This window comes from Gallinula chloropus, assembly GCF_964237585.1.
Source record: "Gallinula chloropus genome assembly, chromosome: 10".
Lineage (NCBI taxonomy): Eukaryota > Metazoa > Chordata > Aves > Gruiformes > Rallidae > Gallinula > Gallinula chloropus.
In genome coordinates this window covers 17,078,542-17,285,284 of record NC_140095.1, presented here as the reverse complement: position 1 = coordinate 17,285,284, position 206,743 = coordinate 17,078,542, and the positions used below count along the sequence as shown (strand labels likewise).

General features: G+C 59.2%; 21 protein-coding genes and 1 long non-coding RNA gene across 27 annotated transcripts; 9 read left to right on the top strand and 13 right to left on the bottom strand.

Moving 5' to 3' along the window:
* The first annotated feature begins 4,631 nt into the window (after nucleotides 1-4,631).
* On the top strand, nucleotides 4,632-6,055 carry NHP2 (NHP2 ribonucleoprotein). Its single transcript, XM_084268466.1, has 4 exons — nucleotides 4,632-4,800; nucleotides 4,882-4,951; nucleotides 5,026-5,131; nucleotides 5,815-6,055. Exons 1-4 carry the CDS (start codon nucleotides 4,650-4,652, stop codon nucleotides 5,938-5,940), a joined length of 453 nt encoding a protein of 150 aa, XP_084124592.1. The 5' UTR covers nucleotides 4,632-4,649; the 3' UTR covers nucleotides 5,941-6,055.
* A 469-nt stretch (nucleotides 6,056-6,524) lies between these two features.
* Nucleotides 6,525-9,759, bottom strand: N4BP3 (NEDD4 binding protein 3; the record flags this gene model as incomplete). Its single annotated transcript, XM_084268505.1, has 4 exons — nucleotides 6,525-7,984; nucleotides 8,102-8,359; nucleotides 8,587-9,141; nucleotides 9,346-9,759. 4 exons carry the CDS (start codon nucleotides 9,757-9,759, stop codon nucleotides 7,412-7,414), a joined length of 1,800 nt encoding a protein of 599 aa, XP_084124631.1. The 3' UTR covers nucleotides 6,525-7,411.
* Nucleotides 9,760-16,232: 6,473 nt separating this feature from the next.
* B4GALT7 (beta-1,4-galactosyltransferase 7) lies at nucleotides 16,233-18,981 on the bottom strand. Of its 2 annotated transcripts, XM_084268765.1 has the most exons (7): nucleotides 18,883-18,981; nucleotides 18,401-18,757; nucleotides 17,983-18,144; nucleotides 17,481-17,706; nucleotides 17,159-17,242; nucleotides 16,888-16,992; nucleotides 16,233-16,708 (listed from the first exon to the last, which is right to left on the bottom strand). In XM_084268765.1, exons 1-7 carry the CDS (start codon nucleotides 18,927-18,929, stop codon nucleotides 16,553-16,555), a joined length of 1,137 nt encoding a protein of 378 aa, XP_084124891.1. In that variant the 5' UTR covers nucleotides 18,930-18,981; the 3' UTR covers nucleotides 16,233-16,552. The 2 variants fall into 2 exon arrangements, with proteins under 2 accessions (XP_084124891.1, XP_084124892.1); XM_084268766.1 differs by lacking the exon at nucleotides 17,983-18,144.
* Nucleotides 18,982-19,641: 660 nt separating this feature from the next.
* LMAN2 (lectin, mannose binding 2) lies at nucleotides 19,642-23,241 on the bottom strand. The gene is made up of 8 exons (XM_084268463.1): nucleotides 23,088-23,241; nucleotides 22,886-23,004; nucleotides 22,546-22,663; nucleotides 22,148-22,227; nucleotides 20,969-21,130; nucleotides 20,720-20,834; nucleotides 20,277-20,396; nucleotides 19,642-20,135 (listed from the first exon to the last, which is right to left on the bottom strand). Exons 1-8 carry the CDS (start codon nucleotides 23,230-23,232, stop codon nucleotides 19,975-19,977), a joined length of 1,020 nt encoding a protein of 339 aa, XP_084124589.1. The 5' UTR covers nucleotides 23,233-23,241; the 3' UTR covers nucleotides 19,642-19,974.
* A 1,252-nt stretch (nucleotides 23,242-24,493) lies between these two features.
* Nucleotides 24,494-26,397, bottom strand: LOC311195380 (ADP-ribosylation factor-like protein 3; the record flags this gene model as incomplete). The annotated part of the gene is made up of 6 exons (XM_084268771.1): nucleotides 24,494-24,541; nucleotides 24,639-24,824; nucleotides 25,536-25,586; nucleotides 25,717-25,833; nucleotides 25,922-26,065; nucleotides 26,380-26,397. 6 exons carry the CDS (start codon nucleotides 26,395-26,397, stop codon nucleotides 24,494-24,496), a joined length of 564 nt encoding a protein of 187 aa, XP_084124897.1.
* A 2,196-nt stretch (nucleotides 26,398-28,593) lies between these two features.
* Nucleotides 28,594-35,183, top strand: RGS14 (regulator of G protein signaling 14; the record flags this gene model as incomplete). The annotated part of the gene is made up of 15 exons (XM_084268931.1): nucleotides 28,594-28,638; nucleotides 30,023-30,044; nucleotides 31,178-31,332; nucleotides 31,440-31,532; nucleotides 32,099-32,242; nucleotides 32,401-32,550; nucleotides 32,717-32,837; nucleotides 32,926-33,050; nucleotides 33,128-33,331; nucleotides 33,415-33,491; nucleotides 33,655-33,781; nucleotides 34,066-34,147; nucleotides 34,339-34,397; nucleotides 34,601-34,715; nucleotides 34,948-35,183. 15 exons carry the CDS (start codon nucleotides 28,594-28,596, stop codon nucleotides 35,181-35,183), a joined length of 1,755 nt encoding a protein of 584 aa, XP_084125057.1.
* A 2,741-nt stretch (nucleotides 35,184-37,924) lies between these two features.
* SLC34A1 (solute carrier family 34 member 1) lies at nucleotides 37,925-42,545 on the top strand (the record flags this gene model as incomplete). The annotated part of the gene is made up of 13 exons (XM_084268925.1): nucleotides 37,925-38,129; nucleotides 38,354-38,470; nucleotides 38,606-38,788; nucleotides 39,246-39,374; nucleotides 39,454-39,597; nucleotides 39,707-39,818; nucleotides 39,891-40,086; nucleotides 40,406-40,501; nucleotides 40,599-40,716; nucleotides 40,974-41,141; nucleotides 41,491-41,607; nucleotides 41,775-41,899; nucleotides 41,991-42,545. 13 exons carry the CDS (start codon nucleotides 37,925-37,927, stop codon nucleotides 42,543-42,545), a joined length of 2,265 nt encoding a protein of 754 aa, XP_084125051.1.
* A 922-nt stretch (nucleotides 42,546-43,467) lies between these two features.
* LOC311195280 (alpha-2Db adrenergic receptor-like) lies at nucleotides 43,468-44,496 on the top strand (the record flags this gene model as incomplete). Its single annotated transcript, XM_084268660.1, has 1 exon — nucleotides 43,468-44,496. The coding sequence occupies one exon, from the start codon at nucleotides 43,468-43,470 to the stop codon at nucleotides 44,494-44,496; it is 1,029 nt and encodes a 342-aa protein (XP_084124786.1).
* A 4,599-nt stretch (nucleotides 44,497-49,095) lies between these two features.
* GRK6 (G protein-coupled receptor kinase 6) lies at nucleotides 49,096-64,938 on the top strand (the record flags this gene model as incomplete). Of its 3 annotated transcripts, none has more annotated exons than XM_084268616.1 (16): nucleotides 49,096-49,147; nucleotides 52,543-52,638; nucleotides 55,428-55,540; nucleotides 55,860-55,937; nucleotides 56,212-56,312; nucleotides 57,543-57,635; nucleotides 57,951-58,014; nucleotides 58,624-58,764; nucleotides 59,458-59,648; nucleotides 60,312-60,349; nucleotides 60,486-60,575; nucleotides 60,668-60,876; nucleotides 61,125-61,262; nucleotides 61,502-61,639; nucleotides 61,768-61,902; nucleotides 63,431-64,938. In XM_084268616.1, 16 exons carry the CDS (start codon nucleotides 49,096-49,098, stop codon nucleotides 63,479-63,481), a joined length of 1,728 nt encoding a protein of 575 aa, XP_084124742.1. The 3 variants fall into 3 exon arrangements, with proteins under 3 accessions (XP_084124742.1, XP_084124743.1, XP_084124741.1); XM_084268617.1 differs by having other exon boundaries at nucleotides 52,543-52,656; XM_084268615.1 differs by lacking the exon at nucleotides 63,431-64,938 and adding an exon at nucleotides 62,409-62,507.
* Nucleotides 64,939-70,130: 5,192 nt separating this feature from the next.
* On the top strand, nucleotides 70,131-71,219 carry PRR7 (proline rich 7, synaptic; the record flags this gene model as incomplete). Its single annotated transcript, XM_084268871.1, has 2 exons — nucleotides 70,131-70,428; nucleotides 70,558-71,219. 2 exons carry the CDS (start codon nucleotides 70,131-70,133, stop codon nucleotides 70,944-70,946), a joined length of 687 nt encoding a protein of 228 aa, XP_084124997.1. The 3' UTR covers nucleotides 70,947-71,219.
* A 564-nt stretch (nucleotides 71,220-71,783) lies between these two features.
* On the bottom strand, nucleotides 71,784-83,080 carry DBN1 (drebrin 1; the record flags this gene model as incomplete). 2 transcript variants are annotated; one of them, XM_084268862.1, is made up of 15 exons in its annotated part: nucleotides 71,784-72,117; nucleotides 72,254-72,356; nucleotides 72,466-73,022; nucleotides 74,120-74,247; nucleotides 75,266-75,407; nucleotides 76,729-76,843; nucleotides 76,995-77,054; nucleotides 77,165-77,228; nucleotides 77,376-77,539; nucleotides 77,647-77,724; nucleotides 77,900-78,046; nucleotides 78,124-78,198; nucleotides 78,384-78,496; nucleotides 78,595-78,650; nucleotides 82,995-83,080. In XM_084268862.1, the coding sequence occupies 15 exons, from the start codon at nucleotides 83,078-83,080 to the stop codon at nucleotides 72,047-72,049; spliced, it is 1,959 nt and encodes a 652-aa protein (XP_084124988.1). In that variant the 3' UTR covers nucleotides 71,784-72,046. The 2 variants fall into 2 exon arrangements, with proteins under 2 accessions (XP_084124988.1, XP_084124989.1); XM_084268863.1 differs by lacking the exon at nucleotides 75,266-75,407 and having other exon boundaries at nucleotides 74,120-74,251.
* Nucleotides 83,081-86,416: 3,336 nt separating this feature from the next.
* Nucleotides 86,417-104,309, bottom strand: LOC311195273 (PDZ and LIM domain protein 7-like). Of its 2 annotated transcripts, none has more exons than XM_084268652.1 (13): nucleotides 104,232-104,309; nucleotides 102,827-102,933; nucleotides 99,324-99,475; nucleotides 98,986-99,016; nucleotides 97,278-97,294; nucleotides 96,492-96,646; nucleotides 96,105-96,141; nucleotides 88,259-88,317; nucleotides 87,924-88,158; nucleotides 87,666-87,846; nucleotides 87,405-87,525; nucleotides 86,848-86,963; nucleotides 86,417-86,646 (listed from the first exon to the last, which is right to left on the bottom strand). In XM_084268652.1, exons 2-13 carry the CDS (start codon nucleotides 102,929-102,931, stop codon nucleotides 86,560-86,562), a joined length of 1,296 nt encoding a protein of 431 aa, XP_084124778.1. In that variant the 5' UTR covers nucleotides 102,932-102,933; nucleotides 104,232-104,309; the 3' UTR covers nucleotides 86,417-86,559. The 2 variants fall into 2 exon arrangements, with proteins under 2 accessions (XP_084124778.1, XP_084124777.1); XM_084268651.1 differs by lacking the exons at nucleotides 96,105-96,141; nucleotides 96,492-96,646; nucleotides 97,278-97,294; ... (2 more) ...; nucleotides 102,827-102,933; nucleotides 104,232-104,309 and adding exons at nucleotides 89,357-89,393; nucleotides 89,714-89,886; nucleotides 90,008-90,046; ... (2 more) ...; nucleotides 91,081-91,119; nucleotides 91,870-91,970.
* Nucleotides 91,994-94,089, bottom strand: LOC311195295 (uncharacterized protein; the record flags this gene model as incomplete). The annotated part of the gene is made up of 6 exons (XM_084268677.1): nucleotides 91,994-92,034; nucleotides 92,378-92,550; nucleotides 92,672-92,710; nucleotides 93,366-93,402; nucleotides 93,775-93,947; nucleotides 94,076-94,089. The coding sequence occupies 6 exons, from the start codon at nucleotides 94,087-94,089 to the stop codon at nucleotides 91,994-91,996; spliced, it is 477 nt and encodes a 158-aa protein (XP_084124803.1).
* Nucleotides 95,211-95,751, bottom strand: LOC311195274. The gene is made up of 3 exons (XR_014617495.1): nucleotides 95,588-95,751; nucleotides 95,437-95,475; nucleotides 95,211-95,314 (listed from the first exon to the last, which is right to left on the bottom strand). It is a non-coding gene; the product is annotated as an uncharacterized lncRNA (long non-coding RNA).
* A 233-nt stretch (nucleotides 104,310-104,542) lies between the features above and the next one.
* DOK3 (docking protein 3) lies at nucleotides 104,543-108,174 on the bottom strand. The gene is made up of 5 exons (XM_084268934.1): nucleotides 107,544-108,174; nucleotides 105,880-106,173; nucleotides 105,641-105,734; nucleotides 105,383-105,555; nucleotides 104,543-105,293 (listed from the first exon to the last, which is right to left on the bottom strand). Exons 1-5 carry the CDS (start codon nucleotides 107,598-107,600, stop codon nucleotides 104,586-104,588), a joined length of 1,326 nt encoding a protein of 441 aa, XP_084125060.1. The 5' UTR covers nucleotides 107,601-108,174; the 3' UTR covers nucleotides 104,543-104,585.
* A 61-nt stretch (nucleotides 108,175-108,235) lies between these two features.
* Nucleotides 108,236-113,532, bottom strand: DDX41 (DEAD-box helicase 41; the record flags this gene model as incomplete). The annotated part of the gene is made up of 17 exons (XM_084268580.1): nucleotides 108,236-108,500; nucleotides 108,761-108,871; nucleotides 109,080-109,151; nucleotides 109,305-109,454; nucleotides 109,739-109,835; nucleotides 110,092-110,163; nucleotides 110,346-110,477; nucleotides 110,575-110,737; nucleotides 110,936-111,072; nucleotides 111,191-111,344; nucleotides 111,517-111,589; nucleotides 111,853-111,989; nucleotides 112,544-112,604; nucleotides 112,928-113,002; nucleotides 113,086-113,245; nucleotides 113,334-113,432; nucleotides 113,509-113,532. The coding sequence occupies 17 exons, from the start codon at nucleotides 113,530-113,532 to the stop codon at nucleotides 108,364-108,366; spliced, it is 1,854 nt and encodes a 617-aa protein (XP_084124706.1). The 3' UTR covers nucleotides 108,236-108,363.
* Nucleotides 113,533-113,714: 182 nt separating this feature from the next.
* FAM193B (family with sequence similarity 193 member B) lies at nucleotides 113,715-119,933 on the bottom strand. The gene is given in 10 exon segments (XM_084268553.1): nucleotides 113,715-114,163; nucleotides 114,278-114,353; nucleotides 114,498-115,515; nucleotides 115,914-116,150; nucleotides 116,530-116,725; nucleotides 117,719-118,133; nucleotides 118,443-118,652; nucleotides 118,846-118,875; nucleotides 118,878-119,071; nucleotides 119,766-119,933. Coding segments are annotated over 10 exon segments (2,628 nt in total). The 5' UTR covers nucleotides 119,921-119,933; the 3' UTR covers nucleotides 113,715-114,066.
* A 6,970-nt stretch (nucleotides 119,934-126,903) lies between these two features.
* On the top strand, nucleotides 126,904-128,386 carry LOC311195417 (lateral signaling target protein 2 homolog). Its single transcript, XM_084268807.1, has 6 exons — nucleotides 126,904-127,022; nucleotides 127,125-127,246; nucleotides 127,333-127,446; nucleotides 127,555-127,653; nucleotides 127,918-128,033; nucleotides 128,224-128,386. Exons 1-6 carry the CDS (start codon nucleotides 126,988-126,990, stop codon nucleotides 128,353-128,355), a joined length of 618 nt encoding a protein of 205 aa, XP_084124933.1. The 5' UTR covers nucleotides 126,904-126,987; the 3' UTR covers nucleotides 128,356-128,386.
* Nucleotides 128,387-129,591: 1,205 nt separating this feature from the next.
* On the top strand, nucleotides 129,592-130,560 carry MXD3 (MAX dimerization protein 3; the record flags this gene model as incomplete). Its single annotated transcript, XM_084268750.1, has 5 exons — nucleotides 129,592-129,761; nucleotides 129,866-129,895; nucleotides 130,019-130,133; nucleotides 130,210-130,375; nucleotides 130,451-130,560. The coding sequence occupies 5 exons, from the start codon at nucleotides 129,592-129,594 to the stop codon at nucleotides 130,558-130,560; spliced, it is 591 nt and encodes a 196-aa protein (XP_084124876.1).
* A 587-nt stretch (nucleotides 130,561-131,147) lies between these two features.
* On the bottom strand, nucleotides 131,148-133,055 carry PRELID1 (PRELI domain containing 1). The gene is made up of 5 exons (XM_084268829.1): nucleotides 132,861-133,055; nucleotides 132,388-132,613; nucleotides 132,185-132,298; nucleotides 131,858-131,936; nucleotides 131,148-131,428 (listed from the first exon to the last, which is right to left on the bottom strand). The coding sequence occupies exons 1-5, from the start codon at nucleotides 132,950-132,952 to the stop codon at nucleotides 131,292-131,294; spliced, it is 648 nt and encodes a 215-aa protein (XP_084124955.1). The 5' UTR covers nucleotides 132,953-133,055; the 3' UTR covers nucleotides 131,148-131,291.
* Nucleotides 133,056-133,160: 105 nt separating this feature from the next.
* On the top strand, nucleotides 133,161-135,693 carry RAB24 (RAB24, member RAS oncogene family). Its single transcript, XM_084268608.1, has 8 exons — nucleotides 133,161-133,304; nucleotides 133,570-133,638; nucleotides 133,722-133,800; nucleotides 133,922-133,989; nucleotides 134,088-134,187; nucleotides 134,593-134,643; nucleotides 134,753-134,815; nucleotides 135,239-135,693. The coding sequence occupies exons 1-8, from the start codon at nucleotides 133,188-133,190 to the stop codon at nucleotides 135,301-135,303; spliced, it is 612 nt and encodes a 203-aa protein (XP_084124734.1). The 5' UTR covers nucleotides 133,161-133,187; the 3' UTR covers nucleotides 135,304-135,693.
* Nucleotides 135,694-139,551: 3,858 nt separating this feature from the next.
* NSD1 (nuclear receptor binding SET domain protein 1) lies at nucleotides 139,552-200,494 on the bottom strand (the record flags this gene model as incomplete). The annotated part of the gene is made up of 23 exons (XM_084268594.1): nucleotides 139,552-139,996; nucleotides 142,144-144,474; nucleotides 148,342-148,546; nucleotides 151,037-151,143; nucleotides 152,173-152,314; nucleotides 153,598-153,714; nucleotides 156,148-156,417; nucleotides 158,997-159,109; nucleotides 159,554-159,759; nucleotides 160,048-160,204; nucleotides 160,417-160,596; nucleotides 162,003-162,203; nucleotides 162,730-162,853; nucleotides 163,242-163,385; nucleotides 168,045-168,163; nucleotides 168,839-168,908; nucleotides 169,994-170,103; nucleotides 171,906-172,191; nucleotides 172,327-172,448; nucleotides 175,976-178,559; nucleotides 180,532-180,704; nucleotides 183,684-183,819; nucleotides 199,790-200,494. The coding sequence occupies 22 exons, from the start codon at nucleotides 200,492-200,494 to the stop codon at nucleotides 142,145-142,147; spliced, it is 8,601 nt and encodes a 2,866-aa protein (XP_084124720.1). The 3' UTR covers nucleotides 139,552-139,996; nucleotide 142,144.
* Nucleotides 200,495-206,743: the final 6,249 nt, after the last annotated feature.

The following is a 206,743-nucleotide window of genomic DNA, read 5'->3' as shown; positions in this document are numbered from 1 at the left end:
ACAGGGACAGGAGGCTCAGGAGAAAACCAAAGTCAACTACACACCCTGGCAGATGAGAAAGAAGACTTCCCAGGAAGAGAGGTAAGCGAGAAGTGGTCCTAAGGGAGCCCCTGGTCCTGGTTATCCAGAGGCTGGTCACAGACAAGAGACAATGATGGAAATCAGCTCTAGAAAAGATGGAGAAGCCCCAGGTTCTGAGTGGAGAGATGGGGACACACAGAAGGAAACAGCAGGGATGGGGAATACAAAAGAAATGTATGATGAAAAGGATGTTTTTAGTGGCTATGTATGGGTCTGTATCTTTATGAACAGGAAGCTTGTTACAGATCAAACCATCAGATGCGAGTTGGAGGAACTGCTCCTTGGCAGTGTAGAGGTGACTCATGAGAGCTGGCAGTCTGCTCCCAGGTTTAAGGCAAGGCTGGAATACTTGCCTTGTTCTAATTGCTGTGTTATGCAGCACAGAGCTTGGCTGGTTTCAGGCCCACGTGGCTGTGCTAGCAATAACCATCTGCCCCTGGAGACATTCATGTCTTGGAAGCAGGCACCATCTATCCTGGGTTTACATCAGCCCTGTGTCTAGGGGAGGCTGTGGGTTTCCAGCAGCCTATAAAGTGTTGCCAGGACAGGTAACACAGCAGTGGAAGAACAGTGCTGTTTTTCCACAGTCACATTTGTTCCCTTGCAAACTTAGACCCTGGAGACAGAAACAACTTTCAGGCTCCTCACATTTCACCTTTTCAGCCGGGACGTTTATTCCCAGCAGTTCCCTTGTGATTCTCCCAGTGCTCAAAGCCAAACACAGCACAGTGTCCCCTGTCTCCCTGAGGAGTCTGTTCTGTGCTTCAGGTCTCCTGTTGAGGAATTCTCAGGTGCTTCTGCACATAATCCCACTTCTGGACTCCAGAAGGCCTCTCTCCCTGTGCCAGGCAAAGCACCACTCTCTCCTGGCTGAGTCTTCTCTGTCATATTCCTGTGGGACTTTGTGAGGAAACAACCTTGTTGCACTCTAGGGGATCCTGATACCTGTGATTTGAGCTGTAACAAGCCTGAGGCCATCTTACCTCAGCTCCTGATTGCCCTCTCACATCTGTAATTCTCCCCAGAAAAGCAGACAGACACAACACTGGGCACCAGTCAGCTCCACAGTCTGTGGTAGCCAGAGGGGGTTATGATCCAAGAGACCAGACCCAGCTGTCACTGGAGTGCTGGGCAGCACAGTGAAGGCCTGAGTAAGGTCCAGCATCACCCTCCAGAATAACAGTGAGCTAGCTCCCAGCTGCAACTGGGTGCAGTACAGGGATGTGCAGCAGGCTGCCTTCTAGATCAAGAATTCAGGTGACAGGCTGCTGCTGTAGCCATAACTCTCTTTTCCTCTCTGCTCTTCAGGACAAGACTCAAGAAACACCTGGAGAACAAGCTGTGGGTGAGCTGCAGCCACAGCAGATGAGTAATCACACCCAGGATCAAGATGACAGTGATAGCACCTGTCCAGTCCCCGTGCTGGACTCCCCAAGTCCTGCCAAAATGCAGCTGTAAGTAGCTCGTTCTCACAGGCACAACAGAACAGAGTTGTTGCTCTTGTCACACGTGAGAGTAAGTGTATGGCACAGGTCACCTCTGGGAAAGTGAGATAGCCAAGGGGAACGGGAGAGGAGGAGGTAACTTGTGCTATCTCTGTGGATCTGCCAGCATTTCTGGGCATTGATCCTAAGATGAAGTGAGAAGAGTAGAAATTAAATAAGAGATTAAACAGGAAATACACATTTCCTTAAGGCAGCTGGGCATTATGCTTTGCCCAGGCAAAAGGAAAGGAATTGCCAGCCCCCTTTAGCCAGCTGCCCACGAGTCAGTCACACACAGGCTCTGCCACATGGGTGATGAGCTGGGCTGCCTTTCAAAGGAAAAACAGTTTATTTGGATAACAAACTGAATAAAAACCACCTCAGTAAAGTTCAGAACTTCAGAGTAGCGTGAGCTTTTCTATCCAACTTGATCCTGCCCTTCAGAGCTGCTCAGATCTCGTTTCCACCTGCTGCCCTGCAGCTTCCTGCATTCTGGATGTTTAGTTGTGCATTCAGATGCAGAACACTTCCACCATCTCACCCTGGTAACTCCAGCAAGGATCTCTGCATTTCATCCACCTGGATGTGGTGGGTGCTAGCAGAACTGCCACCTCCTACTTTGTCTCAAGTGAGCTGATCTGGCAATATATTCCCCCCACAGGGAGCAGCTGAGCTGGGATAACCCCCCACAGCATTTGCTCTACAAAAGAACTCTGTTGTCCATCTGGAAGATGATAGCCAGTCACAGGTATGTGGGGGCAAAGGGTTGGATTGACATGGCTCCTGAACACTTTGCCCTGATGTCCAGCTCTCGTGTCACCAGGCTTGGACTTCCCCTCCACAACACCCACCACTGGCTAGCTTGTCTCTCCATGGCTTTGCTTCTGGCTGTCCTCACAGCAAGAACAGCTGCAAGTTGCAAAGCTGGAGAGAACGCTGCATATTTATTTCCTTTGCTTAATGTGGCAGAGCCCAAGTGTTGCTTCCTACACAGCTGGCACAGCCAGCCTCAGCGAGGGGCTCAGCTTCCACTGTGCCAAGTTGTGTCAGCCACCCGGTCCTGGCTGGGATCATGGGCTGCAGGGAGAGGCAAGCACTGGTCCGTGTTGGGATGCTGTCTGTGGTGGGGAGGCAGACAAAGGTCACTGTTTGTGCTTGTCCCTGTAGGTACAGCGGCCCGTTCCTGAAGGCAGTGTCAGAGAAACAAGCCCCTGGCTATGGGGATGTGGTGAAGAGGTGAGTCTGGAGGAAATGCTTACTACTTGATTTCTTTTGGGTTTTTTTTCTGTTTTCTCTGGTTTCCAAAGAGCCAGTGGGATAGTTTCCTTCCTACTTTTCCAGAGTTTGGCTGTTGCCAGCATCTCCCACTAATGTCTTTTATTAAATCTCCCTTCTGGGTGAACCTAGAAGCCTGCACCAACTCTGGTGCTGGTAAGAATCGTGCCAGCCCTTTGTTGGCATTGCATGCCTGACTTCTCCAGGCACGGTCTGGGCAGCTGTAAGCCCTGCCTCAGCTGCTGCAGCCCAGCAGTCTCTTCTCCTGGTGCTAGAAGCACGTGTCTCAGTTGATACCCTCTCCTCACCCACTGCTTGCTCCCCAGATGTTTTGCTCTCGCTAGAGAAGTGGGTCATAAGAATTCTTTCCCAGAGAGATTAAGGGCATTTTTCAAAGCTGAATCATATTCTATTCTGGTCACAGTTGTCGTCTCTGCAGCCATTCATTTTCTCATTCTGTCAAAATAAGGGAAGTAATATTTATTCCCCATCATGTTCCCCTCATCAGCACTGCTATTTTTGCTAGTGGCACCATTCAATTTTAAGGGGTTTCAATAGATGCCTATTTTAGTAACTTTTCTTTCTCCACTAAGACCTGGACTGACTCCATGAAGACTAATTACTAGAATCGCTCTGCTGTCCTTCTCTGAAGCTCACCTTTTTTTTTTCTTAGAGGTGACTGCTAACGACCTGCCAAGTTGATTGGACAGCAAGTGTGGCATTGGCTAAACTTACTGATCAGAGTTAGAAGAACATTTCTCACTCCTCTTTGTCCTGAGCAATAAAACTGATTGAAAATCACTGTGCTTTCAGGGCCACGCCGAAGCAAGAATAAGCACACCCATGCAGAGCCTGAAGAATGCCTGGCTGCAGGCTGCAGTTTTAATTCCTGTTCTGTGGGGGGGGGTGTTTTTTGTTGTAGACCCATGGATTTATCCAGCATCAAGAGAAGACTGTCAAAGGGACACATCCGGTCCATGATCCAGTTCCAGCGGGACCTCATGCTCATGTTCCAGAACGCAGTGATGTACAACAGCATCAGCCACCACGTGCACCGCCTGGCCGTGGAGATGCAGCGGGAGGTCTTGGAGCAGCTGCGCGTGTTGGACGAAGCCCTGCGGTGCTCCTGGGACAGGCTGGGCTGGGGGAGAAGGTAACAAGCCATCCCTGGGGCCCGTTTCTGTAGGAGCAGAGGTGTCTCCCTGGCTCAAGGGCTGCTGGGGCTCGGGGGATGTGCAGGCGCCGCGGCTGCGCCCCGCTGGCAGCAGAGCTACAGACCCTCCCCGCTGGGGTGAGGAGCGAAGGGGGAGCCCGGGAGGGGCACCGGGACAGAGGCCGTTCTCCCCAGGGCAGAGCCGCAGCGTGGCCAGGCGGCGAGAAAAGGTTCTTGGGGCAAAACGCCGGGAGAAAAGGGTCTGTGTGTCCCGACGGGGCTGCGTCGGGCCCGGCCCCGGCAGGGTGGCTGGCCGGCGCGGCCGGGGAGCTCGCCCGCGGCTGGGGGCTGGTGCGTGGGGAGCGCTCTTGGGCCCGGACAACCCAGCGCCAGATGCGCCCCGGTAAAGGGGTCTGTGTTCGGCCCGAGACCCAGCGGGGGGAGGCAGCGAGCCCCGGGCTGCGGGGCGGGGGCAGCGAGCCCCGGGCTGCCGGCTTGAAGCCCGGACCGGGCAGACGCCGCACGCCATTGGCCGGCGCTGCGTGCTAGCAACACGCGGTGGAGCTTCCGATTGGCTGGCGGGGGAGCCGGCGGCTGCGAGTCCCTCCTCCCGAGCCAGGCGTGACCCGGAGGTGGAAACCTGCAGCGGCGCGGCCATGGCGCGGGAGAAGGAGCCGGAGGCGGCGGCGGACGCCGAGGGAGCTCCGGAGCGCTCGTACCGGGAGCAGCTCGATTTCCTGAACCCCATCGCCCAGCCGCTGGCCTCCCGCAAGCTGACGCGCAAGCTGTACAAGTGCATCAGGAAAGGTCTGTCCGGGGCGTGCTGGGGGGCAGCGCGGGGGTCGGGCGGTGGCGGCGCGGGCCCCTCACAACGCGCTTCTCTTGCAGCGTCCAAGCACAAGCAGATCCGTCGCGGCGTGAAGGAGGTGCAGAAGTTCATCAACAAGGGCGAGAAGGGGTAAGCGCTGTTGTAGTCTTGCCGGCCCGGCGCGGCCCCGGCCGGCCGGGCGCTGACACGAGTCTCCCCCGCAGGATCACGGTGCTGGCCGGAGACACGCTGCCTATCGATGTGTACTGCCACATCCCCATCATGTGTGAGGAGAGGAGCCTCCCCTACGCTTACGTCCCTTCCAAATCGGTAAGGGGCTGGGGCTGTGTGTGGCTTGGAGGAGCCAGCCCCAGCAGAAGGGAATCTGGTGGGCAGCACCTTTCCCGGGCTGTGGCAGGAGCCTTCCTGGAGGCACAGGTCTGGTGCCTGGGTAAAGCATGTGATGCTTGTCCATGGCGTGGGAGGAACAGGCATTCACGATGTAGATGTAGGGGTGTTTCACTGTGGGACCACAGAAGCCTTTGCCTTAGTCGAGTTCCTGCAGGATTTGGGGGTGGGAACTGTCTGGCTGGAGCCAGGACATGTTTTCCTGGGACATGTGCTGGACTGGGACCTGGCTGCCTGCAGAAACAAGACACTGGCCAGGGTGTGCTGGTGGGAGATGCTCTCCCTGTAGACTTGAAGTTTGGAGGGGTCATCAGTGTCTGTGGGACTTCACCCCCTGTACATGCTGCTCTGCAGACCCTGGCTCCCCCCACCCTGGGGTTGGACTACAGAGAGTGGGGTGTGTGCCAGCCCCTTGCATCCCCCTTTGCATCCGGGGTGTGGGAAACAAGCTGGGTGAAGGGTCCTTAGACCCAGCCCAGGTCCAGAGGAGCTGGAGGGGCTGCCTTCCCCGCGTTAGGCTGGGGGCTGAAGCACATGGGCTGTGTGTCAGGCCTCCAGGCGGTGGGGGCCTGGCACCCCCTCAGCACCTCCCTCAATTCCTGCAGGATCTGGGAGCCGCAGCCGGCTCGAAGCGCCCGACCTGTGTTATCATGATCAAGCCCCACGAGGAGTACCAGGAGACCTACGATGAGTGCTTGGAGGAGGTGGAAGCCCTGCCCCTGCCGCTGTGAAGAGCCGGGGATGTGCTGCGCCCCGCGGGGCGGTGGCGGGTCCCCGTCCCCCAGTTTGCGGGGCGCTGCCGGGGGGGGTGCTGAGCGCCGGGGTGCGAATAAAGGCGGCTGTGCGGTTTGCAGGGCGCTGTGCCGGGCTCCGTACGGGAACGGGAACGGGAACGGGCATGGGCGGGGGGAACGAGTCCGCCGTCCCGCCAGGGGGCGTTCGCAGGGGGGGGGGGGTGTCCGGGAGAGACCACTCCCACGGGAGGGGCGGGCAAGCCCTTCCCGCGGAGGTAGGGTATGTCCTGGCGGGGTGAAACCATTCCCGTGCGGGGAGGGGGGGGAGGGAGGGAGGGGGGCGAGGCCTGACCGTCCGCCCCCGCAGGGCCCAGCCGGTCGCGCAGGCCCCGGCCCTGCCGTGACTCAGCCCGCTGCAATGCCCCAACCGGTTGGGGCGCCGCCCTCCCCGGCACGGCGACTCCGCTCCCAGGCGACGCGGCCGGGGTGGGGCCGCCCCCCCCCCCGCGCTCCCTCGAGTGGCCGAGTCTCGGAACCCCCCAGCGCGCCGGAGGGAAGCGAAGGCCGCGGGCAGCGGGAGGAAATCCGGGTTTATTGCAGGACAGGCCGGGCCCGGCCTTCGCGCGGCTCCGCGGTTACAGGCACCGAGCAGGGCCCCTTCCGCGCCCCAGCCTGGCTCCCTCAGCACGGGCCCAGCTCCTTCAGCCACCCCTCGCCCTGGGAGGGGCAGTGCCGCAGCCTGGGAAACATCCCTGCCCCCTGCCTGCCTGGCCCTGTCCTCCTGCCTCCAGGCTTCCCAGCATGGCAGGGCATGGGGCTCCCGTCCCTCCTTGCACAAGGCACTCGGCCCCTCAGCCCAAGAGCTCTGCGCTGGGAGGCCACATTAAGCACCCTCCCTTGCAGAGCACGCCTACTACAGTGACAGGAAGAGCGCCAACAGCCGTACCCCCCTCCCAGCAGTACCAGCACCTGGCAGGCTTTCCTCCTCTGCTTTCCCCATGGAACCAATACAGACCAGTCCAGGCCCAGCCTGCAGACAGGACAGCCCCTGCAAGCAGCAGCTGGAATCCCACAGCAAGGGGCTGTGGGATTCCGAGCTTGAGCCTCAATAGCAAGACATTAAGTTACTGCGATGTAGGGAAGAGGGCGGCAGAGCAGGAGGGGCTGGGAATGTCTCACAGGGTGCTTGGTTTCTGTCCCTATGGCAGAAGGGACCACAGGGCAAATGCTCCTGGAGCCAGAGCACGGGGCACATGCAAGACCCCTACCCTGGCACAGATGGCTTCCCCCCATCTCCAGAGACACCCCTCAGAAGGGTCTGAAGTGTTGCAAGAAGGAAAAGCTCCCTTGTCGCAATCAGTCCTTCTCCCCAGGGCAGCGCTGAGCAGATGGTTCTTGTGCAGGCCCTGAGATCATCCCGTTGCAGCAGCAAGAGACCTTTCCCCTTCACAGTCCCATCAACATGCGCTCAGATCTTGGAGGACTCCACGCGCTCGATCCAGGGCGAGTCAGCCCCAATGTCCCTGGGCTCCGACCGCAGCTGCCGCAGCTCCCGCTCCAGCGCCTGGCTCCGATGGTACATATCCATGTAACTGGCCTGGAGCTCCCGCTGGTACCGCAGCACCTTCTCCTTCTCCTCCTGCCAGGTTTTCCTCTCCAGCTCAAAGTTCACAGCCTGCAGCTGGCCCTGGCGCCGCTCCCGCAGCAGCTCTGCCCACAGCCACTCCACCTGCCGCTCCAGGGGCTCCGCTGTGTCGCTGTGAAGGCCTCGGCACTTGGAATCATCAGTTTCACAGCCAGGGAAGTCCTGGCATGCCGGCATGGGGTCATCACCCAGTGGCAGCAAGGTGCCGGGCTCCGGGGGGCTCTGGAAGGAGTCTGCCAGTTGTGCCAGCTGGGAGTCCCGGGCCTGGACCTCTGCCTTGGCCTCCCGCAGCTGTGTCTTCAGGCTGAAGATCTCACCCAGCTTCTGAGCCATCTCCTCCTGGGTGTCCCGGAGCTGCTGCTTCAGCAGGGAGATCTCCGCAGCCTTCTGGCATACCTGCAAGGGCAGGGGCGAGCAGTGAGGAAGGGTTGGAGGAGCAGAAGGGAAACACTGTCCCTGTCCTGGCTCTACGGACAGGAAGGTGGCAACAGGGAAGGAAAGAAGGGCACTCACCTCCCACTTGGTCTCCTCCAGCTTGGGACTGACACGCTCACCCTGAGGCTGCCGGAGCTTGGGCTCCTCGCACTGACACTGCTGCATGCTCAGCTCCTCCTGCAGCCGCTTCTTCTCCTGCTGCGCCTTGTAGAGCTGCAGCTGCAGCGCCCGCTGCCCGCGCTGTGCCTGCTGCGTCACCTGCTGCAGCCTGGCCATGTACATCTGCTTCAGATCCTCCAGCTCGTCCAGCCACAGCCGCTGTTTGTCCTCAAACGCCTGCCAGCACAGGTGGATGCTGGTGAGGGTCTGCTGCCTGCCCCTAAGCGGGGCAGCCCCAGGTAGGGATCCCAGAGGGTGATGTTGGGTCCTCCCACTCTTGGATGTGCCCAGCCCATCACCCACCGCAGCAGAGCACCAGTTTGTTTACGGCTCCCTCCACCCAGGCACCACTGCCCCACACCCCTGCCCAGGTCACCCAGCACAGCCCCAGCCACACAGCTTACCTGGGTGAAGGGGTCTTCAGTCTCACTAAGGCTCCTCTTGAGCTGCCTCAGCTCTCCTCCTGTCTCCTGCAGTCGGTCCTCCAGCTGCTTCACTGCGTCCTCCAGCGAGTAAGTGAACTCATAGGGTGGCGGGGGCTCCCCAGGGCTCTGCAGCCGGCTCAGCGTGGCCATGCTTTTGCAGGACAGAGGGGCTTTCTCAGGGGCCAAGGGGTCCCTGGGGTTTCGGGAGACCCTGTCCAAGGAGCCCCCAATGTGGTTGATGTGGCCCATGGAGGCACTGAACTGGCTCTGGGCAGGCTTGAGGCGGGAGCCATAGGAGGGGAAGCTCTGGATGGAGTTGTGGCTGGAGTCAGAGGCCTCGTCCAGGCTGATGGCGTGGAGCAGGTGGGTGCGGAGTGGTCCATGCTGCGAGGCTGCCGTGCTGCTCTGGGACAGCAGCGTGTGCAGGCTCCCATTGCTCTTGGACAGCTTCTGCCCCTTGGACGAGGACAGACCCTGCATGGACACCAGCCCCTTCCCAGCCACCGCCTTGAAGGCCGAGGGCCTGATACGGCACTGAAAAACAAAAGCAAGGTCAGGATGAGCCCACCAGCCCCCACCAGCACACACAGGCACCTGGAGACAGGGAGAACCCACTCAGTCCCCACCCCAGATCCCTGGACATCCTCAAATCCCCACATCCCTTCCAAGGCACAGACCATTCTGCTCCAGCCTTGCAGAGCAGGATGGATGTTGGGGCCCGGGCACCCACAGCCTCACCTTGTCGAAGCGGCCCCTCTCAGGCAAGGAGCTCTTGGAGAAGTCGGCCCCGCGGTGATGCTCACGGGAGCAGCGCTCGGGGGACCGGTTCTCACGGTCGCTCTCGTAGTCCCGCTTGTAGCAGGCACCCGTCACCTGGTGCTTCCGCTCCGACCGCGTCTCCTTCTTGGCCCCGTGCAGGTAGCCGAAGAGCTCCCGCTGGCTCGGCCCTTTCCGCAGCAAGCCGTCGGGCTGCCGAAGCCCCCGTGAGCCCCCCGGCGGGGCCCGCAGCTCCAGGGGGGACAGATCCTGCTTCTCAACCAGGCTGCCCACACTGCCCATGCTGCCGACGACGCCAACGGGCTCCAAGGTGAGGTAGGTGCCAAGGATGCGGGTGTCGGGCTCACAGGTCACAGGACCCTGTGCTGCTGCCATGGAGAATTAGAGAAAAGCCCGGTACCAGCACTGCCGAAGGAGAGACAAAGTCAGCAACGCCAGACAGTGGGGGATTTCGTGCCCCACTGGTACCCCCTTCCCAGCTGGCTCTGAAGACAGAGCAGGGCTCCTGGCGCTAGGAGGGACTTACTGGGTCCCAAGCAGCTCCCTGGGGGAGCCGGGAGCCAAGCGAGCAGGGTACCAACATGCAGTATGCACCGTGTGAGCCGTAGGGGGGTAGGGGCACCCCCCTGCTCCCCCCCAACAATTGAGCACCTCCCTCCCACACCCAGCCCCACCTCCCGCCTGCGGCCGGGGCTGCCACCAAAACAGGCACCTGCCGCCCAGCCAGGCGGGCGAGTTCGGGAGCCGGCAGCACCTGCCTGGGCCTGGCGCCAGCCCTGGCCCGGCAGCACCGAGCCACCCCGCATCCAGACACCCTTCAGAGACCTCCCCAGAATGACCTCAGGGATGCCCAGCCCCTGTCCCCCTTCACTTGGGCCTCCCCAGCATGCACAGGGGGCTGGGCACCTTTCCTGCCCCACGGGGACACTTCCCACACAGCGTGGGTTCCCACAGCACGCAGGGGGAGCTCCCAAGCCCTCCCTTGGCCCTGCTACATCCACAGGTGCTCCCACCCCAACACCAGGAAGGGGTGAGGTGGCCGCAGCCCAGCTCCTGCGTGCGTGCAGGGGACCCCGTGGCTGGACTTGGCAAGAAGGGGCAGGATGCAGACATGACAATGCAGCTTCCTGCGCAGGTGGCTGGGGGAGGAAGGACATGAGGACGCCTTCAGCCTCGGCTCCAGCTCCTCAGGTCCAGGGAAGGGGCCAGCAGCCCTGTTGCAGCCCTCGGCTGGCAGAGGGGACGTAGTGAGCACAGCAGGGGCAAAGACAGAGCCCCATCCGCAGCTCCCAGCCTTGCCGAGGGCTCACAGGCTGGGTTACACCCAGGAAGCTGCCCTGGTTCTCAGCCCCACGCGCCGGGTAAACAAACACCCCGCTTTTAATTGCTGCCACGCACAAACCTGTCTGACAGCTCCCGGCCTGCGCTGTCACCTCCCTCTGTGAGCCCAGCACCTGCTCCAGGCATTGGCACCCCACGAAGGACAGTGGGGACGGACCCTCTGGGTGGGTCCCGGCTATCTGCTGGGCTACCGGGTTTGGATAGGGATGGGGAAGGCAGATGTCCCCCATGGAGCAAGGGGAAGAGGCGGGGAGGGTGTGGGGGGTGGGAAGAAGTTCGCAGCCATCCAGCCCCCCCAGCACCGGGGTATCCACCGAGAAGCAACTGGGGCTGAGCCCCGCAGCGTCTCCTCCCGGCACAGGCGGCCGAGGAAGTAGGTCAGGTTTGTGGGAGGTTTTTGGGAAGCGCCGGGGGAACCCGAAGGTGTCCTGCCTGCAGCGGGAAGGGTGTCACCCCCCGGGCGGCATAACACCGGTCCGGCCAGCCTGGCGAGCCCTGGTCCCAGCCCCAGCCGTGCCCCCGTCGAGCCCTGCCCAGGCTGGATGCGGACACAAACCCTTTCCCATCACCTCCGGGCGTGATCCCAGGGGGGTGCGGGGGGCGCTGCGGGGAGGCGGGCGCGGGGTTCCCCGCGCCCGCCTCCCCGCAGCGCCCCCCGCACCCTCCCCCCCCACCCCGATCCCAGCCGGAATTTCCGGCACGGAGAAGGCAGAGGGGGGGAGGTCGGTCCCCCGGGGCCGGGCCCGAGCGAGCGCGCTGCAAGCGGGGACAAAGCACCGCACGGAGAGGAGCAGCGGGGCAGGGGAGGGGCGCAGCGGGGCTTCCCGGGGGGGCCGCATCGCGGTGAACGGGGAGACGAACCAAGAGCTCGCCGGAGAAAAGGGGAGGGGGGGGAACACGGGGACGAGGGGTTTGGGGAGAAGGGCGGGGGGGGGAAGGTCGCGCATCGGGGCACCCCGGGAAGCGCAGCGGGCCCGCACTCACCATGCCGGCGGCGCAGCGATCCCGCTCCGCTCCTCTCCCCGCTCCTTCCCTCGCCGTGTTTGAACGCGCCCCTCGGCCGCGGCCGCGCGGGCTGCGGGCGGAGCCGGCACCGGCAAATCGCGACGCGGAGGCGGGCGGCGGCAGCGGGGCGGGAGGAGGAGGAGGAGGAGGAGGAAAGAGGCGGCCCTGCCGTGCCCACCGGCCGGGGCGGGGCGGGGAGGTACCCGGGGTGGGCTGGCTGCGCGCAGCGCTGAGCATGCCTTGTGCCAACCCCCCAGCAAGCCGCTCAGCTGCAGCCCCGGGGCGGGCAGCGGGAATTCCAGCCTGGTGACCCTCACCGTGGCTGGGGGGGGCTGGTAGGAGCGAGTCCTGATACCCCCCAACCCCTTCCTCCCGCCGGGTGCCGGCTGGGCAGCCGGGGCAAGGGAGAAGCGTTTGGCTCAGCCTCGTCGGCTGCACCAGGTCCCTGCGGAGGGGAGGAGGGTGCTGGGCAGCGTGTCTCCCCGCACAGCACCCACGGGTGGGCAGGGGCTACCGGAGGTGCCTATGCCGCACAGCTCACTCCACGGGCTGCGGCACGGGGGGCACGGAGTGCCCTCGTAGGGCTACCACCTGCCCCAGCACCGGCCTGGCACCGCTGAGATACGACACACTTCATCCCTCTGAATCAGCCCTGGCACATCCTGGCCAGGAGCCCGTGTTGGCACTCGTGCAGGGGTCACAGCACGGGGGGACCTGGTGACCGGGTGTCCCAGCCACCTCGGTCCTGCTCTGTCCCCCTGGCAGACCGTGCACCCTAAGGAGGGATGGCACCCGCCCTGTCCCTAGCCAGGGTTTGGAGACGCGTGCATCCGGCATGCACCCGCTTGCTGCCAGCTCCCCCCACTGCACACCAGAGTCCTCAAGCTGTGCTGCCAGTGCTCACCCACACACACACAGTGTCCCTGGTCCCTGCTCACCAGGCTCACATGCTTTCATTATCCTCGGTGTGGTGCCAAGGCACGAAACCGCTCCCGCCATCCCTGTCCTCCCTGCTCCCCGTGGCTCTTTATCACCGTATCACCGCCCAGCCACATGCCGGGGCTGCAGTACACGTGGCCTCTGAATGGAGGAGCCCTTCCCAACGGTGCCATTTCCCAACCTGCTGGCACCAGGAACGTGTCTGCCATGCCTCAGCCCTCTGCCTGGAGCTCAGCCGTGCCTGGGGCACCCCTAGCAGACCGTGGGGCTGCCGGGTCCCTGCCAGAGGGACAGGTACATGCTGCCAGCGTCAGGCTGTAACGGCATCCTCCCGGGGCCCTGGTCCAGGCAGGTTGCAGTGATGCCAAGCTGACTCCAACAGGTACTGGTCACAGCCGCACCCCTCCTTCCCGTCTGCCCCGCTTCCTGCCGCCACTTCTCCACCACAGGCTGTGTTTTCCCAAGCACGTCTCCATCTCCGTGGGATGGCAGCTCCTGCCAGCCCCAGGGCTTGGCCCTGCCCAGAACATTCCTGCAGCCAGGGATGCTCCATTTGCCAGGCAGAGATGCTCCTGTCTTCCCCAGCCCCTTCTCTCCATTCACTTCAGCCCCCTGGTCCCCTCCTCACACCATGATGCGGCAGCAATTTCACATGGTCGCCAGCAAACCTCTCTGGGCACCACCCAGTTTAAAACAACCTGGCATTAAAAGCCAGCCAATCGCCGTGCCACAGCCGCCTCTGCATGCTCTCCTGAGCAGCAATTTGTGCCCCAGAAGGGGGGTTGCAGAGGGGCAGGGCTGGGACTCCACGGGCTCTCTTTACCCCTGAGCATCCTGACCCCCTCCTGAAGAGTTGCTGAGAGCACAGGAACGCCGGGAGGCCTCCGGCTGGGCTCCACGGGCCTTCTGGGACAGCAGGCAGGGTGTTATCCATCTGCAGAAAGGCAACGGGAAAAACCTCGTCCCCTCCCGCTGGGCCATTGCTAATAACAAAGCGCGTGGGGGGGGGAACGGAGCCGAGCGACCTCCGAGTCACATTCAGGGCTATAAAAGGAAGCCGGGCCTCCAGCACGGCGCCTCTTCCACAAAAGCAACCGGAGGATGAGGGGGCTGCGAGAGCTGCGAAATAGCTGCCAGGCAGCAGGAGAGGAGCCTTTAGCACTGAGCGAAGTGCGAGGTGCACATATGCTGTTTCTGCACAGCTACGTCTTCATGAAACCTGCCCGAAACTGTGTCATCTATTTTGAACAGTGCAGAGAAATACTTTGATCTGCCTCCGCCAGCCCTGGCTGCGGTGCAGGCACTGCTGGCACACAGGTGGCTGATCCCAAAACCTGTGCAATGGAGAGACAGACATTGCCCTCCAGCCCACTGCAGTGGGGACAGTTCCTAGGAACACCTCTGGGGCTGTGCACCATGTGCCCAAGCCCACCTGAGATCTCTGTGCCAGATACCTACCAGTTCTGCTTTGGAGCTGCCAGGCTGGAGAGGCCTCTGGGGACTCCTGAGCCACACATCACCGTGGGGCGAGGACAAGCCTGGAGCTGGGGAGATGAACATGCTGGGCCTGCCTGCACCTTGGATCATGCAAAGCAGCATGGCCTGGTCGTCACCACCCTGCAGAGCCACCTCGACCCCTTCCTCAGGAGGCAGCTGTCCTCACACACCGGCTCCAGACTCCTCACCCAGCTCCAGAGCGGCACACAGAGCAGATGGCACCGGATCTCTCCAGACGCCCCATCCCGCTGCCCCTACACAGTACACGACTCTTGGCTCTGATGCTTTCGCCTCCCTCATCCCAGCGCTCCTCCCCGGAGGTGCCACGTCTCCGGGGCCACTCGTCTTCCTGGGATGGTGACAGCTTCTGTCTGGGGATGTCTGCAGGCACCCAGCAAAGCCACCGCTCCAGCAAGTGCCAGGCCGGGAAGGAGGACAGAAGGGGACCAGGAAACACGGAGGGCCTGGTGCCAGTGCTGGTGATGGGACTGAACGGAGGGGTACTGGCTGCTTGGCTGGGCCTGCCCAGCTTGAGGAGGCAGCAGCACCCGAAATAGACGCCAAGACCCCAGAGCCCATGCGGTGCAGGCCCACACAAGGCACCATCTGTCAGCCAGCCCAAGCACCCTCTGCTCTGGAGCGGCACAGCACCATTTCTCCCAGCAACCCAAGCCGGCGGCCAGGCCAGGCTGGTGACAGAGGAGAGAAGCCCAGCACCGTGTGTCAGCAGGTATTTCTGCCACCTCCATGGTCCCTGCTCTTGCCTGGGGCTCAAAAACTGGGTCCCAAGCAGGGCCTGTGGCCCCCTGCCCAACTTACACATTACATTTCCCAGCAAAAGGCTCTGGTGTGGCTGATATCTACCAAACCCAAACAACCTGCAGTCCCTCCATGCCCTTCCTCACACACTGGGACCATCCCAGCTTCCCCAGCTCCTGGGTGCTGCACTGCAGAGCTCCTGTGCATGTTCCCAGCAGCCAGAGGACATTCATGCCTCCTGTCGCAGGGTGCTCTCCCAGCACACAGCACCAGTGCTTCTGCCACCTCCCACGGGCTGCTCTTGCTCTGACAGCAGCAGGTCCCCATGTCACCACGCAAGCTGGACGCCTGGGAACCCAGGGTTTGGAGGGTGCATCTGCCTGGTCACCCCCTGCTCACAAACACCCCAGGGCTGACACAACCCTTTGCCCATTCGCTGATCCGGACGAGCCACATTCAGTGTGGGGGCTTGAGCCCACAGCATAGTCCTCTCAGGCCCCACCAGCAGCTGGAGAACAACACTGAGACACCTACACCAAGTACACACCCCCAAGCCCGCTGGAAGAGCCAGCCAGGCCCTTGTCATGCCACAACATGGGAGAAACCAGCCTGGCAGCAAGGCAGGGCCAGGCAGCTAGAGCAGCCGGGATCTACAGCCTGGGCCCCCCAGCCCTGCCTCTCCCTCACCAACCCAACACTCCCGTCCCAGCTCCCACCTCCAAGGAGAGCGTCCCTGCCTGTGTCTCTCCCAGGGAAGCTCTTGTCCCTCTGACTCAGGTGAGTTAAGGGCAACCCTCCCAATTCCTGCTGCACCTCAGGCACGCCACCAGCACTGCAGTGAGCCTGGCAGCCAGACCTTCCAGAGCTAGATCCCAGTCCCCCTCAGCACTTCTGTGGGGACATCAAGTTCTTCAACCCCCACAGAAAAGGCTGAAGCAGCGTGTGCCACAGAAGGCAGGTGAGGAAAGGAGCAGCTCACCCAGAACTCCCCTTCCTCCTCCACAGAGTAAAGTCCTGAGCTGCCCCAGCTGCTGACATCCAGCAGAGCTGTGGGTGCTGGGGCTTGGGGCACAGCTCAACCACAACCACTTCCTGCAAGAGAGCAGCCACAGCACAGCCCTGGGGGCACCTGGCAGCTGAAACACAGGCACCATCTCACTCTGAGCCCATTTCAGACCGGCCTGGCCTCTGAACCAGAGGAGACTGCCTCTCCAGAGTGCAGCCAGGGCCAAGCCAGAAGCAGGTGTGCTAAGACCAGTAAGGTGAAGGGAGCCACAAAAAGGAGCGGCATGGCATAGCCCAGGGCATCCACAACTCACAGGTGCCCTGATAGTTCTTTATTGTCCTCTGAGCTGGGCAGCAGCTCAGCCATGTCCAGTGCAGGAAAACCACCTCCTGCACCTGCCCCGGGGAGGCAGCACCAGCACCCGCAGCGACGCCACTGAGTCCCGCTCTCAGCCTCTTCTGTTGGTCCCAGCAGAGCCCAGTTCTCAGCCTCTTCTGTTCTTCTGTGTCACACCAGCACCACCGTGCTCATCTGCTGCAAAACCCCTGCCTGCTCCGAGAAGCCCGGTGGCAGCCCCGGCACCTTCGCGCAGCGCACACGACCGGCACACGGGAGTCTGGCTCAGCCAAACGTGCACCAAGGGGTCTCGCTCGTGTCACAGTCCAGCAAGATATTAAGGACGGTGCAGGGGGCTCCTGCCACACTCAGAGAAGTCCGTGACTCGATTCTGTACCTGATGTTGTTCAGACCTCCCTCCCGATCCACCTTGAACTGTTCCTGGGGAAGAAAAAGACCGTTCAGCCCACGCTGGGTTCCAGTGGAGGGAAAAGCACCCAGTGCCTGGGGAGGGAGCGCTGAGCTGGCAGGGGAGGACAGGAGCAAGCAGGGCTCAGAGTACATGGTGATCACAACCTGAATCTCCTGTAGTTGCCACTCAAGCAGATGGGAGGTCTCACCTGCTTCTGTGCAGCAATGCGCTTCTGGTCTCTCTTCCTCCACGCTGGGTCATGCAAGTGCTGGAAAGTCTCGTATCCAGTAGTGATTCCAGAGGGACGGTGAACCTGCAAGGAGAGCAAAGCTGCTGTAAGGCTACTGGAAAACCTGCTGTGCCTGCTGCTGGAAAGGGGAGCGCAGAAGGGCTGCATTCCCCAGGTCCTGACATGGGTGGCCACGTGGGGAGGAAAGAAGGGCAGTTTCAACCTAGGAGGCTGCAGAGCAACCCCTTACCTGGAGACCAGCTCCTTTGATACGTCGATAAAACTCATCGTCCTCCCGTCCCCAGCCCCAGAAGCGGTTGGACATGCCGTTACACTGAAATGAGAGCAGCACATCACAGCTCCACGCACCGCAGAGGAGCAGACACCAGCATCACAAACCCTGAGCGCCAATGCAGCCCTCCCTCTCCTGCCCCCCAGTTCAGGCAGCAAGCTCTGTCTCCAGAACGTTCTGACTCCTTTCCTCCCCTTTCCCAAGTGTGGGGAACAAAATCTACACCAGTTCACCAAGACAGCATCCCAAACTGTCCAGGACAGCCCACCCAGGTGCTCACCATCTCATAGTGCTGTTTGGTGAGCAGCAGGATGCCGCCCACATAGGTCTTATAGTGGTAGAGCGGGTGCAGCTCTGGGGATGCCACGTGGAAGGGCCCTGCCTCCGGGAAGCCGTAGTCCAGCTGCTCATTGAGGGGCAGGAGATCGACGTCATGCATCGCGATGTAGTCGGTGTCATTGCCGCTCTCCAGGAAGCCAACATTGATCAGGGATGCCCTGTTAAACCTGCCGTAGAACCGAGGACTGTCAGCACCACACACAGCAGCCACCGGCCCATCACACCCCCCTCCCCTGCTCCCTAAAACTACACGTCCACCTGGTGCCCGAACAGGGACACACACAAACACAGCGTTCCCTGCCATCACAGCACCAGGTGCCACTGCTGCCTGTCCAGAGACTGCACCCCTGCTTCTCCCCACACTGACAGCACCTGCTGATGCTGAACCCAACAGCAACAAGCAGGGGTTTGGTCACCGCACACCCTGAGGGGCTACAGCACACCCTGTCCTGCCTGAGGCCGGCTGGGGAGCTCCACAGCACCCGCCAGGGATGCAGGTTGGTATGGTCAGCGAGCAGAGGACTGGCGATGGCATTTCCAGACACCCCACAGTAACTCCTTGACTTTCAGTGTGTCCATATGTTGGTGGCCATGGCCCTGCAGCTCTGGGGAGAAAGCCAAATATCTGGGGGGTAGATAATTCCTTTTTTGCTTAGGAAGAGAGAAACAAAACACTGCTTCACCCTTCTTTAAGCTCTGGAGCAAGTAAAATTGGGGAGAGCATCACACCATGGCCCTGACAGCCCGTTGCCCAAGCTGTAAGCCTCTTCAGAAGCAAGTGAAGACCCTCTCAGAGAGGATGGAGCTTCAGAGAAGGGTCCCTTGGCTGCCCACACTTGCCACAGTGAGGGGAGACGCTACCTGAAGTGATCCACCTGGTTGAGGACGAAGATGTGATGGCGGATCCTCTTCTTGCTCAGGAAGCGGTGCATGTAGGGCACGAAGGCCAGCAGCTCCTCGAAGCGCTCCCGGAAAGGGACGAGCAGCGCCAGGCGGTGGGGACCCCATGACGGCTCGTCCTCCACCGGCAGGAGGGGGGCCGGGGGCGGGCAGGGCTGGCGGGGAGACCCCGGGCTCTGCCCGCCGCCGAGGACCGGCCCCTCGCCCGAGCAGCTGAGCTGGAGCCAGAGCAGCGAGGCGAAGCCCAGGACCAGCGCCAAGAAGAAGAGCGGGAAGACGGAGAACCGGCCGGGCAGCAGGCCCAGGAGCGGCGGGGACCTGGGGCACAGCGGCGGGTCAGCGGCCGGCGGGGACACCCCCGTCGTTCCCCCCCCCCCAAACCCCGCCGGAACCCCCGAGCCGCCTCCCCGCACCCCCGAGCCGCCCGGTGCCGCCCCGCTCACCCGCCGCCGCGCAGGCGGAGCGCGGCCCTGCGGCGGGCCGGGCCCATCGCGCTCGGCCGGCCCCGCTACCCGGCCCCGCCGCGGGACACGCTGGCTGCTCCCCGCCGCTACAACCACCCCCCCCGGAAACGCGGCCCGGCCCCGCCGTTCCGCCCCGCTCCCTTCCGCCCGGAGAGGAGAGGAGAGGCGGGCAGGGGGCGGGCCCGGCCCTGCGGAGACACAGACACACAGACAGCCGGGGCTCTCAGGACAGTCCCGGTGCCCCAGCCGGGACCCCCCCCGGGACAATACCCGCCCCCAGCCGCGTCCTCCCCTGGTTGCATCCCCGTCCCCCAGCTGGGACCCTCCCCAGGACAATACCCGCCCCCAGCCGGGACTCCCCCCCGGGACAGTCCCGGAACAATCGCTGCTCCCCAGCCGTGAGCCCGGGGACAATACCCGCCCCCAGCCGGGACAATCCCTGGCCCCCAGCCAGGACCTTCCCTGGCTGAAGCCCCGTCCCCCAGCCCGAACCCACCCACCGGGACAATACCCACCCCCAGCTGGGACAGTCCCTGGTCCCCAGCCGGGAGCCCCCCAGGGGGGCAACACCACCCCCACAGCCCCACAGCCAGCCCCCACGAGGCACGCTCAGCTCTCTCAGCAGCCCCCTGGGCTCCCCTCCCACTTTCCCCACCGCAGACAGAGCCGGAGGCACAGCTGGTGTCAGTCCTTTAATGCCCGGCTCCCAGCCCCTCACATTTACTGCTCACAGCTCCCCGCCCCCTCCCCCCCCCCCCCCCCCCCGCCCCCCGGGCAGCTCAGCAGGGCCCGTCTGGTGGGGAAGCACCAGAAAAACACGGGGCAGGGTGGGTGGGAACAACCTCTTGCATCTCAGCCCAGGGCATGGGCAGAATCTGCGGCAGCCAGGGGCCCCCAGCAGCCATCACCCCCCTCGGTCCAAGGCGCCCGCTGCCGGGCAGGGGTTACAGCCAAACAGACAGCTAAGAAAATACTTCTGATATTTCTCAGAAACAACTCTTAGAAACCACAGTTTTTACAGCTGCCCACGGAAAATATGGGTTTGGGCACAGGCCACAGCCTGGGTCTTTGCTAGTAGAAACGCTTGTTCCGCTCCTGGCGTTTCTGGAAGACCACAGCTCCCACCACAGCACAGACGATGATGCCCAGGAGCGCGCAGAGCAGGAGCAGAAACACCTTCCAGCCCGTCAGAGGGCCGCTCCGGAAATTCCCCGTTGGGTCATCCACGTTGTCTGCAAGGACATTAACAGCTACAGAGACCAACCCAGCCTCGGCTCCTGTGCAGCCTCGCAACACCATCACCTTCCAGCTTCAGGAGTCCATCCCCAGCATCCCAATCCTCCACCAAAGGTTTCCAAAGCCCAGAGACTCACCTTTGGGTGACTTGAGGAGGCTGACACTAGGTTCAATCTTAGTCCAGTCAACAGTCTCATCTTCTAGAGGGTGCTCCACCATAAGCTGGAATAGCTTCATCGAGATAATGTCATGATTGTCTAGAAAACAACCATAAGCACCAAAGAACATGAAAAGCTCTGAGGTGCCCACGTGCTCAGGGCACTGCTAGCACCATGCACTGCCAGGTCTGGGTCTCCTTCCCCCTTGAGCCACCTGCACACCCCAAGCATCAAACTGCAGTTGGAGATGTTCCTCGGCCCTTAGGTGCCTCCTTTCTCAGGCCATGGGTCCCTACCCAACAAGGTTTCAAGATTTTAACAATGTGGGGAAATGCATCCATCAAAAGCCACGTAATGCATCCACAGCACTATATCCCAGGCCCCAAACAGCAGGGACTCCCACAGGCAAAGCCCCCTCTCACCAGACAAATCTCCAGTGCCAGCAGAAGCTCCAAAGAAGTAGCCAGTTGGCAGCTGCACCCCTGCAATGTCAATGCAGTTCTTCCATTCGTTCTTGTCTTCCACATCCGTCATCACCTGCAAGACACGGGGAACGTCACGCCGAGACCGCGCGACACCGTCCTGCCCACCTGGCAGCTCTTCTGGAGCCAGAGGAACAGGCAGTTCCATCTCCAGGTGACGTCCTGCACAAGGTGCCTGCCACGTCTCACCGTCAGGCGGCCTCGGGAGTACCGAACGGCCAGGAAAGTGTCGTGGTTCTGGTTCCGGAGGTCAGCGGTGCAGCCCGCCAGCTCCGTCCAGCGCCCGTCCTTGCTGTGGTCATACGTCAGGGAGCCGTTGTTCACCATCGCGGAGATATAGGGGAACATGCGCTGCAGGGAGGAGACCACCGCTGCTGTCAGTCTGCAGGAGACTTCGAGCTACAGACCAAGAGGCACCTTCCCCAGCTGGGGCAGAACCTCAGCCAGGCACGGCAGCGGAGCCAGCGCTTTGCTGCACAGTGGGTATGGGGGTAGGACAGTGAATTCAAGGCTCCTTTTCTATGGGAAGCTGCTGTTAGACTGTCCTGGCTGCAGCAGAGTGGCCATTTCTAACCTTCTGTATCAAAGTCACACACGGCATGGCCAGGCAATGAGACCACCCTAGACTTGCAACCACCAGGCTGGGTCAGAAGTGCTAGAACGGAGCACAACCTCCTGAGTGGGCAGAAATCTCACAGAAGCAGCAGAACCACACTCAGAGCTTTGCTGTTAGTACATTACACACATGAGGAGAGGCCAACTGGAGGCAAGAATTCACCTCCAAGTGAGCGTCAAGATCATTTCCAGCTGCTTTGTAACTTAAGTATCACATTTTTGGTGCAATAGATCTCACTAGCACAGTTACATGTTCTGATCACGCTCCATGGACAGGAAGCAGGAGACAAGAAAAGGACCAACAGCTCCCAAAACTGATCTGTGTTTTGGAGCAAAAAGCCAGCCTGGGAGTTTCTCTTTTAGAGACACACAAGTTTGAAACAGAAAAAAAAAAGCCAGAAGCCATGTGGGATGATCAAAGCAAGCACTGGGAAGATCAAGAAGTGACAAGTCAGGATAAATACACTTTCAGGTGAATTCCTCTAACACAAAACGTGGTGCAGGCGTTACACCAGCCCGTGGCCACTCTCTCATCCTGAGCAGAAAAAGCCTTGGAAACATCCACAGAGTCAACAGCAGAAGGTGGAGCAAGGGGCGTCTCAGCACCATTCATGCACATACAAACTCTCCCCTTCACCAGGTGCCATGCCAGAGAGAGCATCCACTCTCACGTAAGGCCAGTGAAGCACTCGGAGCACGAAGCCATGAGGGAACTGCCTCCTCAGCACTGCCTGAGCTCCCTGAACCACTCACCTCTGTGGCTTCATCGTTGGGATACGTATCGAGGAAAATAGCCAGGCCATGGAAGTTGTCCTTGCTGCCAAAGACAGGACCTGGAACAGGGCAGAACACAGGGAACAGAAGGCTGTCAGGCAGAATTTGTGCTCAGAGACTTCTACTGTAAAAGAGCTGGAGGATCTGTTAATTGCCAAGCAGGTGACTGAGGGAGCCTTTCCCCTGGGCAGAAGGCAGGGGACACACCATCCTGAACTAGTGAAACCCAGCAGAAGAGGGGTCAGACACCTTCCTTAGCAAGGCACCTCCCAGGACAAGGGTTGGCTCTAAGGGCAGCTCCCCAAGTTTCCCCAAGGCACATACGAGCACCGAGGAAGCCTGAGCCTGACCAGACAGCCCCCAACCACCCACCATACCTGGCACCAGGCGCTCCTGCGTGTACCACAGGGCCAGCCCGTCCCCGTGCAAGTTCTTCTTGTCAGCTCCATGGATCCTGAAGTGGACGTGGAGCTCCCAGTCCTTGAGGAAGCAGGGCTGTGTGGAGAGACCGCCCAGCGGCGTGAAGGCAAGAGCCGGGAGAGGCGCTGGGGCTGCGGCCGGCCCCCGCTGGCCTCCCCCACGGGCCCCCGCTGGCCTCCCCCCGGGCCCCCGCAGGCCTCCCCCCGGGCCCCCGCAGGCCTCCCCCCGGGCCCCCGCAGGCCTCCCCCCGGGCCCCCGCAGGCCTCCCCTCGCCGTCCCCCCACCCCGGGCTCTCACCACGCGGTTCCAGATGGAGCCCTCCCGGCTGCGCTCGTCGGGCGTCAAGCGGACGTACTGGCTGGTGACCATGGTGCTGCCCTGGAAGTCCCACAGCGGCATCGCGGCCGAGCCCGCGCCTGCAACGGGCGGAGAGACCGCGGCTGAGCCCGGGCGGCCGCGGAGCTCCCGGCCCGGGCCGCCCGCCAGGCCCCGCGCTCACCCTGATACGGCTTCATCAGCGAGTGCTCCCGCTTCAGGTGCTCGCTGTTCCCATCCGTCAGCTCGGCGGGCACCGGGCGCGGCCCGGCCGCCGCCAACAGCAGCAGCACCGCCGCCAGCAGCGGCCCGCACGCACCCGCCGCCATCCTCCGCTTCCGCCTTCCGGCGCGGCGCGCCCCTCCCGGGAGCGGCGGTACTGGCAGCCAATCAGAAAGCGCCGCATCGCCATAGCCCCACCTCCAAAGGCTGCGTCACGCCTGCCCGCCTATAGCGGGGAAGGGGGCGTGGCCGGAGAGGACGCCGCTGGCGCCGCGCTTTTAAGGGGCGGTTGGGAGGGGGGGCAGGAACCTCGGGGCACCTCCTGGAGTGCAGCGCGCAGGCGCGGCGGCGCGCGGTGTGCCGGGAACTGTAGTTTGTGTGCCCCCCCCCGCCCGCTCCCTCCTCGTGCCGGCCGCGTGAGCGCGTGAACACACCCCCCCACCACCACCACTCCGGGCGGGCTGTCGCCATGGAAACGCGGTAAAGATGGCGACGGGCGCGACGGACGGGACTCGGCCCCGATCCGGGTGCTCCGCAGGCCTCGCCGGGCCGCGGCGGGCAGCGCCGCGGGAAGGATGGGCCGAGGCGGCGCGGAGGTGGCAGGCAGCTTTATTCCGGTGGGCAGGCAGGGCTGCAGCCCCGGGGCCGGCACAGCAGAAGGGACCCGGCCCCGCGGCGGCTTGTCACCCATCCATCCCCAGAGCTGCGCCTCCCAGCCCCACTCCGGGGGTGGTTAGGGCGGCACGCTCCCCAGGGCTCTGGTGACACGCTCAGGAGAGCAGCCTCGCCAGGTAGTGAGACCCTTCCGTCCATCGCTGCCCGGCCAGCTCCTCTGCCCCTCTGCTTGTCCCAGGTCCTGGCTGCGCTCTGACCAGCGAAAGCCTTCCCCAGCCAGCTGCCGTGACTGGGGCAGCACCAGTCACATCCTATGGGAACAGAGGGGAACACGCGCCGTTTGGCTGGCCAGACATGCTGCGTCTGAGGGTGTAGATGGTGCCGTTGGTCAGGTGCCCATCGTGACCTGGGCAGTCTGTGCATGGCAGTAGCCTCTGCAGGGTGTGCCAGGGATGTTGATGGAACTAGTCCTGAGCAGGTTCTTGTTCTGGAGGCACATGAGCCCTTGACACAATTGGACCTGTGCTTCCCTCCGACAGCACGGGGGCTGCGACAGGGTCAGAGGGTATGAGGGGCCCGTGGAAGCCCAGGAAGCAGGAGGAGGGGAAGCTGACTGAATGGTGAAGAACGGCGTGGGAAGCATCAGTCTGAGGCTCCAGGCCCAGCCGAGCCCTCAGAGGGAGCTTAGGGACCAGGGGGTTGGCCATGGCTTTAGGGACCTGCAGCTCAGTCCAGTCTGGCACTTTGCAGCTCTCACTTCTTCCTGTTCATGATCTGGCTGGATATCCAGTTCATCCCATCCTGGAGGGAAGACAGAGACATGAGCAGAGTCCCGAGAGCATGGCAAGTCCTTTGGTTCTCTCCCGCCTCTGCAGAGCCCTCAGGCCTCCATCTCTACCTGCACTCCTTCCCCAGACAAGGCTGAGCAAGCCTGGATCTGCCATTCCCGGTCTCGGTAGGTGTGGAGGCTCAGCCCTTCCGCAATTTCGGCTGCAGGTGCTGCAGTCACTAGGTCCTGCTTGTTGGCAAACACCAGCAGTGGGACCCCTGTGAGAGACTCCTCCTCGGTGAGCTCTGCCAGCTCCTGCAAGAGAGAACCATCTCCCAGGGCTGCTGCCCGCTGCCTCTCCCCTCCACAGAGCTGCCTGGGGCAGGCTGGGGGACCTCAGTCCCCCAAAGCGCCCCAGTCCCCTCTCTCTGGTGCTCATATTGCAGCCAAAGAGTCTGTGAGGCCTCAACATCCTGAGGGAGACAGGCGCAGCCCTGAAGCTCCATCTGCCCTGACGGGAGCCTGGGAGCCACATGCAGCGTTACCTGAGGGCTGAAGCACTCCCGGCACCAAGAGCCTTGGGCAAAGGGCAGCTACAGGAGGCTGCTGTAAGCCCCATGCTGTCTGGCACACCCACGCCGCCGTCTGGTGCCAGTACAGCCGAGACTGGCACTCGGAGTCTCACCTTCCCAACTCTGAGTTCGCTGCTGTAAACCGCTAACCTGGTGCTGGGGCGGCACAAGGGGGACGTGGGGCCAGCGACCGAGGGATCCCTCTGAGCAGGGACAGAGTCACCCCTGGGTCAGTACCCCTGGGGCGTCAAGCCCAGCTCAGGGGGAGCTGCTGGGCCTGGGTCTGCCATGCAGTGGGGTGGCTCTGTGACACCGATCACCCTTTCCCACGTAGCTCTGGGGACAGTGTGACCCCCACAGTACTGCTGCCTTGCTCCTTGCTCCAGTCCTCAACTGGCTGGTGCCAGCTGGGTCTGAGCCCCAGAACCCCACAGCCAGCCCCCATCCCCCATACCTGCCCGGTCTCCTCAAAACGCTTCTGGTCTGCGCTGTCAATGACATAAATCTGCCATGAGAACATTAGGGACAGTTAGTGGCCCCTCCTTGCCCAGCTGCCAAGCCCTCTGCATTCTGTGGGTGCCACAAGAATGCAGAGGGGTACAGAACCCCACACAGAGGGCAGCCACCCCACTCACCAGCAGGTCTGTGCTGCCCAGATACTTCCTCCAGTACGGGCGGATGGAGCGCTGACCCCCGATATCCCAGACGTTTAGCTTGAGGCCGTGTGAGTGGACACTCTTTATGTTGAAGCCCTGCATGGGGACATAAACCCTGGCATCACCCAAGGGGAAGGCAGGACCTGCCACCCTCCTGCTGCTCCTGGCCCCCAGCAGCACCTACCTGGGTGGGCATGATGGTGCTGACCTCCTCAGATGCCAGGCGTTTCAGCAGCGTGGTCTTCCCCGCGTTGTCCAGCCCCAACAGGACGATGCGCAACTCTTGCTCCGGGGAACCTTTCAGCTTTTGGATGATGGAGAGCAGCCCCTGGGGCCGTGGGGCGCTGGGGGAGCCCTGTGGGGTGCCATGTCACTGCAGAGCACCCTCATTTCAGAGAGGGGAGCTGAGTGCCCTGTTTGCCATGGGTATCCTGTGTCTGTGGCCTGGATCACAGGGTGTTCAGGCTTGGGGTGGCCCCAAGGCAGATCCACCCAGCCCAAATCCCACCTCCCCTGTGTGCTGTCCCTGCTGTCCGTGGGGGGTCCTGGTCCCACTCTGCCAGCCCACCTGGCCCTGCCGTGGGAAGCTGGTGCCAGCACACCCACTCTGGGGCAGGTGGGATGTCACCGGACCCCGCTTACCTTCTGCACATCACCCATGGTCTGCGAGTGTCTCCGGCCCGCAGCACGGCTGGGGAGCTGCCAGGGCCCTGTCCCTGGGGCCTGCTGGCGGCTGCGTGACTGGCACGCACCCCATCCCTGGGGGAGGAAGAGGATTACAGGCTCCAGAATTAGCTGCTGTTTCTCCATTTACCCACAGCATTAAATAATGCCCTCGGCAAATCCCCCAGCCAGCTGTCGCCCCGCCGTCGCCGACCCCCAGGCTAAACCAGGTCCCGCTGGGCTGGGGCACTGGGGCACGGGGTGTCCCTCTCCCCACGGGGACAGACTCAGGCTCAGGGATGGCAGCATGGCAGGATGTGGTCCACAAGCACCACGGGCATCACCCTGGGCAGAGCGTGCTGGTGGGATGGAGCTGTGCATCCAGCGTGCGATCCTGGGAGAGGCACTGCAGCCCCAGCCTGCAAAGGGGGACGCTGCCTGATGCCCAGGCGACAAAGACAGGTCATGAGCATGGCTGTGTCCCAGCTCACATGTGAGGGGTGATGTGCCCCACCCAGGGGCTGCTCCCTCGGAGTGTGGCAGGAGCAAACGCTGAGGCCACGTCAGCTGCTGCTGCAGGTCCCCACTGCCATCTGAAGGGAACCACCAGGCCCTGGAGCAGGTCGAGGGATGGAGGTCGGGGCCAGTACAGCACGGTGGTCTGAAGGGGCACAGGGACCTTTCCCAGCATCCTGCCCCAGCCTGGGTGGGGTGAGGGGCTTGTCCTTTTGCCATTTGGATTAAATCTGTTAATTAAGCAATGTCTTTGATTCTCACATGCCGCAGTTCGGTCCTCAGATCAGGTTTCCTCAGAGAGGTTATCCTTGTGGTGAGGACCGTGAGTCACGCACTCTTGGTGAGACATTTTTATTTATAACTCCCATTGCACAGCCAAGCCAAACACCACAGCTATGCTGTGACAAAGGGAAGGGGAGAAGCAGCATCGCCCCCACCCCACCGCTGCTCTGTGCCACGGCGGGGGGGCAGAGGGGCAGCAGCAGGAGACGCCCCTCCGCTCCCCCCTGCCCGCAAACCCCGCCGGGACTGGCTCTGCTAATGCCACGCGGCTTTTTTGTGCCTGGTCGTGGTGGGAACACTTCGTTTTTCTCTGCATAGATCTGCACCCAACTTAATGTTAGGGTTCTGTTTTTGATAGGTTAATCACCCACCTTACGTCCCAGTTATTAGCATTTCCATGAGTGGGTTGCCATGGCGCTCTGCGGTTTATCCTGTAACTGTTGGTTACTTATATTTCCTAACAAATATCTTAAAATATCCTGGACTGGTTTGTGGTTGCTGATGAAGATGGAACCTGGACCTGAGAGAATGGGTAAAAGTGCTTAGGCATCAGTTTGGTGGCTCCAAGCTGCACGTCCACCGCTCCTCTCTGCCAGGCTCTGCCGGCGCTGGTGACGCGGGCAGCTCTCCCCAAACATCAGCCGCCACCATCAGCAACAGCAGCGCGGCCCTGAGGGTCACCCCCAGACCCACTGCGTGGCCATGGCAAGCGGCAGCAGGGTGACTGGTGGAGGGGTGTGTTGGGTGTGCCCCCCCACACACACACACCCCTTCCCCGGGGTGATGTGGTGCCCAGGAGGAGCCCCCAAAGGCTGCCCCGGCTCCTGGCAGTGATGTGGCGATGGGGTGGTGACCCCGAGGCAGCACATGCTGCGGTGGGGATGGGATGGGGATTGGGATGGAGGTTGGGATGGGGATGTAGGCGCGGATGGGGGTGGCAACAGGGATGGGGTCGCGGATGTGGGTGGCAACAGGGATGGGGTCACGGATGTGGGTGGCAACAGGGATGGGGTCACGGATGTGGGTGCAGATAGAGACAGGGATAAGGGTGGGGCTGAAAATGTGGATGAAAGTGAAGACGGGATGGGGACGGGGATGCGGGCAGAGCCGCGGCGGCTCCTGGCCACGAGCCGGAGCCGGTCCCCACCGGGGCGGTGCCGGGGTCGGTGGCGGCGGCGGCGGCGGCGCGGGGAAGGAGGGCGGCTCCGTTCCCCCCCCGCTGCGGTCTCGGTTCCCATGGCGACACTTCCTGTGGCAGCCGAAAGCGGTAGTGCCGGGGAGCGCCGGGCCGGGTCGGGAGAGTCGTGCCGCGCCGCGCCGCCGGCCGGGGATGCTGCGGGGCCGCGGGCCGCGCCGGTAGCGAACTCGGCCGGGCCGGGCCGGGCCGTGCCAGGCATGCAGGGCAAGGCCAAGCTGCTGCTGGTCCACAATGGCCGCATGGTAAGTCCCGGCTGGCGTCGGGGCGCCGGTCTCCATCCCTCGGGGCTGCCCCGCCCGGCGGCGCGGCGTGGGGCCGGGTACCGGGAAGGCGGCGCGGGGTGTGGGGCTGGGTAGCGGGCAGGCAGAAGGGTGTGGAGAGGAGAGCGGGCAGGCGGGGGTGTGGGGCTGGGTAGCGGGCAGGGCAGTATGGGGCTTGGTTATCCAAAGCAGGCAGAGATGTAGAGGGGTATTAGGGCGGGCAGCAGTATTTGGGGCTGGGTAGCAGGCAGGCAGGGGGTGTGGGGTTGGGGTAATGAGCAGGCAGGAGGTTACAAGGCTGGGGCAGCGATGAAAGTGGGGATGTATAGCATGGGGATGGTGGCCAAGCAGTGACTTACAGGGATGGGGTAGCAGGAGTCAGCGGTGCTGGTGGGTGCGGCGCTGGGTGTCATGGGCAGGGCAGAGCTATGTGGGTGTGGGCAGCAGGGATGGATGGGGAAGAGTGAGGCTAAGTAGGGGGGTGTGGGGCTGGGGGAATGGGCAGGCAGGGCTGGGATTTGTGGGGCTGGGGTGTTTGGGGCATGGCAGTGGCATGTGGGGTGGCAGGGACAGGCGGGGGGGGGGATAGTGGGGCTGGGGTGTTTGGGGCTCAGATGGGGACATGCTGGGGGTGTAGGGGGGGACACTGGCCAGCCAGGTCAAAGGCACCCCTTCAGTGCTGCCCCAGGCAGGCAGTGAGAGACAGCACCTTGCAGGGAGTGCTCGGCTGGGCTGTGGCTGCAGACGCTCTGCCAGCTCTGCCCACGTCCCTGCTTCTTGTGGGTCCTGGGGGTTCCTTCCCCACAGCAGGTTTCTGGGGTGGCCCAGGGTGTGCTGCAGGGTAGCCTGCTCTGGGCTGGCAGCTCTATCAGGATGTGGTCCCCCGTTTTGGGCATCTGCCCCCAGTAGCCCTAGGACTAGAGGAAGGAGGGAGCAGGCAGTTTGCCTGCCTAGGGCTGTGGTTGTCCTTCCTTCCCTCCCCTCCTCCCCTCCTCTTCCTGTGCCGAGGAGGCTGCTTCTCTCCTCCCTGGGCAGCGGTGGCAGGGTAACATCTGATAGCGTCTGCCCTTTCCCAATTGCTGGCCTGGCCTCAGGGCAGGAGGTGAGGGAGGTGGGAGGAAAGCTGTAACCCACCCCCCCTGACCCCTACTCGATGCCTCCAGGTCGGGAGCCCAATATCCTGCCTCTGCCATGGGCAGCCATCCTGGTACAGCCTGCACCAGAGTGCTGTTTGCTGGCAGCCTGTGTCCTTTGCTCCTGGCTTTGGACTGGGCTTGCCCTGATGCTGCTGGCTGGCCAGGCAGGGGCACTGCCTGACCCCAATGCCATGTGGCCCCTCTCACCTCTCTTCTCTCCACCCCTGCAGGGCCCAGCTGTGTCGGATGGAGGTAAGGCTGCTCTTTGCTCTAATACAGAAGGCCAGCATCATCTTCAGGGGAGGGGGAAGCCCACAGCCAGCCTGATGTCAGGGCTAGTGCATGGCCAGGCCCCCCCAGTGCTGGGCTGAGCCCTGTGCCAGAGACTCGCTGTACCCCATTATCCCTCCTAAACCGCTTGTCCCTCCGTTCTGGCTGCTCCACTGACATCCCATGGGTGCTGGGGCTTCCCAGGGCAAGCAGAACCTGGGTACCAGCCAGCCCCAAGCTCTCTGAGGGAGTCCATCTGTCTGTCCATCTGTCTCACTGTGCAGCAGATCTTAGCCTGCCCAATCACACATCTTGGTCCCAGTGCAGGATCCTCCCAGCGCGGGGTGCGGGAGGGCTGCTGCTCCCATCTGCACATGTGGGAAAGGGGCAAAACAACACCCTGAAGCCTCCTCTGTTCCCACTGGCTTTACTGGGAGAGCCCTACTTCCATACCCTTACCTTCTACAAATGGCCCTCTGCTCCCAGCTGCTCATGCTCAGCAGCCAAACAAGTTCAAAAGTTGGGGTTGCCCCTGGGAACTTCCATGTCTTTGACAGAGGGACTCCATTTGAATGCACCATTTGAAACCATGACTCCATTTGAAACCTTGGGTTTCCCCAGGGGAGGGTTTCCTCGGGGTTGGGAGCCAGGGATGACACTGTCTGTGCCTTCCTGGGTTTGTGTCTTGTCATGGCTGGAGGGATGGAAAAGGCACCTCTACCCATCCTCTGAGTTTCCCTCCCCACCATGTGCCCCCCATGTACCTTTCCACCCCACTTTCCTCCCTGGCTGGGTGCCTTCCCCATGCATTTGCTTTGTTCCCCTTGGAGGTGAGTCACAGGTGGAATCATGGTGACACCCCAGGGAGGGGAGGGTGGTCGGTGGTGGCAGGGAGGGCTGTCACACCGGAAAGTGCCAGCTGTGGCATCGTGGTGCACAGTCCACCCAGGGTACCACTGTGAAGCTCCTCGTGTTCCCTCCCTGAGGGCTCCCCAGCCCCGATGGGGATGGGGCGGATGAACTCTCTGCAGACAGAGCCTTGAGGTCTGCTGGTGACGGGGGAGTGACACTGGGGCACACCCAGGCAGCCAGAACCGACCCTTTTTCTCTCTCAGAGCTAAACGCCTCCAGGGCCCGTGGCAGCAACCACAGTGTGAACAGTCTGCCGGGACCACCAGCCGCCTGCGGCTCCTCGCAGGGGTCTGTGGTCAGCTGGGCTGAGTCCTTCGAGACGCTGCTGCAGGACCGCGTGGCTGTCACCTACTTCACTGTGAGTGCTGCAGCCCAGAGCGTGGTCCCCACTGCTGGCCACTGTCGGCAACCAGCTGTCCCACAGCTGTGGTGCCAGCCAGGCCAGCAGCTCTCTCTGCCCCACAGGAGTTCCTCAAGAAGGAGTTCAGTGCCGAAAACGTCTACTTCTGGCAGGCATGTGAGCGCTTCCAGCAGATCCCGGCCAGCGACACGCAGCAGGTACCAGCCTCCACACAGCCGTGGGGCAGCTGAGCCTGGGTCACACGTGGGAGGGGTGTGGGCAGAGGTGGAGGTGGCCGTCGTGTCTGTGTGTCCCAGGGTCCCAGCAGACCCTTGTAACGGGAGGCTGAGCAGGCTGGGGTCTCCTGTGGGAGGGACAAGGAGGTGGATGTGATGTGCATCTGAAAAGCCCCATCCCACGAAGCAGGATGTGCTTCTCCAGCCTGGGGTGGTCAGAGAGTGAAGAGTGCAGCTGGGAAGAGAAGAAAGAAGGGCAGAGAGCTAGATGGGGGAGGTCAGGGAGACAGAGCCACGTGGCTGGGGAGGATGGTTCCTACCTTGGGCTGTACCTCTATGGAGAGACCAGCGTGTTGTGTCCAGAGCTTGGTGCTGGGTGGGGGCAGCTTGCTCCAAGACCTGTCTTGAAGCCCAGGTATGGAGCTGGTCCCAGGAGAGACTTGGCTCCTCAGGGCTCAGGAGGGTCTGTGGGGTGAGCCAGGGGCTCCCCTCAGGGTAGCAGTGAGGAGGGTGCTCCTGGTCCCAGCCTAACCACCCCGCTCCCCCAGCTGGCCCAGGAGGCACGACGGATCTACGATGAGTTCCTTTCCAGCCACTCAGTCAGTCCCGTGAACATCGACAAGCAGGCCTGGATTGGGGAGGACATGCTGGCCACCCCCTCCCCAGACATGTTTCGTGTCCAGCAGCTCCAGGTACGAGCAGCACCCAAGCTCCACCCCACCCATGGTATGGGGGCTGCAGAACCACCCTGCATGTCACTGCTGTCACCATGGGGCTGAGCCACAGGGCAGTGGCTGGAGTGAGATGCAGGTGGGCAGGGGTCTTAAGCACACACTTCCTCCCTTTGCAGATCTTTAATCTGATGAAGTTTGACAGCTACACACGCTTCGTGAAGTCTCCACTCTACCAGGCCTGCCTGCAGGCAGAGAGCCAGGGGCTGCCCCTGCCTGACCTGCGGCCCCACTCCCGCAGCAGCAGTCCCCCACCAGACCTCAGCAAGGTGAGTGGGATGTCCCTTCACCTGAAAAAATGGCAATGGGTCCCTTCCCTGCTGCTTGGAGCAAACCAAGCCCCAGGCTGAGGACAGACGAGTGGTCAGGGGACTGGGGAAAGGGAAGGGGCAGCCTCAGATGTCCCCATGCTGAGATGTTATCCCATTCACCCAGAAGTCAAAGCTGAAGCTGGGCAAGTCCCTGCCACTGGGCGTGGAGACGGCCGGCAGCAGTGCCAACCGCAGCCCCCGACGGTCCTTCAGGAAGGGAGAGCGGCGGGAGCCCTCCTGGGCAGGTGGGTGCTGTGCCGAGCGGGGCAGAGGGGCTGCACCCCTCCTGAAGGGTGCCCACAGTGCCCATCACTGTCCCTCTGTCTGTCCTAGAGGGGGGAGAAGGCAGTGGGAATGCCATGTTGTGGCGGGAGTCCCAGGGCTCGCTCAACTCCTCGGCCAGCTTGGACCTGGGCTTCCTGTCCTCGGCCAGCACGGCCACCAGCCCCTGGACAGAGGTGAGTTGTCACTGTGCCTGCCCCAACGGCATGATGCTGCCACCAGCCGGCCTCATCCCACTGCATCCCTCCCACAGGGCCATCGGAAGAGCCTGGGGGGCAGTGAGGCAGAGCTGCCAGCCAAGCCCATGAAGTACTGCTGCGTGTACCTGCCTGACGGCACGGCCTCGCTGGCCTCCGTCCGGCCCGGCCACTCCATCCGTGACATGCTGGCGGGGATATGCGAGAAGCGCGGCTTCAGCCTCCCTGACATCAAGGTCTACCTGGTGGGGAACCAACAGGTAGGGCGGGCAGGGGGGAGAGGGGAGGGGGTTCTATCCTCATGCTGGGACCACACTGTTTCCTGACGGTTTGGCTCTTGCAGAAGGCACTGGTGCTGGACCAGGAGTGTTCCGTGTTGGCTGACCAGGAGGTGAAGCTGGAGAACAGGATAAGCTTTGAGTGAGTGGGAGCCTTGGGGCTGGTGCTGTTGTCCACGTGTCTGGTGCACATCACGCACAGCAACCCCATCTCCCTGCACCCAACCCCAGGGGGAGTCCCACACAGCCCCCCCCACCTGTCCTGCCTGTCCATGCCTGTCAACAGCCTCCTGTCCCCTCCACAGGCTGGAAATCTCTTCCCTCAATAAGACCATCCGCATCATGGCGAAGCCAAACAAGCGCATCCGGGAAGCGCTGCAGCCCATGCTGGGGAAGTACGGCGTGAGAATGGAGGCGGCATCATTGCGACGGGTGAGGGCTTGAGCCTCAGTGGGCATGATCCCAGCCAGAGAGGCTGCCAGCAGTTGTGGGGAGCAGTTTGTCCATGCCAGGGCAGCCTGTGGGCTCATGAAGAGTCACTGGTGTTTGAGATGGGCTGTGACACCCCTCCACGGGAAGGGAGGGGCTGGTGGGTGTGCTCTGTGCTGCACAGCCTGTGACCCAGCAGGGTCGGACCAGGGAGCTCGGGGGTCCTCAGCCTGGCTGCCTCTGCCGTGCCACAGCAAGTGTGACACCGGCTGGCTTTTCCATTGCAGCAAGGTGAGACGGCTGCTGTGGACCTGGAGAAGCTGGTCAGCACGGTGGCTGCTCAGAAACTTGTCCTGGAAACACCAGCAGGTAAAGTGTCATCCCCTCCAAGCCTGTGTCCCCCTGCCTGGACATGTGTCCCCCCCCACTGAGAGTGCTCACAGGACCAGTCTGCTTTCTGCTGGCCATGGCTACTGCTCCCTGGGACGGACTCCATCCTGTCAGCAGCTGGGCCAGGACTGGGGTCTGGCACAGGGCACTGAGCATCCCTTGCTTTGCAGATGTGCGAGTGATGGAGAGCGCTGAGGCCACAGCCACCCCCTCCCCACTCCGGAGTGAGGTGAGCTCAAGATCCCACCACCCCAGTCAGAGATGCCCCATGGCTGCTGTCACAGCCCATGGGAAGGTGTGCCCTGCTCCAGCCCCCACACATGCCACGGGGCTGGGCAGAGGGTGTCGAGGTTGGGGGAGGGCGATGAGGATGTGGGCTGGGGGAGTGCTGCTTCCTTGCCCCATCGCCGATGCCTGGGCTGCTCATTGTAGGAGGGAAGCCCAACGGGAGCAGAGACAGACATGCTGTGGGAGATGCCCTCCTCCTTTTCCCGGTCCCGGGCTTCAGCTGCCACGAACCTGAACCGCCGCACATACGACCTGGAAGGTGAGACCGGGTGTGTCTGAAACCTGGGACAAAACACGGGCTGAGGGACGCCAGGTCCCTGGTCTGCTGGGGATGGGTGCAGGGTCCCGTGGGTGCTAGCAAGGAGGAGGGAGAAGGTGCAGGTGCTGTGCCTGAGCTATGTTCAGGGTCACATCAGGTGGAGAGGGCAGCCGAGGTGTTAGGACAGGAGCCCAAGTGCCGGGCTCAGGTGCATGACCCGCATTTCCCCCAGGGCTGGTGGAGCTGCTGAACCGTGCCCAGAGCTGCCGGGCCAACGACCAGCGCGGGCTGCTCTCCAAGGAGGACCTGGTCCTGCCTGACTTCCTCCAGCTCCCCGGGCAGGGTGACAGAGCCTGTGAGGGGTCGAATCAACCCGATGCCCCTTGCGCAGGCTCTGAGGGAAGCAGCTGTCCTCAGCCTGCAGAGCCTGCGCCCGCTCAGCCTCCAGTCAACCGTGAGCTCCGATGAGTCCTGCTGCACATCCGCACCCGGCGCGTGGTACCCCCGGGCCATGCCGGGGTTCAACATGGGGTCCAACCAGCCCCTGCCCTGCACCACCGACACTGCCTGGACCGCAGATTCGTCCACGTCCTGTCCCAAACTGTCGTGTCGTGTTGCTGTGAGTGGTTGAGCCTCTGCCATGCCCCTTGGAGGGGTCACATCCTGGTGCACATCAAGGGAGTCCTGTACATAGTTTGAACCCCCGTTGCAAAGCACTTTGCAACGTCCCACGCATGCCTGGCACTGTCCTGCCCAGCGCCTCTGCCTGCAGCAGAGCTGCTGCCCTGGCAAAGCCTGCCAGAGCCGGGCTGGCACGGCTCATGGACTGTTCGGGTGGGGAAAGCACCCTTCAACCAAAGGGTGTGTGGGATAGAGAGGACACAGGTGGGTGCGGTGGCAAAGCAGGAGCCAGCCCCAAACACCAGTGCTGTGGGCAGGCAGGGGCAGGAGAATGTGTGCCTGGAGCTGAGGGCTGGATCCGGTCCCTTATCCCGCAGGAATGGGGCTTCCCCGTTGGTGATGCGGGGGTCTGTGTGTGCCAAGGAGGGTAAGCATGGCCCTGCTTGCCTGTGTCCCGGCAGGTTGTTAGTGTCTGCACTGTGTGAGCGTGGATGGGCCTGATCCTGCCAGGCTCAGTGCTGTTGCAGGGCAGGGCACAGAGCCATACATGGTTCCTGCCCTGAGCAGACAGAGCCAGAGCCAGCGGGTTGTGCCACAGAAGCCTTCCTCTTCCTCCTCCAGGCAGGGAGATGCTGCTTGAGCAGCTGTTGAAGCAGCCTTCAGGAGCAGATTCCCATAGGTCCCCTGCCACAGCTTAGCTGTGGCCATGGGTGCTCAACACCTGGGAACAGGCCTGCCTCATGCCAGCGGAATGCAGCACCCCTGGGTGCTGAGCATCTCAGCCTGGTGTGCAGGTACCCAGTGTGTGCCCAGTCTGGCATCCCTGCCAGCAGCTGTGCTGGCCACTAACCTTGAGCCTGGCTCTGCTGGGCTGGGCTGCGCCCAGCAGGTCCCCGTCCTGGGCAGACCCCTGTCCCCAGGGTTCCCAGACCCAGTCTGTGATGGAGACAGCCCAACAGCCCCCCAGACAGCAGCCAGGAGATCCTGTCATCATCTGCGTGTGCCAGGGCCCTTCCTTGCATCACCACTGCCCAGCCAGAGGCAGAGGGGTGGCCTAAGGGAGCCCTGGGGCTCGTCCAGGGATGGAGCCCATGGCCACCCTGCCCCTCACTGCCAAGGCTGGCTGCTGCCCTGCGCCCCCGGTCAGAGCTCCCCTGTGTCTCCGTAATGCTGCTCAGTCCCGTCTATGGTGTGAAACCGGGGGAAATAAAGAGCATTGCCTGGACACGTGTCCCTCTCCTTCCTCCGACACTGAGGTGCTTTTCCTGGCAGTGATGCCCTCCCATCCTCCCTGTACCCCACAGAGCTCTCCAGGGCCAGCCATGCCACCTTCCCTGGCAGCAAGGGGCAGTGCCAAGAGCTTGTTTTGCCACCATCGTTCATGGTGTAGGGGAAGCTGTGGGGCTGCCACAGCCAAGGACTTCAGCCCCAACCCTGTCAATGAGTGACAGCCAGAGCTGCCAGGGCCTCACTGGGTTAATGATTGTGGGGGCAGCTGGCCAAGAGCCTCCGGGCATGGGGCAAGTGTGGACACAGGCTTTCTGCCCACCACAGCCTGATAGGGGGTTCTGTGGGTGCCACTGGCTGCACCCCTGGGCCAGAAGGGTCCCCATGCCCTGCAGGGGCAGGACATGTCCCCTTGCTGTGGCACCTCTTGTGGCACCATCAGTTTGAGACTTGGCTGAGGCTCGATGATGCTCCAGCAGTGGCCAGGATGTTCCCAGGCTGTCCCGAGCACCCTGGGGTACCCAAGGAATCTCCCCTTGCTCTCCCCATACAATCACAGCTGATTTGTCCATGGTGGTGGATCCCGGGAGTGTCTGATCCTGGAGAAACAGGGACATGGTGACAACATGGCCCCTCCATGTCTGTTCCCTGTGGGTGTCCAGGCTGGAGGGGCCTTTGGCCCTTGGCTCTCCCTGGGGCAGACAGGGAGGCGAGCTGGCCGGGCACCTCGTGGGTGGATGGAAACTTGGCTGGAGATGCATAAACAGCAGGTAATGATAAACAGCATGGAGGAGGTGATGACGGCAACGCCGGTGTCGCTCTGCTCCTGCCCACCTCAGCATGGCACGTGCTGGGAAAACACAGGCTCTGCCCCACGCAGCCTTTGCGGCGCTGCCGGACGCTCCGTGCAGAGCTGTTGGCAAGAGCTGAGCCGGGCTGCGTGCCACCATCACCACCAGCAACAGGGCGTGGGGACCGCGCTGGTGCTGACGTAACCCGCTGCCGAGTCCCTGGCTGTGAGGATGGCACGTGCCCTGGGCAGAGCCAGATCCCTCATGGCTGATGGCTCCGACGATGGCGGATGGTTTGGGGATACCCCAGCAGCACCAGCACAGAGCCCTTCTCCTTCTCTTCCTCTTCCTCTCATGCAGGGGATGAAGCACCGGCAGCAAGCGATGGAGAGCTGGCATCACTCCTTGGACGCTGGGGCTCCAGCACCACCCTGGCTTTGCTCCCCACCTCACCAGCTGCTGCTCACCCAGAGACGATGCTGAGCCTCGGGTGGGCGAGGCGGCATGTGCCAGAAGCGGTACCCTGGTGGCACGTGCCCCATCCCGCCCTGGGGCCGCAGCTGACGTGGGATGCTGTGGGGTTACCCATTAACTGCAGGAATTTCTGGGGAGGAGGTGAGCAGTGAGCGGAGGCGAGGGGCAACGCAGGGCTCCTTAGACTTTGCTCTTGGTGTGCATATAAAGGGCCACGATGCTCCACAGGCCACTTTGCTGGAGGGACGCGTGGATGTGGCATGTGGACACGGTGCTGCCCTGAGTGCCCAGCCAGCCCCAGGTGAGCAGGACCCAAAGCAGGAGGGGTTCCCCTCTCCATGCTCCCTTCCTGCCCTTGCAGGAGCTCATTGGGGCGATACAGCAGCAGCCGTGGGCTCAGGGCACCATCAGGTGATGGGTTGGTTCTCCTCAGTGGTGCCAGCACTGAGAGGATTTGGGGGGCTGGTGGTGGTCAGCGCGGCGCAGCCATGACTGCCGTGGTGACGCACAGCTGCCTCTGCTTAGCCTCAGCAGGAGTGATGCTGCCATACCGGAGGGAGAGCCCGGCCCTACCCCGCTGCCCGATGCGGGGAGGAAGGGTGGTGCATGGGCCCCAGTTTGCCTACTGCCCCAGCCCCCAAGGTAGGTGTCCCCAGCCCTCCTTCTCCTCCTCACCCTGCTGGGCTCAGCAATGCTTCTGGCCAGACCCTGGCCCAAGCAGTGCTCAGGCCTCCCTGTAAGGACAGGGCTGTAAGGTGGGTACTCTCCTCTCCCCAGCTCTGCACCGGCTGCCAGGCGCCCACACCTGCCCCTTCACCGTGGGTGCAGTGCCGTGCCCTGACCATGGCTTCCCCTGCCCCGGCTCCCCGGGGCGCCTGCGCGAGGGCAGGGAGCGCTACGAGCTGGACGCGCTGCCCTGGCAGGGGCCCCGTCTGGGCTTGGACGAGCTGCAGAAACCAGGTGAGACCTGCAGACAATAGGGGGGCACAAGGCACCCATGTTGGGGGACACCCCAGGAACCTGCCGGGGCACCCAGGGGTGCCTCAGGGCCATGGGATGCCAGGACACCCCAGCTTTGCCCCTGGGGCTGGCAGCAGTTCCTCCCTGCTACCCCGCAGTGCCAGTCCTTGCATTGGCATCCCCACCAGACCCCCAGCATGGTGGGTTGCCTGCCAGTGGGGGAGAAGCTTAGCTCCCCCAGGGCTGTGGGCAGAGCCAAGGGGCGATGAGGAGGGGGTTGGGACAAGGCCAAGATGGGAGTAAGAGGAGATGGAGGGGGCCTGGGGAGTGGCAGCACACCTGGGGACACAAGCCCGGTCCTACTGGGAGCACTGGAGGATGGTGTGAGGCTGTGGAAGCCCAGGGAGCCACGCATGTGCCGTGGCTGGTGTTTAACTTTCTCTCTTGTCTTGTGCAGAGCTGGGGTGCTGGGCCAGGGTCCAGTCCATCTGTGTCTCCCTTCTCAAGGTGCCCTTGATGTTCGGGTTCCTGTACCTCTTTGTGTGTTCCCTGGACGTGCTCAGCTCTGCCTTCCAGCTAGCAGGAGGTAGGGTGGTGGGGGCACCTGGATGGCTGGTGCCAGGACCCTGCTGTGCCAGTACCCTGTCACACACGCTCTCTTGCAGGCAAGGTGGCCGGGGACATCTTCAAGGACAACGCCATCCTCTCCAACCCAGTGGCTGGGCTGGTGGTGGGCATCCTGGTGACGGTGCTGGTGCAGAGCTCCTCTACCTCTACCTCCATCATCGTCAGCATGGTCTCCTCAGGGTGTGAGTGCACCCGTGGTGCTTCTGGGAACCTGAGGCTGTGGGATGAGGTAGCTGGATGGGGTCACCCTGAGCTGGGCCACACAGGGCTAGTAGGTGTCTCTGTCCTCAGTGCTGGAGGTGCGCTCTGCCATCCCCATCATCATGGGCTCCAACATCGGCACCTCTGTCACCAACACCATCGTGGCCCTCATGCAGGCTGGAGACCGCAGTGAGTTCAAACGGTGAGAGCTTCTCTTGGGGTGCTGGGGGCTGCTCCCTAGGGCCACCCCATGCTGATGGGCTCCTCTCAACAGGGCCTTTGCTGGCGCCACGGTGCACGACTGCTTCAACTGGCTGTCGGTGCTGGTGCTGCTGCCGCTGGAGGTGGTGAGTGGGTACCTGCACCACGTCACCCGCCTGGTCGTGGCCACCTTCAACATCCGCAGTGGGAAGGATGCCCCCGACCTGCTGAAGATCATCACAGAGCCCTTCACCAAGCTCATCATCCAGGTCTCCTTGGGCTGGCTGTGGTGTCCCTCAGGGTGGTGTCCCCCACTGCCAGTGGTCCCCCAGCACTGCTTTCCCAGCGCTAGTGGTGATGTCCCCAGTGCTGGTGCCTCTTTGACAGTGGTCATGCCCAAGTGTCTGTAGGCTGGCAGTGGTGTCCCTGGGCTGGTTGTGGTTCCCAAGCGTTGCTGCCCCAGTGCTGGTGGTGATGTCCCCAGCACTGGTGGTTGTATCCCAAGTGTCCCCATCTGAGCGAAGATGTCCCCAAGCCAGGAGTGCTGTCAGCCCCCAAAGACCCTCTCCAAGGTGTGTTTTGTTGCAGCTGGACAAGTCAGTGATCACAGGCATTGCAACGGGGGATGAGAGTCTGCGCAACCGGAGCCTCATCCGTGTCTGGTGTGGGCCTGCATCCCCACAGGTGAGGGGCCCATGGCCTTGCTAGGGTCACTAGGTGATCCCAAGGAGGGTGGGTGGTGGGCAGGGCCTGACCAAGGATGCTGTGAATCCAGCTGCACCCCACCTTCTCCCTGCAGATGGCTGCCGTGGGGCTTGGGCCCCCCCTGAACTGCACGGCCCCCGGCCACTGCCGCACTAAGGGCATCGAGACCCTCCACAACTTCACGAGGCAGAAGTGTGAGTGGGTGCAGGGGGCTAGGACAGGGCTGGGGGCACAGGGGATTAGGCTGGGAAGGTGCAGGTGGGGCTGGGGGGGCTTTATGTGGGACTGAGGGTGGCAGGGCATGGGGCTGGAGTCATGATGTGGGGCAGGACTGGGAGATGTTGGGGCTGGGACCCAGCTGTGGGGCTTTTTTTTTGGGGGGGGGGGGGGGCAGCTTTGTGAGTGGGGCCAAGATGGCCCCAGCTCCTTGCCCAGCCATGCTGTGGGGCAGGCGAGCATCTCTTCACTGACACGCCGCTGCCTGACCTGGCCGTGGGGCTGGTGCTGCTGGCTGGGTCCCTCGTCGTGCTCTGCACCTGCCTTATCCTCCTGGTCAAACTCCTCAACTCCCTGCTCAAGGGACAGGTGGCCAAAGTCATCCAGAAAGTCATCAATACCGGTGAGTGGGACAGGGACCACTGCAGGGTGAGTGGGATGGGAGCCTGCCTGCCCCACGGCCACCTAACCCCATCCCCACTCCCAGCCCTCAGACCCATCACTGCCACTGCCTTAACCCCAGTTCTCCTGCCTGCCCTCAATCCCCACTCTCCTTACGGCTGTCATGGCCTCCTGGTCTCCACATCTTCCCTCCCCAGCCACCCTGGCCACCAGCCACCCAGAGCCTGACCCCATACCCAGAGCCTGGCTCCACAACCCCCTCCCCAGCACCATGTGGGAGCACTGGGCAGCTCCCAGCTGATGTCTCCATGCTCATGGCCATGCCCATGCCTGTTGTCACGCCCTGGCAGACCTCCCGCACCCGCTCAGCTGGCTCACTGGGTACTTCGCCATGGTGGTGGGCGCTGGGATGACCTTCGTGGTGCAGAGCAGCTCTGTCTTCACCTCGGCTATCACACCCCTGATTGGTGAGTCCTGGCCAAAGCTGATCCCCTGCCATGTGCAGGTGCCCCCCCCATGATGGCCCGTGGGTGCTGGGGCACTCAATGGGGCAGAAGGAGCTGTGCCTCCCTGTGACAGCATGGGGACAGCACTGGTGAGGAGCAGTGGGACAGGATGGGTGGCTCTCCTGCAGGCCTGGGGGTGATCAGCATTGAGCGTGCCTACCCGTTGACCCTGGGCTCCAACATCGGCACCACCACCACCGCCATCCTGGCCGCCCTGGCCAGCCCTGGGGACAAGTTGGCCAGCTCCTTCCAGGTACGGGCAGCCTGGGGCCACGACCAGGATAGTGGGGGGCACTAGGCAAGACAGGGTCTTGCCTGGCCTGATGGGGTTGCCATTCCTGCAGATCGCCCTCTGCCACTTCTTCTTCAACATCTCGGGCATCCTGCTGTGGTACCCGCTGCCCTTCACCCGCCTGCCCATCCGCATGGCCAAGGCTCTGGGCGAGCGCACGGCCAAGTACCGCTGGTTTGCTGTCCTGTACCTCATCGTCTGCTTCCTCCTGCTGCCCTCCCTCATCTTCGGCATCTCCATGGCAGGCTGGCGGGCACTGGTGGGGGTGGGTGCACCCTTCCTCAGCCTCCTCTTCTTCGTGGGGCTGGTGAACGCGCTGCAGGCACGCAGCCCTGGCCGCCTACCCAAATGGCTGCAGACCTGGGACTTCCTCCCTGCCTGGATGCATTCTCTGCAGCCCCTCGACCGGCTCATCACCCGGGCCACCCTCTGCTGCACCGACCGCTGCCGTAGCCCCGAGGGCTGGGAGGAGCGAGAGGGTCCCCCCCGTGACAAGGCCAGGCTGGGGCTTGAGAACCCCGCGCTCTCCTATCTGGAGGAGGTGCCCATCCCTGCCAGCCGGGTGGGCTCCCCTCGCCCACCCCTGCATGGTGCCACCCGCCTCTAGCCAGCACCATGTGCCCGGGCCACTGGTCCTGTGGCTACCTGGTGTCCAGCATCCCTGCCCAGTTGGTATCTAATAAAAGCCGAGCACCCGCACCCCGGGTGTTGTGCCTCCTCAGCTCCTGTCTCTGCAAACCCTGCCAGTGCCACCCTCAGAGCCATGGGGGCCAGACACCCACCATCTGCCCTCACATCTGTACACTGCCACTGCACAGCCAGGCCCTGCACAGGTGCCCGGTGCCAGGGCTGCATCAAACGCACTGCTGGTGTTGTGGTGACACCCACGGCTCGTGCCACAGCCAAACCCTGCACCTGGGGTTTGCAGCCAGCCCGCACCAACGTGCCACAGGCAGCACCTTCCTCCACCTGCCTCATCCCCCGAGGGCTGAGCTGGCACTCACCAGGCTGTGCTGCTAGGCTGGGGCTCGGCAGGATGCCGACTCAGCACGGCCAGGCAGTGCCCCTGGCCCACGGGGCACCTTGGCACCCATGTCAGGAGCCCACCCACCGAGCTGACCTGGCAGGAGCCCTTTAAGTGTTGGCAACAACCACTTCTCCCACTGCCCACAAATGCTTGGGTTCCTGCCAGCGAGATATTGGCCCATCCCTCCCTCCCGCCTTCCCGCCCGCCCTCCTCCCGGGCTGGGACCAGCAGAGCCAGCAGCAGGGCTGTGGTGGGAGCTGCCGCAGGACTCCCAGCCCTGCTACCATCCTGCATGCCTGGCCGGGTGGCTGCCACCCGGCTGAGACGACCTGTCTTGCTGCCAGAGTGGGTCAGTACAGGAGCGGTAGCGACCGGGACGCACTATCCAGGGGCTTGGCAATGCCAGGGCTGCGCCACGAGATGCAGCGGTGCCGGTGAGCGGGGTGCACAACGGTGGGGGGCAGCCCTATGGGGCTTCACCTGACTGAGGGGCTGGGCCAGCATGGAACCAGCTGCTGCCCTCCCCAACACCTCCAGTAACGGCAGCAGCACTGGCAGTGCCCCTCATTCACCTGCAGCCACAGGGCTCATCCTGCTGGCTGCCCTGGCCATCCTGCTGGCCACACTGGTGGGCAATGCACTGGTAGTGGTGGCTGTCTCTACCAGCCGGGCTTTGCAGGCTCCACAGAACCTCTTCCTGGTGTCCCTGGCCTCGGCAGACATCCTGGTTGCCATCCTGGTCCTGCCCTTCTCACTGGCCAACGAGGTGATGGGCTACTGGTATTTCGGCGGCTTGTGGTGCAGCCTGTACCTGGCGCTGGACGTGCTGCTCTGCACCGCCTCCATCGGGCACCTCTGCGCCATCAGCCTCGACCGCTACTGGGCCGTCACCCGGGCAGCCAGGCTCAACCTGCGCCGCAGCCCCAGGCGGGTGAAGGGGATGATCGGGGCAGTCTGGGTGGCAGCAGCTCTGGTGGCATTGCCACCGCTCCTGCGGGCCCGACCGGCTGGCCAGGAGTGCCAGCTGAGCCAGGAGACGTGGTACGTGCTGGCCTCCTGTGCCGCCTCCTTCTTCGCTCCCTGCCTCGTCATGGTCGCTGTCTACTGCCGCATCTACCACCTGACTGCCCGTCGGACAGCAGCCCTCCTCGCCCTCCGCTCCCCGGGCCCCGCCGATGCTGGCAAGAAGGGCCCAGGGGTCAGGATGCTGGGCTGGCGGCGCCAGAGCCAGCACCAGAGCATGTCGCTGTGCCGGCAGCGGCTGGTGCGGGCGCGGGAGCGGCGTTTCACCGTCGTGCTGGCCGTGGTGATGGGGGCCTTTGTTCTGTGCTGGTTCCCCTTCTTCTTCACCTACAGCCTGGGGGCTGTGTGTGGGGAGGGCTGCCGGGTCTCCAAACCCCTCTTCAGCTTCTTCTTCTGGATCGGCTACTGCAACAGCAGCCTCAACCCCCTCATCTACACCCTCTTCAACCGGGACTTCCGTGCGGCCTTCCAACGGCTCCTCGCTGTTCCCCGCCGGCACCGCACCTAGGGCCGTGCTGGGACACCAAGGATGTGGCCCCCCAGCCCCGGTCACTGCTGACAACTCCTGGCCCCGCCATGGACCCCAGAGTGCCACGCCAGCATGCATCTCAAGGTACTTTTGGAAATGTGGGGTCGAATAAAATGAGGCCAAAGGCTGTGCCTGGGGCTGGTGTCTGCCTCCTGGGCGCTCAGCAAGCGGCACCCATTGCCAGCACCCATCATCCCCCCCTCCCCGGGTCACCCTACCTGTCCCCCTTGCAGTGTAGGTGACCCACTGGTGGTTATAACTTGCCGTGGCAGCTCCAGCAAGTGCCAGTCCTCCTTGCTGCCAGGTGAACCCCAGCTCCTCAGTAGCCCTGTGACCCCCAGCATCTTCTTGTGCAGGGGATGGGCCCCATGGATGCTGCAGGAGGACAAAACTCCCCACGTGGCAGCATCACCAGCACTGGGCTGAGCTGACCGTGCCACCACAGCATCCCAGTCCAAGCCCTGTGCCTCTCTGTCAGGGCTGCCTCCCTGGCTGCCCATCAGCACATAGCAGTGCCACACCATGGGGGTTCCTCATAGTGTACCCCACAGCTGGGTACAAGCAGTGTGGGGCTGGGGTGGGACAGCCCACGTGCCACTCAGGGGCTTTGCTGGGCTCTTGCTGTCAGAGAGAAAGGAGGAGTGACAAAGGGGTGCTGGGAAAGCCATCCTCCCCTGGCAGAGCGTGGGAGATGGGGCCGCGTGGGAACAAGCTCCAGCACAGCCCAAGGTGTGAGGGGCCACGGGGGCAACTGTGGGGTGAAGACCTGGGGGCAACCACACCCTCCCAGGGTACAGCAGCCGCCCTGCGCCTTCCCTACCCAGCTCCCTGCCCTGCTCCACGCAGACACCCGGGGGGTCAGGGGCCGCTCCACTTCTCCAGCTTTGCAGCTCAAAATAGAAAATCTCAAAACATCGGACTTTCACTCGGCTAAAAACAGCCACTGGCGCCTGGGAGCTGGAGCCTGAGGAACGCCGGCCCCCGCCAGCCCCTGCCAGGATGGGTGCAGCTCGGCTGCGGGGTCCGTGGGGCTGGAAGGGGTGGGGGTATTCGCAGCGGTACCCAGGCCATCCCCTGAACCCACCGGCCCTGCGTGTGGAGGCTCGTGGCAGGAGCTTTGGGGCCAGCGGAGGTTCCCAGTGGGGATCGTGCTGGGATGGGGCTTGGCACTGACGCCCCGGAGGTGACCGGCCCTGGCAGTTGGAGCCATGCTGGCAGCGTCTGCGGAAGGAGCTGCCCTATCGCTGCTGCCTGGCTTCCCCTCCCACGGCCGCCTTTTGCCTTTTCACAACTAAACAGCATTTTGCTGCTAAAAATACCAAGGGAGATGAGGGCGCCTGATGGGGACTTGGCCAGCTGGGGGAGAGGAGCTCGCCCTGAGGGGCACCAGCCCCGTGGTTAGTGGTTAGCACCCTGGGGCCCTGCGGTGCCCTCACTCCTGTACCCTGCCCTCGCCCTTGCCTGGCATCGCTGGGGCTGACCAGAGGACCAGGCATCATCCCTCCTCCTGGGCAGGAGTGCACAGCACCGGGATGCTGCAAGGCAGACAGGGCCAGGAACCAGACAGAGTGGAGGAATGCAGGGACACCACCCCACCACCCCCCCATTTGGACAAGGAGATGCTGGCACAGCCAGCCTGTACTGGCACTGGGGCAACACCCAAGCCACCACAGGGAGCTTCAGGTTGTTGCCCAAAACGTCAAATCCCAAGAGTTGGGTGGTGTTTGGGGGTTCCTGGTCTTCCCCTTCACTCTGGGCACTACCAGGGTGCTGGGGCACTCCAGGGAGAGTTTCTCCACCAAGCATCTCCCGCTGCATGACCAACCAGCACACCATCCTGACTATGACAGAGGCATCAAGTGGGTCACTCTGTCTCCTGCAGCAGCCCTTTCCTTTCCAAGTTTACACAAGATCTGATTTATCCATCACAGTGTGACCCTTATTCCTTCCCATCTCATGATCCGCTGTGACTCCAGTGGGAAAGCAGCTCCCCTTGAAGCACTGATCACTCCTGCCCGACTGCAGGACCTCCACTTGTCTGCCTGGAATTCCACCCTGCATTTTTCAGGCTGTTTCTCCAATTTCTCTAAATTATTTTGAATTACTCCCCTGAGAGTCTTGGGAGCTCTCTCCACCCACGCCTCTGCAGAGCTAAAAACCAGGACCTCTCCAGCCACTCATCCTGCTGTGGCAGCGCCCCTTGGCTGATGGTTCTTGCTGGTTGTGAGAAGAGTGCTGCAAAACTGGAAGGAAACTGAAAGTAGCAACCTAAGGGTTAAGCGTGCAAATGCATGGAAACAAAGTCATCACATTTGAAGCTCTAAATACGTATGTGCCACCTTTCAAAAGAAAGCAGTTCTAAAAGAAGAAAGCTGGTAGAGTGAGCTCATCCTCCCTGGCAGAGTGACACTGGAGATCACCTCCAAGGTATGACAGGGCAAAGCATCCTCCTCCTCCTCGTTATTGCTGTGGGTTCGTAACTGGAAGATGCAATGCCTGGTCGCCAGCAGATGCTGAAGGGATGGTGGATCACAGTCAGTACCCACTCCATGGGCAACGAGTGCTTGAAATAATTTGTGTTATTGGCCCTCCTCTCCTGCTCATTAGGATGGCCTGACTGAGCGGTGCTCAGCTGCCCAGGCCGGTCCTCACCAGCAGCTTGCCATCATCATCAGAGGCTGGTGGAAGGACCTGCCCATCACCATGTGCTCCTCCATGCCCTGGCCACCACCAGCCACATCATACAGGCAGGATGAGGGTATCGCCCACAGGCTGGAGTAAGAGATGGGAGCCGTCGGAGGCAGAGGTAACATCCGCACCCGGAGCAGGAAGCGGGGTAGGTGCAACTTGCTAACAGGTAAGAGGGTTAACAAGTGGTTTTGCACCCAGGAGAAGCAAGGAGCTAGGCAGGTCAGCTGCAGGGCTGATAAACCACCGAGGCATGCTCAGGTAAGACAGAGCTCTGCAGAGGGATCAATGACTTGCTGTGGAGCAAGCAGGGGAGGTTCCTGCCTCGCAGCTCCCCTTCAGACAGGTGCTGCTCACTGAAGGGCCAGCAAAAGTAAAGCTTTTAGAGCAAAGGGATGGAGGGAAGGCAGGTTGGCCGTGAGCCAGTAGTGTGCCCAAGAAGGCCAATAGCATCCTGGGGTGCATTAAAAGGAGCGTGACCAGCAGGTCAAAGGAGGTGATCCTCCCCTTCTGCTCTGCCCTGGTCAGGGTCCATCTGGAGTATTGTGTCCCGTTCTGGGCTCCTTGGTATAAAAAAGACAGGGATCTCCTGGACAGAGTCCAGAGGAGGGCTATAAAGATAACGAAAGGCCTGGAGCATCTCCCCTATGGGGAAAGGCTGAATGAACTGGGGCTGTTCAGCCTTGAGAAAAGAAGACTTAAGAGGGGATCTGACCAATGGTTATAATTATCTTCAGTGTGGGACACAGGGGGACATGGGCAGCCTCTTCTCAGCATCCATGGGGACAGGACAAGGGGCGATGGCCTCAAGCTGGCGCACAGGAAGTTCTGCACCAATATGCAAAAGAACTTCATCACGGTGAGGGTGAGGGAGCCCTGGGACAGGCTGCCCAGGGGGTGTGGAGTCTCCTTCCCTGGAGAGATTCCAGCCCCGTCTGGACTCCGACCCGTGCGCCCTGTCCTATGGACCCTGCTTGGGCAGGGGGTTGGACTCCATCTCTCGAGGTCCCTTCCGACCTCCACGGCTCTGTGAAGAAACCGGCAGCAGCAGCAAACAGAGCTCCAGCCTCGGGCCGGCACCGGAGCAGCCCCGGGGCGCTGCCAAGGGGCGAGGAGACCCCGACCCTCCACCGCGGCGGTGCCGGGGGGTGTGTGTGTGTGGGGGGGGGGGCAGACACACAGCGCCGGAGCCCCAAGACACGGGGCTTGGCCGACTCCGGGCGCCCGGAGGGCTTCGTTGAAGAGGCCGGACACACGGGCAGGGTGGAAGGAGGGGGAGAGGATCCCCGCAAGTGCTCCCAGGGGGAGCGCAGGCAAACCCGCACCGCCCCAACCCGCCACCGCACGCTTCCGCAGAGCCGCCCCCGCCCCCGCGCTCCCTTATGAAAGCTCGCTCGGCCCCACCCCCCGCCCAATCACGATCCAGGCAGTGGCTGAGTGACAGCGCTCTACCCAATCAGGTGCCGCAGAAGTCGCATCCTGATATGTGTTGGGCGCCCTTGAGGCTCGCCCAATCTGTTCCCGCAGCGGCGGCTGCGCTCCTTGAGTGACAGCTCATCGCCGAATCAGCACCCTTCTCCTTTTCCCCCCGCAGGGCTCCACCAATGGCCGCCAAGTGACGCGCGCTTGTCTCTCCCCGCCCCGCCCTTCCACACCTCATGCCCGCCGCGGGGCCAACGGCAGGACAGCATCGCGTCGGAGGGGCGGGGCTTCCCGGAAGGCTGGGCCAATGGGAGCGCGGCGCGGGAGGAGCGTGGGCAGGCATTGGTGGCCTGGGCACGGAGGGGCGGGGCAGGGAGCGGCGGCGGCGGTGGCGGGGGGAGGCGGCGGCGGCGGGGCGCGGGCCGAGCGGAGGGGAGCGGTGCGGAGCCGGTGGCGCCGCCCGGGCCCATGGAGCTGGAGAACATCGTCGCCAACACCGTCCTCCTCAAGGCCCGCGAAGGTGAGTGGCGGCGGCGGGGCAGGGGGGAGCCGCGGGGAGGCGGCAGGCCCGGGGCGGCGGCGGCGGGGCAGGCGGCCGCGGGGCAGCCCGGCCGCGGAGCTGACCCGGCTCCCGGGAGGTGCCGGTCGGCCGGTGGCCTGAGCCGTGAGCCCGCCTGCTAGAGCGGCCTCCGCTGCCCCGGGCCGAGGGCCGGCGGGCGGGCTGTGGTCTCCGGCCATGTCTGTCAGCTCCCGGCGGGGTGTCGCGGCCTTGGCTGCCCGCGGCGCTGCTGGGAACGGGGAGGTAGCGGCGCGGGTCGGGCGCGGGACGCTGCGAAGGGTCCCGAAGCGAAGCCCCGGCGCTGGTCAGCCCCGGGGGCTGGTTAGCGTCCCGGGCTGTGCTTCCTCCGGCGGGTTGCCGAGCGCTCCGAGGCGGCCTGACAGCATCTCCTGTGGAAACAGCCCTGCAACCCCCGCCTGCCTCCAGCCTTACCCCTTCCAGAGGCTGCTCGTGCTCCTCTGGCAGCGGGGACAGCGGCTTTGGGTGCTTTAGGAGGGGAAATAGAGGTTGATTTCAGGCTGGGAAGGTGCTGCTTCCCGCACGAGAGGCGATCCCGAAGCTGCATTGGTGAGCCGGACCCTGCCGTCACCTTCACACCAACCCTGACCTCTGGTCCGCTCGGTGCCAGGAGCTTTGCTGCGCTGCCACAGACCTGCCGCTGCTTCCCAGGTCATGGTTGAACTCCGGGGCCTCAGTGGGGGCACAGCCTTTCGGCGGTGGGGTGTCCCAGAGATACAGAGTGGCCATGCAGGGAAGCCTCGGGATGGCTTAAGGAGAGAGCTGGGAAATCTGTTGCTCTGGAGCCTGGTCCTTGGCAGAGCAGATCTGATTCAGCCTGGCGTCGGGGAGTTCATTAGCTCCCATAAAGCGGCAGGGAAGTACAGTCCCTCCTGGCCCGCGGTGTGCAGCTGGCCAGACTAAGTCATTTTGGAGCCTGAGGGGCCGACTGAAATCCAGTTAGAGGGCTTTGGAGATTAGATTTGTGGGAGCAAAGAGGAACGAAATTGAATTTACACGGGCAGAGACATTTTTGAGCTGCTTGAAAATCAGGCTTAGCGTAGGTACTTCAGGCACGGTGACCGTGGTGGACTCTGCCGTTACGGTTCATAATGGCAGGGACTGACTCAAAACCCAGTCCAGACAAAGCCAATCAGGGGCACCCGTGACCTCTAGACAAAAGACCCTGCTTCCCACAGAGGGAGTGACCAGGATACTGACTCCTGTTGTGCCTTCAGCAGAGCAGAGTTTGGTCAGTGATGCGGAGCGAGGCGTCAGGTGGCCGCTGTGGCACTTCTCTGCGCTCCTCTGGTGCCTCTCCCTTGGCAGACAGGGACAGTTTGGCAGCACACTGATGCGATCCACTGGCACACTCATGTCAGACAGTTCCTGACCCACAAGAGCTGCAGGTGGGTGTGCATGGGTGTCCCACCCATGGCTGAGTGGCCGTGGTGGTTGCTGGGATGAGCTCCAGCAGTCCAAGTGACAGGACAGAGCCACTTTGCTGTCTGGGTCTGGCAATACCACGTGCCTTGATCCAGCCCAGCCTTGTTGGGATCCTCCTGGTTTGGTGTGGGACTGTGGGGCTGAGATCACCCTGGATGTGCTGGGGAGCTGCTGACAGTCACCTCTGGCTGCTGCCATAGGATGGCTGAACTCAATGTTTCCTTTAAACTCTTCTGGGAGGGTTTGTCCCAAGGAAGGTGAAGGATCCTCCCCCATTGTCCCCCTTGCCTGCAGGCCTCTGGCAGAGGGACAGCAGACCAGCTTTGAGCTATCACCAAGCCTTGAAGCAAACTTGTGGAAAGCTCTGGGTGGAGTTGGCCCACCCCATGCCCCATCCCCAAAATGCGGGTGCTGGAAGATTGGTGTGCAGGAGACAAGTCTCCTGACAGGCTGTTTTTTGCAGGGTGGGGAGGGACAGGGAGAACCATGTGTGAAGGGCACTGGAGCCTCCTTTCAAAGCAAACAACTCAAGGAAGTGCAAGCTGCAGGTTCCTCTGGGTGCTGCAGGGCATTGCTCTGCCTTTCCTTGAGTACTAATGGGGAGAGGATGTCGTCTCCTCCTGGGCCACTGTGGGCCTTCATTGCCTCAAGCTGTGGCTGATAAGAAGGTGTCTGTGCTGCTGCTTTCTTCCACCTCTGCTCACCCTTGAGTCACTTCCTTCCTGAGTTTGTACAATTGTGCAGCCCAGCTGCTGGTGCAGAGCAGATGTAGCACAGCGACCCACAGCGTGCCAGGGGCTCGGACCGGGGCTGGCCCTGTACAAGGCTGGCTGTGATGGCCCCATCCCACCTGCCTGTCCAACCAGGGCCTCCTGTGGCACGGGGAGCTGGATGCATGGGGTCTGTGTCTAGGATTAGGGGCTGAAGTGCATCTGTGGTGGAGGAAGGTGTTACGAAACTGTTTCTCAAGAGCTGATAAATGATGTTCAACTGCCCCGATTTCAGAAATCTGTGCCTTTGGCCCAACTCCACAGGGTGGTTTAATGTATTTCCAAAGGGAGGTGGGAGATTTTGTGTGTGTTGGCATGGAGCAGGAGGGAAGGCAATCCCTGGACGTTGGCTGATCGCAGCAATCGGTATTTCAATACTTAGTGCTTGCTATGATGTAAATTTTTTGGTCTATCTAGCAGCTTTCCCACCCTGTCCTGCAGCACTGGGCATTTACTCCAGCAGCTGAAGTTGGAATAATATATCTGGTTCTTGGATCTGCTTTTTTTGAGGCTGGCTTATCTCTGGAAAAAGGTGGGAGCGTCCCCACTTCACAGGTGGGAAACTGAAGAGATGAGCCCTGGGCGATGCAGCGAGTTGTCTGTGGAGCCAGGATTAGAGGCAGGAATTCCTGTCTCCCAGCTTCTTGTCCTTTCTCTGAGAGCTCCTCCCTGGAGAAAGCAATCAGTCTGGAATGAGTAGGTGGCAAGAAAATCGTTACTACAGCAGGAAGCGCTTCACACCAAGCAAGGCTTGGCCTCAGAGGTGATTAGTTAGGAAGAGGTCCTGAGGACAGGCTGGGAGCCAAGAACTCCTGTGGAGGCACAGAGTAACCTGTGGCTTTAGGCATTCCTGCCTCTGCCCCGATTCCCCAAACTTACACCCAAGTGACTGAGATGTCCATGTGAAAGGTCTTCACGTTCTTGTTTGTCACTTTGTTCAGCAGCCAGAGCGGTTGGTCCATCTGCTTCCTTTGGCAGGCAGAGGCTCTCAGGCTTTTGTTCCACCAGCCAGGAGACAGTGGTACCACTTCAATCCTGTTTTCCTCGCCAAAAATGGACAGAGGGTGTCTCCTCTCTTGGCTTCTGGCTCCAGCCGGACGTCCCTGCTCTTAACTGCTGGTACTGGTGTTTTGTGCCCCGCAGGTGGTGGCGGAAACCGGAAAGGCAAGAGTAAGAAATGGCGCCAGATGTTGCAGTTTCCCCACATCAGCCTCTGCGAGGATCTTCGACAAACCCTCGGTGAGACGCGGGAGCGGGGCCGCCCGGGCTGCGCTGCGGAGCGGTGAGGGTGGCTGGTGGGCACACGTGGAAGCGGCCGTGCCCATGAGGGTCGGGGATGGGTGATGGGCTACGTGCTGGCCAAAGCCTGGCCAGAATCTCTGGGGGTAGGGAGGAAGCAGTGGGTAGGTGAGTCACAGTTCTGTGGTGCTCACCTGTTAGTCTGGCCACGCGCCTTCCGGACTGTGATGAGCTTCATGAGAGATACCCAACCTTCTCTGTGCAAACAGACCTGCTCTGTGGTGTGGAGTTTTGGACTGTGGCTCTGGGGTGCCTTTGCATAAATGACAAAGGTCCTGCAAACATCCTCTGCACAGCCTGGCTGGGATTCAGTCCCATGCTGCAGACCTCAGCTTCTAACACTAATGCCACAGCTTTACTCTGGCAAAGCTGGACTCGTGATGTGTGGTACAGATGGGAATTGTACAGTTGGGCAGGGCTTGGCCTGTCATTTTAATACTGCACTTTGTACTCTTCATGGTTTTAATGTTGTTTGTGCAGCAGGCTTGGTCCTGAGATCAGGTGAAATTGTTTTGGGGCACGGAGGCTGGGAATGCTCTGCTTGTTTGAGTTGTCACTCTGGATTCAGCTGCCAGCTGGAGAGCGGCACAGCACTGGCCTTCTTTTGGAGGGAGTTTGGGTTTCTGCACCTCCAGTCCCCAGTTCCACCCTGCACAGGTTTTCCAGTTGCTGGCAGCCCCAAGGAGAGGGGTGGCTCACTTTGAGGGCACATGAGGCTCTAGCACTTGGAATAAGTCAACCTCTGCCATCCACACTGTATCCTCCAAACTCTTACCAGCCTGGTCCTGCTGCTGTGCACAGGGCCAGCTTTGTGGACAAGTGTAGTCAGATGGAGACTCTGCCCTTGGCTTTGCTGCTAACTGCTTCTTTGGAGCAAGTTCTGAGCACTGACCACAGCTCTGGCATGGGTTGTCCTCGTGGGTCCCACTGTGGCCACACCAGCCCCGTCCTGCTCCTCTGACTGATGTGTACCCACAGCAGAGCTTTCCCTCGGCTGATGCCCGTTCCCTGCCCCCAGCCCCAATTTCTGTGTGTGTCATGACATGTTCTCCAGCACTGAACTGCACCTTTGTTGTGCTGCCTGTTTGCTGGTGGTGAGTGCTGGTGAGTGAGTGTGTCTGTTTCTGCTGTCCCACTGTCAGGACAGTGACCTTGTGAAGCTTTGGGAGGCCAGTCCCTCCCAGCGGTTTGCTGCCACTGCCCATGTCCCCGCTTCCCCTTTGGGGAGGCACGCAAAAAGCTCTTCTGGCCCAGGTGACAGCCACCTTGCTTGGTCTCTCCATGGGAAAGATGACCCCATTCCTCATGCTTGCGTCCCTGTTTGGCCAGAGTGGTTTGATTTCCCCTTGCAGCCTGCTAGGAAGGTATTTCTCTCCTGTTCCAGAGGCTTGGCAGAACCGTGGGCATGGCAGGCTGGTTGCCTGCTGCAGAATTAAGCTGTGAGAGCCTGGGCAGCGGCGAGGGCAACCAAAAGCTTCTCCACAAACTCCACTCTTCCCAGCTGAAGGGAACTCCTTTGCTTGCAGACACAAGGAAACCGGCTGGTGCAGCAGAGCTGGTGAGGCAGCCTCCTCCCCCCACCACAGCCAGGCCATCTCTGCGCCCTCCTGCACCCGCAGGAAGCCGCAGCTTCCTCGGGAGAAACTGCTGTGCAGGGAGGGGAAGGCCAGCAGTACCCAGCACCAGGGAGAGCTGGAAGTTCCTCTGTGTGCCGATGGACGGCTGCACATCTGCACCCCAGGCAGCCCACAGCCCTCAGTGGCAGTGGCTGTAACAGAAATCTGTTCTGGCTCGGGATCAGACAACATCTTAGGAGTGGAAGGAGAGGAAAAGAGCAGAGAACTGGAAGTGCTGTGGATAATCAAAGGGGTTGGTTTGTGCCTGGGCTGCCAGACCTCAGAGAGGGGTAGGAAGAATCGGCTGCCCTTGTCCTCAAGCAGAAGTTCCCATTATCCTCTAATCTCTCCTATGGCAACAGGTTTGGTTGGATTCACTAAATCAAATAAAGTCATCGAAATACTCTATAAACTACATCACATGTGAAAAACACAGGGAACCAACTCTGTCTTTCTGTGTCCTGTAATGGTTAATAATCAGAAATAACCCCCAAAAAGACAGTTAAAATAAAAGCACTTTTGTTTGGTAATCTGCAGTAGGAGCTGATCGACGAGTGAGTGGCTGTATTGTGGAGTGGGTCTAATTGCCTTGTGCAGCGTTAACAGGACATCTGTGGAAATGGTGCCCCCAGTTTTGAGGCTGCTGCTTCCAAAGCATGGTCTTTGGGAACAGGAGTTGTTTCTAAGAGGCATCAGAGCAACTTTTAGCCTGGTCAGTCTGCCTCAAAATGAGCTTGGTGTGTTCTTCATGTCACAAGGAAAGGTTGTGTGTCTGGAGTCATTGATCCATCTCCTGGGCAAGGGTTTGAGAATAGAGCCTCTGGGCAAGCTGGAGACACCAAGATCCATCGCTAGAAACCAGAGGGGCAGGCTGTACAGAACAGCAGGTCAAACAAACCTCTTCCAAGGATGAGGATCTTCTATAGGGAAACATAAAAGCTTGGTCATGCCTCTTGTCCCCGTGGGGTGCATTTCACTCTCCTGAGAGTCTCAAGCTGGTGGGACCTGTGAGCAGCCGGCTGACGAGTCACAAGCCTCACCGCCCGTGCCTGGGGCAGTGAGCTGTAGCTGCTCCTTGGGGTTGGCAGTCAGTGGTCTTCTCCACATTTGCAGAGCGGGACTACCACAGCCTGTGTGAGAAGCAGCCCATTGGGCACATGCTCTTTCGGCAGTTCTGCGAGACACGACCTGAGCTGTCACGCTGCGTCAAGTTCCTGGATGCTGTGGTAAGAGCAAAGCCCACCTGGCTTCCTTGGGGGAGGTAGGGATGTTCTTGGTGCCCTGGGCACAAGGCAGTTGGCCCTGGATGTGCTGGCAGTTGCCAGGTTCTGCTGGGCACGTAAGGTTTTCCTGAAGGAAAATCCTGCAAGTTGCAGTTTCTCCAGGGTAGGGCTGGGCCTTTGCTTAGGGAGCTGTTTGGAGATCTGGTTTTCCAGGAAAGCACGGGAAAGCTTGGGCAGTGGGTCTTGCTGTTCCGCAGCTGTGCCCGGTAGCGAGGCTCAGCTCCTGGCTGGACCTGCTCCTCATGCTGTTTGCTCTGTGCAGGCAGGGTACGAAGTGGCTCCAGATGAGAAGCGAAAGGAATGCGGGCAGCACCTGATTGAAAAGTACTTGAAGCCAAACGTGAGTAAGAGGGTTGTGTTTGCTGCCTGCAGTGGTAGAGCAATTGGAAAAGCTGACAGCTGTCGTTACCCACGTCCTGCCACAGCAAATGTGCTGGGTGGGATGGTAAGGGCAGAGTACGGAGCCACCCCATGGCCTCACAAGCAGCCATGGCTTCTTTTCCCACTAGCCCTAAAGCAGATGGGTGCCTGTGTGCTGTTACTGTGGGCTTCTCCTTCCTAGGAGGATCCTCGTGCTCTGCTCCATATGTCTGACTCCATCCCTTTGTCCCCAGAGTGAGGACCATGTGCCTGAAGTCCCCTTGCAGCTGGTGGATGCCTGTTGCGAGAGGCTGGAGCAGGAACCTTCTAAGGAGCTCTTCAAGGAATCCACTAAGTAAGTTTGAGGACTGGGGCAGGCGCTGCAGCCAACTCACCCCATGCCTTGTGGTCCCTTCTCCAGCGAGGGCTGGTGCTGAGGCTGGGGGACTTTGGGCTGGCAGTTTGCTGTGCTGCAAATACACGGATCTGCCCCGGGCTCCGGGAGCCACAAGCTGCTGCAGAAACCTCTGTCACTCCTCTCAATCTGCTGTGGGTCTGAGGCTGCCGTTTGGGAAGACCCCGTTTCAACAAGCCTCAGCATCTGGCCGTGCTGTTCCCAGTCTTGTGCCAGGATCTCATAGGCACCCTCAGGGCTGAGCTGACAGCTGCAGTCCCGGTGCCAGCTGCCCTCTCCCGCTGGCCACAGATGTGGCCCTTGTGGTTAGGTTGTGCTGGCTGTTGCTGCAGGGATCTAAGGTCACTTAGGTTCCCATCGCAGAAGCAGAGGTCCTGGCTCCGGCTGCGAAGCGGAAGCTGTTAGGCAAACGGGGCTTACGGCCTCTGCCCCTCCCTGAACAGTAGCTGGAGCATGTTGCCTAATCGAGCGCAGGGCTGTGGCAATGGGTTTGCTGCAGTCTTCTGGGGAACGTTAGCTCTGTGTGTGGTAACCAGTGTCGCTGTCTGAATGTAGAGCCTCCGGGCTGGGCCCTGCCTGCTCTTGGCAAGCTCTGAAAGGGGAAGAGCCCGTCCGCTTCTCCTTGATGCATGTCTCCAGTCTAGACACTATGTCTAAGGCTCTTTACTCTGCTGGGCAGCCCTGGCGCTGGTCTCTGAGGCAGTTAGCTCTCTCGAGCAGGATCCCTGGTGGCCTTTTGTGCTGGATATTCATCTGAAAATGAACAACTCAGCGCCCGGTGCTGAACGTTGCTAGCGGCTTTCAGCAGCTGATTACAGCCTTGGGTGTGCATTTGCCCTGTGAGCAGAGGGGCAATTGCAAAGGGTCCCATCATCCCCCTTTGTCCCACAGCCCCGGCTGGTTCTGAGAGGCCACAATTAGCGGTGCCAGCCCGGTCCCAGGGAGCTGTGTTTGTCACAGCAGTACCTCCAACACGCCTTCCTTTTGCATCAGGCTTAGCAGAGGGTGGGCTTTCTGGGGCAGGGCTGCGTGGGTGATTCAGCACCAGGCTGGGTGAGGGGATGGTGACCCAGCTCTTGGGGCTGGTCACCTCCTCTTTCCTTAGACCGCCGACCTATTCCACGGCTGTGGTCAGCTCTCAGCATCCTTGCTGGCTCTGCTCTCTCCTAGGCTTATCCACGACTACCTGAGCGTGGCTCCCTTTGCCGACTACCTCGACAGTTTGTACTTCAACCGCTTCCTGCAGTGGAAATGGCTGGAACGGTAAAGCTGCCCCGCATCGCTGGGAGACCTGCACCCTGCTCTCACGAGCTACCTGAGGGGTCCCTTCAGCTCCTTCCTGTGCTGGGTCCTGACAGGAGCTCCCGGCCTGGCCTTTGTCTGCTCTCGCCCTCCTTCAGGGCCCTTTGGCTGTGCTGGCTACCCCAGCCTCACTTGCCTCTCAGGGAAGCAAGGCCTGCTTGAGCAAGGGGTTTGGGGCAAGCCACAGTCTCTCAGGTCAGGGTAGAGGGGTGGTTTGGTCTTCAGGGCCTGCTCTCTCCCTGCTCTCATCTCACTCCAGTTTCCTTTGCCTCACAGGCAGCCAGTGACCAAAAACACTTTCCGCCAGTACCGTGTGCTGGGCAAGGGCGGTTTTGGGGAGGTGAGTGACCAGGATTTCCTCTGCATTCAGGGTACCAGGCAGTCACTGTTGCCTGCTGCAACACAAGGTTTGGGTTGGCCACCAGCATGTGCCACAAGCTGCTCCAGTGCCTGGCTGGGAGGGCTGCAGTAGCTCTGCACTGGGCACTGCCATGCTCTGGGCATTGCAGGATCTGTCATCTCTCCCTGGAGGGGCAGGAGTCAGGTGCTGGAGGTGTGGGAGGTGTTGGGCAGGGTGGGCAGCACATGCCCTGTAGTGTGTACTGCTGCCTGGGCAAAGAGACTGTTCTGGGTGTCCTGGCAGGGCAAACAGCTCTCCTGGAAACTGTTGCTGTCAGGCTTCCTTCTGTTTCTGGAGTGGCCTTCTGTCCTCCCAGTCACCACCCATGGTGCTGCTACCACCATGGCAGGGGCATCACAGCCCTCAGCTTATCGGTGACATCTGGAGATGTCACTGCTCCCTGTGTCCTTACTTTGACAACAGGCTTCTCGCTCACCTTGGTGCAGACGAGGACATCTTTGCCTTTCCCTGCCTCTTCCTGAGAGCAGAACCTAGATCCCCACCCTGGAAATGGCAGTGGGAGGGTGCTGAGCCTTGTCCCCTCTCCAGGTTTGTGCCTGCCAAGTGCGTGCCACAGGGAAGATGTATGCCTGCAAGAAGCTGGAAAAGAAACGGATCAAAAAACGGAAGGGAGAGGCCATGGCCCTGAATGAGAAACAGATCCTGGAAAAAGTGAACAGTAGGTTTGTAGTAAGTACATAGGAATTGCTCTCACTTTGCTGCCGTGGTTGATTCTTCCTCCAACCAGCCGGCCCAGCACCTCGGTGCTCCTCTCCCCACGTGGAGAGGCAGGAGCAGGCCCTGCCCCATAGGGTAGGGTTCTGGTGGCTACGGATCTCTCACAAGGCTGGGGTCTGGCAGGACCTCCTTCTGCCTCCACAGCATGACCTAAATGCCCCCAAACTCAGGCCCAAACCCCCAACCTGGTCTCACAGGTACCTCCTTAACCTCTGGGACAGAAGCAAGCAGCAAGAACTGTCTCTCCAGACAGCCAGATAGGCAGAAGCCTAGCTCTGAGCTGTGTGGTGGGGAGCGCTCTCCCTGGCTGCACTGAGGTGTGGACCACCCAAAGCCTCCCCTTACAGAGGATTCATGAGACCTTTCCCTGGGGTTGCTGTTGGGTGCTGCTTGCCCTGCAGGGGAGCAGTTCTGGCTCAGGGAAACAGTGTCCTCCTCCCTGTCTGAGGAAGGCTGGGGGGTGTGCAGGGGTTGCTGGGCGCTTCCATGTCCTCCCTGGGTTTGCACTGTTCCCCCTCTGCTGCTGGCAAAGGTCCAGTCCTGCCACCCATGAGTGGCTGTTTGGGTGACAAAGTGCCCATCAGCGTGTGGGCACCTCCCTCTTCCAGCTGTGTCTTCTAACAGCCTTTCTGCCCTGAATTGCAGGTGAGCTTAGCCTATGCATATGAAACTAAAGATGCTCTCTGCCTAGTGCTGACCCTCATGAATGGAGGGGACCTCAAGTTCCATATCTACCACATGGGAGAGGCTGGCTTCGAGGAGCCCCGGGCAGCTTTCTATGCTGCTGAGATCTGCTGTGGCCTTGAGGATTTGCACCAGGAGAGGATAGTGTACAGGTGCGTGCTGCCTGGCCCCTGCTGAGAGACCTTGTACAGGCTGCAGAAGCAAGAGGGTTCCTGCTGCTCTTACTAGCCCAGCTGGGTTGGTCTGCCCAAGAACATAAGTTCAGACTTGAAAGTAGCCCAGAGCTGGGTGAGGGGATCAGGAACAGAAAGCTGATCTCCTAGGAGAGGAGAGCTAAGCTTGGCTTCCTCATGCTGGTAAATGATCACCAAGAACAGGATGTGATCCTGCTGTGAATGCCTCGGGGCAGACGCTTGGGTGCTCAACTCCCCTGGCATATTTACACTAGAACAAAGGACTGTAGGCTGCCCGGTAGGCTGGAGATGGAGAGCTGGGCAGGAGGGAGAACAAGCTGACTGACTGCTCACTGGGTTGTGTGATGCAGTGTTAGGGATGGCATGGCTAAACATAGGGCCAGAAAGTCCCTTCTGGTCCTACCTTGCTCTGGAGAAGGACAAGCAGAAGTAGTGTCTGCTCCTTCTCTCTCACCCAGCCTGTCCCAAAGCAAGCTCTGTACCTGCAATGAGAGAATTGGCCACAGGCTTGCTGCTTTCTTGTGGAGGGTTAAGGGAGAGATCCCATCTTGAGATGTAGATGTTCTTGCCACGTTTTCTTTGACAAGGGGTTTCTTACTAATTAACTCTCCCCCTTCCCAGGGACCTGAAGCCAGAGAACATATTGCTGGATGATCATGGTGAGTGTGTGGTCAAGAGAAGCCCTGGACCTGGGTCATTCTCTCTTCCTCTTCTTGAACTAGGGTTGCTCTGTGTTCTTGGCAGCTTCAAACATTATCCCTTGATTTTTGTCTTGTTAATTTGCCCCTCCTGCAGGTCACATCCGTATCTCAGACCTGGGGCTAGCTGTGCACGTGCCAGAGGGCCAAACGATCAAGGGCCGGGTGGGGACAGTTGGCTACATGGGTAAGCGGCCCTGGTTTAGTCTGAATCTGTTGTGTGACAAGCACATGTGCTCTCCCAGCCCTCACACGCCCTTCACCCCTGCTCCTGTGTAGCTCCGGAGGTGGTGAAGAATGAGCGCTACACCTTCAGCCCCGACTGGTGGGCTCTGGGCTGCCTGGTGTACGAGATGATCGAGGGACAGTCCCCCTTCCAGCAGCGCAAGAAGAAGATCAAGCGGGAGGAGGTGGAGCGGTTGGTGAAGGAGGTGCAGGAGGAGTACTCGGAGAAGTTCTCGCCCTGCGCCCGTTCCCTCTGCACCATGGTACGTGTGTGCATCCCTGTTCCTTTGCTCCCACCACCTCTTTGCATGCAGCAGGAGAATATCCAGGCTGGTGGCAGCCAGGTTCTCTTGTCCCTGATGAGGCAGCGCAGGAGGGTCTAGAGTGCCTTCATTCCTCACTCTCCCAGCTGCCTGGACAGCCTGTGCCAGCCCTAGAGACCTGCTGGCTTCAGGGCTGCTCCTGCCCCAGGCACCCTCCACCCGGGGAACTGATTTCCTTTGTGCTGCAGCTCCTGTGCAAGGACCCTCTGGAGCGCCTGGGGTGCCGAGGAGCTGGGGCCAAGGAAGTGAAGGAGCACCCTCTGTTCAAGCACCTCAACTTCAGGAGGCTGGAAGCAGGCATGCTGGATCCACCCTTCAAACCCGATGTAAGTGCCTGCCCATGTCCTGACCTGTTCAGTCACTGGTGCCATCAGGGGAAGCAGGAGCCCTGGGGTGGCTCACCAGAGGAAATGGGACCCATCCCCTTCCCTTTTGTTTCTGGAGTCTGGCAGCACAGGGGTCAGGCAAGCTCTGGGCTTGCCTGGGCTGGGCCATGAACCATGGTTATTTGAGGCAGTGGTATCTTCATGGAGCCTGGCATTAGAGCAGTCTTTGTGTCATTTAGCCCCAGGCCATCTATTGCAAGGATGTTCTGGACATTGAGCAGTTCTCCACGGTGAAAGGGGTGGAGCTGGAGCCCACAGACAATGACTTCTACCAGAAGTTTGCTACAGGAAGTGTGCCCATTCCTTGGCAGAATGAGGTAGGTTTGCAGCTCCTGGTTGTGCCCACCATGGCAGAGAGCAGCGTTCCACAGGGTTCATGCTCTTCCCTGCTGCTCTGCTGGGCCCTCAGCGTGGCAGTCGCTGCAGCCATCTGTGCCTCTTCCAGATGATCGAGACAGAGTGTTTTAAGGAGCTGAATGTCTTTAGCACAGATGGCATTGTGCCCCCAGACCTGGACTGGAAAGGGCAGCCTTCTCCACAGCCCAAAAAAGGGTTACTCCAGCGCTTATTCAGCAGACAGGTAAGAGTTTGTCCATTTTCTTCCCATCAAGTCCTCTGGCAGCACTGAGCCCGCTCCTGCCTATGCCAGGCAGATCTGGCAGGGAGGTGGGCACAAGGGGGAAGCAGGCAGAGTTGTTTCCTGTGCTGGTGGCTATATCCCAAGGCTCTCAGGGGGACCCACATGAAGCTGCAGGGAGCCAGCCCTCACCTGTCTAGCGCTTCCTGTGCTGGGGGAGCTGAGAGGGCTGGGATGGAGTCTCCTGGCAGCCACACAGGTGGGGGGTTTGTTGTTGAAGGCACTAAAGCAGCAAGTCTGCTCCCTTCCTACATAAATATTATCATCCCTGAAGAAGACCTTGCTCTTGGAATGGGCCCCTGTGCTCCCCAGAGCGTTTGTGCCAGACCTGGAGCAGGCAGAGAGCAGTGCTTTCGAGGGATGAGGAGAACGGAAATGTTTTGCAGCTGCTGTGGGCTTGCTTGCCTGCCTGTCTCCTCTGAGCAGAACAGTCTTTGCCTTCTTTCCAGGACTGGCAAAGTCTGGGCTGCTGCCTCTCAACAGCTGCCTGCAGCTGTGGGACTCAAGCGCGGTTGGCTCTGGACCTGCTCTCAGCCAGCCGGTGCTGACTCCTGCTTCCCCGACGAGCTCTAAGTTGTGCTTCACTGCTCAGTGGGCCGTGCTAGCCAGAGCCCGCTCTGGGATGGGGTACCCAGCCCTTCCCAAGGCCGGCAGGACCTGCCAGAGGATGGGCAGCTGCCTGTGGCAGAGGTTGAGCTGTGATTTGCCGCATGTTTTCTCTTTCCAGAGGTGAGCAGTCTCTCCCGGCTGCTCTGTTCAGGGAAATACCTGGTGGCCTGCGGACATGGGAAGATCTGGGAAAGAGGAGTGTTGTCCTTCAGTGCCTATCCCCTTCCCCCAGCAGAGCACAAGCTGCTGCTTGTTCTAACTGTCCCCTGAGCCACTAATCCTGCTTCCCTGCTCTCGCTGCCTTCATGGGGAGGCCTTGCCTTCAGCTTGAGCCAAAGCTGCCCCTGCACTGCCGCTGCTGGGAGCTCTGCTCCCAGGGGGCTGTGGGAAGTTCCCCTCACTCCTCTTTGGATGTCCGGGACACACACAAGTGTTGAGAAACTGTGAAGCGTCTGACATTTCCCCGTGCTCAGACTCCCTCCCGTTGCAGCAAGAGGCCTTTCAGCTGCTGCTGCAGCTGGGGCTGAGCCCTGAGCCAGGCAGATCGTCTGTGCTGGCACTGAGCTGTCTCCATGGGTGGCTGTAGGCCGTTGAGCCCATCTTCTTCCCGGCTTCTGAGCTAGTCAGCTGTGTGCTCACCAGTCTGTCTGCCAGGAGCTGAACCCCCAGATGCAGTCTATTTCTTTGCAGACTGGGGGGTCCCCTCCAGCTCCTTGCCTCCATGTAGCTCTCCTGTGAGAGGGGGGAGTCCTGGCCCTTCCCTGCCAGGGGGCAGCTGTAAGCTGGGTTGTGTGATTGTGCTCACCCTCTGCTTGCTGTGCTCCTCTCTCCCTCCTCCCTCTCCTTGCCCTTCTGACTTCAGGACTGTTGTGGGAACTGCAGCGACAGCGAGGAAGAGCCCACCCGGCTGTAGAGCACAGCTCATTCTCCAGCCCCTGGGACCCCACCTTGCCTCTTCAGGTGCCCAGCAGAGCAACAGCCCAGCCTGAAGGACAAAGATAGCAGCGGCCCCGCTGGATTCGTTTACAGCTTGACATGTCTGTATTTGACTGAGGACGGCTCCAGTGCTGGCAGCAGCACGCAGCCCAGGCCGAGGAGATCTGGCCAGGGACAAGCTTTCGTCCCTGTGATGGACCTGGAGGCTTCTGAATTTGCTGCTTGGGACTGTGCTGCTGCCGTCCGCCAGCTACCGCTCCCCTCCCAGGCCCAGGGTGGGAGGGAGGGATTGTGCCAGCGTGGGCCGAGGCCAGGCTGGAGCAGCTCTGCTGACACATTCCACAGTGCCGAAGCAGCACTGCAGGGTTGGTATATATTTATATACGTCGGTCTGTACATATCATGTTGATTTTTAATCTATATAGGTGGGGGCCTGCGCTGCCCCCACACTGTCACAGGCACAAATGTCCTCCTATGGGGGGAGCGACGGTCCCAGCTTTGTACCAGGGAGTCCTGGACAGAGGCCTTCTGTGCCTTGAGGTGTCTAAAGCATCTTTCCTTGACCTTTCTGGCCGTGCTGAGGCGTCCCTGGCTCCAGCGGAGTCCATTGCTCAGCCCCAAGGCACAGGAAGCGGCTGTGCCAAAGCGTCTACCATTGCATCCTGGCAGCAGAGCGTCACTGCCTCATCCCCGCTTCCCTGTCTGCCGGAGCCTGCTTCCTCCTGCCTGTCTCACACATGCTGCCAGCTCTGGGGAGCTGATCCCAGCTCCCTCTCCAGACCATCAGCCTGCGGCACAGCTGGACACAGCTGCTCTCATGGCACCTGCTCCAGAGGTACCTGCTGCTGGTTCTGAAGGGTTGGTCTGATCCCCAGTGTGGTGCAGGATGATCCCAGTGCAGTCCCACCAGCTCCGGGCTGGCCGTCTCTGCGTGCTGGGAGTGCTGTGGTCCCCAGGCCCAGCTCCCCACTGGAGGAGCAGACACATAAGGGATCCAGCTCTCAGGGAGCAGAGCCTGGGTAAAGGGAATGTCCCTTTGTGGGGTCATGCTGGGAGCTGTGACCCAAGAGCCAGTGGACCTGGGAGCTGCCCACCCACTGTACCCGCTTGGGGGTCCTGGGAAGCCAGTGCAGCCCCTGCGCCTGAGGGCAGGGTGGGAGTGGAGGGGCCAGAGCCCTGCACATCCCCAGGGAACAGAGTTGGGCTCAGCCCACCTCTCCATCCTGCTGGCCTGTCCCCTCCTGTGCACACTTGTCCCAGCAATAACTCGTCTTTGTGTGTGTGTGTGTGTGTGTGTGTACACGCGTGTGTGTGCTGCTGCCTTGTGCTGGTTCTGAGCCAGGCCCCCCTGGGGGGCTGAGCACCTACTTGGACCTGTGGTATCATTTGCTTGCCTTGCACTAAAGTTGGAGAGTATTTAAATTTTTAACCTTTTGTTAAGCGTGAGCTTCGCTGTGCCTTCTGTTGCTGTGGTGCCGGGGGGTGGGGGGGCTGCAAGGAGGAGCAGGGGCCCCCTGTTCCTGGCTGCCTTGGGCTCTGCTCATTCCCTGTCCTGGGGGGAAGGGCTGCAGCACAGGAGGTGATGCTGAGCCTTGGGGACCATGTGTGGCCCTCAGCTTCTGCTGTGGACTTCTGGGTACAGAGCCTTGTGCTGTTGGGGTGCTCCTGCCCCTCCTTGCTGCCCTATTTGTCCTCAGCACAGCCCCTCCTGGTCTGTCACGGGGGTGCTATGGGGCCAGGGCCCTGCTCCCCTTTGGGTGCTGTGCCTCACAGCTTTTGGGGGGACCCGTGCAGAGGGGGAACCTCATGCCTGTTCAGAGCACTGCCTCCTTACCCAAAGGACAGCCCCTCGAAGGGGGACTGGGTCTGAGCAGGTCATGACAGGTGCCAGCCGGCAAAGAGGGGCAGGGTGGATGTTTTGGGGTCCAGGGCCGGCGGCAGCACCCGGCAGCCTCGTGCGCAGCGCGGGGAAGGGGTGGGGGGGGGGGGCCGCACACAGCTGCACCGGGATGAGAATAGCAAGTGCGGCTGGGTAGCTAGGGAACAGTTGCCATGGGAGCAGGCTGAGGAGGAGTTCTCACACTCGGAGGGGGCATCTTGGGGTAAAATCCAGGAATTTTCTGCAGCCGTGGAAGGAAAGCAGGCAGGGTGGGGGGCGGGGGGGAGGGAGGGGGACTGCCCAGGGGATATGCTGCTCCCTCCACACCGGCCAGGGATGCTCCTGCTGCCCTGCCGGCACTGCCTGGGCTGTGGCACCCTGGCACCGAGGTCTTGGGGTCACCATCGTGGTGGTGGTGGCTGTCACAGGGCCAGCGTAGCTCTGCGGGCAGGGCCGGGGTGTGGGCAGCCCCTGGCTGAGCCGTGAGCAGGGCGTGGAAGGGGCTCTGCCTGTCCCCAGATCCCACCCTGCCCCCAGCTGCTCTATGCCCAGCAGTGTATCAGCCCTGGCGCTTTGGGGGTGCCTCGCCTGCATCCCTGTCCTTGCTGGGGCGGGGAGCAGCACGCGGGTGAGGGGGTGCTGGTGTACCCCTGGAACGGGCAGGCCTGGCCACCACGGACACGGCAGGCCCTGGGCGAGCTCTGGGTGGTCCCCGAGGCGCCGGGTGCTGCCCCGAGCTGTGGGGCTGTGGCGCCAGCGCCGGCACACGATTTTCAGGGGTGAAGGATGCTCTCAGCTGTTGCCTGGGCAACGGCTCCTCCTCCAGCCCACCATGTGGCTCGGGGAGCGCTCCCCCGCCTGCCTCCCCCCGCCGCCGTGGGGAAGGGGAAGGCAGCTCCCGGCCCCCGGCGCTGGCGGGGCCGGAGGCCCGGCTCCCCCTGCTCGTCCTGGCCTGACGATGCCCACGGGCTCCGCCGTGCCCCCCACCTCCGCGTTACCCATGCCCCGAGGGAGCAGCCGAGCCCCCCTGCATGGCCGCAGCCCCCTGCCTGCTGTGGGTGCTGCTCGGGCACCCCCACAATCGCCGAGCCGGCACTGCCGGGCTGCCGCGGCCGCGCTGTGAGGTCCAGTCGCAGGAGCCGAGTTCCAGCAAGGTGAGTCAGGGCTGAGGCCGGGGAGGGGGGACCGGGGGAGACGCGGCGACCGCGACCCCGCTCCAAGCGAGGTGGCGGCGGGGCTTGGCCGGCTGCCGGAGCCGCTCCGCTCTGCCACCGGCAGGAGCCGGCCGCCGGCGCCCGGCTTCCCCGGGTCATCCCCTGGCCGGGACGGAGGAAGTCCTTCCGGCCGGGCCCTGGCAGAACAAAGCACCGTGTGTGTGCGTGCCCGCAGCGGGCGCCCGCCGCCCTGCCCACGGGGAGGAAGCGGCGGCGGGGTCACGGCCTGCGTGGGGCACCCCGTCGGGCACCCGCACCCGGGCACCCGGCTGGCCTCTGGCCCCGGCACGCTGCGGGCACCGTGGCCCCTTGGCTGGCACAGCTCTTCCCCGCAAGATACCGTCCCGCTCCTCCCCGTACAGCCCCGCAGCACCGGGGCGCGGCGAAGCCGGGGGCGGGGGAGCCCCTGGGGTGGTGCAGTCCCAGGGAGCCCGGGGGTTCTTCCGCGGGGGCCGTCACCGCTGGCCTTGGGTGCAGCAGAGAACCGATGGTGCTGTGTGTGTGGTGTGTGTCCCCCACCGCAAAGCCCGGGGGGAGCCCTAGTACGGGCGGAAGAGGGGACGAGTGCTCGGGCCAAGCTGGCGAGGGATCTGCTCGAGGGAAAGAGCAGCCCCTGAGGCGTAGGATGTCCCCAGGGCAGCCGTGTGTCACCCAGTGCCACCCCTGACCCCTGCCGCCCTCGGGGCCAGGCTGGATCCCTGGCCCGGCACAGCCACGTGTCCCACCGCAGTGCCCGTGGCTGCGGCACGGGCCGTTAAGGGCCCGTTAGCGGCGGAGCTGCCCCCGCCATCCCCCGCCACGGTCCCTGTGCCGCGTCGGCCCTCATCCCCCGCGGAGGCTGCAGCTGGCACCGGGGCATCGGGTGGCTGCGACCCCCCGGCACCCTGCGGCCACCGGACGGGGGAGCCCGTGCCATCGCCCCATGGGGCAGGGCAGAGCAGCCACCCCAACCGCACCGTGGGGCCGTCACCCGGGGATCCCCGGCCCCCACCGCCGGGGATGCCACGGCCCTCACGCCACCGGCATCCCGCGGCCGGTCCCCGGGGGATGGGGGATTCCCGTGGCATCGCCCGTTAACCCACATCCCCTCCTCCCCCCCCCAACCCCCGGTAGCCCCCGCTCGGCGGCGGGTCCCGGGGCGGGGGTTTCGGGGGGCCCGCCGGGTCCCTCCCCGAGCCGAGGGCGGGGCGGAGCGGCGGGGCGGGAGCCCGGGCGGGGCGGCGCGCGGCGGCGGCGCGGGAGCGCTCACCGGAGACAAAGGCAGCGCCGGGAGGCGGCGGCGGTGCCGCGCACCGGGCGCGCACCGGGCCCCCCTCCCCCCTCCCTTCCCCTCCGCCGCCGCCCTATGGAGCCGCCGCCGGCCGCCTGAGCCACGTGCGCCGCCGCCGGTAACGGGACCCGCGGAGGGAGCGGGCGCGGCGCCTCCGCCTGTTGCGCGGCGCGGAGGCAGCGGGGCCGGGGCGGGGGCGCGCGGGGCCGCCGCAACCGGGGGCCGGGGCGGAGACGCGCGGCGCTTACCGGGGCGCGCGCCTCCGGTCCTTCCACGGCGGGCGCGCGCCCCGGGGGAGGAGGAGGAGGAGGAGGAAGAAGGCGCAGCCGCGCCCGACACCGGGAGCGGGGAGGTCCCCGCCGGGGTGTCCCCTTCCCGGTGGAGGCACCGAGCGGGGATGCGACGCGGGCAGCGGGGCTCAGGCCGCGGCCGGGTATAGGGGGACGGGCCCGGGGGTACCGGCGGGACCCGGCTCGGTGGCTGCTCCCAGCCGGGCGCCCGGTCCGCTCCCCGCCCGGCGTGGGTGTCTCCCAGCCCGGCCCCGCGCCTCCCCCAGCCCGCACGTCCCCGGCCCCGCTCGCCCCAGCCGCAAACGCCCCCGGTCCCCAGGCGCCGCCACGCTGCCCCGCTCCTGTCCCCCGTGTCACCCCGGCCGTTACCCCACGGGGCCCTCCCGGGGTGCCTGACCCACGGCCCTTCCCGCAGGGTGCCCTCCCGGGGATACCCAGGCCGCCGGCGCGGAGCCTGTTGCAGCCGGGGCCGGCGAGCTCTGCCCGCACCGAGCCGGCCTTAACCGGGGAGTGGTGGCGGGTCGGGGCGCCCCGGGAAATGTCACCCCACCCCCGCAAAGACCCACATCCCGACGCTCCCTCTGCCCCCGGCTTTTGTCTGCAGCAGCACCCGCTGCCCATCGGAGCGCGGCCAGAGCTCCCGGGCCCCTTCCTTCCCCCATCCCTCCTTCCTTCCGGCTGGGCTTGGCCCTCCAGCCCCACCGCCCTTCCCACTGCCCCTCGGGTCACCAACCCCGCCGTAGTCCCCTCGTCGGCAGGGTGACCCCCGTCCCGCGTGTGGCCGGGCACCCCACACCCCTTCGCCCAGCCGAGGCACATGGGAGGGATGGCACCTCTGCGGGTGCCTTGCCCTCGGCCACCACCACCATGCCAGCGCTCGCCCTCCTGCCCAGTGGGCAAGCCCTTTCTCCCCCACACCACAACAATGATAGTCTCAGAGGTGCTGACGTGCCTGCCTGCGAGCACCCATGGGTGCTGGTCCCCGCTCGCTGATGTGTTTGCCCTTGCCCCCCCGCAATCTCCCCGCCCCTGGCACACACTGTCCCTGTTGGATGTGACCAAGCTGTCAGCCTGCCTAAAGGCAGGGACCTGGCAGGGCTGGTGGTGCTCATCACCACCCACCCCCATATCAGGGTGCCACCATCCCCTGACCCTGTCTAGGCACCGCAAGGCCAGCAATGGCCATGGTGCATGTGCTTCTGCAAGCGCCACGTGCCACAGGCAGATGGCTGCTGGCTCTGCATCCTTTCTCCTCTCCCAAGCACCCCGCTATGGGGTGGTGTGGAGCAGCAGGGGCTGATCTGCCCAGGCTCTGCAGCAAAATTTGGGGTGCGCTGGGTGGGCAGGAGGATGGGGGATGCCAACAGATGCCCCATGACCTGGCCTCAAGGGTGTCAATGATGTGGGGCCACACCATATGTCTCCTGCCTTGGGGTGCCCGGCGGTGCCATTATGGTGCACTGGGAGGGACTGTGGGTTTGCAGCCGTGGGGGCGACAGCGGGGACGCGCGTGGGGCCATGCACGGCTCCCCGCCGGCTGCGGGCACCGCTGCGCATGTGGAGTGAGTCACCATGGGAACGGGGCAGCCGTGTCCCCACTGTGCTCACACTCGTGTCTGTCTCGTTGCAGGGCCCCCTTCCCGGCGGCCCTCTCCCAGCGATGGGCAGCGGGACCCCGGCGGCCCCGTCGCCCTGCCGCCCGCCCCGCCAGCCCCCTGCCCCACCACCCACCCAGCGCACCCAGGTCTGACCCACCCGCTCCAGACCCCCCCAGCTCCATGGCGAGGATGGACCCTTGACGGCAGGCACGCACGGGCCGGAGGAGACGCCGCTGGGCACAACCCAGGGAGATGCCCTCGGCGGTCCTGACAGCATCGGGTCCTACCCTGACCCTGCCGCCGCCCTAAGCATCCCGTCCCCCACCCCGAGGGCAGGGAGAAGCGGGGGGCCTCCCCCCAGGGCCGGCAGCCAAGATGGTGATGTCCCAGGGCACCTACACCTTCCTTACCTGCTTTGCGGGCTTCTGGCTCATCTGGGGGCTCATCGTGCTGCTGTGCTGCTTCTGCAGCTACCTGCGGCGGCGGGTGAAGCGGCAGCAGGAGGAGCGGCTGCGGGAGCAGAGCCTGCGCGCGCTGGAGCTGGAGCCGCTGCACTATGAGGGTTACGGGGGCAGCCCCCCTGGCATCGCCATTCCCCACCGCCTCCGCCTTGATCCCCACCACCACCACCCCCACCACATCCCACCCCCCCGGCCCTGGAGCTGCCGGCACGGTAAGGAGCAGGGAGGGGCTCTCGGCATTCCCAGAGCGCACGCCTCCCCCTTTTTTTGGGGGGATACGGCACGACAGCCGGGGCGCAGTGCTGACGGCAGCCGGGGTCCGGGGGGACTTTGCCTTGCAGAGTCGGACCTGTCGAAGCCGCCGTGCTACGAGGAGGCACTGCTGATGGCGGAGCCCCCCCCGCCGTACAGCGAAGTGCTGATGGACACACGGGGGCTCTACCGCAAAATCAACGCCCCCTTCCTGAGCCACGAGCGGCTGGAGAAGCAGGAGCAGCCCCCCAGCTACAAACCCCTTTTCCTGGATGCCGGCTACGGTTCGGCGCTGCACCTGCCCCGCTCGGCCAGCCCCGGCCCTGCCTGCCCGGACCTCTACCTGCAGGCAGAGTGTTCCCCCCGCATGTTTCCCAGCTGGACGGACTCGGAGCTCAGCAGCAGGGACACCTACGAGCCAGGACCCTGGCATCTCCCCGTCTCCATGCCCCTCTTCGGCAGGACTACCGCTGTCTAACGGTGGCCCCGGGGGACCCTCCCGGACCTTGCCGCGGGTGCCCCTCTGGCACTGAGTGGGGAGGTGGGGGGGGGGGGGGCTAGTTTTGGTTGCCCGCGTCACCCTGGGGACGCCCGCCCTGGCACGGGCCATTGCCGCCGGCGCGGAAGGGGCTGGTTCCCCGTCTGGCCCCCGCTGGCCCCCCCATGGCCGGGGGTGCTGGGGACCCGGACTCTGCTCTGTTTCTTAAATTTTTTGTTTGTTACAGTTTGAGAATAAAAGTTTGTGGCTCGGGTTGGCTTCCCAGCAGGCTGGCATCACAGGGCTCCCCCCCCCCCCAGAGAGCAGCAGGGCACCCCATTCCCTCCCCACCTCCATCCCCGTCCCCTCCCACATCAGGCTGCAGCCCCCGTGGGAGTCGCTTTATTTATTAACAGACATGAGCACACCGCCGGTACAGAACTTGTGCTTTCCAAAAACAGTTACCATGGGGGGGGGGGGGATGGGAGGGGGGGAGAGGGGCCAAGCGGGGGCCAAGCGGGAGGGAAGAGGGCTCCCAGCAAGGAAAGGGGAGGGGGGGAGGGCAAAAGCCCCACGCCAGCTCCTCGCCAGGGTTTTTTTTGGGGGGGGGGGGGTCGCCGCCGGCCGCAGCCTCACCTCGTTGGGTCACTTTATTGCCATATTCATTTATTATTATTATTATTATTCCTTTTTTTTTGTTTTTAAATCGTGCAAAGTATGGGGAGGCTCCCAGGGAGGGGGGGGGCACGAAGAAAATGAAGACCCCCCCCCCATCCCACAGCCGAGCAGGGGATACGTGTTCCCCCCTCCCCAAAGGGGCGCTGGGGCAGAGGGGAGACAACTGCTAATAGGGGTGGGGGAGATTGGGGAGGGGGGGGGCCTGACACAGCTCCTACCGACAACTTAAAAAAAGAGAGAAAGAGATGGGGGGGGCTGTAAAAGGTGCCCCGGGGCGGGGGCGCAGCGGGCCAGCCCCCCACCCAGAGGCCTCATCCTGCGGGGCCCCAGCGGGGCGAGGGGGGAGCCCGGCCCCCGCTGCGGCCCCCTCACGCCCCGCGCCGGCCGGGGCGGGCTGCCTGCGCCAGCAGCAGGACCTGGCCTTACAGGTCCCCCCCAAAGCTCTCCTCCTCCTCAGGCAGGGGGTCCGCATCCCAGCACGTGATGTCAATTTCTAGGGGGGGGGGAAGGGAAGGGGGGGGGATGTCAGGGTGGCATAGGGTGTCCCATGGAGTAGGCAAGTGACATGGGGAGCCCCACGGTGGGACAAACCCTGCCGCCCCCACCCCCCCATTGCTGTTCCCACTCACCTGGGGGCTTGTTGTAGAAGACTGGCTGGGGAGCTTTGGCCGATGGTTCCTCCGGGGGGGGCACCTCCTCCTCCTGGGACTGACTGAAGTAGCCCTCACTGGCCTGGGAGGGGGCTGCAGTCAGGACTCTCCCACCCCAGCTGCCCCATAACCCCCCTGACACACACCACACACACACCCCCCCACCCTCAGCCCCCCCCAGTAATGCTCACCTGCTCCCCACGACCTGGTGTCCCATCCTTGGGGGCCATCTCCCCATTGGTGATGGGGGGTGTCTCTCGGCCTGGGACATCCTCCTGGGGGGCATGCTGGCAGCCAAGACCCCGGGGCTGAGAGTCCCCCCCGCCAGTTGCCTCCTCCTCCTCCTCCTGCTCCGCGTCGCAGAAGGTGGCGGGGGGCTCGGGCAGCTCATCCAGGCTCAGCAGGGGCCCTTCCTCAGGCAGCACGGCCGGGGGGCCCTCAGGGACGGGGGCAGCGGGCAGGGGCCAGGCAGCAGCGGGGGTCGCCCCGTCGCTCTGCCACAGGTCGATGAGGCTCTCGGGGTTGGGGGTCTCCCCAGGCTGGGACTCAGTGGTCACGGGTGGTGGGGAGGGCTCAGTGGGCTCCAGGGTCACCAGGTCCCCAATGGCATCACCCCCCGCCGTCCATGCCTGTCTGGCATCAGGCACGTCCCCAGGGGGCTCGGTGGCCTTGTCCTCGGGCCCCGGGAAAGGCCAGTGCTGCTCGGGGGCGACTGGCCCAGGCTCCTGGGGGCTGGGGCTGGGGGAGTCTGCAAGGGGGAAACACAGCAGTCAGTGGGGATAGACACCCCCATACACACCCATCTAGGGCTGGGGGACACCCAGTGTGTCCCCAGCAGGGGACAGGGCTGCAGTGGGGGGTTGGGCGTGGGAGTGGGAGGTGTCCTTTGGTTTGGGCAAAACAGGGAGATGCTGCAGGGATGGGTGGGAGTGGCTGGGCAGAGAGGGGACCAACAGCACACACCTCTTCCTGGGGAACCAAGGGGACATGGGGAGGCAGGGTGAGCCTTTTGGGGTTGGGGGTGTGAGGTGTGTGTGGGGATGTACTGGGGATGCAGTGTGGGTGGGGGTGGGGGGGGGGTGGAGGGGGTGTGTGTATGGGGCTGGGCACTGCTTGGAGGTGTTGTGTCAGGGAGGGGTGCACTGGGAAGAAGGGAGAGCTGGGATGCACCAAAGGATGCCAAGGCGCCAGTGGCTGCAGCAGGGACAGATGGGGCTGGCTGCAGCAGAGCTGGCTGGGGTGCAGGGGGACAGCAGGGATGCAGCGAGGGAAGCAGCGACACCAGCAGGGATGTGCTGGGGGGGTGAGGTGGTGCAGACAAGGCAGGGTCACACCAGGAGACACAGCAGACAGCGGGCATGCACTGGGGCGATGCTGCAGAGATGTCAGGCATGTACTGGGGTGGTGGTGGGGGGGGGGAGCGTGCACTGGTGATGTCAGACAGACACTGCCTGGAGCAATGCACTGGTGGGTGCGCATAGGGGTGCAGCAGGGATGCACTGGAGACGGCGGGGACGCAGCAATGCCGGCTGGGAGGCACCAGCATGGTGCAGCAGATACGGCGAGAATGGACGGGGGGCACAGCAGAGATGGTGGGGAGGGGGTGCCAAGGGCCACAGGTAGGACAGCATGGGTGTGCTGAGAGATGCAAGGGAGCTTGGCAGGGCCACAGGCTCAGAGCCATGCTGGGGGCTGCGGCAGGGTGCGCAGTGCCGGTGGGGGGGGGGGGAGATGCAGAGGAGGCGAGGGGGCTGCAGCAGGGCACTACGCTGCTGGGAGCTGCGGGGGGGTGTGTGCAGGCAGCCCCAGGCCGGGGCAGGCAGTGAGTGGGAGCCCTGCGCCCACCTTTGGGCGTTGTCGGCGTCTCTTCGCCCGAGGCGCGGGTGCCCGGCTCGCCCTGTGGCGTGGCGGCCGGGCTGGACTCGCAGGGGCTGCAGCCCGCTGCCGAGGCCTTGCGGTAGGCGTCCGACTGGCTGCCTGCAGACAAGGGAGACAGGGGGGCATGATGGGGCTGCCCACACCGCGGCGTGGGGGGCGAAACAGCATCCCAGTGCCACCCCTGCTCCTGCCCCTGCCCCACGCCAACCCAGCCAGCAACTGCCAGATGCGTGTCACCATGGTCCTGCCGCTGTGCAGTCCCCTCCTGCGGTGGCGGAGCAGAGGCACCCAGGGGTGCAGCAACCACCGTGCTGCTCCCCCAACCCCAGTATCCTCACCGTCCCCCCGCGGCTGCAGCCCTGGCATGGGGCAGGTAGAGGAGCAGGCAGCCTCGTGCCTGCTGTGGCAGCGCCCAGCCGGGCCCCAGCACAGCCTCTCCTCTGCAGGCACAGCCCTGTGCCCCACTACGCCCTGGCCAGGGGGCACAGCCCCACAAGGTCCTGGGCACCGCCTAGCTCCTGACCCATGAGCACAGCCCCACATGATCCTGGGCACAGCCTTTTCCATCCCATGCTGCCCCATGGGCACAGTCCTGCGCAGTCCAGGGCACATCCAGCTCCATCCCCTTCTGCCCCATGGGCACAGACAGACGCCCCACGGGCACAACCTATTCCACCCCCACCCACCCCATGAGCAGAGCCTGTCCCATGCCCCCTGTATCCCACAGGAAAAGCCTTCTCCATTCCACAGCAGAGCATCATCTCCCCGGGCACAGCTCTGCCCTGTCCTCATCTGTCCCATGGGCACAGCCCGCCTGGTGCCCCCTCCCCATACCATGGGCACAACCAGCCCCATGGGTGCAGCCTGCTGCATCCCCCCCGGCCTGCGGGCACAGTGCCCACCATGGGGCCAGACCCAGTTGGGACGTGCAGGGTGTCCACAGGAGCCCAGACCCCTCAGGGTGCCCATGGGAGGGGTGCTGCCTCTGCCATTGGTCCTGTGGCTCAATCCTGGCACCCCCCAACCTGGCGTGCTGTGGGGCTGGGGTGGGCTGTGGGGCGGCCGCCCGCGACTTGGCCACCTGGAGCTGCGCTCCTGGGAGCTCCCAGCTACCTACATGGGAAGAAAGAGGAGAGGTTTGGGGTGCGGTGGCAGGTGATATAGGGGAAAGGGGTCCGTGGGGGGGAGGAGGAGGAGGAGGAGGAAGAAGGTGGCCCACTGTCAGCTGTCTTTATGAAAGGACAGTGCAGACGACCTGCTGAGAGAAAGACAAGACAGACGGACGAAGAGAGAGAGAGAGAGAGCAAAGAGATGGGTCAGTCCCTGCTCAGCGTGGCCGTGGCAGGGCCAGGGCACTGGGGCACTGGGACAGGAGGACGGCAGGATGGGAGGCAGCACTGACAGCAGGACAGGAGGATGGCAGGAAAGGAAGACAGAAAGACAGCAGGACAGAAAGACAGGAGGCAGCATTAAGTGGCCAGGTGGGCAGAGAGGCCAGACACAGCCATGGGGCTATCTATCAGACACAGCACGGCCCCACAGCACAAACCCACAGCACAACCCACAGCACAGCCCCACGGCACGAATCCACAGCACAACCCACGGCGCTGCCCCACGGCTTGGCCACAACACACAGCCCACAGCACGACCCACAGCACAACCCCACAGCACAGCCCCATAGCACAGCCCATGGCACAACCCATGGCATGACCCCACAGCAAGAAGACAGATGACAGCCGGCTGCCCCCCCCCCCAGCCCCCGGCACAGCCCCCCAGCACAGCCCCCACAGCACAGCATCCCAGCATGACCCCCAGCACAGCTCCGTGATGTGGTCCCACAGTTGGAGGTGTCCACCAGGACAGCCAGCCCCTGCCCTAGAGCCACAGAGTCCCAGGGCTGTACTCCAGACTGTCAGGCAGCCTGGTTTCCCTGTGGGGCACCCCCTGCCCTGCTTCCCCCATCCCATGGCCAGCCTTCCACAGGCACAGCCCCACTGCCATGGCCAGAGACCTGTTGGAATCACCATACCCAAAAGACAGGTATCCTGCACTGCCAGAGCACCCACCCTGGCAGTGAGGACACTGGTGGGCACTCCCTGGGGCATGGGGGTACCCCCACTTACACCCACTTGTTTTAGCTGATCCCACAGGAGGAGTTCCCTTCCCAAGCTACACCCCAGTCCCTCAGCTGCCACAATGCCTGACAGTGCCATGATGTGTGGACAGCCCCTGAGCAACCAGGGAACAGGATGCACCTCCCCTTGCAGAAGACCTCCCCTGGCATCCAGCCCCTGCAGCAAGGGACACAAGGTGTGATGGTGGCAGCAGCACAGCAGCAGTGCAGGATGACCCCCTGCCATCCTCGTGCCCCTGGCACCCACCATCACAGCACTGAGGACAGCAGAACGGGACACCCGTCTCCGCACCGCACCAAGCCCTGGTGCCCCCCAGATCCTGCTGAGATCCTACTACGGGGAGCCCCAGCAGTACCACACTCACCTGCTCTGCAGTCTGCAGAACCCCCCAGCCTGTCTGTGCCCCCTCTCCCCTGGTTCCTGCAGCCCCCAGCCCCTCACCTGTCCTGTGGCTGCCCGGTGAGATGGCGTCGCTGCTGCCTGATGCCACCCGCTCCTGCTGCTTGAAGAAGTCCCGGGGGTTGTCAGGCCTCTGAGCGATGATGGCAGCAGCCTCCTGCAGGGACAAGGGAGGCTGTGAGACCCACTGCCCTGGTGAGGTTGGGCTGTTGGACCACCCTCTGTGCACCCCAGCTGGATGCCCATCCAGCTATGGGCACTGAGGCTGGGGAGCCAGGACTGGCCGTGGGCACGGCTGTCACGCTCACCTCCACCTCTGACTCCGATTTCCTGAGCTGCTGCCTGTCGTCCTCCTCTTGCTGCTCCCCCTGGGAAGAGACATAGCATCACCCCCCAGCCCGGCTGGGAAAAACCCTTCCCTGGGGGGCGATGCCAGGGCTGGCTCCCAGCCCGGCCCCGTGCCCGCCGCGGCACTTACAAAGATGGACTGTTCCTTCAGGCGCTGCCGGGCCTCCTCCGCTTCCATGCTCTGCTGCTTCCGCCTGTGGTGGTGGTGGGGGGCACAGGGAAGGGGCTGAGCACCAGCTCCTGCCAGCCCCATCCTCGATGGGGACAAACACCCACGTACCCAGCCATCCCCTGAGCATGACATTCCTGTGCCTGCATGTGCCACAGCCCCTTCCCAGCACCCCCAGACGTGCCTGTGCTCCTCAATCTGCTCCTCCCGCTCCCGGTAGCGCCGCTCCCGCTCCTCCTGCTCCAGCCGCTCCTGCTCCATCCGCTCCTGTTCGAACCGCAGCCGGGCATCCAGGGCCTTTTTCCGCTCCTCCTCCTTACGCAATTCCTCCTCTTTCTGGTGGAAGGGGAAGGCAGGACGGGGCTGCCCATCAGCCCGCCCGCAGCTCACCCCACTCCCCGGGGACCGTCGGTTGTCCCCCCTCACCACCCCCTGTACCCCACCTTGGCTTGTTCCCAGAACTGCTCCCGATTGAGCCGCTTCATCTCCACGGTGGCGTCGGTTTTCTGGTACGTGGTGCCCTGGGATGGAGGAGAGGTGGGAGGGGGCAGAGGGGCTGGGATCAGTGAGGGGGGTAACAGTAAGCGGCACACGGGGCGATGGGCTGGTGGCGGACAGGAGCCCCGGGTGGGATGAATGCCCCGCCACCTGCTGCCATTGCCACCATCATTGGCATTGCCACCATGGGGACATTACCACGGGCTCGGCATTCTCATCCTCCCGCAGCCGCAGGCGGTGCAGCACCGGGCTGGAGACGCGGGCCAGCCCGTTGGAGAGCCGCTGCCCGATGGCTCCCGGGTCGATGTCCTCCACGCTGCTGGCGTTGACGATGACGTCCACGCCCTGGTCAGGAGGGAGAGGCCATCAGGGACCAGGGTTGGTGCCCCAGCAGCAATGTCCCCCTCCCCAGCATCACCCACCTGGAAGAACTCGGCGATCTTGGCCACGTGGCTGGCGCAGGCACACTTACGGGCATCCGGCACGTCCTCGCCCACCTGTGGTAGCCAGGGAGGGGCTGAGCTGGGTAGGGGCAGCAGGGTGACCCCCACCCCTACTAACCACCATGGGGCAGCAGGACTGTGGGGCACCCCCAACCCCAACCACCATGGGCTCCTCCCTCACACCCAGCCATAGCAGGGGCACACCCCCTCACGCAGCATCCCCCCACACACACACTCACCCAGTTGACGAGGACATATTTGGGGAGCACAGCCTGGGGGTCCTTGACACTGCAGAAGCCATACATCACCTTCTGGATCTCAAAGTGGCCAGAGAGCTCCAGCAAACCTCCACCTGGCACAGCACTGTCAGCCCACGTCCACCCAGCACCAGGATGGGTGATGGGAAGACGCCGGCAGAGCCAAGCCAGCTGCAGGGACACATGACCTTACCTCCTGAGGCCGCCAGCTTCAGGTCATCGGAGCCATCCTCATATGTGTAGAGGGCCCTGAGGAGACAGCATGGGTGAGCCATGGGGAGCATGGGGCAGCACCCCCACCTCCCCATCCTGATAACACTGAGGTCAGGGCAGGTCCTGAGGTACCAGCCAGATGTCCCCAAGCTGCCACAGACAGTCCAAGCCCTTGTTCATCACTACCACAAAGAGCCAAGCTGCCAGGCAGGACTTGAGACATGGCCCCGTTCCCCCACCCTGCTGGCTGGCAGCCCTGGGGCAGGGTCCTGAGGCTGGGGACAGAGGGGTCACTTGTGCACAGGGACCAGCAGAATACCATGCTGTGCCACAAGCCACTGCAGCCTCACAGCTCCTCCCATGCCCATATCTATATCCCCCCCCCGCCCGACCTCATCAGCTCTGGGGACAGCCCCATGCCCCGACAGGGAACTCGTGGTAGGGGGGGGGGGGCTCACGTGCCCGGCTGCGTGAGCCGCCGGCCTGGCAGGCACCAGGCCGGGGGAGGACGCTGGAGCACCAGCAGCAGCAAATCAATGTGCCGCCGGGGTGTGATGGGGCCGTCATGGAGACTGTTCCTTGGAAACGGTTCCTGGCGGATGGGGAAACCCCCCTCTCGCTCCCGCACTGCCCTGGCAGCCCTCCGGGGCTCCATGGGGACCCTGCCTGCCTGCATCACCCCAGGGGTGCGCAGCCAGCTAAAGGGAGGGGGGGGGAGGATTCATGCTGAATCGGTCCAGGACGGGTGGGCGAGGGGATGAATGTTGCTAGGCAACCAGCATCCTCCGTCACCATGGCAACACCCCCCCCCCCTCATCCCAGCTGGGATGCAGCTCGCCCCAATGACGAGGTGATTAGCGGAGGGGAGCGGGGGAGGCAGGCAGGCAGTGGGGACCTGCCGGGGCCTGGCAGGCACCCAAACCTGCCTGCCACCGTCACGCGCTGCGCCCGGAAAGCCAGGGATGCTCGTGCTGGACACCCACCGCCCCCCCCCCCCCCCCATCACTGCACTGGGGTGGGCAGGCGGCTCTGCTGATCGGCACTCAGCTGGTGGTGCCCACATGGTGCTCGCTGGAGTGCCAGAATCCCCACGGTGCCGGGCAGAGCTGCCCTCACCCAAGCTCACAGCTTCCAGAGGCTGAGCTCTGTGATGGGAACTGGGGGAGGGGGCAGTCCCTACAGGCAGAGCCCCCCCACTACCCCCCCTCCCCAAACCAGGGCCAGGGATGGACAATGCGAGCTGAAAAACAAGTGGAAGGCAGGTGGGTACCTAACATGGAGGGGCCCTCCCTCTGTTTCGCCCCACCCTTGGCACCCATCACCCCCCTGAGTCCCCAGCAGCGAGACGCAGATAATTGCACCAACAAGATTGACTTTAATCCGCACATCCCGATCCTGCTAATCGGCTGCCCCAGCCGGCGCCGGCTCCCAGCCTGGAGCCAGCAAAGCAGCTGCAAAGCGCCGCCTGCAATGCCTGCACCGGGGAAGGGTGGCAAATGCAGCCCCTGCCTGCAGCCGTGATCCCTGCCTGCAACTGCAGACCCAGCCTGGGGAGGGGTCCTGCTGTGATCCCCCCAGGAATGAGGGTGGATGGCAGCGGTTTGGGGGAGCCCAGGGCCTCAGGAAGGGGTGGAGGGCTTGCAGGGTGGGATGCAGCTGGCTGCAGATGGGATGAAACAAGTAGGGCAGAGCCGTAGCAGTGCTGCCTGGGGAGTCTGTGGGTGCTGGGGGCATCCGCTGCCTGCTCTCTGCCCCCCTCCCCGGGGACCCTGCCATGCAGGGTGGCACCCGAACACAGGGCTGTTGCCAGCACCCAGGGATGCTCCCAGGGCAGCAGAGGCCTATCAACCTGGGCAACGCCACAGAAACAAAGCCCTGCCCTGAATGTAGCCCAACATCATGGTCTGACCCCACACCAGGATGGAGGATCCAGATGTTTCCAGTCCAGGAGCCGGCAGCATCCCCTGGGGATGCCCGCAGGGACCCATAGCCCAACAGCATCACCACGAGCCCTGGCAGCAGGGACCAGCCATGCCACAGTGGGTACAGGCAGCTTATCCCCTTTCCACAGCCTTCAGTCCCTCCATCCAGCTCATACACCCCTTCCCAAGCTCCAGGCACGTGAGGCACCCATGGGTGAGATGCCCCGTGCAAGCCAGGGAGGCGGGCTCTCCACAGCCAGGGGACTGCAGCAAGGATCACCCATCACCCTGCCAAGGGGACAGCAGCCCCACTGCCCTTGCAGGGCCCCATGCTCAACAGAGCAGGCTCTCCAGCACCCGTGGGTGCCAGCACCCAGGGCACCAGCTGCTGCCTGCCCCCCGCCATCATGGCTGACGAGGGGGGGAGCATCGCCCCAGCCTGCCTTGCCCCAGCCCGGGCACATGTGTTTCCAATGTGGCTGGGAGCTCCAGGGAGTCGGCGTGCTCAGAAAGCAGCACCAAATTCCTTTCCGATCGAGTAATGGGCCCCAGCAGCCTCCGCGGGGCCGGGCAGGGGGAGGGGACGCTTGGACCCTCCAGGACCGGGCTCAGGGCAGGGGGGAATCCCAGACTAAACACAGGGATCCTGGCTGGGCAAGAGCGCGGCATCCCCTGGCATCAGCCAAGGGCCAGGCTCCGGTGCAGCGTCCTCACAGCCCCTGGCTCAGCCAGGCTGGGCCACTCCTTGCAATGGTCCCCATCACTCCTGTCCAGTGCAGCCCTCCGAGCATCACCCCTCACCCTGCACCCAGGCACTGGGCCCTGCTGCTCCCGCTGGCACAGAGTGCCAGGCACCCCGGTGTCCCAGGGATGCAGGGGCTGGTGACAATGGGGTGAGTTCGCCCCCCAAGGATGAGGATGATGGGGGCTCACTGCCTAGCTGGAGTTCAGCTCTCAAAGAGGTGGGGGGGTGGCCCCGGCGGCCCCGGGAACCGTTTCTGCTGCTCTCAGCAGCTTTGGCAGCAAGGACTCCTTTGCAGCGGATGCCGGGAAGCAAGATGTACCCAGGGCTGACAGCTGCCTCCTGGCCAGCAACATGCACCGTGCTCGCCCACGGCGCCCTTGGGCTGGCAGCAGGACCACGGGGCTCCCCAGAGACCAAGCGCTGGAAGGGAGGGGGACCTGAGCAGGCCCACACAGCCTGGGGGGCTCCCAGCCCTGCCCCAAGAGCAGGGACCCTGCTATGGGGTGGGTGCACTCCGGCTGGGTGCTGTTTGCCCCCCAGCTGGGCAGTGGGTGCCGCTCAGTTGGGTGATGGATGCACAATAGGCACCCTGGCCAGAGAACAGCATACACAGCATGCACCCAGCACCCAATGCTGCCCAGCACCCTGGCTCTGTCCAGCGAGATGCATCCCAGGGGGCCAGCAACATCCCCCCCACGAACGACACAGGTACCCAGGGGGGCAAAGAGGGGGCCCCAGGGGCAGCCGGCCCCAGCCAGCCGTACGGCACCCGGATGGGGCTGGGAGATGGGGGTGGGCACTGGGAGAATGAGGGTGGCAGTGGGAGGATGCTCTTTGGGGGCTCCTGCGCCGGCTGCAGCAGGGTCTGGATCTGGCCTGGCCCCAGCACAGAGGGTGCAGGCAGGGCAGCCCGGGTGGTCCCGCCGGGGGAGGCCACCCCCCGCCCCGAGCTGCAGCAGCCCCAGCCCGGCGGTGCAGTCCCGGTCCGGCGCGCCGCAGCCCCCCGGGGATAGGGTACCCCGGGAACTGGGGGAGCTGGGGATGGTGGGACCGGAGGGGGGATGCCGGCTCCATCCATCCGTTCCCCCACCCTCCCCGTGGCCGCAGGCCTCGCTCCGCCCGGGTAGAGATGCCGCCCGCTGCCGGGGCACCGGCGGGGCCGGCCGGGCTGGGGGCGCGCCGTTCCCCCATCCCGGACGCCCCTGCCCGCGGCTCCGGCTCCAGACAATGGCGAGGGACTTGGGGCCGGCCCAAGCACTGGGTGGGGGGGGACCCCCGGGTCCTCCCCGCCGTGCGCGGACCCCCCGCTCCCCGCGCTCCCCTCCCGACGAGGGTCGGGGCCGTGCCGTGCCTTGCCGGGGGGTCCCGCGGGCGGCGGGTCCCGGCGCTCGCACGTGCCGGCCCGGCGCAGACAAAGCGGGGACCGCGCCCCGGCCCGGTGCGGCGGCGGTGGGCAGGTGCGGGCACCGGGGGCGGCGGGCCGGGCACACCCCCCCCCGCACCCCCCACCCCCCCCCAAACCTTCACATCCCCCCCTCCCCCCCCGCCGCCCCGCCCGCCTTTGTGTGCCGGAGATCCCGACACCGCCGGCCCGGGGCGGCGGGGGGAGCGCAGCGCGGGGCGCGGCCGGTGTTACCGGGCGGCTCCGTGCACAAAGGGCGGCGGCGGCGGCGGGGACAAAGGGGCGGCGGCGGCGGCGGCGGGCGCGCTCACCAGTCGGTGGGGCTGTCCTCGCCGATCACGTCCTGGTAGGAGGCGAGCAGCTCCAGGCGGTGCGCCGCGAAGCCGACGCCAGCCATGGCGGGGCCGGGATGCTGCCGGGGGGACCGGAGGGACCGGCCGCCTGCCCGCCTCCGAGACACTGCCGCAGCGGCCGGGCGGAGGGGCGAGCGGCGGGGAGGCTCCGCCCGCCGCCGCGCCCGGTCCTAGCGCCGAGAACGGCGCGCCCCCCCCTACCCCCCCCACCCCCACCTCCGCCCCCCCCAGCCCGGCCCCCGCCCCCGCCCCGGTCCCCGCCGCGCCCCCGGGGCAACCCGCCGGCCCCGCTGCCGGGCATCGCGCCGGGACCCCTGGGGTGCGGGTAGCATCGCCCCCGCTAATGGGGCGCCCCCGGGATCCTGCACCCCGGTGACCCCTCCCAGCCTGGGCTCTGCTCTGCCCCCGCAGCTCGGAGCCATCCCCCGCCCCAGGGACCCTCAGCGCTGGAAAACTGCAACCGGGCTCAGCTCCCTCTGGAGAACCCTCCGGTGCACCCTGGGCTCCCACTGTCCTGGGGCCTGGCGTCCTGTGCTGCCCCCTCCTCTGCACCCTGGGGACCTCGCATGCTGGATGCTTCTCTGCACCCCAAGCCCTCCTGGGTCCCACGGCCCCTTCACCCTGGGTACATAACCTGCTGGGAGCCCCCTGCCCTCAGCTCCCCTTTGTCCCGAGACCCTGTGCTTTCACACTGACCTGCACAGGGCTCTGGGCGGGGGGGGTCCCAGGAGGGGCCACATGCTCCTGCCAGGGCAGGCAGCATCACCCTGCCTCCCCAACCCCTGGCACTGCCTGCATCCAAGACCAGGACTTGGGGTCTCCATGCCAGAGCAGCAGTGGGGACTGTACAGGGCCTGAGCGCCAGGATGATGCCGGTGTGACCTTTCTTAAACCAAGTCCCTCAGAACAGCCTGTGTAAACCCCCCAAGCTTAGCAGGACACAGGACAAGGCGCTGCCGGCCCTGCCTGTGCTGCCTGCTCCCCCCATGCCTGCACGCCCTCCTTGCACCAGCATTTCCAAGCCAGGCCAGAGCAGGAGCCGCCCTAAGAATTTGTGAGCAGCTGTAGAGCAGCTGCCGGGGCCAGCGCGGGGGCCAGAGCTGCAGCAGGCACCCCACAAGCGTCCCAGCTGGCTTTGGGGGTGGATGCAGTGGGACCCAGCTTGGGGACATGGTGGGAGCCCGGAGCCCACCGCCGCCAGGCTTTGTTCTCTGAGCAGCGCGGCCACAGCCCCTCCCCAGGCTCCACCTCCGCAGCCCACCCGGGACCCTCCTTCCGCTGCCTGCGCACCAGCTCCTCACATGGTGCTCAGAGCTGGTGGGCAAGAGCTGCTCTCAGCAAAGCCTGGAGGCACCTTGGGTGGTAGAGGCGCCATCAGTAGGGACCAGAGGCAACAGGTCACCAACCAGAAGGAGCTGAGCCCCAGTGGGTACAGGCCTTGCCGCGGCACAGGGAAGATCCCTCGCAGAGAGGGCGGCTGGCTGCAGCTCTGCCCTGGCCCCGCTCCAAAGCTGGGTACCCCGGGGCTGAGCTGGCACAACCCGTTTCCAGGCCGTGCTCCGCCGGCAGGCTCCGTCCCGCACGGCTGCCTCTCCCTGCCCCTTTCCCGCCCTCCCCTCCTGGTTCGCTGGCCTAGCTGAGCCAGGGCTGGCTCCGTGGCTGCTCACATAGGGCCGCAGCAACCTCACCTTCCCCTGCGCTTCCCCTGACCTTGGCTGCGCAGCTGGGAGTCACGCTCGGGCACTTCCCTCATCCCTGCTCACGCTGGCCCTGCCAGGCAGGCACCGGCTGTTTCCGTCCCCTTTTGCAGCCGTGTCCTGCTGCTCCTTGGCGTGACAGTCCCATGGCCCGCACGTGCCCCAGCCTGAGTGCCCAGCCTGGCCCCAGCCACCCTCCATCGCTTCCACCTTCCCCTCCCCAGCTTTGATGGGGTTTTGCACTTCTGCAGCTGCCCCTGAGGCGAGGTGGCACCGCAGCTGCAGGCCAGCTCCGGGTGATGCTGGGAGAAGCATTTGGCTTCCCCCAGCCAGCTCCTGCCCCCAGCAGAACCTTCCAGCAGATTACAATTGCTCATCGTGGCGGGAGCTGCAATTATTAATGACCGTTCCATCTGCCAGAGCAAGAGGAGCGGCTCTTCCCCACACCCCCTGCCCCAGAGCCCATTCCAGCTGGAGGTGCCGGCGCAGCCTCTCACCCCTCCTTGGGGACAGCAGCTGCATCGCATGAGCAAACGCTTGGCTGCTCTACACCAGAGCACACCCAGAGCTGGTGCACGCGGCCCACGCGTGCCCCATGACTTCTTGTCCCCTGTGCAGGACTCAGGGCCAGGGCCCAGCAGGGACCAGGGGACAGGGGAATGGGGACATTCCTTGCAGGGTTGGGCAGCGGGCCCCATTTCACCTTTTTGCAGCTTTGCCCCCCCTCCCCTGGAATAATTGCCACCACTCTTAGCAGCCCTGCCTGCTATGAAGAGGCGACATGAGGGTTCCAGCCCAGGCTGACACAGGCAGAGGACAATTTCCAGGCAGAGATTTCCCCTGGAAAGCTGGAGTGAGCTGAGTCAGACCCCAAGAGAGAGCAAGGGCGAAGGCTGAGCATGACCTTCCCCACTGGCCACACCTCACCCAGGGAAAGCACAGGCCCCAGGACAGCCAGCACTTGCAGAGAAGTGTTTATTAAAAGCACCGTGGCTACATCAGAGGCAGCCTGATCGGAGAGTGTGGGTTTAGGAGAGGCATTTACAGGCCTGGGACAGCGGTAGCAGGCGCTCTTTGGTAGGAAGCCCTTCCCAAGCCATGTGGGAGCCTGCCGGTCAGCCAACCACCGGCACATGCTGCCAGCCTGCAGCTGGGGTGGGCTTGGCACACTGCCCTGCTTCCCAGCACTGCTGGGCCCTGGGAGAGCTGCAGGGCAGCTGGGTGAGGGGGGGAACACTGTGCAACTGGGACAATGGTGCTGGGGTAGGAAACCACAGCAGCAGTTTGCAGGGAAGCCAGGGAATGGTGTGGGCAGGGCCCAGATGGGGAAGCAGGGCTGGGTCTCCAGCCCCATGTACTAAGCACAGGGCAGGGAAGGTGGGGAGGAGCGTGGCAGGGTCCTGAGGTCCTCACCTGCTCAGCACTACACTAGGAGCAGCCCCTGCCCTGGCACTAAGCTGCCAGGCAGCCAGGGCCCAGCCAAGTGAACAGCCCTGATGTGCCAGACCCTCCCCCAACTCTGACCTCCGCAGGGCCATGGCTGCCACACAGCAAGGCTGGGGGGCAGGAGACCCATAGGGTGTCCCTTTATGGGGCTCCTAGGGCCATTTAGGGCACAGAAGCAGCCACACAGCTCTAATGGGCTCAGGGCTCAGTGCTGTCTCTGGCTGGAGCCGAGTCAGGAGCTGCCAGCAAAGAGGCAGGAGCAAGGGGCAGGGGTGAGAGCCCAGCCTGGCTTCCTGGGGGCAGCAAGGGCAGGGGGGGGAGATAAAAAGAGGAGCATGCAGGGCGAGGGACATGTGTAGGCACAGTTGAACTCCCACCCCTCACACATGGGAGAAAGCGTGGCTCTTGCAGAGCGGTTTGTCCTTCTTGGAGTAGAATGTCTTCCCTTCCAGGTTGGTCTGGCAGATCTGGAGAGGAAAGTAAGAGGCAGTCAGGTCAGGGGGGCTGAACCAGCCCCCATGTCCTCCTGCCCCCAGCCCAGGGCTCTGTGCCAGCATCACACAGACACCAGGAGCAGCAGGAACCCCACACTGTTGGTACATCCCACACAGGGCACAACTGCCAGGGAGAGCCACGGCCCTACCAGCTGTCAGCTGCACAGTGCTCACCGCACAGACGAAGCAAGTGTCGTGCCAGCTGAACCCCAGTGCCTCCAGAAACCGGTCTCCAGCATCGATCTTGAAGTCACAGCCACGGCACTTGGTGCCAAACATCTTCTCGTAGTCTGTGAAGAGAGGCAGAGCCCAGATCAGGGATCCCCCACACCACAGCCCCTTGTCCCACAGGAGCAGCTTGGGGACATCTTGCTGTACAGCCCCAGGTGGGACATTACTGGAGACATGTGGGTGAGATGCCTGTGCTGGCCACCACTGGGCCACAGGCAGGAGGCAAACCTCATCTCCCAGGATGCAGCACTCGCCTTTGATGCACATCCTCCCTCATTGCTATGGCAACATGGGAGCGATGGCACCACCCAGCAACGGGGGAGGACCAGGATGGAGGACTCAGGGCTACAGGAAGGGGTTCCCTGCCCTCCTCCCAGCCTAGAGAGAGCCCCATCACACAGGGCACATCACCCCACACTCCCATGGGCAGATGCTGAGCCCCAACAGTGTCTGGTGCCCCGGGGCTATGCAGGGTGGCATGTAGTGTCCCCAGGTCCTACCTCTCTCGCAGTAGGGCTGTCCCTCCTCCATGTAGAAGGCACGGTTGCGGATGGGAGTTTTGCAGGCAGCACAGGTGAAGCACTGCACATGCCAGGTCATCTTCAGCGCGTGCATGACCTCCTGGAGGGGTACTAGTGTCAGTGGCAGGCAGCACCACCCTGAGCTGTGGGGGGACCCCCACCCATGGCAGAGAAGGGACAGAGCTGGGGACTTGTAGGCAAGCAGACAGGAGGTGTGGGGGCAGGCTGTGGGACACTCACCCCGGTGATCTTCTTCTTGCACTTGGTACAGCTGGGCGCATAGCGCGTGTCGTAGCACTTGGGGCAAAAGATGGAGCCTTTCTCCTCAAAGAAGCCCCCCTCATCCAGCACCTTCCTGCACTGGCAGCAGGTGAACTCCTCGGGGTGGTAATAATGTCCCAGCGCCACCAAGTATCGTCCTCTGGAGCAGAACAGAGCCACGTTAGCCACACCAGGGCCCAGAACACCCGTGTGGTGGCGATGGTGGTCAGGACTCACCTGATGACCTTGTTGCACTTGTAGCAGAGGGGCGTGCGGCCGGGCCCCTCGGGGGCTTGCTGGGCTGCCTGCACGATGGAGCTGCGGTTCTGCATGGGGGTCGGTGTGGCTGGCTGGCTGTGCTTGCTCACCACCATGCTCGTCTTGTCTGGAGCGTAGCGCTCGGCAAAGGAGGGGTCCACAGCCCACGGAGGGCGGCTGGTAGGGCCGGGGGTGGCAGCGGGAGTCCTGGGGGCTGCACGCACACACCAGTCTCCAGGACAGTTCTCCCAATCCCTCAGTACCCCTTACCCTTGCCCCTCTCCCCTGGAGCCCAAGAGAAGCATTTTACTCACCCAGTCCTGAGTCGGTCTTCATTGCTGCTCCAGGGGATGGGTCCATCACGGAGACCTGGCTACAGAACAAGCAGTTAATCCAGCCTGCCTTGCTCATGCTGGCTGCCCAGTGGGCCTGTGTGTGCGGGCAGGCCCCCCCCCCACCCCAAAAAGCAGGCAGGAGCCAGCCAAGCCCCCGTGCCCAGTTGGTAGCTGGTTTGGTGATGGGGTACTGAGCTAAGCACCTTCAGCCCTGCAAAGACACAGCACCCACAGGGTCTCTGGCACCCATCATGGTGGTCCAGGGAGCAGTGGGAGGGAACACAGGCCTGCTACAGTCCCACACCCAGCTCTGGCTTGCTCCAGACTGACCAAGGACTGCCTGCTTACACACAATGGCCACACCCAGCCTCATTAGGGTGCAGAACAGCTTGGACCTGACCCAACACATGGACCCCCGAGGTCCATCTCCAGCAGAGCCGGGGACAGGCAGGGCTCTGCCATGCCCTGTGTCTGCCGTGTCGGCAGGGTTTGTGCCTGCCAGCAGGCTGCCAAGACTGGGTCTGGGAGCAGGCAGGACAAGCTTGGGCCAGAGAGGCACCAGAAAGAGGGGACAGCCAGCGGTTCTGTGCCTCTCCAGGGCAAAGCCAAGGAGGCAGCTATAAAACCAGGAGTGTTGCTTTGTAGCAGAGCAAACCGGGCAGAGCTGGGACCCAACAGTTGCGATGCCAGGGCAGGAGGTATTGCAGAGACAAAGGCAGTAACAAAAGGGATGCTATATACCACCCCTGCCTGGATGCATGGGGCAAGGAATGCCCCCTGCCCCCAATCCTGGCTCCTTTCCCTGCACCCACACAGGGAAAAGCCCAGCTCTGCCAGGCTGCCCAGAGCCCATGCCACACGGACAGGATGTTGTGCCCCAGGTCCAGATGCTGCCTGACAACACAACACCCATAGCAAGGCTTTGCTGGTGCCACCAGCCATCCCAAACCCGCTGTGTCCAGGACACCATGGCACAGCTCGACATCCCCAGCTTGGTGCCAGCAATGCCCACTGGGCCCTGTCCAGGACATGCAGCCTCATTGGGCCTGCTGCCGCCCAGGCACAAGGTCCCCTTACCTGGGCTTTTTAACAAACACATCATCATGATCCTCCACTGAGCGCAGCAGGAGAGAAAGGAGGAGACAGGGTCAGTCTACAGCAACTAAGGCCCCAGGAAGCAGAAAGGCAAAGGCAGGAAAAGCCACCTCTCCTCCCATCAACCCTCTGGCCCCAACGTCCAGCCCTGCCCAGCCATGGGTCAGAGCACAGCCCAGCAGCACCATGAGCCCACACAAGGCCTCAGGCAGCTCCCACTGTCTCAACTGCCCCTGAGGAGCCACATGGGGCCAAAACCAAACACCCTGCTACCACATCACCCCACAGCCTCTGCCAGGACAGCCAGTGTCTGGCAAAGCCGGGCCCTGTGGGACTCACTGCCGTCTGTGCCCGTCAGCCGGGCCAGTTTGCGGAAGGAGCGGGACTGGGAGGTCCCGGTGCGGGGCTGCCAGTCCTCAGCGTCCTCTATCAGCCGCAACTTCCCAGGGTCACACGTCGGGGAGCTGGGGGGCTCCACCAGCTGAGGTGGCTCCAGCAGCTGTGGGGCCTGCCTGTGAGTGACAGAGGGCAGGTGCTCAGCTGGCACCAAGCACCGACCCTGCTTTGGCACAGGGCAGTGCTCCCAAAGTGCCCTCACACACGCCGACCCCCCTGCCAGACCTCAGCACTCACCACTGCTCAACTGCACCCCAGCTGGGCCGACGGGCATCCCTGTGGCATTGGAAAGATGACGGCACAACAGTCAGCGGCTGACCCATGGATCAACCATCCCTCTGGTACCTCTCCCCAGCCCCATTTACCACACAAAGATACCAACAACATTCACTCCTGAGCAGCCTTGCAGACACCCCACAGCGCCACAGGACATCGTGTACCAGGTCCAGGGGCTACCCAGCACTTCCCAACACCCCAAAGCTAGGTTTTCCCAGTGCCATCAGCCTCTGTATGCCAGTGAGGCCATGATGCAGAAGGGCATCCCCAACCAAGAGCCAACAGTGCTCAGAGGCCTGTCTGGGACACACAGCTCAGTACAGTGCTCCCGCTGCCGCCCAGGCACACGCTCCCCTTACCTGGGCTTTTTAACAAGCTCATCCTTACGATCCTCAACTGAGTGCAGCAGGAGAGAAAGGAGGAGACAGAGTCAGTCTACAGCAACCAAGGTCCCGGGAAGCGGGAAGGCAAAGGCAGGAAAAGCCACCTCTCCTCCCATCAACCCTCTGGCCCCAATGCCCAGCCCTGCCCAGCCATGGGGCAGAGCACAGCCCCGGTTCAGCGGCACCATGACCCACGCATGGCTCCGGGCAGCTCCCAACAGCTCAACCTCCCTGGAAAGTTGCATTAGAGCCAAAATCCAGCACCTGCTGTCACACCACCCCACAGCCTCTCCTGGAACCTGGCTACCGCAGCAGACACCAGCACCCCCAGCCAGCCCCCAGCCCTCTGGGACTCACTGCCGTCTGTGCCTGTCAGCCGGGCCAGTTTGCGGAAGGAGCGGGACTGGGAGGTCCCGGTGCGGGGCTGCCAGTCCTCAGCGTCCTCTATCAGCCGCAACTTCCCAGGGTCACACGTCGGGGAGCTGGGGGGCTCCACCAGCTGAGGTGGCTCCAGCAGCTGTGGGGCCTGCCTGTGAGTGACAGAGGGCAGGTGCTCCGCTGGCACCAAGCACCAACCCTGCTTTGGCACAGGGCAGTGCTCCCAAAGTGCCCTCACACACGCCGACCCCCCTGCCAGACCCCAGCACTCACCACTGCTCAACTGCACCCCAGCTGGGCCGACGGGCATCCCTGTGGCATCGGAAAAGACGACGGCACAACAGTCAGTGGCTGACCCACGGATCAACCATCCCTCTGGTACCTCTCCCCAGCCGCATGAACCACACGAAAACGCCAACAACATTCACTCCCAAGCAGCCTCACAGCCACCCCACAGCCCCATGTGACATCGTGTATCAGGTCCAGGAGCTGCCCAGCACCTCCGGATACCCCTAGCAAAGTGTTACCAGCGCCACCAGCTGCCCACTCCCACTGTGCCCACAACACCTTGGTGCAGCTTGGCCTCCCCAGCTCCGTGCCAGCCGTGCCCAGTGGGTCCTGCCTGGGCACTTGGCACAGGGACATTCCCTTGTTAAGGACACCCTGTTCTGGGACAGCCTGCCTGGCAGGTGGGTGCCCAGGCAGGACCCTCCCAAGGTGACTAGGAGCTGTGACTGAGCACTGGCAGCGCCTTTAGCAGGGTGAGCACAGGGCAGGCTCTGCACCTCCCCAATAACTCAGCTCTGGGGAGAGGGACAGAGCGGGAACAGATAACAGAGGAGCCAGGGAGAAGAAACAGCAAAAGGGCAGAGAGCTCCGTGAACAACACTGCAAGCAGCACAGGCAAACCAGCTGGTGGTACTCAACCAGCTCTACACAGAATCCCAGCAGCCTCACACCAGCACCATGGGACATCACACCACAGGTCCAAGTGTTGCCCAGCACCTCCCAACACCCCAAAGCCAGGTTTTCCCCGTGCCATCAGCCTCCTCCTGTACCCACATGCCAGTGAGGCCAAGATGCAGAATGGCATCCCCAACTGAGAGCTAGCAGTGCTCAGAGGGCTGTCTGGGACACACAGCTTGGTACAGTGCTCCTGCTGCTGCCGCCCAGGCACACGCTCCCCTTACCTGGGCTTTTTAACAAGCTCATCCTTACGATCCTCAGCTTAGAGCAGCAGGAGAGAAAGGAGGAGACAGAGTCAGTCTACAGCAACCAAGGTCCCGGGAAGCGGGAAGGCAAAGGCAGGAAAAGCCACCTCTCCTCCCATCACCCTCCAGCCCCAACGCCCAGCCCTGCCCAGCCATGGGGCAGAGCACAGCCCCGGTTCAGCGGCACCATGACCCACGCATGGCTCTGGGCAGCTCCCGACAGCTCAGCCTCCCTGGAGAGTTGCATTAGAGCCAAAATCCAGCACCCGTTGTCACACCACCCCACAGCCTCTCCTGGAACCTGGCTACTGCAGCAGACACCAGCACCCCCAGCCAGCCCCTAGCCCTCTGGGACTCACTGCCGTCTGTGCCCGTCAGCCGGGCCAGTTTGCGGAAGGAGCGGGACTGGGAGGTCCCGGTGCGGGGCTGCCAGTCCTCAGCGTCCTCTATCAGCCGCAACTTCCCAGGGTCACACGTCGGGGAGCTGGGGGGCTCCACCAGCTGAGGTGGCTCCAGCAGCTGTGGGGCCTGCCTGTGAGTGACAGAGGGCAGGTGCTCTGCTGGCACCAAGCACCAACCCTGCTTTGGCACAGGGCAGTGCTCCCAAAGTGCCCTCACACACGCCGACCCCCCTGCCAGACCCCAGCACTCACCACTGCTCAACTGCACCCCAGCTGGGCCGACGGGCATCCCTGTGGCATCGGAAAAGACGACGGCACAACAGTCAGCGGCTGACCCATGGATCAACCATCCCTCTGGTACCTCTCCCCAGCCCCATGAACCACACAAATACGCCAACAACATTCACTCCTGAGAAGCCTTGCAGCCATCCCACAGCCCCATGTGACATCGTGTATCAGGTCCAGGAGCTGCCCAGCACCTCCAGATACCCCTAGCAAAGTGTTACCAGTGCCACCAGCTCCCCCTCCAACTGTGCCCAACGACACCTCAGTGCAAATTGGCCTCCCCAGTGCCATGCCAGCCATGTCCAGTGAGTCCTGCCCGGGACACTCAGCATGACAACATTGCCCTGTCAAGGACACCCTGTTTCAGGACAGCCTGCCTGGCAGGTGGGTGCCCGGGCAGGACCCTCCCAAGGTGACTAGAAGCAGTGACTGAGTGCTGGCAGTGCCCCTCATGGGGCAAGCACAGGGCAGGCTCTGCAGCTCTGCCAACAGATTTGCTCTGGGGAGAGCATAGAAGAGGAGAGAAGAGAAACAACAGTGCAAAAAGCTTCCCTGGAGCCACCAGAAGGAACCAGTGTGTGTGTGAACTGGTTATGTGAGCTAAGCCCTGGGTGGGCACCCTCATGGCTCCTGATGCCATCCAGACACACGCTTCCCTTACCTGGGCTTTTTAACAAGTTCATCCTTACGATCCTCCACTGAGCACAGCAGGAGAGAAAAGAGGAGACAGGGTCAGTCTGCAGCAACCAAGGCCCCAGGAAGCAGGAAGAGGACGAAAACCAACCTCTGCTCCCACCAAACTCTCACCCCCACACCCCAGTCACATACCCCCACTGGGCAGTGGGGCAGAGCACAGCTCCAGCCCAGAAGCACCATCACGTGCCCTACACAGCTCCACTCCACACACAGCCCTGGAAGCTCCCGACAGCTCAGCCTGACCAGACTTGCCATATGGGGCCAAAACCAAGCCTCTCATGCCCCATAAACCCCAGGCCTTTCTTGGGTTCTGGCTACCATGGCAAAGCTGGGCACACCCCCAGCCAGCCAGCCCCCAGCCCTATGGAACTCACTGCCATCTGTGCCCGACAGCCGGGCCTGTTTGCGGAAGGAGCCAGACTGGGAGGTCCCGGTGCGGGGCTGCCAGTCCTCAGCGTCCTCTATCAGCTGCAACTTCCTGGGGTCCCACGTGGGGGTCCTGGGGGGCTCCAGCAGCTGTGGGGGCTGCAGCCGCTGTGGAGCCTGCCTGTGAGTGACAGAGAGCAGGTGCTCAGCCGGCACCCAACCAAGCCCCTGCCCAGCCCTGCAGCACAGGGCAGCGCTCCCAAAGCGCACTCACATGTGCCACCCCCCTTACCAGTCCCTGGTACTCACCGCAGCTCCCCCATGCCCCGGTCAGACCCACGGGCATCCCTGTGGCATCAGAAAAAACGGCGGCACAAGTCAGCGTTTGACCCACAGCTCAGTGCATCCTCCCACAGGCACCCCCAGCCCCGTGGAGGCACGAACCCCACGCAGACGCCAACAACATTCACTCCTGAGCAGCCCTGCAGCCACCCTGCTGCCCCACAGGACATCTTGTCTCTAGTCCAGGAGCTGCCCAGCACCTCCTAACACCCCCAGCAAGGTGTTGCCAGTGCCACCAGCTGTCCCCTCCCACTGCATCCAGTACACCTCAGTGCAGACTGGTCTCCCCAGCCCCGTGCCAGCCATGACAAGCAGGTCCTGACAGCCTGCAGAGAAAGGGCATATCCCACTTGTAAGGATGTCTCTACTGGGGACAGACAGCCTGGCAAGCATGTGCCTGGTCAGGACCCTCCCACGGTGACGGTCAGAGCAGTGACTGAGTGTTGGCAGCACCCATCACAGGCTGAGTGCAGGCCAGGCTTTGCAGCTCTGCCAACTAAGGTCTGGCGAGAAGAGTATGGAGAAGGAATGGGAGGACAGAGGAGAGAAGAAACAGCAACAGGGCCAAGAGTTTCCACAGAGACACAGCAAACACCAAGAGGGAACCAGCCAGGTGGGCTGAGCCAGGGCTCAGCGAGCACCCTCATGGTCCCGCTGCCGCCCAGGCACACGCTCCCCTTACCTGGGCTTTTTAACAAGCTCATCCTTACGATCCTCAACTGAGTGCAGGAGGAGAGAAAAGAGGAGACGGAGTCAGTCTGCAGCAATCAAGGCCCCAGGAAGCAGGAAGGCAAAGGCAGGAAAAGCCACATCTCCTCCCACCACCCCCAGGGCCCAACACCCCAGCCCTGCCCGGCCATGGGGCAGAGCACAGCCCTGGCCCAGCGGCACCATGACCCCATGCACGGCCCTGGGCAGCTCCCGATAGCTCAACCTCCCCTGGAGGGGTCACACAGAGTCAAAACTAAAACTCTAGTGCCATGATGCATCATGGCCTTTATCTGACTCCAGCCGCCCCAGTAAAGTCCCAGGAACCAGGCCCTGTGGAACTCACTGCCATCTGTGCCCGTCAGCCGGGCCAGTTTGCGAAAGGAGCGGGACTGGGAAGTCCCGGTGCGGGGCTGCCAGTCCTCAGCATCCTCTATCAGCCGCAACTTCCCGGGGTCACACGGGCTGCTGGGGGTCTCTGGCATCTGCATGACCTGCCTGTGAGTGACAGAGGGTGGGCACTCAGCTGGCACCAAACACAGACCCTGCTTTGGCACAGGGCAGTGCTCCCAAAGTTGCCCTCAAGAACACCAACCCCCTTGCCAGACCCCAGCACTCACCACTGCTCCCACACGCCCCAGCCAAACCCAAGGGAATCCCTGCAGCAATGGAAAAAACGGCGGCACAACAGTCAATGGTTGACCCGTGGCTCAGTGCATCCCCCCCTCACATCTGCACTTCCAGCCCCACAGAAAAGCCAGTGACACTCACCCCAGCTCTGCTGCACCACACCAGGCTCATAACACGCTGTGCCCCAGGTCCAGGAGCTGCCCAGCACCTCCCAACACCCCAGCAAGGTGTTGCCAGTGTGACCAGCCTCCTCTAGATCCCATTTGCTCAAGAAGCAACAGTGTGGCTCGGCACCCACAGCTCCGTGCCAGCAGTGCCCAGCGGGTCCTGCCCAGCACACCCAGCATGGGGACACCCCACTGGTGACAGCCTGCCTGGCACATGGGTGTCTGGGCAGGACCCTCCCGAGGTGACGGTCAGAGTAACAGCTGAGCGCTCGCAGCACCCACTGCGGGGCGAGCACAGCGTGGGCTCTGTGGATCCATCAACAGCTTTGAGGAGAGGACAAGAAGGGAATGGGAAGATGGAGAAGAAAACAGGGCAAAGAGCTTCAGCGGAGTCACAGCAAGCAATGAGTGCAAACCAGACGGATGGGCTGAGCCCCAGGTGGGCACCCTCAGGTGGGTCCTGCTGCCGCCCAGGCACACGCTCCCCTTACCTGGGCTTTTTAATAAGCTCATCCTCATGATCCTCCACTGAGCGCAGCAGGAGAGAAAGGAGGAGACAGAGTCAGTCTGCAGCAACCAAGGCCCGGGAAGCAGGAAGGCAAAGGGAGGAAAAGCCACCTCTCCTCCCACTCCCACCACCCCCAAGCCCCAACGCCCAGCCCTGCCCAGCCAAGGGGCAGAGCACGGCCCTGGCCCAGCAGCACCACGAGCCCACGCACGGCCCCGGGCAGCTCCCAACAGCTCAGCCTCCTTGGAGAGGCCACACAGGGTCAGAACTAACGCTCCGGTGCCATGGTGCATCATGGCCTTTAGCTGACTCCAGTTACCCCAACAAAGTCCCAGCAAAGCCAGGCGGCACCGGGCCCTGTGGAACTCACTGCTGTCTGTGCCAGTCAGCTGGGCCAGTTTGCGGAAGGAGCGGGACTGGGAGGACCCGGTTCGAGGTTGCCAGTCCTCAGTGTCCTCTATCAGCCGCAACTTCACAGGGTCACACGTGGGGGAGCTGGGGCGCTCCAGCAGCTGTGGGGGCTGCCTGTGTGCAACAGAGTTGTCTGTCAAATCTGACAGATCCCCATGGCATCGCCTCCCCAGGGCTGCCCCGCACCTTCCCCTTTGATGCCTTGGTGGACACAAAACCCACAGCACGCACCAGAACCCAAGACGCTGCACGCACGTTACCTTACTCCCCACACCCCCTACTCCTCCTCCACACAGGAAGGGCCCATTAGGGACTGAGTCAGGACTGATCACCATTTCTGGCAGCCTAAGACTGGTCCTCCAAGGCCCAGGAGGGGAAAGGACAGGGCAAGAATGACCCAAGGTTAAAACGTCACCAGCAAGCTAGCTGCATGAGTGCCCATGGCTGTGCCACCCGCCTGCCTGGCCCTGGGCACACAGTGCACAGCACAGCCCTCACCCAGCCGAACCACATCTCAGGGAGAAGGGAAGGAACTGCACACATGAGGACACTCCAGGACCCCAGCAGCTGGCAGAGACAGGCAGCACTCGCCCTTCAGGCTGGGGACAGCCAGGAACGACCCACCCCCACAGGCAGAGCAGCGTGTGCTGCCTGTCCCCGGGCTGGCCCTGCTCTGGAGAACGGGGTGCGAGCAGGGAAGAGGCATGCAGGGAGGATAGAGAGAGCAGGCAAAAGGCTTACTGACTTGTCAAGGCTCAGCACCTGTAGGGAAGAGGGAAAGAGAAAGGGAAGAGAGAAAGAAAGAAAAAGGAAGGTGAAATTAGACCCGCAGCACCCAAGAAGTTTCCAGAGCTCACCTATGGCCTGCACCAGTCCCCCAACCCCGAGAACTATGCCCAGCTCTCCCAGGGCTGGGAGCACACTGGGACACAGGGGCAAGATGCCTCTCTCAGCCCCCCAAAACACACCTGGGTGCCCAAGGCAGCCAGAGCTGCATCTCCTTCCTCCCCCTTTGCCCAGTTTCAGGGCACCACAGCAGCTCCGGCAGGACGGGCAGGGACCAGCAGCTGCTGGGCACACGGCAGCCGGGTGGGCAGCCTGCAAGGTGGGAGCTTCTTCCCTGAGAGCAGTGTGAGGACGGCACTGAGCAGGCCTTGAGGGCTTCATTTTGCCCAGCCCATCCCGGCAGCCAGGGGAGCGGTAGAACATCCCCAGGCAGGCACTAGCTGGTGGCTGCAGTTTGGCTGCCGCTTCCCTGGCACAGCAGATGCCAGCATGTGTCCTGCTCTGCCTGCCATGTCCCACCACGGCTGCCATGTCCTGCCATGCAGGACTCCCCGCAGGCTGAAGCACCCCTGAGTGAGGAACCAGCATGTGCATGGCTGTGTGTCCCTACACGTGACAGTCCCGTTCCATCACCTCAGCTGCAGCCATCGGGGCGGGGGGACGGGACCCTGGGCAGGCACCATCACCCGCTCCCACCCACGGGTGCCTGGCATGCAAGGCACAGCAGGACTGGGCAGCGGGCTCCCTCTGATCCTCAGGGAGCAGGACAGACAGCAACATACCCATTGTGCTGGGGGGTGCAGGCGGGCGCCAGGGGCGTGTACGTCACAGGTTTCGTCACCAGCCCGGGCCGTGGGTTCGGAGGCGAGCCGGCCCCGAAGGGCCGCGCCGTTTTGTTGAGGGCGGTGCTGGGAGCGAAGTTATATTTCAGGGGTTCAGAGCAGGGGAGTGAGTCCTGAGCAAGACAAAACACACAGACACGGGCTCACACGTCAAGCAGCATGCAAGGGGCAGCCCCGGGCCAGGCAGCGCAGCAGGGAGCCAGGTAGGGAAGTCTGACAGCACGTGCTCCTCGATACCAGGCTCTGTCAGCCTGGCACCTCTCTCTCTCTCTCTCCACAGGGCACCGTGCCCAGCAACAGCAGGCACAAACCTGGCCCAGGGGTCGTTGGAGGATTAGTAAGTGCCCTGGGCGCTCACTGCTGCCCACGGCAGGGTGGTGCATGCACGCACGCCGATCACAGCTGTCCCATGGCATGAAGCTGAACATGCAGGTGGCTTCTATCCGGATGCCACTGGCCAGTGGCCCCAGCCCTGCTTCCCTGTGCCAGGGCACTCCCCAGCGCCAGCAAACATGAGGCCCCAAGGCTGTGCTGCAGCTGCCCGGCCTCTGCACCCCTGCCCACACCCAGCACTGGTATGGGCACAGACAGGCAGCAGCCATGATCCAGGTGCCTGCTGGACAGAACCCACTCCCCTCCAACCCCCTGAGTGCCAGGGGTCAGAGGTGTTCCTCCAGCATGAAGTTTTCCAGCCCTCCAAAGACACCCCAGTCCCCTAGAAGCCTCTGCAAGGCCCCAGGAGCAAAGTCCATCCATCCATCTATACTCAAGAGATTCCCCTCCCCTGAGATGAGGCTGAGCTGCAGCGCCAGGAGCAACACGTACCTTCTGCGGCTTCCCCAGGTGGTTCTGGGCTCTGCAAGAGAGGAGACAGCTGGGCAGGTGCTGGAACCAGGATGCTCATATCCCAGGGGCAGAACACCCACCCAAGGGGACCCATGTCTGGCTGACACTGCTCCATGGCTCACAGGTGAGGGCCAGCATCCAGGCTAAGCCTCATCTAGCCAAGCAGAGACCCTGGACCCAGCTAGGGGCTGCCAGGCTCTGAGCAAGGAGCAGTGCTGTCGGAGGATGGCACTGCCAGGAGCTGGCACTGGGCAGAGGGCCCTGGCTCTGCTCCTGCCACAACAGGAGCGCAGGTTTGTGGGACCCACAAATCGTACCTGCTGAGGGTGAGGCAGAGCCTGTCCCCGCAGGCGCGGATCCTGTTCTGGGCCTCGATGTGCGTCATGGAGCTGGTGCTCTCCCCGTCGATGTACAGCACCCAGTCGCCCACTCCCACGCCAGACTGGGCTGCCTTCCCGCCCGGCGTCAGCTGCAGGACAGACAGTCAGGGAGGGCCAGGCCAGCCGAGCAGCAACACGGAGGCAGGAGGACACCCTCACCCTTGTGACAACAAGGGCTGCTGGGGCCCAGGCTCCCTCATGCAAGGCCCAGGATGCCCACCCATACAGGCCTGACTGGAGGGGTGGTGGAGACCCATGCCTGGGAGCCCTGTCGGCACCCTGGCTTCCTGTCCCCATGATGCTCAGCAGCAGAGGCAGACAGCTCAGCCTCAGCAGGAGGCCTGGCTGCCTCTCATTGCTGTCCCCCTGGTCCCGGGATGGGAAGGGAACGCAGTGAGTCAGGGTGCATCAGGCAGCCCACGTCTCGCTGTGAACCACAGGCACGTCCAGCCCTCTGCCTGAGGCGAGGGGGCAGACAGGGAAGGCACCCCCCAGGTGCTCCCCGGAGCCGCCCACATTCCCATCCTGTTCTCCTCCCGGTACCAGCAGGCTCAGACATTACCTCATCCCTGCAGAGAGATGGGAGCCCCATCCTGGGGCAGGGAGACACCCTCTCCTACCCACACTGCTCCCCAGACCTCACCCCGCTGGGGCAGCCAGGAGCATGGCCACAGGTTCCCCTGCCTCCCATGGCACTAGGGATGCGCCTGGCGCCCAGCACGGCTCTGCAGCCTGACCCTACATCAGCTCCGTGCTGGGAAGCAGAGGCCACCCTCCCATCCCACTGGGGATGCAGAGCCAACGGCTATCATGGCTGCAAGCACCACACACAGCACCCAAGCACTGACAAGACAGACAGACAGATGTGGGCAGGCTGCAGCCATTCCTGCTCCTCCAGCACGGAAGAACTCGAGGCGCTTGGACCCAGACCAAATATTTCCTCAAGTCCTGTTCAACATGAACATAAAAGGAGCGAGCCAGATTCCCAGCGCCGTCAGAGGGCTGAAAAATCCCTGCCGCCGAGCCCTGGCCCCTCCTTGCCCCTGCACAGGGCCCGCCTCACCCCAGAGCTCTGCTCCCCTTCCCAGGGCCAGCACCATCCCTCCACCCACTCCCGGACTGGATGTGGCCCAGCTCCACCTGCATCCCGTTGCCATCCCCAGCAGGACACAGGTATTGTATCCCCCTCAGGCATCCCTGCTCCTCCTGCCCAAGCACAGCAGAGTGCTCTAGGTGGCAAGTGGCACCGGCCAGCTCCTGGCCACACTGCTACAAGCCCTGGCCTGCTGCCCTGAAGGGCTGGGGAAAGCACAGGGCGGCTGCATTGGTTTGGAGGCTGGACCCAGAGCTGGGAGAGGTTTCCACATGGCTGCCTGGGAAGGGGAGAGCATGGCAGGCTGCGTCATGCAGCCACACCCAGCGCCACCGGGCTCCCCTTCCCCCTTCATGCCCGGACACCCCTTCAGCAGGTGCCAGCTCAGCCAGGAGTCACAGCAGTGCCAGCCCTCCTGCTTTCCGCCTGGCCCCGCTAACCAGGACTTCCTTCCTCCTCTCTCCACCCAGTTCTTTGTTCTCCATCACTGCACCAGCTGCCCCTGTCCAGGCCTCGGGCACCCTGGACAGGGTATCTATCACCCAGCATGGAGGGGAGCTGGGTGCCTGTACAAGGGCCCACCCACACAGCATCCCCCAGAACCTTCCTACCTCCAAGGGTGTCTCCTCTCCCCCAGAGAGCAGATGCCATGACATGCCACGCAGCAGCCAGCTCCACACACACCAGCCCTTATCCTGGCTCCACCATGAGCAGCTCAGGACCACGGTCTTGCTGCCAGCCTAGCCAAGGCGTCGGGACCCCAGGAGAGCCCCTCATCACCAGAGGGCCAGAGCAGCACCTCTTCTGTGTGACCTCCATGCTGCAGCAGCCTCACAGCTCACCCAGAAGTGTCACAGTGATGGACACAGCCGAGAGACAAAGCACAACCCTGCGCTCCCCAGCCCCGCAGAGCAGGACCCCGCTGCAGCCCTCAAAGCCAGGGCAGGACATCTCCTTCCAGCCTGCTCTGGCAGCCCTGGGCCTGGCAGAACAGCCTGCCCTGCCAGCAGCACCTTTATGCAGGGAAGCCATGGCCAAGGACAGCTGTGCACTCCAGGCTCAAGGGCTCAGGATGTCTCCAGGCTGTGGAGATCTCTCCATTCCATCAGACAGAGCCCACCACCCTGCAGTCCAGCCTCATCAGAGAACGCTCCTTAAGCTGCCTACATCCCATGGGAATGTCCTCAACTGGTCCTGCCCTGCCCAGGACAGGAGCATTCCCAAGCCCATGGCAGCGCTGGCTTGCCTCCACAGCAGGCTGTTGCTTCACAAGGCCTCTGCCCTGGGAGGCTCCTCCATCCTACCAGACCCTTTGTTAAGCGCTGGCTCAGAGCCAAGAGAAACATTTTTTAGAGAATAAACTGGCTGAAGCCGTCTCTGCACTCTGCAGAGATCAGCAGGCCCCGGGGCAACAGCACTGACAACTCCAGCCTCACACAGTGCCCTCGGGGTCTGTGCTCCGTGCTGGGGTGCTGCAGAGACTTATACCCCTCTGGGACAGACGCAGGGTGCTGGGCTCATGCCGGGGGCAGGACCCCATGGTAGCACCACAAGCAAAGCTGTCCTTCAAGAAGCAGCCTCTGTGCCAGCTGCCAGAGCGTCAGCAGCACGGGCAGTGCAGTCGCATTCCAAGGCTTATAAGGCAATTGTGCAGCCAGAGCCATGGCCAGCGCCCACCCGGGTGACTGGACCATCTGGATCCCAGGGGGCCAGACCTGGTCTGGATGAGCATCGCATCAGGAGCAGCTTGCACCAGGTGCCTCAGCTGTAAGCAGCCAGCAGCACAACAGCTCTTGCTGAAGCTGGAGAAACGGGGCGGTTTTGTGGAGGAAGCCATGTCCCAGTGCAGGCGGCAGCACAGGCTTCCTCCCCTCCCTGCCTGCTCCTGGGCCAGCTCAGGTGCAGGGATGGGAGTCATGTGGTGGGATGGAGAGCAGAAGGGTGCAACCTGGGTACCGAGATGCTGAGTCCAGTACCACTGTACAGCCTGGGAAGCTGGTTCTGCAGCGCAGTGACAGCGAGAGCAGCTCTCCTCCCCCTGCGGTGGGCACGCTCCGGAAGGGGCCTCCCCTGCTCCCCCACCGGCAGCTAGAATGACTCTGCAGAGGCTGTACAATGTTTCCCATCTGCGGTCCTCTACCCGGAACACCCCCATGCCAGACCACAGCTGATAAGGCTCCAAGGAGGCTATGCAGAGCTAAGCAGGACAGGACGCCGCGTTCCTGGGGCGCTGGCTCATCCACATCCCCCATATGGCTCTGCCTCAGCCTCCTGGGCGCAGCCACCATAGGTTCCCACCCGCAAAGGCAGGGGAAGAATGGGTGTCCCTGGTCTCAACTTTGCTTACCCTGGAGATGGAGAGGGGCATGCTGAAATCCTTTCCTCCCTGCAGCCTGAAGCCCCAGGGTGCTGGCCCGTTCAGCATCACCTTGTAGGACTCCATGTCACCCATCTCTGCAAGGGAAGAGGGTGTGATCCTGGCGTTAGGGTACACAGGAACCACGCAGGGAGAGCGGACGAGAAGGGGGCCCGGCGCCTGGCAGGATGGGGTAGGAGGAGACAGGTCACATTTCCAGCAGTAACTCCAACCTGACCATCCTACACTGTGGTTCGAGACGTACCCCAAATCTATCAGCATCTCCTCCATCAGCATCAGAGCTGAGGGGCCCAAGCTAACGCTGAGCAGTGCCAGAGAGCCAGGCACAGCCCTGCTGCCCCCCACAGCGGAATGGCTGCAGGCTCTGCTCTCCCAAACCCGGGATGTGCTATTCCTCACAGCACCCCAGAAACTCACGCCAAGGCGGATTTGGACCCCAGAGAAGCAGCAGTAGCAGGTACACAAGGATGGGCACCAGATGCACTTTTGCCGGGTAAATCAGCAGCAGCGCAGGAGCCGCGCGATGCCACCCGAGGCGCCTGGCAGAGCAGCCAGGCTGGCGCTCCGGCAGCCAGCCCAGCAGATGCTACCTGGGAGCGAGCCCATCTCTGCGTACAGAGCCAGGACTTCGGCGGAGAGGGAATCCCGGCGCTCGCCTGCCTGCCTGCCAGGGCCACGCTGACAGCTGATGGGCCACCCCCAGCCTCCCAGCCACCCCTCACCTGGAAGGAGCCGCCGGGCCCCTGCGAAGCCCCCCAGGACTTTCCTCCCGCAGCTGCCTCTTGCCACAGCCCGGGGCCCTCCCCAGCCTTCGCAAGGGACGGCGGGGCTCCCAGCTGGGAGGCGGCAGAGGCTGCGGGGCCGGGGGCCAGCGTGCCCCCGCTCTCCCCGGGCCGGAGCGGGCTATATAAGGCGTGTAAGACGACACCAGCCCGCTCCCCGCTCGGGAGGGCCGGAGGAAGGCTGCGTGTCAGGCATTCCCGACACCCGCGCAAGCCTCGACGAGGCGCCGGGACCGGGGCAGGTCCCCGAGGGAGCTGGAGCTGGGGGCACCGCCCCCTCCTGAGCCGGGCTGGTTCCCGCAGCCCTCCCGCTCCCGAGGGGCCACCAGCCCGGCCCCGCGGGGGCACCGAGCCCCGCTCCCTACCCGACCCCAGGGAGACCCCTCAGCCCCGCTCTCCATCCCGCCCCACGCAGCCTCACCTTCCCCGGGGCCGGGGACCCCGACCCCAGGCCCGGCCCTGCCCCCGGGACACCCCCCGACCCTGCCCAGCCTCCTTCCCCCGGGTGCAGGCCTCGGCCTCAGCCTCACACGCTTCACAGCCCCGGCAAAGAACGACCACCCGCACCCCGCCGCACTCGCTCGCTCACTCACCCGCGGCCAGCCGGGCCCCCGGCGGAGCGGGGCCGAACGGGCGGCGCCGCAGCGGGGAAGCGGAGCCGCGGGGGCGGACGCGGGACTCGAACTGGCGGCAGCGCCCCCGCCCTCCCCGGCCTCTCGCTATATAGGATCGGGAGGGGGCGGAGCCGGCAGGCGGCTCAGCCAATCACCGCCCTGCGCCTGACTGCCGGGGCGGGCACGGCGGCGCCCCCTGGTGGGGAGGTGTAGGTTGCCCCCGCCCGGCACCGGGACCGGCGCCGCCCTCCGCCCGTCCTCGGAGCACCGGTAGAGCCGAGTCTGGCCGAGGCTGTTTATTCACCGCACCATCGAACCGCACCCGTCCCGGGCTCAGGCCCAGTCCCGCGGGCCGGGGGTTTCCCGGCTGAGCAGCCGCACCAGCTTGGCCCGGAGGTTGCTGGGGGGCTTGTGCCCAGGGCGCCCCGGCAGCATCTCCTGCCCCCCACGGCCCCAGTGCTGCTCAGGGGGCTGGGGGCTGCCCCGGGGCAGCTGAGCCAGGGCAGCCCGGTTATCGTAGAGAGGGCCTGTTTCAGTGCTATGGCCCTCTGGAGCCTGCCTGCACCCTAGCTCCCACTGCCTCTCTTCCTCTTCCTCCTCCTCCTGCGTTCCGGCTGGACCCAGCTCTGCAGAGAAGATGTTCTCGTAGAGATGCTCAGGGGGCAGCTTTCCCGGCGCCCAGGGCTCACCAGGGCCTGGCTGCCCTGGCCCAAAATGGGGCTGCTGGCCACGGGCAATGGAGGCATAGACAATAGGGCCGGGGGCCTCTGACTCCATGGGAGGGAAATGGAGAGGGGAATGGGAGGCAGACTGTGCCCCTCCCAGGGGTAGGACGGCCTGGGGTTCCTCTGACCCGGGGCCCCAGGGATGGGGCTCGGAGCCTTGTGCAGTGAGGGGGGGGTCGGGGAGATCTTTGCCCTGCTGCTGGGAGGCGATGGCAGCGCAGACAGCCCGGCAGAGCTCTGAGGCCCTTGGGGTGCTGAAGGTGAAGGTGCCCTCACCGGAGTCGCTGCGGCGGCCGGCCTCGAAGGAGAAGACCGTCTGTAAGGCAGAGATGGCAGTGTGAGGGGCTGGCACCGACCCTGAGCAGCCAGCAGTCCCGGGGAGGGGGAGGGGGGCAAGGCACGCACCTGATCCTGGCCAAACTTGCGGAGGAAGGGGTAGGGCCAAGTGAACAGGGGCTGTCGGGACTGCGGGTCCTTCAGCGTCAAGCTCTGGGGAAGGGCTGAGAGCACGTAGTGCCCATGCAGGCCACAGCGGGCAGCTGCGTCCGTCTGAACCACCAGTACCGGGAATTCAGTCACTGCAGGAGCAGAGGAAGGGAGGAGTCAGCACCACAGTGCCAAGCCTGAGCCCACCTCGGCCCCATCTGCCATCCCTGCACCTACGGTCCTGCCAGGAAGAGTAGAGGGAGTTCTCCTCCATAGGGATAGCAGGGCTGGGCTGGGTCCTCGCACTGCTCCGCGCTGGCTCCTTTGCACCCTGAAACAGAAGGATTTGAATGCAGCCCCTCCCCAGACCAGGGGAACACAAGCCCCCTCCATCCACCCCCTCACCCTGGAAACCCCTGGCTCAGCCAGGCTAGGAGCAGGGCAAGGGAGCCTGGCTGTGCCAGACCCCGCGGTACCTGGAAGGCCAGTTGGCAGAGCTGAGCGATCCACTCATCCCGCTGCTCAGCTGCCAGCACGTAGTTCTTCTCAGTGGTGGTGAGGTAGAAGGCAGCGGTGGATTTGGGGCAACTCTCTGTGCCTGCCGGGCCCACAGAGACACAATCTGAGAGGCGGATCACCCGTCGGGCACAGCGCCGTAGGGAGGTCTTCTCTAGCGCCGTGCCGTCATCCCGCACGTCGAACTTCTCCATGCGGGCCACGCCAGAGGGGCTGGCGGCAAAGAGCTGCGCTCGCATCTTCCTCCAGGACCTCTGGGGTGTGGGAAGGGCACAGGCAGGGGAAAAAACAAAGGTCAGCAAGGAGCTGCTTGCTGTGTCTTCACAGCACTGCCCTCCACCCAGGGGCTGGGGAGAGCCGTGTGGGGCAGGAGGGGGCACAAGGACTCCCTGCCAGCGTGCTGGGTGCTGTAGGAGGGCATGGAGAGCCAGGACCTGTGCAGACCCTCAGAGCTGCGGGGCAGGGCAGTCCTAAAGCTGGGTCAAGGAGGAGGTGTCAGGCTCTGAGCAAGCCCAGCACAGCTCGCTGGCTGAGTCACTCTTGCTCCTGGCTCGGCGAGCAGCAGGTCCTGCTCTTTGTTCCCCACTGCAAGCGCTGGCCTGCCGTCACTGCAGCTGAGCTCTTGAGCTGTTCTCAGGACAGACCCCGATGCAAATTAAAGCCATTTTGAGCTGCTGAGGCTCCTGCTGGCAGCCCCACATCTGCTGAGCACAGCCAGGCCCTGCAGCTCGCAGCCCGCTTCCTCCCAGGGGAGGCCCTGCGGCACCAGCACCTTCCCAGCCTGTCATGGGATAGAGGGGGCGTCTGCCCCCGCGTGCCTCGGCCGTGAGGCAGAGCCTCCGCCCTGAAGAAACCAGATGCAGCCAAGCACCCAAAATACCCACCACTGCCAGCCCATCCCCTGCCTACACATGGGGCACCAGCCCCGTCAACGTGAGGCCTGCCCGCTTCAGCACCAGGACTCGGCTCTTGCTCAGCAGGAAGGTCAGAGCACGTTTGTAGTACCTGACATCCACCAAGCCCCCCCCACCATGGGCACAGCCGCCCCGCCATGGCAGATGGGATGGGAATGCCACTAAGGCAAGGTCAGCACGCCAGCGGGACCGGCTCCACCAACACCCACCACACAGCTCCCTAAAGCTGGCTCAACTCAGCGGGGCCTCCCATGGTATCACGCTGCCTGGAGTGCTGTGGCACTCGGTGCTCACCCCAAGGACACAGGGCAGCAGGCCAAGCAGTGAGGGGTGCCCCACGCATGGTGCTGGACCCCCCTGCCCCAGGCCCAGGCTGACAGAGGGCTGGGCACAGAGCCCCAGCCCACACGCTGCCCTGGCTCCCACACACACGCTGGAGCTGCGCCTCATTAACACACGTTTATTGCTTCCTTGTGAATCGCGTGGTGACCAAGCGAGAAGAGGGACCCCGTGTGCAGGGGCAAGGCCGAGCAGGTGCCTGCACGGATGAGTCCCCTCAGCCGCAGGGAGAGCCCAGGGCTCCCCCTGGGACAGCTCCAAGGGGTCTTGCTCCAAGCTCCCTTCCCAGGCTGCGAAGGGCCTGGCCCAGAGCCTTGGTGAAAAAATAGATCAGGTCAAACCCTGTACCCAGCCCCAAATCCACCCTTTACCTTTCCGAATTTGCAGTGCTGTACATAGAGGATCCCATCCTTCACCGGTCTCTCCATGGGCCCAGTGTCACCCTGGCAGCCCAGTGCAAGGATTCGGGGACTCGGGCTACCAGCGGCAGAGAAAATGTGACTGCTGCAGCCAAAGCAACTGCACGGGGCAGACTTCCTTCTCTCAGCAACTTCCCCTTTTCAGTGTGTGGAATGAGTGTCAGGGGCTGGGCCACAGGAGGTGTCCGTCTGTCCGCCCTCCCACTCGCAGAGGTGCAGTGGGGCAGAACACACGCAGGCAAAGCACAGGAAGCACACAGGGGACCGCCCGATGGAGTGCCTCGCCCCGGCTGCATCAGAGCATATTTGGGGGCACCCATCAGAGCGCATCTGGGGGCAACGGGAACAGCCACCAGCTGAGGATGTACAAAAAGAGGTAAAGGGGATGGTCCCAGGGGATCCAAGGAGCTTCAGAGGGAAGCAACATAAAAGACCCCAGCCCTGCCACTGCAGGAGGGTGGCAGGGGCAGCAGCCACAGGTCAACCACCACACCTGGCACTTCTCCCTCCCCTCGGCCCTGCTACCTGTTTGCCCAAGGCACCGCTGATGGAAGGGGCTGTTGCAGCACAGCTCCACACATTTCCTCCCAGAGCAGGAGCTTCGTGGGCTGACCTGGCAACATCCCTGGTGGCCAAATGCCTGGGAAAGGGACCACGGCAGCACAGGACAAGCTCCCAGGCTTTGGAAAGGGGAAGGCAGCTGGGGTGCTGCCCTGGTCGAAAGGGAACTGAGGCCTGTGCAGGGGAAGCACTGGGCAGCACACAGCCCTGGCTAGAAGTCCATAGAGCTGTGGGCCAGGTAGTCCTTGCGGCCGATGTTGCTGACTTGCTTGGTCTGCATCGCCTCCAGCTTGGGGCAGTCAGTGATGCGATGGCCCAGGCCGCCGCAGAAGGCGCAGCCCCGCTCACCTGCAACAGGAGGGATGAGGTCAGGGGGAGCTGTGCCACACCATGAGAGCGGCCCCTCCACCCCAGAAGCAGAGGAACTACGCCAGCATCTCCCCCACTGCTGCAGCAGCAGGCTGCCGGCACTGCCAGGTAATGACAGCCTGGAGGAAGACAGGAACCACTCTGGGAGCCTGGAGTGATGGGAATTGGGGGTCCTGTGTGCGGCCCCGATCTCTCAGCAGCCCTGGGGGAGGTCCCTGTGCCAGCCTGTGGTGTCTCACCTCCGATATCCAGCATGGTCTCATCCCCGCAGTGCAGCACCTGGAGCACGGGTGGCACCTTCTGCTTCGCCTCCAGGAGCAGGGCCTTCAGATCCATCAGCACAGACTCATCTAGGGGCAGGGACACGATCAGACAGTCCCACAGGGCTGGGGGGATGCTGTCCCACACCACCATCCCCTCTCCACGGGCCACCACAACTCATCCCGGCACGCTTGGGATCACCCCATTCACCAAGGCAGAGGCACCTCCAGTGCCCAGCTGCATTCTACAGCCACAGCCCCCTCCCCAGGCAGCCCCCAGCCCCACGCTGTTTCTCACCACAGGCCTTGTTGATGAAGGTGGTGGCAATGCCTGTGTTGCCTGAACGGCCTGTACGCCCGATACGGTGAACTGTGGAGAACAAGACAGGATCAGGCCGGGCTGACAACAATGTGACAGACCATCCCTGCCCCCAGCCACTGCAGAGACAAGCACAGAGCTCCGCAGACCTCTGTGCCCACCCTGCCGTGCCCTCCTTGGTCCCCCACGGGGCCCTGTGCCTACCATAGTTCTCAATCTCCTCTGGCATATCGTAGTTGATGACATGCTGGATGGCTGGGAAGTCCAGACCCTTGGAAGCGACATCAGTAGCAACCAGGACATCCTTCTTCCCATCCCGGAAGGCCTCGATGGCTTTTGTCCGTTCCTCCTGATCTGCAACAGTCCAGCAGAGAAGATCAGCAAAGGCAGAGCTCACAGTCCTACCTCTTGTGGAAACCACTACAGCCTCAGAGCCAAGCTCTGCTCAATCAGGGCTCCCCCAGCAAGAGGACCTATGCAGCTTATCCCCAAATAAACAGGCAGAGGGACCTCTACATTCCACACACCAGCACAAACTGGTGTGTGCTGGGACCGCCCATGGCAACGTACAGCCCTGGCAGGAGCAGGGTCAGGCAGGGCCACAGCGTGGTCTGAGCCTCCCCAACACCCTCACTGACCTTTCCCTCCATGAATGGCCACAGCTTCCACACCCTTAAGCAGCAGGTACTCGTGGATCGCGTCGACATCTGCCTTCTTCTCTGCGAAGATCAGCACCTGTGGCAGCAGAGACATCATGGAGAAGTCACCTTTCTGCAGGCTGGCACCAGCACAGTCCCCTGGGAAACCCACTGCCCTCTCGCTGAGCAGAGCACACAACAGCTCTGGGCTCAGAGCCTTCTCATGCACGGAGCACAGCTCACTCACACACCCACCCTCCACACAGCAGAGCAGTGGTGGCCCTGCTGCCAGCTCCCCGCTGCCCACAGTGTCCCCAGATGCACTGAGAGAGTGGCTGGAACACATTACTCACGGGTGGTGGGGTTTTCTGCAGGCACTCAAGGAGGTACACCATCTTGGCCTCCTCTTTCACATATTCCACCTCCTAGGAACAAGCACAGGGATGGATCAGTCAGGCAGCAGAGAAACTGCCATTGCTCAGTGTCCCTTAACTTGTCAGGATGGGGGGCCACAAACCCCAGCTCCCTGACAAGGGATGCATCAAGTGTCCTCATGAACGGGGCTGGTCTCCCACACAGGCACAGGAGAAGCACCCAATGACCTCACCTGCACAACATCCAGGCTGGCAGCACCTGCTCGCCCAACATTAATGGTGATGGGCTTCACCAGGGCGCTCTTGGCAAAGTTCTGGATCTTCTTGGGCATTGTGGCACTGAAGAGGAGGGTCTGACGCTGGCCCTGGGCAAGGAACACAGCATGGGCAAAGATTATAGCATTCACCCAAACAGGAGGGAGGGACTGAGCTTCAGGATGCTTGTATCACACCCCTGGGTACCTTGAAGTAGGAGAAGATGGTGCGGATGTCTCCCTCAAAGCCCATATCGATCATCCTGTCAGCTTCATCCAAGGCCAGGTAACGGCAGATGTCCAGGCTCACCATCTTCTTCTGCAACAGGTCCATCAGGCGGCCAGGGGTTGCCACCATCATGTGTACACCACTGTGGGATGAGAGAAAGCCAGAGTCAGGCAGATTCCTGTCCACACAGCAACACACAGGGCAGGTAACACCCGCTTGGCACGTCGCCTCCCTCCACACAGCCTCCTGAAGACATCTAGCCACAGCGCCCTCCCTTAGGCCCCCATCACAAAGCAGAGCACAGCTCCAGCCCCCCCAGAGTCTTTCCAGGCAGCCTTACTGTTTGATTGTCTCCATCTGCTCCTTGACAGACATGCCCCCGATGCAGAGGGCACAGCGCAGTGGGGGCAGGCCATCCTCCTGCAGCAGCCGACAGTAGTACTCGAGGATGCCGTGGGTCTGCCGGGCCAGCTCCCGCTGCAGAGACAAAACACTTCCTCATTCTTAGGTTCACAGAGGTTCCTAGGCCTCTGTGATTGCCACTGAACATCAATCAATGCCTCCTCCCACACATCACTGCAGCCCAAACGCTCACCGAGGGACAGATGATGAGCCCGTAGGGTCCCTCTCGCTTGGAAAACGGCAGCCTCTTCTCCTGCTCCAGGCAGAACATGATCACCGGCAGGGTGAACACCAAGGTCTTCCCAGAGCCAGTGAATGCAATGCCAATCATGTCCCTGCCTGAGAGGCTGGCAGAGAAATGGGGCTGAAGGTGAGGAGGAGCATCACAGAACAGCCCAAACTTCCAGGGTCGAGGTGGTGGGGTGCATCTGTCACCAGGGAACAGCCCCCAGGACACCCCACTGGGCAGGCTGCAGGGAGCAGCCACTCCCTGCTCTGGGATGGGGACAGAGCACTCACATTGTGGGGATTCCTTGGATCTGTATGGGTGTTGGCTGCTGGATGCCTTTTTTCTTCAGGCCCCTCAGGATAGCTGTCAGAGACCAGAGGACACCCACATTCATGGCCTGAACTCTTCCCCCTCTTTCCCTCCTTCGCTAGTCCGAGCAGCAGCTCTTCCACTGGTGACAATCCCCCTTGGCCCAGCAGTGAGGTGACACAGCCACTCTTGGGAATTTCAGCTGCAACCCCACTAGTACTAAGGATTAAAACCTCCACTGCTTCGCTCGCTGACGTGGTTCCCAACAAAAAAAAACCCACTGCCCTCCACCCTGCCAGGCTCCTCTCCCAACCCACCTGCTGGGAACTTCATCTCCTTGAAGCTCTTGATGGGGGGCGGGATGCCTTCCCCCTCCACCAGGATGTGGTACTTCTTGCGCACGCGGTCATGCCGTGCCTCCGACATGCCCAGGATGTAACGAGGTGCCCTCCAGCTGCGAAGGCAACAGAGAAACGTCACGGTGCACAATGAAGCTGGGGATCTGGAGGCAGCAGCCCCCATGGAAACTCAGGGGAACTCCCTGTCGAGCTCCAGTATCCCACCAGGGAAAACAGGGAACTCCAAGGGGCTTTGTGGTGTGAGCACAGAGCAGATCCACACCAGTTCCATGTGTTAAACACTTCCCCAAAGCCTCAGTAAGAAGTCCCATGCTAACAGCTGAGAACAGAAAATCTTTTGGACACATCTTGACCACCTCTCCCTCAAGCAGCTCTGGCTCTGTAGGCTCCCTGTCTCTTGCTCTAGCTTAGTCACCTCCAAGATCTGAAGATCCACCTCAATTCTTCAAATTTAACATAGACATGCTCTAGAAAAGCTTAACTGCATAAAAAGTAGCGTTCAAAGTGGCTCAAGGGCCTTCACTCTGGTGTACAGCAGTGAGAAGGCAGGCAGTGGAGCAATAGAGAAAGCAGTGGGTGCAGAGCAGTGCTCCTCCCACGAGGCTGCACAGCTTCTAGTTCTCTTCAACCTCTGTGCCATGAAACACACCTGGTTTTGATCGGATCATCGTAGGTGATGCCCTTCGCCATCTCCTTCACTGACATCAAAGCTGCAGGAACAAAACCAACGAGGTCAGGGCAAGCTCTCTGTCTCCAGATGCACTTAACCTCAGCAGAACTACTCAGGCAGTCTGGGACACCATGCTCCGAGACAGAGGAGGAAAAGCAACACCCCCCAAGAGCCCCTCTGGATACAGAGACACCCAAACACTGCACCTCACTGTGCCCAGGAGCCTGTCACAGCACCACCGCAGCTAAACCGGGTGGTTGGACACTGAGTGAAGGATCCCAGTGTGATCTCCTGTCCATCCCATGCCAGGAGTGCACACCCCTACTGCTGTCAGGTCTGAGACACAGAGCTCCCACTGCTCACCTCGGCCCTCTGCCACGCTCTCCAGGATCTTCTCTTCCTCCTTCAGCTGCTTCTCCTTGGCTGACTCCTTCCGAGCTGGGGGGAGAGCCAGGGGAAGAGTGAGGAGGTTTCAGCCCCTCCTGAAAACCACCCAGCCCTGCTGCCAGGCTCTCCCCTACCTTCCGCCTTCTCTTTGAGGTGCTGGTGCTGGTCCAGGAGGCTGATGTTGGACTGGGGCCCCAGGGGGATGTCATCCTCGTCACCCCGCAGCTCGCTCCCGCTGTCCCGCTGCTCCTCCTCCGACACCACCTTCCGCCGCATCTGCAGCAGCTTCTGCAGCTGGAAGGGAGCGAAGACGGAGTGAGAGGAGCCCGCACCCCGAGAGGGACGCTCGGAGCCCTCCCCGGCAGCACCGGGGCTCCGTTACCATCTGCTGCTTGCGCTGCTTGACGGGCACGTAGGGCACGTAGTCATCATCTTCCTCCCCGGACAGATCGGACGCGGCCGCCGCCTCCTCACGCTGCCTCTGTGGGGACACGAGAGGTGTGAGGCCGGCCCGGGGCGGCCCGAAACAGCGCTGTCGGTGCCGGTACCGGCCCTACCTTCCTGTCCGCCCCGGGCTCCATGGCGCCGCCGCCCCGGAAGGAAACACGGCGCAGCGGATGCGATGCTCAGCGGGCGGAGCGTCGTCGCCCAGCAACCCCCGGCACGCCCCATCCCTCCTCCCGCAACCCGACGGGTCGCAGCGCTGGCCAAACCCCCCCCACACACACACACCCTGGGCCGTTCCGTTCCCGCTCCCCCCCCGCTTCCCCTCCCCGGCAGAAAGCAGCAGGCAGCGGGGTTTAAATAAAATAAAAAATTAAAAAGTTCTTTATTGGGTCCAGCACGGTCCTTCCCCGAGGCGCAGGGAGCCGGGCGCCCGCGGAGGGAGGGGGGGGACGGCTGGGGTCACCCCGCGGGGGTTGGGGGGACAGGGGTAGGAGGAAGATGAGGGGGGAGCACCGGGAGCCCCCGCGGGGCAGGAGAGCACCGGGGCCCCCCGTGGAGGAGGGGACCCCACCGAGGCAAAGGAGGAGGAGGAGGAGAGGGCCGCGGGGCAGGGGGGGCACAGTGAGGAGAGGTGAGCGGCCGTGGGTGGGGGGCGGCCCCCCCGCACCTCACTGGGCTGCGCTGGAAGTGGTTTTCTTCAGGGTGAAGTTGGTCCAGTTCACCGCCACCTTCTGCCGCGTCTGCTTGGCCGAGTCCAGGCAGAACCTGGCAGGGAGAGGATGGATCCGGTCAGGCTACAGCCCCTACGCCCCCAACATCCCCGCTTCCCACTTCTCAGTCCTGCCATCAGGGCTCGGAGCCCCATGGCTGCCCCCTCACCTCTTGAAATACTCCACTTCTCTGTCAGTCTCATCCATCTCTGCCCCGTCCAGGTCCTTGGGCAGGAACACATCATCTGGCAAAGTAGAGAGAGGGTCAGGACTGCCAGGGGGAGGGTGGGAGGGGTGGGACATGACATTGGATGTGCAGGGGGCTGGCAGAGCAGGTGGGCAAGGGGTCACCGCAGGGACAGTGGCTGAGTGGTGCTCCCATCACTCACCTATCGAGGTATTGGATTTCTCCACCTTGTTCCGGCTCTTCCTGCTCTTGCCCTTGGGCTGGGGGGAACCCCCCAGGGCAGGGGGAACGGGCAGCTGCCGGTCCCCTGAGGCTAGAGCAGGCGGCTGCTGCTGCGTCGGCTCCTGCAGCTCCACTTTGCCCTCTCCCCTCCGGCCTTTCCACTCGCTGCTTCTCTCCTTCTCCAGCCTGGCAGCGCCGCAGCCCCAGAGCTGCCCCTTGCCGCTATCCCCTGGCTCAGCACAGCCACCCACCCGCTGCGGCTCCAGAGCAGCAGCCTTGGAAGGGTGCTTGGTTCCCAGCACCTGTCCCTTCACACCAGGGCTCTCCATCCGGGCCTGGCCCCCGGGCCCCACGGCAGCACCCTCCCCTTTCTTCGCCTGCCCGCTCTGCCGCTTGCTCTTCCGCTGCCGGCTCCCGGCAGGCACCGACTCCGGTCCCTTGGGCTGCGGTCCTTCCTTGGGCTCTGGGCTCAGCCCGCCGCCATCCACAGCGGAGTCCGCAGCCTTGGACTGCACCCAGATCATGCGGGAGAGGCTGGGCACGGCGCTGAGGCGCTTCACCACGCCGTTCTCGGCTGCAGGGGCTGGCGGCGGCTCCCCAGGTCCCTCGCCCCATCGGGGGCCCAGCTCACCCCGCAGCAGCGCGTGGCTCTTGGTGGGGCCCAGGCTGAGCGGGGCCAGGGCCAGGTCTATGTCCTGCAGGTCGGAGGAGCCATTGAGGTGGGAGAGCAGGTTCTTCTGCTCCAGGACAGCTGCCTTCTTGGGGAAGTCGTTGACATCCAGGTTGAGGTCGTAGACGCTGAAGCTGGCCCGGATGGAGTCCTTGATGGTGTTCTTGATCTCCTGCAGCCGGCTGCTGAGGAAGCTGTTCACCCGCTCCAGCTCCAGCTCTGGCCACTCCAGCAGCTTCTCCTCGGCTGGCTCCCTGCCCTGGCCAGCTGCAGGGACACGCTCTGCCCGCTTCTGGGCCTCTGCCTCCAGCTGGGCTTTCTCCTTCTCCTGCAACAGAGGTGCCATGAGGATTACGTGTGGCCTGGGCTGCCAAGCCACAGGACTAGTTGTGTATCAGCCACCAACGGGCAGCAAACCCCAGAGCTGTCAAGCATGAGCCATCACAGCCCTGCTTCTCCCTGCCACGGACACGTGGTCTTTTGTCAGTCATGGCATGGAGCAGGTACAACAGAGCGGCCCAAAGCACCTGGGAAGGCTGGGCCACACTCTGCAGTACAGAGGCAGGGGAAGCCCTGCACGATGCCGAGCACCACTGTCACCTCAGGGCCAAGGACAGAGCTCAGAAAACCAAATGGGTGTGAAAACCCCTTTGAGGGGCACCGTCTAAGCACTGACCTCCCTCCTGCAGCCTGCTGCTGGCAGTGCTTTCCTTTGCCCAGCCTCACCTTCTTCTTCTGCTTGTGCCGTGCCCGCTTGGCCGCCTTGGCACTGTTCAAGGGCTTGGGCTCTGTGCTGTTGATGTAGTCCAGCAGCTCGTCCACGTTGCGGTGGTCCACTGCAGGCTCTCCCGAGCTGCTGTTGTGCCCTAGTTTCTGCGGCAGCTCCTCTTTCCTCTTGGTGAGGCGTGAGCGCAGCTTCTCCCGGATCTCGGCGTAGTTGCGGCTCGTTGGAGCGGCCGGGGGCTGCAGAAGGTGAGCGCCGTCAGCCAGGCAGCCCCGCGAAGCCGCCGTGACGCGCAGGCAGCCCCGGCTTCCCCACCAGCCCCCCCACTGATCTCCCCCAGCTGCTCCAATTCCCTGAGGTCTCAGTGAGACAAGTCGGCACAGCCGCTGCCAAACTCTTTTTCACCGCAAAGCCACAGAATCTGGCTGGCTGTGCCAAGCCCCAGGGCCGGGCAGATGGCAGCGAGTCGGGAGCAAGGGGACCAGCAGGCTGATGAAGCAGGATGGAAATGAAAGAGGGAACAGCCGTGGCCAGACCTCGGCACAGGGACTGAGTAACATCTCACCGCAGAACAGAGAGCAAGGACTGGGGATGGCTGCAGACCAGCCCCTCACTCACCGCGTTGTGGCCGAAGAACTCACAGTAGCAGCAGTCGCAGAACTTCCCATCTTTCTGGTTTGTGGAGGAGGACGTGCAGGAACTGCGCTCCGAGCTGCTGTCCTCATCCTCCCCGAGCCCCTCATCTGCCTCGCACGGCTGCGGCGGGTGGCAGCTGGTACCGTTTGGGAATTTGTGCCCTTTGCAAGAGGGGTCCCTGAGGAGAAGGGGAGAAGGGCAAGAGGTGAGCAGGAGCCAGAGGGGCTCACACTTACCCCAGACTACACGTGTAGGAACACCCCGCCCAGGGCAGCCTGTGCCCAAGCAGAAGGATTTGCTGGGCAGACAAACCCCCTCCCCTGCATTCTCCGCCTCCGGGGGAGATGCTGGAGGAGCCCACAGCAGAAGACATCTGGAGCTCCTTGCCCCCCAGGGCCTCTGGCAGGCAGGAGGCTGGCGCACCAGAGCTCCAAAAAGCAAGTGTCCCCCTGCCAGGCCACAAGCTGATTCCAGGGCAGGGAGCGGTACTCACTGGGGGCGGCAGGTAGCACAGGTGAGAAACACTGGAACTGCATGCAGCTGCCAGACATCCCCATGTGCAGGCAGGCCTGGCTCCCACAGGCACAGACTACCCAGCTCAGAGGCAGGGAGGCCAGGGCACGGCCCACAGCACCATTCCTCGAGCTCCAGCTCGGGACCTGGCTGGCCCTGCGCCGAGCGCGCTAACCAGTGGAGAAGAACCAGCACCCGCGACTCAGCGTGCTCTCTTCCAGGGCACAGGCAGCCCAGAGAGGGCTGGGGGAGCAGGCGAGCAGAACAAGTCCACAGGCTTCATCTTCTCGAGGACCTTTGCTCAGTGTCACAGGTGCCCGACGGGTCTCACTGACAAAGGTCCTGTTGGCCAACAGCAGGTTGACCGGGCGGTTCCTTGGGGTCTTTTAGCTGGAGGAGGAGCAAGCACAGTCTCTTCTGCACCACAGTACTAAAGGACAACCGCAGGGTGAAGACACACAGGGAGAGAGAGCTCAACCCTCAGAGACCAGGGGTCTGTAGCAGCAGAACTGGCCTACAAACACAGCAGCTCTCTGCACCACCACACCAGGGCAGCCGGTTCCTCCACGGGGAAAAACGCATCCGTGGCTGGGGGTGGGAGAAAGGACACGGTGCCCAGCAAGGAGAGGCTGGAAGTAGGCAGGGCTCCTCTACTCACCTGTTTGTGCTGGGTAGCTGGTGGGAGGCAGGAGGAGGGATGAGCGAAGTACTGCAGTGCCCATTGCAGGGATGAGCGCAGCCCGACAGCGGAGGTGGCATCTTCAGCAGCGGCACGTTGGCAGGGGGCAGGTGAGGGCTCTTACACGACCCTGGGCTGTGCGAGACCGCGCCAGTGGGAGGGGACTCAGACACCGGTTTCGGGGCTGCCGCCTGCGTGTTGGGTGCAGGGAAGAGCGAGGCCTGCGGGGAAGTGCCCAGCGGAAGGTGGGGAGGGGAGCCGAAGGGCCCCGGGTGGGCAGATGTCTGCTTGGAGGGGATCAGCGCCGGTGGCTGGGAGGGGAGGCCGGTGGGACTGTTGGGAGGAGCAGTGAGGTCCGAGTGCTGATGATGCTCTGAGGAGTGGAAGGCCTCACCTGTGGAGGGGCAGGAGCAGAGGTGGTTAAACACTGGCTGCCCTGTGCAGGCTAGGCTTGCAGCTACCAACCACTTCCACACAGGCCATATTGCTGTGGGACAACCTCCCCCTACCTCCCTCACAGGCAGTGGGTTGCTTGGGCTAGGAGCAACCCCTTCTCACAAGAGGCCTCGATGACACCCTGCCTACCCCCAGGGTTCAGCCCTGCCCCATGGAGAACAGAGCAAGGGGAAGCTGCTGGGGAAGAGAGGGCCATGTGGAACAGCAGGCTGGGAGGAGGAGGCCAGCCCTGGCCCTGGGCACGCACCTGGTGGGGTGGCCCTCCGGCACATGCTTTTGAACTGCTTCGGCAGCGTCTTGCAGAAGTCGAGTGAGGTAGGCAGAGGCGAGCCCGGGGCGGCACTGCTGGAGGTGGGGGAGGCTGCGTGGCTGTAGGGACAGGCCTTGAGCCCCGGCGCCACGGCAGGCGCCTGGCTGGCGCACTCCGGAGAGAGAGTGAGGCCGGGGTGCTTGTCACCTGGAAGAAAGGAGCTAGGGTCAGCTCCCAGCACCCTCTGCTTCTGCAACGGGACCCAGGCATCCCGTCGGCACTGATATTCGGAGGCCCAGCCTGTCCACCCCTGCCCACCAGCTCCGTGCCCACAAGGAAGCCACCTAAGCCAGGACTCGGCAGAAAGCTCTGCTCAACCCCACAGCCGACTCCAACTCACCTAGTGCTGCAGGGGGGGCACCGAGGGGGCTGCCTTGCACGGCCCCATTGCTGTGCTGCGAGTTCCAGAGGCCAGAGAGCTTGTGAGCAGACAAGAAAGAGCTGGGGTCCCAGTCCCCTGAGTTCCCGTGACACGAGGAAGAAGAGGAGGAGGAGGATGAGGAGGAAGAGGAGTGGGAGCCACCCCCACAAGACTGCGACTTGCAGGACGTGTGGGATAACGAGACCTGGCAAGGAAAACACAAGTGTAGCAGCAGCGGGCTGGGAGACACCCTTGGCTCCGTGGCATCAGCACCGAGCCCTGAGGCAGGGGCTCAGCACACGGGAACTGCTCCTGTCATTGTCTTGGGGATGGCAAACAGCCCATGTGTCCAACACAGCCTGGCTCCCAGGGCCTCCACCAGCACGGCCACGCCAAGGGCCACACACCTGCTCTGGTTCCACTCAAACCAGGCCAGGGTGAAATAAAACGGAGCAGGAGGGAGCTTCTCTTCCCCTGAGCTCCATGCACAGGCAGGTGCTTGCCCTGGCACACATGGCTGCTCTGGGGAGAGCTGGCGCAATGGCAGGGAGCAGCCTGGGGGCCAGGGGGACGCAGCACAGCACAGGGTGAAGGGGTGAAGTGGGGCTGGCAGAGATTTAGCAGCACTGCCGGCCTCGCCAGGCAGGCGGCTCCAACCCAGCACAGGCTCCATGTGTGGAGCCTCAGCCTCCGGACAAGCCTCAGCAGCACCATGCTCTGCCCCACTGCGGCCTCCGCCTCAGGAGCCAGCAGCAGCCCTGGGGAGGGCAATGCAGCTGCAGGGAGCAGTGAGGGAGGATGACTGAGGCGCTGAGCAAGGAGGGGACCCACACACCCAGCTAGCACCATAGGGTGGTCAGCGCCCTGGGACTTCCCACCCCAGGTCGGTAACCACGTACCGCCAGGGCCTGCTCCTGCACTGCCCGCCGCTCTTCCTCCTCCACGCTCTTCCGGCAGCTCTGGCAGATCCACAGTGGCATTTCTCCCAGGAGGTTCTGCACGAGCGTTGGCACGAAGTCCGGCGGCAGCCTCTCGCCCGGAGAAACCAGCCCATTGTGGGACGTCCCTCCCCAGTCCTTGCGCTCCCGGTGACAGAGCAGGCAGCAGGTCTGCACTGACTGGTTGGCGGTGGGCAGCACCTGCAGAAGGACACACAGACCACGAGTCACTCCAGGCGTGACTGCACGGCCAGGCCCCGGGTTGGTACAGGTGCGGAACAGATGAGGCAGGAAATGAGACCTCAGGACACAGACACCAAACCAGGGAATTTCTTGTAGGCTGCATGTGGGACTGCACCTTCTCCCACTGCAGGAGAGCGGCCTCAGGCTGCCCAGCTGCTGCCAGCCTGCCACATGCCAGCTGAAAGCATATTGGACCCTTGGGAAGATCACAGCATGCCGAAAAGCCAGCCCCACCACCAGCATGCCAGGCTGGGAGGCCACCAGTAGCTCCCACTCACACCTCCACTACACTGGGACTGAGGCAACTCACAGGGCAAAGCAAGACCCACAGAAATCACCACACAGGGATATAAAAGGGGGTCCGGCAGCCACAACCCCTCTCCTTGCACACCGCAGACCCCACGCTGCCTTACCCGAGAGCCCTGGGCCCTCCCGCCCGCCTCTTTGTTCTGCGCAGCCGGCGGCACGGATGCACCAGGGTGGGGTGCAGCAGCCCCAGTGCTGCTTCACGCTCTCCTGGCACAGGGCAGCCAGGCTGGGGCTTCCCGCTTGGCGCTGTGGCAAGAGCCGGGCTGCAGCCAGGAGGCTCGCCGGAGGCCTGACAGCCGTGACGAGCCCAGCATGGCACGGGCGAGGGGGCCCCCATTGTCTGCCACTGTGGCGGGGCCCCGCAACAATGAGCTGCACATTGAACTGCTGCTGTGAAACAGATGGCGTCTCACAGGCTCAAGGTGAAGCAAAGGTCAGAGGCCAAGGAGAGCAGAGGGGGGGGGGGGCGGTGCAGCCCCCCTGCCCACCCGCCCAGCCGGCCACAGGGAGGAGGGGGTTCCCAAGACACCCCGTGTCTCAGCAGGCACAGACGTGACTACTGCCGCGCGCAGCGGGCGAGAGGACGGGCAGCTCTCCCCAACCCACCCCATGCATCTGGACCCACCCCCGGGCTCCCTGCCCACGACCCAGAGCAGGCAGCAGCAGCCAGGCGTGATGAGGGATGTCAGGCAGCGAGGGGCGCGGGAGCCAGCCCGCAGCCTGTTCAGCAGATGCTCGAGCCACCTGCCATCACCCCGCAGCAGGGCTGGACCCTCCTGCAAGAAGGAGCTGTGGGAACACCCCACACACACCCCACACCCCCCCCCGCTAAGCATGCCACGCCACTCGGGTGAGCACGCCTGTCCCCGAGCCTGGGGCGTGCACCAGAGAGCACACAGGTCTCCTCACAGACATGCAAGATGCCCCTATGCACAGGAACAGAGCGAGACACACACAGACCTTGGTGCTGGAAGGGCTCTCTGCTCTCATGTTGCTGGTCGTGCCAGGGGGAGTAGCATGCAATGGTGGGGGGCGGGTTGGTTGGCTGATCCTCCCTTCCCAGCAAAACGCTGGGATCAGCTCTCCCTAACTGCTGGAATAAATGCCTCCCCAGGATACTACGCACCACTGGGAGCCCCCAAGACCCCAGCCATCTGCCAGAGGCATCCCAAAGTCCCACTGCAGCTCAATGCATCCGCAAGCCAAGGCCACAAGCCAGCTCCGCCACCCAGCCCAGCAAAGCCAAGGGCAGGCCCTGCCCACGTACCCATCCCAACCCCACGCGTGTCCCAGGATGCCGGAAAAAGCGTCTTCCACATCCCAAAGCAGCCGAGACCCCTTGACAGAAGGGCTTCACCTCCCACCTTCCCCGTTCATCTAAATGCGGAGGGGTGTGTGTCCCCGTCCCCCGTCCCCCCGCCAAGGTGCACCCCAGCAGCGTGGCTCCACCATCCTTAAAAGGCACAGAGGACTCCCCCCCCAAAAAAGAGAGGAGGGAGATGGGGGGGGGCACCAGAGCCTCGAGGAGAAGGGTGCGCCTCAGGATGCTCCGAGGCGGGGGTCGGTGCGGGGATGGAGCAGGGAGGCGGGGGTCGGCGCGGGGATGGGGCAGGGCCCCCAGGGAGGGCGAGGGGGGGGGGGCCTAAGGGCCCTTCCCCATCCCCACACCGCTCGAAACCCCCTCCGAGACATCCCCTTCCCCGCCGCAGGGCCTATCCCGGTACCTGAGCGGTGGCTCTGCCGGGCTCCCCGCTGCTGCCCGCCGCCGCCACCACCACCTCAGGCGGGGCGGGCGGTTCCGGTGGCGGAGGGGGAGGAGGCCCAGAGTCGGAACCCCCCACCCTGTCACGACGAAGCCCGGAGCCGCCACCACCGCCGCCGCTACCCGCCGCCGCCGCCGCTGCTGCTGCCGCCGCTGCCTTGTTCCGCCTGCGAGTCATGGCGAGCACGGCCCGCCGCCCGCCGCAGCCAGGACAACAGCCAATATGGCGGCACGGCCCGTCCGGCCCCTGCCCGAGGGGGAGGGAGGGGGGGAAGGAGGGAGGAGGGACAGGCCCGGCGGAGAGAAGCCCCTGCCACCATTTTGAGAGAGGGCAACGGCGCTCGGCAGCGCGACACCCAGCGGGAAGGAGGCTGAGGGCGCCGGCGCCGCTCGCGGCTCCCGTCCCCACTCCTCCCCCGGGTCTTAAAGGCCGCCGGTAACTTCGAGGCGGCCCAAGCCCCGGCACCGCACCCCAGTCCGGGCACGCCGGTACCCCCGTGGAGGATGAGCAGCACACTACCCACTGCCCCGGCCTCACCGGTGGTGCAGGGCCCCACAGGGCACGTTCCAGCCCCTCTGCTCCCCGCCCCCGTGTAAGGATGCTCTCGCCCTGCACCCTGGGTGCATCCTGGCCGTGCAGGGCCGAGCTCAGCCCCACGGCATCCTCAGCACAGCGTGACCCCCCACACACACAGTCTTAGCCCCACACGTGGGTGTCAGCTCCCCCACACCGCAATCTTGGCACACAGGTACCCGTGTGTGAGCAGCACGCTGCCGGCTGCCCCAAGCTTCCCACCGGTCAAAGACCCCGTGGCACACGGGGAGGGCGGTTCCAGCTCCTCTGCACCCCACCCCCGTGTAGAGGAGCTCTCCCAGCAGCCTGGGTACCTCCTGGTCATGCAGCAACATGCTCAGCACCACGGCATCGTGGGAGCTGTGTGACCCGTCCAGGCAGGGTAAGCCCTGCATCCCTGCATGCTGCACCCAGTGCTGGGCACCCCTGTGCCTGCCCTCCTTCTCCCCAGCTCCCTCCCCCCCCTGCCACCCCCACCCTGCTCCAGCCTTCCTGCCGCTGCCTGATCCCAGGCTGCTTCTGTGCAGTCCCTGTGCTCCAGGTCCTGCTGCCCCGGGGTGTCCCTCAGTGTGCCAGCTCAGGCCCTCTCCTCCCTGCCAGCCTTGGTGCCACTTACGACCCAACCCCCCCCCAATGTGACACTGGTCTGCATGAGGCTGAGTCTTGCTCTGTACTGCACCTCGTGTCACCAGAGCTGCCCTCCTGAGGTGGGGCAGAGAATGGTGCTGATGCCATGGGGATGTGTGGAGCACTCGGCTGCCAAGGAAAGCCCCTGTGCACCCCAAAATGCCACGGCAGTGTGTGTGCCCAGCAATGACATGGCAGCACTGCCCATAGCCATGGGACAGGCAGGACTCCAGGCTCATGGGGTGCAGAAGGACCCCCAGCCACAGGAGGTGGGACACGCTGCCCAGCCAAAACCAGAGCTGGAGCCCATGGGGGCACGTGGAGCCCCCAAGCACTGGGACCAGTCCTGCACCCAGCTGGCTCAGCCCAGCACCACGGGCTGCTGTGATTCAGGGACTTTCTCAAGCCGAGGTGGTGCCACCGTGTTTATTTAATCATCTTCGGCAGATTTCTGACCTGTGAATCCACCCCATTAGGCTTCCAGCCGCCTGAGTTATCAGCACCCACATCCTGTGGCCAGCAGTGCCAGGCCTGGCACAGCACAGCAGCAGCCTCCTCCTCTGACACAGCCAGGACTGTTTGCTCTGTCCAGCACCCTGAGCACCTCCTGGGACCCCTTCTTGGCTACTTGGCCCCTTCTTCTCCCAGCAAGGGTCTGCTTTGCCCCCCTTCCCACTGCAGCACCCTGCCCCCACAGCCCGTGCCGCAGGGAGCAGGCTGGTGCCTTCCTCCCGGTGCCAGCCCGGGGATGCTCAGGGGGCCGCAAGGCCACGTGTCCGGGGTGTCCGCATCCCTTGGGTCTCAGGAGCTGCGGGAAGAAGGGAACCGGGAGTGGAGAGCCAGGGAACTGGGAGGGAAGGGCCCCAGGAGGGCAGAACCCGGGGTTGCAATCGGGTATTGGAGCGAGAAACCAAGACCGGGGCGCGGCCCCGGGAGGAAGAACCGGGGCAGCTGGTGAGGGCACCCTGCCCGTCCCGCGGGGAACCCGCCCCCGCCCGCCCCGCCACAGGGAACCGGTCCGTCGAGCGGCAGCCGCCTCCCGCCACCGGGAAAACCCCGGCTCCCGCCGCGGGCCGGGCGGAGTGGGTGCGGAGGCCGGTCCGCCGGGTCGTCCCGGTGCGGCGGCTGGGCGGATACCGCCCCGGTCCGCCTCCGGGCGGTGCCCGGTGCCGGCCCGCCCCGTCGGCGAGCGGCGGGCGCGGGGAGCCGGGCGGCGGCAGAGCTGCGGGGCGCGCCATGCTGCCCGCCGCCCTCCGCCGCTGGCTGCGCCGGCCCAAGGTAAGAGCTCGGGACGGGCGAGGGGGGACCGCGGCGGGGACGCCCCCCGCCCCCCCCCCGCCCCGTCGGGGCTGCTCGGGGGCTCCGCCGGCACCGGGCGCAGGGGAGCGGCGGGGCTCCCCGGGGCGGGGCGGGAGGAGAAAGCGGTGCCCGGGCCCAGAGCTGAAGGTGCGGCGGGGGTGCGGGCAGCAACGGGCAGGACTGGGCAGCTCAGCGCCCGTCCCGGCGCCGCCCGCTCCCGGGGCGCGGAGATCCGCTCCCCCCCACCCCCCTCCCCCGCCCCGCCCTGACCTCCACGGCCCCGTACCCCGCGGCCCCCTCCATCCCGCGGGCGTGTTTGGGGGAGATGGGGCGAGGAGCGTCCCTCCGGGCCGCCCGCTCACCGCGGACCTTTCACCCGAGCCGGTGTTTACAGCCGCACTCGGATCCGTGCCCACGCTGCCGGGATGCGGCCGAGCTTGTTCATCCTGCTTTGCCCCTGGGGAAACTGAGGCACGAGTGGGTGGGGACGGCGGCGCTCCCCGGGAGGGCTCGGTCGGTGGCCACCGGCCTCCCTACCTGCCCCCGGCGCACCTCGGCCGAGCTGGAGCTGCCGTGGGGTCCCACGTACCCACCCGAGTGGGTGTTGATGGACCCGGGGCCACTCCATGGGGACTGGCTGTAGGGGAGCTGCCGGCACGGGAGATGTGAGGTCCCCCTGGCCCAGCAGCACCCAGCAGCACCCAGCCGCGGGGTTCTCCTGCCATCACCCCTCTGCTCTCCCCGCAGCGCTCAGACCCCCGACTGCTTGCCCAGTTCTTCTTTGCTGATGAAAGGGTGACGCGGGTGGTAGCCGAGATCAATGGGCTGGATGCCGAGCTGGACCCACAGCAATACCTAGTGCTCCTCAACCAGCTCCACCTCAGCCAGGTACGGGGGCAGCCCGGGCCCCGGTGTGACCCTGGTCCGCACCGGGTGGTGGTAGGTGACGTCCCTGCCCTCCCCAGGCTCATCTGCTGGCCATCCTGGAGCGGATCATGGAGGAGTGCATCCCCACGCAGCGGCACAGCCGTGACTACCTGGTCAAGTTCCCTGAGGAACTCATGGTGGACAACCTGGGCAACCACATGCTGTTTGCTGCGGAGGTGAGCCCAGGGATGCCTGGTGGCAGGCGATGGGGTCCAGCTCCCCCAGGGCTGAGGGGCCACCAGGATGCTGCACCCCACTGTATGCTGACCCCAGGGGTAGGGGCTGTGCTGCCCCAGGCACCAGCTTCTGATGGTTCCTGGTCCCCACAGTGTCTCCTGGCTGGGACCTTCCTGGAGGTAGAGGAGGCAGATGGGGCGCAGCTGCGGCCTCAGGCCAGGAACCTGCTGTGCAGCCTGGAGCTGGTGCGGACAGTGCTGCGGGAGCAGAGCCTGAGCCAGCCCGGCTCCTACCCAGAGCCCATCCGGGCTCTCCTTGTCCAGTTTGACCGGCTCTTCGCAGAGTTCGAACTGAGGTGGGGACCATGGCTGGGGTGCTGGATGGGGGGGGAGGCTGTGCTGGGGCCAGAGGAGCCTCATGGTCCCCATGTGTCTCCAGCTACGTGTCCTCACTGGTGGCGGTGAAGTCTCCTGAGGAGATCTACAGGCAGCAGGAGATCATCGTGCTCTTCTGCGAGACAGTGCAGAGGTGAGGGGCACTGTGTGTGCCTGGTGGTGGGCAGCAGGGACCCCAGCCCCAGGGATGGGGCACTGTCCCAGGGCTCAGCCCTGTTGTAAGGGTGTCTTTCCCCCGCAGAGCCCTGCGCCTGGGTTACCTGACCCAGGAGATGATTGATGGCTACGAACCCCTGCTGATGTTCACCATCCCTCGTCTGGCCATTATCAGGTGGGTGCAACTCCCTGGGGTGGGGGTGGCTGGGTGTTCCCCACCCTGTACCAGCATGTACTCCCCAGTCATAGAGTCGGGGTCCTTGACCCCCCCACCCCATGTGAGCTGGGCTCTGTTCCCTTGCAGTGGCCTCCTCATCTACCCCGAGGGTCCCCTCAGCCTGGAGCGGAGCCCTGAGCAGATGTCCCGGGTCTTCAGCCCCTTCTATAACCTCCTGAAGAAGATCAGGTACACCACAGGGGTGGATGGGTACCCACAGGTGAGAGGCTGAGGGGCAGAGGTGAGGCTGGGACATGAGGCTGACGCCATCCCCTTGCTGCAGGGACCTGCTGCGGGTGCTGACAGTGGAGGAGCTCTGCCTGCTGGAGAGGAGCCTCTGCACAGCTGAGTCAGAGGATCCCTCCGCTCCGACTGCCCCCCCAGCTTGGGAAGCAGTTGTGCCCAGAGTGGACCCCCCTGCTTCCTGGAGTCTCCTGGAGGTCCCCTGCGCCACCCTACAGCCCCCCTGCTGTACGGCACAGCCAGGACCCCCTGGCATGGCTGATGACCTAGGCACTGACCACCAGTGGAGGTGCGTGGCAGGGAGGGAGCGAGGCTGGGACAGCAGATCCCTGCCTGCTGGGACAGGGACTTTTCATACCACCCCTGGGGTAACCATCATCCCCCTGTGCAGCCCCCAGCCCCTCGGGAGCAGCCCAGGGCTTAATGCCAACCCAGGTGCCCGCTGGTCAGAGCTGCGCTCCCGCTACAGCAGCACCAAAGACATGCTGCACACCCTCTTCGTCTGCATCTCAGGTGAGTGACCCCCCTTAACACCCCCTGCAGCACCCTGACAACACCCCAGCACCCTGACCCCGCCCCCCCCCACCCTCCTGGTGCAGGGGTAGCTGATCAGCTCCAGACCAACTTTGCCAGTGACCTGCGGAGCATCTTGAAAACCGTCTTCAAGATCGTCGCCTCGCAGGCAGAGCCCTTGGAGGAGCCGAGTGCCAGCCGTGAGTAACCCCCAGGGCCATGAGGGACACTCTGCCCGGCCCACCATCCTTCCCTGGTGAGCACCCAGTCCTGGTTTGGCTGGACCACCACAGCCCTTGTCCCCGCAGAGGAAGAGGACAGTGACCCGTGTGTGGCAGATGGTCCTCGTGTGCCCGACTGTCCCCTGTGCTCCAGCTCCACAGAGGCTGCCGGGCTCCAGAGGGCAGGTAAAGGGTGGCCAGGGGGTGCATGGCTCTGGGGGCAGGGTGCAAGGCTGGGCCCGATCCTGTCCCCATCCTGCCTGGGGAGTACCAGGCACATGGGGATGGCTGCTGTGCCCTGCTGAGGGCTGGCTCTACGCAGCAGCCACAGCACACCCGGGAGCACGGGTCCAGCTGTGGGGGCCTGGGACCATTCCTGTGGCTGAGGTGGTAACGGGACACCAGGGTCGAGGGGTCCCCCCCATGGCTTTTACTGTTTGTTTTGCCCAGGAGGTGCCCCCCGCCTGCCCGAGTGGGTGCCGGACAGCACCTGCAGCCAGTGCTCTGCGTGCCGCTCGCCCTTCACCCTGCTGCGCCGCAGGCACCACTGCCGCAGCTGCGGGAAGGTAGGAGGGGGGCTGCGCTGGGGTGGGTGGGGTCCCCCTGCCCTGGGAAGCCCAGCTCAGCTCAGCCCCTCTCTGGGGGGGGTCCCCCTGCCCTGGGAAGCCCAGCTCAGCTCAGCCCCTCTCTGGGGGGGGTCCCCCTGCCCTGGGAAGCCCAGCTCAGCTCAGCCCCTCTCTGGCTCTCTCCTGGCAGATCTTCTGTGCCCGCTGCTCGCCACACGCTGCGGCGCTGCCGCACTACGGCCAGCCGAAACCTGTGCGTGTCTGCACGCACTGCTACGTCACGCACCTTTCACCCACGCCCCGGCACGCCCGGAGCCAGTGAGAGACACCCACACCCACCCGTGCCAGATCCACACCCGCAGGAGGGGGCTGCGGGCTGCGGGGGGAGTAAGGAGGGGTGGGGAAGGGCAATAGCCACTCCGGGGCTGCTGGGCAGCCCTGTGCCTCCCCTCACAGTGACAGGACCGACCACCGGGGCACTCGTGGCAGTGGGACCCCACACACAGCGGCAGCCCCGGGGCTCGGTGGGCGCAGGACGGCCTCACCCGCTGTGCCACGGCCGAGCCCCCCCGCTCCCGGTGGGTGAGCCGTGTGCCGCTGCGTGCCCGCCCCCCCCCCCCCCCCCGGCTGGAACCGCGCTCCGCAGGGGTGTGGGGCCAGCGGGTGTTGTATTTTCCAGGTGGACTTTGGCTGCCGTCGGGCCCCGGGGGCAGAGTCTCCCCCCGCGGCCTGGCCTGGGACGGCGCAAACAGCCCTCACATGACGGCGGGTGCCGCGGGGCCGGGCCGTGCCCGGGGGCTGGCCCTCGCCCACGGCGCTCCCCTCCCCACCGCCTCCGCCCGATGGGGTTTAATAAAGAGATAAACCCGCCCCGTCGCTCCGCGACGTTCTGGGGAGCGGGGGGGGGGGGGGGGGGGGGGCGGGACGCGTTATCCCCCCGCTCCGGGTGCGGGAGGTGGGGGGCGGAGGGGCCGGGTCCGGCGGGGGGTGGGTGGGGAAGGAGCGGGGATGGGGGAGGACGGGACGGACGGTGGGGACACAGGCGCGCGCTGCCCGCCTGACTCACGCGGACAAACACGCGCGGGCGCGCACCCGCCCGCCCGGACACGCCGCCGCGGGCGTGCGGGAAAGGGCGGGGGCGCGCCCCGGGGAGGGGGCGTGGCCTGGTACAGAAGGGGGCGGGGCCTGGGCCCGGGGCTGCCGAGGGGGCGCGGCATTGGCGCAGGGGGCGTGTCCACCCCACACGGGGCGTGTCCTTCCCCAAAGGGGGCGTGTCCATCCCCACACGGGGCGGGTCCATCCCCACACGGGGCGTGTCCATCCCCACACCGGGCGGGTCCATCCCCACACCGGGCGGGTCCATCCCCACACCGGGCGGGTCCATCCCCACACGGGGCGCGGCTCCGCCCGGCCCTCCCGCCGATTCAAATTTGAAGCACGGGTTTTCCCGCCCGAATTTGTTTCCCCGCCGCTCCGACGTCGGCGCCGCGGGGCGCTCAGCAGCCAATAGGGACGCGGCTCTGCACCCCCTCCCCCACCACCACCTCCCCCCGCAGCCATGGAGCCGGCGGCCACCAGCATCCAGGTGCTGCTGCAGGCGGCCGAGTTCCTGGAGCGGCGGGAGCGCGGGGCAGCCGGTCCCCGGTCCCCGCCGGGTCTGGCCGAGGCTGAGCACGGCTACGCCTCGCTGTGCCCCGCGCGCTCCCGCCGGGCCGTGGGCAGCGTCAGGTGAGCGGCGGCGCTGGGGCGGGATGGGGGTTGGATGGGGATGGGGGTTGGATGGGGGGGTACCGGTAGCGCCGGTTCTGATCACCGGGGGGGCTCTCCCGCAGGTCGGTGCACAACGCGCTGGAGAAGCACAGGTACCGGGGGGGGGGGGGGGAGCGGGGGAGGCGGGGCAGGGGGCGGGCACGCCTAGGTGTGTTGCCCCCCCTACCCCCCCCCCGCCTCTCCCGAGGCTGACCACATACCCCGCCCGGCCGCAGGAGAGCCCAGCTCCGGTGCTGCCTGGAGCGGCTGAAGCAGCAGGTGCCGGTGGGCACGGGGCCGTCCCGTCCCACCACGCTGAGCCTCCTGCACCGCGCCCGGCTTCACATCCAGGTGAGGGGGGTGGCCCCATAGCCCCTCGGGACCCCGCAGCTCGGGACCCCGCTCACGGCTCACCGGATCCCCGCAGAGGCTGGAGGCTCAGGAGCTGAGGGCACGAAGGGCCAAGGATCAGCTGCGGAACCAGCAGCGGAACCTGCAGCGGCAGCTGGAGCTGCTGCTTTCGCCCGACGGCGGGGAACGGGCGCGGGCTGACAGCCTGGACTCATCCCGGCTTTCCGAGCTCTCTGAAGGAGGTGAGTGAGGGCAGAAAGGGCGGGTGGGGAAGGGGAGGCTCCCGGCGCCTGACCCGGCCTCTCCCCGGTGCCCAGAGGATGCCGAGATAGAGGTGGATGGTGTGGAGTTCAGCGGGGACCTACTGCCTGGCTTGGGCACCGGGAGGGACCACAGCTACTCCAGCCCCCGCAGCCCCGCATCCTGATGGCACCCGCTGCCTTCCCCGCACTGCTGCCTGCCTCCTCCCTGCCTGCCACTGCCCGAAACTGCCTCTGCCGGCCTTGTCCCAGCTGCCTGGGTAAGGGGCCGTGGGTGGTGGCAAGAGCCTGGCTTGGGCACTCTGCTGCCGGGCCACTGAGCAGCACTGGCACCAGCACTAGGCACACGGGGCTGGCACAATGCCATGGCAGCCCCACAGCGCACTGGGAGAGGTGCTGGAAGAGCGCTGGGCTGTCATGGGGACACGCCCCCAGGACTCCAAGAGGGCTGGGGGCTGCCGGGCACATGCTCAGGGTGGTGCCACCCCCAGCAGACACAGCTCCAGGAGGGTTCTGTTGGCCCTGGAGAGCCAGGAAGAGGAAATGAGTGCATTAAGCAACCAGCTTTCATGCTCCCTGCAGCCACTCCCCCTCTCTTGTACATACCCAACACTATTCTAGTAAAGCCACTTGATGAAACTCCTGCCTGTGTCTTGCCTGTGAGCCCAAACCCACCCCCCAGCAGCGGGTTGGACCCCCAAAGCAGAGGGCAGCACCAGGCTCGGCTCTAACCACACCCAGGCCAAGGCAGAAGTGGGAGTAAATTCTTTAATGATAATTACATCTCGGTAAGGATCTAACAGCAGCTGATTGTCAGACTTGTACAGTTTAAAAATATAAAATCTAAGGAGGTTCCTATCTGTTCTGGTGCAGCCGGCGCCTGCGGGAGCCTGGCCCCTCACACGTACTGCTTCTTCTTGGTGGCTGCCTTACTGGCCAAGTCCTTGGCTTTCTCTGTAGCAGCCAGAGCTGTCTCCTTGGCTTTCTCGGTTGCTTCCTTGGCTGTCTCCACCAGTGTTTTGGACGGAGCTTCTCCTGTAACAGGGCAGCTGTTAACCCAGCCCCAGCGGGCCCCCGCCCTGCCCCGGCACAGGAGTGCCGGCTGATGCAAGCTAGCCCAGCCCTGGCCCTGTCACCTTGGGATGGAGGCGACTTCCCCAAGCAAGGGGAAGATGAGGCCAGCGCTCCTGACCAGTGTGCGTCAGGGCGTATCGCAAAGGGGAAGTGCAGGCACGTGACTACTGCTGTATTTACGTCCCCTTCCTGCTTGTGCTCCACCCCACCTGGCCCTGTAAGTGCTGCCTGGCTGCTCCACTGGGAAAAGCTGCCCGTGCCAAGACAAGGGGGCAAAGGCAAGGGACAAGGATTTCACAGTCGGGTTACTTCATGCCACAACCTGCCCGTGGATTGAAGTGTTCCCAGAGACAGGTCCCAGTCAGGCCCAGCCTGCCCTCTGGTGCTCACCTTGCATTCTTGCTAGCACGTATTCAAATCCCTTAGTGCTCTTGGTCACGTTGCTTTTGAACCTGGCCAGACCAAACTCCTGCAAGGGAAGAGTTGGTGAAGGTGCCAGCCCAGCTACCTGGTGACATGCACCCCCATGGGCTTTGTCCCAGCTTGACCAGTCCCAACTTCTAGTGGGGTCATGCATGTGAGAGCTCCAAGACCTCACAAGGCTGGGGAAGGGAAGGAAAACACAGCACAGTGAAGAGGCAGAGCAGGAAGAAGCAGCAGCTTGAAGAGCTCTGAGGAGGCAGGGCTAGTGCTGCTTGAGCAGTCAGGTGCTCCTACCTGGACGGCCCGTGAGACGCCAAACAGGCTGGAAGAGACCCAGGCTTCCCGCTTGACCTCAGTCCAGTTGCTGTTCTCCGGGTTCACCTGGTACACGCAGCGCTCCTCCACCACCTGCAGGAGGCACAGGGCGGCTGTGGGCACTGCCAGGTGCCTCTGGTGCCCGCACACCCAAGCCGCGGGCACTGCCCACGTACACCTACCATGAGCCGTGCGTGGTTGATGTTCCAGGTGAATGTGGTCATGGTTCGGTTCTTGGGGTCCACGATCGAGTCCTCCAGGATGTAGACGGAGTGGGCGACATTGGCAGGGAAGAAGCGCTCTGCCCAGCGGGGCATACGGTTGGTCTTGGTCAGGAGCCGCCGGGAGAGCAGCTTGTGGTCCGCCGTCACCTCCCGGTGCACGATGTCTTCGGTCAGGACATGTTTGCTGGAAGAGGGAAGGAAACATCAGGCCGCACTCCCGGCCACCCCCCCGGGGCGGGGAGCCGCCGAGCGCTGCGGGGCTCGGGGAACCGGGGAGCTCCGCCCGGAGCGGGGGGAAGGCGAGCAGAGGTCCCTTCTGCGGGGGGAAAGGGATGGGAGACGGAGAAAGGAGCAACCCCCGGCGGCGGATGCCCGGAGGAAGCCGGGGCGGAGCGGGGGGGGGGGGGGGGGGGGCGCAGGCCCCGACGCACCTGTAGGGGTTGGGGTAGCGCTGCCAGAAGGCGGCGAACACCTGGTCCCAGGGCCCCTTAAGGACGCCCAGGCTGGCGCAGTACTTCCCCATGGGGGGCGGCCGCCGCTCAAGCCCGCGCCGCTGCGCCCGTCCCGGCCCGCGCCTGCTGGGCGGCCGCCATGCGGCCTCTGCCCGCCGCCTCCGCCCCGCCGCGCCCCGCCCCGCCGCGCACTTCCGCCCGACCTCCCGCGCGCTTCCGCCCCTGGCCCCGCCGCGCGCTTCCGCCGCGCCGGCCCCGCCCCGCCCGGTTGCGGCCCCGCCCCGCGGCGGCGGCGGCGGCGCGAGGATGAGCGGGCGGCGGGTGGACGCCAAGGTGGTGCTGCTGGGGCAGGAGGGGGTGGGCAAGAGCAGCCTGGTGGAGCGCTGCGCCCACCGCCGCTTCCGCCCCGGGCCCTACCAGAACGTGAGTGACCGCACCGGGCACCGGGCGGGCCGCTCCCGCCCCGCAATCCCCGGGATCGGGGCTCCCGCGGCGTTCCCGGGACGGCGTCCCCCCCCCCTCCCCCGTGCCTCTGGGGTGGTCCCTTCGTGTCCCGTCCCGTCTCCCCACGCCCCGGGTCGGTCCCGGCGCTTCCCCTCCGTGCTCCCGGGCCGGATGCCCGGCGCATCCCCGGGCAGGATCCCGCCGCGGCCCCGGTTCCCCACCGTTGCTCCCGCTTCTCTTCCAGACGATCGGGGCGGCCTTCGTGGCCAAGGTGATACCTGTGGGGGACCAGGCGGTGACGTTGGGCATCTGGGTAAGTGCGGGGGAGGCTGCGCCGTCTCCCGGTACCGGGAATCCCGGCGCCCGCTGAGCGCTCCCCTGTCCCCCCCTCCCCAGGACACGGCCGGCTCGGAGCGCTACGAGGCCATGAGCCGCATCTACTATCGCGGGGCACGGGCCGCCGTCGTCTGCTACGGTAGGGGCTCGGTGCCGCGGGGAGAGGAAGGGGCCGGCGGCCGTGAAAGCCCCGGGCTGGGCTGGGGTGTACAAAGGGGAGGGAGCGACCCTTGACCCCGCTCGCTCCCCCCCCCCCCCAGATCTCACCGACAGCAGCAGCTTCCAGCGAGCCAAGTTCTGGGTGAACGAGTTGCAGAACTGCGAGGAGGTACGGGGCGGGGAGGGGGGTCTGGGCAGAGGGCAACGGGAGCCGGTGGCGGGGCCGGACCCGCGGGCATCTCCCTGCCGCCCCTCTGCCTGCCGCAGGGCTGCCGGATCTACCTGTGCGGCACCAAGAGCGACCTGCTGGAGGAGGACAGGAGGAAGCGGGGAGTCGATTTCCATGATGTGCAGGACTACGCCGACGGTACGGCGGGGCAGGGCGCGGGTCGGGGCCGGGCGGTGCTGGGTCTATCCCGGGCTCCCGCAGCATAGGAGTGGGTGAGGAGCGAGGAGGGGATGGAGCTGGTGGCTGTGCTTGGAGGGTGTGAGGGACCCTGCCCTGCCCTGGACCCGTAAAGGGATCCCAGTGCTCCGAGCACCAGAGCTCCCAGCGCGGTGAGGCTCCAGCTCTGCAAGGGCCCTCCCGGGGCACGGCATGTCCTGACACGGGCGGGCACCCAGCCAGCTGGGCTGAGGGCCCGGGAGCGCGGAGCTCTGTGCTGGGCCCCTGCCAGCCTGCTGTCAGCAGGGTGACTCCGAGGGGTGACAGGGGGGATAAGACAAGCCTGTGGGGACACAGCCCAGGCGCTAACCTGGGCCCTTGTTTCAGAGATCAAGGCTGAGCTTTTCGAGACCTCCAGTAAGACGGGCCAGAGCGTGGGTGAGTAACCCCCTCGCCGCTGGCTGTGCCCCCACCCACGTAGGACCTGGGTGGCTCTACCTGACAGTGGGCACTGTGCCCCCACCCACCCTGCCTGCTCTCCCCCCAGATGAGCTGTTCCAGAAGGTGGCTGAGGACTACATCCACTTCACAGCCTTCCAGGTGATGACAGGTGAGCAGGGAGGATCCGTCCCACGCCACACACCCTCTCCCTTGCTGGCAGGTGCACGTGCCCCTGGCAAGGGTGTGGGGTCTGCTGCGGGTCAGGGCAGATGGTTGTCCTGTGCAGCTTGAGCCCTGTTGTGCCATCCCTGTACCTGCTCAGACCAGACCTGGCTTGGCACAGCCCTGACTGGGCTGCAGGTGGCCTTTGGCAAACAGGCAGCCAGGACCCTTGCCCAGCAGCAGCACTGGCTCTGAGCTCTGTGCCAGGCCTGTCCGGGCGTGCTCAGCCTGGCTGTGCCGAGGCCATGGGCTCTGCTGCTTTGCCGCGGGGGGCACCAAGCCCCTCCCTGAGGGGACCCCAGCACCTGTGGGACTTCACGTGGCAGAGGTGCTGACATGCTGGCAGCTGCGTCCCTCTGCTCTCTTCCAGAGGACAAGGGTGTCGACCTGGGCCAGAGGAACAACACCTACTTCTACAGCTGCTGCCATCACTGAGACCTCCTGCCAAAAGGGAACCGCTGCTGCCGGCTGGGCTCTGCCGGTGCCTGCTGGACTCCTCTGGTTTTTTTACCTGCTGTGTTTTAGCTGTACGGGCCCATCTGGGACGCAGCGGTGGCACGTGGCCCCGTGGACCGATCGCTCTCCTCTCGGCATGCAGAGTGGCAGAGGGGGGATGCCGTGTGGTGCTGGGAGCCGCAGGCTGTCACCCCTGGGGACCCTCTCCCAGCCACCCGGTGCTTGCAGGAGCCGCTTGCCCCAGTCACTGCTGCGGCCCAGCGGTGGTGGCCATTAATTTATTCTCTTGGAGATGCTGCCCAATTCTTTGCAGATGTATTGAAGCATCTTCTCTCGAGGTGTACAATGTAAATAAAATGCATTGTGGTCTGAGCTGTCCCCCTGCCTGCGCCGCTGCTGCACGAGCCTCTCCCACCCCTGCCCCAGGAGTGTGGGCACAGCTGGGCACTGCCCCCCCTCGGTAAGACAAACCACAAGAGGACATCGAGAGTAAAGTTAAACTTTACTTTACAGTAATTTTTCTTCTATATACAAAGAATTACAGTACATGTTCTGGGAGCACCTGGGCAGGGCAACCCTCTTTTCATTATAAGTTTCACGTACACAGCCAACAGTCTAAGGGGAGCAAATGAAAGTAATCAATGGTCCGAGACTCTCCCCTCTCCCTGCTAAAAATAATATACATGCTGGAAAGATGTAAGTTTCTCTCACTCGCTCTGGCGTCCCTGCTTAGAACCCCAAACTCATCCCAGCCAGGGCTGAGCACCCATGTTCATCCTGGCCCCCACATTGGCCGGGACCCCAACTCCTGCCGCGTTTCCCTCCAGCTGAGCCTGTGGGATGGCACCCCGTGGGCGGCAGACCTTGGTGAGGGGGAACAGAGTGCAGAGCTGCTGCACCAAGGCTTCTACCCCTCCTCTGCAAGCAAACCTTCAGTGTCTCACCAGGGAGCAGGCTGGCGGTGGCGGCAAAGAACGGGGCACCACAGTTATGTGGGGCCAGGAGTGCCGAAAGGCTGCTGCCCATCGCAGGGAGAGCTGCTCCCTGCCTGCGCCAGCTGCTGCTGACACATCTGCCCTCCCACCCACGTCTGCTGGGGCAGCCCTCAGCTCCAGCCATGCTCCACCTTGAGCCTCCTGGTGCTGCTGCTTTGCCTTTTAACAAGTTCCCAGTGTCTTAAAAAAAAAAAAAATACACAAAACCCAGTTCCTTGAAGTCAACAACTTGGAAACATCAGAGGAAAAAAAAAAAAAACAAAAACAAAACAAAAACTGAAACCAGCTCAGTACCAAACGGACACGAAGAACATGCAGTTAGCGGACACCTGCCTCGCTTCACGTGGCTCCACCTGCTCCCTACGCCCACGGGGCCCACTGGCACGCCGGTTTGAGTCTCAAAACCATCACAAATCGAAGGAACCGAGTCACGCCTTGTCCTGTTTCTGCCACAGGTGCCGAAGCCCAGCCCCAGCTATCAGGGGGACAGGATTTTGGGCCAGTGAAGAAACCTCCAGCCCGTGGGCTGGGAGCTGAGTCCAGCCCTACTGTGCTAAGCTGCCGAACGGTTTACAATAGCACCACAATAGCCCAAGAGCTTTGCCAAGGGCAAACTGATTAAAACTTTACCTTGAAATAGGACAATAGCAACACCCATTTCTCAGATTTCCCTAGGAGGTAGATTCAGTGCTGTAGGGACTGTCCATCACTGCCACTTCTCCAGCCCGAGCTCACACACGCGGCCTCTCCCCACACTGGATTGGTTTAGGTCACTTTTGGGGGACCCAGAGCAGAAATCTGCCTTTTCCCACCTCCTGCTAAAACAAGGACGCTGCCACCCCGAATGTGAAAGTCCCAGGCAAGCAGCGGAGCGGTGCCCAAGCTCCAGCATCCCTGCTCCCCAGGCTCTGGGAGCACCGAGCACCAGGCTGTGCTGCCACAAGGGGCACAGCCTCGGCTGCAAATGCTGCCATTGGCATTATCACTATTATCACAGGGGAGTAATTAGCGCAGGCAAAGCCCGGGCAATCCAACACTGCCAAGCCCCCTGTACTTTCAGAGTAGCTGCACGGTTTCCCACTTCGCTTTAACACTCGGTGGCCGGCAAAGGCCGAAAGCCTCATCAGTAATTTAGGGCAAAGCACATTACAAGCAGGTTACAATTACGGTTATTCTGAACACCAAGCAAAATCAGAAGTTAAGGCTGAAATAAAACATAAACAGAAGGTGTTGAAGGTCTGAGGTTTCTCAAACTCACTCCCCTTGCCCTCTCGCAACGCTGGCTGCGGTGTCCAGGCAGGAGCAGCGCAGGTTCCCAGCGTGCTCAGGTTATACCACAGCTGAGGTGCATCAGGGTTTAGGGCTGCTTTTCTCTTCTTTCTGTGAAACAGCTGAAGCTCTTCTAGCACCCTAAATCCACGTCAGCTCACCTTAGTCTCTAGATTCAACCATCTCTCTCCTCTCCTGAACTGTAACTACAGGCACAGCTTCAAAGCAAAGCCTGTGCCTGGGGTGGTTTAACCCCGGATTACCCCGTATGCTCCCACAGTACCACCTGGATACTTTGTGCACAGAAGTGAATCTGGTTCTTGTAGATTTTTCTGTTAAATAGGAAAAGTTTGAACTCAAGAACAGCAATAAAGTGAGCTACCACAAGCTAGTCAGTGGCTGAAGATACACAGTTGGGGATTTTATCCCTTCGAGTGGTTGCTTTTCCAATAGAATTGCCAGAGCCCCGTCTGACCAGCAAGCTGGAGCAGATGGGATGAACCACACAGGATGGACAGACAGCAGCCAGTGTCCACCCCCTTCCTGCCCACAATGTCCTGCAGTGGTTCCTCCCCTGCAACCCTCATGCCCTGCCTGGGCAGGCAGACCGAGTCCCTGAGCACGCTGTTACCCCTGACCAGAGCTCCTCCATCCAGCCAAAGATCACCCACCACTGAAGCGGGTCCCACTGCAGGATGGAGGCCACAGCCCATGAGTTCAGCCCACTGAGCTGTGCAGGGGCAGCCAGCACATCCTGACAGCAAGAACATTGACCAATGAAGCATTTGTATGGGAGCAAATCCTTCATCCCATTCAAAACTGGGAACGGGCTCATGACCCTGGGAAATGCCCATGAGCCTCCCTGGGACAGCAGGGAATAGGGCGCAGCTCTGAGCAGAAATAATTACACCCTTGATTCTGCCTATACAACCCTCCACAAGAGTGAATCAACGCATGAGTCACCTCTTGGCTGCCTGACCCAAGACTGCTGGTGGCCAGGTGATTGGGTCTCTCCAACACCATGACGTGAGCACTGAACCATCAGCCACAGTAAAGCTGGCCACGCTCCTCAGCCAGCTCCAGCCTGGCAACAAGGGCTCAGGGTGTCTGGAGCAAAGCTGCAGCAGTCTCTCTCTCCCAAAGGAGCAGTCTGCTAGGGGGTACGTGTTACCTGATGCTTTCCTCTAGACAAAAACCCTCCAGGATTCAAACTGACTGAACTCTGAAAGCAACAATGAAACACAGCACAGACTCCCTCTCCTCTGCCAAGGCAGCACTACCAGCTGCTACCAACTGCCAGACCTCTAGAGTGCTGAAGCAGCCCAATCTTTCCCTGATGAAGGTTGTGTTGCCTGGAGCCATGTCCCAGGGCTCTGCTGATGAAGGCTGGGCAGGGCTGCCCAGACCTATCTCCACACCTGGTCAGGTCACACCTGCCTTGTCAAGAGACCCAGCAGAGCCAGCAATCACTGGGTCTTACCACTGCTCCTTCTGCAAGCTCTGAGTAAACGAAGCCTTGTATAATACATCTGAAAAGCCCTCCTGATCTGACAGAGCATCGCCATGGGGTCAAACGAGGGCAGGGAGGGAAGAGCAACTTGCTGGCTTCCTCCTTTGATGACATTTCCAAACACCAACTTTAGCGTGCTACGCCGAAGTCAACTTTCCAGCACGAAGCTGCTGGAAGGTAGCAAGCCAGAAACCTGGAAAAGGCATGAAGGGAGACAAGAAGTGGGGTAGGGTTAGACGCAAGGAATAAGGCTGTGGGTTTGAAATGCCATGCAACGGTTCAAATCCACATTCACTGCTCAAAACAAGCTTTTGGGTAAGAGCCTGCTGCGTGAAAGGCTGCTGCCGCCGCCGGGAACCTCACCTGACTACAGGAGCACACCATTAACAGAAGTGATTTCTTTTCAAACCTGCACTTGACGAGAATTCATCGAGAACTTCTCCACTTTACAGATTTAAAAAAGCCTGCACCAAAAATATTCACAGTTTATTTTTCATGAAACAAGTAACTAGTTAACACGTGACAATGCGAAGCGGAGGTGGACAGAGCAGTGCAGATACCTGTCTGGTTACAGCTGTAGCTGGCTGGGCAGCTGGCACGGAGGTAACCCTACTTACACAATCTACATGACTAAGTAAGTCCAGCTCATGGGAAGGCCTATAAATGTAAATTCAAGATTTATTTTTCCTTCTCACACATGATAAATACTTAATATACTGAACCTCATTACCATTTTTAAAATTTTGTTTTAAAAAGTTAAACGAATGCCCTTAAGATTATCTTCTCTCTCAATGGCTCTGAGGAGTTGTCCTGATTCCCTTTGTGCAGGAGTCACGCAGAAACACAAGCTGCTTGCATTTCCCCAGTTTCAGCAGCAAGCAGGAACTGACCTGCCAGTCTTCCCGGAAAAAAAAAAAACAACAAAACAACATTAAACAGTAAGTTTCCATAAGCCATAAAGCTTCTTGAAGTCGCTAGCTATTCTACAAAGGGTCTGAAATGATTCGGACTAGAGAAAGAGATGCACCATAGCACTGGTAATGTCCCCCCGTGCCCAGCACGCCCGGCCTTGCACAGCGGGAGGTTGTCTTGGGGCACGTACGTCAGGGAAGGAGAATGGGTTAGGGTCTGTCTTGGTATAAGTGTCCACCTCCCAAAATTGCAAAGCTCATGACCATCTGCTCTGGGAGCAGCAGGCACCTGCAAGCCAGGTGGGAAGAAGGACCTGCTCCCACACTGGAGGGAGGAGGCCAGCGTGGAGCCCAACGCTCCTTTTCTGGGGAAGGACCTGCAGATCTGCCTGGAAGGAGGAGGACACACTGGAGCTGCGCAGGGGTCTGGTGGTGGGCACAGAGATCCGAGGCTGCGGCACCTGGATCAGCAGAGTTCAGGCAAACCACAGAGGTAACGTGTTGTGAGAGTGGGAGAGTGAGCTGGTCAGCAGCGCTCCTTGTCAGGATACCAACCCCATCCAGCCCCGGGACACGCTGCCCAGGGATGCTCATCCTCCTCCTCCTGCCCGCACGGGTGGCGGTGGTCACAAGATGCCACTCTGCAGGTCCCGGGGAATCTACCGCTTGCCCCGGGAGCATCACAGCCAAGCAAACTTCTGCCTCAACACTCGAGCAAACGGCTTTCAGCAGGCCTAATCTGGACACCAGCCTGACGACCACCAGGTCCAAAACATCTCAACTGGAAAAGGGAGAAGAGGAAAAAAGAAAGCCAGCCAGTTGCTGGAGCCCACCGTGTTCCAGTGTGAGAACTACTATTCGGTTGGAAGGACACACACACGCGCACACACACACACACACACACACGCACACCAATACAGTCCAGTTAATTCAAGTCTCCTTTGGTTGTAGAAGAGTTAAGCCAGAAGCTACCCAAGGGGAAGGTGTCGAGATGGGTCCCGGTACAGCTACAGCACCCTTGCCTCCGCGCCGCACAGCAAAGGGCACAGGCTTCGCTCGCAGCTCGGCAGCGCGTCCCGCTGCTGCTGGGAAGACCAGGTATGATGCCAACACATCCCGAACGCGTCCGAGGCAAGGGGAGAACAGACCCCCTCAGTCTGCTGGCTCACGGTGACGACAGAAGTCAAGAAGAGACTGGATGGAAATCTGAAAGGGAGCACCACCACCCTGCCAGGGGGGTGCTCAGCACCTTGGGGAACCCCACTCTGCCCTACTCCACTATTGCTGCTTTATAGGTCACAATGTTTTCAAGTGCAGGAAACACTCTGCGTGTCCCGTGCTAACGGATTAAGACAAAAGAATGAAAGCTCTGCAGGATGGCTTCTTCCAAGATCTCTCTTTGCCCTGATCTCCTTTGGATTTCCCGTTTCTTGGGCCAGGCCAGTTGCAGCTTTGTACAAAGGAGCCTCAATGGATATGGTCTATTGCTGGAGAAAACTGCACGGAGCAAGTGCAGCAGGCTCCTCTCTGAGGTGGGCTGGAGGTGATCCTTGGCCTTCAGTGAACCACACACACAGCACGCCCCAGCGAACGCACGGACAAACCTCGCAAAGCAACACCCTGCAGGGACAGAGACCTGGGCAGACGACGGATAAACCCCTTCCCCGCTTCCACAGTCTGGCATACACCTGACTGCTCACCGCCTGATCCATGAAACCTCTCCAGTCCCAGGGCAGCCTGACCACTTCCTCTAAATACAGTTAACAAGAGCAAGGCCCCTAGTTGTACTGGGGAACCTGTCTACGAGTCAGACCTGGAGCTTGAACACGCTGGATCAGTAATGTGACCATTTCAGTGGAATTGGAGATTTTTTTTACCCAAAGTGGACTCTTTATTTCAGCTTTACCATTTGTAAAAGGAAGAGGAGAAAAGGTTACAGATGCTCTCTTCCTTCAGCTGGGGCCGCACTCAAACTTAAGTGAATGTCCTTGCTCATGTCACGAGAGAATACGGATGGGATGTGCATGGGTATGGGGCTGGGCTCAGGGAAGTGAATAAAAAAAAACCCAAACAAAACAAAGATTCCCCTCCCTAAACATTAAAAGACTGAAACCTGCCTCCCATATTCACCAACCTCACTTTGGCTCTGAGTCGGCCAACTCACGACAGACAGAATCCTGGTTACGGGCTAGCGCTGTGTTTTGTTCAGGCAAAGGGTCCTGCCCCCGTGGAGTCTGTATTTTTTCACCCAGCCAAGCAATCTGGTCAACTGTCTGAATGTTCGTGACAAGCCACTGCATCTGCTCCGGGGGCACTGGTGCTTCCCTGGCTGGCCGCGGGGTCTGCTCGAATGCACGCAATCTCTCTGATGTCCAAGGGGTTTGCTCTGCGGGGGCTGAGGCCACTTCCCAGCCAGGCTGAAGGGTCGGCTCTGGTAGTTTCTCTGCTGTCCGGGGAGGTTGCTCTGCAGGTGTCAGGGCTTTTGCAGTAGACCAGTGGGTTTGCTCGTGCGTCTGTAGTTTCTCCGTAGGCCAAGGTACCTGTCCGACATGTGTCATCGCCTTCCCAGCAGACCAAGAGATTTGCTCACCAGCTAACATGGTCCTCTCTTTCTGCTGGGGACTCAGCTCCACGGCCGGGGCTCCTCTCTCCTTCAGCTGCGCGTTCTGGTCGACGGGCCGCAGTGCCTTCTCCGACAGCAACAGCCTGGGAGCTGGAGGCTTGTCCAAGGCTTGGGGCCGAGGAGCCACAGCAGCAGCCAGCTTCTCCGACGCCTGAGGCCACGGAGCTGCATGAGTGAGGGGCCTCTCCAAGAGCTGAGGCCGAGCCAGCCCAGAGCCAAGAGCCTTCTCCGGAGACAGGACCCGCAGGCCCCCAGAGTCAGCAGCCTTCTCCAGAGGCAGGGGCCACAGCATTCCAGGGGTGAGCACTTTCTGCGTGAGTGGGATCATCCGCAGGGGCCCCGGGCCAAAAGCCTTTTCCATGGGCAGGACATGTGGTGACCGGGAACCAGGAGCCTTCTCCGGTGGCAGGGGCCGCGGCACCCCTAAGCTGGGAGCCTTCTCTGTGGGCAGGATCCGTGGCATCCCCGAGGCAGGAGCCTTCTCTGGAGCCAGGGGACGGGGTGCCCCAGAGCTGGGAGTGTTCTCCGTGGCTGGGACCCACACTGCCCCAGAGAAGGACGCCTTCTCTGGAGGTGGGGGCCGTGGCACAGCTGGTCCAGGAGCCTTCTCTGTGGGCAGGTTCCGTGAAACCGGAGAGCTGGGGACGTTTTCAACGGGCAGAGGCCACAGCATCCCAGGACCAGGAGCTATCTCCGATGCTGGGACCTGTGACACCATGGAGCCAGGAGCATTTTCCACAGACCGAAGCTGCGGACTCTGGGCAGAAGCTTTGTCCAATGGCTGAGCCTCATCGTCCACAGGAGACTCATCCACCAGCTGGGACTGCAGGGTCTCAGTCATGGCAAGAAGTCTGTCTGACAGTTGAGGATGCAGGCATTTCGCCGGGAACTCATTCAGCAGCTCAGGCTGCTGGGTCCTGGTGTCAATGAGAGACTTGTCCAATAACCCCAAAAGCCCAGGGGGGGCAGGAGGCTCGTCTGACAGCTGGAGCTGCAGGGCACCAGTGCTACCCAGCGATTCATCTGAGGACTGTGGGGATCCTGGAGGAGACTTGCTCGGCAGATGAGGCTGGGTGGTGTCACCAGAGGCCTCGTCCAGTGGCCACAGCACCGCGTTGGTGGGAGGTTTGTCGGGCTGCTGAGGCTTCAGCGCTACAATGACAGGCTGCTGCTTCTCTGACTGCAGCCTGAGGGACAGGGCAGCTTGGGGCTTGTCTGCTGGCTGCAGGCAGAGTGACAGGGTGGTGGGAGGTTTGTCCGAAGGCTGCAGCCGGAGCGAGAGGGTGGTGGGGGGTTTATTGGATGGTTTCAGCCTCAGTGACAAAGTGGTGGGGGGTTTATTTGAAGGCGGCAGTCTCAGTGCCAGGGTGGCGGGTGGTTTGTCTGGTGGAGGCAGCTTGAGGGCCAGGGTGGTGGGGGGCTTGTTTGATGGCTGCAACTTCAGGGCTAGGGTGGTGGGGGGCTTCTCTGACGGCGGCAGCCTCAGTGCTAGGGTAGCGGGGGGCTTTTCTGGTGACTGCAGTCTGAGGGCCACAGACTGAGGTAGGCTGTCCAGAGGCTGAACGCTCAGGTCTGTGTCTGCAGGTGGCTGCTCTGGTGGCTGTGTGTCCTCACCATTAGCCAGGGCTTCTATGGGAGGCACATACTCACGAATTTCTCCTGGCTCTAGAGGGTTAGGCCCGCAGGGATCATGCTCTGTGCAGCATAAACGTCCATCCAGCTTGGAGATGAAGAGCATGCCTTCCCGGTGCTGCTTGCAGAAGGACCTGGGGCACATCTCGCAGAAGGAAGCTGCTTCCTTACCACACATATCACACTGATGCCACGGGCACTCCCATTTTCCTGCAGCACAGACACACAGGAGAAAAGACATAGCTTAGGACTGGCAGAAAGGGAAGAGACAAGGCCTGCTGCAAAGGGAGTTCAAGGGATGTATACTAGTAACACCCCTGAGATGCTCCCTTACAGTGCTACATACATGTCCTCCTCAGTTTCTGCCATAGCTCCCAGGCTTGATAGGCAGCTAACAGGAACCTGCATTCTGGGAAGCAAGGAGGGAAATGATAATCATGACACACACATGCCACACCAGGCCAGACCAAAAGCCCACCTGACTCCAGCATGGCACTGATGGATACAGGTGCCTAGAAAAGAGAATACACCCCCAGCTTGCACATGTCATGGCTCTGATTTTCACAGACAACAAGAGTGAGATCTGTGTATAACAGACCCAATGAACTTTTTTAACTTCAAGTTCACTTAAGTATTTGTTCTGGGCCAACAACCTCCTTTCCTGTTTATCAGAAAGAAGAAGTGAAAGGGCAGTGATCACAACAGAGCAAGTTTCTATTGTCTCTGTACCTAACAGCACCATCCCTAACCTCTGTGTATGGCCAAGATAAAAACACTGCTTATCCCAAAGCCAACCTGTTCCCCTGAGGAGCTCTGTGTCACTGTCAGTATCAACATCATGACAGAGGAAAAAAAAAAAGCATTACAGTTCAGGGATTGTTGGGGTTTTGTCACTTGTAGATGCCCTCCCTGTTTCAGCCCCCCTGCTCCCTCAGCCAAGGCTTCTGCTGTCTCTACCAAATGCTTCTCATCAGTTCATGGCCAGCAGGAACCATTCTCAGCCAGAGTACACAATGCTGAGTCCCCAGCACGACTGCCTTTCCAAACACACCTCCTGCCTCTATGCTCCCCCAACACCCCATACCCCTCTGCACCACCCCTCACCAGCTCCCTGCCCTGCTGCAAAGCCTGTGCTCGGAGCGATGGCATTGAGTAGCCAGGCCAGAGCAGTTCCCAGCCTCCCTGAACAAAGCCCACATGTCTGTGGCTTTGGCTACCAGCTCTTTTCCCAGGGAGGCTGGAAGAGCACACAGCAACACCGAGCAGCTGTGGGCATCTCTCCATGCACTTGTGCAACACCAGCTTTCCACTCCCAGTTCACAGGCTGCTTCTCCCCTGGGCTTGGAGACAACACGCATCACGTTTTCCCCTCCTGTGAAGCCAGTCCAAGGCTTCTGTTCCAGCCTCAAAGTACATATGCTGCTTTTCTGTGTCTTTTCTGATTTTTTTAGTGTGCTTTGCAGAGTGGGATGTTTACCACTATACATGTTTTTCTCCCCCCCTTCCAGGCTGTCACTGCTCCCCCTGCACCATCAGAAACCCAGAGCGCCACGCTCCACACTCACTGTGGCAACTGGAAAGACTGGGACTTTTCTTACAGAGGTCATTGGTACAGATGGAAAATAAAGTCAAAACCTGCCAGTATGTTGCAGGAAGGGTAAATCCTATCAAACCACTCTAATTGTCTTTGACAAGATAAAAGGCCTAATGAATAAGCAGCCTTCTCCAGAGACAGCCCCGGAGCTCTGGAAGTAAGATCACACAATTAGCAACATGTAAACAAGCAGGAAATTCCAATTACTCAGCAGCAATGCCCATGGCAGAGGAAACATTTGAAGTGCTGAACCTTTCATGTCCTGCATGACAAGTCCTGAGGAGCAGCTACAACAGCCTACCTGTAAAACGAGTCAAATGGCTACAAGTGACTGAAAATCATTCTGATAAAAAGGTATGAATAGTTTTCTGGCAAAGCCAGGGGGCATTTCCAGTGACATCCTTCAGGGTGTTTTAATTTAAATCTCTGGAAACAGAACAGCAGCTGCTCTTACAGACACAGGTATGTAACAACACTGCTCTGAAAGACTGCAGAACTCTGGTTAGAGAGGCTAAGAATTTAATTTGGACAGATGTTCTTGCACCCACAAGGTGCAATTAAATAAAGACCAATGCAAAGCAGGACTGCAAGAGGAAGAACTACAGGAAGCGTGTGAACAGGATCAAGAGGAAGAATAAAAGATGATAAGAGAAAATCACAAACAGCACATAAACATGGAAGTTATTTTTGCAAAGCAATTAAATCTCATTTCCTGAGAAATTTTTACGTGGAATACAAAATATAATTATCCTCTTCTGTTGAGCCTTAGCAAGGCCTTGGCTGCAATGCTGTTAACATACTCTTGCTACTACACTTTTAAAAATGTGCATGCAAGAGGGACACAGTGCAGAGCAGACCAAGAATAGTAATTTCAGAAAATAAGAGCTGCAAGGAGAGGCTGTGTTTGTTTAAGGAGGAAAAGGACTAAGGAGACAACAGTCTCCCAGTATGTAAATAAAATGGGTATCAGACAGCAATCCTTTGTGTTCTCAAGTCAGGCTGTGAGGAGAAACTTTTCAAATGGAAAGCAGGGGAACGGCTGAAGGCTGGATTCTCCTTTATTGGAGACTTTAAAGCAGAGGAAAACTTGCCAGGATGTTGCAGCACCCTGTCTCAGCACACAGAAGCGGGCTGAAAGGCGATATTTGGAACTCACACCCCCCTCATGATGATGTTCCATAGGAGTGACCTGCACTCCCACTGATTCCTCGTTGCTGTTGTATCATTCGTTCAATGAACAACCCAAACTCTTCTGTATAAATGCCCTATTGCCCCCCAAAGCACGTAATTCCTGCCACCTGCAAAACATGCTACTACCCTTTCTAACCCCTTTTGCTGCATTACAGCTGGAGGTGCTGACTGCCCAGGTCTGGCCCCCTGGTGCAATCACAGTGACTTCCAGAGAGCACTCGGTTCAGTGTCTCTCAGCCTGCCCACAACATGCTCAGAAATCGCTGCATGTAATTAGTAATTACAACAATGCCCACAGTCTCAAATCAAATAGTTCCCATGAACAAATCATTCCAACGAAGTTGCTTTTATTAACCAAATTTATTATCTTAGCAAAGCCCCCTACATTAGTCTTCCTGAGTTAATTCTACCTAAAAGCTTGTCATCTAATACTGATATTCTTACTATTTAATTATTTGGCACTCGACCTTGTAGCAGCTTTTCCAGCCTCCCAGCCTGGCAGAAAGCAGGTCCTGGCCTACCAAGACTTAGGTCAAATCTTTTTCCTTCCTGAGCACTGGTTAATCCTGAACACTCACTCCAGATCGCAGGGACTCCTCCTTTAGTAACCAACACAAACTGAATCAACAGAGGAAGCATCTCCTCCAACCAGCTCCTTTACAATTTTTAAATGCAACTTAAATCTTTTCCTCCAATGGAGACTTTACACCTCCTGAGTTACAAAAAAACTAGAACCCATTGTATCACTCATGCAGGGAGCCTATTTCTTTGCACACAACTGGAAGTACTCTCTCATGATTTTTATTTCAAATTTCTGCCCTCATTTCACCAATAACTAGGATATGCTTTGATTCTGTTCTCTTTAACTATGAACACATGGCTATTCAGACATCTAACATGTTCTTCTCAAACTCCCATTTTCCATCAGCATTTTTCCTCAATGTTCAATTTACTCAACTGCCTTCAACTTTGGGAAGAAGGCCAATCTGAGGAACTAATATCTCAACTATTGTTGGGAGTGTCTTCTGCCAGACCCCAAAGATTATGTCAGCTCACAAACACGGTTTCTTAGGCAAGAAACAGCTCTCCCCCTTCAGCAGCCAGCTAATCTTCCTGCAGTCACAGTGGGGTGTGAACCAGGGTTGTGTCATGTGGGCACCAAGTCTGTTAAATGAGTAACATCTCCCTAATTTAAAGATGCTGTGAGGGGAGTGCAAGGTGGTGAGCAGTGCCTGGGACACCTCCATCCCAGGTGGCAACCCCAGCAGAGCCCAGCCGTGCAGAACACTGACCTGCAGGCCTCTTGGTCAGGTTGAGGCAGTCTGCATGGTACACCTTGGGGCAGCCTGACTTCTTACAAGACACCAGCTGCCCTCCGTCCCCGCAGCTGAAACACTCGTCCTCTCGCTCCTTCATCACCTCCGCCTGCGACCGGCGCTTCATCTGCGTCCGTCTCTTCAGCTTCTTGGACTTCTCCTCAGTGATGGTGGGTTGGCTCTGCAGGGGAGACAACACCAGTTACTGCAGGTCTCTGCCCTTCCATCTGTCCCCTTCCTGCTACGGTGGAGATAACTGCAAATCCTGCAAATCACAATCCCACTGCCAGCCACACCTTCAATGTATGTAGCTTCTCTACAGTGTTGCTTAATATTTACCAGTTTACTGTAGCAAATAGTTTGGGGATTTTTTTTTTTAAATGATTTTGTTATTTGGGTTTTTTTTAAATACCCAGAAACCCTGCACAAAGCCTGGTTAAACACAGGCTTTGTTTACACAATTAGTAACAGCACAATGAGGAACTGAGGGCTGCTGGGTGTCCCTGAGCTCGTGCCACCTTTCACAGCCTGTTCAGGTTCCCCAGTCAAAGCAGCCAAGTCTCCTTGCACCCATGACTCTTCAAGAGTAGTCTCTCTCCCAGGCTTTCCTGTCTTTCTGACACTACTCACACCTCTCTTCCCCTTCAGTCTGAATTTATTTGCAATCAGTTTAGACCTATTTGCTCCTGCATCAACATTGCTCTTGTGCAGTTTTTATCCTTCCCTGAGGTAACCACTGGGACACACTCGCCTTCTCAGAAGCAAACACATCCACAGGCTGCACTTCCAACCTTGCCAATGGCTCTTCTCTGCCTTCATTGACTTTATTTCTCCCAAAGACAAGTTCCAGGTGCTCACACGCTGCTGTACACGATGCCTCACAGGCCATGTGCAGTGACATCAACACTTCCTCAAAGGAAAATGGGAAATCCCTCCCAAAGCACTGCCCAACGTTTGCCTTTTTCACAGCTGCCTCACCACAGCAGCTCGTTCCTAGGGTGGTCAAACGGCATGACAGCCCCTTCTCTGCCATGACCGGTCACCGATGACCTCCTAGCAGATTTGTTTCTGCTCTCACCTCCCCGGTGTGTGCCTGGGGCACTGAGCGCTTCATGCATCCTCTATCCTGCATAAATAAATACTGGGCGCTGTTTTCATCCTTCTCTTATCAAGATTACAACCAAACCCGTCACCAAAGCTTTTCAAAACCTTTGTCTCCAGATCTACAACTTCAGCATTCTGCAGAGGGTTATCCAGCTGTCTCGCAACAGCGGGACATCACTTCTTGATTGTTTCCTTCCCCTCCCCAAGTGGATATTCCTGGTTTCATACCATCATTCCCACTGACAATGGGGACAAGTTAGGGCTTTCTTATCACTGAGGCAGTGAAAAGATTCCACTCAATCTACCCCACCTATTCCCAGCGCCTAGCACCTTCCACTATCTAATTACAAAGAGAACAAGAAAAGCCTTTCACAGCTAATTTGAATTTCTAAGCAACGTCTAACAGCTGGACTAAGCGATTCCCACTTGATCACTGAAGTACAATAGACCCCCCTAAGTATTCTTCCCACTCCTGGTTAGAAAGATCACTTTTAAGGGTGAACTTGAGATGTTTTCTCTTGCTGTATCTTCAGGAAGTTTAAAAATGCATCTACAGTGGGATGAATTTAAAAAAAAACCTCACAAAACAAACCAAAACAGCACCCTCGCCAACTCAAAGGGTATTGTTTCTGAGTCCATTTAATCAAGATGGAATGAGTCGCCTCAGGCTCCACAATGGAACATTACAGCCAACTAAAGGGCACCTTTTTCTCATTTCCATCATGCAACCTGCAATTTCAGGGCAAAAAATGACAGTCAAGTAACATCTAACACAAGAGGAGCACAAAATCAATTGAACTTTAAATCGCAACCCAACCCAAAGAACTAAACACATCAGATGCGTAATTCACCTCATCTGTCACCTTCTGAAGACAATCAATATTTATACTTTTTACCCTAAGTTATTTTTTTTTTCAGAACTGAGCTCTCCAGAAGTCACAAAACCTTCCCTATATGCTGAGAAGGTTTAACAACTGTGCTGCTGGAGCTTTTAACCCCTTCCCTGGGGGTATGCAAAGCACCAGCATCCACATTCCGAAGCAGAGGGATTACACTAATTTTGTCAAGCTCTTGAAACAAGCCAACAGCTGAGGCATAGATTGAGCTGGTGACAGCTGGGAACTTGGCCAAAAGCTCCTGTTATTTCCTTTTCCTGGTGAGAACCCGCTCACAAAAGGAGGTAATGAAAATCAGTTCTTTCTGCAAACGTTAAAGTTCAAAACGAAGCTCTCCAAAGTTGCTGAGTTCTAAAAATCGAGTGATTCCTGACAGATGTGTACACTTTGCTTGCTCAAGCCATTGCAATAAGCAGAAAACTCTGGAAAAAATACCTTTAATTTACTCTTTTGGTATAAACTATAATTTCCTGCTATTGTTTATTGCAACTCTGAGGTGAAAGATCTGCTCTCTCAGAATAAAAACTCGGACATTCAACTCGCTGCAAGCAGTGTTTTCCTGGCCACACTGAGACCAGAAGTACCCTTACCTGAGATCTCTACAGCAAACAATACACATCTATGCAAAGAGGGGACTGGGAAGAACAAAAGCTTAGAGGAGGCATCAGTACCTTTGGCCGCACTCCTAGGAAGCCGCTGCAGTTTGGGGCCCCACACTTACAAACGGTCTTGCCGTTTCCCAAACACTCCAGATTATAGTTGAAAGTCAGCTCAGTCCCTGGCACAAAAGCAGATCAAAAACACACAAGTTGTAACGAGTTATGGGGCAGAAGGTCTGACTGCTGAGGCAAAAGAGCTTTTGAAATATGACAACACAAACGACAGTCACAGCGGCACAAGGACACTATAAATCTCCCCCATAGATTCACATATCTCTCCCATAGATTCATAGATGATGCCCCAGCTGGAGTCCTGTGTCCAGATATGGGGCCCCCAATACAAGAAGGATGTGGAACTGTTGGAGAGAGGGTTCAGAGGAGGCCACAAAGATGATTAGAGGGCTGGAGCACCTCCCCTATGAAGAGAGGCTGAGGGAGCTGGGGTTGTTCAGCCTGGAGAAGAGAAGGCTGCAGGGGGACCTCATTGCAGCCTTCCAGTCCCTGAAGGTAGCATACAAACAGGAGGGGAATCAACTTTTTAGAAGGGTGGGTAATGGCAGGACAAGGGGGAATGGACTTAAGCTAAAGGAAGGAAGCTTTAGATTAGATATTAGGGGGAACTTCTTTACTGAGAGAGTGGTGAGGTGCTGGAACAGGCTGCCCAGAGGTGGTGGGTGCTCCGTCCCTAGAGGTGTTCAAGGCCAGGCTGGACGGGGCTCTGGACAACTTGTGTAGCTCCAGGCCTGGAGGTTGGTGGCCCTGCCTGTGGCAGGGGGTTGGAACTCTGTGATCCTTGGGGTCCCTTCCAACCCAGACCGTTCTGTGATTGTATGATTCATGTGGATTGAAAATTCAGCACAACCCAACACTCCTACCACAAACTACAGCCAGAAAGGGCATTCGACCCCACGCTGCAGCGTGCTTAGTTCTGTCTCCTGACCCCGTAAATCAGAACGATGAACTTTCATTTATCCCCTGGATGTACGAGTTTCATTATGTCAGTGCCAGTGTTAACTCTCATGACTGCCTATGTGAAAACAAAAATTACCTCTCTTCCTTGGGAGCTACAATCCCTCCCCCCTCTACTTCCCTCACAGCAACACTCCCAGGCTGGGAACTGCAGGTGCTGCCAGAGCAGGGTTCCTTACCAGCTTTGATATTTACAATTGCGAAGAGCCCGACGCGCGTGTCGCCGTTCACACACCACTTCTGAGTCTCGCAGTTGGGCTGGCAGCAATGGTTCATGAACCGGGCGTAATTGCCCTTGGGCCCAGCGTCAATGATTCGATCCTGGAATTGCAAAAAGCCAAAACAAAACAGAAAAAAACCCAGCATTTAATAACCTGACATTTCCTGCTCAAGCCCTTGCAGCCCAGGAAAGTATTAATTAGGAGCGAAAAGCACAACAGAGGCATCTATGGTGCTTGCAAAATCCATAGGTGTGTTAACCAAGCGTGACACCCAACCAGATTCCACCTGCTGATGTGTCTGGTTTGGGACTGGCAGGTCAAACAGCAGCACAACTTCCTGTGCAACACCATCTTCCTTGACCAAGCAGACAGGGCTCCTGAACAGCCAGGGAAGCACGGCCATTGCAGAGTCAAGTTAGCTCTCCCTGCGTACACCAGCACACTTCCGAGGCAGCGCTTGCGGTTGTAGATCCCAACTTCTGCTTACAAGTGAAATAACAGTTCCTATTTCTCACACATCAGTGTGTAGAAGGAAAACAGGAACAGTATGGAACCTGTGAGGTACACTTCTGTATAGCACACTACTGTTTGTTAGGGGCAGTTGCAACAGATTTGGTTTTGTAGTAACAAAGGAGGTATTTACACCTGGTATTTACATCTGCTCTTGCTCCCACCCATCAGCCTGACAAGGAGAACAAGATAGGACAAAGTGTGAATTTCCAGCAAGAAGAGAGGAGATCCAGAAAGCAGTCAGATGGTTATCTTGTCCCACACTCACCAGCTTCCTCCCATGCCTGCTATCATGGTTTCCTTCTAATCTAGGAAAGTTGAGTGACAAAGTGTGGAAAGCAGCTGACAGAAGTACTTACCTCTGAGAGCCAGGAGCTCACACCAACAACCTGGGTGTAACAAACTCCACCCTTCTACTTAACTCTGCAAGACCTGGGATCTGAACTTAAATTAACGTCTCGCTGTGCCTGATACATCTGAGGGCTGATGCCTTCTCCGGCACACGCCAGCCCGGTTCTGGACTCTCCAGGGTTCAGCTGCTGGGAAGGATCCCAAAGTTACCAAATTCGGTGTGCAATGCCAAAGCAGGAACTATGATCCTAAGCCAACTGCCCTCTGACAACTGTCTCGCTCCTTCTGAATAAACTCCAAAGACATCAGCTCAGACTTTCATCCTAATCCCAATATCCAACCCAAAGCTTCTCTACTGCATGTAAAGTCCATCTTTTAGTCTTCTCTCCTGTGGAAATGCAGACCAGCTCATCAGTAACTCTTAGCACCTGTTTACTTGCTGGAGGAGACAGCTATCATGTCTTCCTTGCAATCATTTTACTTCTGTCTAGGAACCTGGCAAGAGAAATTCCTTCCACATACCTTATCCAGTGTCAACATGTAGAAATTGGTGATGTCATGCTCTTGAGCATAGCGGATCCGGGCACGGCACTCCTCTTCATCAATGAGCTCCCCAACATACTCATTAACAAATTCACCCTGCCAGAGAGAAAAAAACAGCTGGTAAGACAAGACAAATTCCTTCCAACATGAAAGGACATTCATCTTTGTGTTTGTCGTGGTTTTACCCCAGCTGAGAGCCGAGATCCACACAGCTGCCTGCTCTTTAAAGGAAAAGAGCAGGGGATGGGGGAGGGAGGCAAGGGAAGGGAAATGGAAGGGGCAAATAGCAACCCCAAAACCAAGAAACCAAAAACCCATAGGTTGGGATAAGGATAGTTTACTAAACAATGCTAACAGGACTTTAGAGCAAAAAATGTATGAAACTGTTGATACACAATGTAGTTTCTCACCGAACCCACAACTCAGGCTGTGCCACTCAGAGCCGTCCCAGAACCCAACTGTCCCCCAAAAACCGCGTGTCCTGGAGCCGCACCCCCTCCCCTCAGCCCCCTTTATACTGAGCATGACGTAATTGCCATGGAATACTCTCTTTGGCCCATTTGGGTCACCTGTCCTGGCTTCGCCCCTCCTTTCTCAAGAATAGAGAAATATGAAGAGCTGAGGAAGTACTTGACTGTCTGACAGCAACTAAAAACATCAGGGTGTTATCAGCACTGCTTTCATTTTAACTCTCTGTCATGGTTTCACCCCGGCTGAGAGCAGAGATCCACGCAGCTGCCTGCTCCTTAAAGGAAAAGAGCAGGAAAAAGGGAAGGTGGGGGGAGGAAGTAAGGGAAGGGCAAAGGACGGGGCAAATAACCCCAAAACCAAGAAATAAGAGGCCCGTGGGTTGGGATAAGGATAGTTTACTAAGATAACAGAAAGATAAAATATAACAATGCTAACAGGACTTTAGTGCAACAATATATGAAGCTGTTGATACCCAATGCAGTTTCTCACCAAACCACACAACTCAGGCCATGCCACACAGAGCCGTCCCAGAACCCGACCTTCCCCCCGAACCGCACGTCCCGGAGCCGCCCCAGGCCTTCCTCCCATCAGCCCCCCGATATCCTGGGCAGGACGTAACTGGCGTGGAATACTCTCTTTGGTCAGTTGGGTCACCTGTCCTGGCTTTGCCCCTCCTTTCTCAAGAATAGAGAAATATGAAGAGCTGAGAAAGTCCTTGACTGTCTGACAGCAACTAACAACATCAGGGTGTTATCAGCACTACTCCCATTTTAACTCCCAAACACAGCATTCCATCTGTTGCTACAAATGAAGTTAACTCCATCCTGACCGAAACCAGGACAGTATTCTATCTCAATTCCCATTTCCTTTGTGGAAACCTTTCCATAAGAATCTTCCTCTGCACTTTGTAGCCAGTTTTTGACTTACAATCTTCACTGAGAGCCTTGACATACATCCACTCCACACGTTCAACAAGTAACTTGAACTAAATTCAATGAAGTAACAACAACTATCAGATTATTCTTTGTGCTACGAAAGAACTAACACCAGGGACAGTGTGAAATTTACCACAAGCAAAGCTCAAAGCTCTGTGTAACTGCATTCCAGCTGGGAACAACATCCCGTTGGGGACAGACCACACTGGGCAGCAGGATGCCCCTGGGGCACCCATTTCTGTAGGAGTCCATGGAGTTCCCCTGTAGAGAAGTAACGTCAAGGGATCCCCCCAGCTCTGCTCCACCGGGGCCAAGAGGTGCCTCCATTAAATAACTGAGCTTGGCTGTTTCCCGAGTCTGCTGAAAGTGAAACATGACAGGTACATGGAACAGCATAGAGACCCTTTAACCTGTATCACAGCAGGCAGCAAAGCCCAAACAGGACAGACTTGTGTTTTTCCTTCTGCTATCAAGCCCTCCCCCATAGCATCTTGTCCCTACTCCTTTTTCAGATATTCTTCTCCCACTGTGCTAACTTAACTGTCCTCTGTTTCACCTGACCCCTTTTTAGCTTTGGGGTTCTCTTTCCTTTGACATTCTTCCTCCTTCTTTTAGCACGGATGTGTGCCCACAGAACACACAAGTGTTTTTTAGCCAGAGACACGAGTTTCAGCAATAACAGCCATCTTCAAGACATTATCCATATGTGAGAGCCAAACACGGTTTCAGTTTCCGATACAAGATTCTCAAGCTGGAAAAGCCTGGATGTTGAAGAATGGGGAAGAGCTATAGTCAACTCTTGCCCATCTGCAAATGCTGAGCACCATCTTCAGGCCAGTGTTCTGGTGTAGCCATAAAGCCCATCTTCCACAAAGATCAAGCAACCACAGTTCTTAACCTGCGGGACAGGAACATGCAGACCCACCCTGCTGAGCCAAAATATGTCTGGGTCAGGACTGGAAAAGTTAAATTCATCCATTTCACTCCTAAATGATGTTCTATGGCAAGAAGTCTTTTCCCAATTATGTCAGTTACTCATTTTTTTTTAAAAAAACTATCAAAGCCAACAGTAAGCAAGAGAGAAGTGGAGAGAGCAAATGACAAGCAGAAGCAGAGCACATACCTTTCTGATGTCTGTTTTGGCTTGCAAGCCCCAGCCTCGTGCCAGCGTGCGGAAGATTTGCACCTCGGGATACTGGCGCTTGGAGAAGCACTGGTTCTGGCAGCGCTCCCCAGCGGGACAGACCATGGGGTGGCACTCGTAGAGCAACATGCGGTTGATGCACTCTGAGTCCAGGCCGCAGGGGTTTTCGTCGGTGGGTTTGCAGTTGCATCGCGGTATCTCCGACAGGTCTGCGGTGAAGATCTGCACCTTCCCCACCGGCCGGTTCACCTTGAATGCACACGGAGGACGTGAGCTCTTAGGAACAAGAGGTCATCAGCATAGCCATTGCTATGCTTCAACCCTGGCCTAGGAGCCCACAGGCTGCAGTGTGAGTTAGTTACGGCATCACTAGGATGGAAGTACAGGTGGACACGTACTTCTGGGCACAGTATTTCAAAAAGTATAGGGTTAGAGGAAAGAGCTACAAAGGATGCAGGTCCTTCCTTAGCATCACCTGATGCAATGTGTATTCTTGACTCCAGAGTGGGGAGAGCTGCCATGTCCCCCCCTCCCACTGCCGCTGTGCCTACATGCAGCCCAGGTAGCCCAGCACTCTAACTGGCTGCACACCATACCCATGACTGACACTAAACCATTTTCTGTGTCAAACAGCACCTTCTCCAGGCTCTGAGTGCCAGGTCCTTTTCCTTACAGCCCCAGGTTTTGGGTCTGTTACTTTCAAGCTGCTTTGTGCTCTCAGTGTCACTACAAGAACCAGGGTGGCATGACAGAGTACAGAGGGCCTACCTATGCATCAGGCCACAAGCAGTTAGCATCCTACCCAACTCTCCTGCAGACGTAAAGGAAAGGAAAACCAGACAAGGCTGGGGTTGGAAGGCCCAAAGAGCCCAGAGTTAAGCCAACGAGCTCTCTAAAATCCGCTCCAGAAGGAAGCAGAGTGCAGCACCAGTTGGAGAAGCGACTGGCATGTCTGTGGCACGAGCAGGGTCCTTGGGTTTTGGTTAAAGGCAGCGAACGCTGAAAAGCAGGCAACAGAAAGTCAGGACTTTGGAGAGAGACCCTGAAGAAAAGCTCTTTGCTGTTCTTTGCCAGGGTGAGCAGTATCAGCACTTCCCTTCTGTCTCCCAGAACAAAAAGGAGGGGATTATTTAACAAAAGTATTCCAGCCCACACACAATTTATCTAGTCCCACCCACAGAGCAAAGTTTCTGCTCATCTGCAGAGGCTGGCCGAGCCCTTATCCTCTCTCCCTTGTTTAAAAACAAACCCTGAAGAACCTCCACATTAGTCTCTTCAACACCAAGTCTCCTCTTCCTCTCAGTACTGCCTCCCACCTCCGACCTTCCCCATCACCCTTGAGTTCTCTGCTGCTTCCCAGCTCTTGCTCAGGCTGTCTGTTCATCACCTCGTTAAGAGCGATGACACACACAGGATGAGAACCACTCCTCACCAGGCAGACAGAGGTGCCCTCTCTGGCTCTGGCAGTACCACTCCAACCCACCAGTGTCCAAGCACGGTGCCCCTCAGTGCCCCTCTCAGCATGTACATGTGCCCAGCAATCCTGCACTCTCTCCGAGACACCATGGTACAAAACCAGCACAAAACAAGGTAAGGTTTGGAGGAACCACAACCCTGATGAGATGAAGGATTCCAAGAGTATTTTGCAGCAGTTGCTAGTGTTGGTGCTCTTCAGGATGGGCCCCGAGGTGCTGATCTCATGAGAAGGCCAGGACGCCAGTGGACACAGCCAGTTTCAGCCATTCCACCCTAAAAGCCTTGTTCTATGCTCCTGCAAACTGCTTTGCTTTCAGAGACAAACAGCTTACACTCAAGAGTGCAGAAGAGTTGCCACAGCTAATGCCACGACCATTATTATTTATATTAAAAGGATATTTCAAAGGCTCCAAGGTGCTTCCAAATTTATTTCATGTTGCAGTCACAGGCAGGCTTAAAAATACCTAAAAAGTGAAACTCTTTCCTCGACTGGAGCTGCCTGGCCCATTGTGCTGCCAGAGCATTCAGCTGGTCCTTCACTCTGTACTGTGACTCGTGCAGGACAGACCTGTCTGCCAGGAAATCCTGGCTAGAAACAGAATGTGGCAGCGATTGGGCCAACTTTCACAGTCTGCCACATAAAAAAGGGAAGGGGCAGGCAGAGACAATGAAAAGAGGAACACAGTGCCCAAGTCTCTGGATTTCTGATGAGTCTGGACCCACATCTCAAGCACATGTACCTGCTTGGCCCCAGCTCTCCTTTTAAGTCACCTCTGTCTTGTAGGACTTCTACTGCTGCTCCAATTCTATTTGAAAATACAGCCCTAAACATGAAGAGTTCCCCAAACCTCAGCAAAAGGGCTGATACTTCAACACGTACATCTGCTTTAGTATTGCTGTTCAGTCACCAACTGATGCAGAAAAAGAACAGCAGAGATGAAACTCTGGGTTACCACCCTCCACACAGCTCCACTCCACTGCACCCTGACCATCTCAGGCCACCTGGAATGCCCACCTTACCACCACAGCACCAGTACTCATCACGCATCACTGGGACTCTCTCCTAAGTTCCCACTTGCTTCAAACCACACAACTGACATGGAACAGCAGAGGTGTTCAGATCTGTTCCAGTCAATCCCAGTACCTCTATTACTGGTGTCCAGCTTCCATGCTGCTCTGTGCATACGTGAATCCTTTCTGTGGAGGATGGCTGAAGATGCCCAAAGGACCAAAGCAACCTTCAAACGCAGCCAGGTGCCCCAGCAGCAGAAATGTTTCTGTACACCTGTAAATCACCTGCACTGACAGCTCAAGCCTTCTCTTCCACATCTGTGCCCCACACCCGCCCTCACCTTGATGTGTTTGTAGGGAGGAGGTTTCTTGTCGTTCTTTTTGTCTTCCTGAAGCTGTCTCAGTTCTTTCTGTGCCTTCAACTCTTCAAACCTTACTGCGGCTTCCTGAAGAGCTACGTGAGAAAACGGAGTGTGTTACAAGGAACCCCCTCCGCTCACACGTAAGGGACCTGCCTGTGGGTGAGGAAGCATCCAAACAGGTAGGTAGCTTTGCCTGATTTGGGGCAGAGGTGTTAGGCAGCTGTACTCACAACTCTCCAGCGTGTTTTTATACACAGATAATGGCTGTATTAGACACGGGGAAGCTGACAGAGCAGCAGGTCCTCAGGTTTAGAGCAGCTATGCCAAGAGCTGGAGAAGCATTCAAGATCTGCACACCCTTCTCCCTCTCTGGGAGTCAGACCAACAAATGTTCTGGGTGTGCTGAGTGATAAGCACCAGCTCATTCTGCAAATTGAATTTAGCACTATCTCTACAAAGACATTTTCTCTGTGGCAAGAATGTAGCTTCTCCAAAGAGGAACAAAGAGAAACAGGACATGGACAAAGCCAAGTTACCTTTCTTGTATATGCCATCCACGCCCTTGCCCATCTTGTCTTTGCTGCTGACATCACCTTCCATGTAAGGGAACACACGGGCCTGGTGGGTCCACAGGTAATCCTTAGAGCCAAAGAACAGCACAGGGAACTCGCCAATGTCATGTTTCATTTTCTGGATGTTGACAGGAATTGTCCTAGGATGGCAAATCTCAGCTGGCCACCACCTGCAACATGGGGAAGAGCAGATGAAACCTCTGGCTTCCCCACTTCCAACCACCTCAGAAACACGCTACTGCATGCAGACATGGGGGTAAAGGTTTGTGAGGGCTACTAGCAATGCTGGTGGGGAGACATGGTGTTACTGGAGGAGGAAAGTGTGTATTTTACCAGCTGTGACATGCATGGAAAAATTAAAGAGGCTGCTGCACTGTACCCTGCAGAGAGGAGCAGCTTCTCACCTCAATCATCATGAGCATGGAGAAGGGATGAGGACCTGTTTTACCTTCACCTACCTGTAGCGCCCAACTTTCACCCAGACTACTTCCTTGTAGTGTGGCTTTTTGCCTGCCTTGCAATCGTTACAGTACCAGCTCCCCTCTGGCATCTCAATGTTTAGACACTCACGGTGAAAGGCAGCCGGGCACGACTCGCAGCATAAAAGGCTGCCCCCTGCGAAGAAAAGGAGGAGGAATCATCAGTGTCAGCGTGTGGAAGGCTTAGAGACTCCACACACCCAGAGAGAGACATGTGAGAGAAGGGCATGGTGCTCTTCTGCAAACTTGTGTCCTATTTGTGCTGCATGAAGAACAGTTCTAAGGATCCAGCCTGCTCTACTGTCTTCCTGTTAGGGCCTTGCTTGGCGCCAGCACAGCCTGTCTCACCTTCAGAGCAGACAAAGCACCAGCTGACGTTGACGTGCTCATGGTTGCGGCAGCCCCTCCGTGCAGTGAAGTGATTGGGGCAGATGATGCTGTTGGAGGCGAGGACCACGGAGCCGGCGGCGAGGCAGAAGTCGTTGGAGTGGTACGCAACCGGACACCGCACGCAGCGCATCAAGCGACCTAGCACCAGAGCACATCAGAGCACAGTGAGCCTCTACAGGAGGACAGCTTTTGTTTCCTGCCAGAACTACCCTCTCTTGATACCTGAGCTCAAAAGAAGCAGCCATAAGTGATCTTTGGAAAAGAAGGCTTACCTTTTAATGACTAGATTAAGTACTCACTAGATTACTATTAAATTATTTAATATAAGAAAAATATGTAAAACTATAAATATCTTTAATACACAACTGCATATAACATATAAATATTGTATCATTTAGAAGTGATAAACCTCCTGCACACAGTGCAGAAACAGTTCAAGAGTTCACAGACTGGGACTGCTTCTTATCACATCGAAGTAATTGGCAAATCAGCTCAGACGGTAATTACAGAGGGGGTGTTCCAAGTGCTTAGCTGCACATAATGAAACCAATCCATGAAACTTCTGGAAGCATCAGCACTTGCCTCTCCACTTTATCAGATTTTACCCTGAAATTCCAAAAGGGAGAATTCTGAATTGCCTACAGGTTTAAATCATCCAAGGTTACTGACAGCCTGTTTTCAGTTCCTCTGAGGCTATACACAGGGAGAAGAGGTGGGAGGAAAGGGGTAAATCTGACCACAGAGAAGTAGCAGCCAGAGGAACACAATGCCAGTGTTCAATGGGGAAGTGGTCAGTGGGCTTTAGGTCTTCATTTGCTCTTCTACACCAAGCAGTGATATGTGGGGGGAAGACAACTTTAACACAGACCTTGAGGATAAAAATAGAGCTGGTGTTATTGTCACTCATCTTAAGATACCATGGATTTAAAAAAAGGCAGCTTTAGAAGCAAGTATACGAGGCAATCAGATAAAAGTTTTAAGTTTAATCATGTGAGGTAAAGGTCAAGGTATTGCTGCAAACAGCTCAAACAAACATTTGCCTGAGCAGCTTGGCCAAAGGGGGTCACACTACAAGATGAGGGTTTGCACTCTAAAAAGGAGATGGAGAACAGCATCACGGTTTTTACTAGGCTGCTCTCTGTGCCACTGCTGCTAAGCAGGCACTGACTGCAGCACTGGCACAGTGAAAAGTCATAGGAGAAACACGAGAGCGTCTGTACAGCTCCAGAGGCTTGTTCAAAATCCCAGAGAGGCATGTGGCACCCCTGGACGTGCAGGCATCCAAGTGTCTGGACAGAGGAGAACATTTTAGTTGCCATGTCTGACCATGGGGAGTGCTGATGAGCAGCAGCCTCCCATCCTGACACCACCCTTTCCACTTCCCAGGGAGAAGCTACTCCTCAGGAAATGCTACAACAAGCAGGGAGGCAAGGACAGAAAATCAACACCCAGAACTAATGGACCAGGTAAGGGCACCACAGAGATAAAACAAAGAAAAGGCTTCTAACAGCATCCCCCAAGAGCACCCTAGAAGATTTCAGTACCTTTGGATGCCGAGATGTTGGCTGGGTTAGCAGCATGACACGTCATGCAGATGTGCAGGGAGCATCGGAAGCCCTTGTTCTGCATGACCGTGGGCGGATACTTCTGGATGCAGGCTTCATGGTAATACTTCCCACAGAGGGGCAGCAAGCACCGTTTGGCATCTTCCCCGCAGCTCTTGCACACAAAGCAGGTATGGACCCCTGGAGAAAGAGCAACAGACACAACACCAGTCACACAGAAGTGCTACCAGAAGACCTGATGATTCTACCAGCCACCAGCACAACTTCCCGACCTGCTGTTACCTCCCCAAAGCACACATCTCTGCAGCAGGCTGGTTTTACCTACAGTGGTAATAAAACTCCAGATCCAAAAAGAAAGAAAGAAAGAAAAAAAAAAAAATAAAGAAAGGAATTCTTATAGTTGTGATTTCAGGCCAGGGAAAAGAAAGAGGAAAACCAAAAATTGACACCCCCACTTGGACACTCCCTGCTTTCCAGCCCTCTTTCCCTAGCCCCAGATAAGAATTTTCCTCTCTTTCCCACCAGATCCTAAACATTCACTTCTTTGCACCCCACATACCTGAATCAACAGTAAGACAAGTTAGTTAGAAAGTCATGAGAGCAATAATCAGAGGGCTGAGAGCTAGTTAGTGGCCCGACTGCAGACACACCAGTCAGCAAAGGAATCTCAAAAAAGCACCCTGACCTTCTGCACTCAAAAAAGTACCTGTGGAACACTCATTACAGATGAATTTGCCCTTTGGCATCTCGGAGAGCCCAAGGCACTGCAGGTGGAAAGCACCACAGCACTGCGCCTCACACAGCAACAGCTCCCCTGGCTTCTCGCAGATCTGCGGGGAAAGAAACACCAGGTCAGCTCTGACCCAGACAGCAACAATCCATGTGGCTGGTCCAGACTGCCAGCAGAGATCCCTACAGAAAGTTTTCTTCATGTCAGTAAATTCAGGTAGTTTGTGAAGCTCTACTATGTTTACTATTCAGACCCATATAAAATGAAGCTTATATCAGTCACACCTCCCTGACATCTATAGACTTCAGTAGGAGGACAGGCAATCAATCACAGAGGCAAGACTCGACTCAGAACACAAAAGGCTGGTTAATTCTAAGTAAGCACCTTAAGGTCACCTGGATTTAGCTGGGGCATTAGTTTGTACCAGAACTTAAAACAAAAACCTTCACAGTAATAAAATTTCAGACAGATCCCTTCAAGGACATTACCTGACACACGTTCTCCTTGAGAGCTGCTCCTCCTCCACGCTCCCCCTGCATCTTCTTGGACGAAGGCACTCCATGGTCATTCTCTGACCCTTCCTCATTACCCTCTTTGGGGCTTGTAGCAGTACCATGAACTGATGTTTCCCCCTTTAAAAAAATAATCCAGAATTAAGGCTGGCCACAGCTCACATCCCAGCAACTACACATTCAGCTACTGAGCAAATAACAGGTCTGGCAGTTGGTCTGTGCATTACCCACCCTGGAGAGAACATCCCCCATACAGTTCCACCAAAAGACTTCAAGGAAAGAACCCTTAGCTTACTAGATTATTAAAAAGTACACACTCAATGCAGTTGTTTTCCTGTGCATAACCCCTCCCTGAGGAAAGAGTCAAGGTTGAGAATGGAATTGCCCTGCACAGAAACAAATCAGTCTGAGACATCCTGTATGCTGATGTCTGCTTGCACTGGAAACGCAAATGAAGAACTTCAAACCACCTTTATTGCAGTCATCACCCAGCAGAAGAGCCAGGTGGTTCCCCCACATTTGTCTCTGCTTGTGTTAACCCATGTAAAACACATGCACACAGGTACAAGGCCTGTGTTGGTATGAACCAGCCAACATGAACAGCACAACAGGGCATTTACACCATCACCCTGCCTGGGGACGCGAGCCTTCCGTAAGGATCTGTCCTGTACAACAGCACCAACTGTAACATCTTATGGTGACCACAACATCTACTGGTGAAAGAGCATCTGCTGAGAAGCCAGGTTGCCAATGACAATGGCCAGCCAAACCCTCACAGGGCAAGTGCAGGACCCTGCCACAAGGTTCCCAAGGTGGAAGGACACCTTGGTTGTAACCACGGGACCTGCCCAGACACTGTTAGAGGGAAGGAGTGCAGCAGGGATCCTAGTAGCACTTATTTCTACCACAAGACACTGCTGTCCAAGAGCTGCACATGGCAACAATGCCTTCACTTTTGTCAAGGGAGGCACCCAAGAGCTAGGAAACATCCTGGCAGCTTCCAGACCTCTTGGGCACAGTCTAGGCCACACTCCAGTCATCTCACCAGCTCTGGCTGCTGCTCCAGAGTATGTATGTACATCTTACAGGCCATTAATGCTGCAAGGCAATGCCATTCACTAAGTGCTGTGAGCAAGAACATTTAAAGAACTCTGCTATTCTTCTAATATCCCAGCTCACTGCAGTTAGAGTGATCTCTGTGTGTGGCTTCCAGTTCCTCCTGGGTCACTGAGTCATATCCAGTGTACACAGACACAAACTGTACACTGGAAAGACCTTGTGAGGAATTCAAACTGCTGCTAGGAGCAGCAGCCATCACTCTCATACTTTCAGTCCTGCTTGGTGCTAGGTGTCCAGCTAATGAGCACAAGAAGGAGCTTTGCACCACTTTCTGCTACTCTCCCATACAGTCAAGAGTTGTGGTGCTACTGAAGGCTGTAAGCTGAACTCAACACCCTCTGAATATATTATTAGTTTGAGCAAAACACAGACAAAGATCTCCCAAAGTTTAAAGCTGGAAGAACCTGGAGCTGGTATGCTGGTCAGATGATGCCTCCTTTGCCTGTTTTGACATTTCCTTGGTGGTTCTCAGGTTTTGTCAGTTCTTTTCCCCACCTCTTTTCATTCCCTGAATGCAGCAGTATGCTTTTGTTTGGGGACATTTTAAAGCCATCTGCGTTTGTGGAGCAATGATGTACTGCACTGACAGCATATTAAAGCACACAATACAAGGAGGAATGGTATAAATCGCCTTTATTGAGCACAAAAACCCCAAAGTCCCAGCTACAAACTCCTGCCAATCCAAAGCACCATACGGCGTGCAGCCTTAGGGACTATCACCACAAGCTGATAAGGAGCACATATGCTGCTGCCACCCTACCACACCGCCTGGCAGAGGGAAGGGAATGGTCTCTATAGTGTTGGTAAAAGCCCATCTGAGAACACAACAGCCACCTCTGCCTCTATATGCAATAGCACCTTAAGCTAAGGGCTGCGATACTTTCACTCCTGTGGCTGAAATTCCACTAGGAATTCTGTAGTATCTGCAATGCAGCCCTCTGACCCAAACACTTGCATTGGATCCTGGAATGCTCCAGGAGCAGCACCAGTGACCAGTGCTCCAAGGACTGGTTACAGCTCAGGTCCTCCTATTCCTACATAGGTGCTCCCTCTTCTGCTCAGCTCAGCAGCGACCTTAGGGCTGCAGGGGACACTGTAATGAAGAACAAGAGCAGGGTTAATCAGCTACTGGTATGGGCAAACATCAGTTACAGCTTCTGCTTGCTCTGGGGCCCCAGTGCTACAGACACAAAGTGAGATCAGCCTTTCTTGTGGCCACTGAGGTCCCTGTAAGGAGAGTCAGGGTGCTGGTAAACAAGCGTCACCTATCCTGTGGTCAGTGGCACCAGCTTCCTGTGGTAGCTAAGGCTTTGAAGGGGGGGCATACCCAGATTTGCTACAGAGAGTGGTAAGAGGAATTTAGAAGTGGATTGTCTTTCCATCTATCTGACTGCTTTCTATGATGGTTGCTGGACTCCTTGGTTTGAACCCTGACAGCCGTGTTTCACTCAAATGCATTCAGGAATCAGTTACCATGTACCAGCCACTCCCTCCTCAGATCTGAGAGTGTTTGCTAGTAGCAATGATGCCTCAACAACTGGACCCACACCATGCTCTGGTCCTGCTTTTTCAGTCTAAAAAAGAACTTTTGGTTCTGCAAAGAGCTGGCCAACCTGCATATTTTGCCCTGTCTTAGCTGTATTTTAATAACGCTCCCAGCACCACACAGGAAGGGAATGGAGAGCTGGGCAGGATGGGCAAGGCCAGATACTTGTGCTTTATGAACAGGGAGAAGGGGATTGACATTCAAGGTCATCAATCAAAAGAACCTGCCACACTGTTCCCCCTCCTTTTGCTACCCAGCCCAAGAACTGCAGAACAACATACCTCCTACAGAGAGCAGGTCTCTCATCTTGGGTCTTCTTCCAGAGCTATCTCAGCTGCTGTATCTGGCACATCCCCAAAAGCCTGGCCTGTTTTTTTGGCACAGCCTGCCCTTGACAACCATTTCAACAGCATTTTCCATCCCCTTCTCTCTGCTGCTGCCCTGATGTTGTGACTTCCACTCCTGGCTCCACAGTCAGACAAGGACAAAGAAAGCTGAGTTCAGCCCAGGCAGAGAAGCTTTCCTCTGCTGTCTCTTCCTCTGAAAGCAGCTGGATCCAAGGCTTCACTGTGCTGTACCAGAGCATTTATTTCTTCTAGCACAGTTCAACACAAAGCAGGGTTCCTTGCCCAGAATGCAGAAAAGTCAATTACAGACCAACGTGGTCCAAACATTTCCATGTGAAAGCACAACTGCATCTCCACAGCACCCTAACACTCGCCAGTATGCTTGCACTCCCCTAAACCAAGGGGTGAACACTCACTACAGTGTCTCAAGAGACACCATGACAGAGGAAAGAATGCTGGCAAATGGTGCCAAGCACTAACAGGGATTTTTTTCTTTTCTTTTTTGTTTTGCATTGTTTACCATCACTAACTTCATGTACCCAATACAGATGTCTAAGGCTGGAGGCAGTTAAGACTCCCAGGGCTTCCTCTACAGCAAATAGCAGGTGCCGGATTCAGAGCCATGGCCTAGCTGCTCTGCTGCTCAAATCTCCCCCTCTTTTCTTCCCCACAGAAGTTTCAGAGAGAGTATTCTGGCTCAGAGGTGAGCCAGTCTCTTAGCAGGTGCCTAACAGACAGTGTTAACTAGCCCCCAGCACTGGCAAAGGTATTTGTACCAGCTTCATTGAAACATGCTTCCAGATGAGCACACTTCAGAAAGGGCACCACCACCACCACCACCACTGGAAGGCTCATGTGGCCCAGGGGCATCACCCCCAACAGAAACACCCTTTTCAAAAAGCAGTAGCAGCAGGGGGGCTGGCACTGCTCTGACAAGTGGTGTGAGGTCTGTGCTCTGCTGGAAGCTGTATAACAACAACAAATATAACAATATATATCTGTAATTGGCTCCTGAAATACATACTGACTATCCTGACAGAACAGCCTGCTGCTGAACCTGGGCCACTGGAAGTGAGAGGCGATGGTGAGAGGCCCAGAGGTGTCCCGCCTCTCCCAGGAAAAATCTTGCTTCCCCTACACTTGGTGATACCTGGCTCATTCCTAAAAGGCAAAACGTGCTTGTCAGAGATATTTGTATGCTGGCTCTGCTGGGATGCAGAAGGGAATTGCCCCAGTTATCCCTTTCTGCTGGATAGCAGAATCTAACCAGAGGCTCCAGTAGGCAATCACAGACAGTCCCCCCCATCCCCTCCAATGAGGTTCTCAGCTCACCCTGGCACACAAGGGCGAGCAGGAGGAGGGGCTGAAATCCACAGTCTAGAGCTTGTGCTTCATTCTGGTGCATAAAAGGGCAAGATTACCACCACCAGAGAGAAGACCTTTTACAGCAGATAGACCTTCTGATCTGCAAAGCAAGATGCCAGGTAAAACCTGGTTCCATGAGGACAGAACAGCCTCCCTCCTGGAGAATTAGCTGAGTAGCAGCTTACGAACTGATCCCGAGTTAAGCAATCACAACAAAACAGCTACTCAAATCAAGGTGGTATCTTCAGCTTCAACCCCAGCTCATGTAACTGCATCAGTAGGACAAAGTCCCAACTGACACACCAGCCAGCCCAAGATGACCCGGACCAGGCTCTGCACAGTGCCCTGGGAAGCAGCAGACAGGTTACAGGGATGAGAGCGCATAGGAAGATCCAACAGTACCTCAGAGTGTGGGGTCTCCCCCAGACCCTCCTCATTTCTCTCCTTCTTGGAATGCATTGCAGTAGAGGAATGGCGCTGTCTCTTCCGCTTCCGCTGCTTCTCCAAGAGCTTTTCAGAAGCTGGGATTCAACAGAGAGACCACTCAAAAAAAAATGCAGAAATAATTTCCTTGGTACAGGTGCCACTAGCAAGTTCTACACCCTGAGAGCTTCAGGCTGGGTCCTACTCTCTGGGGCAATACCAGCCCCCAGGCAGTCTGCCCTCTGACCTGCAACCACCAGAGAACCACTTATTCCTATCAGTTTATCCTTATTTTGCTAAGCTGCTGCACACCATGGCTCTGACCTTCCTGAAGCAGCCCCCAGCAGAACAGAAATGCGACCAATGCAAAGCTTACATTGCTAATCAAACACTGATAACAACCTTCTCCCACCACACTGCAACAAAAACCGCCTCATACTGATGCCAGGGTGATACAGAGACAGACACAACACACCCATGGGGCAGGGCAGCCACCGTTCAGCCTGGCCATGCCATCGGTACAGAGCCCTACTGAGGAGTCTCCTTCAAGCACCCAGACTACGAACGAGAAGCAAACATCTCACATTCCATAGGGAAATCAAAGACCTAACAGAACCTTTGGTAATCATCTTGGTACCTATTCCTTCTGCCGCTGCCTCAGCTGAGGCAAACACCACCCAAGAGCCCAGCACACACAAGCCCAGGCACACACAAAGCCACAAGCATGGATCCAAACACCCCCAACAGCCTCCCAGGGCCATGTCTTCACTTACCTTCTCCCAGGTCTGGGAAGTGGGCTGGCGAGTAGAGCTCAGAGCCATCACTTTCCGAAGGGCCAGCGCCCTACAAACACACAAGAGAGCCAAGTCACCAGATGCACATCAGAGGTGCATGTTCCTCAGCCACTCAAGAGCCTTTATGAATGGCTGCAACACGTCACTTACAGTTCAGGTCATGAATTCACCAGTGATTAGAGACTTTACAAGAAAACAATTGTTTTTTGTGTGTGATAGATCCCACATGGAAAAGTCAGTCTCTGGGCAGGGAGGAGTGCCGAGGCTGCTGTGTCTTGTGCTCACCAGCATCATCCGCGTTTCCTGAGCTCTCCCAAAGAGGCTGCTAACACCCTGTAAGCTGCTGGGAATAGAGACTCTCTTCTGGCTTTACACTTTTACGGAGCTTAAGACTGAAATACACTGGTCTCTGCATTACTGCAGCCATGATAACTGTATTAAGACTCTACACCACAGAGAGAGAAAAAGGAAAGGAGGAAAACTGTTATTGATCAACCTTAGAAACAGTGGCAATAAGTCTTGTGCAGCTACACCACCTCAAATGATTCTTTACAAGTTGCTTTTTGCCAAACCATGCCACTGAATCTTGAGTATTTATCAGAGCAACATTTACTTTAAAACTCTGCAAGAAGTACCACATGCTACATGTGATGCAACTCAAGCCTCCATCCTGCTACAAGCTCTGCACTTACATCCCATTCACCAGCCCACCTGGGAAGGTAACAAAGGAACACTGCTCAGAGAAAGTCTGATGGAAAAGGACAAAGCCTTAGGTTCAAGATCAAGCTACACATCAACATCACAGCAATAGAAAGCCTCTGTGCAAAACATTTCTGCTCACACCTTCCCTGACAGCATCCAGATGAGTCCTTTTCCATAGAAATTAATGAAGAGATTTTACAGCCAAAACCACCCAGTCCCCATTACAAGTGGGGAGGGGTGGGGAACACATCTGTATTCAGCAGATTTCTTCTTAACAACACAGCAACCAGCACCTTTGGGAAGGGTGGACCTTTGCTCCTGGGCCACAGCCAACAAAAAAAACACAGCCCATTGCACTCTGTCTCATTCAGCAAGGTCTGCTGTCTGGGCTCGTTTTCTATCTGGTTTTCAAAAAAGCTGGAAGGGAAGTACCTTCTTTGGGGGAGTCCACTCATCCTTCTTTGGCATAAAGGCAGTGTCCAAATCATTGGATTCCAAGAGCTTTTTAGTGGGCTTCCTTTGACGCTTGCTTTCTAAGTTTCCTGCAATGAAACCCTTCACATTAGATAAAGGGGGAGAGGAGGCACAGGCTCATCTCTTCAGGCAAAGACCTTTAAGCAAGTACCAGCCAACAGTTCAAAACAATCTGCTTCACCCCATCTTTGGGATCAAAAGCTCCTCAGGCAGATGCCAATTACTGGTTTCTGTACAACTTCCACAGAAACAGACCTCAGTCTCTCCCATGACCTTCAGGCATATACAAAATATCAAAACACAAACAAAACCAATCACCCACAGAAGAGAGACTGGGAAGTCAATTACAGCAGGTAACTCATCCTGGCAGCACAATCCCCATCATAATTCCCCACTCATTTTGATTTGGCATAAGCCAGCCCCACCACTGACAAAGACAGCCCTGCTTCCACTTCCACCAGCATTCATGCTGCACATAAACAGGCTAAAGGACAAGCTCCCAGTTAAAACTTCCCAGGCAAAGCTGCCCCAAACAAGCCAGCTGTAGCCTGCATCATTTGCACACACTTTTTTGCTGGCACTGGGGAGGCACCAAGTTGCTAGACGTGGGCTCATCCACACTGATTTTGGCAACATTATAAACTTAAAATGACCAGGAAATGATGATGCTGTGAGTGCAAGGCACTCCAGATAAACAGCCTGCTACCCATCCTACCCAGGTCCCCAACCTACCCAGCTGATCCGCTTGTTTCATCAGCCTGGGCTGCATCCTTCTGCGGCACACACCTCTGCGCGCACTGCTGACACATGGGATACCTAATGGAGGGACAACACAGCATGGTCACAAGGTGAGTTTCTGCCCACAGCCTGGGCTCTGTGTGCTTCAGCAAGAGGTGAGTTTTCTCAGGAGGGGGAAGAGATATGCAACCTCTGCAGACTAGATGTTTACTCTCACTGCTGCACCCAGTTCTGTTCTCCCCCATCTCCAACCTCGGGTTCAGTTTTAACTCCTTGAATCCTCTCCAACTTTCCATTTCCATCTGATACCCACAATCCTCCTGCTGTGGCACAGAACAGGTCGCTGGCCTCCCAGTGACCATACCTCTCTGCCTGTTGGTTTAGTTGTTTTGACCATAGGCCCTTCAGAACAGTCACTGCATTCCTTCCGAGTTAGCACAGCCAGGACACTGGGTATGTGTGGGTGACCCTGGACATGTCCTTAGGTGCTACCAGAGAATGCACCTACTGCAAAGTAGACCCTAGTACTGACCCTGGTGAAAAGGGGAACCACCCATCAGACCACACTCACCCCTTGCATACTGTGCCCAACAGTGTGAAGGTCCTGGTGTGCCACTTGTACAAGTCTCCAACAGCTCAACAGATGCCTAGAACCTCTAAGAGACAGAGTTTTTCCAGAGGGATTTCTGTCCCTGAGCTCATTAGAAGAGCAAAAGGTCATCTCATGAGCTATGCAGATTAGACTTTGTTTATCAACCTCACTACAGCAGTGTTCAATCCAAAGGGTCTTAACAGCAGCAAGAGACCTTCAAGCTAAAGGATCTAGTCACAAGCACAGAAGGCAAGGACTCGGTGAAAGAACTGTGACTGCCTCATTCAGATAAAGAAGTGTCTGGGCCAGGACCTAAGGAAGACACCACACACTGCAGAAAGCTAACAGCCAGCTCACTGCAGTGCCCATTGCACCCCACCTTCTCTCTCCTGCCAGCACCAGCAAAGGTCACTGAAGGAAGTAAAGCAAAACCAAACAGATAACAGCTACTGACCTTTTCAATCTGACCTAAGCAATAATTTCCACTAAACTTGTGACACAGGCACTTAGGAGAGCAGAACAACACAACCTCCCACTTACCTGACTTCAGGAATCGCTCCTCTGCATCTGGAGAAGCAGAAACTTCAGACACATTCAAGGAAGACAGCACCAGCTCTGAAAAATCTGAAGGTCCTTCTTGATGTTGATCAGTGGGGTGGGATCCTAGCTCCCTAGAGAAGGAACACTCTGCTTCAAGGACGGGAGGGGACTCTTTGGTTGAAGATGGAGTTAAAACCAAAGGACTCGGCCCCCGCTGGGTATCTCTGTCAGGGCTGCACTGTGCAGGAAGACGTCCTTCAAATTCAGACCTTGCCACGGAATTCACCTAGCATAGCAAAATATGTTGGTGAAAACAGGTATCTTGCAGAGCACTGCATGCTGCAAGAACACTCAGCCAGCAAGAACACATCAGAAAATACCCAGAGAAATAACTACAAAGAGCACATTAGCCTTCACCTACCTTCTGTGATTGCTCCTGCCCCTTCTTTGACTTTTTCTTGGGTGCAAACAAGTGATCATACTCTTCTGCGTATTCCAGCAGCCGTTTACTTGGCTTTCTAAGGCGCTTCCTCTCTGAATGTACTAAGAGAAAGGAAAGCAGCTTCAAGACTGTGTTTCTGAGACAATCACAAGACAAAATTCTCCTCGTGATCTGTTGATATTTGCTCCTGCCTTCTCTTCCAGAAGCTTTGTGAGGGACAAGCCCTGATACCTCTTTGTCTTTGATACAGCCTTACAACTTTTGAGCTTCCTATTTTCCACAATCCTGGCAAGTGGGATTTGTAAGGACCTAAGGGATCTCAAGCAGTTCAAGGAAGAAATTTTAAAAAAACATTAAATGCTCCTGAAGTTTCACCCAACACCTCCCTGGACAAACTGCATATAACCTCTTTGCAGGCCTTTACCAAAACCTAAGTCTTTTAGCAACTTGGACTCATTACACTCCTCCTGCTGTTACCCAAACTCCTTTGGTTTTAATGCAGGGGGTGTGAAAACATTGTTTTCCCCATAAAGTACTAGAGTCACTAGTAACACATACGCCTCACTCCTTCCCTTCCCCTCCTCCCTGGTTTATTTCTGTATATACAAGAGCTTCAGATTGCCCATCTGCTACTGCAAAGCCCATTTATTGCCTCTGCTTCCCGACAATAGATGCCACACTGAGATCAGGGAGCGAACAGTCCTCGCCAGCGGCTGCAAGTTCTTCAGGGCTCAGATGTCTTTGTTTGCACAGCGCTGCACCATCGCAAGGGAAACCCAGTAACAGGTATTTCCTTGATACAACCCTACCCATACGTGCTACACTATCTCACAGTGCCCCAACACACAGCAAGCTCCCCCCCAAAAATATAAAGCCCTGATGCTCTCCATTTCTGCTCAGCAAGATGATGCAAGTTTATGCCTTCTTCATGCCTCCCAGAACTCCTCTGGCTTTTCTCATTTGGCAGTCTTCAAAAATAATTAAATAGCACCAAAAGATTCCTCCTAGTCATGAAAATCTTTGCAGTCTCCTGGAAGTTTGGGAACAAACAGTAAATATTCTCTTTGCTTCTTTTCATGCGTAGGAGGTGGCTTTTTTCTTCTTGAAAACGGAAACATTTTATAACAAAGCATTCCAGCACAACACTTCAGAACAGGGATGTTGGACATGATTGCTACACTTTATTGTGGCTTTGTGGTTAAACAAGCATGAGAAAGTCAAAGTTGGCCAAAAGAGAAGAAAGGAACAACTTGCTCAAACGCAGCTATTTTCAGCCTCTATTAACACTCTGTGCAGGTGTCTGGGTAAAATACACATTTCAGCATGTAACAGGCAGAGGATGCTCCCTAGGCAACTGTTTAGAGCCCCAAAGCCACGGAGCAGAGCACGGCACCTCGTGCCAGAAGGACTGGTGGAACTGCATTTTTTTCCCCCACCCAAAGCAAATCTCATCCAAGAATCCCAAACGCAGCCTGACCAGGACGGGCAGAACGAGCACCCAACCAAATGATGATTTACAAAGATGGTTTGTGCCAGCAAATTCCACCAATCTTCACTTCTGCCTTATTTGCTCTAAATAGCACCACAAGGTTCTTAGTAAAATGTTGCCATTCAACTCTGATGAAGACTTTACAGAGCTTGAGCTTGGAGGAAATGCCACAGGGACTGCTATCTGTTGTGATTCCCTTGCACTGATGCTCTGCTGAGGACGAGGAATAGCCACATCCCAAAGCACCAGCAAACAGGGGAAAGTCCTTCTCTAAGTTGCAATTAGTTTAACTTCCAGCATCGCTCCCTATTTCCTACACAAGCACCCTTGTGTGACATGAAAGGAAGACTGGTTTCCACAAATGGGCTTTTCACAGTATTAGGTTTACTCACTCCCACCAGCACACCAGGGATGTCACAGCAGTCCACTCAGCTCCTTATGCAGAGGCTCCAGTACCTCCCTAAGGCACATTCCCATGCTATTTAGGGCAGGGAAATTAAATTACACTGTGGGTACTGATCTGTCACTTTTACAAGTAAACCCAGGCCCTCACTGCATCCCTGCGTGCAGCACCAGGACAGCTCTGCCCTCCTCTCCTCAGATGCCACCTCTAACCAGGATCCTTACTTTTGCCACTTCCCTCCTCTTAACATTACTACCTCTTAGCAGCTTTTCTCTCTTAGCTCTCTCTGTAGACCTGCATCTTCATCTCACACAGCAACATACAGGGATGCTTCAACTGCAAAACCATCACAAAGCCAGGAGAACCTGGCTGCATCTTAGTGAAACGAGGAACGTGCTCCTTCTGGCAGGCTGAGACACTCCTGTGACAGCCCCAGGAACACATGCATCCTCTCACCTGCCCTGTGAAAACTCAAGCCCTCAAAAAACCAGGCAGCCACAGTCAGAGCAGTTGGTGAATGATTAAGCTGCTGTAGTTTCAAACCAGAACTTTTACCCCATGTATTACACCCTATGGGCTTGTCTTCTCTCATCTGTGACTTGCCTTGGGCAGATCCTACTCACCACTATCCAGGAGCTGCCATTTCCACACTGAAACAGAGGCACAGGCAACCTCCAGCACCCACTAATAGCAAAATACATACCCCCAAAGTGCACTGAGGGAACATGTAAGTGACAAAACACAAACAGGTTCAAAATTCTATCAAGTTCTCTTAATTCACGGTATTGCAAATAGATCAGAGCAATTCAGTTTGGCAAAATTATCTAAAAAGTTAATTCTTTTGTTTCATTAAGATTTGCTTCCCCAGATTATCTACAGAAACCTGAGGACAGCAAGTGTTAAATGTGGATCTGCTGCACATATTCCCTGCACACAGCCCCTCTCTTTCTTTTTTGCTTTACCCAAATGCCCCTGTCCTCCATGGGAGAGGCAGGGCTGTCAGCTTCTGAGGAGCACACAATCGTTCTCCTTCCCACGTAGTTTCCCTTCCAGTGATGCTGTCTTACATCTGCCTGCCATCCTCCAGACCCACCTCCAGCCCAGCCTCCCTGGCAGCTTCCCCCCTTCCTGTTCTCCCCTTCACCCCTCAGGCGACGGCACCGAGGCTGTAAATTAGGAAATCTGTGGGGTTCCCCATTTCATTATTAGCAGCCAATAAAATTCCACACTAAAACACAAAAAAACCACCAACCACCACACTGTCTCGATGAAATCGTACAGAACAAACCAAAGACCAACTCTATGTCAGAGAGAACTAGGAAAAGAAGAAAAAATAAAAATAAGAGCAGCCCTTGAGGCTGTTTCCCATAATCTTCTAGTGTTGATCTATCCAGCTAACACCAAGTACTCAGCCCCTAAGCAACACTTTCTGAAGGTACAGGCTTTAAAAAAAATATCCCAAACTTGGAGGGATGCTCATTTGCCCTTGCACTGAGGAGAAACTAATGGTTTGTAATATATTTAAGCTTTCTGATCAAAGAGCTGAGCAAAACCCCAGAAGCGTTCTGCCTTCTTTGTTCTCCGTGCTTACAGAGAACCCAAAGCCAAGGTATCACACCTTCTTCAGCTCTGACATACACATCTCCAGGTTGTCAAACAGCCCCAACTTAAGCTTTAAATGCAAAGGTATAAAATGTACACAAATACACACTCTGGCGCAAGTCCAGCTCCCTTACCTTGTGCAGAGAATTCAGACTGGGGAGCAAAGTTGCCAAGCTCTGTTTCTGAGTCCATCACACTGTTGTTTGGCTTACCACATACATTCAAACGTTTCTCAACTAAGTCTACATGATTCTCATAGTCCTGATCTGTCAGGTCTCCCTCAAGCACCTTTGAGTGAGGGGAATGCCTACGTCCCAAGCACTCATTTCCCTTCAGTGAAAAGCCACGAGAATTCAGGCCAAAGGCACTCTCCAAGCTTCCTTGTTCCCTAGATCTACTGATGTGCTTATTAGATCTAGCACTGCTTTGGTTAAAACGCTGCCACCGCTTTTTGGGTGCTACGTGATTTGTATCATTAGACTCATCACCAAGAGAGCTCTCACTATTTGCCTCTGAATCCAAGTCTGGACTCTCCCCATTGTCAGCAGAAGTGCAGCTCTCAATATTTCTACCAGCTTCAGGTCTCCTTCCAATACGATCTAAATTGTCATCAGATAAACAGGTAGAGTCTTCATCAGTTGAATGTTCTGTTAAATCAACAGACTCTTTCCTCTCAGATTCTTCTGCTTCATTACCTAGAGGACTGGTAACCGAACCGTGAACACGGAATGCACGTTCTCCTGAATCTCTGGATAACCGACTTAACAACTTACTTGGCCCTCCTGGTTTTAAGTCCTTTCTGTTTGAAACTGTTTTATCTCCAAGCTTTGATGACTGCTTAGATTTTGAACAGTTGCGTTTGGGCACGCAGTTGGTGCCGTTTGTCCCAGAAACAGCAGTGCTCGCGGGCTCCCTTTTACTAGTACCAATCCCCGTCAACTTGGTTGGAGGACTGCGTGAAAAGGAGGAGTTGCTTATAGTGGAGTTTGGATTTACTGTTTCCTGGACACAATCTCCATTTTTTTCTATTTTATATGGGGGACCTACAATAGACAAGGACTTCAGACCACTCGTGGAATTGCTTCCAGAACCATCAGCTGCGCTGGTATTTCGAAATGGGACTATATTTTGACCAGTCATCAGTTGCTGCTCTTTCGTCTTACTGTCATGCATATCCTTCAACATCATTAACAAGGTGCTGAATTTGTAATTTGGCTCAATAGGCAAACGACCATGACCAGAGGGAGAAGGGAAAAGCAAAGGTACTGTGGCCTTTGGAGTGCCAGAGTCACCAGCATCATCATTCATAGACCGGTAAGAGAGCTCCTTCAGCTCTGACAAGACGTGTTTCACCACAGCCGTTTCTATCTCAGCAGAATCCCTGGCTTTCTCATGCATGTTGTTCAACAGTTTCTGACCATCAACTTTCCCACTTCTCTGAAGAGAATCTCTCTGATGGCCAGAGAAACCTTTGGTATCAGAAGAGCAGCGATTCACATCACCCTCTTCTTCTGCAAGAGAAGGCTCCAACCCAGCAACCTTTTCTTTATGTTTGCATTTTATACTCCTGATTCGGGGTAATTTCATCCTTTTCGGTTTTAAGATTGCTTGATCTGCAACAGCAGGCCAGGAACTGTCCTTGGAAACACTTTGGGGAGTAGTGTGCTTGTTTGCTAAGGAAAGATTGTCATTTCTCACGTCTGAAGAGCACTCAAGAGCCATCAATGACATCTCAGCATCAGAGAAGCCTACTTCAAGCTCCCCATCTGCAAATTCAGCATCAAGTCTGCTGGTTACCGAACCTCCCAGAGCTTTGCGCTCTCTGTACGACTTCTTCCTGGCCCGTCTGTTGCTCTTCTGAGAAAGATACATGGAAAACTTAATGTTTCCACTCGACGTCATAGGAAATTCCTTCTCCACTTTATCTGAAGAATCACTAACTTCAACAACACTAGAGGCTCTCTCTGAACTTTGGTCCATGGTATCTACATCACTGTTCCCACCATCTGAGAGGGAAGAGGATGAATCCGATTCAGTTTGCTTTTTCTCCATACCAGCATCAGATGCAGAATAGTGTATCTGTAACTTGGAACTGCACAAAATACCCAGGGAGCTCTTCTCTCTCTCCAAAGATGTGCTGGAGAACAAATCCCCTCCTTGGAGAGTGTTCTTCAGAGCATCACTTTTACGATTCTCATAGTCTGTTTTCAAAGGTGTCTTTTCAAAACGTCTTTCTCCAAAAGAGGAAAGCAAATGGTTTTCCCTGGTGCTGCTGGATGCTGTCAGGCTGTTGGCAATCCGGCGAAGCTCATGAGATGCATGTTTATCCGGTAGGTCCCCAACAATCATGTTTCTAACTATGCTCTCTGGTGTTTTTTCTTTGATTTCTGCCCTAGATGCTTCCCCTCTTGCACCACTCTTTTTTACTCTAGTCCTTTTTCTGCTGTCAGAGCTTTTTTTCACATGTGGCTTAATGTGCAATTTTCCTTTTTCACTGGCTGGGTGTCTGGAGTCAAACGCCAAGGATTTAAAACAGCCGTTCAGCTGCCTGTCCCTTTCAGCTCCAGGGCCATTGGCATAGTATTCTGACTGTACTTCCTTCTCACTGTCCAGCTCGCTGGAGTTCTGGTTGCACTTTTGATCCTCCGGTCCCCCAAGAAGAATGTCTTCTGCCTGTCCAACACTGACTTCCCATTTAGCCATAAATCTTTGAGGAACCTTAAAATTGGAGGAGACAAAAAAAACAAACATCAATTGAGTGGGTAACCAACAAGATAAAGGTGAGATCAAGGTGCACAAGGCACAGAACAGAGCGACACTTCCCACATTTTGCCTCTTAAAGACAATCACATGGATTCTCAGACACTATGCCTAGTGGACACAGAAAATGCTGCTCCTGGACCCTGCACTCCCACTGAGGCTAACAAAACCTCTGTACAACCCCAAAACAGTTAAATGGTCCTTGCAAGCACAGGTCTCCCAGGAACCAGATGTCCTGGCATCCCAGCACACCCTGAACCCAACAGCCTATACAGGGGAATGCGTACAGTATGGATCCCTGGCACAGAAATGCAAAGCAACAGCCAACAGGCTCTCAAGGCAAATGAAGCGTCATTTTCCTCTAAATATTTGAGCAGACATGTTTGCTTTGCTTGTTCCCAATTCTTCCTGCAGCCCCTGAACTCAGAGCACGATTCAATCTTCCCTCTCCCTCAACTCACCCTGGTAGACACATGAAACCCACATGCAGTTCTAGAACAGACTCTGTCCAGTTCAAAACAGCCATTACCAAGCAGCCTCTCAGCTTTAGCTCTGTACCTCTAAGTGTAAAGCAAAGTGCTCTGCACACTGGACAGGAACCTCTGCTAACATTTAAAACCAGCAAGAAACTTGTTTCTTATCTGCCTGTGCAATTTTTGGCTGCGCAACAGCAAATCAAAGGCTTCACAACTGCTCCTAAAATCAAAACCAATTCCAAGGCAGGAGGAACAACTCACATTTCTGACACTTTGGGGTTTTTTTTAAATAAAGGAAAACACAACACACCAAAAATCTCATCTCAGTAAATGAAAAAAAGTTGTATAGAGCTCAACAGCAAACCAGCCAAATACTCTTAGCTTTGCATCAGATCTTGGCTTCCAGGGATGTAAACCTGGATATTCATGAGTGTCAAAAATATTTGATTCTCCTTACTGCAGCCACACTGCCATTTACATGTAGGGTGAGATTCCAGCCACGCAGAAGCTCTAAGACCAGGAAAGTTACTTGGGAGTATGTAACTACTTATTAGGGTGTTGGGCACACAAGAAGTCCTAAGAGAAGAAACCGCCCTTGGAAAAGGAAAATCAAATGAAAGAATTACACCCAGGGACTCACATCTGGAAGAGCACATTTCATCTGACAGTTCTGCACTAACGTAGGTTAAGTACATAACTGCTAATAAACCTCTTGGAAAAAGAAAAACCAGACACCATTGCCTAGTATGACTATCTGTTCTCTTACAGTAATGCATTAGCCTCTGTACTTCTTCAGCAATTCTCAAAAGTTAATTTCTTCAGTCACCTTCCTAAAGACACAGACCAGACCCTGTGTCACATTACAGCACACTGGCTACAACTGCTCAGTGCTGTTATGTTTGGAAACGGAGGCGATGTGATGAGCCACAAAAATCATTCCCACAGGCTCAATGACAAAGCATTTTCCAGGTCAAACTGTAAGTCCTAACAGGTTTCTATAAAGAGAATTACTGAAGCAGGGTTAAAACCCCCACTGCTTTATCTCAGTCAGTGATCTAGTGAAGTCTGCAACTCCACTTTGGCTTCAGAGCAGCCAAAAGAGGCTGCCAGAGAGCAGAGAAGTTTAGAAGCAGGCTGTAACAGACATCAGGAGAGGGCTGCTCCCACAGCGACAGAGCCCTGACTGCCTCTCAGAGCCCTGACTCTGCCTCTCAGAGCTGTCTGGGGCAGTAAAGGGAGCAGGCTGCACCCCGACACAGAGAGAGCCTAAAAACTCCTGGCAGCTTATAAACCACACTCGTCATAATGACGCAGAGGATCACTTCCCTGGCCTGATTGCTGCAGTCACTGCCACAGAAGCAAGCTGACAGAGTGCAATTCCAGGCATAAAGGAATACTTTGTACCGTGCAGATTCAGAGAATCAAAAACCTCTTTGAGGAAACAGATCCTTCACCTTATGTTTGTAGCCTTTTTCTTTTTGCTTTCCTCTTCGCCGAAGAACAGGCAGCTCTTCAAACTGGTGTCTTCCTTGAAAGAGGACAATAGCTTTCCCAGCAACCCAGGTTTTCTCAGAAGGCTCTCCTAAGGCATCCACATAGTACTCTCGGTAGGGCCTCCGATTGGAAACTATTTTAAGAGATTGAACAGAATTAAATGCTTGCATGTAACAGAGTAACGACAGACAGAAAGAAAGAATCCCAGAAAGCAGTAACAATTTACCAGTTCCTTTTCAACTGCATTTTGCTTAATGACATCCCCTTACCAGTGCCAGTTCTGGGGATTTCTAGCCAGACCCCTTTGATCTGTGCTACGGTCTGTGTTGCTACTCTCCATTTCCGAACAGTTGTTTGTTTGGGGTTTTATTACAAACTGATTAACAGGTCCAAGATGGGCCACCTCCCTAGAACAAAGACTACACTTTGGCTGGAGAAAAAGAAGAAAAATTTGCAAACACATCCATTTTTAAAAATTTTTCCTCAAGACACGTAACATTCTAGGCAGGGCATTGCTTTTTTGCTCCTCCCTGATTAATGATTAAACAGTCTGGTTCACTTGACTACTGGGAAAAGGCAACAGTGCACAGGCAACACCCAGAAGTGACATCCTTCTGGATTGGATTTACTCATACAGGTTGAGCCACCCCAACCACAATATAACCCATCCAATTCAATGTTTCATTACTAAACTCTCATTTAGGACATAAAACATTAATAGCAGCATTGAAGTAAACACACACATGCACACACACTGTACAAGGACTGGTGCACAGTGTTAGTCATAATGAGGATCTCCATACTTTGGGCAGGAGGGTACAGACCAAGAGGAGAAATTCCATCATAAAGGCACAAAGAGTTTGTTCAAAGGTGCTTTCTGTGCAAGAATGCTAAACAGACACAGTAAAGTTAAGAACTAAACCAGTACTGGGCGTGCTGGAGAAAAAGGACAGGTCACAGGCATGAGAACAGAGCAAACCAGGCTTGAACAAGGGATATAAACTCTCTGGATCTCAATGCAACACATGCTTCACATGTTCCTGGGAACACCTTCACTCTCTGAACATATAGCCTAGACTAACATATAGCCTAGACTTCAGAGCCCGTTTAGTTTGTGCTGCCCCTTCCAAGAGTGCCAGCACAGGGCAGCAGCCTGGCCAGCAACCAGCATTGAAATTCTGACCAAGACCACTGAGAGGACGACAAACAATGACCAGGACAACATCAAACTAAGGGTAAAGATGACAGACTTCATCTATCCCATTCACAGTACTGGGACTCAAACCACTGACCCTCAATCTTCTAGCTCCATAAAAATCTTCCAAGAGCTTGCTGAGAAAAGGCAAACTGCTTTAAACGTGACACCACGCCTTAAACCCAAGAGCAGAAGAGGATTTTGCACAAGTGATGAGTTTGAAGCAACCTGCCTTGTTTTGATGGGCTTGTTCCCTTGGCAACAGGAGAGGCAAGGCAGGAGAACTGTGCTTCCTACAGTGCACACAGAGCCCCGGCAGCTGCCCCTGCCCAAAAACACCAGAGTCCAGACCCACCCACTCTGCACCACAGCACCAAGGAGGGGAGAGGAGCAGATTACACACAGCCACAATTGGAAAACTACACAGTCCCCAGAGTTCTATTGGTTTGAACACAGATAAAACACGATGGGAGGGAGAATCTATCATGTAGCTGGAGATCAGACCTTGCTGGAATTTGTTAACAGGATGCTTCCTCCCTGCAGAAGTCCTTCATTAGAAATTGTCATATGCAGGCTGAAAGGAGATTACTGGACAGCTTTATACATTAAATCCTGTCCAAATTTTTTTTGGGGGGGGAGATACAGATCTGGCATACCTCCCAGCAACATCTTCAACAGGAATGAAGAGAGCTCAAAATGGATTATTTAAAACAGCACACTCGGTGTTCTCTCAATCAGGATGAATGTCTCCCAAAGGGGAAGGTGGACAAATGGCAATAAGATGGCTACAGCAGCAAGACTTGGGGATGATGCGAGCACAAGGTAGGGAAAGCTACTTCATGTCTCTGGAGAAATAACAGAGGGCTCTGAGCTGATGGCCACTTGAAAAGAAGTCTCATCACTCTCAGCACTTGGTTCTTAGGCTGGCAAGGGCCACAAAAACTGGAGAGAAGTACATCAGTGAGTGGTAACCTCACCAGTGTCAGTGGCATCAGTTCAAGGGGCTTCCAGTTGACATGGAACAAAAAGAATCAGAAAGGGAAACCAGGAAGAAACAAGCCTTTTCATTTGTGGCAGCCTCCCTACGGCAGCTAGAATGATCCTAAAAGCACTGTGAGAGCCTTCCAATGAGCTGCAATTTCCAAACAATCCCTTTCCCTCTCTTCTCTCCATCACTCACCTACAGTTCTCTGCTTGTAAGACACTTCCTTCCTGTCTCTCCCCTACGCTCAGGCATGCACAGCTCTCATTTCCCAGTCTCTTCCGCTCCCGCTCAGCTGGCTCAGCCTCTCTGACACACCATGCTCTAAGCTTTCACAGATGCAGCTCCATCTCCACATTTTTCCAGCATTTCCCTATAAACAGCCCCTTACTTCCTTGTGCCAAACAAGATAAAAGTATTTCACTTCCTCTCACACATTCCCACATCTTCAGGTATTCAGCAGCTACACACTGTGCTACCCCCCACCCTGCTTCTCTGCCTCTCCAGCCTCCTGTTCCCCCAGCCTGGCAGACCGTGTCCTCACACACTCCAGCCTTCCCAGCTCTGCTTTGCCCACCCACTGCACAACTCAGTCCTCATTGTCCTGATCCACCTCCTTTTTCTCTGCACCCCGTTTTTGAGAGGCTGCTCTTTCTTCTGCACTGGCCCAAGCTCAGCCCAGCCACTCATCCTTCCTATACTCTGGGAAGGAAAGCCTACATGTCCAACAGCTGTGCCACTTCCAGCTGTCTCAGTCCTGTCCTCCTCCTGTCACCTCCTTGATCTAGATCTACTTTACAGATGCATGTCTTCCACAGTAGAGGCTACTTCTTCATACCTTCTAAGGGCCAGAAATGGTGTTTTAAATTAATTAAAAACTGCAGCATCCTGCCATACACAACGGCTCCATTTTACAGTCTGAGCAGATACAGTACCTTTCATTTTTGAGTGACAGTCCAGCACTGGGTCATGACAAATTGTGCATGGCCACCATGGGCGTCTGTTGAACTTGGCCCAAACAAGATCCCCAACTTCATACTTCACTGGAGTAGGTTTCTTCTTGGCTCGGATCTTTGGGGAAAAACCAGAACACAAGAAATCACTAAAGCTCCAGATGCTTTTAAAGAGATTTGCCTCCCCCCTGTGTGCAGATTACATCTGGCCACCAGAGACATTTACATTAAAAAGCAAGCCCTGATTATATTTAGTGGCTCCTACACCTTCAAAGAACACAATGGTTCTCCCCATTCTTCTGAAAGAACAAAACAATAAACCAGGGTTTGGGGAAGGGGGTGTTGGGGTTTTTTTTAGTAAGGAACATGACCTCTCATAAGTGACTGCACTCAAACTTCACACATTTGAGCAGGTAAATATTTGGAGTGACTACTAGCCCCTAACACCAAGTTGTTAATTTCAAAGGTTGCAGTGTACAGAAAAAAGTAGAAGAAAGAGACAATGAAATATTCCTGACCAGAAGTGACAAGAACAGCAAATTAAGTGTTTAACAATTGCACACGCACAAAGTTGGTATGTAACAGATATTTACTACTTCTCTTCTCAGATGTGCTCAGGAAAAAGCTTCACCATAAAGTATTTGAAACCAAAGGTGGGTACAATCAGAAAACAAAACAGACACATGGAAGATTATATCCTAATTGGTAGTTTACGTGAGCAGAACTCTCATTGCCCGAAATTAAAACAGGAAAAAGGAGCACGACAGCAGTCACACCCCCACCCCCCTCCAGGAGACAGACACACGGACTCAGCCTGCCTCCAAAACCTGCTTGCAAGCATCGCCTCTGCAGAGACACCCAAACCCCAACTCTGCTTCCCAGGGCTGCACAGCTATAAAGAGAATGTCAACAATCTTTCAACACACAAAGCCCTAACGCTGCTTAATGCCATTTCTGCCAAGCTATCAAAGAGCAGAGAGCAGATCCCGTGCTGTCTGCTAGGTATGCAGGCTCTCTGCCTGGGCAGCGTGCTACCAGCAGGACCTTTGCCAAGAGGATTCAGGAGCTTACCGGCGGTGTGACTAATTGAGCCAAGACGGGGTACAACCGGCTTTCACAGGATCCAGGAGTCCCCGTGCCCAGCTGTGGGGCATCCTGCCTGTTCACTAGAGCCAGCCAACAACGTGTCCTGGGTGGGTTCAACATTTTAAGAGCTCTAGAAAGCACTGCAGGTATTTTTCTTACCAATAAGCAGCAGCAACGCGCTCCTCTCATCGTAGCTGTCACAGCACAGATCCGCACCTCCTCACTTCACTCCTCTGTCCACCAAAAGCCACACAGCAATGGCAGGGAACATGACCAAACACTGTGCAGGGGGGTGCAGACCCTCACTCTGCCACTGCCCTGCCCCAGCCACGGGCTTTCTGGAACAAAAATTCCCACCGGTGAGCACAGGAACCGGAGGTGCTGCCTTTGCTCTTAAAATGCAGCTGTGCTTGCAGGTGAAAAATACTTTGTCTGTTTCCACCTCGTGTTCTTGTAAACACGACTTTTCCCTTATTTTTTCTTCCCCTCACATTTTTCAAACCCAAAGCTCATCTCAAAGGCTGACCACCGCAGCACCAGCATGTGCATCCCAGTGACAACTGTAACCTGAGCACAGGCAGCTGAACAGCGAGAGGTAAAGCTGCCAAAGCCATTCACACCCACCCACCTGAGGGACACCCACAGTCCCTCTGCCCAGAGGCAACTCTGCATTTAAATCAACTCTTTGTCACCCTCTAATACCCCACACAGATGCCTGACGGCTTTCAAAAAGCCGTTCGGATAAAGCTTTAGGAGTTACCTCTCCTTCAGCAGCTATTCTCATTCCCGGCTGGCTCTCCCCCTCCCCAGCAGCCAGATGTTGGCCCCACCACCCACACTCCCCGGCCGAGGAAGATCAGGGTATACTGATGCTCTGAGGAAGAGGACTGCGATGGGACACTACAGCAAGTCACTGCTTCGTACAATTTCCCCCCACACACAGAGCGGAATGCCTTTGTTTATAAAGAAAAAAAAAAAAAAGAAAAACAGAAGCCACAAAACCCCTCACAAAAAACCCAAACAAACCTGCAGAGGAGTGAAAGCACCAGTCCCCTCCTTAAAACTCTGCTGGGTAATGCCAGAATTACAGCCCCCAAAGCATGTATTTGTCAGGTCAGAATAAAAACAAGTCATTCCTATTACTTTTAATACTCATTATGCCAAGATCATACTGCTTATCTATGCCAACAGCTGCAGTAACGGTGACTTGTCTGTGTGCTAGGGAAAGCCCCGGCTCAGTTCAACACAGCAAACTCCAGGGTGTCACCACGCACTCAGAGCACTGTTTACCTACAGGGCATGGAAGTGTCCAAGTGTTTAAATAACCAGAAAAATGTGTGAGGTGCTGCATATCAGGCAGGTACTGGTGAGGAAGGGAGGGAAGGGGAAGGACAGTGTCCTGTTCCGCTAGTTAGCAACATCATAGTTGTATTATTAGATGTTCTCCTAAAGGGAGTGAGCACTGCCATCCTGGTTCCACCTGAGAGAGTGTTAATTTGGTACAGCCAGGACAGCAGACCCAGAGTGGCCAAAGGGATGTGCTGTCCTGTATATCCTCACACTCTATATAACCCAGGAAGCAGGCTGGAGGCAGGATCACTGCTTGGAAACAGACTGGGCATCAGTTTTAATTTTCCTTTCTGCAAGTGGTGAGCAATTGCACTTGTGTACCATTTGGTTTAGATATAAAACTTTATTATTACTATTAGTATTATTATTTTCTTCCTTTGTTATCCTATTGAACTGTCTTTACCTCAAGCCACAAGGTTTTTTCTCCCCCCTCCCCTTGCTGGGGCAGGGATGAGCCAGCAGCTGTGTGGTGATTAGTTATGAGCTGGGGTTGAACCACAACAACTGTCTGGTCTGTTATCAAGTGTTTGGCATTAATTTGCTGTTCAGATGGGACAAGCTGCACCCTAAACTCTAAACGACAGGCAGTATCTCAGCTCCCTTTGAGCTATTTTTGGAAAGAACAAGAATGCATCGTGCAGACGATTTTAATCAAAGCCTCTCCACCAATGCAAGAGCCAAGTGACCACTGATCACCGAGGAAGGGATCACAAGCTGAGGTTAAGCAACAGGATTACACAAACCCTTCTACCTTGAAAGCCACCTCCTGAACATGTGGGATGCCAAACACACTGGTCTGCAATTCGCTATGGGAAACACCTAAAGTCGCTCAGCTGCCTGAGAAGAGGCTTTAGGACAGAGAGCAAGTCTCTGCCCTCCTGAAATTCTCACCATCAGGCAAACATGAAAGGTATGGAGCAAAGAAAGCTTGCATTTCTAAGTGATTTTACTACCATGACTGTAATCTTCCACCAATCTTCCTCCCTTTAAAATAACCACATCATTAACAAGTGACAAAAGTAACACTTATCCAGTAAGCACTTTGGGCTGCCTCACTTGAAGCCACTCTTCAATCCACTGATCTTGGGCTTTGTGCCACTTCTTTCAGCAAGTCAGTGCCATGTGCCATGGGATGCACCTTCCCTGCAGCACTGCTCACCTCTGTCCCCTCCAGTGAGGCATGGCACAGCTGCAGACACCGCTGTGCCCCAACAGCATGACTGGGCATGGGACCACCTTGGTAGAGCCACAGTAAGACCACCCAAAGGGATGGGTATCTATATTGCTACAGGCCAAGATTTTCAGTATCGTGTACCCAAAGGGCCTAACTGTCCAGAGTCAGAGCTGAGCTGCAGCCATCGTAGCTCTGCACACTTCAAATCCAGATCTGCTCTGGAAATCCACCATGGAAACTCTTGGCCAAAATAGTCTTGTTACATTTTTTTCCCTGACTTAATTATAAACATGACATTATTCAATGATGGAAGGGACAACACAGTTGTGGAGGATAGCTGCAGCAACACAAGAGATTGTGTGTGAGAAGGATAGAGAAAAACCACAAGGAAGTCAGTGACCCCAAGAATAACAGGGTGAGATCCTGCCAAGCCTGTTTCACCCAGTAAGTGGACAGAATGAAGCCAAGGAAGAAACTAAAAGGAGGCGGCACATCCAAACGCTAATTAAACAATGCAGTATGAACAATGATACTAATAGACTTTTCCACTGAGCATGTGGGCAGAAGCACAGCAAACACCTGCCCAAGCCCTGCAGCAGGATATCTCACGAGCAGATCTTCCCACACCAGTAGCTGCCAGGTAAGTCACACCTCAAAAAGCAGCCAGAACATACATCAGCGCCATGGGTAGAGGACAACAACAACAACTCTGTCCCAAAAGCTCCCAGTGCTCTCTTCAAACCTTGTCATTCCTGGGGCAGAGACCCTCCTACCTCTCCCTGCAGCCCATCTACCCCAGGATTACTTGCACACAAGCTGTTCCCACCCCATACTTCTTATTAGCTAGAACTGGAAGCCTGGTGAGGGTCAGTCCAATGTCTTCACCACCACCACCTCTTTCCTTTATCACAGAAGGATCATTATTGTTTTCCTAAACAGGACGAGATGACAAGGAGTTCACATACTTCCTAAGAGCTACCAACCTACCCCAGATATGGCCAAACTGGCTGAAGATCAACAGCTCTTTGTGCTGGGGAAGAAGAGCAGGGGGAAGAATCTAACACAGCAAACCTGAGGAAGAGATGACATTTGAAGGCACCTGGGACAAACAGTACACTTGAAGTAGCATCCACTAACACCACCAGCTGCATGGCTGGTGTCACAGGTTGGCCAGGCCTAGGACATGACACTCCCAACTCCTGCCATTTCACCATCACACAGCAGGTTACTCATCCTCTGCCCCTCTGCGAAGGTGGGGCAGCAACCAGGGCACACTTTATTAAAAGCACTTCCAGAACTACCCTGAGAGGGCCTTGTTAAAGGTACCCCAAGAGTTTTCACAAGCTGGTGCTTCGTTAAAGTTACTGAGTTAACTTGCAGTTGAAGACAAAGCAGCTTCAACCTCAGCCTCTGAGCTCAGGCTTTTCCTTTGGATCACGGCAAGTCCAGATCCTTTCACTCTGGTCACAGAAACAAAGCAGCTGTGGCTGCAAGTCTCACATGCTGAGTGCTGCCAAGAGTCAGAAGACTGTCAGAAGAAAGACTCCGACCACTGTTCTGCTCCGAAGGGCGGGGTGGTGGAAAGAAGCCCAAGTAATCCACTGTTCATCATTTCACTCAGCTGCTACACTCATGCCCTGAGAAATGAATGAATACAGAAGGAAAAAAAAAAAAGAGACAGGACTTGGGAAATAATCTGTGCTGGTGAATATTGCATGGAAAGATAAAAAGCAGATGAGTTTAAGAACACTGAAGTAAAGTCAAGAATGGAAATTAATATCCCCTTGTGATGAAAGCCAAAATATAAATTCTCATTAGTGAAGATTCTTGTTTTAAAGAAGCTTTTCTGGAATTGAATCCAAATCAGTCAAAAAAGTCCCACAAAATGGAAAGAAAATTAAATTATATCTACTTCATAGCTCAAGAAGTATTTGAAGCCAAGCAAAAAGAGGTCATCAAAGTTTCCTGGGTACAAAGTAGTATTACAAGAGCTGTAAGCCTGTGCAGAGAGAGGCCTCAATGCTGAACCTGTGCTCGTGCAGGGGGAGCAGCAGCCCTCTGCACTCTGCTGTTAGAAAGTTTATGGCAACAAATCCCTGCCCTGGCAAAGGGATAAAGCCCAACCTGAGTATGTAAAAAAAACCCACCCAAACCACAACACCTGCACAGCATAGCTGCTGAAACCATCACCACACTCACCAGAAGTACCATCACACCAGTACTGAACTTTTATGGCAAGCCTGAATCAGACCCCAGAGCCAGCAAAGCCTGCACTGCTGGGGGCCTGGGGACACTCTTTGTGCCCCCCTCCCTCACTCCGGATCTTCCTTTGGTTTCTGCACTGCAGCAAAAACCAAACAGGCATCTGACCTACATTTGTTTCTAAAAAATTATCCGACCTCTTATCTGAGACCACTATCATGCAGAAGTGTTAAATACTCACTAATTAAATATTCACTAACAAAAAATACAGCAGCGATTATGATCCAGGCCCAGCTGCTGTTATCTCCGTGCCCGTGGATATTTGTTGTCTTTGGCATGTGCTCCGTAGGCTGTTCCCAGGCTGCAGAGCGTGCACAGGGTGCCCGTACACATGAGCTGCCACCAGAGGTTAAAACCAGACAGCAATTGCACTACAGTGGCCAACTCCTACATCCTGAAGCATTTCTATCCAGTTCAGGGGTTGCAAATATATGATTTTAAATTAAGAACATACTGCTACCAGAACACCAAGCCTCAGACACCAAGATAACTGGTTGACAGCATCTCTGTTTCACTTCCTTACTGGATATCATTTTCCTTATGGATCCAACAGTAGTGCAGCAAAAACCTTTAGCTTTTCAGTGTCCTGATAACCAGAAACGCACCCAGCAGAAGGATCTGAGGAAGACAGAAGGAAGAATTGGGAGAGAAGTGGTATGATCACTGGTGGAGAGAAATTCACAGGCACTCAAACATTTCAAACCATTGTCAGGAGCCTGAAACGGAGGAAACACATTCATGCTTGCTTACCTACATATGTTTTAAATGATAAACCAAGTTCTCTTTAAATCTGACTCTCTTAATCAGCACTAATTGTTTCAAGCAAGAGGGGAACCGCAGGCATTGTCAGAACTTTGCTAAGTCTCACACAGAACAAATATCAACTAATATCTTATGTCAAAGAACCAACAAAAAACCCCAAACTGAAACCAGGTCATCAGATCTGCCCCCTTTCCAGCCTTGCTTCTGTGCTCCTCTGCATTATCAAAGGAACTGCTCAAGAGACACCCCATAAACACAATGTTCAGTTTCAGAAATGAAGCTTCAAAACTCATTAAACAAAACCCAGGTTCAAACTCAGCAAAACCAAACTTGGCTATTCTAATTTATGTGTGTAAACTGTACCCACTGCAGCTTACACTGTGTAAGTCGTAACCAGAATGGAGTGGTGCTAAAGAACAACATGTACACACAGTGGAGAACGAACATGGTATCAGAACTCTTAACAGCAAAAATCTGGGAGTTTGAGTTGACTTAAATGTTTACAGACTAATGCTTGTTGCTTTCTGTCTCTTAATTCAATGGGCTTCTTTAAAAGCAACATTTAACTGGGGCTCACACATGTAATCTTCTGCAGAAACAAGGATTCACCCACAGAAGGAGGTATGACCTCACTTTGTTAGTGCAAACACAAAGATGCCACTTACCTGTGGGGCTCAGCACCCATATCCCCCCACCCAGCTGAAACATTTTTCTAAAACAAACAAAAAAAGTCACAACAGTCCTGTTCACATAAAATTGTGTTAATTTGTATTTAAAGTTAACTTCTGCTGAATCCCTACTAAAAACGAAATCAGAAATCCTAATAGCAGTGGAACTTATCTTGTGCTTATTTATTACTTGGTATCTGCACTTCCAGGCACACCCTGAAGAAGGGTCATGCTTCAGCCATCAGGTTGAAGGGTTCCTAACCTTTGTGTTGTGAATCCAGCTTCCTAAACACACTCAGTAGGCACACTGTGCCAGGACAGCCAACTAAAATTAAGAGGGATTTGACTTGCTTCACCTCCACGATTTAGAAATCTGCATGCACTCACCACATCAGCCAGGACTTAAGAACTCTGACCTGGTGCTTGGGAAAACCAAACAGTAAAGTAACATCAGAGTAAGTGGAGGAACTACTGAAAAGAAGATCATTACCCTGCTCCTCAGCCTTATCACATTAGGCAAGAGGCAGGTTTCTGTCTTTCCAAAAACTGTGGGAGGGAAAGTTACGAATATGCTCCTCCAAAACAACAACATGGAAGCTTCAAACAAAGCTCAGGGCAAGTCTCACCGGACACTCAGCACTGGAGGCCCTACAGGAACTGGAAAAAAAAGCTGGAGGTTTCCAGTGTGCTGAGGTATGCACGTGAAAGGAATTATCCACTTTTCCCTGAAAAATACCAAACCAAAGGCATCCCATCCTTTGCCCAGTAAGCAACAGTGCTGGATTTCTCTATCCAACTCAATGTTTCTTGTTTCTTACATACAGAAGTAAAATTCTGCACATCTGAGAATGAAAAATGAGTCCCTGTCCAAAGACACTCATTAGAACTAACGAAGTTAATACAAGTTACACTGGTTTGGTGGTCTTTCCTGAAGATGACAGCAATGGTCTGATACCCACAGAATATGTTCCCTACACATCTTTGCTTGGCAACCCTACCTGCTGCTCCTTACCCCAGCACTCCACCCATGAGGAAGAGGATGGAGAGGGACATGGAGAAGCCTCTAAGACCTGTCCTTTCCCTGTGGTTCAGCCACCGACAGCATTCCTAAACAACTCCCTTCCCTGATGCCAGGAACATCACAAGCAGTGCCCCTTCCACTGGCAGATCTGCTTCACACAGAGCCACGGCAGCAACTCGGCCCTGAAGAGGCAGCACAGATGCTGCTGGCTGCCAGACAAGCCATTCATTTGTGGATCGTGCAGCTCTGTGACTGCCAAGGCTACAGCCAAACCAGGCAACGAGCTGAGTGAGTCAACTTAGAACAAACCTGCTGCTTGGGCTGTGCTAGAGACAAAGGCAAAGATGGCCAGCCTGCCCTCACAAGTCCTGGGAAAGAGAAAAGATACACAAGGACTTTTCTCCCAATTTCTTCTTGCCATTACTCCAAAGCCCCTGGTGAGATAAATCCTTATGAAATCTTAATGGTAACCACAGAAAATCAACCCATCAACTTTAACGAGTGCTTCTTCATCCTTCAACAGAGACAAAGCACAATGCTGAAGTACCTCCTGGCTTCATCAATGTTTTTGGACACACAAGAGATGAATGTGCACAAAGTCCATCTTCAATCTGCTGCACATTTAATCACTGCTGCAAAGTTACTGTGAGTAGCCATGCTGAAACCAGATTGCTAAGTTAACAAGAGCAGAGAACTTCAGCTGGCACTTGCCAGGGCTGCCAGCTTCTGCCTCCAACACACAGCAGTATCTTCCCCTCTCCTGGGCACTGGAGGCAGGAGCTCAGATCAGCCAAAGCAATGACCATGCTCACATCCAGCACTGAACCAGTGGGACACCCAACTCTTCACCTGCCAGTCTGCCTCTACACTGCATGACAACTCTGCGGGGACATCAACCCCCCCTACACTACCATTCAGGTCCCTTGCTGCAGGTCACAGTTTGGGAGGAGACTGACATGTTTCTGAGGGAGCCAAACACATGCTCTGCACGTGGCCTGGGTAGCACTCCTGCTGCTGACACCCAGGTTCCTGCACCACTGGCAAACCTTGCAAAGTTAGCAAGGCAGCCCCTATGAACTCCAGGCACAACTGCAAGGACTATGCTCGAGCACCTCCAAGCCTATAAAGCAGAGGACACCACCTGCACATGAATCTGACCTTCCTGCAGGAAAAGCTCTTTGCAGACCCCCACCTAGAGCAGTGGCACAGCAACATCAGCACCCAGCACCCTGTCACAGTCCAATCCCACCACATACCGAAAAGCTCTAATCCCCTGCACTAGCACCAAGACGTTTCTCTGATGTCACCACCCCTTGCTTTTCCAAAACCAGCCTGACCTGAACCCAGAACACTGCACTCACACCAATGCACCTGCAGGTAATATTTGAACTTCCAGTACCTGTTTCAGCAAAGCAAACTGCAGCGTGCACCCAGCCTTCCTGCAGCCCTCCCAGGGCAGCAAGCTCAGCCCTGCCCGCTCCAGCAGCAACACACAGCACAAACACAATGTTTCATTTGACTCAACACCAATTCATGGGGGTCAGACCCCACAACTAACATCTGCAGCCTGTCTGTACCACTCTGCAAGCTCACAGCCACAGGAAAACACACTGATGCCACGATGTTATATGAAAGCAAGCAAGGTATATGGATAGGTCTAAATTCACTAGACAAGAGTCCGCACCTGGGAAGTGTTTAGGGGTCCACAAATCTATAGAGGTTGAAAACTGCTGCTCTAATTCAAAGCAGACTCTCTTACAGACCTTTTCCACCCATTAACTTGGAAAACCTGGCAATGCCTTAACCACCATAAAGGATTTAATTCCCATTTTACTGAACGAAGGCTGCATTGCACTGCACAGATGGCTCCGTGCAGGCAGAACAAAACATAGGTCATATTTTCCTGGTACTAAAAATTACATTAGCTTGACTTTCAAAACCAAACCAAAACAAAAAAGCCACCACCAAAAACCTAAACCAAAAAAAACCCACCCAACTCCCAGGACAGGCCCTCCCTGCTAGGATTAAATTTCTTCCTTCAGGTGTTATTATTCCCTGTCCCTTTCTAAATGCCAGAGCAAATAACTGAAAAAACAATCAAAATTACTGTATACAAGAAGCTGTCAGTCACAGAGAAGAAAAACATAAGTATATTCTAAGCAGCTAGACCGAAAGTTGATCATCACCCATAACACTGATTTTTGAGTTTAGGATTTCTTCAAGAAATACTGTCTCAATTATAACTTAGAAAATAGCACTTGTTTTTTTTCTTGGGGCTCAATTAGCTTGTTAATCATATTCAGAGTTGACATAGCTCTGCAGTGAGCTACAGATTTCTTCAGTTAACATAGGAAAATGAAAAAAACCCCTAATGATTGTTACACATCACACAATTTAACCTCACTTCTGGGAACCGGGTGCAGTGAGGTGCAACAAAAAGCTGCTACACTGCGAGAGGCAATCAACAAATCCAGGACTTCAGGGAAAACAGAAATACGTTGTCGGCCTGAAGTGACACACTACTGCTACCCAGCCACCACCATTGATTTCAGCAAGAGCTCAGAAGGAACTGTAACAGCAGAACTAAAATCATTGTGTCCTCAACAAGGTGAGAGTTATGGGGGAGAAAAAAAAAGGTTCAAGGTCTGGTGGACGCACTTTTCCAAAAGAAATCATGGATAAGTAAATCCAGACAGTTAGCAGAGGTAGCAGGCCTTGGGAGGCAGCCTCCATCCTAAAAAACCACCTGTAAAAGCAGAGTTTGTTCCTGCAGTTGAGCATGTTTACCTGTAACAGTAGCAGGTGATGTACTAGGTATGCACACTGGGTAGAGGAGAACTTCACCCTGAACGGCTGGGTGAAGCCTACACTCCTCTCTGGCAACTACCTTCTCTGGAGACCTGGAGTATTTATGACTGCAGACAGTATGTTAAACCAGGACATCACTTGAACAAAGTCTCTCTTAATCAAGCTTTAAAAAGAAGTTTTAAATATAGAAAGCAGAGAGAGAGGTTTCTGCCATTATACACAGCAAAACCTCCCCTTTGAGACTGTCCAATCTGCAAGGATCTAGTTTTGCTGTCTGCAGACAGACACATCCAGCCTCAGAGCACTGCAGGGCCCATGTGAACGGTGAAGCACCGATCAAGCTTCACACCACAGGTAGCCAGGAGGTCCAGACTTACTACAGAAACCAGCTATTTTCATAGCATCACGTACACAAAGAGATAGTTCACTCCTGAGCAGCAACGGGAGATGACAGAACAAATACAAATGAAACAAGGAGAGTAAGAGTGATCACAGCCAAATGCTAGAATAAATACCTCCAGGATCCAACCAACTGTGCAGGAGAGCTCTAGATCTGCTTAAAACACTGCTGTCACTCTAAGTGAGCTGCTTCTCACACCTAGGGCCCTCCTCACACCTAGGGTACACCATCCTGCTGGGACAGCATCTCAACACCCACCCACTCTCATCACCACGACAGAGAGGTGATGCAGAGCCAGCACATCATAAAACCAGCAAAATCATTAAAGACCTCAGAAATGTATGGTCAAGCAGATACACAGCCCAGGACAGCACCCTAACTGGGGAAACATCCATTCATCTGGATTCCCACCACAGCCACAGTCCTTTGCGGGTAAGTGTAGAGCTATTTGAGACATGAGTGCACATCAGTACAGGAGCCCAGTGGATGTCAGCAAACTGCACAGCCAGGCAAGATCCAGCTACATGCTCTTTTCTGAGGAAGAAAAAAAAAAAGCACCTTCCTGACAGCGTAAATCTTAGTGGCAGAGCAGGGTGTGTGCAAGATGAGAGGCACAGGGAGTAGTACACCAAGAGCCTGTTCTCTCTCCAGGTGCCCGCAGGAAGCACTGACAGCCAAAGGGAATTAATCTCCCCACCAGGAAGATGTCAACTGACCAAGGAAATTTATGTTCCCTGCTCAAACAAACCACTGCCGTGCCTTATTGTATCTCAGGGATGTAACGCTAGCAGGAGTTAGTTACAGCTCAAACCAACAGTCTGTAGTAGGGGATTCTTTCAGAAATGTTTACAGGAGTAACACGCATCACGTGGCCTGGGTTCCTTCATTTTATTTTTAGCCAAGAGAGAAAAGGCACTAGATGTGACAGTTAATAAACTAAAAACAGAGTAACTCTTGCACAGGGACACAAATACTCAGTAACAAGAATTCTCTCCTGCAACTGCAGGTTGCAACAGAGCTCTGAAGTTAATTGTGGATTAACTCCAGGTTTAAGGAGGGGACCTTGCTGGCCTTTTAACATGCTGTGTACAGGAACTCTACACACACATCTTACTCATTCCCTACACACAGCCAGTGGAAGCAGACATCCTTAGTGATGAAAGCTCTGGCTCTGGATTTCCCTGCACCTCATTTCCTCGCTGCCATTACCCGAACATCACACTCCTACAGAGCGGAGCTGGACAAGGAAATAGTATGAGAAGAATGAAAAGCAACATTGAGTGAGTGCTTCACAGGAGCTCTGCACATCCTGCAGCCTGAAGCCATCAGAATCCCATGGAGAAAACCTGCCTGAGAGCGTGCAACCCGTGACCACACAGCGCGCAAGGTCCACGCACCAAGCGGCACACAGGCGCGATACAGGAACGCTGCTTCCAGGTGCTCAACCCTGCAAACCAAAGGACTAACACACGTTGTGGGTAGCAATCAAAAAAATCACTCACTGGCCAAGTTAAAAGCAGCAGCTGAAGTTCTGTAACGAAAGCAAAACTTCAGCACAAGAGCTCTGTCAGAACCAAGTCCACCTGCTCCAGCTCCTCAGCAACCAAGCGTCCTCCCCAGCGCTGGAGCCTGCATCTGATTCTCCCTCCAACCCCACAAAACGCTGTTGTCTGCAGCTTGTACAGGCTGGGGAAATGCTAAACACAAACTCTCCTCAGGATGGCAAAGAACAAACAGGGAAATGAAAATCCAACCATCCTTTTCAATTTAAGTGGCGATAACCCAACGTTAAGTCCATGGGCAGGAGGAAGCGAGCTGCCAGTTGTCACTCTATCATCACTTCTGGAGCAGGAAAAAAACCCAGCCCAAGAAACACTGCTATAATTTCTTCCTCTCAGACACAAAATCCACACAAAATCCGGCAGCGCTGCATGGAAAGCTTCACTCAACCAGAACTGAGATTAACCGGACACTTAAAATAACTTCACTTCAGAATATGCACATCCCTCTTTACAAATGAATGGTACCTGGCCAACCTCTCGCTGTTGGGAGCAAGCTGTGAGTGCACGGGATGCCAGGGCTATTGACAAATCCCCATGCAAAACAATACCGACTGCCCTGCCACCTACCCAGAGGCATTACTTATGCGCTTGACTTTGCATCCCAGTAACAACAAACCAAACGCTGGCCCCTTCTGCTGGAAGCACTCCCTGATATTTTGGAAATCTGCCTTTTCAAAGTGAAAAAATTCAAAGCTTGCACGGGGCAGTCACAGATGCAGTTTCCTCTTGGTGAAACAGGAAGTTTGAGCAGAGTGGGCTTGCTCAAAGCTGGGAGCTTTCAAGAGTAAAAGCTCTGAGAAAGTTCTGCTTTGAGGTGGAGCTCCATCATCAGGCTAGGTAAAAGTGATTCTCTGAAAAAGTAGCCCAGCTATGGCAAGCCACCCTAAAAATAGCAGCGCAGTGCAGACCTCCCAGGTGTTTGTGGTTGTTTAGGGATTTCATTTTTGTGGGTTTTTGTTTTAAGTTTTAGTGGGCTCTCAAAAAAAGTTCATTCCAGTTACAAATGAGACAGGAATTAAATGCCTACACAAACACAGGCTCTGAGGGGCAAGCCTGATTATTTCTAGCTATTATGCCACGTTCAACAATTACAAGATTTTAACTCTCTCATCAGAATATGCACATCCCTCTTTACAAATGAATGCTACTGGGCACAGAGGAAAAAAACCCTCTGTCTACGCTTCCCATAACCATCAGGGCTAAACCACTCAGACAACCCGTACTTACTGAAGGATGAAAGCAAGACTCAAGGGAAGAAAGACCCCAGGTTGACTAAAAAGATGCTTTTCTTTTCTGTATCTTTTTTCCCTGAACACAACTATGCTTTTGAGTCACCGGAACAATTCGGCAGGAAGGCAGTTTTACTAAAAAGTCAGCCCCTTCGTGCATATTCAAATAACAGACTCAAATCACCGAGCCAAGTTTTGTCACCCTCCTGGCTGCAGTGCTGTGGAGCACATCGTAAAGTCACTGATAGCAGAGGCAAGTGTTGTGAAAGTACCTCTGCTAGCTTCTGTTTACAAAGCGAGACCCTCCCACAACCGCATCACTAAGCACATGTCTGCTGAGAGATTCCCCGCTTGGCTCTGCAAAACAAAGCTAAGTATGTGCACCAACCTCAGACAGGAGGCACCCAGGGCGGCCAAAGTCTCCACGAGGAGACGGGTTCTTCTCGAGGAACACTCAACAGGATCCGTGAGGCAGAGCCCAGCCTAGCTGGGCCACAAATTAAGCCGCTGTCAACATCTTCCTGAAATCGCCCCTTCCGCGGGCAACCTGTGACAAGGGCTCCCCCACCTCCCAGAGCACAGAGCGGGAACTCCCTCCTGTTCCCAAAAGCAAGGATAACTCCCCCAAACGCTGCATGCACCAGCCACATCCGTCCAGCACCACACTGAAATTAAGAGACCAAAACGGCTTCGGTGTCAGTGCTGTCACATGGGTGAGTTTTCACACCTCGTATCACGTAGTAATTAAAACCCGGTATCATCACGCGAGGAACCTTTAAGTTCCACGTTTAAGATGTACTCCAAAACACCCAAGAACTGGAGGAAATAAACATACATGACTGCAAGTAAATAATCAGGCTGAAAAACAGCCTCCAAAAAATTGCAGCTGCGCTCAATGACACGCCAAATAAAAGGTTGGGTGCACCAAACTCCTTCCAGAACTCTTCAAACTTCCATCAGTTTTGCTTCTTATTAAGCACACCGAAAAACAAACTAAAGGAATTTGTGAGTGTGGAGTGAAATTGGGGGGGGGGGGGGGGGGGGGGGGGGGGAAGAAGAGGCCTGAATAACGGGTAAGATTTCCTGCCGGTGAGGTCTGTCAGGCCTGACACGGCCCTTCTCTGGCCGCCGCCGCCAAAGGTTCACAGCCTGGGTACCGCAAGCCAGGCCAGACAAAGAGAAGCCGTCTTGACAGCGTTAAAGCCGGAGCAGGCAGGAGAAGGGAGAGCTCACTCCCTCCTGCCCTTGGAATCTCCGCGACGGCAACGAATGGGGAAAAAAAAAAAGGAAAAAGAAAAAAAAAAAAAGAAACCACCTCGTACTGGGGAAAACTCCGCCTCAACTTCGCTGTCCTCGGGCGGAGGGATGCTGCCTCTTACTCTGGGGGGGGGGAAGCAGCGGGGGAGAGCGGCGGCTGGCGGCGCCAGGGCACAGGTGCGCGGCACAGCCCGGTGACAGCCCGCAATGGCAGGCGATCCGGGCCACGGCAGCTCCCGACCGCGGGCCGGGGCTGACGACAGCGCGCACCCGAGGCCGGCAGCCTTCCCCCCCCCCCACCCTCCCCTCCCGGCGCCTCGGCAGGGTCCCCTCGGCAAGATGGCTGCCCGCCCTCGAGGGTGCCGGCTATGAGGGCGCCCGGCCCGGCCCCGCCGCACCGCGCCTCACCGGCCCTCTGCCGCAAAATGGCAGCGTCGTCGTCACCCCCTCCACCCCCCGCCCGACGTCCTCCCCCCCCCCCCCTCCACCCAAGCCCCGACGGTGCTTACGAGCTGCAGGGCCGCCGCCGCGGAGGTGGCGGAAGGCTCCGACTTCTCCCCGGGGCCGCAGTCCGGTACCGTTGTCGGCACCGGCTCGTCCGGCTGCAAGCAGGGCGACAGCGGGCTGACGGGGCCCTGCTGCGGGCCGGGGCGGCCGCGGCTCCGCTCCCGCGAGCTGACCTCGACAGCTGCCTCCTCCTCCTCCCCGTCCACCTCCTCCTCCTCCTCCTCCTCTTCGTCGTCGTCGTCCTCGTCGTCCTCCTCCTCCTCCGGCGTCTCGGCGCCCTCCTCCTCCTCCTCCTCCTCCTCCTCCTCTTCCACCTCCCCGTCGTCCCGCAGGAGCACGGGGAAGGCCAGGGGCCCGCGGAGCGCGTCGGCTGCCAGGCCGGGTCCGTCGGCGCCGGCGGCCGGGTCCTGCGCCGTGGGGAGGCGAGGGGGAGGCGAGCCGGGGTCGGGGAGGGCCTCAGCGCCGTCGGCAGCGCCGCCGAGGTACTCGGCGTTGATCATGGAGGCCAAGTCCTGCAGCCGGCGCAGCGGGATGTAGCAGGACGAGGGGTCCTGGCTGTAGACAGGCTTGGCGGCCGCCAGCTGCATGGCGGGCGGCTCGGGGCCGCGGCCCTCACCGAAGGGGCCGCCCTTGGCCTCGGCAGCCGCCAGCGAGGTGCCGAAGGGGACGAGGCAGCTGCGGCGGCTCACTTCGCAGGCCTGCTCCATGCCGGGCGGCGGGCATCCACCTGCGGGCACAGCACAATGGGGTCAGCCCGGCCGCCGCCGCCGCAAAATGGCAGCCGCGCCCGGGGGCCCGACTCCGCTCCGCCGGCCCCGCGCGGGCCGACGCCGCCGTCGCCGCGCTAGGCCCAGGCCGCGGAATCGTCGCCCGGCACGGCAAGGCACGGCCCGACCCACCTCGGGCCTGTACCCGCCGACCCCACAGTGGAGGGGTGGGGGTATGTGGGGGAGGGGGGGGGGGGGCGAGGGGGCCGCTCACCTGCGGCCGCCGCGGCCGGCTCGCCGCCTGCCCCCGGTGCGGGCCGAGAGGGAGACGCGCCGACCCGGCCCGGCCAGGCCCCGCCAGCGCTCCTCCGCCGCCTCCCTCCTCCCTCCCCCGCATGCGCGCGCCCGCCGCCGCCATCCCGCCGGCGCGCGCCTCGCGCCTGCGCGCGCGCCCCCCGCACCCGCTCTTGGGGTTCGGCGGCGGCCAATCAGCGCGCGCCCGCGCGGCTCCTCACACCCCCCCCCTCCCCCCCGCACCCCCCCCTCCTCCATCGCTCAGCGGGTGCCCCCCCCCTCCCGCGCGCCGCCCGCCCGGGGGGGTGGGGGAGGGCAGGGGGCGCTCAGTGCTGCCCCCCCCCGGCGCGCCCCGCCCGTAGCCGCCCCGCATCCCGCTCTGCCCCGCTGCGGCCCCGCTCCCCGCCCGGCCCGGCCCGGCCCCGCGCACATGGCGGCCCGGCCCGGCCCGACCCGGCCGGCATCGCGCCCTCAGGCCTGCCGCCCCCGCCTCCATCTTAGGCGGTAGCGGGGGCACCGAGCGGCCCTGCGGGGACGGGGCGGGACGGGGCGGCCCGGCCGCGCCTCACCTGCGGGCCCCGGCACCCCGGCCGGCCGCCAGTCCCGTCCCCGTACCCCCCCCCGTCCCCCCCACACCCCCACCCCGCTCCCCTCCGTTAGCGGCTCAGGGGCCGGCGGGCAGGCTCGGGCCTGCGAGCGGTGGCGGAGCGGGCGCCAACAAAATGGAGTCGGCTGGGCCCCGCGCCCCGGAGGGGCACCCGGCGGGCGGCGGTGGCGGCTCCCGGCCGGCGACACGGGCCGTCCGCCCCGCCTCGGTCCCGGTCCCTGCGGGCAGCCAGCGGGGCGGGGGTCGCAGGCCGCCGCCCGCCCCCGCCGGGCTCGGGTTACCCCCTGCCATTGTCCGCCGCGGGCCGGGCCCGGAGCCCCGGTCGCGTTTCCCCCGCCGCCCTCCCGCGCATCGGCGGGCCGGGCCGTCGCCCTCCGCCGGGGCCCGCCGTGTCGTGCCGTGCCTCGCCTCGCCTCGCCTCGCCCGCCGGGGAGCGGCGCCCGGGTGCCCGCGGCCTGGCTGTCCTCGCCGGGCTCCGCCGCTCCCGGACAGCGAGCGCCGCGCTCCCGCCCGTCCTCCCGCCGCCGAGCGGCGCGCAGCCGGACCCGCGCCCGCCCGCTCCGCCGGGCCGGGACGCCATCGGCGCCCCGCCACCCCCCTCGGCCGGCCGGCGGCCCCGCTGCGGGCGGCGGCGGCTTCGTCGCTACCTCCAGATGGGGGCCGGGGTCTCCGCCGCCAGCCGCGCGGGTCCGGGCGCCGCGCCACGCCGCTGCCGCACCGGCACGGCTGGGCAGGCACGGGGCGGGGGCGGCCGGGCGGGGGGCAGCGGCCGGGGCAGCGCAGGGATGTGGCACCGGGGCGGTGCTGCCCGGGCCGCGCGGGGGGCAGGGCCCAGCCGCCCCCCAGGGTGCCGGGCGGGGAGCTGGGTGCCGCCGCGGGGCTCGGCGCAGCGCTGTCCGGGCGTACCCGCTCTCCCACCCACGCCCCCCTGCCTCTGCCCTTTGTTTCCCCCCGCGACAGCCGCCCCCCCCCCCCATGCCGGGCTGGCCGTGCGGGAGCCCCCGGCCGTGCTGGCGCCGCGGTCCCGCGCCGGGTAGGGCCCCCATAGCAGCCTCTCTGCACACCCAGGCAGGCAGCACCCGCTGCCCGGCCCTTGCCACATCGGCGGGGCACAGCCTTCGCCCGCCAAAAACACCATCCAGGAGCCACTGCGGGTTGGCACCTCGGCAGGGCAGTGAGCCCCAGCCTGTGAGCCAGTCCTGTGCCCTGCTGCCCCCCATGTCTCCCTGCCTGGGCACCTGTCTGGCTCCCTCCTGCCCTCTCTGTGGCTAGCAATGGGGCAGCCAATCCTCCTGAGTGTCTGCCCTGGGAGAGGCCATGCTAAGGTCCCTAACCCAGTCCTTGCTGGTGTGCCACCACCATACCAAGACTGCCATGTTGGGTCTCATGCTGCTCCAGCACACCCACGGAGGGTGGAGTGACTTGGCAGGAAGCGCCATGGTTGGAGGTTTTGCTCATGACTTGTTTTTACCTCTGAGGTCCCAGCCCAGGGCTCAGCCATCGGCACCCAACCCACAGCAGGCCATGTTGCCCAGTGCCCACGTGCTGCAGCAGCACGTGGGAGCTGGCGCCGCACTGCGCCTGGTGCTGCACAAACTCGGCACTGAGACCTAATGTCCACACAGTCCTCCCCACCCACAGGGAGACTGGGCAGCACCCAGCCATGGCTGGGGTCCCTCTGCTTCCCCCCTCTAAACGGGGAAACACCTCTGCCACAGCCTGGGATCGACTCCAGCTGCAGTGGTTGCACCCTGGCACACCTGGGCGGGGGCCCGGCAGCCAACTTCCCTTCTTTCTCGTTGGAGCAACCTGTCATGCACGTTTCCGCCACGTTCCTGAAATAAAGCTAGTGGTTTATTTATAACCCCTAGGGGCGGGCAGGGCCCTGTGCAGGGCGGGAGCACCCTGTGCTGTCTCCCCATAGCCTGGCGCCCAAGACCCAGTGAGCCAGGGCTGACCTGGGGAGCCGTTTAGGGCTGTCCCCTGCCCTTCGTTTTGCTTGTTTACACCCTTATGTTAGCTGGGCACATCCCAGCCTGGGTGCTGGCCCTGTGCATGGCCCTTGTTCCCCCTGAGTGCCACCCATCCGGGGCCGAGCGCTCTGCTCATGAGCACGTGGCACAGCACAGACCCATGGGATGCTGGTGGGCAGGAGCTGGACAACTGGGCATGTCCCCATCCCACTGTCCCCTGGCACATCCCTGACAGTGGTGCCCAGATGGGGCCCCGCAGTGATCCCGGTACCGCTCCGTGCAGCCCTGTGGTTACCGGTGTAGGGAGGAGCAGGACGGGATGCCCTCAGATGCACTCCCCGTCTGTCTGGCGTGTCGCCTGTCCCCGCGCCCCGGCCGGCACCCGCAGGAAGGGCCCTTGCTCGGTCCCCTCTTCCGGCAGAGCGGCAGGCAAATGGCACCCGGCCGCTGCGGCGCAGGGCTTTGTCCGTGGGCTCCAGCGGGGAGTGGGGACGGCCGGTGGCCGTGCGAGAAGGTCTCCCCCCCCCGGCCGGGCTTTGCCTGCGAGCCCCCCACGCCGCGGCCCAGCTCTTCTCCCGAGCCAGACCGGCTTCCCGGAGCACGCCGAGGCCTCCGGAGCCGGCCGGGGCGGCGGTGGCCGCGGAGCCGCGCGGCACTGCGGGCTCCCTCTGGAGGCGCCGGTCCCCGCGCACAGCCCGGCGCTTGTCCCCCACCGTGGGAGCAGCAGCCCCGTTCTTCCCCCCCCACCCCCGCCGCCGCCGCCGCTGCACGGCCGTAGCTCCCGCCGCGGCCACTCCCCGCCGCTGCAGCGATGCAGAAGGCGACGGGGCCCCGTGCGAGGGGCTCCCCTTCGCCCCCACCCGGCTGAGATGGGGGCTCACGACCGAGCCCCAGACCCCAACGCAGAGGGAACTGTGGCCCACGCGTGTCCCGTGGGAGACATGGGCAGGCTGGGCTCGCTGCAAGCAGCCCCCGGCCGCGTCTGGCTAACCCCCGGCAGACGTTTGGCCACTGCGGGGGCGCGGAAGGACGGCAGGGGGTCGGGGGGGGTGGGTATGGGGAGCGCAGCTCCGGGGAGCAGCACTGGGGCCCTGCACAAAGGGCCGGGGAAGCCGGGTGGGAGCCGTGGCCGTGGGGCTGGCGCATGGCCGGGACCGTGGGCGAAAGGGTTAAAGAACTGCGGCGGGCAGGGGGAGGGCTGGCCCGGACTGGGGAGAGGAAGGAAGCAGAGGAGGAGAGGAGAGCATCCTGCCCGGAGGGCTTGCCGGGGGCCCCCGTCCACCCCCCACCCCCCACCCCGGGAAGCCACTTGCGGGGCTTGAAACCGCACGGGACAGGGCAGGGGAGAGCTGGGGCGGCCGGCGGGACACAGCCCGGCGCTGTGCTGCAGCACCGGCAGCATCGTGCCGGCAGCTCGGTGCTTGCCGGTAGACAGGGCTGCCCACACTGCCCGCAGGGGCAGCCAGGGGCGTAGGACTCTGCTCCCCGTGCCAGGGTGATCCCAGCCTCACAGGTCACCCTGGCATGGTGACCCTGGCATGGTGACCCTATCCTGTAGCCTCCCTGATTTGCCCTTGTGGGGCAGCCCCAAGGACAGACAAAGCAGGAGCAGCCCCGGGACACTCAAGGACAGTGGGGTGTAGGCAGGACCCACACTGCAAGGCACTGGGGACAGAAGCCATCACTGCTGAGCTTGTCTGCCCTGGATGGGATAGCTGTTGTTGGGTGGGAGCCAACTGGAGACGTCACCCCAGCAGCCATGCACAGCACAGGGATAGTCCCCAAGGGACCAAGATCTGGGGTGCTCAGCTAGGTGCTACAGCTGCTCTTGGGGACTTCCCTGCTCCCCCAGCCCTCAGGGACACATGCTGTCCCCCCACACACACCCCAGTTGGTGTGTGTACAGGGTCCCAGGCCTGGGCAGTGATGCTGAGGCCTCACTGGACTTTGCTCCATCCACCCAAGGTAGGGCCGGGCAAGCCAGGCCCCTGTGCCCATGGGGTGCCCTCCCTGTGCTGGTCTCCATCACCCGGAATGGGTGCGAGTGGGATCCACACTGGGACACAATGCAGCTCTGCAACCTGAATCCTGCCCTGCCCCATCCACCTGCGACAGCGAAGCCAGGATCAGTCCTGGGGGTCTCAAGCCATTTTTCCCAGCAGAGTTTGTTACCCCTCCCACACCGTCCCAGGGCTGTCTGCCAGCGAAGGCCACTCTCACCAGCCGAAAGGCCGTGGTTGTGCGGCGGGGCGGGGGACACCGCCCGTCCTCTCCCATTTCTGCACGCCCCGTGCGGAGCTGCTCCCGCTGGCCAGGAGATGGGGCTCGCAGCCCGGCTTCCCCCGCCCGCCGCCGGCCACGTCCCGGCCAGTGCAGAGGGCTGGGGGCTGGAGAGGGGGCTGCGGCGGGACAGCCCCCTCCCCACCCCGTCCTCCCCTTCGCCCCCGCTGGGACGGCTGGAGAACGGGAGCCACGGCCAGCACCGGGGCTGGGAGAGAGCCCGGGTGTGCGGAAGGGGATGCGGGGGGGGGTGGGGTGGAGGGACACGTGGGGATGCGGGAGGTGCGGGGGAGTTCGGAAGGGCTGTGTGCGCATGGGGGGGTTGTGCGTGGGTTGCGGTGTGTGTGCGTGGCTGGGGGGTGGGTGCGTGCACGGGGTGCGCGTGCAGGGTGGGGCGGGTGTGCACACATGGGCTGTGTGTATGTGCACGGGGTGGGGGGTGGGTGCACACCTACATCTGTGTGTGCAATGTCCAGGGATGCAGGAACTGCCCTACGGGGGGGGGGGGGGCACGGGACAAACCCCTTCCACAACCTGTGCCCAGAGCGCAGCACAGTGTGCCGACACGTGTGGGTATCCATAGCCCCCCTTTCCCTGCCCGCTGTCCCATGGAGGCCCTTCCCTCCCCTTCACGCATAGGACACGGTGCACAGCACATAGGACACGGCAGGCAAGAGCGGACAGAGGGGCAGTGCCCTCCCCCCAGCCTCATCCTCCCCTGCCCGGGGGGCAGAGGTTTTCTGCGTCTCACAAAAGCTAGATTCTCCAGCAGATAAAATCCCGTCGCCTTTGTTTTAGGGAGGAAAGACAACAGCAGCTCTCTGGCCCACACCAGAGTCGTTAAGTGTGGGCGTCTCCAGGCGAAGGGCTGGGATCCACATCCCAGGAGATGGAATGAGGAACCGGCCCAGTGTCCTGCCCCTGGGGTACTGCATCTCCCCCAGGACTCCGCATCGCCCCACGGGACCAGACCCATATCCATCAGGACTCAGCATCCCCCCCAAGGACAACAGCATCTCCCCCAGGACTCATCGCCCCCCTCTCAGCCCAGAGCCATCTCCCCCAAGGCTCAGCATCCCTCAGGACCAGAGCTGT

What these genes read in the sequence shown, in the direction of transcription:
- PRELID1 (XM_084268829.1), bottom strand. Translation starts at nt 132,952, where the DNA reads ATGGGGAAGTACTGCGCCAGCCTGGGCGTCCTTAAGGGGCCCTGGGAC. An exon ending in CGCTACCCCAACCCCTACAG is followed by an intron (nt 132,614 to 132,860) that starts GTGCGTCGGGGC and finishes TCCCTCTTCCAG; the next exon opens with CAAACATGTCCTGACCGAAG. An exon ending in GCGTCTCACGGGCCGTCCAG is followed by an intron (nt 131,937 to 132,184) that starts GTAGGAGCACCT and finishes CTTCCCTTGCAG; the next exon opens with GAGTTTGGTCTGGCCAGGTT.
- RAB24 (XM_084268608.1), top strand. Translation starts at nt 133,188, where the DNA reads ATGAGCGGGCGGCGGGTGGACGCCAAGGTGGTGCTGCTGGGGCAGGAG. An exon ending in AGTTGCAGAACTGCGAGGAG is followed by an intron (nt 133,990 to 134,087) that starts GTACGGGGCGGG and finishes TGCCTGCCGCAG; the next exon opens with GGCTGCCGGATCTACCTGTG. An exon ending in AGCCTTCCAGGTGATGACAG is followed by an intron (nt 134,816 to 135,238) that starts GTGAGCAGGGAG and finishes GCTCTCTTCCAG; the next exon opens with AGGACAAGGGTGTCGACCTG.
- LMAN2 (XM_084268463.1), bottom strand. Translation starts at nt 23,232, where the DNA reads ATGGCGGCGGGTGCGTGCGGGCCGCTGCTGGCGGCGGTGCTGCTGCTG. An exon ending in GCAGGAGCGCCTGGTGCCAG is followed by an intron (nt 22,228 to 22,545) that starts GTATGGTGGGTG and finishes GCCCTGTTCCAG; the next exon opens with GTCCTGTCTTTGGCAGCAAG. An exon ending in TGGCACTGGAGATTTGTCTG is followed by an intron (nt 20,397 to 20,719) that starts GTGAGAGGGGGC and finishes GTTGTTTTCTAG; the next exon opens with ACAATCATGACATTATCTCG.
- B4GALT7 (XM_084268765.1), bottom strand. Translation starts at nt 18,929, where the DNA reads ATGGGCCCGGCCCGCCGCAGGGCCGCGCTCCGCCTGCGCGGCGGCGG. An exon ending in CCAAACAGCACTATGAGATG is followed by an intron (nt 17,243 to 17,480) that starts GTGAGCACCTGG and finishes CTCTCATTTCAG; the next exon opens with TGTAACGGCATGTCCAACCG. An exon ending in GCATTGCTGCACAGAAGCAG is followed by an intron (nt 16,709 to 16,887) that starts GTGAGACCTCCC and finishes TTTCTTCCCCAG; the next exon opens with GAACAGTTCAAGGTGGATCG.
- LOC311195417 (XM_084268807.1), top strand. Translation starts at nt 126,988, where the DNA reads ATGGCTGATGACCTAGGCACTGACCACCAGTGGAG. An exon ending in CCTCTTCGTCTGCATCTCAG is followed by an intron (nt 127,247 to 127,332) that starts GTGAGTGACCCC and finishes CTCCTGGTGCAG; the next exon opens with GGGTAGCTGATCAGCTCCAG. An exon ending in ACTGCCGCAGCTGCGGGAAG is followed by an intron (nt 128,034 to 128,223) that starts GTAGGAGGGGGG and finishes CTCTCCTGGCAG; the next exon opens with ATCTTCTGTGCCCGCTGCTC.
- DOK3 (XM_084268934.1), bottom strand. Translation starts at nt 107,600, where the DNA reads ATGGAGAGACCGGTGAAGGATGGGATCCTCTATGTACAGCACTGCAAA. An exon ending in CTACTCTTCCTGGCAGGACC is followed by an intron (nt 105,556 to 105,640) that starts GTAGGTGCAGGG and finishes CTGCTCCTGCAG; the next exon opens with TGACTGAATTCCCGGTACTG. An exon ending in GCAAGTTTGGCCAGGATCAG is followed by an intron (nt 105,294 to 105,382) that starts GTGCGTGCCTTG and finishes TCTGCCTTACAG; the next exon opens with ACGGTCTTCTCCTTCGAGGC.
- NHP2 (XM_084268466.1), top strand. Translation starts at nt 4,650, where the DNA reads ATGGCGCGGGAGAAGGAGCCGGAGGCGGCGGCGGACGCCGAGGGAGCT. An exon ending in GTACAAGTGCATCAGGAAAG is followed by an intron (nt 4,801 to 4,881) that starts GTCTGTCCGGGG and finishes CTTCTCTTGCAG; the next exon opens with CGTCCAAGCACAAGCAGATC. An exon ending in ATCAACAAGGGCGAGAAGGG is followed by an intron (nt 4,952 to 5,025) that starts GTAAGCGCTGTT and finishes TCTCCCCCGCAG; the next exon opens with GATCACGGTGCTGGCCGGAG.
- LOC311195273 (XM_084268651.1), bottom strand. An exon ending in GAGCTTGTTAAAAAGCCCAG is followed by an intron (nt 90,047 to 90,405) that starts GTAAGGGGAGCG and finishes CCAATGCCACAG; the next exon opens with GGATGCCCGTCGGCCCAGCT. An exon ending in GCAAGAAGAAGATCACCGGG is followed by an intron (nt 87,526 to 87,665) that starts GTGAGTGTCCCA and finishes GTACCCCTCCAG; the next exon opens with GAGGTCATGCACGCGCTGAA.